At 36.0% G+C, this 249,125-nt stretch overlaps 1 protein-coding gene across 15 annotated transcripts; it reads right to left on the bottom strand.

Annotated features, from left to right (window-relative positions):
- Positions 1-25,508: 25,508 nt before the first annotated feature.
- On the bottom strand, positions 25,509-189,434 carry IKZF2 (IKAROS family zinc finger 2). Of its 15 annotated transcripts, none has more exons than XM_058706059.1 (10): positions 189,295-189,434; positions 187,235-187,338; positions 185,691-185,739; positions 184,789-184,896; positions 84,830-85,096; positions 78,176-78,343; positions 47,999-48,136; positions 39,966-40,109; positions 30,394-34,104; positions 25,509-30,165 (listed from the first exon to the last, which is right to left on the bottom strand). In XM_058706059.1, the coding sequence occupies exons 3-9, from the start codon at positions 185,722-185,724 to the stop codon at positions 33,380-33,382; spliced, it is 1,584 nt and encodes a 527-aa protein (XP_058562042.1). In that variant the 5' UTR covers positions 185,725-185,739; positions 187,235-187,338; positions 189,295-189,434; the 3' UTR covers positions 25,509-30,165; positions 30,394-33,379. The 15 variants fall into 15 exon arrangements, with proteins under 15 accessions (XP_058562042.1, XP_058562038.1, XP_058562037.1 ...); XM_058706055.1 differs by having other exon boundaries at positions 187,272-187,338; XM_058706054.1 differs by lacking the exon at positions 189,295-189,434 and adding an exon at positions 188,563-188,746 and having other exon boundaries at positions 187,272-187,338.
- Between the last annotated feature and the right edge of the window lie 59,691 nt (positions 189,435-249,125).

Raw genomic sequence — 249,125 nt, 5'->3', positions numbered from 1 at the left:
TCTTTTTTATTTTATTTATTTTTGAGACAGAGCATGAGTTGGGGAGGGGCAGAGAGAGAGGGAGACACAGAATCTGAAGCAAGTTCCAGGCTCTGAGCAGTCAGCACGGAGCCCCACGCGGGGCTCGAACTCACGGACTGTGAGATCATGACCTGAGCTGAAGTCGGACGCCCAAATGACTGAGCCACCCAGGCGCCCCCCGCCCCCTGCCAAAAAAAATATTTTGCCTTGATAAACAGAGAATACGTACAGTCCACAAATTCTAGATATTTTACATTGCCAGACAGAGAATGCCTGAAATACAGTACAAGTTGTTCTAAAAAGACACAGTTTAATTCTATCAAAAAGCCATATTCAGCAGTGAGACTGACCCTGTAATTAGAATAGACTCAAGATACTATGTGTTACTCATTTAAAGAATTAATTTGCGGGGCGCCTGGGTGGCGCAGTCGGTTAAGTGTCCGACTTCAGCCAGGTCACGATCTCGCGGTCCGTGAGTTCGAGCCCCGCGTCAGGCTCTGGGCTGATGGCTCGGAGCCTGGAGCCTGTTTCCGATTCTGTGTCTCCCTCTCTCTCTGCCCCTGCCCCGTTCATGCTTTGTCTCTCTCTGTCCCAAAAATAAATAAAAAACGTTGAAAAAAAAAAAAAAAAGAATTAATTTGCTTTAAAGAGATGTTCCTTTCATCGCAGTGAAAAGTTACTTTGCTTCACTTCTGGATAAGGATCTATACTCAGAAATTCAACAGTTTGAGCATCTGCTGAAACATGGGCCATATTTCATGGACTCACAAAATATCAAGATCTTCAGGGATTCTCTCCTCCATGGGGATTAATTTTCTAGGGTCTCATGAGACCTCTCAAAGTTACTATCTCCTCATTGCAGGCCTTCACTTGTGGTAAGAGGGAGAGAATGGTCGCATTAAGTCCCAGTATGTACCAAGAGAAGCAACATGGTAGATGTGGAGAAAGACCAGTTGTTTGCATTTTGACTTCATCCTTGCATGCTGTTGTGTTATTTGACCTTTAGACAGTCTGCCTGCTGTACAGTGAAGACTGCTAAATTAATCACTTAAATGCCAACAGGCATTAACTGACCATGGTAAACAAATGATGCAAATAAGACAGCTAAGGGTATTTTTTATGAGTTGAGAACACTTACTATATAATAATGTAGGGAACATAGCTGCCCTATATTGTTTGCCTATTTTCTACTATATGTTTAAATCCATCAGGTTATTATTTGAACAAGCATGTGAACTAAACCATATACCCACTATATACATGAAGTAACAGACACTAAATGGAAGCAGAAACATTTATCCCACGTATCGTTGCATATATAGGAGGAAGAGCCTGGGATTGAGACCAAGTCTGTCTAGTTCTAAACCTCATATCCTTTCTACTTTTCTGTAAACCTTGGCAATGCGTTCCAGCATTCCAGTTACAGTTGGGTTTTTTTCTCCATGGAGATTTCCCCATTATCTTGTACACACAAACCCACAGCTTACTCCTGACTCTTCTTCTGACCTTTGTTCCTTCTTAAACATCTGACTCAGAGTAATCTTTCTGAAGCAAGACACTGAGATGAATGAAGCAGAAGTACTATTATGTCATTTGGGACAACGACCTATGGGCTGTGGTCAGCAGATTACAGCCTGGAAAGGTCACAATTTGGGGGTCAGAGGTGATGATTAATATGATGTCTTCTTTTATCAAGAGTTTTAGGAAATGTCAGAATGTCTAGTCATCCAGGTTTTCTAAGAAATCTGACAAAATAATTCTTTTTCTCAGAGTTTGAAATAATCCACTTAGGTGCTCTGTAGCCCATGCTTTGGGGAGACTGTCAGGAATGAACAATTACAGATGTCTCCTTTTCCAAGGCTCATTCTGGCACCTGGGCCTTAGATCCCATCACTTCCAAATTCCTCAAGAAACTTGTTTCTACATGTTTTACCTTCATCTCTAGAGTCTTCAGTTTCTTCTTCATTTCTTTCTTTCTTTTTTTTTTTTTTTGCCTTCAAACTTCACTAGAAAAACTTTTAGTTTGTTCTGCTGTCCCCTCTAGCTACCATCTTATTTTTCTCATTCTCATTGCCAAGCTTTTGAAACAAGTGGATTCTATGTGCTGCCTCACCTTTGTTTCACACAGTCTCCCTGTGGCTTCTGACATTCTGGCTGCCCCACTACCCTTTCACAGAGGCTCAGTGGTTTTCTGTTTGCCAGACACATTGGACAGGCTTCCTTCTGGCTATCTCAGTGCCATATTAACTGCTCCCTCCTTGAAACACTGGCTTCATGCTTAGTCTCTCCCTACAACTTTCAGGAGCTTCCTTTTCTTTTTTTTCTTTTGTATTTTTATTTTTTTTCCTTCTGTTTTAAGGCTTCTATGTAATGATGACTTAATGAGCTTATTCATCTTCCTTAGCTTTATTGAGAGGTAATTGACATACAATAAACAGAACATATTTAAAGTGTACAGCTTGATGTTTTGATATTCTTATACACCCATGAAACAATCACTACAATCAAGATAGGAAACCATCAGCCCAACCACTTCTTCATGACCCTTTGGAATCACTCTCTCCTCCCTCTCTAACCGCCCCCATGCCCTGCCCAACTTCATCCCCAAGCAACCACTAATCTGGTTTCTGCCACAATAGATTAGTTTTCATTTTCTAGAATTTTTATAAAGAGAATGATACACCATTCTTTTTTGGGCTGGCTTTTTTCAGTCTTCATAATGACTTTGAATTGCTGTTGCGTGTATCAGTAGTTCATTCCTTATTGTCAAGTTTAAATTTGTTGTATAAATACACTAGAATTTATCTACTCATTTCAATTCTATCTAGTCTTTGGTAGACATTTGAATTATTTCTGATTTTTGGTTATTACACATAAAGCTTCTATGAACATTTATGTACAGCTTTTCTTCTCAATATATGCTTTCATTTCTATGGGATAAATCTCTTAGAGTGGGATGCAAAAATCACATGATAGTATATTTAGCTTTTTAAAAAACTGGTAAACTGATCTCCAGAGACCTGTACACCTTACATTCCCACCTGTAGTATATGAGAGTGTTAGCTCTTCCAAATCCTCCCTAACACTTGGTATGCTCTATATTTTAATTTTAGTTATTCTAATACATGTGTAATAGTATCTCATTGTGGCTTTAATTTGTATTTATCAAATACCTAATGATAGTAAACATTTTTTGTCATGTGTTTGCAATCGGTATGTTTTCTTTGGCGAAGTGTCTTTTCCATCCTTCTGCCATTTTTTTTTTAATTTTGATTTTTTTATGTTGCGTTTGAGATTCTTTACATATTCTGGATACAGATTCTTTAGTAGATATTTTCAGGTTTTCAAATATGTTTCACCCAGCCTGTGGCTTTCTTTTTAATAGTTTAAAATAGTTTTAAATTTTGACAAAATCCAATTGATCAATTTTTTTTAATATTTTTGTTGTCATATCTAAGAAATCTGCCTTGCCTAAGGTCACAAAAATTTTACATTTTATTTTAAAAGTTTTAGTTTTAAGTCTTACATTAAGGCTTGTGATCCATTTTTAAGTAATTATTATATATAATATGAAATATTAATCAATTTTCATTTTATGGCATTTGGGGGTCCAGTAGTTCTAGCACCGTTTGTCAAAAAGACTATCCTTCCACCACTGAATTGCCCTCGAAGCTGTGTCAAAAGTCATTTGTCTGTATGTGTTTGGGTTTCTTTAATTCATTCCACTGGGTTATTTGTCTATTATTATACCAACATCTTTATGTCTTCATTACTGTAGCTTTCTAATAAGTCTTGAAATCAGGAAGTGTTAGCCCTCCAACTTTGTTGTTCTTCCCCTTCCTTTTTTTTTTTTTTTAACATTTATTTATTTTTGAGACAGAGAGAGACAGAGCATGAATGGGGGAGGGTCAGAGAGAGGGAGACACAGAATCCGAAACAGGCTCCAGGCTCTGAGCTTTCAGCACAGAGCCTGATGCGGGGCTCGAACCCACGGACCGTGAGACCATGACCTGAGCCGAAGTCGGCCGCTTAACCAACTGAGCCACCCAGGTGCCCCTTCCCCTTCCTTTTTAAATTCCCTACTGTGCCTATTCCTGTAGGTAATGCTATTGACATGAGCTTTTCTCTCCAAGCATGACTGGACTTAGTGAATTCTGGAAACATTCTCATGATTTTCATAGACCCTTTTTTGCTAAACCTCTTCATAAAAAAGAAGAACCACTAGCCCCAGCTTCTCCTTTGAGTTCCAGGCCTGCAGTTCTGCCAATAAATAGACAAGTATATTTGGAAATCCCATTTCTTCAAGCTCTGAACTTTCTGCACTTCTCTGACATTCCCTACTTCCCTTCCCTTCCCTTCCCAGCTTCAATATGTCCCTCCCACCATTCTTCTCTCTGTTGCTCAGATCTTCATCTTTGACTTAGCTCTGTCTTACTTTCCCTTCTCCAATGAATCACTATACCCTAGCCATTTTTTTTTTCATTCAAAATGCCTCTTATGTATGTTTTCTCTTCTCTATTCTCATTGTTAGTTCATATGCTCATTTTCTCACGCCCACACTTGGCTGACTGAAAGCCCAACTGACTATCCCATTTCCAGACTCTTGCTGCCCAAACTATTTTCTCATATTTATGTTTCTCTTTCTTTTATATGTTTATTTATTTTGAGAGAGAGAGCAGGGGAGGACAGAGAAAGAGGGAGATAGAGGATCTGAAGTAGGCTCTGTGCTGACAGCACAGAGCCAGACGCAGGGCTTGAACTCATGAAGTGAACCACAAGATCATGACCTGAGCTGAAGTCAGATGCTTAACTGATTGAGCTATCCAGGTGCCCCATTGGATTTATATTTCTAAAGCAAATTTACTCCCAATCACACCCCATCCAGAAGTTTTCCTTTCTAGCTTTGTTTCCCTCTAACTCTCTTCTAACTTGCTCCAGATAGCTACTTTTTGAACTCTTATTATACTCACGAAACTGATTGGTTTTCTCAGAAAGTATTTTCTCAGTAGTAGGGGATTTTAAGTAACATTTATTTAAAGACTTTGTAGAAAGGCTGTGATATCCAGGACTATCACAGGCTTTGTTTCCCAGCCCTACTACTCTATTTAAGCTGTACTTTTAGAGTTCTCAGTGAACTCAAAGACACCCAGTCATCTGACATGAATAATTTTATTTTATTTAAACTTGTCCCTTGTTAGAGCACCTGGGTGGCTCAGCTGGTTAAGTGTCTGACTCTTGATTTCAGCTCAGGTCATGATCTCACGGGTTCGTGGGTTTGAGCCCTGTGTCAAGATCTGTGCTGACAATGCAGAGCCTGCTTGGGATTCTGTCTCTCTCCATCTCTCTCTGCTCCTCCCCTTTCTGCTCGTTCTCTCTCTTTCTCTGAAACAAACAAACAAACTTCAAATAAATAAACTTGAAACAAACAAACTTGTCCTTTGTCCTATAGCCATACAAGAATATACATACTATAATAAAAAACACAATAAAAAATAAGATCTAATGAAAATTCTCTGAAGTCTCTAAGACAAGTAGACCAGTTGGACTAGTGTTCTGTAGTGAAGAGGACAAATTCCTGTGACTATAGGTAACTAAAGGAGAATTTGCAGAAATGACAGGTTAATAAAGTTCCCCTTTCTTCAATGAAGAGTTCAATAAATGTAGTTAAGTTCAACTTCATTAAATGCCCAATTACTCTTTATATTTCCCAGCCCTAATTGAAAGTCATGGGAAAGTAACATTTATCATAACCAAAACAAACTTTAGAAGTTTCCTTCCTTATGATATTTTGTAGAAGAGATAACACATAGAACATTTTCTAATAAGTTTGATTCTCCTGTAAAGGAAAATAATATTTGAAGATCAATTATTTTGAAAATAAAAGAAATCTTAGAGCCTTGTTTGTGGATACAGAGAGACATGAACTAGGAAATGTATCTTCTGCTGGTTTTCAAGACTGTGGTATCTTGAATAGAATTATTAATATTATGAAAGTACCATAGTTCGGGAAAATATCAATGTTGATTATTCTGGCATAAAATTCTCTAGAGGCAGGTATTTATCTGTTTCCAATTAGCACCTAACAAAACACCTTATACATAGTAATAAGCATTACAATATGTATTTAAAAATTGAGTTCAGTGATACAATTTCCCCAATAGTAATAATACCAACATAGTTAAACAACCCACTTCAAAGGATAAAATAGATTCCTAATTGGCAGGAATAAAATGAAAAATGAAAAGACACAGTATAATTCAGATTTAATCTTATAAAAGCTAAGAAAATAAAATGGACAACCTGAATCAGAGCAGGGCACCTAATGATACAATTTTCTGATGGATTATGTAGGTTTATTTTTAAAGGCTAAAAAGTAAAACTTAGGGGAGCCTGGGTTGCTCAGTTGGTAGAGCATCCGACTTCAGCTCAGGTCATGATCTCACAGCTCATGAGTTCAAGCCCCTCATTGGGCTCTGTGCTGACAGCTCAGATCTGGCCTGGATCCTGCTTCAGATTCTGTGTCTCCTTGTCTCTCTGCCCCTCCCCTGCTCACACTCTTCCTCTCTCTGTCTCTCAAAAATAAATAAACATTAAAAAAAAAATTTAAAGCCTAAAAAGTAAAAATTAAAAAAAAAACAACAAAAAACAGCACACTGTGTTTGTAGAATGATTTTCTTCCAAAGAGTGCAAGTTCTTTTTGGAAAGCCTCCATATTTTCAAGGACGTGCAGGTTCAGGTACGTGACTGTGTGTGGGGTAAAGGTGTCATAACCAGAACATGGTGTTTACAACACTAGGGCCTGTAGAATCTCCTGCAGTGCAACTTCATAGTTGCTTCAGAGTATGAGAGAATATTAAGTTTCCTAGAACTCTCATGAACAGAAGGTGTCTAGCTTATGTTTCATCTTCTTCATGTATGAGGAATAAGGGTTCAAGAAGGGGTAGTGCCACAGTTAACATCACATACCGAGCTTGCTCAAACATTGGCTGACTACTCGAGGTCTATATTGCATTAACTTTTTACCTGTTGAGGAAAGAGCAGGAAAGTGCAATGCTTTGTTTGGATGAAAACTCAAGAATTCAGGTAAGCCAAATCAAACAGCTTAGCCAAGAAGATGATTCAGCTTATTAGGACTTGGGCAGGTAAATGTGGGAAAAAAGGAGAGGAAGGCAGGGAGGGAACTCTATTCTTCCTCAGAAAACCAAAACTCCTTCCCCCTAGAAATCAGCAGGAAAGTTTACTTTTGTAAAAAATACATACATATATATATATATATATATATATATATATATATATATATATATATGTCATTTAATAGAGTCAGCAGAGTAAAAGTTGAAAAAGAGAGACTTAGAAATAAATGTGCATGCAATGTGATTTTTGATGATTTTAAAAGACAATTTGAACATGAAGAGGTTTGAAGAGACTTGAAAAGGAAAAGGGGAGGGATGTAAGAGCGTGAACTTGTCCATTTAAGCATGTTTTTCCCCCCAGTCCTTACTGCTCATCTGAAAACAAGAAGTAGAGCAGGTCAGGAAAGGGGTTATGGTTAACACTGCAAGATGAAAGATAAGCAGCCAGGCAGTTAGAAGCCAAAGCATTTTATCTAGAAGAGCAGGTCTGGCCTTGTTTCCATCTTGATAAGAAGTAGATGGGAGAGCTTGTTTGTCCATAGACTAGGATGGGGCGGCAGGGCTGAAGGAGGGGGATAGGGAAGCCAGGGGCTTAGCTATGGAGTTGTGGCGAACCACTAATGTAGTGATAAGTGCCTCTTTTGTGTTACCCGTCTACCTGAACTTTGAAATTGTTAGACTTGTCTGTTTAGATAGCATGGCTGTGTTTCTTTCCAGTGTGAAGACTTAAAATATACAGAAGTTTAGGTGACCCGAGCAGGTCTGTTATCGAAGTCTAAAATTTTAAGACAATGGCTGACCGGCTAGGCCACTGACTCAAAACTTGAAGAAAATGACATCTGAACTTAATTCCTCTTTAAATGGTATATTTATCTTTATTCTGAAGCATATGCACAGTATACTCTGAATTTCTTTTTAAAACTCTGTTTTCATTTCACTTCAATTCCTTTTTGTAAAACAGATTATAATTATAGGGGCTTCTCTTTTCATACTGTTCTAATCTGATGATCTAACTGGTTCAGAAGTAGTTTTTAAAATTATTAAAACTGACAAAGTTCTAAGATCACTTAGTTTTGTTCTTGGTGTTGTTGGATAAGAGCCAAGTGGTACATTTCCTGGGATTTTATTTGCTATTACTTTTAGTATCTTGGTCCATCATAAAACTAAGAAACTAGAACTTCAAAATGAAATGAGTTGTTTCCATTTTTTTTAAATAGGCCTTTGCAATTATTTTAATGGCTAATTGAAATGATTTTAATTATGCTGGGCTTATGCTGCTCATGCATTAATGCCATTAATTGCTCATGTACAATTTATTGAATAAGATGATTAGCACAGGATAAAGCATTGCAGGATAGAAACAATCTATAAATGTGTTGGAGTTTTTATAATCTATACGACTCAAGAGAGAAAGCAGAACATCTGTAGTCCAAATGGTTAGATACTAAAACAAGTCTGTATAGATGACAGGTCAGAGGGAAGATCTTAAAACAATGTATTCTTAGTTATCTTGGCTACTTTACAGATTGTCTAGCACCTTGAGTCTTATCTTCTCTCATCCTAAGGCAATCCCTATAGATAATTAGCTGTGGACACTCCCTTCACCACTGGGAACAATGTCCAGAAGGCTCCACCAAGAGAGTTCTCTTTCTAAAATGCTCCCTACTTAAAATTTTTCTGCTATTATCTTTTGCCCTTGGCTACTCAGAGTTGTACTGGTACTGAAAGCTTGAGACCTGAAGAAATTTTAATGATGATGATGATAACAGCCTTTATTTATAGGAAACCTCCCAGGTGGCAGGACTCTATAAAGCAATTTACACATGCTGATTCTCCATTGGTTATAAATACGCTCTAGCTACTTGGCCCTAACTCAACTTCCTTTCACAGACAAGTTTTGCCAAAGAATAATTACTACTTGCTATTCTATCTCCTGACCTCCAGGATGCTTTTTTTTTTTTTTTTTTAATTTTATTTATTTAGTTTGAGGGGGACAGTCCAGGATGCTTTTGTTTTTTTCTTATTAAAATAATGTTTATATACACAAATTTATAAGTGTGTAAAAATTAAAAAGTAAAATGTATTAATAATCTAACCACCCCACATAAACATTTTGATACATAATTTTCTAAAAATTGTCATTCATATCAATACATATGTACACATTATTTATAAATGAAATCATTTTAGTCATTTGGTTAGTAATTTTTTTCTAATAATCCATTGATATATTTCCATAATGTTAAATAGTTAACTTGTAACCATGAAAAATTATGTAGTTATCAGAAGGCATGGATATATAACTTTTTAAATACATCTTATTACCATTGAATATTTTGGTTACTTTTGTCTGTATTGATTTAGCAAACAATATAAATACTTTATAGCACTTACTTAATTCTTGTAAAATCCAATTCGGCTGCAAAAACCTTACTGATAATGGTAATAATCCTTTTACTATTTTATGGATAAAGAAACTGAGGCACAGAATGTTTAAGAAGCTTCCCCAGATCACAGAGCTAGTAAACAACTGTGATATGGCTGCTCTCATACACAATGCTGCATTGAATGTCCTCATTTCTTATTTTTCCATAGAAAAATCTCTAAAATGAGAATGCTGGTTTTTCAAATGCATTGGCAGCTGACCTTCATAAGATTGACACTTTTCTTTACCACAGCTGTATATTTGCAGAATATAGACCATACTGGGTGTTATAATTTAAAGTTAAATCTCATGCTGTTTTAACTTGTATTTCTCATTCACAATCCTCTCAATCTAGTGGACTTTTTTCAGTCCTGTTCCTTGAGCATTCCATAGCATTTGATAATATTTGATCACTCCCTTCTCATGCAACTCTCTCCTGCTTCTGTGTGATATCACCTCTACTACTCCCTTCTAAGTTGTATTAACATTCCTTCTCTGTCCCTTCACTGATACTTCTCTCTGACCTCCTTTTTAATTTTAGTGTTTCTTAGCTCTCCACTTGATTCTCTTCTCATGTTGCAGTCTCCCTGGGAAATCTCATCCATTCCCATGACTTTAACAATTTAAATGCTAATGCCTCACAAATCTTTATCTCTTCTCAGACATCTCCCGTAAATTCTAGACTTATATAATGTAACTATCCATTAGACATCTTCACCAGGGATATTCTCCAGGCTTTTTAAAGCAGAGTATGCTTAAAATTAAACTTACCTTTTTGCCTCTAAACCTGCTTCTTATCTCATATTTACCACCATACAACCAAATACCTAATGTGAGACTCATTCTAGATTTTAGATGCTGTATTTACAGTAATGACAAATAGCAACAACTGTGAATTAGGTAAAGCTGGGTTTGAACCTCACCCATGCGACTTAAGATCCTGATGACCTTGGAAAAGTTGCCTAAACTCTCTAAACTTCAGTTTTATTATCTATAAAACAAGGATAAAAATACATACTTTACAAGGCTGTTGAGAAGACAAAATGGGATGATGTATGTTACATGTGTTCTTTTCAGAGTTGCTCCTATACTAAAAGCACTCACTAAAGAGTATTGCTTCTTTGGGGATAATGTCTCACTTCTCACATCCAATCAGTTTCTAAAGCATGTTGTTTCCAATTCTGTAACTTCACTCCAACAATCCTTTCTCTCTTTACCATCCCTGCTAATAATGTCTAATTAGGATCTAGTCATCTCTGCTCCCTGTTGAAATTTTCTCTAACTTGGGGGTCCTCAACCTTTTTTCCTGTCATCAAAAAGCAGGATGGGTGATGTTCACATGTGGGATTCATTCCCTCAGGCAGTCAATGTTAAGTACAATTCTAGAAGTTGAGGCTGTAACTCCACCCTTTTCTTTCCCTCGCCAAGAGCGAGCACATTAAACTGAAAGAAAGAGTAACATCATTAAAGGGGTTTTTACTTGGATCAGTTCCAATTTATTTTTTAAGTCTGGTGCAAATCTGAGTACTAGATTTTTAGTAGCAAACTGCTCGTGGCACTTCTGTATACTGCTACTTCATGGTCTAAAGCTTTGTGTTAACCAGCTGCCTTTACCAATTCTCTTGCACCACACTAATCCCATCCTCCACACTATTGCCAAAGTGTGCTAGTTTCTATTATGTAGACTTTACTATGCGCCCTGCATTTTCTATGGGATGAAATTCAACTCCCTTTAGTTCGGCATACAGAGGACTCCAAATGTGGCCCTTTTTAGCTTCTTCAGGCTTTTTAAATTTCTGTACTTCACCTTGCATGTGGACTCTTAAAACAACAAAATAATTGTCATCTCTTTCTTCACTCTATGCCCCCCACCCCCCCCCCCCGCCCCCTGCCTTACTCCTCATCCCACTGTAGTCTGCTTTAGGCTCCAGATGCTCCCTCAAATGTGCCTTTCATCCTGGCCACCCACAAACTATACTGCTAAATGTACTGGGTATTTTTCCATTCCGCAACAATGGGCACTTTGAACACTCCCCCTCCTCCTAATTCTTGGGCTATTCCCTTATTAAATCACATTTTTGACTTTTTAAAAATTTTCCTGCCCATACTTTAATATTCTGCCTCCAGGACTCTTCCCTATGCAGTTTTCTCTTTGTCCTTCTGTTCTTTATATTCTATTAACCATCTTTGGGAGATTATCTCTGCTCTGGTTCCAAATACTATTTGTATACAGATGTATACAGATGTATATAAGACCACCTGGTGGTCTTATAAGTGACATAATAAGCACAGTGTTTCCAGAAGGCTCTTCATCATCCCCCCACCTCCCTCAACAAAACTTTTCTCATTAAAGCTGCATACTTCTGTAAATGGCACCACCCATTTACCCAATCTCTTAAGCCAGAAATCTATGATAATATATATTTAACATCTCCCATTCTTTTTTGACCCCTCTATTTCAACCAGTTACATTTTTTATTGCTTATGCCTCATAAATGTCTCTAAAATCTGCCACATATCTCCAGATTCATAGCTACTACCTTAATGCAGGCTGCCATTGTCTCTTACTTAGATTAACTTATCTCCTTCCTCCAACTTAGTTCCTCACCAACCCGTTCTCCACACTCAACTGGTTCTTTTACCTCAATGCAAATCTGATAATATATCCCCCTATTTAATTCTAGATACAAAGATTTAATAAGACTGATAAGGCTTTCCAAGACCTGGATCTGGTCCTGCCTACCAGCCCAGACTACTTTCCAACTCCACTCTCATGCTTATGGGGTCCATAAGCTACACTGCACTTTTTTTAGGTCCTCCTATTTGTTTTTGTCTCTGTTTTGCCTGCATGAGATGCTCTCCTCTCCCTACTCCCTTCCTTTGCCTGGTTTATTCCTACTTTAGAGTTCCTATCCTCTAGGATTGATAATGTCTGTCTCCCCACTGTAGATTTCTAAGTTCCCAGTACCTTCCATATCATGCATCACATTTCTTTACTAGAAGCTCTCATCCTGTATGACTGTCAATAATTAGATTCTAATTGGAGAGCTATAAAAATGTTATCTACATATATTAAACATTTATTTTAGCCTAATACATTTAAATGCACCATTACTCACCAGTTTTGGGTTTTGTTTGTTTGTTTTTGGATTTTTTTTTTGATGTAGGGCTATGGCTTTTAATTTGGAGATGGGTCCATTGACTGGAAGTTCTTTGTCTTTCTTTACCATGTGTAAGTTCTAGTTTTATTTTATTAATTCTTTTTTACATTTATTTATTTTTGATAGAGAGCACAAGTGGGGAAGGGGCAGAGAGAGAAGGAGACACAGAATCCGAAGCAGGCTCCAGTCTCCGAGCTGTCAGCACAGAGCCTGACACAGAGCTCGAACTCACAAACCGCAAGATCATGACCTGAGCCGAAGTCGGATGCTTAACCGACTGAGCCACCCAGGAGCCCCAAGTTTTATTGTATTTAAAGTGGAGTTATAACTTCAGGTGAAATGAAAACTTAGATGTTTGCCAGCCAACCTGAATGTAGAATTCTCTGGATTATTAAGACTTTCTTCTGAGATTTTCGTGGTAGTCTATCCTATACCTAGTTGTGTTTGTTTGTTTGTTTTAAATGTTTATTTTTGAGAGAGAGAGAGAGTGTGTGAGTGGGGGAGGGACAGACAGAGAGGGAGACACAGATTTGAAACAGGTTCTAGGCTCTGAGCTGTCAGCACAGCGGAGCTCGAACTTGGGAATGGTGAGATCATGACGTAAGCCAAAGTTGGATGCTAAACTGACTTGAGCTACTAAGGTGCCCCAATCCTATATCTAGTTTTGATAGAAAAGTTTTTACTGATTCTTCTTTACTGAGTCTTTCTAAAATATTCAACTTAATTTTGAAAGGAACAACTCTTTCATTTTACACTCTATCTCACTGAATTATGTAAGCAGTGTTTAATTATATTATGTGGTTACAATAATAAGTTAACTGTCATAAATAGTTTGGGCACAAACACAACTAATTCTTGGCAAGGATGCAACTCAACCAATGAGAGAAGTGTGTAGGCTTACTGGAGCATAGCCAACTGCCTGTGAGCTTTCACTGAGTCCTGAATATTAATCGGTTTGCTTAGCAAAGGCGATTGAAAATATTAGTTAATTTGCCAAATCAGTTAAGTGAGGGTCTGTTAAGAGTGCTTTGTTATCATAGTTGTCTCTTTTCCACATTGACTTAGGCACTGTGAGGTCAGGAGAAGCATGCATGTCTTAGAAAGGGACCATCTCTCTTTTTATCTACCACTACACCTACCACCATGTGCTAGACACAAATATTTGCTGAAGAAATGAAGATATTAACAAACACGTGGAATACATACCTCTTCTAGCCTGTCCTTTCTCCACTATAGCTCAAGTGCCAATTTCTTAATTTATGCTGACTTTCCTGACCTTTCCATCCTCCAAAGTACAATGTGTAACTTTTTTTTCTGCCCCACTGTACTCTACACTTACTCCCAATATACCACTTAAATATACTCTTACTAACATTTGATTTTGTTTCTGTTTCTCTTTAATCTGTGACATATCTCCTGACAGCAGAAAAATGTTATTTTTACAACTTGTGTTTAATATATGAATGGTACATGCTATTTATTCAAGAGCATTAATTAAAAGAATAAATAGTTCTGCCATGTAGGTATTCTTGTCATCACTTTAGGTGAAGAAACTGAGGCCATAAAAATTGAACATTTTAAGTCATAATACAAAACAAATGAATCTTGAGGTCTCCTTTACCTGTGGATCCCAAAGCTCATGTTCTTTTAACACTATTATATCTCCTTCAATCACTTAGTACAATAAAACCTCTTCTAGGAATGGAAGTAAAGCGTTTCCTGGCCCAAATCAATCCTTCTCACCTGCCAACTATTTGTGAATATTAATATTCTCTCTGTTTTTTTTTTTATTAGACTCATAGGTAAACGTCAAAGAGGAAGGGCAGATGAAGAATGCTTAGGAAAAAGGGTACAAACCTGAGCAATAAGGAAAAGTATGTGGTTTGAATTAGAGGAATGTGGAGGTTGAGGTGGGAAAGAGGTTGCATAAAGCAAGTCAGACTCAAGGATATATATTTACCGTATGGCATTACTTAACCCATGGAATGAGACATTTGTATAAATTATCCATGCCGTTGTTTCCCTCCATGGAGGATGCTGTATTTCCCATGTGTGGTTTGGGAAGGCTTCCTGGAATAGATTGATTTGAAGTAGTATCTTGAATGGTAGAGAAAAATAGAGCTTAGTGTTTGGAAAAAGGTATTTAATCTGCAGACTGCAAGGCCAGTGATATTGAAGGAATTGACAAAAACAAAAAACAGACAAATCCCGATGGTGGGTAGTGTGAGAAGCTATTGCAATAGTGAGTGGTAGAGAATCTGTAGAATCTTTTTATTAATGATTTCTCCAGGACCTCCAACTCTGTAGCACTGACCTTTGAGTTCATCTTTGATTTTATCCAGATCAGACTTGCCTAGTACTCCTCTTAGTTCTTAAGACAACATACCTTGTGCCAAATCTCTTTGTTCTCAAACTAGTAACTTCATGTTTTAGAAAGTTCCTATCTAAAATCAATTCTCCAGTTTTTTTTTTAACATTTCTGTAACTTATTTTCTTTCAGCATACTTAATAAAGTAGAAGTTCAACTTTTTGTGTGTTATACCACAGATGAACTATCTTCCATATCATCTGTTTAAAACATGTCTAGGATATACTACTATCTTTCCTACCTCTCCTCATTTTTAGCTTTTTTGGCAAAGATGTACCTCCTTGTGGTCAACTTCTTCAATATCATTCTCTCTATATAATCATCTCTTATTTTTCTTGGCTACTTATAAATTCTCTTCACCTACAGCAAGATGGGTCAGTGGTCTCTTACTTTTCCAACTACCAATTTACTTCAATCACTTTACCATGAATTTTCTTCCCCTAAAATTAAACTGGCTATCTTCACTAAAAATTAAAAATACAGAATGATCCAAAAACATAAAATATAAATATCATTTTGGTATACTTTGTTTATCTTCATGTTTAAGTCCCTGGCCCATCATTTGTTGACTACACAGATTTAGGTAAGCCATTAAGTCCTTTTAAGTCTGATGTTACTCTAACTACAAAGTAGGGTTGACAATGGCATCTACATCATATGATTGTTCTGAAAATGAAATAAAAGCACCAAGATCAGCACAGCAACTGCTACATAAGAACTTACTAAAAGGTAGCTGTGGACATTATTATAACACAGGAATATGTATAGAGTTTAATTGTTAGGATAGATCATAGATTTGCTATTGAGACCTTGGATATGTGGCTAGTCCAAACTGAGATGCACTGTAAATGTAAAGTACAAACTGGATCTCTAAGACTTTATGAAAAACAAAGAAGGTAAGACATGTCATTAAGTTTTCATATGTTTACATGTTCAGATGATAATATTTTAAATGTACTAGATTAAATAAAATCTATTAAAATTCATTTCACTTTAATTTTTTAAACGTGGCTAAGAGAAAAACTTTAAATTACATACATAGCTTATATTTGTAGCACATATTACATATCTATTGCATAGCACTACTACAGATAATGATAATCACACTCAGGAGTGGGTTTAATTTTACTTAGAAGTCCTTTCATAATCTTTGTATCTCAGGTAAAATTGTTGTCATTTATAATAAATGTTTACTAATTCTTACAATATATACATATTTAAAATATTTTGACACCTTTTATTATAAGATATATAGAAGATGCTCTCTCTTAGGATTACAGATTTTAAATGATCAACTTATAATTTGAAATTCTTTCTGTGTCCTATATTTGTCAAATATTCTTATGTAGCCTGTGAAAATAATAAAGATTTACATGGGCATCATATATTTATGTACCCAGTTAATTTTTATCTGTGTGGGCAACTGAAGATCCATGTGATAATAAATGGGAAAACTTAGTTAATTTTACTATAAACTATGCAGGTTACCTGATCTATGGTTAAAAAGTGGTCCTAGAGAAGCCTGTGTAAGGAAAAGAAATTGTCTAAAAGCTTTGTCTGGATATAGGGCTGCTCTACAACTGTATACCCTGCCTCTTAATTACGACCTTGAACATCATTTGACTGTGATGAAACCCTAGTCCCCAGTATGTGATTAAATAGTTGTCAAGAAAAGAGGCTTCTGTAAGTATAGTCACCAAAGGCCTCAGGATGAGGGCCTCAGTTTCTGTCTCTCCAAACTGGGATGAGCTCCAATAACCTCTATGTCAAAATAAGATAATAATACATAGCACATTGAAATAAGTATAAACATATACCTACTTTTTAAAATATTTATATATGCCACAGATCTTAAAATAATAATCTTAGATATTAGTCCACCACATAGATAACAAAGAAAAACAAACTACTCAAATGTTCATGAGGGAAGACACATGACCAGACTTCCCCCATCTCCCTGTCCCGTTCCAGCCTCCACAGCTGAGGTGTATGGGGACTCCCACTCGGGCCAAGCAGTGCCCTACATTTGTGCAGGTTTAGGATCTCTGGTTCTGCTCTTTGTTTCTCTTTCTTAGACATGTTCAAATTCAGAGGAAGTGAAAATTGAGATATATTTCCCTTAAAAGTCCTCTGTAACGTAATTTCAACCTAACATTTTATCTTCCTGAAAACTTTTCAACAAAATTTTCCAAATATTTCTTAAATACCACTTTTTCTAGGAGTCTCTTCTTGGCTTCTAAACCTTACACTATGAGTCCCAGGCCATTTGTACCTCTGTCTTAACCCCTGGTGACATCTTTGCTTTATAGTCCTTTTTATATAAGTTTCATTCCTTCTACTGTTGTACACATTTATTGATAGAACTCTTTTATACTTTACATTTTAACCCCTTGAGTTTGACTTTAATGTTTGCTTTCTTACTGTTCTCTGTCCCTAGATGATCTCATCTACTCTGTGGCTTCAGTGACCATATGGTGTATAAATACACACTATATGAAATTCAAGTGGAGTTTATAAAACTTAGGCTCAGATCTCTTTCCTGGTATTAACCCAGTATCTTTAATTTCCTATCAGACTTCTCCATTCGGGTATCATACTAGCATTTCACACTTAACCTGTTTGATGTGTTTCTCCTCTTTCTACCCCTCAAATCTGTTTCTCCCTCCATGATTTTGATGTCAGTAAATGGCACCACCAAGCACCTGCTTTGCCAACTCAGAAACTAGAGTATTAGCCTTAATTTGTCCCTCTTCCTCACTATGTGCATACAATCAATGACCAGTCTAACATATTCTACCTCTTATATATCTTTGGAATCTGACCACATCTCTTCATTTCCAGACCATTCCCATAGCATAAGCCACCATTATCTGTTTCCAGAATTTACTGCAGCAGCTTCTATTTCCAGTCTGGCATCCATCCAATCTAATCTCCTATTGAAACCCAAGCAATTTTGTAGATCTAATTATGTCACACCCCAATAGAGTCTTTATTGGTTCTTATTTCCCTTGGTATAAAAATAAAATTCCTTGAGTTAGAAAAACAAAGCCCTAATACCTGACTTTACTTATCTCCAGTTTTATCTCTTGCTGTATTCCTCTTCTTATCCTATGCTCTAGCCATATCAAATATGCAATCCCCTAAAGGTAACCAGTCATATTTATTTTCTTTCTTTCATTGTCTCTGACTCTCTTTTCACTTTTCCCTCGTGTCTGTCTGCCTCTCTCTCTACTTTCCCTTCTAGGACTTGGTAGATGTCTCCCTTCTGCTTAGAACACATGTTCCATTTTCCCTTCTCACACTTCTGTCATCTTCAATTTTACTTCCATTTATCCTTTTGGACTCGGCTTAGATGTCACTTCTATCAGGATGCATTTTCTCACTCCAGGGATAAATTAGGTTCTTCTTCCATTTGTCTCCATAGAATTTTACTTTTAGATTTTTATTAATAACTATCATGTTTTACTCCTAATGTTTTCTTTCTCACTGTAATTTACTTGAATATAGGGATTGTGTTTTATTTAATAGTATGTCCTAAACACCCAGTCTGGCACATTAGAAATACTGAATAAATGAACTCCCTATAGCAACATGGCAGCATGCAGTAGGCATTCTAATCCCTTATCGATGATTTTACCAGTGAATACTGTAACAGGAAGCAATCACACAGAAAGAAAGTGATAGCACAGAAAGGAAAGGGAGAGAGCTTATGGTCTCAAACTTTCCATAAAACTAAATCATCTGCATATTCTATCCTCTTAAAGTCTCATCCTATAGGCTAATTCTGTAGACATTTCCCTAAACTCTAAGGACACAAAATGATGTTGCCAAGAATCCCAGAATAAATAATGTTCACTGGGCCAGAATCCTAGAATAAAAATGTGACCATGTTGCTCCAAGCTTGTTCTTTTAGTACCAATTACTAAAATTAGTAATTTAGGAATTTCTTCAGGGTCCTCAAAAACAACTAAAAACCTTCCATCTTTAAATGATAACAATTTGTTTCTTTCACCTTGACAGAATCAGGTTTAAATATAAGTTTAAAAGTGTGTACATTCTTTGTTTTCTAAATGCTCTTAATATTACTCAATAAAATAATCCAGAATATTTTTCACACTTAAATAAAAACATAAGCTTCCTTTACTTACAGTAAAATATCAAAAGGCCTTGTTGTATCATGAATTAAGTGTTACTCCATATAAGTCAGGCTTGCTTTTGTACATAGTGATAAATGGGGTGGGATAAGCCATTCACTCTTACTGTCATTCAGATGGTCAACACTGTAGCTGTCCTTGTTTCTCCAAATTGGTTTTATTATGGAGTTATGCCATAATAGCTGGACAAATGGGATAAATTCAGATCTCATAGACCAAAACAAATTAAGAAGCTAAAGCTCTTTTCTTTTCCTAGACGACTGCATTTGTAATTTACGCAGTCTCAAAAGAGTGAAAATAAGTCTTACTTAAAAATAAGAAAAGTGGGAAACAGTCTTTGCTTCTGAGAAATACAAGGATTATTTATAATTCAGCCTCCAGAGAACTAAAGAACAAATAGCAGAGAAACAGAAACCAGAGTATCTACACATTTGAAATGTAACAAGCGAATAAATTATACTGGTTGTATGTTCACACTGTCCTGGTATATTATTAAAGGTGACAATTGTCCAATAGCAGGCTGATAGATTGCCATTACTGATACATGATGCTTGGATGGGCTGGGTTACCATGGGACACCAGCAATTGCCCAAAGCTACTTATAAACTTCTATGTGGTGACTAATAATTGTAGATGAGTTATACACACATTAGAAATGTAGTTGGCAGGGCCTACTGATATTAATATGAGCCACATGATCATAACAGAAAACACATATTCTTCATTATCTTGGTCATTTCTGGAGGCTTGTTTCTCTTTTCTTTTCTTTTCTTTTCTTTTCTTTCTATTGACGATAATTTTGCCATGTTTTCTGAGTCAGATACAGGAGTATAACATAACTAGTAACTGTAGTAACTAACTGTACTAGCTAACCAACTGTAGTAACTAACCCAAACTCTTCACTGTTAAATTTTCTATAGGTTAGAAACTATGAACCAAGATAAATTAAGAATTCAAAATACAATAGCACAAATGAACATTTTATTAAAGCTTAGAGATACCATATTGAAAATGGTCTCTGAAGATAATTTTTTTAAAGGCCACTTTTTTATAATTAAGGCAGAGAATGTTTTTCAGCATATTATAAAGAGAGATGTGTCCACTTTAAAAGATTCTATTAAAAACAAAGGAGATATAACACCATAGCGCTCGCTCACCTTTATTTCATAAGAATTAGGCAACAACTCACGTCATATCTCAAAGACCCAACAAAGGTACTTGAGATCTTGCAAAAAAAGTGCTATTCTCCCTTTACCCATGCTTGAGGCAGTTTTTCTCATGCTCATTATGTGATCAAGCGATCACATTCTTAGCTATAATCAGATTTGTCAAAACATTAAATAAGAAAGCAGAAGACTCTGGGCTTATACTTTTAGGTTTGACAATATATTAGTGTTATGGTTTAGCCGAAGTACCATTTGTTAGAATGACTACAAAGTAGTTTGGCTAAGAGTTTGGAAAATCATGAGTCATTTGCTGTCCCAGTTTTTATTTTTCCCTTGAGTGTTATCAAATGATACTAGTATATATTCATGTTACAATCTGATGGAAATAAATAAATAAAACAGTGAAGGGAGGTGGGATGGGCTGGGGGGACAAGGGATAGACTGTTGGAAGGCCAAAATATCAGGTTACTTACTTACATTGTAGAAGTAAGAGAAGGAGAACATGATGGTACAGCAACCATTGCTGAAGACTGGAGAAACTTGTCAGGTCAAAGCCAAGAAATTCCAAATGGCTGTACATGTCTCATTCCTGAGGGCAGACAACATGAGGTAGGATTTTATTATAAATATATCACTCACTTTACAATAGATAGAGTTGAGACTGGGAGGGAATCTTGGAAATGCCCATATGCTATAGAATTAACAGTAAAAAAGTAAGTTAGTGGATAGGTTTTAGCACTACACAGAATAAGCGTAATATCTAGGCAGCTCACTGACTTTGGAGGATATAATAGAGTGATAGCATTGCAAACCCTTGGTATATCATGGCCAGAGCTTCTAGTATTGATAACTTCAAATTACTCTTGATGAATTATTCAAGGTTTTTACATAGGAAGACATTAGAAAACAAAGTGTAAATATAGGAAATTACATTCTGCAATAAGGAAAGAAAATGAATATTTTGTATGAGGGTACAGATAGTTTTAGAAATGGGTAAAGAATTCCATCAGTTATGAAGGATACTTGGTAAATAACTAAAAGCCCACACTTAAGTAAAAGAGTCTTTAGGAAACCAATTTAGGATAATTTATCCATTAAAAAAATTTTTTTTTAACATTTATTTTTTGAGAGACAGAAACAAAGCATGAGCGGGGGAGGGTCAGAGAGAGAGAAGGAGTCAAAGATTCCGGAGCAGGCTCTAGGCTCTGAGCTGTCAGCACAGAGCCCGATGTGGGGTTCAAACACATGAACTGTGAGATCATGACCTGAGCCGAAGTTGGATACTCAACCCACTGAGCCACCCAGGTACTCCTAATTTATCCACTTTTAAACTTCCTGCAGAAAAATTTTTTTTAATTACTGCCACTATTTTTTAAAAATGTTTATTTATTTTTGAGACAGAGAAAGAGCATGAGGAGGGGAGGGGCAGAGAGAGAGGTAGACATAGAATCTGAAGCAGGCTCCAGGCTCTGAGCTGTTAGCACAGAGCCCGATGCGGGGCTCGAACTCATCAACTGATGAGATCACGACCTGAGCTGAAGTCAGGTGCTCAACCGACTGAGCCATCCAGGCACCCCTGCAGAAAAATTTTAATTCCAGGTAATTGGTGCCCTTCTACTTAATGCTGTATTTCTCAGCCTTACTGATTCTTTGAATTCATTTGGGATCATTCTGTTTAAAAATTAGAATGAACAAAACGTTACTTATAAGGTATGTCTGCTAAAAGAATATTTTTGTTGTTCCCTACTTGGTAATATTTGCTGTCTTAGTCCCTTCAGGCTGCTGTAACAAAATGCCACAGACGTGGTAGCTTAAAGATAAGAGATTTATTTCTCACAGGTCTGGAGGCTGGAAGTCCAAGATCAAGGTGCCAGCAAGGACATATTCTGGTGAAGGCCCTCTTCCCAGGTCATAGCTGGTGGCTTCTTTCTGTGTCCCCACATGGTGGAAGGAACTAGGGAGCTCTGTGGGTCTCATTTAAAAGAACATTCATCTCATTAATGAGCGCTCCACCCTTATAACCTAGTCACCAGCTAAAGGCCTGACCTCCTAATATCAAATTGGCATTAAGATTTCAACATATAAATTTTGAGGGGGCACAAACATTCCTACTATAGACTTGCTATTCTCCTTTGTTAATGGGGCTTACCAAATGCTGAATAAACTTCTTTAGAAAATAAAATGCTAGGCTAGTTATATCTGGAATTAAAGTCTAGTTTTAGTTTTTTCACTTACTTGGGGTGTTTATGAACAAAATCACAACTGATCTGAACTTGTTTCCTATCAGTAACACAAAGTATCAAATACTCTACACTGCCATGAGAATATTGAGAGTGAATTAGATAAAGCCCGTAACAATTGTGCTAATTTGCAAAGTACTTGTGGAAAAGGTCATAATTTAAACTCATATATATTCTGTTTGCATTAAATTACTTGTATTGAAAGAGACTATATTTCAGATTAATCAGAATTGTGACAGGATGAAGAACACATAGCAAATGGTGCAGCAGGTCATGCAGAGAACAGGGGAATGACAAAAAAGTTGATATAGACACAGATGAGGACAAGTGTGGGAAAGGAGCTAGAAAGAAATGTAGATGAATTACAAGACATGGCGGGGGGTGTGTGTGGAAACACCAGGAAATTAAGGTAAAACAAATAGGGAAAAAAAAGGACACTCGGGGCGCCTGGGTGGCGCAGTCGGTTAAGCGTCCGACTTCAGCCAGGTCACGATCTCGCGGTCCGTGAGTTCGAGCCCCGCGTCAGGCTCTGGGCTGATGGCTCGGAGCCTGGAGCCTGTTTCCGATTCTGTGTCTCCCTCTCTCTCTGCCCCTCCCCCATTCATGCTGTCTCTCTCTGTCCCAAAAATAAATAAAAAACGTTAAAAAAAAATTAAAAAAAAAAAAAAAAAAAGGACACTCACTGCCTGGCCTGGGAGAATCCATTTCCGAGATGTACATCCATGTTTACTGCTCTAAAAGCCAAATGCCCTAGGTTCCCCATCTGTAATTTTGAATGGGAGATTTTAAGAGTTGGAAGCTCCATCATTTATAAAAGCTGTGTTGGCCAGTCTTTTAAGCTTTTATATCCACCAAACCTGAAGTAGTACGTGGTGGGCCCAGGGCATGGATATAACAGGGACTGTATTCCCATGTCTTCTTAGTTATATTCTCCTTCCTCATCAAGGGATTTCATGAAGCACTCCCAATGGAGACAGGGACTCTGAGTCCACTCTTCATCAATTGAGATAAAATGACAAGTGATTCCTGCCTTTTCAGTTAATAGGCTTACCTAAGGTCCAGTAGAGTCCAATCAACACCCTTACTGTACTTCCTTTACACCTTTGGTTCTTCCTGAAGCACTCAAAAATCTTGTTTCTTTGCATATGTTCCAATCAGTCAGATGATCAGGTTCATACAGCTCTTTTAAGGGTTTCTAGAACAAACAACTCAACAGCAATATGGGCAGTATCTGCTTTTACTATTTTGAGGGACTTTGCCTGTGCTTGACAAAATTTCAGGTTAGAAGCAGTTGGTCTGATCTAAGACATTCTAGGATTATAGAACATCAGTAGGGGAAGAAAAAAGGTTAATCTTTCTTTTTCTCAGACTATTTTTATTTTCCAGGATCTCTCCCCACCCTGACATTTACCCATTTTTCTATGGGATTATATATACTTTATCTCCTTTGTCAATTTATCCCATCTGCCTGTTGGGCTACTTTAAGGAAGCAAGTTTTGTGCCAAATGGAAGAAAAGCAGCACAATTAAATTTCACCCAATATTATCCTCATTGGTACTTCTAGTGAAAAGTTAAAATCATAATGGGAACTTTTAGTGGGGCTATTAATAAAACATGTTACTGGAAGTTTAATGGGTGCATCTTAGACCTCCTAAAAGCAAAAGGTATAGTTGCTCACATCCTAAAGATGGTCCTTTGTCTTGAGCATATTGGTATATCTAAAAGTCATATCAAGATTTCAATTATTTATCATTTCTCAGACCCTACTGCAATAGAAAAATCAAAAACAAATGGCATCTTTTTAAAGTCTTTTTCATTTTGCTGTTGTCAGTATTATAAGCCAGGTGAATCTGATAAATATTTCTTGTTGATTTTCAAGGAATTCTTCATAAATGTAATAATAGTAATTATTTGTTAGGTGCATCTTTTTTTTTTTTTTTTTTTGCCTTGCTATTTTGTTACCCTTTTCCCTATAAATTAGGTATTTTGAATGAAAAGACCATCAAGGAAGGAAAATTTCATTTGTACTTTTCATTCTATGTGAAATTATTGGGAAATGTGATCAATAGCCATGAAGATCTATAAAGAGTTATTGGTGAAGAAAAGTTCTAACAACTATCTTACATGTTACAGTAGGCTTGAAATTGTCATAAGCATACAGTAGGCTTGAAATTGGGGGATAAGCAAACAGCTAAATGTAAATAAAATGAGTTTGCAGTCATATGTGCTCTTTTACATTTCTGGTCACTAAGACATCGGTAACAGAACAAACTTCTCATGGTAAAACATAAGCTGCGTTTGTAAAATCCGAGAAGTTTATGATTCATATAGTGATAGTGTAACATAAAGCAGAACAGACAACTAGCTACATTTTTGCCAATGTGATTGAACAATGTCTATGACCTAATTCTTATTTAATCTTGGTCTGACTCCTATGGAATGCTAGATTCCAATATGGTTGACCATTTGTTGGATCACTAACTGTGTACCTTAGAGCAAGTCACAACTTTCTGCCCTCAGGGTTCTTCTATAGAGGACAGGCTCTGACATACCAATCTCTTAGATTAAGGGTAAAATGAGATCTATATGAAAACTGTGGAGTAAAGAGATGCCATCATTAACAAGTCATGGAATACTTTGTTCCCTGCTCTGGTGGACAACGTAGTAAAGATGGAAATTTCTGATCTCAAATGTATCCCTCTCTGGGTCAGGAAGTGTGACACATAGACCCAACAGCAATAACTTAAATAAGCCTGATAGTATTCAACAGTTTAATCTTCTGTATTTGGAAGATATGTTTGTGTACAGAGTTTTCACCAGAAAGTTTTTATAGCAAACACTTTATGTCAGAAGTTTATTTTATTGGTAAAATATTAAATAATATACAGAATTAAAAACTGCACTTACACTTCTGAGAAGAAATAAATCTTGGACAAATTATATGCTTGTTCCTGAGATTCCCTAAATTTATTCCAGTAGCTGTGCACTCAGACAGTACAAACCTTTATAATATAATCCTTTTCACAAAGTATTACAAAGTTTCTGCAGCTTTAGTTGTACACACATACAGACACACACTCACACATGCATATACAACACTCATACACGTATACACAGTACCCACATACATGCACAGAACATGTATGTGTGTGCATTAAAAACAAAATACAAGTCCCACATTTTAGTCTGCAGTGATAAAACTGTTTAGCAGAGGTCTCCAAATTGGTATATAGCAGAGCTGACTTGTCACACAGCTGCAAAGACTGTTTCAGTATTTCCATAGTAAACCTCATTTTCTGAGGTATTGTATTTGAACTTTAAAAAAACTACATTACACTGAGCAAACCTGACATACAAGTCTGGAATTTTAATTTTACATATATATTTTTATATATTTCTTTTCAAAACAGTTTTTATTTTCCCAAATTATTAGTTTGAAAAAAAATGAGGTTTACTGGTTTGACCTATTTTTTTTTCTTTTGCTTCTAAAACTCAAAATATCCTAGAAACTGTCAAGCAATTAGTTTTTAAAGTAGTCTAATTACCTTTGGTATTGTTAAAGAAAAAAAAATCTAAAATGGCCAAGACACATACTGTACAAATGCAGTAACTGCCTTTAAAAGAAATGCCAAAGAAATGTTATCTTTTAACAAAACATGTATTTACATTACAGCAGTTTTACTACAGGGACACAGGTATAAAAAAAGAAAACCAGTATTCTACATATAAATATGTATGATACGAAAAATACTTCTTACTTAAATTTGTATGAAAACAGTGCTCCAAATATTTCTTAAAAATTGTCTTCAATAGGTGATAGGTGTTTAAAATTGAGCTAAGTGCTTTGCTTTTATTTTAAAGTTCATTTCCAAAAGAAGGAAAATGAAATAAAAAATATTAGGTTCTTAATTTAAAACATTGGACAAGGGCCTAAGAAGAAAATTCAGTCTTTAAGAATTGCAACTTTTTCAACTTGAGGACACATTTCTCAGGCAAAAGATTACTAATTTTAATGGAAATTTAGCCTAAATAAAGATACATGAGAATAAACCAGTGGCTTCCACATCCTCTAATCTTTTTATTATATGGTGTTTTTTTCTTTGCTTGTTGTGTCCTTTAAACTAACATGCCATGATCTTCAAGGATTTCTTTTTTGCCATTAACTAAAGAAAGAATAGATCAGTTAAAAAAAATAACCATAGTTTTTAAGACTTCAAGGAAAGTATTGCACTTGTACAGAAAGAAAAGAAAAAATATCTTTTAAACTAAATAGCAGAAGCAATCATTCGGAGATTGCAATTGTAACACATGGTCTAAAAGGTCCAAGTATTAAGAGCAAATATGAAGCCTGGAGAGCCCCCTCCAAACCTGGAATATTATTATAGTAATGTTAAAGCATCTTCTCCCGACTGGGAGATTTTTAAGACTTTTTGCTTTAGACTTTTAACATCTTTCTAAACTCTTGCAAAAAAAATTATTTAATCTCTCATACATTTTAGGAGGAAAACCAAATCAGAACACAAAACCCAACAGAAAAGGAAGGCAAACATACCATATTATGATGACATGATCTCTGGCGTCCTATTTTAGGTACCCAATATTTGAAAGTGAAAGTAGCACAATGGTTATATACCTTACTATTTTTAATCCAACCACTTCTCTTTTTAATATAAAACTACACTTGAGTATAAAAATATGTCAGCAAATTATACAGCCAACAAAAAATCACACACAAAAAGTTAAGACTTAAGAGACCAATGAATCGGAAGTAAGAGTTGACCTAATCTTCAAACTAGTGGGGGAAAGAGAGCCAGAGATGTCCAGAGGCAGTGATGGAAAGGATGTGGACGGGGAGAAAAGGGTGGTTGGGGGAGGAGAACAAAATTGAAGAGGTAACAAAGAACTTAGTTACACAGAAGGGGAAGTGATTTTATGTTCAAAATCTGAGAGTGCCTGACAGTCAAAATGTTTTATCACAGTTTCAGAAATTGAACTACTTAACAAAAAGACACAAAATAATACAACAAAAAACAAAACCCAGAGTCCTTCCCTTGTTACAGTGTATTCATTTTTCAAAAATCCACTTCCAGTAAATTAAGTAGAATCCTGATAAGTGCATAGTAGGGGATTCAGTGACCTCCACCCGTCTGAGAAGCTTTTCTTACTGTGTGTCACTTGAGGTAATTTGAAGGGCCCAATTAACTGCAAACTGGCTTATCTGTACCTTTATGAAGTTATATGTTGTGTTTTATGTGGCTTAGCAGAGGGCCTCTAAATTTTATATCTTATTCACAATAAAAAGGACATCTTAGAAAACTAGTCATTCACGTACCACTCTCTGTATGGGGTAAAGGTTAATTCACAACAAATTTATACAGAAAATATACAAATGCAATGTTATGGGAGAAAAATCCCATAAACAGAATTAGGAACTTATTTCTAAGAGTGCATGTGAAAAATATCCACAAACTTACAGTACAGCAAGAGAAAACTAAAAAGCTAGAAATATAATGTTACATAAAAACCTTATGGAAATCCCAAAACTTTAGGTTACTGCAATAAATGTAATAAAAATATTCAAGGTGTCATTATTTGGCCTAGCAATACACTATGATAAAAAGAAACACTAGCATATCACAGCTTCTTGGTCATATGACATTTGCTTTGTATAACAAGCAGCTCATTTTTATTTATTTATTTTTTAAAAGCTGTCATATCCTAACACATCCATTGCAAGTAATACACAATCATGGCAGGAAACCATTTGAGATTATGCTTTGGAGAATAGCAATGTGATATGACTATTCAGTTTTGTTTTGTTCAAGGAGAATTAATTACCTGCTTCTTTACATTATTCCATAAAACATTAATAGATTAGGAGACCGATTCTCAGACTAGGACAACACTAGTCTATAAATGAAATTTCAAAACAATACTGTATTTTATTGACCAAAATTCCACTAATAAAGCCTGTGTGATACGAGAACGGATTCTTCCTTAAAAACAAAACAAAACCACATACCATAATGCAATTCACAGCTGAAATTTCCCTCTATGCCATATTTTACCTACATGATCTTGTAATGGTATTCAGAAATACTATCAAACTAATAAGATTAAAATCTGGTTGCAAAGTTTCCTTTTACTTTAAACAGATGAGCTGAAATTCTCTGATTGGAACTTCCTCTAACAGTTTTGCCCTAAGAACATGAAGATGTATTATATAGTACTCAAATTTAAGTGGTTTTTAAAAATACATAATAAAAGTGTTTGTAGAGCTACAACAGCTAACCAACACTCTCTCAATGCATTTTAAAAAGGCACCAATACCAAGAAATTTTATAAGTATTTAATACATTAAACTCAGGATCTTAAGATACCAGTTACTGTATATTTTAATTATTTTGCAGAAACTGGAGGTTTAAAAACATTTCTGAGATAACTCTCATATATACAAATTTTAATTTCACCCCTACTCTTTTCTTTTGCATTTGGGGAATTTTTTTGGATAATCTTATACAGATAGTACTTACTAAAAATAATATATAAAATATAACTAAAGAGGACCACAAATGTAATGTATCTCTTCTTGTACAATGAACATTTCAAAGTAAAAAAAAAAAAAAAAAAATGTAGTCAGTACCTCTTATAATCTAAGTTCTCTCTTGAAACTAGGGGCATACAGTTTTTTTTTGTTTGTATTTTTGCAGCTTTTTCTGTTCTTTTTCTACTTTACAGAATCATTTTGGAGATAGGATGACATAACATTTGGAAAATCAGTTAAAACATATTTTCATCTAAATGCCTTCACTGATGTCAACATATCATAAAGACTTCATAGTTTTGTGAGGTGTAGAGTTGAGACATGGTAACTATATACCAAAACATCAAGCTCACTAAAATATTGTCTTTTTCCATTTGCCAACACGTAAAAATTAATCATTTTTTTGTATCTTCCTATTCAAAAGTTATTTTTGTTTCCTTCGTTTTGGAAGTTATACCAAATCAGCTTAAAAATCCTTTTCTTGTTTGTTTAGATTCATTCTGCAAGTAGATTGTAAAGGCCCAAGGTTTTAGTTTAATAGTTGAACTAGTCCTAAAGACATACTAATAACTTCTTTAATATTTCTTAATACAATCTGGTAAAGTAAGTTTACTAAATTTCTCAGGTATGAACTCTAATTTTAACTCTTTAAGTGCTCTTGCAAGACATGTGGTGACTCTAATTGCTTCTTTTCATGACTTTTCGTCAAAGGAGTGTGTATGTCCGTACGCACACATGCACGCACTGACACACACGTACAATTGCTTGTATGCATGGAGGAAAACCATTTTCTACTTTGTATCCAAATCTAAATCCTGGTCTCTCGCGTTCTGTCCCTCCAGGAAATTCTCAACGGAATGTTTTAATGACTCGAAATCTCTTCCAATCTGCTTATTGGTCATCTTCGCCATTCTAAAAAGCCAGGCTAGAATTGCTTTTTAAAAGTGATTGACCTGGGGCGCCTGGGTGGCGCAGTCGGTTGAGCGTCCGACTTCAGCCAGGTCACGATCTCGCGGTCCGTGAGTTCGAGCCCCGCGTCAGGCTCTGGGCTGATGGCTCGGAGCCTGGAGCCTGCTTCCGATTCTGTGTCTCCCTCTCTCTCTGCCCCTCCCCCGTTCATGCTCTGTCTCTCTCTGTCCCAAAAATAAAAAAAAAAAAAAAAAAAAAAAAAAGTGATTGACCACTATTAGAGAGAGGCAGCAAATTTACCTCCAACAGGAGCTGGAGGTAAATTTCTGGGCAAAATCAGGGCGAAGCAATGTGATGAATTTCTGAATTTTTGCCAAACCAGAAGAAAGAGGCTAACCCATTTTTATGCCCCTCCAGTACTCTAATGTGAAATCTCACCTAAATAAACTGGGCATATAACTGTTATGTAAAATTTGATTTATTTGGTGTCTGACCCTCATATTTATTTTTAGGCCCTACCAACTTGCATATTTCCTTTTGTGAAGAAGGAAGCATGCAAATATAGCCATTTAGAGTCTCCCAGAAAGCACCATGCCCACAAAAATTCTAACCTGCACATTTGAATTGACCTCGTCCTCATTTGTCCCTGCCACACCCTGAGCCATCTTTATCTCTTTCTGTTCCTCATATCATGTAGCTAAGAAAATACAAGTATACACTTGTAGCAAATACACTCTTACAAATATTGTCCCTTTGATAAAGTAGATTCTCAAATAGATGAAATCAGAAAAGGAGTACTGTCTTCATGGGGGTACTACACAACTCTTTAGGTCCACCTAAAATTCAGCTTCATCCCAGGGTAGGTAGACACATGATTGTTCATACACTGAAAAAAACAAATAGTGAACAGGAAGAAAATTCATAGATGATGCCAGCAGAAATCCACACACAGCCAAAGTTATGAACACACTGCCATCCACATTTCCTTAAATTGCAGTAAAACACAAAATCAGTAACCTTACATTATTTACCTTCCTCCAAAAGGGGAAAAAAATACGAAATTCCAATTTTTTGAGTGGTTAGTGTAGGGGGAGGTAAGGAAGTCTCAAAAGCATACTTTACCTTTTAATAAACTGTGTGTTCACAATGTATCAAAGCATGCAGGAGGGGAAAAAAAAACAGTATTCTATTTAAAACGTTTCATGTCTCTGTTTTGGTGCATTCTCTTAGATTTAAAGGACTAGTTTGGACATTTCTCCAAAAATAATTATAAGAGGAACGAGTAAAGGAGAGCTGAGTTAAAATCATCTTTGCCGAGCTCTAGCTGTGTTAGTGCTCAGAAGCTGTTTAAATAAGCAGATGATAAATGAGAAGATGAGTCAAGAGCAGTATTGGGGCCGGATGTGCTTCTCTGTCCTTAAGTCTCTAATTTTGCTAGTTCTCACATCATTCTGCATTAAAAACATAGTTTCAGCCTCCTATTTAATGATTTTTTTAAGAGCAGTTATCAGTTACTGCTTAACAGAATCAGTACTCATAAATGGCTATCAGATAATCCAGCCATGGTCAGGCCTGTCCTCCCTCAACACAAGCAGCAATTTCTGTATCCAGGTATGTCCCCCCAAAATGACTTGAATTGATCTCATTTTTCCCTTCCCTCTAATGCTGTTGGACTGCACATAAAAAAACAGAGCACCTTTTTATAAATGAAATAAAAAATTTGCACATGAAAAATAACATATGTATGGATTAAGAGTTTTTTTGTTTTGTTTTGTTTTGTTTTTTACTAAGGTACTGAGATTCATTTCTGACAAGGACTTATAAGTAGTTAAATGTTTTTGAGATGGAAAACTGTGCAGGACATGGTGACTTTTGCTTGGAGGTTAGGTTACATTCTAGACCCCAAAAAGTGTAAAAAATAAGCTGTTTTTTTTATCTGTGGTCTAATGTGCAGGTTACAAAGAAGTTCCCTTTTCCTTGCACCAAAAGTGGTAAATGTTATTATTCAAGAAATACTAGAATAAATAGCCCTAGTTCCATAACCTTATGGGGTTCAAGTTACCATATTCAGGTCGAATTAGTAATTGCTCCGAGATTTTGAGAGCAAAAACCTATAGCAAAGAGTTTCATGATCTTCTACTCAAGTAGTAAAGGATGATGGACTATGGATAGAACACTGGGTGGTCACAGCTTGAAAAAATCAGTGGGAAAAGAGAAATACCAGAAAAGGGATTTCTGAGTAGTTTTTTTACTCCTACGGTTAGCCTAATTATATGTTTCTGCTGGCTGGTTAACACTGATTAAATGCTGATAAAGTGACAATCGTAAGCATACTTTTAGAAACAATTATGTACACTATGCCGCCATCACATTACAACTTTAAAAGAAGACTTCCAAAACAAATTTATGAAAAGCAGAGGTCCTTTCTGGAAACTACTGACTGCCTCTTAGCCACTCTTAGACCATATGTTATTCTTAAAACTAGATAAAAATACTACTCATTAAAGGTGTTAAAAGTAAGGCTGCCAGGGTGTCTATAAAATACCAGTCATCAAAACTATGGAAAACAGTGCTTAAGTTTAGAAAAATAAGATCACAGGACCTCAGATGTATTGTAGGTGTCCTCAACTACCTGTAGTTTACAAGTTTTGCTATATGGTACAGTGTATAACATACCGTATTATAAATTCCATTGGGGAAGTAAACATAGAACCCACAACAACTCATCCAAGGATTATCACTGAAATTAACACATGTGTTTGTGTTCCATGATCTCTAGAGGAAAAAAAAAAAGTTTACATTTTGAAACAGTTTCTTCTTTGAAGAGTAAAATTACTTATACCACTTTAAACTGTGGAAGTTCTACCCAGAAAACTCCAAACTTCCTTGCCTTCAATCATAATCCTGAACATCAGTGGCAAATTAGAATCTCTTAGGTGAACCTATATGAATCAAGTGATTTTTTTTCCAAAGCATGATATACCTTATATTTATGCATGGCAGAAATGAACCGCTCTTAAATTCCCACGTTACCAAGAACAATATCCCCTGTCCCTTCTCTCTTCTGTTTCTTCCTTATTGTAATTAGGCAGAGTAAATGACACTGCATCCACAAAATAAGAATTAATGACAGTAATAATATTAAACAAACAAAAATAAAAGGTATGTCGACATCTGAGGGAAGGTGGGATTGTAAGTGCAGTATTTCTTCATGTGCAGTTTGTTACTTCATAGGGGTCCCCTTTGGAATGAAAAGGCCTAGTGGAATGTGTGCTCCCCTCGAACAATGTGTGATGAAAACTCGTAACGGTCCTGGCTTCTGTAGCCACAGATGTTGCATTCCAGTGGGTCCCGGTAGCCATGGCAACCCATATGAATGGTGTACATGACATGGTCTAGGAAAAGGACTCGGCAGTGCTCACACTTGAAGGCCCTAATCTGTTCTCCTTCTCCATTGAAGACCTTGTAGATGTCCTTCAGAGAGCCCTTAGGAGCCTTGGTGGTATCCAAAGCCTTGACATCCTCCTTCATGTAAGCTGGGCTTTGTTTCCTCTTGGGATTTAAGGCAGGGTTTCCTTGGTAGGACTGGTGGTCATCATGGCTGCTTTCTGAGTCTGTAGAATCCAGGCAGCTATTGCTGGGAGAGGCCTCTCTTTCCTGGGGTCGACTCTTTGGTCTGATGAGAGAGAGAGGACCATCCATGTTGTTTTCATGACTATCGGAGGTTTCCCTGCTAATGGGTCTTTCTATCCTATTTGGATGATAGACCTGAGAATAAGCTGAACTTATAACCGGGGCCACCTCAGCGATTGTGCTTGGCGGGTGCTGCATCAGTGGGTGAAGGGCCTCAGCTCCAAGGTAGGTGATTGCATTGTTGATGGCTTGGTCCATCATATGAGACTGCATTAGCTCAGCCTCTTTCTCATATGTTAAGTTCATATCAAAGTGAATGTCTGGGTAGCTGAATCGCATGAGCTTTTCCCCTGAAAGGGGGAGGGCAAGAAAAGTAAAAAAACAAACAAACAAAATACAACAAAATTAGTGACTGGATTAAAATATAAATGTACAAAGTTAATTGTCTCCATTTTCTATAATATGATATTCTTTAGATCATTTGTGCTCTTTAATTCTGCTAAGACTCAAATACTCTCAGCCTGCAAAAAGGATTAGTAATAAGAATTTCACAAGCCATTTGCACTTGTTTTAATGCCATCATGAAAATGCATCTAGCCAGAAAGGTATGATTGAGTGTGTTATCCTATTTTCATTCTCAATTAGAATTTCCACTTGTCTAGAGCTCAGCAACTGTAGGCAAAAGCAGAAATACCAGGTGAAAATAAGTCAGAGACTATGCTTGTTTTGCATATTTTAGACATCAGTGACCAAGCCACAAAGAGCATAAAAGCGAGAGTGATCTGATTATAACATCTGTCACTTCATTGTTATATACGGTTAATTTGGTTGATTTAACTGCTACATTAGAAAAAAAAAAAATTATAGAGTCGACATTTGTCACCCTAGAGAATTCAAAGATGACACCATTAAAATACTGTTAAAAGTTGTATTGTTTGATAAACTGACTGGAATTTAGGACTATTTAAAAACAGGAGTTATTTCCACAAGTAGTTTATTTACAAACTTGGAAAATAATATATTTGTTGTTTTGTTTCTTGAAATGGGGAATTCATCATTTTTACACCATCCCTTCCTTGTTTAGACATATGGGCAATGGTACTGATATGTACACCCATTGTTAGTTTTCCATGCTTTATCTTGATTGAAGTATTTTTGTAGTTTTCCCTTTAATATCTACTTCAACAAATCAGTATTTTACTTCAATACAGTGTCTAAAGATTAACCGTAAAAGAGCCTTGTGCATAAAGCAGGAGAAGTCATTTTAATTTTTCTCCTTTAAATGTTTCCAGCTTTGGACGGTGTATTTTATCTTTTTAAAATTCTGCCACTAAAACAACGTGGTCTCCTACTAATTGCCTGGTTACTTTCATAGGTAAATCTTACAGATAAAAGCTTCTTAAAAATATATGTGGACTTCTTATAAATGTTTAGTATGTTGTTATAGATGGATGACTAATTTGTAATGTTGATAAAAAAATGTTTATCTACAGAACTGCATTCTGGAAAAGCACTTTTGGATCACTAGTATTATTTCAGGTTTGAAAAGAGGTCCCCAAAGTGAGATTAGGGTTATAATCGGAGTAATGAAAATGGAAGAAAAAAATGATGAGACCTGATCTCATGGCATCCAATTTAAGATACTGCAATGTTAAGACTTAAAAAGTTAAGCTAGACAAACCTAATCTATATTCTCAAAGAGCTTACAGTTTAGAGAGAGTGACAGTGATTTAGGAATCATTTATAATACAGTGTGATATGTGCTATGAGGTCAAATAAAAGGAATATATATTAAGGGAGTAAAAGAAGACTTCTTGAAGAAAGTAGCATCAGAGATAAGAATGTGATGACAAATATTAGCCAAGTAAAGGAACGTGGGGGTGGAGCAGCTGGTAGGAAAGCTCAGAGGCAAGAGGGTATGACTTGTTCAAGGGATTACTTAAATTTCAGTATATAGCTGACAGTGGAAATAGATGAGAAAGAGAAGATAATAACAAGGCTCATTCAACAGCTTAAGGAATTTGAATTTCATGCTGAGAGCAATACAGATTAATAGGGTTAAATGGGAAAGTGACTTGACTAGATATTTATTTATAAAGATGGTTTAGGAGGTTATTGCTATAAAGATCATGGTGGCCTGAATTAGTATAGTGGTAGTGGAAATGGAGAAAACCCGATGAAATGGAGAGAAATTTAGAAAATATAGTTTCTAGGGCTTGGTGATTATCTAGACTTAGAGAATGAAAAAGAGAAAGAAGTTAAGCATGGAGCCCGTTTCTTATCTGGGAAACTTAGTGGATAGAAGATAGAAAAGATGATGAATTCAATTTCGGAAAACTATGAGTAATAGTTGTGGTCCAGTAACTGCTGAGTAGAGTCTCAAATTTAGAAGAGAGATATGGGCTTGAGATGTAGATACATAAGTCATCAGTTGATAGAAAGTAACTTCTGAAGCCAAGAGAATAAAAGGTATAACCCAAGCACTGGTAAAGTGTGAAGATGAGAAAGTCAAAAATAGAAACTGGGAGAACACCAAGATTTTTATGCCTGCCCACAGACCAAGGCAAGTTGGATTCCTGCACTGGGCCCCATGTTTACAGAGTCCCTTGCTCCTCATGGAATGAGGAATGTGTAGAGCCAAAGGAATATGCCTATCTGGAGATTACTCCCTAGACCATACCCTGGATACCCAAGACTGAAGAATTCCTTTCCCAAATGGCACTGAGTTTGCACTAAGGGTTAGCATAGTCCTCTTCATATGGTCTATCTTCCTGGTATGCACACACTTAGGCCTGAGGAGAGGCTAATACACTACTCTTTATGTGCTGTGTGTGGGGTGCAATGTGAAAAGAAACTGAGTGTGCAGGCTGAGGTGTCCACATGCATATGCATGAGGCCCCTTTTGGTACTAGAAAGAAACAGAAGTGGGTCTAAGAGAGAGGGCTGGCTCCAGGTCAGGCAGTAGTTCTGCTCATGCTGTCAAGGTATGGTGTGGAACTCTAAAGGATCAAAGCATTCTATATTTATTTGAACTCAGTCTTCCAAGTTAGGAAGGTAGAACAATAGTTTTTCAGCTTAGGGGCATCTGGGTCTCTCAGGTGGTTAAACATCTGACTCTTGGTTTCAGCTCAGGTCATGATCTTGTGGTTTGTGATTTCAAGCCCTGCATCAGGCTCTGCACTGTCAGCACGGAGCCTGCTTGGGATTCTCTGTCTCTTTCTCTCTGTCCCTTCTCCTCCCTCCCTCAAAATAAATAAACTTAAAAAAAATAATTTTTCAGCTTAATTTAAAATATTAAAACATTTAGGCATATGAATGGAGGCCTTCATTAGTACTTTTGCCCCATCTGCATGGCTGTTAAGGGTAGATTCATAATGAAGACTGAGAAGGAGCAGAGAAGCTAGAAGAAATGCAAGAGATCAATGTCATGGATACCAAGGAAAGAAGTGTTTCAAAAGCAATGAATTATTCAAGAGTGGCAAATGTTCTCTCTGACTGATATAAGATAGTCTAAAAAGGGTCCACTGCACTTGACACTATGGAAGCTGGTGACGTTGATAAGAATCATTTCATGGGGAAGAAAACCAGGTTGCATAGACTAGGGAATGAGTAGAAAGAAATTATGGAAAGCAAGCATAGAGAACTCTTTCAACCACTCCATTTTTTGAAGAGGAGAAAGGTAGTAGCAGGAAGGAGATTTGGTTTTGAGGGAATTTTTTTTTAAATGACGAGAGTTTATCATATTAAATACTAAAAGGAAAATGCCAATAGAGGGGGAAGACTGAAAATACAAGTGAGAAAAAGGAATAATAAAATGTAATGTATCGGGAGGGGCGGAGGGAGGCTGTGACAGAAGAATTCCAGGGCACAAGAAGAGGAATTAACCTTAATTAAAAAGAGGGATACTTCTTGCATTGAAACAAGGAGGAAAAAAAGAAAATATTCCTATAAATGCACTTAATCCTTATAAAATTAGTAATATTATATTGAAATCATTTCAAATGACTTTATTCCCTGTAAATTGAGCTAGAATACCATCAAGAAGTGAGATACCATGTTTGTGGAGAACAAATGTTGAAATGGCTATAGGGTTCAGCAGGAGAGAGGACTATGCAGGGATGGGATCAAAGTAGCACTGCTACAATGTGGATGGAACAACTGATATTTGAGATCACTTATTCACTGATTCATAGTGACCAATTTGTAAGGCTGTGGGATTTTCTCCAAAAGTACTAGAAGCCCTGTAGATATGGGACAGATGTTTCTCTGCTTTCAATAGAGTGGGGTTTCCTAGTGGGGTTTCACTAGGAGAAGGTGATAGAAAGACAACAAAGTAAGAGAGTCAAGAATATTGGCAACAGAGTAGTAAACATGATTAACCATGGAATCTAAGCTGATAATAAAAAGAGAGGAGAACACAAAAAGATAGAAAGTTCAGGGATCATTGGTCTGTAGGGCTTGAAAAGTTCAAAGAATAGTATTTAACTGAGGGGCATGGTAAAAAGGAATTTATAGTGAGTGTGGAGTGATGAAATTTTCATTTCAAAAACCATCACAGAGACAATGTGTGATTGCTTTTTATATACTACTCGAAAGGATAATCCAAATAAAAAAATACCATTAAATTCCTAATAAGAATCTAATGTTATTATTTTAAAATCAATATGTAATTAGGAAAAAATCTGTCCCCCTTTTCTAAGGACATAATCAAATCAAATTGAGAATACCATCTCTAAGTCATAATAAACATTGAAAATGTTACAAAGAACAAAACTAAATAGATTCAGAAGACATAAAAAACCCAAAACATTTATATAAAGGAAGAAAGACTGGAAGAAAAGTTACTTAGGGCCCAAGGCAAGCCTTTGAGTATTCTTGCAGGGGCTTTATCAGTATCAACTGTGATCCCTTAGGGCCGTTCTCTAGTCTTTTTTTCAAAGAGCTCTGTCAATAAATCTCTCCAGCTTGTCTTAAAATGGTATTTTGGTGATTTGTTAGTTCTGCGATTTCAGATTGAAAGGATATCTTCTCTAAGTGATTGATTATTGGAGTAAAAGAATTTTATTAGCCTTCCCTCCCTGAAATAACCAAAGATTTTCTACCAGTCATCACTCAACCCATATCAGGATGTTCCACAATACTCTTTGACAATAGAATATGAGAATCTATTTGAATATTTTTCTCTTCTAATTTTTACCCTTTATAGTAATAAAATCTATAAGAATAGATATATTACATATATAATTAATGGCAATTCTTTATATAGAATCACTATTTTTATATATTCTTTTTAAATTTTATTTATTTTGAGAGAGACAGAGAGAGAGGGAGAGAGAGAATGCGAGCAAGGGAGGGGCAGAAAGAGAGGGAGAGAATTGTAAGCAGGCTCCATACTGTCAGCACAGAGCCCTACACAGGGCTCAATCCCATGAACTCTGAGATCCTGACCTGAGCTGAAAACAAGAGTCAGAGGATTAAAACCAATGGAGCTACCCAGGCACCCCACTATCTTTTATACATTCTTAAAAAACTTAGATGTTTTTTGCATCTAAGGGCTTGGAAATGAAAAAGAAAAGTGTAAATACATTATATTTAATCTTTTTGTTTCAAAACCATAGGCCAGATGAAAACAAAGATCCAAATATGCAAGATCTTGAATGTAGGTCGCTGCATTATTTTTCTAATGCAGCATTTTGGGGGAAAGTATTTCTCCTAATTCTAGATAAAATAGTAAAAGTGTTAATCCCATGTAAAGAAAACAGTTTAAAGACCTAGAACTAGTGCAAATTGGAAAACATCACAAAACTGGCTAACAGATGACACCATTCTCCTTAAGTATCTTTATTTTGTAAATAAATGGACATTTTTACATACTAGTGTACTTTATAATTTAGTTTTGAGGTAGCAACTTCTATCAGTCTTTCTTTAATTTCCTAGGCCCATATATCTAAAGGTGTGTGTGTGTGTGTGTGTGTGTGTGTGTGTGTGTGAGAGAGAGAGAGAGAGAGAGAGAGAGAGAGAAAGGAAAGAAAGAAAGAGACAGAGAGAGGGAGGGAGGTACACATGGAACAGCATAAAGCAGAAATGAATAATGGACAAAAGAGATGGGTATTTATCTCTTGAACTGAAATATACCATCTGTAGTTCTAATACATGGGAACATACTTCTCATTAAAACCACCTTTGAAGTAAAATCATTTGTAATGCTTACCCACAAACTTTTGTGGAGTGGAGCTTTTACGTTTTCCCATATTCCCTGTGAGCTTCTCTATGACAGCAGGTCTCTCAAAAGGCACCAGAGAAATATTGTTGTCCATAATAGGCTCTTGTTCCTTACAATCTTCCATAGGAGGTACTATGTAAAACCATACAAAAAATGCAATCTGATAATTTCTTCAACATTTTAAAAAGACACAAAGCTGGATTTGCCATCTCAATATGTGTTAGATAAACATAAGCTAGTATGCTTGGATAAAAGTAGAAAGAATAACCTTTAGTGTTAAAGTACACTCTTTAATTTTACACACACACATACACACACACACACAGAGGGGATTTGTTTTTATTCGAGTCGTTCTCAAATCAATGACAAACTGTTGGCCACTATTGGTGGCAAACATGTTCATCTTGTTTCTCATCTTACTCCTCTGAAAGTGTTTTTAACATTGATTAAAATCAATACAACTTTAAGACTGCACTATTCTCAAGGCTTTTGGAGTTTATTTTTCTAAAACAAATTAAGTAAGTCAACTTGTTTTGCAGGAAAGCTTAAACAGACACAGAATAACAGCACGATATTTAACCAGGTTTTTTTTTTTTTTTTTTCACCCATGTATTTTCCTGTAGCAGATTTTCTATTGATGAGACAAGTGAGCTATTAGCCCTACTGGTAGTAGATAAATACCTGCACAAAGCAGCCTTCATGAAGGAGTTTCAATTCTGAACATGTCTATACACAGTAAACTGTGGCAGCTTTATGACTCCAATTTATTTTAAAAAGAGCTCTTCAGCAGGATAAAACATTCCATTTCCAAATTGGCATATTTGTTCACTAAACTGCTCTAACTCATTTGACATAAACTCTCCAAAGCTGCTTCCTCTGCATCACATTTGTCTAAGTTGCTAGGGGCTAATGGAGTAGTTCACAGATATTGACATTACATGTTGACATTCATAGTATAGAAAAAGGCTTTCACAAAAGTTTTTGCATAGAAATACTGTCAAAGGATGTTTAAGGATAGAGTAACATCTGAGACAGATGATATCAATGATTTAAGCCAGAGTTCACAGGAAAGACCATAACTTATTCTTGATTATCGTTACTTTCTCTAATTGTACCTGTGCCAGGGCCGTTTGGGAGCCTACAGGATTCCTATTTTAGAATATGTTTACTTGTTCAGCATACACTGTAAAATGATTTATTCTGCTCCTTTCATTTGTAAAGGAGAGTTCCACTGTGTGAAACACAATACATTCTCATTTATAAGACCAGACACTAAAGTAAAATGAGAAAGCAAGAGATGAAAGTTAAGAAAATCTGGTGAACCATTCAGGTGACCTACTTAATAACCAATACAGGTTGCTGATTTTGAAGAAATGAAAAATGGCAACAGAAAAATCTTTTCCTAATTTGGACATGTTTAAAGAAATCTATATCCAATCTAAATTTTGGGTTAACCTAGTATATTCTAGTGGATAGACCAGAAGAATTTAATCTTCAACCTTATAAGATATGGCTACGATTGGCAAGAGATTCTGCAATTACTGGATGTTAATGTAAAAGGAGATTATGAGATTCAGAAAGAAGGAAATACTCAGGTCATTTTCTATACTGATATAATCCATGATGTTACCAAGTGGAAAAAAATTATATCCCAAGATGTTACACGAAACATTATGTTCTCTTTAGCCAATAACTAAAGTAAAAGCAAATACTTAAAAAGGAAAGCAAAGAAAGGCTGACCAAAAAATTCAAACAAGGGTGGACAGGAGGATGGAATGGCAGTAGAGAATGGATGTGGTTGGAACCATTAGTTAGATACAGATTATTGTCAAAGTCTTAATTTTTGTTTTGGGTGGTGGATTCGTAGGCAATTACTACATTATTTAACATAACTGTCAAGCTAAAAAACAGGCTATGTATGGACTGAAGATGAAAATATGTCACAAACTGGGATCCAAAATGAAAGAAGGAAAGAAAAAAAAAGTTTGTTGTTGTAAATTTTGTTAAAAAAACAGCAAAACTGGTTAACAGGGTTTGCCCCCAAATTGAATATAATAATTAGTTTTGAAATGAGTAATCTAAAACTTGGCAGTTTTGCTCTAAGTCTAACCTTGAATTTTCATATTTGCACACATTTAACACTCAAAACGAAACCTGGGTGTGCGAACTGTCCCACACCACATCCACCTCAATTCAGATGATTTGTCCCAAGTTCAATGAAGCTCATGTGAACTGAAAACAATGACTTTGTCAGAGCTCTGGTCTTGCTTCTATTTAACATCAGCCCTCCACATATCAAATATTGAACCTATTTCTACCATATCAGCAATAATAATAGTAACTGATATATACTATGTGCTAAGTACTGTTTTAAGACTGCATTAAATTATTTAATCTTTTCAATAACCCCCTTGAGATCAGTCCCATCTCCATTTTGTAGATGGGGAAACAAAAACCCAGAGACTCCTTGCTGTTTATGTCTAGTTCATACGGAATATGTTGAGTTGAACCTAGGTGGCCCGGCTCTAGAGCCTGGGCCCTTAGCCAGTACACTATACTATTTTTTTTGTTGAGATAATTAGACTGTTGACTTTTGATAAACAAGTTTGACATATTTTTAAGGTCTGCCATTGGGAAAAGATCTGATACATTTTCTCAATTACATAACTAATCTGAATGTTTTTTTTTTTTTTTTTTCTTTCATGGGTCTGGGTGCAATGTTTGGGCTTGAAACAGAAAACAAGTTCTTAAGTTAACTCAATAATGCATCAATCACATAGTGAGAGATTTATCTAGGCTAAGAAAATACCAATAAGCTAATCTTACTTGTTAAAGCAAACTTCATAACCAGATATTTCCTTGACCTTATTTTTGAAGTTATAGCCAAGAGGAAAATATGTTTGTAATTGCATTATTTCATTATCTCATCACATTTATAAATCTTAAAGACAGAAGCATCTAAGAGTGTTCCCAACATAGCCATGTTTACCAAACAATCCACTCAAATTCAAAATCCAAAAAGACAGTCTAGATTAGATCACATGTCCACCCCCTGGCCAGGAAAGGGCAGGGAAGCTACGCTTATAGTCTTTTCATATAATAGGAGGACAGTTCTCTAAAGGAAAATAGAAGTTTGGTTATCAAAAGAAGAAGGAAGTTTTGTAGGGCAGGGAAAAATAATGGATGTCATCTATATTGTCACAGACTTTCTCCATGTTGCCAAATAAAAAAAAATCAGTTTATCTTATTTTCTTGATAACATCTGACAGTACTGGCTTGCTTTGAAATCACTCTTTCCATTTTCCATTCTCTGCTCCTACTTATCTTCATGGCTCTTCTTTTTTTTCTTTTTTTCTTTTTTTTCCTTCTGGTGTTTTCTTGGCTTTCTAGATGTCTCACTCTATAGTTACCCATATAACTTTAGAAAACATTACTTCAGGTTACAACCTATATAATGATGACTCCCAAATCTTTATTTCCTACCCAGACTTCTCTTGAGAATTTGAGATCTATATATTCAACTTCCTCCTAGACAGTTTCACTTGGCAGTCTCTCACAAGTGCCTAAAAGGTAATGTGTTCAAAAGCCGAAATCTCCATTTCTCACCCCTTACTTTCTCCTATTTTTCCAATTTCCATCTACTTAGATGGCACCATTATCTACCTGATCATCCATGCTAAATATCTATGACAAATACTAGATTTCTTCCTTTCACTCAGTCTCCTTTCCCTTCTCTCACCTCCTCCTAATACACATACATGGGTGTACTGTGTATTTTAGATTTTACATGTATAGTTGCTCTCAATTTCTAATTGTTTATGCCAGGCTACTAAGCCCTACTTGACCAATCAGGAGATTGTTGCAATGGTCTAGTTGCTTCTCTCTTGATTCTTTTATCTCCTATATCTCTAGAAATAAAATGTGAATACAATAATATTTTTTAGGATAAAATACAAAATTCTTTGCTTAGCACAATAAGTCTTTGATATTCTGTTCACAGACTATTTCTCTGGCCTATCATCTTCCAATTTCTTTTGCCCGTACAAACTGGGCTCTAATTATACAGTTACTTGTTGGTCCTTAACTCTCCATAATCTTTTAGGCTTCTATATCTTCACACATGTTGTTCTCTCTGCACAAAAGACTCCTTTCATGGATGGCTGTATTGTCTTTCAAATCTTCACTCAAACAAAACTTGCCCCAGAAATTTCTCTTGGACACCTCGTCTGGTTTAGACATCTATCCTACATGCCCCTGTAAAGCTTATCAGACTATTGTGTTGGTTTACTGGTCTATTTCTAACAGTAGTTGGTAAGTAACCATAGGGTACAGATTGCATTTTATTTGTGTCTCTAGTACCTTTTATGATATAAGACAAATACAATATTCAAGGTTTTTTTTACTGAATGACTTTATGGAGGAAATAATGTTACCGGATGGAAACAAGTTGAAGGAACTTACTAGAGTTTACAGATTCTCAATTATGTTCCCAGACTTGTAATAAAGAACTTCCCTTTCTCAAATAATTCAAAGCATAAACTTAATAATATATGTCCTTGCTTTAAAGCTAGCTATCTTTTGGTTCATGCTTTCATTTTTGTCTCCTGGCAAGGGGGAAAAAGCTAATTACATACTTCACTTTTTAAAGCTTTTTCTTCAAGCTAAAGAGCCTTGAGAAATGAGCATAAAGATAATTTTCAAATAAGATAATCTGCCATAAAATTATTATCTTTATTTCCAAAACTACAAGTAATGAATTTTCTCCTTTTCCCTCAAAGTCAAAAACTTCTTATTCTATCTCCAAAACATGTCTCTTGTGTTTCATCCAGTTCTCTTCTCCTGCTCCTGTTTTCTCATCTTTTCCTTGGCATTCTTAATTCTAGTCTCTCCTTGTCCCTCAGTCAGTCATCTCTCCTATATTCTACACTGGTGACATTTTTCTTTACAAGAGAAAAATCAGATTACTCCAGTGGAATTCAAACATTGTATTAGCATAAAAGGCTCCATTTTTGCATTGCAACCAATTATGTTAGACTTATTTCCTATCGCTTCTTTAAATGCAACTATGTTCAATGTCCGGGAACCTGCGAATGTTCTTTTATACTTCCAAGTGTTAGCCTATGGCAAGTGCTCTGCCTGGAACGTACATTCTCTGTGAATCTAATTTGTGTGATTTTTCTCAACCTGATGTACAAATCAAACACTGCACATAAGATTTCTTTGTTTTCTCTAGACAGAGTTAGGTCAGCTCTGCATTTGTGCTCCTACAGAAGTATGTATATGTCTTTATTACAGCATTTATTTCATTTTATTTATCTTTTTTTAAAAGTACATATTTCCTATCAGACTATAAATGTAAGAAAGAAATTGCATCCAGGTATCTTTATATTCCCAGAATGTTTCATAAAAATAGGCACATAGCAAGCCTTCAATAAATGTTTCCTGAATGAAGTGAAAGAGTGCCTCTTTGACTTCAGACATGTCCCTCCCTGGAAGAGCCAACATGGGGAAGAACATGTTTTAGGAATGAGTGGCTAGGAGACATAACTATGTCAGATATGAACCAAAAAAAAGAATAATAATGAATTTCAAAGAGTTAATGGCAGCCACAATGATGGTAATGGCCACCCCTACCACTGAAGATAAGATAAAAAAAATAGACAAGATAAGCAGGATAGTAGGAGAGGGATGGGGATAAATACGAATTTCACCGTGGCCATCTTTCAAAGGAGACACATGCCAAGCTATGTATATGAGACAAGGTTAATGATGAACTCTGAGAATATTCTGTCCATGTTTTTTTTTTTCTCTTTTGGTCAGTTCCTACCCCATACACTCAATTCTGTATTAAGAATATTAACAAAAGGAAAAGGAGATTAAGGATAATCTCAAATTATTACTACAACATACCTAGAAGTACAGTATGAAATGGTATTAATATAACCTTAAATGTTTAAAACTATATCCAACATGGTGGAAAAACGAGTATTTGGGCCTATAAATGGGCCTAAACCTATGTCGTTCTCCCACCCTCACCATACACTTTGCCCCCTGCTCTACCCAGTACCTGACTGTCTTTCCCACTTTCCCCATTCAGTTCCAGTTTTACAGCAACCTATAGAAGGCTTTTCACCGTCGAGGGCTAAGCAATCTGAGAAATGGAGGTTGAAGCTATAGCTGTTTAAATGTCTCCTCCCCTCCTCAAATACACCTGCTTAAATTTTTTTGTCAGCGCTTATTCTATAACTGGTTAATTTGCCAACGCATAGTTAAATGTTGACTATTTATGTACACTTTACCTTCCCATAACAACATAATGTGTTTTAGAAGAGACTCTGTTTCTAATTCAGATGTGTGTGCAACAGAGTTTCATAAATAACTCAATGAAAAATAAATTAATATAATTAACCCAATCCAATGTCAAAATTGCAATGAGAGAACATTATATGGAAAAATTAGTACCACAAGGTATCTTAAGTTTCGGCATGCCCTCAAGCCTCCATCAGTTACCTTGCCTCAAACCACCTCTAAAAACAATTTAAACAGAAACAGTGTGCTCAAGTAGGCAAACGAAACTTCAAATGCCTGTTAATGCTGATAAGTAACATAACTTTATAGGGTATGGAACATTTAATATTTCTTAATATTTAATGCCCTGAAATCTAATAGTGAAAAGAATGGTTTATTTCACATCCAGTCCCACTTAATTCTCATACCAAGCATGTGACGCACACAGATGCCACACAGCCAGGCCAGGCTTACTGGACTCTGAGATTTAGCATTTTAAGTTCCATGCTCTGGACCCCATGCTGCCCTCATAAGCCCAGGTGATGCAAGCTTGCACTATCAAATTTACTAAGACATAAAGCACAAACAGGTTTTTAAAACTGTTAATAATGATAATATAAAAATAAATGTACTCATTCTCAACAAATAGAATTATATAATTCTTTAGATTATATAAACTACCCTCAAGAAGAAATGCTTCAATTATTCAGGGTAGCAAAGTAAATATTTTAAATTTCCAATTTGACAACAAATAATCACTTGCTGTCCAATCAACACAGTTCCACAGTATGTACTACGTAAAATAACACAAAAAAACCCCACAAATAATCCTTGAGCTGTATATAAGTTGCTAAATAGATATTTACATTTTAAAAATGACTATGGCATTCCCCAATTATACTATTTGATATTGACTAAATCTTTTAAAATAAAAGATAGAAGTGCAACAATAAGACTTTCGTATGTACTTATATGAAGGATAAAATTAATCAGCATAAAAATATAATTAGGACAAAACAGATGCCCCAAATCTAAAGAATTGAAATTCATAACTTTCCTTTGCAAGGCTGATATACAAACATTAATTTTTCAGTAACATAGAGTTATTAATTGATAAACCTTAGAAACTACCTTCCTACCTGCTATTGTATATTATGGACATGAGGATGTTTTGCTTGGGTTCTGATTTTTGTGGAGGGAAGTGGGTGCCTAATTTTAATCTAGATCGCTCCCTATACTAGTAGGAAGCAAAATGAGTAATTCCCAAGATAAATCACAAAGCTGATTAGAGAAAGATCAATTATATCACTGATCAGTTACCAAGAGAAATGAAAATACACAACCAACCAACTCTTTTAGGAACCCTACAGACTTACATAGAACCATTTCTAACTACTTGGCACAGCCAATGAAAGAGAAAGAGTAAATGCTCTCTTCCTTTGGTGTACTCAAGGTCAGCTGCCATTATTATGTTAATTCAAACACATGTTATCAGAAATACTTTGGGAGTATCCTAAAAACTCACTATAGGTTGTTTGTCAAGGGTCCCAAAGCTCAACTCATTTCAAGTGCTTAAGAAGATAATCCCATGCAAAGTTAACGCCATCTAAAATTGTTTGAAAAAAAGAGTAAGATTTCATCTTCATGCTCAAGGGTAGAGGAACTGTTTAACCCATAAAGAACTACAGAAGTAGTGAGGGGGAATGAAAATGGTGAATGCCATTTCTACCCACCATGATGACTCATGACCTGCCCAGCAGCCTCCATGCTGACATTCTGGAGATAGTTGTGGCAGCGTTCCTTGTGCTCCTCCAGTGAACTGCGCTGCTTGTAGCTTCGTCCACAGTAGTTGCACTTGTGAGGTTTACCCACTGCAAAGAGAACGCGAGGTTAGCGTGCCAGCAGTCTCATCCAAAGCAAAATTAATATCTGACTTTTGATAGTGTGGAGGAAGCATTTATATGCCTTTCAGACTCAAATCTCTTCCTCCTCCACACTCTGATTTAGGCGAGAAAAGCTAATAAATTTCTAACAAGACTAAAAGCGAGCAAGAAGATAAGGTAGATCGTACCTTTGGAGATAGGGGAAATACTGAATCAAATTCATGCTCTGACTGTATCCTAGATCATGAGGGGCTGATGATCAGTCTTCAAATTATCTGACTTGTAACACTAACATTTGCCCTTACACAATTCTCTCAGCTTTGACTCATTCAAAAGACAAATCACGAGTGTCCTAGATACATGGTAAGAATTTTTTTAAAATTTTTTTTGCAGGGGGAGGATAAAGACAGAAAATTTTTACTGAAGAAAATAAAATGCAATAACTTGAATGTCATCGTTTAATGAAAAGATTATTCATGGGCACCAAGGAGACTAAAAAGAATTCAAGTGATGAGAAAAAGTAAAGATAAAAGCAGAGAGTTTCTCTTTTCTTTCCACCTTGGTAATAACTATTCATACATGCAAAACTTTGCAGAAGAGAAGTGTATTCTCCCACATCAGCCTGTTCTTAGGTTACCAAGAACTAACCTACTAGGTGCTTTGAGTCAGAATTATTAACAGTAACCACTGAAGCCCCAACATATTTAGTTATACAATGATAGCAGCATTTTCTAATGCATTTCACATTCAGGAAATGAATTTTCTTAGTAACCAGAGAGCCGTATGTCAATATACCTGGTAAAATACTTCAATGCTCACATTAAAAAAAAAAAAAAAAAAAAAAAAAAAAAAAAACTTTGATGAAGGAAAACACATTTATGGAAAGAGATATGTTTAATGTAAAGTCACAAGGATATCAGAGAGCACATTAATTCTTGGTTTTGAACGAATACAGGAAAAAACATAAAACACCAGCTGGTCTGTGCCAAAGCCCTCATCAGTAAAGCACAGTGTGAATCAGGTCAGTGGCCCTCATCTGACATAGGAATCACTTTGTTTTGCCCAAAGGACAAACAGACCACTCTTTTTCATAGTCAAAGATAGTATCTCTAACTCCAGTCACCTTACAAACCCATGCTATGACGCTGGTCACAAGAGGAACTGAAATACTGTAACAAGGCAAGGTGTTCATAGCTGCATAGAAATTTCACTATACTGCTAAAAAAAACACACACACAATTTTTTAAATTGTATTTGAGGTACACATAAAGTCACTTATTTCATGGTCATAATTTTTCAAAATGGTGTTAAATAAAAGCTATCCAAGGCAGGATTAGTCATTTCTAAAAATATGAGGCAAACTAACTTCTATTTTTCAGAACCAAGAATTTCTATACATTGAACCAAGGTATCTCTATATTGTGAAAAATCTTTATCACTGTGTGACAGCATTAAAAATTATAAGAAAATACTTTTAGTCAAAAACATTCATGTAAATAATATATTTATACATAATTGCATTTTAAGATACAGGACTACATACTACAAAAAGCTTTTGTTTGCTATTACGGTTACTTAATTTGGCGGTTTCTTATTGCTGTTTCTCTAGAAACAGGTGAATTTGCACTGAACAAGTCTACCTGTAGCTCACTGTAAACTAGTTTCCTCATCTCTGTCTTACCCTTTGTCACTCCTATTGCATTGTGTCCTAGGATACTATGTTTTACTATGAACATGTCAACCTACTATGCTTTCTTCCCCTTATTTATATAAGCAAACCTGAGACCTCTCAACTTAATTTAACCATAATTCCCTTACACTCCCCTTGGCTCACAATCCTTTAGGAACTTTTAACTCACTGGACAAGGAAGAAAATACTGTATACTTTTTACTGTTTTTGAAACTCATTTTTTTTTACTAGCCTCATTTTTGAAGTCTATCTTATATTCTCCTTTACGTAAGCTTCTCCCATTTTGACATCTACTTTAAAACATCACTCTTGGGGCACCTGGGTGGCACAGTTGGCTAAGCATCCGACTTCAGCTCAAGTCATGATCTCATTGTTTGTGAGTTCAAGCCCCACGTCGGGCTCTGTGCTGACAGCTCAGAGCCTGGAGCCTGCTTCAGCTTCTGTCTCCCTCTCTCTCTGCCCCTCCCCTGCTCATGCTCTGTCTCTCTCTCTCAAAAATAAATAAACATTAAAAAATTTAAAAAAAATTGCTCTTTCCTCTTCATCCCAAGTTGAGCAAACTCTTCTAGAAGTATAACCTCAATTTCCCCAAATCTTGATCCATGCTCTACTATAGCAATCCACATACTGGGCAACATATGTTGGACTTTGATATCCTCTGTTTTGTCTCTAAGACATGTACTCTGGGAATGCTCCACCTTATCCCTCTGTCTCTCATCTAATACGTATTGGAAAAAAGCCTATCATGTACAAACACTGTGATGAGGCTGGAATGTAAAGTGGAGAACACTCTCTTGGTGCCTATCATCCTCATGCAACTGGTAGTCTGGTGAGGAAGACAGACATTTAACAAATATATAAGCAATATCTTACAAATTGTGGTAGATTCTACGGAGCAGAATGGTGTGCTAGCATAATGTGGGGAGCCAAATTTAGTTGGATGAAGTTGGATAGGAAGGTCTGCCTGAGGTAGGAACACTTTGGCTGATAACTGAAGGAAAAGTAAAAGTGAATCAGATAATGGGGGTGGTGGAGCAGGGTTGAGGAGAGGCAGTGTTTGAGAATTTCCAGGAACTGCTGTCGTCCTCGTGTTTATTCTCATGTACTCAGCCCCTTCAAAGTCTAGATCATGTCCTTACTACTTTTTTGAAAATTATTTTCAAACATCATCAACAATCCTTGCCAGACCTAATGGCTCTACTAGCCCCTGAAGACCACTTCCCTCCTGTCACTCCTTTGGTATTTCTTAAAAATCAAGTTCACAGAAATACTGTTTACATTTACTGCCTCTATGATGAGTTAGTTATCTGTATGCTTATAAACCATGAGTTAGTATGTAAAACATATACATTCATAGAAGAAGACCAGTATTTTGCATTTATTTTGATAAATATTAATACATTCTCACCATCTCAAACACTTCCATTCTGATATTACTAAAACATTTTTATAAAGTCATCAGTAGCCTCTGAATCACTAAAGCCAATGGACTTTGATTCTAAATCTTCCTAATTTCTTGGCCACTATTAAACTTTCATGTGTCTTGAATCTCCTATTTGAGCTTCTGGGATTATATTTTGTGTTTCCCTCACTGGCTTCTCAATGACTCTTCCTACCTGGCAAATAGATATGTAACTTCAGATTTTATTCTCACTATAATTAACAGTCTCCCTCTGTTCCCTCTAGGTGAAGCCCGCATTTCAATGAAATGTCCAAACTGTGCTTGGAATAATTTCCCATGTTTGTAAGTAGCTACTGGTCATTTAAACCATTTTAGAATGATGTTGGTGAACCAAAAGATGGAGTTTTCTTTTCTGTGCAATCACAGCACTCTGTCCATACTCTGTTGATGCATTACTTATGATAATTGCATTCTAATTATCCATACGGTATCTATTCATCTCCCTAGTCCAAAAAATGAGCTTTGTCCTAAAGGCAGATATGGTGTTTTACTCAGTGTTTGAATTGATAGTGCTTGTGGTGGTTATTAAACATAGAAGACACTCAATATGTATTTGCTGAGTAACTGCCCTTCAACCTCATACTATCAAATGCCTTTTGAGTATTGCCTCATGTATATTCCTCTGAAATCTAAAATTCAGCAAATCCAAAATTATCTTCCTCCACAAAATTGCTTTTTTTTTAATGTTTATTTATTTTTAAGAGAGAGAGACAGAGTGTGATCGGGGGGAGTGGCAGAGAGAGGGGGCGACACAGAATCCAAAGCAGGCTCCTAGATGTCAGCACACAGCCTGATGCCGGGCTCGAACTCGTGAACCGGGAGATCATGACCTCAGCTGAAGTCAGATGCTTAAAAGACTGAGCCACCCAGGTGCCCCTCCACAAAATTACTTCTTTATTCTGACTGTTCTTTTGTGCCGCTGTTACCAATGTTTTAATAATCCAGACTCACAAGACAGCCCCTTTTGTTGCCTCCTACCTCTTTTCCCACATCCCAGTAATTGCTAAGTTCTATATACTCAACTCCTTTGATGTTTCTCAAGTTTATCCTTCTTTCTCATTCCCACAACCAATATGCAAGTTCCGTTCTTCATTATCACTAGCCTGGGCTGGCACAATAGACTTCAAACCAGCTGTTTTCTTGCATGATTATTTTAGTCCTCTCCTTAACAACATTTACTGACTCTTAACTTCTATTGAATAATTCCAAATATTCCAAATCCCTTTACCTGGCATTCAGTACCCTATACTAATTGGCCCTAAGTCATACATCCCATCTTCTACCCCAGGATCCAGCCAAAATCACCTGGAGCTTTTACACTTGAGTCTTAGTTCTTTCTGGAATGGCTTCATACAATTTGGCCCTCTTGAAATCCTATTCATCCTTCTATTCCCAACCTCCTTAAACCATATTCCATCTAAAAGTGATCTTTCCCACTAAAGGATCATAACTGTATTGGCCCTCATACCTAGGAAACATTTTATCATGTATTTGCGGTTATTTATATATACATTCATTTTGATCCCTCCCATGTTAGACTGTGACCTTCTTGAGAAACTGGAGCAGTGTCTTATATGTTTTTGTAACCTGCAACAAGTTTAGTATGGTGATTTGTTCACAGCAAGAATACATGGGGTTTTCATTAGTAACATCATTTCTTAACACTTTAAATATTTTTTTCTCACCGGCTTTCCTTAAATCCCTAAATTTCCAACTTTCAAAGCAGCGCATCTGTATAGAAAATATGAAAATTCACCAAAAATATTTGTAATTATACAATTTGGAGATAGCTATCTTTAACATTTTTATCATTTTCTTGCATTTTTTCTTGTACATGCAAAGACACATTTTGTTAGGAAATCATGTCACTATACATTATATTTATACTCTGCTTATTTTAATGAATATGTCTTAAACATTTCTCTATGTTATGAAATAACAGTTGCTGAAGTGAGGTAACAGATTTTTCTTAGAGTATATAGAATTATGATAATGTTGCATTAGTTTGCTTAGCATTCTTAGTCCTTTTCTTATTTAATATTTCTCACTTTACTATCATTGTATATGCTCATACTTGAAGAAATCAAATAGTACTAAAGGGCATTTACTGAGATACACAGACTCCCCTACCCCTCATCTAATAAAAATCTACTTTATTGTGCTCTTTTTTGGAGTTTATTAGTTTGATGTTAGAACTTCTGGACTGATTCTTTAAATTTGTTCCCCTTTCCCCCCATGTCAAATATTTTGACTTTACCCTTTTGACAAAAAATAAAAAAATTCTCATCTTTTTCTTTGATTCTTTCTGCTAAATGTTTTCTAGCTATCATGCATTTTAATTTCTAAGAGCTCTTTCCTGTTTTCTTACTCTTTTTTTTAAAAACAATAGAATTCTTCTGTTTTTTTCTTGGGCACAATAACTTCTCTCTCTGAGCATTTTCTCTCTTTAAATTTTCTTCCCTCTTTATATTGTCTGTTTTCTCTGAGCTTTGTTCTTTTTATGTTGATCTCTGTATTGGAGGACTTTCTTACATTAGTGGTGCCTGAATATATATTGTTCTTTCATATTAAATAGGGAGGCACTAAAAAGCTAACTGGAAGTTCAGGAACCGTAGGTGAGGTTTATGAATTATTACAGTGTAACCTCTTTATTGTTAGACTCCCATGTCTTCTCTTTCAATTTCCTTAGAGAAGATGCCTCCAATTTCTAATCCTAAGGGTGATAGAAGCTGGCTGTCCGCATTTGGAAAGGCAAGAAATGGGGCCACAAATCTAAATGTTCAACTGTGGTCTTTTGCATTAATCCTTTGTTTTTTCCCTTACCCTTTCCTTGTTCAGGAGCCCCTAAGCCTAAACATTTCCAATTCAACTTCTCCAAGAAATAAACATTTATTTTTCTGTAAGGGGGAGGAAGAGGATTAGCTGGCTGGCTGTACTGGATGAGAGTAACTCTGTGGTCTAACAATTTTGTACACAGATTTTTAAATTCCTTTCTATTTACTCCACAGCTCCATCCCTGACTTCAGTAGTCCTGTTTTCTTCCACTTTTCAGGATTCTATGGTTCCAGTTAGCTTGCTACTCATCCCTTGATCCCCTCTATAATCACTAAAGGTTTTAGTCTGGCCTTCCTCTTACCACCTCTTCCTCTATCTGCTTTCCATCTTCCTCTTGGCTGCTATTCTGTCCTTTCTCATTGTCTTTGATCTTATGAGTTTAAATTTCTATAAATGTCTACTGTGATTTTTGTGGAGTTTTAAGGAGTGAGACATGTTGCTTTTCATTTCATCATGTTTAAACAGCAATATACAATATCACTTTTATTGTTGGTATAGTATGGCTCCGTAAAGATGTATTGTAATTCTCTAACAACGACAACAAAAAAGGCATGATATATATTAGGAAAGCTTAGCCATCAAAAAAGTAATCACACATTAGTAAAACAGGGAATTTGTGGAAACGTAAAATTGCATATCTCCTCTTTTCTACTGTTACTTATTTAAGTATTCTAACACAAAATCCCCTATTTTCTTTAAAAAAAATTTTTTTAATGTTTATTTTTGAGAGAGAGACAGAGACAGAGACACAGCATGAGTGGGGGAGGGGCAGAAAGTGAGAATACAAAGCAGACTCCAGGCTCCCAGCTGTCAGCACAGAGCCCGATCTGGGGCTCGAACCCGTGAACTGTGAGATCATGACCCGAGCCGAAGTCAGATGCCCAACCAACTGAGCCACCCAGGCGGCCCCTCCCCTACCTATTTTCAAAGATATTTTAGCTTAGCCATCTGCAATGGATCTCAAAATGAACCACAGGCTACCCATGTTAGAATTCCCTGGTGTGTTTGTTAAAATGCAGATTCTTGGGCACCATGCTGGGTCTAGTATTTCTGGGGGTGCCACCTGAAGGTCTGCATGTTTAACAAACTTCCTAAGTAACTGCTTTCATACTGTAGTTGGAAAACAGTGGTTTTATAGAAAATCATAAATCATCATGTTCTTTAAGTTTGGAGTTGAGTTAAAATTTCCTTTTAAGGTGAAGAATTTTTTTTTTTTAACATTACTATAACGATCTTAACTGTATTATCAAATTTCTAAGAAATTTTGGCATTAAAATCTGAAAACCCTTGGATGAGGCATCATTTTGTTACTGGTATTAATACCAAAAAAGAAGTATTTTGGTATCAAAATTTACTCCTGTATGTTGATTCCATATTTTGAGGACAATGATACAGTTTAAAGTAAATTTTACATCAATTCTCCTTCAAATAAACCTGTGTGTCTGAATTCTAAAATTCAAGAGGAAAAAGTTCCATTGATCCATTTCTCCTAAATTGCAAATTGTGCTGCTGTCATTTAAGAGGACTACATGATGTTATTTCACATTAGAAAAAGCAACATAGAAATTGATCATCTCCACTAATAAAAGACAAATGGTTTGACAGGGTGTTGACTGTGGGAGTCTATCTTTCCCAATTTCCACAGCATGACATTAAGTGACAAAAGGAATATGTTGTCAGGACACAGCTAAAGCCATTAAGTCATCTTCTTTTTCCCCCAGCTATAACTTTGAAACAACTAGAGAAAAGACAAAGAGGCAGGTGGACAGAAAGCAGTTGTTTTAGAGTTCTCACTTTCCTGACTTGATGAAGCAGGGCTCAATCTCATGGTAACAGTTTTTCACTGGCTCTTCTAAGCAACCATCTTCCTCACAAATAAAGACATGTTACTCCTGAATTCTGAGTTATAATACATGTAGATTTTTATTCTTAAAAATCAGCTTTACTGAGGTATAATTTACACAAAATAAAATCCACTCACTTTAAGTATACAATTCAAGGAGTTTGGAAGTATATACAGTTGTGTAACCAGCACAATTAAACTATAAAACATGTCTGTCACTCCAAAAATTTCATTTTCCTCCTTAGCACCAAATCCCTTGGCAACCATTGATCTGCTTCTGTCACTACAGTTTTGCCTTTTTTCAGACTTCATATAAAACTGATTCATGCTGTATGTAGTCTTTTGTGTATGGTTTCTTCCATTCAGCATAATGATTCTGAGATTCACCCATGCTACTGCATGTATCGGTAGTTTATTTCCTTGTGTGAATGTACCACAGTTTGTTTACCCATTCACTAGTTTGGGCTGTGTCTAGTTTATGGCTATTAGGAATAAAGCTTCTACAAACATTTGCAAGCAAGTCTTTGCGCAGATTAATGTTTTCATTTCTCCTGGTTAAATACCTACAAGAGGGATTGCTGGGTCATATGGTAGGTATCTGATTGGCTTTATAAGAAACCATTCATATGTTTTCCCAAAATGGCTGTATCACTGCATTTTCCACTACAAACATATTAGTTAATAACTGCTCTAACATCCATGCCTACACAGTATTGTTAGTTTTTCATTGTACCCATTCTAATAGGTAAGTAGTGATATTTTATGGTGCCTTTAATTTGTGTTGTTCTGTTGTCTCACAAGACTGATCTTTTCATGTGCCTATCTGACACTCATATATTTCCTTTGGTTTGCCACTGACACATTTTCTTTAAAGTATCTGTTCAAATCTTCTGCCACTTTTTTTTTATTGTGTTTTTATTATCAAATGGTAAGAGTTGTTGACATATTCAGGGTACAAGTCTTTTATTAGATATTGTATATGCTTTGCAGATATTTTCTCTGAATATGTGGCTTGCCTTTTATTGGAGTTTCTTATGAAAAGTTTTTTTGATTTTGATGAGTATAATTTATCAATATTTTATGCTTTATTTTTTAAATATTCTGAGAGAGAGAGAGAGAGAGAGAGAGAGAGAGAGAGAGAGAGAGAGAACGAACAAGCAGGGGAGGGGCAGAGTGAGAGGGAGAGAGAGAATCCTAGGTGGGCTCCATGCTCATCCAGAGCTCAATGCTGAGCTTGATCTAAGACCATGAGATCATAACCTGAGCCGAAATTAAAATTCAGATGCTCAACTGACTGAACTACTCAGGAGCCCCTATTTTTTTTTTTTTTATCCAAAAGATCTTACACTAACCAAATATCACAATAATTTGCTCTTCTGTTTTCTTCTAGAAGTTGCATTTTAACTCTTACATTTAGGTCTGTGACTCATTTCAACTTAATTTGTGTATATATGCAAGGTAAAGCCTATGCCATTCTTTTTTTTCTTTCTTAGTATTTATTTATTTTGAGATAGACAAAGTACAGAGGAGGAGCAGAAAGAGAGGTGGGGAGAGAGAATCCCAAGCAGGCTCCATGCTGTCAGTCCTTAACCAACTGAGCCACCCAGGTGCCCCGCTATTCTTTTTAAAATACGGATATCCAAATGTTCTACCTCCATTTATAGAAAATATTATCTTTTCCTCCTTAAATTATCTTAATATCTTTGTTAAAAATCAATTGATCATATATTGGGAGTATATTTTTTGATTCTCTGTTCTATTTCATTCATCCCTATGTCTATCCATAAACCAAAAGAACAGATACTTCTAATATAGTATTCAAATCAGGTAGTGTAAGTCACACACCTTTGCTTTTTCAAAATTATTTTGGCTGTTTTAGATCTTCTGCATTTCCAAACAAATTTTGGAATCAGTTTGTCAAATTCTACAAAAAAGCCTGCTGGGATATTGATTGGGATTGTATTAAACTGTTAGTCTTAATTTCAGGAGAATTAATATTTTAACAGTATTGAATCATTTAAACCATGATCATACTACATCTTTCCATTTCTTTAGATCTTTTGTTTCCCTCAGCAATTTTTTTCTTTTTCTTGCATAAAATTACATAAATTTATCTCTAAATATTTCATAATTTATGAATTTTATTTATTTTGGCTGCTATAGTAAATAACATGGCTTTCTAAATTTCAGTTTCCAATTTTCCATTGCTAGCATATAGAAATAAATTTGATTACCTTATATTTATGTTGCTTCTTGCAATCTTAATGAAATCCCTCATTAGTTTTAATTTTGGGGGGGGGAATGAGTTCCTTGTTTTTCTTCTGTATAGGTGATTATATCATCTAAAACTAAACACAGGTTTACTTATTCCCATGCAATTTGTGTATCTTTACTTCTTTCTGTTGCCATACTACATTAACAAGATTCCCAGCACAACGCTGAATAGAAGTAGAGAGAACAGACATTCTTGCCTTGTTCCTAAAAGGTAAACTTTCATTCATTAGTAGTATGATGTTAGCTCAAAGTTTTTCAAAAGTAGCTTTTTACCATGTTGAGGAATTTCTTTGTGTTCTCTTGCTGAGAATTTTTTCTCATGAATAAATACTGAGTTATGTCAAATGCTTTTTCTGCATCTGTGAAGATGATTATATGTTTTCTTGTCTTTTTTTGTTGTTGTTGTTAATATGGGGAATTACACTGATATTTTTCCACTGCTAAATCAACTTTGAATTCCTGGCATACACTCCAGTTGGTGGTGATAGGTTATCTTTTGTTCATGAGAGATATGACTATATAGTTTTCTTCTATTGCACTGTCTTTGGTTTTGGTGTCAGGGCAACGCTGAATTAATAATTTGTTTGGAAGCACTTTTCCCCCTTCTATTTTCTGGAAGAATTTGTTCCCTAATGTTTCCTTAAATTACTTCTTCCTTGAATGTTTGACAGAATTTCCACGTGAAGTAATCTGGAGTTTTCTTTGTGGGAAGGTTTTTACCCATAGTTTCAATTCCTGGAATAAATATAAGGCTATTCATAAGTATTTCTTTTTGAGTGAGCATAGATAAATTTTATATTTCAAGGAATTTATTTCATCCACTTAAATTTACTGACATAACGTTTGCTCATAATATCCCTGTATTATACTTCCAATGGCTATAGGAGGTTTAGGGACATCCCAATTTCATATCTGATGCTGGTAAATTGAGTGTTGTGTTTTTGTACTGATTGATCTTGGCTACAGGTTTATATATTTTATTGATCTTTTCACAGAATCAGACTTTGATTTCAATGATTTTTCTTTATCATTTCCTGTTTTTTTCTTTCATTGATCTCTCCCTTTATTACTATTATTTCCTTCTTTTACACTCTCTAGATTTAATTTGCTTGTCTTTTGTAATTTCTTAAGGAAGCTTAATTAATTGATTTGAGACCTTTTTTTCTTTTCTAATATAAACACATTTACCTTTAGTACCACTTCTATTCTCATCACATTCACATTTTCCTTTATATTCTGAACATATATTTATAATAGCTGTTTTATCAACCTTGTCTGCTAATTTCTCCATCTGGCATTTCTGGGTCTGTTTCTATTAACTGATTTTTCTACTGATTATTGGTAATATTTTCTGCCTTCAAAGCATATCTGTTAATTTTTTAATGGCATTCTAGATGTTGTGAATTTTACCTTAATAGATTCTAGATTTTGTTGCATTTCTTTAAGCTGTGGTTCACGTGTACCAGTCTGCCGTTACATTACTTGGAATTGGTTCAGTCTTTTTGATGTTTGCTTTTATGCTTCAAGGCAGTTCTAGAGCATGGTGAGTTACAAAGGTGATAAGCTTTTTGAGGATTTTACTCAGTGACCTATTACAGTCCTTCCACATTGGCCGGACAGCAGGGACTATTCCTATTGCTGCATGAGCTCCAGGAATTGTTTGGCTTTCTGCTTTCTTCCATTCCTTTTCCCAGATGCAAGTAGTTTTTTCATACACATAGGTAGATCACTATTAAGCCAAAGAGTCAAGGAGGACTCTGCAAAACTCCAGAGTTTTTTTTTCTGTGCAGTTTCCTCCTGATACACTGCCTGCTACTCCTGTATACTCTTAGACCATTGATCTTACTGGATTCTAATGTGTCTCCTCAATTCAGCAAGACTGGCTCTGTTTGGGTTTCCTGTTCCTAAGCATGGCCTGGAAACTGCTTCAAGGAAGGAAGCTCAGATAATTAGAGGACTCTCTACCTTTGTTTCTCTACTCTCTGGAATCCTAGTTCTGCAGTGCCCATTGTTCAATGTCTCAAAGTCATTTAATATATTTTTGCCTGGTATTCTAATTGTTCAGAGCAGGGGATAAATCTGGTTCCTAATATTTCATCATGTTTGAAACCAAAAGCTATATATGTAATTGTATTAAATACCAAGAAAGTCACACTAACCTTGTAAGTTTTGTTACCAATACAATTCAAGTAAGTGAAATGAAGTTTCTTATGTCTAAAATTCTATAATATGTGTTATAATAAATAATAGTATACAGTATAATAAAGATTCTAAGACAAAAGAGAGCAGGGTTACTGTTCCCAACTATCTCAAAAGTTAATATGTAGTCTTTGACATACTGTCCCTCAAAAAAATCCTACACTAACAAAAAGAGAACTATCAGTATAATTTGTCAGAGCTATAGATACAGATTACTGAACTAACCTGAGCAATAAATTATAAATTGAAGATGCAATAAAGAAAATTTGATAATCCTGACAACTTTTCAATTAGAAAAAATTTGCTAGTATTTTCTCCATCTGTCATTATAAGGAATTAGAACTAAATACCTGCCCCTGTACTAAAAACCCCATATACCTACCCAAAAGGAAGACCAAAGCAAACAGCCATAAATAATTTTGAAATAGGAATGTTTACCATAAATTCATAGGGTGTTATGAAGGTATATAGCACAATCAAGTCTTGTTCACTTATGTTTTCTTGAAATATGTCACTTCAAGAGTTATCCTAGTGAAACCTATAAAACAAATTACAATAGCACTAATACATGTGGTAAATGTTTTATTCTTTATATAGATGTATGTATGTTTACACATACAGAAACATGCAAAAAACCACATCTATATACAGAAAATATATTTACCATTTGTCATGATACATATAAAATCAGCAACAGCATTATGCATATATCACATTCATTTTCCTTCAATAAAATTAAAAGCACCCACTGTCCTATGAATATTTATAATGCAAAAAATGGGAACTTTTTAATGTGATTTTACCTGGAAATTGCTTACAGAATTATAAATTAATCTGAAGAAAGATGGGCACTGAAATATAATGCAACTGATCATTTTTTTGAGTATCCATAAGTTATACTTTGTCTGAAATTAGTTGTCTATTTTTATTGTATGAACCCTCTATATAAACAATTCTAATGTTCTTGATCCCTACTGCTCTATTGCTGCCTCAAAAAAGATTTTGCCAATTCATATTCATGCTACTAGTGTACGAGAGAGCCATTTCACCATACTCTCAACCGGTACTCAGGTTAAAACAGTAATTCTCTAATGTGCTAAGCCTGTGATCCTTAAATTATAATGGGACACTGAAGCAAACTCTTGGGAAGGATATTTTAAAGTAAGATAAACACAGGATATTTAAAATTTTTGAGGGACATAATAATATTCAAAATTCCTCAGACATGCAAACTACTTGCTCAGTTTCAACATATCACATTACATTCTTTTCAATGACGTCATATCTTTGTGAAGCTAGGTTTCAGGAGCTGCGGCAACACAAAGCAAGTACTGTGTGAAAATAAATGTGGAACAGCAAATGAGAGTGGAGGTATCCAATCTGATTCTAAGATGTGGGAAGTTGTTCAGTATCCAACAAGGAGCACAATCCCATCAGTAAAAAATTGTGACTGTTCAAGAATGAAATAAAAATATTATCTTGTCTTTCAACTTATGTATATTATTTTTTCAATTAATTGACAAAACCTTTTTGTTATCTGTTATGTGCCAACCGCCATTCAAAGAGCTGGGGATACATTAATAAATAAGACACAGAAGGTCCACGATCTCACAGACCTTACCTTCAGATGACAGTGGGGAGAGACGGGCAACATGTACTTGAACCAAAAAACCAAGATAAGTACAGAATCTGATTCAAGCTCTATAAGACTTTAAGATAGAGACAGCAAGATCAAGAGTAACTAGGGGGATGCTCTAGGTAGGGTGCTTATGGAAGGTCACTTCAAGGAGATGCCATTTAAGCAAGTATCTCAAGGATAATGAGGCATCCATACCAAGAACAGGGGAAAGAACCGAAGGGAGAGACTTCTAGGATCATCACTGCAAAATCCCAAGAGTATAAAGGAATAAAGGAACCTAGGGTGGTAAAAAAACATAGAGTGAGGGATAGAGTGGTATACAACTAGACAGAAAAGGTGAGAAGAACTTCCACTGGCCATGATAAGCAGTTTGATTTTATGAGAATGGAAACCCATTAAAAGATTTTAAACAGAGAAATTACATGATTTAAACTGAGTTACTAAAGAGAATTCTGGCTGCTATATAGAGAACAGATTGGAAAGCAGGAGTATGTATGGTAGCTGAGATCATAGGCTTTGGGGTCAAGTAAAACACAGCTTATATCCCAGCTCTTCCTGAGTAAAAGTTGCAAAAAATATGCGTATGTGGTTTTAATGGCAGGATTTTTACTATATCAGAGCCCAAGTTTTTAAAAAGTACTCTCACAAATCTTTGAGATTTATAATTTATAATGCTATTAGATTTATTTTATTCTAAATTTCTGTATGTCCTCAAACATTATGGAAATATTTATTTCAGTATGATATCCTTTAGTTTTGTTATATTGAGCACTTTGGTGTGTGGATGTGTGTATATGTGTTGTATGGTTAAAACCTAATCCAAGGTATACACTGTTGGTAAAATATGAATAAAAAATTAGGTAAAAGTATAATAATAAACTTTACATAAAGAACCATACATATAATACTTAAAACTACAAATTGTGGGGATGTTAGGTAGCATCTCTCCTATTTATTTATTTATTTACTCAATTATAAAAAATCTTGAGTATAGCTAACACCCAATGTTATATTAGTTTTAGATGTACAACATACTGATTCAGTTTCTTTATACATTATGCTATGCTCACCCTCTGTAGATTTAATTTTCCTTATCTGTAAAATAAGGCCCTTAAAATAGTGCTTTTTACAAGATAACAGCCCATTAAATATTAGCCATTAACTTTTTATTTTTGTAATGGACTGACATTTATCATTTACTAGGAAATACATATAATCACCACTGACCTCTACAAATCTTTAACTTTGTAGTTAACGCAAAAAGGTTCTACTGAAAGCACCCACAGATTCATTCATTCATCTGATACAGTATAAGGGAGGCACAGGCAAAACAGAGTAAGATCTCTTCTTGGAGATGCTGAATTTAGGATCTTTCATTTTTTAAATTTTATTTTAAGAGAGAGAGAGAGAGAGAGCAAGCAGGGGAGGGGTAGAGAGTGAGACAGAGAGGGAGATAGAAAACCAAGCTGACAAATCAGAGCCCGATGCAGGGCTCAAACTCATGAACTGTGAGATCATGACCTGAGTGGAAATCAAGAGTCAGATGCTTAACTGACTGAGCCACACAGGGGGCCCCTAGTATTCTTATCTATATACTTATTATCATAACATTTCTGTACAAATTAAAGGGATTACTACTGTGATAGGTTGATTTCTGATACTTTAAATAAAAATTTGGGGCACCTGGGTGGCTCAATCGGTTGAGCGTCTGACTTCAGCTCAGCTCATGATCACACAGTTTGTGAGTTCGAGTCCTGTGTTGGGCTCTGTGCTGACAACTCAGATCCTGGAGCCTGCTTCGGATTTTGTGTGTTTCTCTCTCTCTGCCCCTCTCCTGCTCGCACTCTATCTCTCTCAAAAATAAACATTAAAACAAATAAATAAAAATTTAATTATGTTCTAAATATATATGATTATAATGAATGATATTGGTTTTTATATGCCTCATTTGTAAGATTTTTTTTTTAACCATTTGGGAGTTTTCTTACAAGATTTGGCAAGACAGTACAGGCTGTGGATGAACAGGTTTCTTTGACTCACATACACGGATCAAGTAGGAAAATAAGAGAGGGTGGAGGTTAGCTTACCAAAAAACAAAAAAAAAATCCTTAAAAAAAACAAAAAAAACAGTGTGATGTGCCCTTTTGGACACTGAGTAATAAAGTTGGCATGCTGCCCTTCCACTTCTGCCATGAGTTCCAAGAGTACTAGGCCCACAGACTCAGGCATGTGGAAGAGAAAGTGTGAAATGGCCACAAATTCAGACTGTCCACACCAACATCCATGCAGGGTACAAAACTGTGCTAGTCAACTTGGTAATGAGACCAATGTCTATAGAAGACTTAGAAGAATGAGAAATGCCTCCATGATTCTTGCCTATTTCTTTACAATTCCTGACAAGAGAAAAAGATAAGGAGGAAAGGTTCCAGCAGTAAACTGATCTAAAAACTCCCTCACCCAAGTTAAGTGCTATATCACATGAGTATGTGTTATAGATTTCTCTTTAATAATTCCTTCTAGAAATAAGTGTTTGAAATTTAAAGAAGCATGACAACTGCTATTTGAAAAAAGATGAGATCATATATGCTATTAAAAAATTTAATCTCACATACACAAAAAATTTAATTTCTGGGGCACCTGGGTGGCTCAGTTGGTTAAGCATCTGACTTCAGCTCAGGTCATGCATGATCTCACAGTTTGTGGGTTCGAGCCCTGCGGTGGGCTCTGTGCTGACAGCTCAGAGCCTGGAGCCTGCTTCGGATTCTGTGTTTCCCTTGCTCTCTGCCCCTTCCCAGCTTGTGCTCTCTCTCTCAAAAATAAACATTTAAAAATATTTCAAGAAGTTTAATTTCTGAGGGATGTATAAGGTAGAGTATATAATGATTATTGGTCTGGAAAAGAAAAGTGTTCTACTTACTGGATAGAAATCACATGGATTGTCTTACCAGCTAGCTTGACTGAAAGTGGCTTTTCTCTCCTGATCATATTTCAATGGGCAGTGCCTTAAGGGTGTGTTTCAGAGTCCAGAATGAAAATACTAATCCCATTCCCTCTCTCCCGTGTTTATTGCAAAGCATACAGAGAGGTACCATGGGCATCATTATCAGGACTTGGGTGAAATCAGCACAGCACAGTTATGCAAATCATGTGTGCAACTGACACTGCTTGTGTACTATCAGTGTAATCCACCTCTATCAAGCACCTCCAGGAAGGAAAAGGGGGTGGAGGGTGGGGAAAGTTCACACTTGGGAGATCACCCAGAAAGTGGGCCAGGTGCCAAGTTTACAATCAGGTGAAAACAGTTCCTTCTCACGGGAAGTCTGCAGGACAAATTATACTACGCTTAATGCACCATCACTATTATGAATGAGCCACACTGGATTCAATTTCTGAATAATTTAATCCAATAGGTCTATCATTATACTAGGCCATGGATTAGTAATTTTTAAATGTGTCTCTTTGGCATATCTGGTAGAAAAGTCATGATAATCTAGTTTCAAAATAACGTCAATATGAAAATAACTGATAATGATACTCTTTTAGCCAAGTACCTAATTTTCAGACATTTTTTACTCTTCACTCATTTCACAAATAATCAAACTGTTAATATTCAAAGGTCTATACTTCAAAAGCTGAAGTAATACTGAAGCAAACATTGAAGGAATGGGGGAAAAAGGTAGAAAACAAAAGGAGACACAAGAGGGAAAGATAATTTAATACAAGATGGATCGTGATTACAAAAAGCAATATGCACTTTAGAATCCCTTCTAGTTTATGGAGTTCCTGATCAGTCAGTAATTAAAGGAGATGATGTGCCTGTGATAGTGAATCCTGTGGCAAGGAATGACAATATATTTGAAGGCATTTCATTCTTAGGATGGTTTAATAGACTGTCCCATGTGAAAAGACTTAAAACTAGAGTATTTGACCTTAAGTTGTTTCTTTAATAATATGGACAAAAGTTAGTTCTATCTCTCCAAGTCAGATACTGCTTTTGAGCTTTACTTTAAACAAATTTGAAGATGAAGAGCTATCTCTTCTTATCAGTTTCTCTGAGAGCATGTCGTTTATACCTTAAAAATACCACTTGGTTGGTTGAACATTCTCCTAAAGGTAAATGTTCAAATATATTCAAAAGCAGGCTGAGTCATAATATTTTATAGGTATTTTCTCATAATAGTTAAAAGCACAGCTGAACAAAACATAAATTAGAGTTAAAAATAATGGAAAACATGTAAATGAGTTTATAACAGTACAGTATATAACTGATAATGTTTAAAAAAATCAGTATTGGGAACTAATTACAACTATTCAATACTTATGAGCTGTTTTTATGGATAGAATATAGACCTTGAGATTCCAGGGTCTAAAAAAAATAAAAAGGCAGTCCTTATATAACAGAATTAGAAAAAAAATGTACAGTGAGGGGAAGTTATTGTTTTAACAGATGGATATTTATATGGTACATCTGGTCCAGCTGCTTTTTATAGGACAAAATAGTTTTAAACTGACAATTCGACATAAAGCACAAAGTTCTTAGGTTAAAACTGTCAAACACTGAATAAGAGGCTACAAAGTAATATTGTAAAAATCAGCCTTCCTAAGGTGTTTGGAAATAAACTAGATAACTGTTCAGAATGACCATAAGTAAAAAGATGCAGACTTCAAGGCTCTGGAGGTCTCTTCAAACAGTTAGAACTCCAGGGTTATGTTATATCACATAACCTAATTTTACAAAGTATTTATTCTTAGGTGATCTGAATAAAGAATTATACAATAACTATTGGCCTAATTGAAAGCTAAGGTTTTCCTTAAAATACTATAGCAAGTCTTATTGAAAACTCAAAGGACTTATTTTTGAAAAATAAAGTGAACAAAAAAATCAAATAATTCCTACACTGATCTGCTTACTCAATTATATTTTATTAATAAATCTCTGAACAATACTTTAGTGTTATAACAAACAAGCATCTTCAAAATATGAATGGTAAGGAATATTTGCTTGGCTTTTTTAGAGTACAATAGATTTCCTTGGGACACTAGGATTTTTAATTTTCATATGTTTTAAAAGATTTCATTTTTTAAGCAATAAATGATTTTTGTTACGAATCCTTTCCTACTTACTTTTTCCTCCTTACAATTTATAATGCATATATACTATACAAGTTTCCATATATTAAAAATACATAATCTTCTATTCTGTGTTAAATACTTAATTTGGACACAGCATTAGAGTATGGGAGACATGTACCTGAAATGGCAATTAGAAAAAAAAATGCAATTCTAGTTCCTCCTAGAGTTAAAAAAAATAAGTATGCTAAGTATTACTTTGATTAATAGGGGTCCAAGACTTAATTGAAACACTATTTCCCCAGTGTATTGGGTATAATAAAGACAATTAAAAGGAGCAATATATAACGTAAGAAGCACACTAATCAAATTTCTAGGAATGAAAGGACTATAATTACTTGTTAAACTAAAAATTTAAAAGACAAAACTAATAAAAATCATTTTTGTAACAGGAGTACTGACTCACTGATTCCTCATGAAAAACTCCCATAAAAATGTAATAAATTTTTATAAGGCAAATTAGATAATTTGTGTGGTAAATCTTAAGATTAATGGATAGAGTTTTAAATATAAACGAGTATCTTTTATTTTCCTGTACTCTTATATAAAGAAGTGTAGATATTTTATCACTGGGCTAAAAATTTGGCTGTAATCTTCATCTGGTATACTGTTAATGATATATTCCAATTCTTTATTTCTTCTTCTTCCCCTCTCTTCCTACTCCCTCTTAGAATATCATTTAAATTCCACATGTAAAAAGATGTGTTTTTTTTTTTTTCCTTTTTCAGCCAGTCATCTTGTTTTGAGTGTGACAAAAAGCAAAAGTAGAAATAAGGGTGTAATTGCTAGATGTTTGAATTTAGCTAACATATTGCAATAAATAAAGCAATTCTAATAAAATATCCAGCATCAAGACAAGTAGATAAGCTCTAAATAACTCATAAGTGAAGATACTTTTAAAAAAACAAAACCTCAAACACTGATGGTTATTGTACAAGCATTTTTTTCTGAATGGAGAGTATTTCAGAAAAAGGATACAGCATTGTCATAACCAAAGTAAGAAAGTTTTGATTTCTTCTGTTATAATCTTAAGAAGTGGGGAATAAAATACGGGAGTTATTCACAGGAATTATATGCTACTGAAAAAATATCATGTTAATCTGATATATTTCCATAAATAATAAAATTATACCATTCAAAAATTATTGTTAGAAAACAAACTTTTCCATGTCAAACACTAGTAAACACTACCAAAGTATTATTGTTCTTTAGGGGGTTCTGATTTATTAATTATTTATAAAACTTGATATCCTTTCACTTTTAAAAAAATGTTATCAATGACTGTAATCAAAATTTAAGACATACAATCAAATCAAGTAACCAGGGTTTTGTAACCTTAAACCCATTTTCTATTCCAGTGTAAAAAATATCTTTTAGGTACTAATTAGCAAAGGTGAGGGAGGAAAAATTCAATATTGTGTTATAATTTTACCGGTGTTCAGCAATACAGTAGAAAGAGTTTTATAAAAAATACTTTTTTTTTCTAAGTTTATTTACTGTGAGACAGAACAGCGTCCACCAGTATAGGAGGGGCAGAAAAAGAAGGGGAGGGAGGGAGGGAGGGAGGAAGGAAGGAAGGAAGGAAGGAAGGAAGGAAGGAAGGAAGAAAGAAAGAAAGAAAGAAAGAAAGAAAGAAAGAAGGAAAGAAATAAAGAAAGAAAGAAAGAAAATAAGGAAAGAAAATAAGGAAAGAAAGAAAAAGAATGAATCCCAAGCAGGCTCCACACTGTGCACAGCCAGATGCAGGGCTTGAACCTACAAACCATGATATCATGACCTGAGCCAAAATCGAGTTGGACGCTTAACCCACTGAGCCACCCAAGCGTCCCTAAAAAATACTCTTAAGTGGGAATGTGTTTTAAGTAAACTTCTGCATATCTGGACCTAAGAGTACAAAATAAGAAAATGTCTTTATCAAGGCTCTTTTTTTTTTTTTTTTAATATTGTGTTTAAGTTTTTATTTATTTTGAGAGAGAGAGCATGTGTGTGAGCGGGGGAAGAGCAGAGAGTGCGGAGAGAGAGAAAATCCCAAGCAGGCTCCACAATGTCACTGTGGAGCCCGATGTGGGGCTCAGACTCACACGAATGGTGAGATCATGACCTGAGCCAAAACCAAGAGTTGGACACTTAACCAACTAAGCCACCCAAAGCTACCTCTTAAATACAGGTTAGCACGGGGCGCCTGGGTGGCTCAGTTGGTTAAGCGTCCGACTTCGGCTCAGGTCATGATCTCACGGTCCGTGAGTTTGAGCCCTGCGTCGGGCTCTGTGCTGACAGCTCAGAGCCTGGAGCCTGTTTCAGATTCTGTGTCTCCCTCTCTCTGACCCTCCCCCATTCATGCTCTCTCTCTGTCTCAAAAATAAATAAACGTTAAAAAAAAAATAAATAAAAAAAAACATAGGTTAGCAGATAGTTGCAGAGAAGTAATAGTGGTGCTATGAAGGTTTGTGAAAACAAATCCTACTCAATTTTATGCAAATCTATTTTAAAGTTAAACCACAGCAAACTGTAAGAAAAAAACAGTGGGGAGTAGGGACTAGTCTTTTACCCTTTAAGATTTGGCTGTAATGAATGATCAGCAGCCAACTTCTGGGAGAGAAGATAACACACTGTATTTAGTTAGCATCATAATATTGGGAGCACAGGGAGATTTAAAGATCAAATTAAGCGATTTGATGCAGTCATATGACTAATTTGCAATGAGGCATTCTAAACCCATATTTTGACCTCTAGATAGTTAGTATTTTTTTCTTTATCATTTGGAATTAATAAAGTTTTATAGAATAAATATATAGGCCTTATCATTTATCCCAGAACATAAAGTATAGATTTTGGAGTTTGACTACCTTGGTATGAATCTAGGCTCTGTATGACCTCTCTGAGCATCAGTCCCTCCCTCATCTGTAAAATAAGAATAGTAACAGCAAAAAGCTCTCTTGACCAACTGCCTCTCTCTAAAGCCCTGAATTCCTGGAGCTCGTAGGCCCCTCTTTGTATGCCCAAGTAAACACTCCAGTGGTTGAACTAGTCACTGAGTCCTTTGCCAGCTGAACCTGTTATTATGATTACATAAATTATTTAAATTTCCATATTTCAAGAAAATAAATACAAAACTAAAGTTGTTTCTGAAAACTAACTTTGCCACTCCGGAAAGATTCAATAAAGGTGAGTTGACTTAAAAAATACTAAAGAATTGTAGATGGGCAAGGATACTCCTAAAAAATAGTGAGAAATCTTAAAAATTTAGCTGTTGCATAACAAGGGTGTTTAAGTTCTTAAAGACACTGAAAAAAGGGTCGCCTGGGTGGCTCAGTCAGTTAAGCAGCCAACGTTCATGATCTCATGGTTTGTGGGTTCGAGCCTTCCATGAAGCTCTGTGCTGACAGCTCAGAGCCTGGAGCCTGTTTTAGATTCTGTGTGTGTCTCTGACTGCTGCCCCGCCCCCACCCACCCCCCAACTTGTAGTCTGCCCCTCTCTCTCTCTCTATCCCAAAAATAAATAAACATTAAAAGAGTATTATTAAAAACAAAAGACACTGAAAATGGAATTAGAGATGATGCATTATGACTGTGGTTTAGGACAGAAAAATTACATGGAATTCCAAAACCAAATTCCTCACTGAAAGAAAAGGGACAGGCCTTTTCTTTATCAAACAAAACCATTTGAAAACAATCAAAACCAAGATACTACCTGGTGTCCTCTAAAGTATGCCAGTAGAGTTCCAAATAGGAAAGGGACAACAGAGATTGAATGTATACTGTATTCTCTATATATTTTTCCTGAGTGTTTTGGTTTTTTTTTTATTTAACATATAAGTGTACATCAATATCAGGCTCTTTGTTACCAAACTAGTAGATGTGAAAATTTTCAAATCTAAAATACAGGAACCAAAGATGCAATATTAATATTATAGAACACAGTAACTAAAACAATGGACAGTCATTACCCAAAGTGGGGGGGGAGTAGGAGGAACCAAAATACTTTGTACTAATTATATTAATAAAAAACAGAAATTAATATTAAAATCATTATATTATGTTTAATACCCTATACTGATCATTTTAAGCACTGGTTCCTAAATTTTAGTCAATCTCTGGCCTATTCTGTTTCACCTTCATAGCCATTTTCACCCTTCTTTGCTCCTGCAGAAAGCTAATTCCTATTGGCTTCATCAGTAGGCTCCTTTGTTCTCTGGCTTCTGGTTGGGTTCAGTTAATGTAAGGCATCATCAAGAGACTGGAGGGTAGAGAAAGTGAGGTCAAGGTGTTTATTTCTCAGTCACAGGTTAGTAGGGGGTACATTCCTCTACTGAAGGTCAGTGTTCAAGACCCATCTCCTACCTCTCTTAATTCTAGTGATCCCTTGATCCCAATGTCCCTCCAGACATAGGGCTGCTAATGGCTTCTTACTATTGCTAGCCTCAGAGTGCTTCAACAATCTTTTGTTGGTTTCCTTTATGACTCACTATTCTCTTGTTAATGTTATCATGAATGTCTCCAATTTCCCCCCATGTCTCATTGCTCCTGTCATGGCCTTGATGGATCCTTACTAGTAGGAGTGGCCCAAGGCTTCAAAGAGTCAAAATGGCATTTTGGCATTAACTTGCTCATATTTGTTATTTTTTTTCTATATATATATATATATATATTTTTTTTTTTTTTTTAACATTTACTTATTTTTGAGACAGAGAGAGACAGAGCATGAACGGGGGAGGGGCAGAGAGAGAGGGAGACACAGAATCGGAAGCAGGCTCCAGGCTCTGGGCCATCAGCCCAGAGCCCGACGCGGGGCTCGAACTCACGGACCGTGAGATTGTGACCTGAGCTGAAGTCGGACGCTTAACCGACTGAGCCACCCAGGCGCCCCTAACTTGCTCATATTTGAAGAGAACAGAAAGGCCTCCTTAATGGGAAGCTGATGGGATACTACTGTTTCTAGGCATTTGTTGGCAATGTGACTACTTAAATTATCACTGCTGGTAGCATGTAGCCTTTACTTGCTGAAGTGACAATGGTGGTGTTTAGAGTGAAGACTGGTGTGTGATATGGCTATTTCTGATGGCCCTAAGGATTATACAAAGAAGAAAGGACAGTTTGAAGGCCTTGAATGATCACTTCATGTTAGAACACAAGTGGAATATCAAAGTCCTCTGTTGACTTTAAGAGTCCTTATTTACTTAAGCCTCAGGACAAATAAGGCTAAAAACCAACTCCAGAATCTGACTTGAATAGTTATGGAATTGCTGTAGTAAATAAAATGGGCAATACCAATACAACTTGGTCTTGGTAATGGACTAGTGAAACATGGGATGGTACTATCTGATCAAATACTAAGGCTCAGAATGTTGAACCCCCAAACACTCCCAAACCATCCTTGCTGGAAGACACAATCCTCACCTCCCACACTGCCTTCTAAGGAAACCAGTGTTCCTATAAATCAGCTATCCCATAGTAAGGGACTTTCAATTGCTTTAGCAGAGGCAAGAACCCAATCAGAGAATGGCAATTCTTTTAAGGACTCATTCCTATTACCTCTCATTGCCCCTCGTCTCATAGTAAGTTAGATCCTAATATAACCAAAATCAAGGCTTGATCCAGGTGACAGCCTATACACTGAAAGAACTGCAAAACTACCAATTTGTATCAACAGGAGTCCAGTTAGCATGTAAGGGAATGAATTGGTACTAAAGGTTTTATATCAGGAAGATGAACCAAAATGCTAGATTATCTAGGGCCAAATTTATCAAATATATGTATTCACCTGGGATTTGGGACTTAATACATTGCCTTGAGCAAGTAGGAGTGACTAGTTAATTGAATTCTTGATTCAATGATGGTTTGTTTGTAAAAAGTTGAAATGCCACAATTTTCTTGGCATAGCAAAGAGGAAGAAGAACAAAAGCTCAAATAAGTAAGAATAATGGAAAAGATCAATTATGAACCACCCTGTTCAGTGTGCTGCTAACATACTTCTGAAAGCACATGTGGAGCATTCCCTTCACCAAAGAACTACTCTGGTAAGGAAAGAAGCCACATGCTTCAAAAGCTTACGGTAACCGGGGGAGCCTGGGTGGCTCAGTTGGTTGAGCATCCAACTTCAGCTCAGGTCACGATCTCATGGTTCATGAGTTCGAGCCCAGTGTTGGGCTCTGCGCTGACAGCTCAGACCCTAGAGCCTGCTTCGGATTCTGTGTCTCCCTCTCTCTCTGCCCCTTCCCTGCTTGTGCTCTGTCTCTCTCTTTAAAACAAAAAAAGCTTAGGGGCGCCTGGGTGGCGCAGTCGGTTAAGCGGCCGACTTCAGCCAGGTCACGATCTCGCGGTCCGTGAGTTCGAGCCCCGCGTCGGGCTCTGTGCTGACAGCTCGGAGCCTGGAGCCTGTTTCCAATTCTGTGTCTCCCTCTCTCTGCCCCTCCCCCGTTCATGCTCTGTCTCTCTCTGTCCCAAAAATAAATAAAAAAAATTTAAAAAAAAAAAAAAAAAAAAAAAAAAAACAAAAAAAGCTTATGTTAACTGTCTTCCCTTGTCTGGGGAGAACAATGATAGATATTGCAAATAGAACTGAGCTCCCTGATTTAAATGTATGTGTGACCTCAGAGTGGTCGAGGCTCTATGTTAGGAACAAATATCAGGAAGGTGCAATTACCTTAACAAACCATAGGGATGGGGTGATAATCATGATGTTTTGTGCCATAGGGTCCTAGGGCAATGGCTAATCAATTATGGAGTCCCCAAGAATGAAATAAATGGTTAGACTACCAAGCTGCTAACCAACTTATGCAGAAAATGTCTAGGTCTTATGGGCAAAAACTGAACTTGCATAGCCATGGTGGGATTCATGATCTCTTATCCAGTGCCTAGATCTAAGCCTATTGTATTCATAGCCCAAAGTCACATAATTAGATGAAGATAGTCCCTTTTGGAAAAGATCCTGACACCCGGCCATGGATATATGCTATGAATCTTCTTCTAAGTCATTCCAGAATCACCATGGCCATTTATGATGGTGACTATGCACTAGGAAGAGGGAAATAACAAGTCTTACCACATATTATCAGTTAGTGCTATTAGAAATAGCTCTGAGCTGACATTAATCTCTAGAACTCCAAATGCCATTATGGTCCACCAGTTCAAAGCGGGGTGCATATGGAGGTCAAGATAAATATGTAGACTTTACCCAAGTCCATCTTACAGTATTGTGAGAACAAATAAATTAAGCAATAGGAAGAACTGTGTTTTTTTTTTTTAAGTTTATTTATTTATTTTGAGAGAGAAATCAGGGAGGGGGCAGAAAAAGAGGGGGAGAGAATAAGAATTGCAAGCAGGCTCCACACTGCCAGCACAGAGCCCAAGTGTAGGACTCAAATTCACGAACTGTGAGATCATGACCTCAGCCAAAATCCAGAGTCAGACACTTAACCAACTGAGCCACTCAGAAGCCCCATGCAATGGACAGGATTCTTATGTTGGTTCCCTGACCCAGGGCTATTACCAAAAGCTGAGAACAATGCTGTATGGTGCAAATATGAGTCACACGTGTAATTTCAAATTTTCTAGTGGCCACATTTTAAAAAGTTGGTATTAATTTTAAAAGACTTTATTTAATCAAAAAATCATTTCAACATTTCATCATCATTTGCCTGCAAGACCTAGACAACCATATTTAGGTGCTTAACAGCCACAAGTAGCTGGTGGATACCATATTGGAGATCATAGCCTTAGACTTATATCTCTCCCAAGACAGTAAACTAAAACTGAAAGATGTTGGGTAGGGATTCCTACACACACTCATTTATACTGTTTATTGGGCTAATGATGGTTTATACTGTAAGATGGTTCTGTGGATGAATGTAGACTTAATCACATCAAGAGCCAACTACAGATGCAGTTCTAGCTGTAATACCTTTATTGGCGCATATTAACATAGCCCCTGATACTAGGTATGGAGGTAGTGACTTAACAATTTCTTTGAAAAATAATTCTTTATCAACAAAGATAATCTGAAGCAATGTGCCTTCACATTGCAGGGACAGCATACTTTTATTATCTTAGCTTCAGGCTAGGTCAACTCTCCTCTTTGCTATAATACAGTGCAAAGAAATCTTGTTCATCTTGACATCCCACAGAACATCAAGTTGGAACATTACATTCATGGTACTGACTGGACATGGTGAGCAGGAAGTAGTAAATACCTGAGATGCCTCAGTAAGATATATGCTAGAGAATAGGAGATAATTGCCATAGAAAGTTCAGAGACTAGCAGCATTAGTGAAATGTTATGGGGTTTAGTGGTCTACACATATTGAATTTGATCTTCTGTAATAAATGCAAATGGCTGCACTTTGCACCTGTCATCATGAAGAAGGAGGCATGTTTGGGTATATTGTTCTGATGTATGTGCTAGGTACCCAAAGGAAGACTGTTTCCACCATGGATCAGAGCTCTGAGTCGGTCATATTGGACTACTCCCTGGCTATTTGGGGGCATCTCAAGCTGCTAAAGTAACAGGGAGAGAAGTGGACTATTGGTTGGTAACTTTTCCAGATTACCAAGATGATTTGGGGTTGTTGCTATGTTTGGAACTCAGGAGATTCAATGGGGCACCTCTTTTTAAAAAATGTGCCCAATAATCCTGGTTACTGGAAAACTGCAGTAGTCCCAGGAAGACAGGACCATCAAATACTCAGTATTTGTAGAAATTAAGATTTGGGTCATTCATCAGATAAAGAATCCTGTCTAGCCCAGGTGCTACAAAACAGGGTAAGCTTAAGGGGAAGGTGGAATTGGTAGTAGAATAAGAAAGCTATAATGATCAATTTGAACTTTCTGAACAATTAGAGAAGCATGGACTTTAGCAGCTATGTTTTACACTGTATCTATTATAAAAAAACATTGGCAAATATTTTAGGTTACAGTTGGAAGTATAACTGAATTCATGTCACCCATTGATGAGGCAGTAGCTGGATGACACCCCCCTCATTACTCCATTAAGCTCTCCTTAATTAGCCACTTTGAGTCTGTTTATATATCTACAAAATCATGACTTTGTATACCAATTTGTAAAATCAGTATGATTGCCGCTATGGGTCCATGTCTTTATTTTTTTTGAACCTCAAGGAGGCAATATATTTATTTACAGAATATACGATTTCACAGAAACAGCTTCACTTTACACACACACGATTTGTAATTACACAGAACCATGTAAGAAATGTCGTGTCTGGCCTGGTAAAAGCCAATGGGAATGGCCTACTTTTGGAGTGACACCTTTTTCATCCCTCACTTCATTAGGCACCAGTCAGGAACCCCTAGATGAGTCATGACTAATTTGCAAAAAGATGCTGATTGAAACTGCCCAGCTCAATAGAAACAAAAACCAAAGTGTCTTCTTAAACACCACCCACAGGGATGGATGTGTTAAAAGAACAAAAAGGATATCAAGGCAACACAAATTAAGGTGAGTATTGAAATCCTTCTTGAGCGCTGAAGGCATTAAACCTTCTAAGGATAATATAGCAATCCCAGGTAAAGTAACATGTGTACATTAAACCATGATTATTAAAAGCAACACAATTTTGTTAAGAATGAAATAGATGCTTAAAGTTGTATTTTTGCTTCAACTTCATGTAACAGCCAATGTTCATGCAAAGCTATGTTTTATATAATCTGTGGTCAGCTCAGTAATACTTTAATAAGCCAGAGTACATGGCTAGCTAAAGGAAGTTACTGTCACATCTTAACATTCTTTCAATAAAGAATAATTTTTATAATAAAGATGTAATTTTCATAGCATAATTTAAAATATAAAATGTCATGGTTGGAAATAAGGGAATTGCTATGAGTCAGGGAGGCAATTAACTATATATACTTAAAATATTTTGTTTTAATGCTTGAATTAATTTCATTTTTCTACAACTGCTCCACATTGACAAGTTAATATCTAAATTAGTTTTATACATTTCACATTCATGTTAAAAAATAAGGCCTTAAGGATTAATAGGAAAAAATGTAAAAACAGGTAATACAAGTATTACCTCACAATCCACAGCACTCTCTAATACAATTTGTCAATGTAGATGAAAATATCACTTCCATCATATCTTCATATTAAAATTAAATTTTAATATGTCATTATGGACAGAAGGATATAAAACTGGCTGGAGAGTACTCTATATTAATTTTCCGCCTTTAACTTCTTGGTTATGGCAATTCATGCTAAAAGTCAAATGAGATTCATTCAGATTTCTAATCATTCTCTTTTATGTACTATACTCTAGCATTTTAAAAATATCACACTTACTCTAGATTTTCCAATGATGATTTATGAAGCAGAGAAATGTTTCAGAGAAAATCCAATGACTGTATTTTGAGAGTTAAAGAAACAAGGAGCGTTTAAATGAAATATAAAATACTCCACAGCCAATTTGCTAATGAGCATAATATTTTCAAGTTTAAAAATAGTGATGTTTGATTTCCCACTCCCAGACTGGGCACTATATCAGTTGAAAAATATCACAGCTTTCATCTCCTCTATGGTGATATCAGTATGTAACTATGATATTTTACTAGATTTTCTATTATCCTGGATTAACCATAATTACAGAATAAATTATACATTAATTTATGTTATAAATTAAATTATTAATTATACTGACTTAATAATTATAAAATTAAAAATCACAGAAAATCCATAGAACACTTGTTTCCTTACTTCAATGGCTTAAAATAAGAGACTTTTCAGTTGACAGTGCTCCTTTTTGCCAAGTCTACGAGTCTAAAAAAGGAAGGGCCATATGCAACTTGCAAGATTTATCAGTTACTCAGTGTACACAAATAAAAATATTGTCTAGATAATTCCTAGCCATATACCAAAGCTATAAGTTACTCTGCATCATTCTTTAACACTTTGCTGAATTCTAGTATTTTAGCTTTCTTCTCAAAGAGTCAGTGACACTTACCAGAGTGGGTCCTGAGGTGTCCTGTGAGGGCGTCCCTTCTTCTACAGGCATAGCTACAAAAAGGACATTTGAACGGCTTCTCTCCAGAGTGTAACTTTATGTGTCTCAAAAGGTTTCCCTTCTGAGTAAAAGAAGCTCCACACTGGTTACAGTGGAAGGGGCGTTCACCTGCCAAAAGGAAAAGAGGTAGAAAAGATCAAGTAGGTTATACACAAGTGACCAATTTGCTGTAGACTACTAATTGGTGCTAGGTTCTCTGTGCTGAGAATATTCTCCCCTGTAGGTCTTCTAAACCTTTATCTAACTAAAATTTGCTAATACCAAAGCCTTAAACTTCAGGCCAAGCACCGTTCTCTCTCTTTATATAAATTTTACAGGATTCCTGTCACTGACTCAAAAGAATCAGCAATAGCACTGACCACTGATTGAACAACTAAGTGCCATCACTTTACTGACTTTACTAGTTGCTTTACAGAGAATATTTCAATCCTTATATTTCTAATTAGGTATCTATAATTTCAATTTACAAATGAAGAACTTGAAGTTCAAGTATCAAAGCATCTGATTATAGTCACAGAGCTAAAAAGTACTCAAACTGATAACTGAATCTTGCTTAGTTGGACAACAAAATCTTGCTCTGTTGTGCCACACTATCTCTTTTAAAGTTACAGAAATTTTAGTTTGGCCTGGAGGGGATCTTTAGTCTAACTCTTTCATTTAGCTGATGATTTATTACCAGGGGGCCAAAAAAGTTCAATGAATGAACCAGGTTAACAAAGCTCATTATCACAAAATCTCTAAAGCTTCACCCAGGCCCCAGGTCTCTCGATTCTCCTAGTCACTAACAGTGAAATCTTTGGAAAAATTTCTGATATAAACAGTGAAAATCCAAAGAAAATTATTAATCCAGACATTTCCTGTATAATTTTGTTGTGAAAATAATTGTATAGAAATCTTTTCTCTCTTTTCTCCTATTACTGGATACCACTATAAAACTGTTCAAGCCAGAATTATCAGTTTAGTCTATTGGGTCAACTGGCTGTCACAAATGTCACTGAAACATAAAATTGCAGTTGAGGAAGGAGTGAAATTGGCAAGTACGGTCAAACCATGAAGAAAATGTTATTTTAAGTTTGCCAGTCTCTAAAGATATTCATGAAATAAATTATAAATTAGTACCTAAATAGTACAAAGTAGTAAAGCTCACAGTTTAGAACAGAAGGTTAAAAAAAAAAATTCACTTTTGGTTTAACTGTACTATTTCTGTATTTGAGGTTAGATGAAGATTATAATTTTAATACCTAAAAATTTATACTGAATTGTCATGTTTTATATCTTTAACTGAAACATTTGTAAATAGTGAATAAGGAAACCTCAATATTTGGGTGAGGCCTTTAATGCAAATTCAGTGATTCTTTTTATTAAAGAAAGGTAGGAGGCATAAAGAAGATAAACTTTGGCCATTTTCTTGCAGCTGCCACTGCATATTCTATCATATAGATTTGTTATAATACCTAAAGACATTGAGTGATACATCAGGTGTTATCTTAAATTCCTTACTACTTGCTCATCTTGGAACTTTTTATGATATATACCAAGGGAAAAAAATATATATATAATCTGTGTTTGTGTAGCAAGGGTTAAGGTTTTTCTTACAAAATCTGGAGATCTTCTGAGCTAATTTATGAAAAAGTCCTTGTGCTGGTGTGTTAAGTGAAAATAATTTATGTTATGGTTACCTTAAATTTTATCTTATTTCATTTTTTTGGTTCATTTGATAAAACTGACAATTAAATCAATGCTAAATACTGCTTAAAGGAGAAATACTTTACCAAGAAACCTCTTGTATGAAGTCTCACAAATAAAAGTTTTAAAATAAATCTAAAATTGGTACATCTTTACACACACGCACACACACACAATTTAATTCATTGACATTTTTTTCAATGAAATAGCAGTCCATAGCTTTTTAAAATCAGGATTTTCTACTCCCCACCCCTGCCACGGAATTACTAATAAAAAAGAAAAAGGCAATTTCTCTGTAAAAATTTTTATACCATAGGAAAATAGCAAATGGAAATTATACTTTTCACTCCAAATATTTGATTTTACTTTTGAAATCTCTCTATCTAGGGTCTTCCAGGCAAGTAACAAATTAGTATGCCATAACTTTAAAATGAATTAAATTAGTTTGGTAAACAAAAACATTTGAAATCATGTTTGCCTTTAGAATATACTCCTCAAACATGCTAACTTAGATTTTCATTAAGCCTCTTACAAGTGAAATATTTAAAAATTCCTAATTTAGACTACTGAATTTGTCATTCCAAGTAATACTAATCAAAAAAGAAAAAATAAATAAAACAATAACTATCTTTAAAAAGAATTTTAAAATTCATCTAATTGAGTATATGAGACTAATGCATGACAGGATAATTTCATTTTTACATTTACAAAATATTCCAGATATCTTCAAATATTTTTAGTAAGAATTATTTCTGAATTTATATGATCATCCTTAAAGGGGTCAGAGAAATAAAAAGAGGTCTAGGTATATCAGGAAATATTGTCTGTTGCTGAGTATGTAAGTCTTACATGGGAGGCATTTGCTAACTATATTCCATGGCCATGGGAAATAAAGAAAGGCATGATGAAGGTAACAAGTCATGTTCCCATTTGTGATAAGAGGAAAAGGGCAATGATAATAATTCACTTTTATTTCAATTGGATGAAGCTTTTAGAAATAATCCGCTTTACATGAATTAAGTCTTGAATTGGGATTATGAGATATGTGGAAAATGATCTGATATTTAAGTAAAAGGTTCACTTAGCTACCCATATTGCGTATTACTTGAAACAACACATCTCAATTATTTTTTAAATAATTTGCTCTTTCTGTAATAATAGACTGAATCAACTAGTCTTTTTAGAATTAGTTTAGACTTTGAAAATATATTAATCATGTTCTTCAGATATAAATAAACGCAAACTTCAGGAAAACATCACAAATTTACTGAATTCACTATACAGTAATTCAACTGAAAAAATCAAGTAGGCTACTGTATCTGTGATAACTAATTCCCCCATGGGGTGGGCACAAAAGTCTGGATTAACAACTCTGAATCCAGGAGAACAATTAATATGTAGCCATGCTATCATTCATTTCCATTCTCAATCTGCTTCTTGTTTTGTTTTTTTGTTTGTTTTTTAATCTAATCTACTCAAGGACCTTTTTGTGGTTATTCCCAGAATGAAGTTATCTATTATCTATTGAAATTATATTTCAATATTTTATATACTTTCATAAACACATATTTCTAGATCTGTGTTTAAATATCCAATTGAAATACAAATATACATGCATCAATTTGCTTTCGTAAATCAAAGAAAGAGGGTGTTCCGTGTTGGATGGAACAACTACCTACAAATATGAAAAATCCCAAGCACCTGTTGAGAGGGCCTTGGAGCAAGAGAATGGTTCCACAAAGCTACAATGTACAAAATAGTGTGCTTAAAACTTAAAGTTACAAAGTTGGGAATACTCTACCCCAAAGAAGGGCAAAGTTAAGGATAGACTGTATTTATAATGTCCGCATCAATTCATGTTTGTGCATGAATTGATTTACTACCCCTACTTCTTCTGCCTATATCCCAGTGAAGAGTGCCTTGAGTATCCGATGACAATATTACCTGATTACCTACTAAAGTAGCAATACCAATGAAATAACACAAAGCCATTTGTAAGACACTGGAATTGGTACTTTAGTAGAGTATGAAAGAGAAAGAAGAAGAAGTGAATTAGATATGATACTCCATGTCATTTTAGTAAACTGGGTGGTTGTGTAGCTTTTTTCACTATCAATTTTATATTAGATATTCTATGAGCTAAACACACAAACATGTTTCCTAAAGGGTTTCTAAAAATTTAAGACCACGCCTTTTATACTAGCTGTAAATAATTGGTAACGGGGAAGTTCTAGAATGAAGACAGTAGTTCATGGTATTAATGAGAAAACATTTGGTTAATGACTAGATCCTGACCACATTTTTTCAATCTAGTTTAAATTAAAATTCACAAATAGACTTTCTGTTCTTGAATAGTATTAAAATGGAGTTGAAAATGTTATGACCCATTCAGATGTATAAACTGGGTCATCAGAAATACATATAAACATAGTAAATGTAAAGATACATCACAATTTTAAGGTCAACAATGTGTGGCAGGTATCCCAGGCTCCTCTAAGAATGGCTATTAACTTTAACAAAAACTTTCCAGATCTGAGGGAAGTATAATGTTTACAATACTCCAATAAACATTTATTAACAATAAAAGTTCACTGAGTTGCAAGAGGACTTTAAATAGCCATTTTGCCCATTCTCCTTGCCTTTGATAGTTGAGTGAATCCCATATTCATAGACCTTCCAGAAATCTGTATAACTAAAAACATTTTCCATGTCAATTTCAGGATTTTCAGAATCAAAATAATTCAATGCTGCTATAGTAGTAAATATCAAATGAACAGTAGAGTAGGTATGAAACTACTTTTGTGTTTACAAACCAACAATCCTCATGACAATCACTGCAGATACAGTGAAACATTGATTAACCCAAATAATAGAGCATACTCAGGTTCTTCAAATTTCCTTGACTCAGACCATAAAAGGCTTATTAGAAATCTTACAAAAAAGTTGTTGTTAGTGTACTTTTCAGCCTTAAAACGCACACTATATGCAATTCAAATGAAAAGTCATTATACTAATTTTGTTTATATGTTGCTAGAAGGGGAAAGTTACACATTTGAATGGGTGTTATCTTCCTCAATATAATCACTGTGAGATAATGAATACATAATAACTATGTAGAACTCTTCTTTTAGAACTGCAATTAACATTACTTAATGACCATAGAAGAAAAGAAGACTCATTATTTTATAGACTTTTCATATTTTTATTATCAAATATCAAACCTGATCTTTTAACTTTCCTAGGAGAATTTTTTTTTAATTGAATGTTTATTTATTTTTGAGAGAGAGACAGAGTGCAAGCAGGGGAGGGGCAGAGGGAAAGGGAGACACAGAATCTGAAGCAGGCTCCAGGCTCTGAGTCATCAGCACAGAGCCCAATGTGGGGCTTGAACTCATGAACCGCAAGATCATGACCTGAGCCAAAGTTGGATTAACTGACAGGGCCACACAGGCGCCCTGGGAAGAAATTTTCTTCAATTAAGGTAAAAAACATTTGCACTAGTAATATAAATATTTCTAAAATATGCCATTTAAAAAGGAAATTAAAATCAAAACAAAAACTAAACATGTAACTGTATAGTTGGAATAAGGGTACAGGTTCCAAAGCTGATGATTCTGATTAAGATAACACTGATTTTAATGTGTAACTTCTTACTATAAATTTTAAGATATCAGCCTTAGGGTCATATCTCATCAGAAAATGTTGGTGCATTGAAGATACTGAGCTTGGTATATTTGAACAAAACCAGTCTGGGCATCAGGAAACCTTGGTTCTAGCGTCATAACCACATAAGAGATAATGGACAGATCATTTGACTATTTGGGGCTTCACTTTCTTCATGTGTAAATGAGAGATTTGGACTAGAAAGACTTCAGTGTATCTTGTATCTTTCATATTTTAAGCAACTACTAATTAAATTGATTACTTAGAAATAAATCTTTTAAACCAACTTCATTATGATTTATGTCTCTTCCAGAGAGTACCATATTTAAAAATTCTGAGTATTAGTGATTAATATTTTGCTATATAATACTACTTGGCATTATAGCTAAAGGTATCATTATCTTTATAACAATTTTCATATGAACTTAAAACTTTTTTTAAGAGTTAACTGTCTGATTTTCTTAACATAATCTCATTTTTTTTAATTAATTTTTTTTTTCATTTTGCCAAAGAATTTATAGAGAGATTTAAATAAAGCCTTCTCCTCATTTAGGTGTTTTTTACATTACACAAATGTCAAAAGTATATATTAAATTAATCCGAGGTCTCTTTCCTTACCCTATTCCATGATTGCACATTCCTGCCAGCATACTCACCACTCTAGCTATAGTATACTACACCCTACGTATCTCTTCGCAGGAGCTATAATAAAAGAAGTATCACGGGAAGATGGTAACACCTTGAACCAGGGAAAGTATCTCCCTAATACAGGGACCCATGGTAGGCAAAGATTGATTGGAAATTGTATTCCAAGAGGTTAACCAGATAAGGTGAAAATGATCCACCTCTATATAAATGCATGAGTACCATTTTATAGTATAAACTCTTAGCTAGCAAACTATATTACCTGCCCATGGGTATGGTAAAATATGTATAGAAATACAAAAAGATTAAGTTACACAATGAGATTCTCCTATACCTTTTGAACCCTTATCATATTATTGCTATATTAAGAACTGTGGAAACTGAATCCCAAACTTCTTTTCTGATATGCTATTCAGATTTGAAGGCTGGAAGTCAAGACCCAGGCTACTCTCTGCTTTTCAGCAATCCAATACTAGCAGAATTCTGAAAAGGTAGTTTCACCACTGCCACCCCTGAATAAAAAGGAAAGAGAATAGATGTCAGGTAATATCAACATCAGATGTCACAGGCAGTCATCAGGTTATTCTTTCAGCTGCTTACCAGTGTGACTCCTTTTATGTACCATAAGCACATTGGGCCCAATGCAAACCATGCCACAGACGTCACATTTCAGTTTACCATTCGGAAGCCGGATTCCTCCCTCGCCTTGAAGCTCCTGGACTTTCCTGTTGTCAGCCACCTCGCTGCTCTCAATTAGGGGTTCTTCTAGGCCGCTACCTTCATCATGGCCCCTGATCTCATCTTCACGGCTCAGGGGTTTCCTGTCACACTCTTCATCACTCTGCATTTCTAGTTTTACTGAATTTGCTGTAATGAGAGAGAGAGAGAGAAATGAAGACATTTAAAATGCAGGTTATGTGTTGTTATCTACACTGCTTCTCCACCCAGTACCATTATATTAACATGGATGGAGATGTTGCATGTGCCAACACCAATGCAATGTCCATACATACTGTGCTCTAAGATATTTTAGTGACTTTAGCATGAAAGTAAAGATGGTTCATAAAACAGAATGACACTTTATTTCTGCATATATTTCTTTCTTTAACTTATATATTTTTTAAGCAAGTCTTGAATTCTGGTATTGGCTTTTGAGTTTGTTACTTTTTGAGACTCAGGTAGGATTCTGCAAGAAACAAGATGAGATATTGCTTAACCCCCTGAGCCATGCAGTCAGCCTCTTCTTAATTTAACAATCATATGATTGTATGAATATACTTCACATTAGGTTTCACATCAGAGTACTTGTGTAAACCTGCTTCAGAACTGAGTAAGAGAAACTACTTGGGATCTTAAGCAAATGTCTTAGATGTATGAAGGCATACTGTCAAGGCAAGTATCTTAAAATGAGACCGAAAACATATTCAATGAGGAGCTATAGAAATGTAAGGCAGAGTGCACAGACCTCACATGCTTGTAAGCTACTTTTTTTTATGTAAAAAAAAGTTCTCCGTGGAACATATTAGTCTGCAAATCAAAGTATTCCAACTTTAATCTATGCACACTAAAAAGCAGTGAATGACAGGAATGGCATAGCGTGCATGCACACACTTGTGACTGTTAAGAAATTTAATGCCTTCTGTTTGCTGTTTTTGGATCATCCCACAGAAAAGTTGGAATTTTGTTAGCACAGCCCTCATTCTGGATTGCTGACAAAGTCTTTTCACAAAGCAGAAACAGGCTTTAAATGAATACCAGTTTTGTTTTGTTTTGTTTTGTTATCCAGTGATCTTGAAAATTTCTAAAGAAATCATATCAGCGTTCCTGAGCAAAACAAATTATTTGGTACTACTTGAATGGAGGAAATACATTCATAAAAAGGAAGTAAGTTCTTTTTACTGCAGCTTTCTTAGAGAAACCACATATTCTGTGATTTGTTATTAGTACTTTAAACAGGTAGTGCTACCAAAATGGCTCCTCCCCTGCTCCCCTCCTTGGAACTCCCCTAAGAACAGAGGCAGCATGGTGCAAAATGAGATCACTGCGTTGAGTCCAAAGACCATAGCTCTAGGACTGGCTTTGACACTTATTAGCAGTATAATCTTGAACTGAATATTTAACCTCTGAATCCATTGTCTTTTGTTTGCAAACTACAAATGAATTCAAACTTCAAAATGAAATTTAAGTAGAATAGTTTAGCTAGTTAGAGTACGGATCCTATAACCAGGCTGCCTGGATTTGAATACAAGCTCTGGCACTCACTATAAGCAGTGTCGCCTTCTGCATGATACTTGAATTCTCCATGTACTCTACAAAATGAGGATGGTGATGGTAGCCACTTTCTCAGGCTGATGTGAACATTAAGTGAACAAATGCAGAAAATGGGCTTAACTATTACTCTTCTGGTGAAAGATAATGCTCTGTTTATTCCATAAAGTTTGTGAAGATCAATTATAGTATGTAATCTACTCTGAGATCTACAAAAGATTTTATAGACTTCTTGGCCCCATCTCTAACAGAAAATCTACTACATTGAGTTTTACCCTATTTACAAATCAGTACTACTTTACTGGTTTTTGAGAAGGGTAGAGACATTATTTCATCCATCTTAATATCCCCAACATGCTCAAAAAACGTGTGGCATCTAGGAGGTTTTCAGGCAGTATCCACTGAGATGTTTTAGTAAATTAAGATTTTTTTTAGAATGTTTTATATGTTTAAAAAATACATGAATAAAGAAAAATTAAAGGATAAAAAATGAAAATTATATCCTTTTCTCTCCAAAATTCACCATCCCATTACATTCTCAAAAGCAACCATTATCCTTATTTTCTAATTCAGAAGTATAGGGGTGTGTGTGTGTGTGTGTGTGTGTGTGTGTGTGTGTGTGTTTATAGATGATAGTCTTTTTACACAAACTGGAGTGTACAATTTACCTAACCTTAACTGTGCTTTCTTCATTTAATAATATCTGTTTAATTTTTCCATATTAGTACACAGAAATGCACACTGTTCTTTTTAATGCCTGCATAGAATCTATTTTATCAATATAATTTATTCCTAGGCTCTACTGTTACAAGTTTAAGATGGTTTATTGCTAGTATAGACATTATTATATAATATCACATTGAACTGTCAATCTGATAGATAAAAACTGGTATTTTACGATAGATTTTAATCTGTATTTTTTTAAAGGTGGAGTTGAGCATCTATAGACATACATGTTTAAATGTTTGGGGTTTTTTGGGGATTTGTCTATGAAAGTTCTTTGCCCATTTTTCTACTTGGTTGTTGGTCTATGCTCACTGAATTTAAATGCTTTATATATACAAAGGAACTCAGCCCCATGTGTTATATTTTTGCAAAAATACTAGTTAATCTTATTACTCAAGGGTATCTTGGGAGCATATACACTAATTTTACGTTTTGATTTTTTAAAGTTTTCAATTATGATTTCTAGATTCTGTATTTTGCTTCAATAAGTTTTTCCATATTCAAGAAATTTTTCCATGATTTTTCCCCCTGGGAACAAAGGTTATTCTAATCAAAGTAAAACACTAATTTTTGCCCTATGTAGTCCCATATAACTCCCACTTAAAGAAAAAGTTAAGAAAATAAATGAGGAGTATGACTTTATATAGCATGACTTCATATTCCAATCTGTGAGCAAATTGTCCCACATGTTTAAGTGATGTACTAAAAGGTTATAAACTGCACAGCAATGCCATCATTCATATTCCTGAACTGGTCAACATCTGATCAGCTACATTTAATGAGTGTAAAGTCTACCAACATTCCATTTCAAGACTGAAGAAATGTACCTTAAAGTGTAGGTCTGAGGGGCGCCTGGGTGGCTCAGTTGGTTAAGCGGCCGACTTTGGCTCAGGTCATGATCTCACAGTCCGTGAGTTAGAGCCCCACTCAGACCCTGGAGCCTGCTTTGGATGCTCTGTCTCCCTCTCTCTCTCTGCCCCTCCCTGCTTGCACTCTGCCTGCCTCCCTCTCTCTCTCTCTCAAAAATAAATAAAACATTTAAAAAAAAATGAGAGATGGAAAAAATATTTCTATTTCTTTAAAAAAAAAGTGTAGGTCTGAGTCTGAAAATATGGGCCTCTTAAATTTCAAAACAGCACAGAATTATGAAGAATATGACTTGATATTATATTATCTTTTCCCTTAATAATATTATAATACATACATCAAAACATAATACCAAACATGGATAAAATGTCATTAAAAATTATTGTATATTAAAGTTATAGTTAGAACGTTGTCTACAGAGGAATATACTTGAATATTCAAAAAAGCATACATTTGTTAGAACTAAAATACAGAAGAAATGGTAAACCCTAGCAATCTTTTCTCTAGCAGTCTTATACTCTAAGGGATTATATCATGTATGAATATATACACTACTGCTATAGTAAATACAGTAATTTACATTCATTGATATAGTAAGTCAATAAATGCAGCACATTTTAATATATACATATCAGATTAAATTTTATATACCTATGTTGGCCTAAGTACAAACAAAATCCCATCCTAACTAATATTTAGTCTGCCCTACTAAAATTAGGTTGAAATTTAGGATAAAAAGCAATTAAAATAGGCTTTGAATTTTAATTGTTAAATAGAAAATTTCCTTACTCAAAGAATATAAAATAAATTTCCCTACAATTTTTTTTCTATTTAAGATGTTTCCAATTAATGCAAGACACTATATTTTAAGTCATTAATGATTAAATTCATGTGTTCAGTAAACCTATATACACCCTAAATTACAATTTATGTATCAATGAAAGATATATGATTATTTATAGCTATAATATATAAAGCTATTATAACTATTAAACATTGTATAATATTCATAGTACATTTGTTATCAAATCTTTGAAATTAAATTTTTATGCTTCATTATATGGTATTTCTTTTATAATTTGGTAACAGGAAGATATTTCTATGAAGATGAGAATCTGTTACTGTGACCAAAATGATATCTCATTACAAATCTCAACACCAAGAATTATTTTTCAAGCTCATTTCCTTGCTATACCTGAGTTTTACATTCTTAGTATCTATAGGAATTTATACACATTGTTCTATAATGACAAATAGTAACTGCTTAGTAAGAACAATATTTTGTCAGAACAAATTATTAGCAATGAAAGGGATGTGAAATAAGATTTTAATTATTTGATCAATTCATTCATTGTCATTCAATATTGTAGTCACAAATAACTATAATAGATACTTCAAAATATTCAATGAACAAAATAAAGATGCTTAATATATGCATCTTTTTTTCTTAAGTTAAAGGAGATGATTTACAGTTTAAAAAAGGAAATGTCAAATTTTACAGCATTAATGATCATGAAAACGTTAATCATGATTTTTTTTAATAGACTCAGGTTTATGAACACAGGTCAAACAATAGTCAATAAAAATATTTTTATGTTCAATTTTATGTAGAAGAAGCTCTGAATGTATTTCAGGACTAAAAGTACCACATATATCTTTATGCAAAAAGTTGCTTCAAAATGCAAACTCCCTCCTCTTCTTTATGATTTTAAAGTACTACTGAACTTCAGAATGTAGCTTATAGATGCTACAAAAACACACAATTGCCTCTAATTACAGATGATCACAGCAATGCAGAGAAGTAAAGAGACTTACACAGGGGCTTATAAGTGACTCCCAGGCTAAACAATTTTCAATTATAAAAGTTTCTTCAGTAACCATACTAGGCTCTCTACACTCAAAAGCTTCATAATTCTCTTTGTTTCAAGATACATAATAGTGAATGACAAAGTTACACTAAACTTGCCTTTAATTCACTAATATGGTATTAAATAAAGGGATAGAAGAATAAGAGTATTCAGAATAAGAGATAAGAGTAAACTCAGAGTAAGAATAAGAGTAAACAGATACAGATTACTATGGGAAAAAAGGCAGAAAATCAAATGGGGAAAATTATGTTATTTTGTGAAGCTGTTTTAAAAACTATTTTAATTCAGTATGTTTCATAACAAAAATTTCCTTACCACTATTATTTTACTATGAAAATTTAAAAAGAGAGTTCAAAACTTCATATATACCATTTAAAAATGAAATGGAAAATAAAATGTACAACACTGTTACACACACTCATAGATATCACACCTCTAGAACTCACCCACCTCAACCAATATGAAACAAAGACCAAAACTGAATTCTCTTTAAAAATAAATGAACTAGGGGGCCTGGGGGGCTCAGCTGGTTGAGTGTCTGACATCAGGTCAGGTCATGATCTTGTAGTTCACGAGTTCGAGTCCCGCATCAGGCTCTGTGCTGACAGCTCAGAGCTTAGAGCCTGCTTCAGATTCTCTTTCTCTCTATGCCCCTCCCCCACTTGTTCTCTCTCTCTCTCTCTCTCTCTCTCTCTCTCTCAACAAAAATAAATAAAACATTTTAAAAAATTTTAAATAAAATAAATGAACTAGCAAATATTAAGTATAGGCTGCTTGCCTAATAATTTGCTAAAATTATGAAGGTTTAAAATATGAAGAATATTAACTTAAATAAGAAATCCATATTAACAGGATAATACATACTCAGAAACACGTCGCGAAAGAGTTCATGACTAACATATATAATTTGGTTGCATAATAAATTTATTGACCTGAATAGTACATAAATGGAAAGAGTCTCTTCCTTAGAAATTGGACATTTACTATTTTTTACTCCATGCCTTCCTCAAGTCACCCACTTGTGTAAGATAGTATATGATTTCACCATGTCTGGCAACTGATGTCTTCAAATACTAAAGTTCTCAACTTTTACAATTTGGGGGGAAAAGATCATTTTTAATATGAATGGTGAAATATACTCAGTTAATTTTGTATTACCAAATTGAATAAATAAATTCTATCCTGATCTTTATTATGTGGTTGTAACAGATAATCCTATCATTTTAAAATGCCAGGTTTGGGAAATATCATAGTAATCAGAACCTAAAATATCATTATTAAAATATTTTTAATATCTCAAACTTTCTACAACTTAAAATATTATTATTAGTATGACTTGACTTTACTAATCCATGAACAGATTATTAAAATTCCTAGTTTGGAAAATAATGCAAAGGGATTATGATTTATTTGCTGTATTTGAAAGGATATGATATTCATTAATCTAATGGAATGTAAAATAGGCTTTCTAGATTAGTTAACGTCAAATCAGTGATTTATATCTGTTTAGTTTCCAATAATATTTTTTCAATTTTTAATTTTTAAAGGAAGTAAATACTCTAAGAGTTAAAAGAAATATTTGTTTCACAATGATGAACAAAAGGTAACTAAAGCCATTATTTAATTACTAAATTGGAGGGGGGGGGGATATAGGTATGATATGTAAGTGGACTTTTTATATGCTTGGTTTCTGTTGTGTGAGAATTCAAAAGGACACTTAAGGGGTGTTATTACTTACAAGCATCAATTTCTCCCCATCTATGCCAGCTACTTGAAGTGGTGTTATACACACTAATTGAATCAATATGTCTATCTAATAGTCTATGGAAGTTGCTTCTGAGCTAACTCTCTCTCATTTAAACTATTGAAACACAAACACCAAACATGATTAAATCCATGTTAACAGCCCAGCAGCTCTTTAAATAATGTGTTAGAAAAACAAACTGCCTTCAAAACTCTGATGTAAAGCACAGTTATTTACTAAGAATTCACCAACAGTCTAAACAAATAAAGTAAAATCACACAAAAAAAATTATTTTAAGGTAGGTGCAGTCGTTTTGTAAAAATCTCAACAAAATTTCACACAGTATCCACTTCTTGTTTCTTTTAACTGTGAATAAATAAATGTGTAAGCGTCACAAAACAGCCCCCTCACAACATCCTTGAAGTATTTGTTTTATAAATGGTTGGACAAGTGCAGACACTGGTGTTGCTAAACTGCAGCTGAGCCATTTATGGGTAGCATTCTCAATATGTACATCACATCACCACATTTTCTCTTCCTCCCCACCCTCTCTTCTCTTTCTAATAAAGTAAGATTATGGGTTTTTTTTTTTTAAACCTACAAGAACTAAATCAAGACAGTGCTGATTTCTGAAATATTTTTATTCTAAGAACAGTGTCATAGAAAGTTTCCCTGTACCTGAAGTACCTGAAGGCAGGAAACCGGAGTCTTTACGTCCCCTTCTGTCACTTAACTAATTGTGGAACCTTGGGATATTTGTTTACTTTGATTTACCCATCTGCATCATCTGAACTATGGGAAAAATGACATTTGATGTTCGTGAAAACTGCAGACTAATATTACTCTTTACACTAAGGATACAGAATCCTTTTAATAGTAATAGCAACAGAAAAACAGCAACTTATTACAATTCTTTATTATTTACAAAATATATACTCTGTCTCAACTGATACTCAACAAATAATGATAGGTAGGGCAGTTATAGAAAAACAAATGGAGGCATGGCTGTTAAGTGACTTTTCTAAGAACACAAAGTTAGTAAATGTTGCCTAGTATCAACTTCAGATCTTCTGCCTCTTAGCTAAGCCATCTTTCTATGACATGATAATGGCTCTACAATTAAACAAGTAACTAATATTAGTATTATAGTATTAGTATTATATTTAGGACAAATATCATTCATGGACAAATAGATCTTTTAGATGCTATTAAACCTATGTCCACTGGCTGAAAAATACTAGGGATTCAAGTCTACAATGGTCAGATGAAATAAAAATACATTAAGTTTCCATAAAAGAAACTACTGAATTAATATTTTCTATCAAGTTTGGAACGTATTTGTCCACTCAAAACAACTACCTCCTAGTTTTTACGTTTGCTTTGGTCATAAGGCAAGGGTAGATCCATGTTCCTGAAGAATTTGTCAATATGTAATCCTCTATCCACCTGACACCTTTTTTTTCTATATTCCATGACATGCTATGACTTATCAGTGGTAGGTAAAGACAGCCATTTGAGGAATAAGTCAATATTATCAGTTTTAATCTCTAAACCAACAGCTTATGGAGGATGGCATTTTAGGACTTCCTTTGTGGTCAAGTTTTGACAGTTTTGTGTCAATTGTTATAAAGATAAATCATACCTACGAGCAACTCATGTAGTATTTCATTTACATTTAAAGAGGTCTTCACCACAAAATAAGTGCAAAATAAGTGCCCTCTCTATATGAAAAAAAGAAAAAGGAAGGCAAGACATCTGACTCCTTGATGGTCTCCCACAATGCATGAAATCTTATAGAGTATGCCCATCATCAAACCACATACCTTCATAGCCCAGCACAGTGCTACCATTGTAGCCAAGGATGAAGTTTCAATACTTTGGCAGACTACTTGTTCATGAGAAATGTACAATGTGGAGGAAATAAGCCTACTTTAAATAGAAATACCACAGGCAAACAACAGTCTGTCCCTTTATCCATCCTTTAAATGAATGACTTCATTAGCCAAGTTCTAAAGATTCAATATCTGCCACGTCTTGCCTATCCAACTCCTTTTTTGCATTTTCATGTAACCCAGAACAACTTAAGATCACCTATGCCATCTCACCCAGAACAGCTTTCTCACTGGTCTCTCTTCTGTCTCTTGCCACTTTCCATTCCCCCAACTCATCCCCCATTATATTCAGTTGTTCGATTAATCTTCTTAAAGCAGAACTCGTATTACTTTTCTAAATGTCTTCAATGACTGTCCAGTGTCTACAAACTAAATACAAAGGTGTTGGTGTGGAATTTAAGGACACTCTCAAGACAGCTCCACTATAGCTCTCCACCATATGTTCTATTATTAGTCCTTTAGTTGTTCATACTTTTTCCAGTAATTTTCCAGCCATTTTTCCTGGAACTCATCCTATACATCTCTACTTACTCTTTGCTGGCTCCTATTCTTATTTTCTGGTATCCTTTCCCTATTTCTATCAATATTAGCATGCCATTCAAAGCTACTTATCTGCTACCTTTTTTCATGAAGTATTTCCTGAGCATAAAGGCACATTCTAGTGATTTCATTAGTTTATTTGTCTTCACTCCACATTCCCTGTAGAATAGGATCCTTGAAAGGAAGTGCTATCTTTATTCACAGTTGTAAAATCACTGTACCCTTACATACACCAGACACTCAGTAATTGTTGGACTGTTGCTAATTTACATATTGCACCCCTCTTTTGAAGTTACACAGACCATGCATAAATTAACTACAGGGGACAAACAAATATATCAATACAGAGTTGGTTTTAAACATAAAACATTATCAACATAACCTTGATTAAAAGACCACTGTATTACAGGAAAGACTGTAGGTGCATAATATGTCTCCTGATTTCATCATGACAGCCACTCTGTGAAGTACCTAATACTATCCTCATTTTACACATGAGGATGCTCAGAATGGGTGAAGTATGTCCAAGTGACACAACTATTCAGAGCCAAATCTGACTGGAACCCAGAACTCACTGATGAACAAATTTTTGCTGTTTCCCTTGTGTTACCAAAAGCAAAGTGGTTACTAGTGACCAGTAAAGAAAAAAAAGGGTGGGGGATGTTAATGTTAACGAAAAATAACTCTGAATTAGTATGTGCCATCTAACATGTGTGTGTGCCATTTTTTATGCATGTCTAATACAGGTGTAGTAGTGTGCCACCTTTGAGTAAAGAGAAATTTGTCTGAGAGCCTGTGTTGGAAGAAGACCAGCTTATGGTGCCAGATTTTCTGAGCATGGATTTTATTTCATATAAGAGCAATCTACTTTGAACTGGTGTTTGGCAACCATCTGCTTAACATAACTGTGGGAGGTTTGTGAAGCAAATTATACTATGAAGTAATATCTTTAATAAGGGAAGTACAAATTTTCAACCAAACTTCTGTAAGAAGTAAAAGCATTATTGTAAAATCCAGCTGAGTGGGCATATTCCAGAAGGGACCCAACACATTGCATTGCCAGAGGTCACTAAGGACGCTTAAACCAGGTCAGAAGGCAGTGCTGCCGGCATGCTAAAGAGAAACAGATAAGAAATGGAGCAGGGTTTCTATTACAGGGCAACAGCAACAGAGCAAAGAACCAAAGTCATGCGACGTACTTCAGCAGCTTTACTTAGTCTCTGAACTGAAGTGACAGAGGAACTCAACAGCTATTCATGCTCTGGGTTCACATATCCTTGGTTTCTTAAATCTGGAACATACATACTCACATCAAGCTACAGAAACTCTTTCCCTGGTGTTCTTCCATAAATACTTCACAACTTGTGTGAAAGAAGCAGAGTTAACATTTCGCTTGAGATGCAGGACTGGTCAGTTAAAAATGTATACCCAATAAAATATATCAAATAGTAACAAAGAGGAGAAAACTCATAGTGGTGATTAAGGAAACTGAATCTGGACAACCACCCAGCAAATTTTAACAGATCAGTATCAGATACTTATTTTCCACAATGTAGCAGCAGCAATTTTTTTTGTTTTTGTTTTTTAAATACCCCTAACGAGTTGACATTTTAGATAGTCATATAAAGTACGTATGTTAACAGGTAAAAAAAATAATAATAATTGCAACATAGGAGGTACTAAGTGAATAATGGAAATGCTGGATTCAAATACCCATGTTTAAGTTCTATACACATGTGAACCTTAACTCACTTAATGTCTCTCTGTTTCCTACTGTGCAAACTGAGGATAATATCCTCTATGTAAAATTCCTAAGACTGGGAAAGCATGCAATCACTTAGAGTGGGCAGTATGGCCTGTGGACCTCGATTCAGTCCCCTTGGGTGTAAGGCCAGGTTCTTTCATTTACTAGCCACGGGACCTTAAGAAACCTCTCTGTCTCATTTTTCTCTTTTGTAAAATCAAAATAATGATAATACCTGCTTTGTAGGGCTGTATACAATTGTGTATAGATACCTTTAGAGCTATTTTACTTATTAATAGATAAAATATGAAAGTGCATCATAAAATGTAGGACATCAAATAAATATAAACGTACAGGTATGTTTACTATTGGGAAGCACAGGATGATACAGAAGGCTCCATGAGGGAAGAGGCATTTAAGATAGGACTTACAGGCTGGATACACTTTCTTTTTTTTTTTTTTTTTAACGTTTATTTATTTTTGAGACAGAGAGAGACAGAGCATGAACGGGGGAGGGGCAGAGAGAGAGGGAGACACAGAATCGGAAGCAGGCTCCAGGCTCTGAGCCATCAGCCCAGAGCCTGACGCGGGGCTCGAACTCACGGACCGTGAGATCGTGACCTGAGCTGAAGTCGGAGGCTTAACCGACTGAGCCACCCAGGCACCCCTGGATACACTTTCTACAATAAAGAGAAGAGAGATGGCACTCAACATTGGGGGCCATCATAAAGAAAAGAAAAGGCACTGATACATGTTTGAGTGACGCCATTTTTTTTTTTGAAATGCATACATGCAATGAGTAACAAAAATAGTCTAATATCTAAGAGAGTTTAAAAAGGAATAGGATATAAGAGAATTAACGCTTGTAAAGCAGTAATTTCAAAGACAGTTACTGTCAATTTATTAACAGACTGTGTTTCACAATATGAAGGAGGAAACTCCTTAGAATTCACTTATTCAGCTATTCAAAATTACTAGCATCTGCTCACTACCAGGTCCTGCAATGCAGCAGTGAACAAGACAGATACAGTCCCTGCTTCCATGGCACTTGTGACATTTATGCACATATGGATATGTGTCTGTGTGTGTGTGTACCTTTTTTATATATATGAGCAACTACACACAGTAAAATACTGTGGTGAGAATAACTGGTAAGCCCTCTCCCAGAATATAATACTACTACAAAATCTTAGTGCAAAACGTAGAGCATAAATAATCAAACACTCTCATAAGATCACTATTTCAAAAAGAGCTTCTTCTGAATTGGAAGTGGTTACTTTAAGCATGTCCTCAATCTGTGAACCGAAGTTTTGATTATTCAATGAGTTGTCTGCTCCCATTTCCAGATCATCCTTTGGCCAGCTTTTTAAAGCTTGTAACTAAAGTACATGAAACATTCTTAAAGTGATGGCATAGTTCTATGTATCATAGAGACCAAGTGAGATATGCCAAATACAGGGCATACAAATAGCTTTTTTAAAACTTGTAAAGGTAAGTTATTACATGTCTCAAATGTAAAAGAATTCCTAAGTCATTTAAATATACTTATTTAAAAACACTTGATATTTTCTGGTCAGGTCAAAAGTAGACTATACTAACTGGGTTTTATTCCTCCTTCTCTCAGCTTATGATTCAGTGCTGACACCATAACTCTGTCACCTCTAACTGGGCAGGTTACCTTCTAGAGACTTTGTTTCCTTAACTGTGAAATGGAGATAATGTGACTTATTTGTGCAGGTAAAATAATTAAAAGCCTATCTGCCTGAGGCCAAGGCTCTTGAGGTCCCTGGAGTCTGTGGTACCTGTGATTCTAGGATTCAATCAGATTATACTTGAAATTTTATGCAAAAACATAATTTGTGTAATTGGTAATAATTGTTAGCTATTTAGTATTCAATATAAATTTCTTTATACAAAAAAATCATTGCTAAGACTGATGTCAAGGAGCTTACCCCCTAAGTTTTCTTATAGGAGTTTTACAGTTTCAGGCCTTAAATTTAAATCTTTAACCCATTCTGAGTTGACTTTTGTGTATGGTATATGATATGAGTCCAGTTTCATTCTTCTGCATGTTGTTGTCCAATTTTCTCAGTATCATTTACTGAAGAGACTATACTTTCCCTATGTGTATTCTTAGCTCCTTTCATGTAAATTAATAGACCATATACACATGGGGTGATTTCTCTGTTCTCTGTTATATTGATCCATGTGTCTGTTTTTATGCCAACACCATACTGTTTTCATTACTACAGCTTTGTAACATGGTTTGAAATTAGGAAGTGTGATGCCTCTAGCTTTGTTCTTTTTTCCCAAAGACTGTTTTGGCTATTCAGGGTCTTTTGTGGTTCCATACAATTTTTTTTTCCTATTTCTGTGAAAATGTCATTAGAATTTTGACAGAGACTGCATTGCATCTATATGGACTATTTTGGGTAGGATAACATTTTAACAATACTAATCATTCCAACCATCAGCATGGAATATATTTCCATTTATGTATGTCTTCTTCAATTTCTTTTCATCAATCTGTACAGTTTTCAGCTTACAGATCTTTTACCTCCTTGGTTTAGTTTATCTCTAGGTATATTATTCTTTTTGATGCAACTGCAAATGAGACTGTTTTCCCCCCACATGCTTTTTTTTTTTTTTTTTGGTTTTCTTAACATCTCTTCTGATAGTTTGTTGTTTGTATATAGCAACACAACTGATTTTTGTACAATGATTTTGTATCCTGCAACCTGAGTTGGTTAGTTCTACAGTTTTTCTGATGGGTGTCTTTAGGGTTTTCTGTATATAATATGTCATCTACAGGTAAATTCAGTTTTACTTCTTCCTTTATGAATTTGATGCCATTTATTTATTTATTTATGCACAACAGCCAAGATATGGAAACAACCTAAGGTGTCCAGCAATGAATGAATGGATAAAGATGTGTTACACACACACACACACACACACACACACACACACTGGAATATTATTCAGCCATAAGAAAGAAGACAACCCTGCTGTTTATAACTACATGGATAAACACTGAAGGCATTATGCCAAATGACATAAGCTGGCAAGAGAAAGACAATACAACTGTATGTTACCACTTATATGGGAATCTAAAAACAAGTCAACCTCACAGAAACAGAGATCAGAGGAGTACATTGCCAGGGACTAGAAAATGAGGGAAGGACGGAGAGATTAGTAAAAGGGTACAAACTTTCAGCTATGAGATTTTATAAGGTTTGAGGTTCTAATGTATAGCATGGTGACTATTGTTAACTCTGTATTATATAAATTTAATAAGAGTGTAGAACTTAAATGTTCTCGCACACACACAAAAGATAAACACGTGAGGTGATGCATGTGTTAATTAACTAGGTGGGAGGACTCCTTTCACAATGTATACATATATCAAATCATCACAATGTACACTTTAAATATCTTATAATCTCATTTGTCAGTTATACTTCAATGAAGCTGAAAATATTTCAGGAAGCATTTAAAAATGAATACTCTTCTTTATACAAAATCTCTTCCTACTTTGAGGTTCATACAAGATCCATTTTAAATCATATAACTAAAACCTCTAGCTCAAAACAGCATTCCTAAATCTATGTCCTAATGTATTTCTGAAGGTCATAGGTAAGAGCATGTTTAAATGTTAATGTGCACTTACATATGTGTGTGTATCTATATACACACACATATATGTACATACACAACACACACACACATATACGCACACACACGTATACACACACACAGTATATATACTGGAAACCTAGTTGGTATGTGTTGATGTTGGTCTTTATTAAGCAATAAATGTTAGCTATTTAAGCAAAAGCACAGTGTGATTAATGTGCCATCCCATATATTTCCTTCAGTTGAATACTGGCTGGCATCCAGGAGGAAAAAAAAGAGCAAAACAAACACAACATACTCAAAAAAAAAAAAAAAAGAGTCCTACAACCTTCACAAAAAGCATAAAGTCCTTGAATCAAATAATGTTATAAAGACACTTTTGAATTTTCCCTTTTTTCTGCTTTGTGCCTGTAGGATGTAAACCCTGCCATTATGCATGGCTTGTGGCTGTTTGCAAGCTTCCTCCCCATCTGGGACTAAGAGGCAAATTGCAGGTTTCCAGGGAGGTGGAATGCAGTTCCTGCAGGGACTGCCTCAGCACTTCACATGGACTGTGCCAAGCCCAGTGATACCAGCTACCTTGCTCTCTGGGACAAGCAGCCACAAGGTTTTGTAATTTCAGTTACTGAAAACATACCAGTTGCTAGTTTCAGAAGCCTAGAGTCTTTCTCTGCTTGAAGACCGTAAGTACACAAACCATTACAAGTCATTTTACTTCTTTCTACCTTCAAAATGAATGAAATTATTTCAGGGACACAAGAATACCCAAATCTACATTTTTGTCACATCCATCTCAAAGCCCACTATCCTCTTCCACACTCCTAGTACGTTGCCTTTTTTCAAAGCAGCACATGCTTACTAAAAGCACTTCATTCTGTGGGAGCTGTCAGCAATTACTGCCATGAACTTTAAATCTTTTTCCTCTAACTACCATAGTATTCTAGAAATAATGACACAACTTCTCCCTGCTTTAAAATGTCAAGCTGACCACTCAGAAATTTAAACTGGGTTTCTCCAGGAAGGCCCAAATGAGAAGACATTTCACGAGCCTCCCATTTTATCTCCTTTTCCATTACTACAGTGCCTAACACCTTCACAGTGTAACAACACCTTCTGGGACAAGCTGAAACTAAAACAAACCACAAAAGCTGCCACCTTAACAAAGTTAACAATATGTGCCTGGCAAGAGTAAGGTGTATACATATATATATGTATATACTATATATATATATATATATATATATATATATATATACACATATATACATATATATACGTGTATATATATATATATAGTATACATACGTATATATATTTTTACTTTACACTATCATTTGAATTAATTCTAGTTTCTTCCTCATAGTGCTATTTCTAAATAGTTTACAAGTATTGCGTAACTATTTTACCTAATGGCAAGATAGCTTTCCTTTAATTGTGCAATAATATGTTAGAAATATATACCCAGTACAGTGTAGTACTTTCATGCATTTTAGGATTAAATTTATTTTCAAATATCTGGTTCCACTTGTTATACTCAAAGAGAAAAAAAAGTTCTCTCTCCAAATTTTGAACTAACTTCATTAAACTAATGAAGCTTTACACTCCCAGCTGACACCAGAATTACAGATTTACCAGGTTAATGGGAATATAATAAAATCTTGATATAGTTTTTCCAATAATATAGAAAGTATATGACATAGTTTTAACTATGCTCAATTTTGGCAAATAGAGTTACATTATTTAAGAAAGAGCCATGTAGGGGTGCCTTGGTAGATGAGTAGGTTGAGCTTCTGACTTCAGCTCAAGTCATGATACCACGTTTCGTGAGTTGGAGCCATGCACGGGGCTCCCTGCTATCAGTGCAGGGCCCACTTTGGATCCTGCCTCCTACCCCTCTCTGCCCCTCACCTAGTCACACACCCTATTTCAAAATAAATATTAAAAAAAATAAAAGAAGAAAGAGCCATGTGGAGATCAAGTAAGGCTTAAATGGCATATCTTCAACCATACAAAGGAAAACCAAATTAAGGCAAAGGATCCTGATAAATCAGTTTTACCAACAGAAAATTTAGCTTCTCTCTTCAGATATTAATGTCGTGTTACCACTCCATCAAATATTTAGTGTGTGCTTGCAAAGGCACTCGATTGTACCTCAAGATGAGAGAATTCACTGGGTTTCTTGCTGCCATTTTTACATCATCACTTTCCTATTAAATTTGATAAATAAGCAAATACATTAATTGATTCAGTCCGCATTCACAGAGTGCAGTCTATATACTGGGCATGGCTAAGTCCTAGAGGTACAAAGGTGAACAAGACAAACATGGGTTAGAGTCTGGTTTGAGATGAAGATGATCCCAACAATGCAGGTGGTTCTCTGATAGGGACTGCCAGGAGAACACATATCTCAGTGACACAATATATAGAATTTGAGAGGAGGAAGAAGAAAAAGACAGGAAAACCAACTATAGTATCCAAGTCTCTCGAAATAGTACCACTAAGAAAAAAAGAGTCAAGGTTCTTAAAGGCTAAACTCAGTACCAGTGGGTCCACAGGAATATATTCATTACGTGGGCCAGTTTAAAATGGCTAGCAAATGAAAGAGTAGATGAAAAGATAGGGAGAAGTACTGACATTTAGCAAGGTTCCATTTTGTTGGGTGTCCTTCAACATTAGCCATTTGATTCCCCAATTTTTCTGGTAGGTATTAGCTTTCTTTTACAGAAGAGAAAGGTGAGGATCTGGACCACATGATAATGCTAAATAATACCATGACTCTGAACCAGCCATAACGTATTGACTACAAAGGGAACCAAATGGGGAAAAAAATCCAACTTCTACAAATATGCAAATTCAAAGTTCATTTTCAACTGATGGCATTCAATATTTTACTAGGTACTATACAGACGAATCTTATTGGTAACTGACCTCAGAATAGTATAGGATAAAGATTTACCATATAAAGCAAAATACAAACTCATTTAATAAGTAGCATGCAAATGAGTGAAAAGCAATATAATAAATACAAAACTGCAAAGAATTGGCAGAGAAAAGGAACTGAATGCAATGAATGTGTCTAAGCACTAGATTTTTATGCCTGATTTTAAGGTGGCAAAAGTATGAGTGTTCATTCATTCTACAAAAATGTCTGGGCTACAACTTTTATACCAGATACAGTGCTAAGCAATAAAGATATAGTGACAATCAAATCAGAGATAGTCTTTGCTTTCACATTCTGCTCATATCTGGTGGAGACAAAGGGAGATGACAGCCTTGCATGAGTCTTTATGTGAAGGGAGGAGGTAGTTAGTATAAAGGCAAAGAATGTGTAACAAGAAAGGCCCAGAGCAATTCATTAAAATTTCTACAATTAAGGACTTGTAGCCCTACTGTATAACCTTTTATCGGAAATAACTTCATTTCATTAATGTTTTACTTATCTGAATTTTTGTTCTTAGTATGTAAACAACTAACAAAGCAAAATATTTACTGTTGAAAATATATATGTAAGTATCAGCTAGCAATTGTCACTAATAATTCCTAGATTGTCTCCATCACAAATATAAATAAAACTAGCTAATTGCCTGTTTTTACTACCATGAAGGTAGCTGCACAATGTGAATGAACCCTGGGGGAAAAAAACATACACACACACAAAATTTGAATGAAAATTTAAAATGAAACCTCTTCAACCCATTATATTCACCATCATTAGCTACAAGATTGCTCTGACAAGTAATAGAACATTTGGTCAAAAAGTAATAGCTTGGTTAAAGTTTCTATGTGCTGATAATAGTTGCAAGCTTTCACTATGCTGCCATATTATCAGTCTTAATGAAATTCACTTGTCAGTTCCATTTTGCAACAGTGAAGGCTTGTACTGCATGACAAGGGTAAAATTAAAATCTCTTTTCTTTTCCTAATCAAATCAGCTAATGATGAAAAATAAGAAAAAAAGAAGTAACCCAGAAATTTCTGTCACTAATTGGTCAAAAAAGATTAGTTTTCAGATTCCTTTCCTTTCCTTTTTTTTTTTTTTTGTTTGTTTGCACTGGTGAACTCTTTAAATATTACCATTCAGCTGCTTCCTTTAAGTTCATTCTGTCTCCACCCAGTAAATTGAGTAAAACTAGCCAAAAATATGCAGGTAGGGTAAAATACAATGGTAAGGAATAACACAGTAGATAGTCAAGAATTTATTTCTAACCCAGCTGCAGGTTTTATTCACATTACCACTCACTGGGTATTGAACACATACTGTTGTGGAGTATTCCACTGGGCAGTTCATTCTAAAACAGAAGGCAAAGATACCTGTCTACATATCTGACTTTAATTATGAACCCCTGAGGTCTTACTGAATTTCAATACTCTTGAAAGTAAGTCTAATAAGAGAAGGCTTATCCTGGCTGCAAGAAGGCAGAAGTTTTAAAGGAATGGATATAAATACTGTCCTTAAAAACCTTAAAGTGTACTTAAACAATACATCATAAGTGCATACACTTCATGATCTGGGGAGAGGAGGGAAATAAAAATTATTTTTCTATTCTTTGAGAAACATCACAAATAAAGATTAATAAATAAAATTAATGTAATTAATGTGGTAGTAGGAAATGATACATAATAAACCAAGCATCTAACTAGAAGATGCCTACACAATACTGTTGGTTGATAATGAACTTCAGTGAGTAAAAATACGGGTCAACATGGTTCTCAGTTTCCCAATGAATAAATGGAGATAAACTAACTCCATATTTACCACAGAATAACTCTATAAAAGCCAAACAAAACATTTCCAAGGAAGTATTATACAAATATTTTCTCAATCATAAAAAATGTTTACAGTTATGACAGAGAATTATTCAACACTTGATGAGCAACTGATAGACAGCATGTTATACCCTTGAAGGGTGTACCTCTTATATCAAAAGAAAAGTAGCAGAAAATCAATGTACATATAAATATCTTTCCAAAATGCAAACTTCATACTAAATATACAAAGTTCAAATCAGGAAAGTAAAAACCACATTAATTTCTGAGAAACCAAAGGTCCATACAAACTTATAAATAATGTAAATTAAAGAAATTCAAAATGATGTGAAGAACTGTCTCTAAAACAAACATAATCTGGAGGTTGAGGAAAAGTAAAATTCATTTTTTAATCCCTGGGGTTCAAAAACATGTACCTATTTGACCCAATGTCTATAATCTATTTTCCCAGTCCCTTGAATATATGTATTTTTCTATCCTCTCAAATTTAAAAAGGTAACAGCCTTTTTAATTATTTTGTTGCAAATGTCCAGAGCATTGATCTAAATATTAGACCAATTAATAGCATAGCAAAATACCAAAAAGTAAAAAAGACCTCTGATGAGACAGATCCATCTCAAAGTAAAAATATAAACACGATATTAGAATTTTCTTATTCTTTCCCTTCATTAGTAACCCAAAAAAACCTAAATCCAAAGGAATAATATTATTCTTATGTAAATATCATATACAAATATTTGTGTCAAAAATTAAAATCCAGACTTAACATTAGAATTCACAAAAGCAAAACTCTTAAATCCAATAGACCAATTACGTGTTCATGTTTTTTTTGTGTGTGTGCATGTGTGTACTTAAGACTGGCACAACATTAATGAATGCATAGATGTTATGATTTAAGTTTCACTTAGAATTTAGATTCTGTGCTGTACTTTATTATTTACCAAGTTTTGCTACAGTAACAGTATGCTAAATTTTCTGAAGTTGTTACAATTACCGAAAATACCCAAAATCTTCCCTTTATACAGTCTGTAAAAATTTTACCTTTAATATGGTAATGTAAAAAATTATGACAATTATTGATCACTATAAGCATTAAAAATTATTATCACTAAATATAAACCTAATTTACTCAGCCTTTTTTTTAGCTCCAAGTACAAACTTTACTACAAAGATGTAATAAAACAGTTTTTTTCTTAAAATTAACTTTTAGTGATTTGAATTATAAGTGTAGATTTCTAGGTAACAATTAAAAAGTGGCGTACAAATTAATTGTTTCTCAGCCATCTCCCATACTGATACCCTGTTATTAACATGATTTGGACAGTTTCACCTAAAAAGAAACACTTAAGTCTATCCTGCCTTAATTTTGTTCTACTAAAGTCCTATTTTGTCTGTTCGCTTAATATAGCCTTATCAGTATTTTTTTTAATTTTTAATTTTTTTTAACGTTTATTTATTTTTTTGAGAGAGAAAGACAGCATGAGTGGGGGAGGGGCAGAGAGGGAGAGAGAGAATCCGAAGCAGGCTCCAGGCTCTGTGCTGTCAGCACAGAGCCCAATGCAGGGCTCAAACCCATGAAATGCAAGATCATGACCTGAGCCGAAGTCAGAGGCTTAATCAACTGAGCCACCTAGGCGCCCCACCTTATCAGTGTTTTAACATATGTTTCATTCCCATTCATTAACATTAAATATAAAATAGTAAATCCCAGTGGGAAAAGTTTCCTAATAGTTTTTCCATATATTCACTACTGAAGCAACCTATTGGAACATGCTGTGTTTATATTTATTAGCAAAAAGGTCACTTAAACACTTAGACATATCAACAGAAATATTTAAGATTAACCAAGAAATATGTGAAAAGGCGAAGTATGTTTGTGTTGCACTCAGCAGAAAATACATATATCTTATGCCATATGTGAATTCAAATATAGATTTTATTATAGTATCATTAATTTAGTTGATTTTTTAAGTGACAGTTTGTTGTGGATGTTATCTAAATACATATTTATCAACACTCACTTGAGAATTCTAGCACAAATACTGTTTTTGTTAGGTAGTATAAAAATCTTCTTTAAAAATACAGCTAGTTATCCTCAAGGGAAACAGTTCATTAATTTTTCATTAACTGCTATTTTATGTTAACATCATAACCACTCACTAATTTATATTAAGCACAAGAAGTATATATTACTCATCCTCATTTGGGTGAAAAAATGCAGATAAAGTATTTCCATGTGACTTCTATCTTTGTATAATTTAAGTACTGATGATATGCAACCTAAAGTATGTGGAAAGAAGATTTGTGATCTTTCTTCACCTGGCATAAATATTATCAAAAAACTTTGGGCATAAAATAATCACAAGCAAGCACTGAGTGTATGCCACCATCCACACACTGGACTTGATCAAATTTAGGTTAATGGCACACAGCAAAGAGCAAAGTAGAAATGGCATCACAACAATTCATATACAGATATTAAAGCACACAGACACACTAATACCTATGGTTTTTTAAAAAATAACTATTTGTAAAAAAAAAAAAAAAAAAAAAAAGGTCCCCACCCCTCTTTTCCACACATGAAATCACTTAAACTAAAACTTGACTTTTGTGAACAGGCAGGAAAAAATGAATGAGGCTTAATAAAACCCCATTACAAAACTTCAATAGTCTCCAGGATGAAGTTGTCACATGGATTACCACATAGTTTTTCACCTACACAGAAAAACCTACTTCTAGCTATTCCATTTATTCCAAAACACTAGGACAGGAAAGGGTTCCTTATATAAAATGCCATTTCTAAAAAATAAATTAACAACAATAAAATTCCTAAATATAAGATATAAACAAGATATGAATAAGACAGACAAGTATTTGTGTAAGGACTGCACACCACACAACTGTGCTACTGGAGCACAGAGACAGAATTATTTGGAGGTAAATAATGTGTATCAGGCATATAATGCATACATGAAAATTCCATATGACGGCTTGCAATGTAGTTATGTTGACATAGCACTTGTATTTTGCCCTTATTTAAAGTAAACGAGATAATGTATGTGATCTGCTTTTTAACTTTAAAAGCCAAATGCATGTATTAACTATGGCTATTAGGATATATTGAAATTAAATATTTGATATATCAATTGTATACTGACTTCCTTGTATTCAACACTGAGGAACGGTTATTCATTTTCAATTGTTCAGGAACTTGCTATATTTTTAAAAAATTTTTTATAATGTTTATTTATTTTTGATAGAGAGACAGTGCGAGCAGGGGAGGGGCATAGAGAGAGGGAATCCAAATCAGGCTCCAGATTGAGCCGTCAGCACAGAACCGGAGGTGGCTCAAACCCATGACCCGTGAGATCACGAACAGAGCCAAAGTCAGATGCTTAACCAACTGAGCCACCTAGATGCCCCAAGGAACATTTCTGTATGTTGTTTTACATTAGAAGAAGCTTGAGAGATATCCCACTTCTTTTTAACTGAATTCTACAATTCACTATAAAAAAAAAAAAAAAAGGTATATGAACTTAGAACAAAGTATATGGAGGCACATAACTAATGAACAAATCACTTCGAGAAAAAATATGGTCATTATAGAATATAAGATTGTTACACATTAGCACAATTTTACCAAAAGGACTGTAGAAAATCTTTATGCAGACTGCTTAAAAATGATAGAAATAGCCATCTTACATAGGTGAGATTAACCAAATCTGGTTTAAAGAAGGGTTATTTTAATGATTTGCCAGTGACCTAATTCTCCATTTCAAGAATTCTAGTATCAGGGCTGTGTGGGTGGCTCAGTTGGTTAAGCTTCTGACTTGATTTCAGCTCAGGTCATGATCTAATGGTTTGTGAATTCAAGCCCCACATCAGCCTCTGTGCTGACAGTGCAGACCATGCTTGGGATTCTCTCCCTCTCTCTCTGGCCCTTCCCCACTTGCATCATCTTTTTCTCTCTCTCTCAAAATAAATAAATTAAAAAACAGAATTCTAACATCAAAGGAATATCAGAATGGAGGACAAATATGTATACTAATTGTCATCCGTTTATATTGTTGGTTCTTAAAATGTACTCCCCAAAATACAAATGTTCCGTTATATAAAGCTGAAGTATTCCACAGCTAAAAGCAAAATAATGCTGTTTTCTTCTCATCACAGAGAGTCAATTTCTAGAACTTTCCACAGTTAATTTTTTTATAAGAATTTATATTAAACTGCTATTAACTAAGTCTTACCTATAGTGAATGCTGGCAAACAACAAAATGAATGAAAATAACAAATGAACATGAATGACAAAAACGGTTTCTCAGTTTTTAAAATTTCCTTCTATGTATTTATTTTAAAAAATCATGTTCACACCTAATTTGACTGATAGAATTACATCTTTATTTCTGTCTGAAATCTAGTTTTTATTTTTGTTTTTAAACCTATTATATAAGTAAGCTGGATCTCCTTAATAAAGAGATCTTATATTCCTTTCCAGCTTTAAAGCTTTATGATCGAACTAGAAATCCCACTGATGAATCTACAGATTTTTGCATTCTCAAATCTCCAACTGTAAACAGATTAGCCATGTAACCTTTAAAAAAAATCACGAATACATGCATATATGTTCAGCTGTGTGAATTTTAGAAGTTTAGAAACAACTAAAACTTTTAAGGAAATTTGAATATATGGATAGCAATATTTTACCTTCTATTGAAATGTTAAAATAAAAATACACTTTTAAAAAAATGTAGGATTTTCCCTCTTCATGTTACATTAGTTCTTTGGTCCATCGCAACAATTACTACATTCTTTTCAGAAACAAAATCTGTTTTATAGAGATTATGAGACTACTTTGTCTGAGTTTATATTACAGTGTAATTCATACTTATATAGTTCGACATAGTTCACAGAGTACTGTCAAATCTGCCATGTAATTAGATCTTTACAATATAATGTAAATGTATTCCAATACATACAAGGAAACTGAATCCCGGAAAACTCAACTGACTTGAGTAAAATCACATAACTAGTAAATTGAAGAGCCTGGGCTTAGATTATGTTGGCTTTTTGCTTTTGTTTTTGTTTTTATTCCATGTACTGTGTTTCCCTTTAAAAAGTGAGGCCAGAAAGGGAATTTTATGTTTTGATGAAATAAAGTGAATGACCACAGAATTTTGGTCATTAAGTTCTTTATCTGCCCCGTAAGTATGGGCCAGACGGACAACCTACCAAACAGGATGGAACTCTGTTGTCATTTCTTGCCATACCAAGGTCGTTTTTCTCTGTGCCAATCTGACTGCCAAACTCTGTTCTCTAAGAGTTTTCTGTTTCCAAAAATAGCTTACATGGGGAATACCAACTTCTGAAATATCAGTTTGATATAAAAGAACAAGCCCATCATAGTTGAAATTAACTCTATTAAAAAAAACTGCAAATACTGTATTTACTGTTTTTATTGTCTTTACTTTTCTTTTTTATTTTGAGGGGTGAGGTGAAGTAGTATCTATCAGCAACAGGCTCCACACATAAACCACCATCATTGACTCCTTGCATATTACCAAGAAGGGAAGTTCATAATGCCCCACCCACCACAATTGGGCAGACTATGTTTGTCAGTCCACATAAAACTATAAATTTTGAATAAAATAGGCAAATTTGTCACTTTTTTTTACAGCTACTTCTATTTTTTCCAAAGTACTAGCACCTAATTGTTGTCCTTTTAACATCCAATGGTGCTCCATTTTAACATCCAATTTGTTCTTTCCACAACATATCCTAAATGAACAATACCTGTATATGCTTTCCTATCACCTGCCCCAATCAAAATTCACCAATCATTTCACCCATTCACTGGAACTGTGGCAAAAGCTTTTAAGAAACCAATTACCTAATCTGATAAACTGATGAGCCATTTCTAGCAAAAATGTGATTAACATTTAAAAACCCATATGTACCCCAATTAGATTTCCTATAACTTACAACTAGAAAGTTCAAAGGAAAAAAAGGAATAAAAATACTTTTTTTTTTTAATTTTTTAAATTTATTTTTGAGACAGAGAGAGACAGAGCCTGAATGGGGGAGGGTCAGAGAGAGGGAGACACAGAATCTGAAACAGGCTACAGGCTCTGAGCTGTCAGCACAGAGCCCGACGCAGGGCTCGAACTCACGGACCGTGAGATCATGACCTGAGCCGAAGTAGGCCGCTTAACCGACTGAGCCACCCAGTAGCCCCAGGAATAAAAATACTCTTTTTAAAATTTTTTTTTCAACGTTTTTTATTTTTATTTTTGGGACAGAGAGAGACAGAGCATGAACGGGGGAGGGGCAGAGAGAGAGGGAGACACAGAATCGGAAACAGGCTCCAGGCTCTGAGCCATCAGCCCAGAGCCTCACGCGGGGCTCGAACTCACGGACCGGACCGCGAGATCGTGACCTGGCTGAAGCCGGACGCTTAACCGACTGCGCCACCCAGGCGCCCCTAAAAATACTCTTAACAGGAAAAAATGGAGCTCCTGGGTGGCTCAGTCTGTTAAGTGCTCGACTCTTGATCTCAGCTCAGGTCATGATCTCATGGTTCCCATGTTTGAGCTCCGTGCTATCAGCCCAGAGCCTGCTTGGAATTCTCTCTGCCCCTCCCCCGATCACACTCCCCTCAAAATAAATAAATAAACCTTAAAAAAAAAAAAAAAAAAAAAAGAGAGGAAAAGTAAAAAGCACCAAGCTTGAACTACTATATAGCCTGGAAAAAGTATACACATACTGTATGTTCAGTTCTGATATGATAACATGAAAGAGTCTTTCGCTCACCCAGTAATCCATAAACATTAACTTTTAAAGTTGGAGACTTGCTTTAAAATAATCTTTGAGGGGGGCGCCTGGGTGGCTCAGTCAGTTGGGCATCCGACTTCGGCTCAGGTCATGATCTCGCGGTCTGTGAGTTTGAGCCCCACGTCGGGCTCTGTGCTGACAGCTCAGAGCCTGGAGCCTGTTTCAGATTCTGTGTCTCCCTCTCTCTCTGACCTTCCCCCATTCATGCTCTGTCTCTCTGTGTCTCAAAAATGAATAAATGTTAAAAAAATTTTTTTTTTTAAAAAATAAAAAAAATAATCTTTGAGGGACAGTAGCTTTGGTATAGCTGAGGAAAAATACTAACTATGAATTGATAACTAGTGAAGCTGCTTGATGGATACATGAAAGTTCATTAAAAATCTCCTTCTCTAGGGGTGCCTGGATGGCACAGTATGTGAAGGTCTGACTCTTGATTTTGGTTCAGGTGATGATCGCAGAGTCGTGGGATGGAGCTCTGTGTGGGGTTCTGTGTTGGGTGTGGAGCCTGCTTGACATTTTCCTCTCACCTTCTGCCTCTCCACTCCCTCTCCCTCTCAAAAAAAATAATAATAAAAATCTATTTCTCTATTCACATTTTCCATACTAAAAGTAAACACAAAAAAGGGAGAGAAGAATTAGTCAATTAGTCAATTATTCAATCCAGGGGCAACAGTTACGAAAAGGAGCAATGTAATTGAGAACTTTGAAAATGGTTGAAATAGAGGCGCCTTGGGTGGCTCAGTGGGTTGAGCATCTGACTCCTGATTTGGGGCCAGGTCACAATCTCAGGATCAGTTCACATGGGGATCCGTGTTAAGGGTGGAGTCTGCTTAAGATTTAAAACTCTCAAGGGGTGCCTGGGTGGCCCAGTCAGCTAAATGTCTGACTTTGGCTCAGGTCATGAGTTCACAATTCATGAGTTCGAGCCCTGCACTGGGCTCTGTGTTGACAGTTCAGAGCATGGAACCTGCTACGGATTCTGTGTCTCTCTCTGTGCCCCTCCCCTGCTTGCACTCTGTCTCTGTCTCTCAAATAAGTGTTAAAAAACATAATAAGATTTTCTCTCTCTTTCTCTCTCTCTCCCTCTCTCCCTCTGCCCCTCTTCCCATCATGCTCTTTCTCTAAAATATGAACTAAATTAAATTTTTAAAAAATGGTTGGGGCGCCTGGGTGGCTCAGTCAGTCAAGCATCTGACTTTGGCTCAGGTCACAATCTTGTGGTGTGTGAGTTTAAGCCCCACACTGGGCTCTGTGATGAAAGCTCAGAGCCTGGAGCCTGCTTTGGATTCTGTGTCTCCCTCTCTCTCTCCGCCCTTCACCTGCTTGAGCTCTCTCTCTCAAAAATAAATAAACATTAAAAAAATCTTTTAAAGCGATCAAAAAGGAAAAAAAAGTATTTAACAATGTAGGACAATAAGAAATAAGGATAAAATGTAAATGATTAAGACTGTGTAAAATAAATGAGAACTAAATATTGGAAAAACACTTTAAAGAATTTCTTAAATCTAGTAAAATTTCATAGATCTGATTAATGATTTTGAAAGGAAGAGAATTAGTTTTCAAAAACAATGACAAATTTAAGAGGAAGTATGTGAGTTAGGCACGGCAAGAAATGGTTTATAGTAATGAAACAAACTGTATGATACCAAGCACATCACTGACTCAAAATCCTAACTAACTCTAATAGGCTTGATAACTGCAACACACATGGTAGGTATGGGGGGAAGGCCACTTACTAAGTTATTTTTAGAATCCATTTAATAGGAAATGGAATGTTTGGCAAAGTCCTGATCTATTCTTAAATTAGTCCAAATTATTAAGAATTTTTATAAAGAAATTTGTAAGTGTTCGGCTAGGATTTTTTATTATACATCTATTAAAACTGATAAAAAGCAATTCAAGTTTTATTCATTTGCCCAGCATTTATTAAGTTAGATGGAATCATAAACCTAGAGGCTATAAAGATGAATAAGGTAGAACCATTGTCCCTGAAACTCAAGGGGAGACATAACAGGCTGGGGAAGAGCACAAGAGGTGGTTCAGGAAAATTTATAGCCTACAGAGCTGGCCAGTGGTTATCCTAGCAATCAACCAACTGGAGCCTGGCCCAAAGGTACAATGGACTCAAGATATCAGCTGGAATAGAAGGAAAAAATAACAGATATATGAGTACGGCATTATTAGATTCAGTTTAATTCTAATATCCACAATATCCTCAGAGCAGATGAAAGGTGACTGGCAATGATCGTAAAGGAAGCAGCAGAAGCATCCATTCTTTTAAATATTTATTGAACTACAAAGAGCTCAGTCTAGTGGAGACAGAAAATCAACAAATAATGAGAATATGATGTGATAAGTATACTTTTAGATGTGTATACTTAAGATATAGGGGAAGATACCAAGAAGGGGATGACCAAAAGAGTGTGAGTAAGTTAAGGAAGGCTTCTCAAACTCTTGCTGACTAAACTGCATCTTGGAACATGAGAAGGGGTTTGCCGGTCAAACTGGGTGGAAGGACTTCCAGGCAGAGGGAATAACATGTACAAGTGCAGTAGAATATGAAAGAATGGAACGCACACCCTTGGTGGTCAGAAACTAGTCACAGGGAAAGTGGGATTTAAGGGCAAGAAATGCAAAATCCTGGGAGCAAACCACAAACTCAGGCTCTGAGGAACTGAGGTACCAAGGGTAAGCCAGGACTAACATCAAACATAACTGTATTCAACTGGTGAAGCCACCACACAGCTAATTTCCTCCCTCTTTAGGGCCTAGAATCTGAGTCCATTAAAGATATCCAGCTGTTCTGCAAAGTCAGGCAGATCATTAAATATATTTTAATAAGAACTAAACTAGCTCTAAACTATAGACCTAATAAAAGTCTATAAGGAACTAGCGAAACACGTGACCAAGTGAAATGTGAGGCTGATAACAAGTTACCAATAACTGAAGAGAAATTTAAGATTTCTGGTAACATGTCAAGTGGGAATTCATTTTTCTAGTTTTGCTCTACTCAGTAGTGTTGTCTACTATATATTAAAACAATTTACCATGAACTCCAGCAGCAATAAATATATAATGAAGACTTGCTATTTAAAAATTATTGTGCTAACTTTAGGAAATAAAAAATAATAATGATCTTTACACTCAAGAATCTTACAACCAAATTAAGAAAATAAAACAGCTACCCAAATATATGAACAAATGTACAAAGCAGGACAATGTCAGCTAAGTGCTTTCTTTTATTCACCAATGTACTTTTTCACTGGCTTATCCTCTGATGTTATATTCATGCCATAAATGATGAGATTTATAATACAAAATAGTGATAAAAGGAGAAAAAGCCATTATGGTATCAGTGCTAATGGTGGCAGTGAACAAATCTTCTGACCAAATTAATTCTAAAACTCAAAGTTTATAGGGTTTTGAGCTTACATATATAGTCAGTATCCCACATCATGCAAATTACTCAGAGCCCTCAGTATATGAGATGTGAAAGAATATTTGGACCATCTGAATTGAACTATTATGAACTGAGAGTTAAAAGCATCCCCCTTCAAAGTTTGAGGAGTATGTGAATAAGAAACATCTGCTGTCAGGGGCACCTGGGGGGCTCAGTCAGTTAAGTGCACAACTCCTGGTTTCAGCTCAGGTCATGATCTCACGGTTAGTGTGTTCAAGCCCCACATCAGGCTCTGCGATGACATTGTGGAGCCTGCTTGGGATCCTCTCTCCCCATCTCGCTGCCCCTCCCTTACTCACTCACTCTTTCTCAAAATAAAATAAATAAACTTAAAAAATATATATCTGCTGTCAACTCTACACAAATACTAAAAGGTTTGTAAATTTTACTGACAATTGTTTTGGATGGGATTTTCAGAAAATGAAGTTGTTACATCCATAGGGTCATTTTCACTACCTTTGACTGTTCAAGGTTTCCTTCTTCATGCTGAAATATGTTTGAAAAACAATGTCAAAGGAGAGATGTTGCTTTGCTTTACAGGGTTATTAGCAATTCATTTAAGTCCCCAACAAGCATTTTATATTTACTTTCCTTCATGTGTCTGCTTATATGATGGTAATTTTATACCTTTCATACAAAATAATAAATTTTAAACCTTCAGTTCATATATGTCATATAGGTGAAAAACTATTAAAAACTATAGCATAGAAAACATGAAACATCAAAATTAAATAATGACAATACTCTGCCTTTTACAATGTTTGAAGTTTAAGTAACCTACATAAGCTCTCATGGAAAGAACAGATTTTGAAGTAAGTCAGGCCTTGGTTCAAATACCCAAGACAACACTTACCATTTACCAATTATTCAAGTATCCCTGTCTAAACCGTCATAAAGTGAGCACACACTCATCTTAATTTCAAATTCCAAAGCTGTCATTTACCAGTTGTGTATCATAGGGCAAGTTAGTTGGCTTCAGTTTCCCTCTCCTAGAATGTTTCCCTGATTAAAACAAAAATAAGATGACAACAGTTACTTCCCAGAGATACTTTAAATATTAAATGGTATAAAGTACATGAAATCATCTCAAATAAGGCCTAGCACATAGCAGCACTCAATAGTTTGATCCCTTGCTCCTTCTCTAAAGAATTCCCCTAAACTATAGTTTCCTCACACAGTATTAGTTTAGTTCCTACAGTCAGTGTTAGAAAAGTGCTTGGTAATTATTTTTACTATAGCTTGGGACACAGAAATGAATATCTGCAATCTTGTAGAATAACAAAGCATACAGAAAGTTTTGCAAGTCATAAAATGAGAAAACATATGAATAAAAAATCATCTGTGTCACTCTAAAACAGGAATATACTTGAAAAAAATCATGACTTTCCCATAACCTTAATGTTCTGTGATGGCAGGTATCAGTCTATCTTAGTCATCTGATGTCTTCCCAACTACCAAAGACAGTACTAGATACATAGTGGATAGTCCATTGATATTGTCCTACACATCAATGAATGAATGGATATGCAAAGGACATGATTCACTTTACCATCAAATATTAAGAGATTTCAATCGGGGGGGAAATTCTCTTCATCACTCATTTAAAAACCTCTGCAGCCTATATCATTTTTTTTTAAATTTTTAAAATTTATTAATTTGAGTATAGTTGACACATAATGTGACGCTAATTTCAGGTGTTCAACTTAATGATTTGACAAGTTTATACATAATGCTATGTTCACCATTAAGTACAGCTACCATCTGTCCCATTACATCACTATTATAATATCACTGACTGTATTTCCTATGTTCTGCTTCTTATTCCAATGACTTACTCATTCCATGACTGCAGTCTAAAAAAAAAAAAAAACAAAACAAAACAAAAAAACAGCTTCCCTCAACTGTCTCTTCTTTAAGTATTTTCTAAGATGCTACACAGTCCTATGCTTTTGCTGGGATATGTATTATTTGAAAGTCTTTCATACGTGAGGGGCACCTGGTGGCTCAGCGAGTTAAGCATCTGACTTCTGCTCAGTCGTGGTCTTGCAGTTTGTGAGTTTGAGCCCCACATCAGACTTACTGCTGTCATCTTGTCAGCACAAAGCCTGCTTTGGATCCTTTGTCCCCTCTCTCTGCTCCTTCCCTGCTTGCACTCTCCCAAAATTAAATAGGTATTACTTAAAAAGTCTTTCATACATGAAAAATATTAGCATGACTTTCCTCATCTGAAAAACTGCAATAACAATGACCCTTGTTGAAGTCGTATTTTGCAAACTTTGCAGTGCTTTCCTGTTTCCCTAACACACTGACATACTGCTCTTTGCTCATGCAACATTCCTTTTCACTGGATGTCCTTGTTTGTCCTCATTCTCCTGCTTTCATCATTCCAGGTAAAACCCCAATGTTATTGCCTCAAAGCATATCCCTTTCTGACCAATTTTAGCAAAATTAATGTCTTCTATCAGAGCAGTGATCCCTGATTATAAGAGGAGTGATATGATTTAACTGTCTCTTCTATTAAGCTATGCACTGTGACCTGAGAACAATCTTATTCTTCTCTGCATTCCAAGTACTTAACACAGTACACACACATAGTAATATTCAGAAAATCTTTACTGAAACAAATTAAATCCTTTCTCGTTACCTTTCTAATTTGTTATAAAAACACTTAGAAACAGGTGTTATATGCAATTTTTAGTAAACATTTTTTTAAAGAAGAAGATGGGATCTCTCTTTTATCAAAAGGTGCTAAAAGCAACTAAATATTTTCCAGATTATGTATGCTATCAAATAGAAAAGCTTTTGGACATATGCTCATGTTACCAGCCAAATTCGCCAATAAAGTAAGTGATACATCATGGATATCTTACAGATTGAATGGCATGTATAATAACATATTAATATCAAATATTAACATATTTAAATGTGATTTCACTTAAATGAGGTTTTTGTTTGTTTGTTTGTTTGTTTTTAAATCTGGTTTAGGTCTGTCTTTGTTCACTGTATTCTGATTCCAGAAACTATTTTTAAAGCTTACTTACAAAAGCCAGTTTTTTTGTAAACTGGAGTTGACTCGGTTTAGTCAGTGTGCTGGTTTCACTGTGGTGTAATAAAAGAATGAGAGAGTAGCTATCTGTTCAGCAAAGGTGTTGCAGCATTAATGATAGGGAAACTGACCTGAGAAAAACATCTGAAACCCACAACATAATCTGTAGAATGAAGGAGGAGACACTGCCAGTCAATACAATGTACTCCATTTAAGAATTACCTTATCCTGATGTATAACCTCATTATGTTCTGCTATGTGTATGGAAGAGCAGGTCTTTATTCTCCATTATCCTTAAGGAGGTTGCACCCTTGTTAATGATAGGTGTCAAGATCTCCCAAAGAGATGGACTTTACTCACTGGAAAATGTTGAGACTTTCCGGGATCACTCTGGCCAAGTTCTTAAACTTGAGAAGGTGGTGATTAAAAGTTAGCAAGTGTCTCTGTTGTGGTGAGATGTGGGGTAAATAATGATCACTAACCCAAACTGCAGGGAACATCAAATACTAACTTCACCGAATTACAGAACTCAAGACTGCTTAGAATAGGAATCACCACTTCACTTGGACTTAGGAAAACATTTGAATTTTCACCTCAACATTATACTAATGAGCCTTATGTTCTTCACTATTCAGCAATACTTCTTACTATTTAAATATAACTTAGCATGTAGACATGTAGAATCCAGGGAAAGAATCTCTGGAATGTTGTAACTGTTTGAATAGTTCCTATCCTGCAAATACCTGCATCTAAAAAGAAGAAAGAAAAGAAGAGAAAGAAGGAAGGAAGGAAAGAAAGAAAAAAGGAAAGAAAGAAAGAGAGAAAGAAAGAAAGAAAAGAGAGAAAAGGAAAAGGAGAGAGAAGAAAGAAAGAAAGAAAGAAAGAAAGAAAGAAAGAAAGAAAGAAAGAAAGAAAGAAAGAAAGAAAAAGAAAAAAAGAAAGAAAAGAGGGAGAGGGCTAGGGCGGGAGGGAGGGAAGAAGGAAAGAAGGAAGGAAGGAAGGAAGGAAGGAAGGAAGGAAGGAAGGAAGGAAGGAAGGGAGGGAGGGAGGGAGGAAGGAAGGAAGGGGTGGGCAGGCTGGAAGAGAATAAAGTTGCAAATGTTACTAATTTTTTAGTGCTAAACTCCCTGAAAATATAATTTTAACAGTGCAAAATAGTATATGACATAAGGTATGATTCACAAAAATCAGACTAAAATAGCACTAAATTTCCACGGACAAGAATGTCACCTGTGGCTGTGGGGAAGCAGAAGTGATCTTGATGAGGTATGAAGTTAGTATAGGTGATTAACAGGAGGCCACTTATTTTTCACACATAAACACTAGCCAAAGTGGGGACAGCTCACCTTTTTTTTCCATATCCCTACAAGATGTCTGGAGATTTCTAGATTCCCTCAGCAGGAACCACAGGGACTAACAACTCTTTCAAAGAGACACCCCACCCCTTATACAATCAGACACCAGTCCAGCAGCCCCTGGCTATGCTCAAGCAAGGAATTTTAGGAATGGGGAAAGGAATGGCGTATTCCCTAGAGAGGCTAGCCTGGAACAGGGGTAGAAGGGGGAGGGAAAAAGGGCACCCTTCACATCCCTGTCAGTCAACTATTATTAACTATTATGCTGATGGAATGGAATCTAACCTTATACTGGCCATGTCTGGCTTTCCTCCAGGTTCAACACGATTGCCAAGGAAGAGACTGTGGTTTTATTAAGTGATCTACCCTTTGCTCTTTAAAGATCTCCATGTTAATGCAATAGGGAGTGTCTCCACATTATATTCTCTAGTATACATTTACTCTGTTCTAAAAAAAAAAAAAAAAAAAAAAAAAAAACCATGTCTCATAATACCAGGACACTTAAATTAGTAATCTTAGGTTTTAAAGCAAAGAGTAGGGTAAGCCAAATCAACAGAAAACCTGAGCAAATCAAAAGTCTTGACATACAATGTATGGTGAGATTAATCCTGGTAGAGCAGAGAAATAAATGTGTTTTAAACACTGCCTGTTGCTTCATTTTGACTCACTATTTCTGTGGGAATTTTGATTTGCATAAAGGTATTGCAAACCTTAAGAAGCACCATAGATTAACTCTCAGTCACTAATCATACTTACAATTCAAAATAACCCCACATGTTCTTATAAAATTCAAAATACTGATTTTAATATTTTGTAATTCTAAAATGTATAGTAAGCAACCTCATTTAAATAAGAAAAAAATCACTTTATAGATGTATATGGAAAATGACAATCCATTATTATTTGCTCATTTATAGCCTATTTCATTCCAACATATTTAAAATCAGCTTTAAAAATAATATTCCTGGCATGCCTGAGTGGCTCAGTCAGTTAAGTAGCCAACTTCAGCTCAGGTCATGATTCGTGGGTTCAAGCCCCAGTCGGGCTCTGTGCCAACAGCTCAAAGCCTGGAGCCTGCTTCAGATTCTGTGTCTCCCTCTGTCTTTCTTTGCCTCTCCACTCACACTCTGTCTCTCTCTCTCTCTCTCTCTCTCTCTCTCTCTTAAAAACAAACATTAAAAAAATAAAAAATAAAAATAATATTCCTTTTCCAAAAATAATAGTCAAAACTGAAGATATTTAATAGGTACTAACTTTATGGTAGGCACTATACCATGAGTTTCCCAAGTATTATCTAATGTAATCATCAAAACAATAATGAAATAAGTGATATTACTCCCATTTATATTGAGAACACCAATTCTTTTTTTTTTTTTTTTTTCAACGTTTTTTATTTATTTTTGGGACAGAGAGAGACTGAGCATGAACGGGGGAGGGGCAGAGAGAGAGGGAGACACAGAATCGGAAACAGGCTCCAGGCTCCGAGCCATCAGCCCAGAGCCTGACGCGGGGCTCGAACTCACAGACCGCGAGATCGTGACCTGGCTGAAGTCGGACGCTCAACCGACTGCGCCACCCAGGCGCCCCAAGAGAACACCAATTCTTAAAAAATAAGTAGCTTAGCCAAATCTTATAATCAGTAAGCAGCAAAATCTTAGAGAATAAAGATCTGTGAAAAACAAAAAGATATAAAGACAGGAAAAAAAAAAAAGAGTGTATCACACATAAAAGATCTGCTATACATATCAGGAGTAAAGTCATGCATGATATTCACATATCTGGCAGCTTTGAACCTCGATTACACTGTAAAAGTAGTTTCAAAACTGCACTGTGCTGTAAGAGCATTCTGGCTCTCCCATCCTTTGGCTAAGACCTTTTGGTTAAGAGTCAAGATCTCTATCTGCATGTCTTATAGAAATGCATCTCAAATTCACCTGTTCAAAACAGAATTTTTCACTCCAATCGCTAAATTCACTCTTCTTCCCAGACCACTTCCCCCGTATCTGTGAATGACATCACTATTCACAGGGTTGCTTGGGCCCAAAACTAGCAGTCATTCCTAAGATCGCTTTTCCCCCACATGCCATTTCTAACCTACAGGCAAGTCCAATAGGTTCTGCTTACACAATACATCTGACCTTTTCTCATCACCTCATCATTCTCACTCTGGTTCGTGGGAGCTCCGGTTGGTGAGTCCACCATCATCTTTCATGTAGTTCACTTTCACATGGGCCCCCTTAACATCCCCTGGCTTGCACCACTGCTCCCTGTGTCTACATGCCACTGAGTATCCAAAGTGGTGTTACTGTTCTGCTTATTCACACCATTATGACCACGCTGGTCTTTCCGTTCCTCAAATACACCAAATAAGCAATGTTTTACAATTCCCCAGAATGATCCTGATACATCTTCCTTTAGTAAATCTAATGCTTTCATGTAACAAAACATTTTGGCTTTCAGATCTGCCCAAAAAGTAGCCTCTAGTCTCTAGCCCCAATTCTGTTTGTAATCAGTCATGTGCATGACAACCTTCATTCTGCAAAGGGGAGAAAAGGTAAAAGTACAGCCTAGTATCTGTTCCCTGTGGAACTCCTTCCTGAGATTAAATTTTTACAGAGAGAAATGAAGGCCAAAAAAAATGATGGAACTGTTTCATAAGAAATGAAAATCTGGAAAAGTGATTATGGCTAGAGACTGACCAAGAGGCACTTACTGATATTCTGGGCACTTAGAAGAGTTTGCTTAAAGCCGAGATGATACAGTATGGCAGAATTGGGGAAAGGGTTCCCCACACACACAAAAAATCTCAGAAGCCACAGATGGCATCCTTGATATGAGCCCTGGTTTCCTCCTTACAGGTAGTGACAAGAAAGGATCTTTGCCAAGAACTTGTTGAGCTACAGATGTGGACATCTGGAAGCCAGAGGAGGAATGGCAAGGCAGTGTGGTAGTCACAACTAAGTGAATGGTTTTCAGACATCTATGAAGTGACAGTGGGTCCCCAGGTAACTTGGAACACTGTGAAGGGGCTAATTTCCATGAGTCAGGCCAGTGGGGTTGCTACTGCAGAACCTCAACTCCCTTAATCTGTTCACTAAAGTACATGTGTCTTTTTATGAAAGTCACAGGCTGGTGAGGTCTGTAACATCTAGGTTCACCTATATGTGAAGCCCAGTTGTTGTTGTTGTTGTTTTCTTTTACTCTATTTCTTGTATTTTTTTAAAAAATTTCTAATGGAGAGTAAACAAACATCATCTTTTTGTGTCATCAGCTCTAGACTCATATATTTTGACACTTACACTTTTATTTGATGCTCTGGCCATATACAGAGGGAATTATATAGTCAAATGAAATTATTTTATGTCAAACTTTATTTTCACCAAGAAATAAAGCAATTTAAAAATTAAAGCTTTCTAAAAATTGCATATGCAATCAGTTAAGATAAGGTATGACTGGTCACCTTATAAAGGAAGGAAATCTGGGCATAGACATGCATTCAGAAAAAAAGCCATGTGAACATGAAGGTAAAGATCAGGGTGATGCATCAAGAGGTCAAGGAATGCCAAACCACCAACATCTAGGAGGGAGGCCCGGAACAGATTCTCCTTTATATGTCCCAGAAGGAACCAGCACTGATGACACCTGGATCTCAGATAGCTAGCCTCCAGAACTTTGAAACAATAAATCTATATGGTTTAAGCCACCCAGTCTGTGGTACTTTGATATGGCAGTCCCATAAAATTAATACAAGCTCAGATGAGATACATTCCATGGACCTCAAAGGAAATGCACAAGTGATCAAGAAACTACTGTAAGAACCTTTTGAAAGGCAAAGGAGGCGAATTCTGCAAATCTCAGATAAATAAACTTGCAATGAACCCACTAAAATCAGTAGGCAAATGTTTATGTAACCACTTTAAAAAGAGTTCCACTATGGGTTCACTAAAAATAACATTTTTATTATTGATTCAATTTATTATACCGGTAGATAAAGAAAACGTGAACTTTGTCTATTCTGAACTTAACTGCACATCAAAGAAACCTCTCAGGATATTCTTGAGGTCAAAATAGAGAAATATGCAGGAAATAACATGAGTTAGGTACATTCATAACAGGTTGAACAACCACACCCAAAAAGAATTGATTAAGGAAAGATGTTAACTTGATGAGAAGTCTCAAGTCCTATGCCACAGGGCTACTATAACCGGAATGAAAAAAAGCATGCAAGGCATATTTAGCAAACCTGTGGATGACACAAGCTGATAAGGATACCTGATCCCTGAATGGCTATGTCTGGATTCCAGAAATTATCTAACTGAGGAAACATTGAAGGAATTAGAGATGTTTAAGTAGGAGACAAAGAGCAGAAAGGTAGATATGAAAGCTCAAGGCTAGATATATAGAAGACACAGGATCAACAAAGTTCTTGCAGGAAAGGCCTGAGATCTTAATAAAAAAATACTTCACTTCTCTCTGCCACTATCACTCTAGTTCTAATTAATACATTTTACATCACTATTACTGGTTTTCTTATGTTCACTAGTTTCCCCATTTTTCTTTTGCAATTTTCTAATCCATGTTCTAAAACACAATTATAACCCATCTTTTATAACCTGTAACCATAATAGCGTGCTCTATCATCTCAAGGTACAATTATGGTCATATTAAATGTTTACTTTAAATATAACTGATGAGAGCTCTCACTTGCCCTAGAAGTACAGTCTACCTACCATACTTCAAAGAAGAGTAGAAAGTACTGATTACTTTGCTACCTCTGAGGCTACTGGTCTTTTATCACTCATGAACGCTGGTCTAATACTGGCTCCCTATTCAAGCCACAGTGGTTTACACTTACCATTATCAACTGCTCTTCCTCAGTGTACAATTACCCTCAGGACATCTATACTACTTTCCAGCTTTAGCCTCAGAAGCTAAGAAGCTCTTCTGAGTTTGGTCCCCAACCTAGGTTCCCCTTTACTGTCCTCAAATAATGTTTTCCTTAAGGTATTTTTATTTCAGGACTCTTATTGCCCTTTCTTGAGATATTTTTTTTAATTAATTTTTTTAAAATATTCATTTATTTTTAAGAAACAGAGAGGCAGAGCACAAGCAGAGTTGTAGCAGAGAGAGGGGGAGACATAGAATCTGAAGTGGGCTCTAGGTTCTGAGCTGTCAGCACAGAGCCCAACACGGAGCTTGAACTCATGAACTATGAGGCCACCCAGGGGTCCCTGTTTTTTTGTTTTTGTTTGTTTGTTTGTTTTTTTGTGGGGGAGATAGGGCCACATAGCTCCATCCCAACAGAGACCAGGTATTAGTTTTTTCTCTCCCAGAAAACCCTGAGCATCTTATGTAAATTGATCTCCTCCTCCCTAGAAACCAGCTTTACAGAGCAGAACATACCTGCATTCCCTGGAGGCAGAAGTCTTATATTAATGAAATCAGAAAACTTTCTACTCTACAACAATGACTGTGTACTTGCTCTACATTTCCAGAACTAAGGAAGCCATTTAAGTAATACAGAAAATCAGCCTTTCTAAGTTTAAAAATCTGCCCCTCATCCCCAAAAAACATAAATCGAATCCTGTCAAGGCAGTATTCAAAATCTTTCAGTAGCTGCTCATTTGAATTAGGATAAAAATACAACTTCTTCCTATGATCTACAAGGAAGTATAATGTCATAGGGCTCCTTCCCACCTTTCCAGCCACCGGGCCCATCCTTCATCTTGCTCAAAAATACTAGGGCTGCTTGTCTTCTTTCACTTCTTTGATGAACAAAAACATTTGCCTACCTTAGGGTTGTTGCACGCAATGTGTACACTAATCTCTCACACACTACAGCTCTGTGTGTACCCCTTCCTTACCAACTCTTCACCTTAAATTTCACCTGTTCTAAATATTCAATGTAAACTAAGGCCCTAATGCTCTTTTTCATTATCCCCCTGTTCTTTGACTTTGCAGTACCTATCATAAATCAGTATTATACATTTCTGTGTATGCTTAATTTTTAATGTCTTCTCACATATTGGACTGTAAGCTGTATAAGGCCAGAGCCACGTCTGTTTTGTTCATTACTGCAGGGCAAATTCAGTGCTTGGCACATAAAACATCAGGAAATATTTCAAAACTGAATAATAACTAGGAGTGCCCAACAGCACCACCAGCTTTACAGGTTGGAAAAAATCTTCAGTGTACATCAAAGGTTTTGCAGAAAGGACTCCTGAGATAGAAAGCAACATCAACTACACAGACTCTAACTTTCTAGTTCTGAAACTAATACTTTTTAAGATATAGTCTGCTGTATGGATTCTAAGAAGAGGAGGTCATTATAATCTGGGACGTCAGTACAAGTTTCAAGGAAGAATTACCTAAGATAAAACTGAAATAGAACTTAACAGAAATCTTTCACGTGGAATCGCACAAGAGAGAGAATTTCAGAGGTGTGAAAATGAACAAAGGCAAACATAAGAAGGGAAAGGAGAACATCTTATGTTAGAAGATCAGTCTGACTCATTGGGAGAGGTATGGAGCAACAGGTTAGGCAGAAATGGTAAGGTCAGTTGATAAAGAGTCTGAACTGAGTTCCATCTCTTGATCAGAAGAGTAAAGAAATTAGGAAGAGCCACCTGTATATGATGACTCCGTGAGAGGGAAAAGTAGGCAGAGGTCAAGGGCCAGTAAGAAGCTACTAATCTACCATAATAATTATGAAACTCAAAGTAAAGACAGGGGTGATATTTTCCATATCAATTGCATAAACTGGTGCACTAGGAACAGGCAACAGTTCCCATAAAAGATAGCTGCAGGTGCCCGGGGCGGGGGGGGGGGGGGGGTACTCAGCATTTGCAGAGGCCAGGGTAGGGGATGACTCAAGGGAACTGGGGAAAAGGCTATTTCTCAAACCTGTAGAGAAGCATTTTAATATTTTAGCAATCAGTATAACTGTACCTGTGAGTACTGGGTGAATATCATCCCCAAGTAAATAAAGCCTAGATGGGACAAGGGACAGTAGGATAAGAGAGGACAGGATCAAATCAAAAGAAATCTCAAGGGAAACAAAATAAGAAACTAGAAGACTAAGTATGAGAAACAAAAAACATTAAGTAACCAATGAGTTCAAGATTTCAAGCCTGAAGAACCTTATAGAGTACAGGGTTATACTAATGACAGAGATAAGATATTTTAGAAAGAATAAATTTGAATGCAGTGGCATAGAAAAAATCTGAATTTTTAATGTGTTGAACTTGAGATGTTATAGTTACTTGTAAACATCATAAAGGCAGCTAGAAACATAAATCTTAAATTCAGAACTCAAAGTTGAAGACTTTGAGAAAAACTAAGGAAAAAACAGTTTAAATGTGATAACTGTAGATAAGCTCTTTAAAAAAACACTATAATGAATGACTGATAGATTTTAGAATAAAACAAATTAAAATTGACCAAAATATACCATTAAATTAAAAATTAGGATGTTATATAATATTGCAAGCTGAACAAATCATTCAATAAACCCAAAATCCATTTAAAACAGTGATCCTCAATCCAGGATGCATTCTAGAATCATTTGGGTAATTTTTTTAAATCTACTGATTGCTATGGACTGAACTGTGTCTTTCCAAAATTCTTATGTTGAAGATGGGGCTTTTTGGAGAGATCATTAGGTTTAGATGAGGTCGTGAGGATAGGACCCTCATAATGAGGTTAGTCACCTTTTAGGAAGAGATACCAGAGAGCTTCCCTCTCCCTCTCTCTCTCTCACCCATATCCCTACCCTTTCTGTGCCTTGTGAGAAAGCACTGAGAAGGTGTGTATAAGCTGGGAAGAGTCCTCACCAGATCAAACTATGTCAACATACTGACGCTTGAACAATTAAATGAGAATCACTGAATTAAAAAATATTCTAAGACTGGGGGCACCTGGGTGGCTGTCGGTTAAGTGGCCGACTTCCGTTCAGGTCATGATCTTGCGGATGAGTTCGAGCCCCAAGTCGGGCTCTGTGCTGATAGCTCGGAGCCTGGAGCCTGCTTCTGTTTCTGTGTCTCCCTCTCTCTCTCTGCCTTCACACCACCATTCGTGCTCTGTCTCTCTCTGCCTTTCAAAAATGAATAAATGTTAAAAAAATTTTTTTAATAAAAAAAATATTCTAAGACTGCAAAAATAACTAGATCCAAATTAGCCACCCAACTAATTTAATTGAAATATTCTGATAAGAAGATCTATGACCTAGGAAAAAAAGTGTTCCACACATAGTAAGCCCTCTATAAATGGTTGTTACATGAACAAAATGGATAAATGAGAACTGCATGAATGACTAACAATAAAATGATCTTATGAGGGAAAAGTCAAACATCACAAGCTGAGAAAATATAAAAATTTAGTCTTCAATGGAGAGGAACACAACAATAAAGGCTTACCTAGATAATGAAAATAGTTTAAACACTGAAGAGTCAAAAATATAAAACCATGCATGTATTACTTATTTTAATATTACATGCACCTTTAATTGTTGAATGGTACACAATAAACATTTCAACAATCAATTCTAAAACTACTTTTATGAAAACTAATACAACTTTGAGATTGCTTTTTTAAAAATTTTTTTTAATGTTTTTATTTATTTTTGAGACAGAGAGAGACCGAGCATGAGCATGGGAGGGGCAAGAGAGGGGGAGACACAGAATCTGAAGCGGGCTCCAGGCTCTGAGCTGTCAGCACAGAGCCTGACGCGGGGCTCGAACTCACGGAGTGTGAGATCATGACCTGAGCTGAAGTCGGATGCTCAACCGACTGAGCCACCCAGGCGCCCTGAGATTGCTTTTTGAGCTAGTTTTACTTAAGTCCTACTTAAGTTTCTTACCATAGATGTCTATTAATGAAAGGCTGAAGAACAAGTGGACATTTCAATTTATGCTAAGTTGTGTATTTTGCTATTCCACTAAATCTAAAGAAAAATACGTTATCGCATGTATTTCAGCAAAAGCAAACTCAGGAAAAAAAATCGAATCTAGTATTTCTAGCTCATCTAAGGAAATTGTTTCCATTTGCTAAAGAGAGAATTACAGGTACTGAAAATATAAATATTATGACGTGGAGTAAAAGAATACCATTTGCAGTTTCCTTAGTATCAGTTGATACTTGTAAGGAACCTATGTCTGGGTTACAGTGACTACTTAACATCATGCCTTTGGGAAGATAACCTGGAAAACATGCTCAGAAAAGCATAAAAGAGGAACTGGAGAAGAATGGATAGCTGAAATCTCTAAAAACAGCACCCATTCTCTGAGCATAAGTTGTTTGATCAAGAGAACATCATACTCTAAACTTGATACAAATTTAATAAACTTACTGGCTAAAAGACTGACTCTAAAAATGTCTAAGAATATGTAAAAATATCTAAGAACAGCAACTCTAGTGTGGCCCCCAAAATAAAGCTGTGGATAATTATAGGTAAAATTAGTTTGATATTTTTCTTTCTTAATTTTTTTAAATTTTTTAAATGTTTTATTTATTTTTGAGAGAGAGACACAGCATGAGCAGGTGAGGAGCAGAGAGAGAGGGAGACACAGAATCCAAAGCAGGCTCCAAGCTCTGAGCTGTCAGGCTCCAGGCTTGAACTCACAAATCATGAGATCATGACCTGAGCTGAAGTCAGACGCTTAACCGACTGAACCACCCAGGTGCCCCAGATATTTTTCTTTCTAATTATCAAAGCAACAAGCCCTCATTATATAAGATCGGTGAACACAGAGATACAGAAACATCCACGAACCTACCCCTACTTTTAACATTCATTTTAGCACGTCTCTCCATCATATCTTTTCAAGGAGAGTTGAAAATAAATAAATAAATAAATAAATAAATAAATAAATAAATAAATAAATAAATAAATAAAAATAAACAAGTTGTAGACATATATAATATACGCTATATACTGTTTTGCTCCTCTAAATTGGTATAAACCTTTCCCACTGTTACATAATATTTCATAAACAGAATAATGATAACTTAAGCATTATTTCCAAAAATAATTTCCAATTATAATGTTCAGTGACCATAATCTTCTGTCCGTATTTCTGACTAGTTTCTTAAGATCAGCGTGTTTAAAAGAGGCACTAGCATTAGTAGGTTAAAAAACCAGCATGGACATTGGGGGTCCTGTATATATACTATAAAATTTCTTTTGAAGATAGGGCATGAATTTATACTACTATGACTATGAGTAATATTCAAAAACATCAATATTACCAATAATGTTATCAAATCAAACCAGTGCAACATTAGCAATGTAAAATAATCTCACTGGTTTTCATCTTTCTAATATCATGAGTGAAACATGATATTTCTTGTTATAAGGTGTATTTCATGATGCAACATGAACTTGGAGAAGGATGAACGTTTCCTTCTTTTTTTCTTATTTTTAAAACATTTTAAGATGAGTTTCTTGTGCAAGCTATTAACTCATGTGATAAAAAAATGTTGAAATGTGCCAATATCAGTCACTGAAAGACTAAGCTATTGTCCTTATATTTTAAGAGATAATACATTGAACAGGTAGTAAAATCAAGGCTAATGGTATACTTTATGTAATAACATGGCTTACTGTGCTAATTAATACAACTGTGGAATCATTTTAGATATTCAAGTTAACTTTTGTGTTTCTGGCGTGCTTGGGTGGCTCAGTCAGTTAAGCCACCGACTCTTGGTTTCAGCTCAGGTCAGGATCTCACAGTCCTTGAATTTGAACCCCATACCAGGCTTCACACTGGCAGGGTAGAGCCTGCTTGGGATTCTCTGTCTCTGTCTCTCTCTCTCTGCCTCCCCCCAGCTTGTTCTCTTTCTTTCATTCTCTCAAAATAAATAAATTTTTAAAAATTATTTTAAAAACATTATTGTGTTTGTAAAAATATGCAATAATTGGAAATAATCAGACTCATAATGTAAAATGATAAATATTTTAAAACATTTTATTAGTAAAAAATCATATCTAAATAATCAAAATAAAATTTCATCTCTGCTAAATTACCAAATAAAGTAAAAATAAAATTCTGTACAGTGAAGCAAATAGTTATACTATATAATCTGTAAAGTAAAATGTAATACAATTCTATTTCTCTGGGCTTATTTTTTCTACTATATTTACTTTTGCTGATAGTAACTTAAATCCCAAGGTTCATTCCTGATTTAGTATTTTTTAAATATCCAGAAACCTCCACATTTAGCTTTCATGTCCAGTAGACAAGTTAGTTAGATAACTTTTAAGATCAATCATATCCATGAGATTATGTCTTAATAAAATATAATAATTTTAATTAAAAAACTAGTCCCAGTTTCTTCATGTATAGGGGCAATAGTGATTCCTTCATTAGAGGTTGTTGTATTACAGAACCTGGCACATAGCCCACAGAGGTGCTCAATAAATATTATTCCCTTATGTTTCACTCCTCCCTCTCCCACCTTTCTGTCAGTATATACTTGTTGACAAATAAGTTATTTACTTGTAATTAGACATGGGATTAAAATAGGATATAATTACATATTTACAATATCCATCGCCAAACATTTTTATATTCTATTAACAGTTGAATATAATCCACTAAAGTATAGGATCATATGAAAGGATCAAATGAACCCTTTTCCAACTCAATATTAAAAAACAAAAGATACTTTGCAAAAGATTACTTTCTGCAAGAGTGATTAAAATAGTTAATGTGTATTAATTAACTTCAGAAAATCCCACAAGTTAGGTCAGGTACATGAGTCTATACCAATGGTTCTAGACCTTCACTGTGAATCAATTTATTTAGGGAAATTAACAAATCATTATTGACGCCTGAGCCCCACCCCTGAAGATTTTGATTAAATTGGTCTGGAATGGGCCAAAACATTAGGATTTTTTAAACATCCCCAGATGATTCTAATGTGTAGCCAGAGTTAAGAACCACTGAACTATATATTACTTAAGAGGAAATAAGTTATAGAGGAATAAAGTGACTTGCAAAAATGTATAAAGGAAGTCAGTAAAAAATCTGAGACTAAAATCCAAGTCTCCATTTACAGTAATTATAAGGAAATCTCATTCTACAGTCAAAAGAGGTTTGTGCATCTGATACTGCATAACCTGGAAATATTTAAACACTTCATTAAGTACATTTAGTCTACATTTAACTTTATGCAAAATACTTAACAAAAGATCAGCCTTACTATTTCCATGAATTTTTTTCATTATGCTACATTAATTACAGAACTGATATTTCCTCTGCTTTTTACTCTGAAAAATTAAAAAGAAAAACACTCAAAGTCTAACATAAAAATCAGCAATTACTTTTTGCTATATAAAGAGAAGTAAGTCTTCATAACGTATGTATTCTATACAAAAACGAACAGACAGAAGGAAAAGATGTGAACAGAATCACTGCCTTAGGTGATGGGCAAAGAGTCCCCAAAGCAAAGCACTCTCTTACTCTGTCCTGGTTAAAACCTGTTTGTCTAGGGATTGGCTCAGCTGCTCCAGTTCCAGCTTCCCAGCCTTCCAGGTGCTGACGTGACCTCAATCTTCTCTTTGCTGGAGCTGTATCCAACTAACAAAATCCAACACATGCAGGCACTTGTTTCTCCATTATCCAGTGCCTTCAAGGGCAGCAGAGAATCAGGAGTCAGTCACCTCTTCTAGTTCTGCCCTTGATAGTTTTTATCCTCAATCTTTAAGCACTGTCCAAAGGCTATCAGGCAGATGGACACATCAATGATCAGTGGTAGAATTAACCAAATGAAGACAAAATATAAATCCAACTAAGTATTAACTAGTTGAATTATAGATTTTTAGAGAAGTGAAAGCATCTAGTAAACCAACTGACTTTACCCATCTACTGATTAAGATCCAAAGGCTTATTTCACTGAGGACTCTACATGAGGAAAGTTAACTTTCGTCCTTCTCTTCCTGCCTGTCTTCCTTCCTTCCTGTTTTTCATTTGCAAAGATAAAGAGAATATAGGTTATTGAAGAGGCTGAGGAAGGGGAAAAATATCTGAAGCATTACTTTATTACATGCAAATATTATATACATGCTTCTTAAGAGCTGAGTATCTACGTCCACATCAAGAGTAGGGATGTCGGGGCGCCTGGGTGGCTTGGTCGGTTAAGCGTCCGACTTCGGCTCAGGTCATGATCTCACGGTCCGTGAGTTCGAGCCCCGCGTCGGGCTCTGTGCTGACCGCTCAGAGCCTGGAGCCTGCTTCCGATTCTGTGTCTCCCTCTCTCTCTGACCCTCCCCCATTCATGCTCTGTCTCTCTCTGTCTCAAAAATAAATAAACGTTAAAAAAAAAAAATTAAAAAAAAAAAAGAGTAGGGATGTCATTTTGATAAATCACTTCTCATCTCCTTTTTGGGAAGGATTCTACTTGACAAACAGTATCAACTATAACTTGAAAACATTATCCCTAAAATTCTACGTTATTAGTAATTTACACTAATAGACTTTGAGGTCAAAATCGACCTGTGTGGTGAAGCCTCATCTTAATCTCCTCGGCCAATTTACCACTGAAGATCTCCAAATACTTGAGCTTTCTTCTACCTCCAACCAGCTCCTGATTTTAAAGCATGATACAAGTAAAAACATTAAAGTCTACTGAAACATAAAAAACTCTCTTTTTTGCTTCTAGGACTAAAAAAGAAAGTCCTAAAATTCTGGAATATAAATTAGAAAACACCATCTCCTAGCCCAACATACAAAATTTACCATGTTTAACAACCCTCCCCCTCATCCTCATCTTTAGAATGAGGATAATATGGAACCCACTCCAATGTGCTTTTTTCACATTGAGATAAAATAAGCTCATACCTGGAACATTATAAGCACTTAATAAATGATACTTAGGCATAAGAATAAAAGTTCTGCTGGTTTAGATGAAATAAAAAAATTAGCTTTCATTTTTCACTTTAGTTTCCTTTATAAAAATTATATGGTTATTTACACAAGTAGGTTATATAAGTTGGTTTGGGATATGTTTACATTTTAATGTATGGCATTTTTAGGTAATTGACACTGGGTACATAGATGACTCTCCTCATGTCATCTAAAGCAGTGCTTGTCAAACACTCTGTGAAGGACATTTTTGTTTTAACTTCCAATTTGTCTCAAATACCTTCACATAATACAAAGAAGTGAAATTTGAAAAACACAAAATACAATCTCCCAATTTTGTTACTGTGTCAAGTTTTTACAAAAGTTTTAAACAACTTATTTAATTTCTGTATTTATTTCAAGACAGACAGGTAACAAACACTTCCCAGTCCACAAACCACATATCAAGTAGGCCGTATATCTTTGTTACAGAGAATGCATACTTGAATTTAGAAATGATGGCTAGTGACGGTTTTGTAATAAACTAAAATTAGAATTTAAGAATCCTTCTCATGAATGATATTTCACTCACATGGATCTCAATTTAACTCAGGTACCAATTTTTAAAAAGTATAATAGTCAGTATACTATATTCATCCCTTCATAAAAAACACATATTTATGGACGCCTGGGTAGCTCAGTTGGTGAGGCATCCAACTCTTGATTTTGGCTTGGGTCAAGATCGAACAGTTTGTGAGATGGAGCCTCATGTTGGTCTCTGCACTGTCAGCACAGAGCCTGCTTGAGATCCTCTCTCTCCCTCTCTCTCTGCCCCTTTCCCTTCTCAAAATAAGTAAAAATAAACATTAAAAAACTCCACATATTTAATTTTTGATCTTAAAACATCATTGAAGAAACGGCACTTTAACTTAATACTGATTTAGAACAGAGAAGTACACAATAACTTCCATCCCGTAGAACAGTCACTAAATAAACTATGAGAAACAAACAATAAGAGTAACCTCACATGTAAATAATTAAAAGAAGTTCCTCATACTAATCTAATCACAATATGTTTTGGACGTTTGGCAACTTTAACAAAACCTGTTGCTACTTCAAGTAGTATTTTTTTTCAAAAGTGCTATGTACCTGTATAGAGTTAAAGAAAAGTCCCAATAATATAAGGCCAACAAAATCAATAATACATTAAATTGTTTATTTTTCCTAATTGAATATATAATACCTATTTCTCTTCTTTTATGGTTTCAACACAACTTCTTATCAGTTTTGACATTAATGCCAATAACTTAACAATATAGACCCTACCTACACAGAACTTCACTAGGGTTAACCTTTTATATACTTATATCCCTGTATTGATGAAAGAAAATCTCCTATATGCCTAACAAGTTAATAATACATTCAAACCAAAATGAGATGGACAGAAAACATTCTTGTGTCTATAATGACAAAGTTTGGTTTATCAATAAATCACTTCATACCTTTCAAAACTGCCTTTAAAAAAAACTCAGAAACCATGAAATGTTTTCACTAGTTATTTAAAATACTACATAGTATTGAGGATTGGAGATGAAAGTGAGAGGCAGTCTCTAAAGCAACATTCCTTGTTATTTCTCTAATCTGTCGTACGGCAAACTAGAAGTTTCCTTACATAAGGCAGTCCAGGAAAGGTATCAGAGATGGAGTGGGTAGGCACCTTCACTCCAGACGGCTTTAAGAATGCACTAGGAAAAGGACTTGTGATCTACAAGCTTCCTCCACAGTGAGGTTTTTCTAGTGACTGACACAACCTACTATGAAGATGATTCTGAGATTACAAAAGCAAATTAGTTTCAACAAGAGAAAAGCATTTCCCAGGCCCAAATTAAATTCATATTTCATTTCAAAAAGCAATGTTTAAAAACGCTTAACATCCAAAAAATGAAAATAACTTCAGGACTCAAACACATGAGGCCACAAATAGCTATCAGATGAATAATCCAGGACCTTTCAGAGTACTTTTAATCAGTCTCTGTACTCCATCACACATGAAATACAGTACAGCTTGTTCCACATTTGGTCCAAAATGCTAATGATAGTAGCTGTGGCAATCAAATCAGTAGCACAAATGATAGTACATTCACACCTAAAGTGCAAAGGAACATTCTTACCGCTTTATTCTCACCTTAGCTCTGTCTAAAGGACAGAAAATAATGTCATTCCTCCCTTAACAAATAAACCCGCCATTTCAGACAACTGATCCATGACGGGTTACTAGTATTCAAAACGGACAGTTAGAACAGTGTCACCATGCAAGCCAATAGGAAGTGATTTCCAGGCTGAGACTTGAATCTGATACACAGAATTTTCACTCTGTTGGTTAGAACCAGGGAAGAAGCACATATGATACATATTTTTAAAGTTAAGCAATTTTCAGTTTTTCGGTTATAATATATTTTAACTGGAATTTGTGAGTGGCATCTTTCAGGTGGGACACACGTATACTCCCAGAAATAATTGACTGCTTTCTGTACCCAGGAAAGCCAAGGTGTGGTACTGGTAGGAGTTGCCAAGGTATCTGTTTGCCCAACTTTTACCCAGCGGGAACAAAAGTAATGATAAGCTCTTGAAGCATAAAGTGAAAGCGGAAAAAGATAAAATTGCAGATTGGATTTCCAATATTGAATTAAAATGCTCAGTGCTGTATAGTGCTTGACCGTACAAACAAAAATACACCAAAGCAGTCCACAGTTCACCAAGGCAAGTCTGGAGGTTATTTCTGCACCTCTTCTTTGTTTCTGACATAGAAGCAATATGAAATTTTAAGAAGAAATAAGATGTCAATCTCTCAAGTTTTCAATAACTCATTATCAGAAACTAACAAAAAGAATACATAAGAACCAACAGTATACAGTAAAATGAGTCTTAATAAGACTGTACAATATTTAAAAGAAAGGGTCTCAATTATATTGAATCTATAGAAAAATATACTCTTTATTTAACTAATAATGAAATATTTTACCCCTTTTGTCACATTCACACTATACCAGAGGAAGGGGGAGGTGGCACAGAGGAAAGTAGTGCTTCCTCAGTAATACTCTGCTACCGTGCAATAGCATGTGTGAAGGCACCAAGACAGAAGCAAGTATGACAAATGAGGTAGATGAAAAGAGTACCTTTTTACCCTAGAATACTGTGGGATAGGTAGTACTGGAAAAATAAAAGTAGTAACATGGCATGGAGGCAAGGAAATAACCTGAGGCTTAAATCCATAAAGTGATCACAGTAATGGTAATATAAACATAAGAATTAAAAGCTACTGAGAGCCCATCATGTTCCAAATACTATACAGGAGGTTTAAATATACATTTAATCTAATTCTAACAATCTTAACAAATAAGCATAATCCACTTTTCTTTATATAGGTATGTCAAGTGAGGCTCAGAAGTATTAATTTATTCATACAAGGTCACTCAGTAGTTAACTATTTTTTGGGGTAAATAATGATAGATTGTGATAAGTGATGACAGAGAGACAGACAGACATGTATACATGTTTATCACAGCTAATGGAAACCCTGTGACTGTCTCCAAAGCCTGGACTGACAACTTAATAAAAAAATCATAAAAGGCTAATCAAAAAATATTTTATTAATGCTTACAGAAAATAATCCTCTGATTTATCAAATCAGCAACTAAAAATGAAAGGCTTAATATAAGCTCAGTGGGCACTTAATAAAATGTAGACAGAATGAAAAAATGAATGAATGAATATAAAATGCCAAAGGATGAATGGGCTTTTTTTTTTTTTTCCCCAAGGAAAAGAATAGGAAATCTCTAACCTTTCCTATTGCTACTTCCGTTCCCTGAAAGGAAAGGTCTTCTTAAAATAAAACTACATCTCAATCTTTAGTAAGTGTTTGTTTTACAAATTTTGGACAATTAGGGAAAATAAGAGAAATAAGAAAATATAATATTTGAAGGGAGCTTAACAATGAGCTATTTTAAAGGTATATAGATTTGCTAAACATGTTAATTTTTATCACATAGAACTATTACAGAAATACACATTGTAGAATTCTTTATTAATCACAAAGTGATCAGATTTATTAAAAAAAGTTAAAATTACTTTGAATTCTCTAAAAAAAGAATATTATATTTTGAAATGTACTGAATAAAAGGAATGCTAATTATGTCATATAAATGATGTATATAGTTTCTGCATAAAAATTGAGTTGTTCCTTTTATTTTAATGCTCACACACTTCAGATTCTATTTGTAATAGAGATAAAAAGCAAGGAGAAAAAAAGAGTTAACTGTTCCATACCCATAAGTACTGCAACTCTCAGAAAAGCATTACTAGTAACAGTTAAAACAGAACCTGTTAGTCTCTTGAGCTACCACACAAGTGTTTTAAAAGTTTTGCTTTGCTGTGGTTTTAAATCTTAGTGTAATCTCCCTACTACTGCTTCCAACGGGCAAAAAACAGAGTGAAAACTCAAATACGACAGTAAGCCAGAGGACAGAGACAAGGCTCTCTCAGACCATTCCTTAACAAACTTGTTGATGGTCCTGTCTACACCATCCTAACGCCTGTTTCTCTGGCCTTGGGCCAAGTGTATCATTTTACTCTGAGTGAAGAAAAAGAGTTTCATTCTTCTAATCTTGTACTACTTTCACCCTGACCTTGTAATCTTGTTTTTCCACATTTTCTAACTACTCAAACAAAAGCCTTACCCCTAAAATATTCATACAGGATAAAAAAAGAAAAGAATGCAAAGGAGACGTTCTCTTTATAGATAGTACTCATAGTACTGGGCACTATTTTAAATACTGATAAGGGCAAGCATGGAAGCAGGGACTCCGTTTGCACCCAGTGAATTCAGGTAATGTAGCCATTGTTCCACATTGCTATGGTCTGGTGACAGGAACCCCAACTAGAACAAGCTTGCCCTGCATTTTCCTTTGCATTTAGATGCCAACTTTGATAAGGTCACACCTTAAAAGATCCACATAGCATGCAACACACAGATAGCAATAAAGCCTTCAGCCATTCCCATAGTCAGATAGTCAGTAAAAAGAAGAGGAAATCAGAACAACATTCACATGCACAAACAGATTTACACTGCCAACCCATTTGTAACTACAGCTATCTAGATCCCTCCTCACACCAGGGACTAAGTGGGGCCAACAAGAGTAATGGAGAGACTCCACCCCTCCTCCCTACCCTGTTCCTAATCCCAGAACTTTCTCAAAAGAGCTCAATGCTTTCCCTCATTGGTCTCCTTTCATGAGTATCCAAAAAAAAAAAAAAAAAATTCCTTCATTACTCTGTTTCTTTCGATTCTAATGATTTCCTGAAATGTCCAATTCCTGACCCTTTATTCCCCTGAACCTCCTCAAAGATTTGACTCCTCTACTGCAGAGCTCTCTCCCATGAGCTACCCATAGAAACCAATTCCCTTGACTGCCTTCCCTCCCAATCATTCCCCGAAGATCCAATCCACTTCACCCCTACTGTTTTCCTTTCCAACTGCTCCCAAAAGAACCTGACATCACTATTAGTGAAAATACACAAGCGGTTTGGGAAGAAGGGGAGAGCATACCACTGTAGCAAAGAAACCACACACACACACACACACACACACACACACACACACACACACACACACAATGAAGGAATGACATTCTAATTCCTAAACTGGTTTTTCTCTTACCTGAAAGTTTTGCTTATACGTAATACATCATACCATCTCTGATACAGTCATACCTTCCCAAATTGCTTGATGAAATGATTTTATCTAAAACATCTAAAGAAGTGCAATATATGTGTGTGTGTATGTGTGTCTTCTTTTTTTTTTTTTTTTTTTTTTTTATTTATTTTTGGGACAGAGAGAGACAGAGCATGAACGGGGGAGGGGCAGAGAGAGAGGGAGACACAGAATCGGAAACAGGCTCCAGGCTCCGAGCCATCAGCCCAGAGCCTGACGCGGGGCTCGAACTCACGGACCGCGAGATCGTGACCTGGCTGAAGTCGGACGCTTAACCGACTGCGCCACCCAGGCGCCCCTGTATGTGTGTCTTCTAATAAAAACAACACAACTTACAGAAAGCTTACTAACTTACAAAACTGTGACAAAAATCAAAAGACTTAGGTACAAAGGTCCTTTTTTTACCTCCTGTCAAACACTGGAAATCAGAATTCTGAAAAGAAACAAAACTTCTTCACCCAAAACTACTGATAGTTGGCATCATGCTCAAAACTCCTGTTGAGAATGCCATGCTCCAGCTAACAGTTAAACCAAACTATCAGAAACTCTATTTCATTGTAATGTTTGCAATAAGATTTAATGTTTTGAAACAACTGCTTTTACAGTATTTAATTTTTGCCTACTTCAGATAATAAAACATCCCTGGACAAAAGATAAATGCATAATTTGTTTGAGAACTTTTTTCAATCTCTATATATATTGTTATAACCAGAAACAGAGATAAAAATTGAATGATTCCATGATTCCATTTTTTTCCTTTTTTTTTTTTTTTTTTTTTGAGAGAGAGAGAGAGAAAGTGCAATTGGGGGAGGAGGCAGAGGGAGACAGAGATCGAAAGTCTTAAGCAGTCTCCACGCACAGCACAGAGCCTGGCATGGGGCTCAATCCTATGACCGTAGGATCTTGACCTGAACTGGTATCAAGAGTTGGACCCTCAACCGACTGAGTCACCCAGGCACACCAATTTTTTCTTTTAAGATATAAATTTACCTAAACATTCTTTATTTAAATTGTTAAACTTCATAATTGGCTACTTTAAAAATAAAACATAAAAAGCATTACTATAATGACTGAAAATAATGAATCAAATAATAAGTATTCAAATATTTTTAACACAGATCCTATAATTTTTTTTTTCCTGTGGTTTCTAAAACAATGATTTATGGACAGAGGAGAGCAAAAGCTTCCTGATTAATTTAGGACATCTTTGTTTTCTCCAAGTGAAAAGATGGTCTAACTACTTTTAAGAAACAACATTTGTTTTTAGTCAGTTTTCCATTCTGATACCTAATATTGAAAAGCCCTTTGCCACGTGGAAAATATAAAAGTAAAGGGTCCCCAAATCTCACTCTCCTATATCTAGTTCATAGCACTATGATGAACACACTAAATAATGCATGTATTTAAGATACAGTAATATGTAATACTTGGATAAATGTGTTAAAAAGCATCTAATTTTTAGATATTCTAGCCTAAAAGATTTTTAAAAATTTAATGTAATTTTCACTCAAAATTCTCTATCATTTCATCAATCAAGTCATTATATGGTAAAGAGCAGATATATCATGCTATTAATGAAAAAAATCATATATATAGAAATTAATTATGTCACATGGAAGGGGAGCAAATTAGCCTGTCCACATCCAGAAACAACACTTAATGCTCCCTTAGATACATAATAAAAGAGGGCTATCACAAAGGGCTTGGACTGTTCATAAAGGACAATCAAAATAATGGACCTCTGAAGATACTTTGTAATCCCTTGCCCTTGAGAACTTTAAGGCTTAACAGGGCAGAAAAACAAAAAAAAAATATTTTTTATTTGAATGAGATTTATTACATTTATTTCAAGAAAGAGATGATAATTATAAGGTCTCATGGCTTCAAGGTTGTAACTTTTTAGGGAGGGGAATCTTTGAACTCCAAACTGTATACCTCATTTTATTTTCTTTTAATTTTTTTAACATTTATTTATTTTTGAGAGCGAGAGAGAGAGAGAGAGAGAGAGAGAGAGCGCGAGTGGAGGAGGGTCAGAGAGAGAGAGGGAGACACAGAATCTGAAGCAGGCTCCAGTCTCTGAGCTGTCAGCACAGAGCCCAATGCAGGCTCAAACTCATGAACCACGAGATCATGACCTGGGCCAAAGTAGGATGCTTAACCAACTAAGCTGCCCAGGCAACCCCACATACCTCATTTTAAGTATGTGTGCAGACATGCATTTTTCCAGTTTTCATTAAAATTCTAGAACTGTAGAACTGTCTCTAAATGTTTCTCTCCCTAAAGAGAAGATTCGGTCAACTGTAGTGAAAACTTAAACTTAATAGGTAAAGTATGTGAACTGTGGTTCAAGTTCAGTTAATGCCAGAGCTTTCATGTGTCAGAGTTTTCTGTGATAATTTGGATAATTTACCCTGATATAAATACATGTATCTTTCTTATGAATACTCAGCGGAGGAGAAAAGAATTAAACATACATTACACATCTATATTTCTAAATTCCTTGGAGAGATACCACAAAAATCCTAGATCTTGACAATATTTTAGAGAATTTTAAAGAATAACTGGAACATGGAATAATACCTTCTGAATTGGAAGTTAAAAGACTTGACGTTTGTCTATTTACTAACTGTGTAGCCTTGAGCAATTCACTAACTTTTCTGTGTCTCAGTTTTCACATCTCTATGTGAAATGAAGGGTATTGGAATATCTCTGAAAAGCCATGATTGAATGAAATGAAAAGAATCAGGGACATGAGATCCTAAATTAGGCAAAAGGTAACATAAAGACAACAGGGACACCAAATTGAATTGTCAGGAGCATGAAGTGAATATAAATTGAGGAAAAATGATTGAAATGACTCGATGGAAACCCACCAGACATCCTTTTCAGTATTTAGCTCACTAAATATTCTTCACAGTATTCACAATGGGTGTTATATATGATGTCAACTAGATCAACACCAGCTGCTAAGAAATGAAATAACAAAAACTATATAAGACATAAATTATTTCACTGGAAAGTAAGGGATTTTTTTTCAAATTAAGCAGAAGTATGACAGAACTTTATACTTTCTTTTCAATTTCTCCTACATTTACATAGCATAAAATACCCTTGCTTAAATTAGCTTAATATGCTACTTTTACTCTCCCCAATATCCTGTGATCTGTATTTGATCTCAATAAGCAGATTTACTTGAAAGAAAAGGCATAGGGATCATATTTTAAAAAACCCTGAGTTGTGGCCCACAATTTCAGAGAGCTGAGCTACATGCTGAGCTACTGAACTGATGTGACCTGAGATCTGATCCCCCTGGGGTAGCCACCAGGCTACAGTGGTAGTGTTACTTTACCAAAATAAACCCCTCCCCAATACAAAAACGTGCCAACAGTGCTTCCAGGTGCCAACTACCACTCTTCTGGAACAAGATTCTAGTAACAAAGTTAGTACAGTTTGAACTACTTTTTCTTTAGAAGGAGGTACATATATTTAGATTCTACCCATCCTTAATCTATTCTCAAAGTATCTGTAAAAGTACACTGCATGTATATGCAACACCTTCATTGTAGAAAATTTGAAAATCTAGAATGAATAAATATCACAATTCCAACACTCAAAGACCACTACTAACATTTGATATATATTCTTACCACCTTTGCTCTATAAAATAAATATATATATACATGTTTATACATAGTGGGCTTTTGTTTAAAAATTTAAGGTCCTACTATTAAACTTGGGCAGTCTTTTAAATTTCTGTATTTTGCAAAGTTTCTATGCCATAATTATCTTTATAGCACATGATTTTTGATAGTTGAATCTTATTCTATCCAGTGAATATGCCATTTTAAAACAATCTACCATTATTTAAAATATTTCCAAGAATTGAAATCTAATAGTTAATTCTCCATGTTAAATATTCAATTTGAGATTATTTAAAAAAATTTTTTTTTTAATGTTTTTTATTTATTTTTGGGACAGAGAGAGACAGAGCATGAACGGGGGAGGGGCAGAGAGAGAGGGAGACACAGAATCGGAAACAGGCTCCAGGCTCCGAGCCATCAGCCCAGAGCCTGACGCGGGGCTCGAACTCATGGACCGCGAGATCGTGACCTGGCTGAAGTCGGACGCTTAACCGACTGCGCCACCCAGGCGCCCCCAATTTGAGATTATTTTAACAGTTGATCCTCTCAAACTCTGAGTAAAGGAAAAATGCATGTACCCACAAACTTATAGTAGTGAAAATATTGTAATCAATCTCTCCATTTTATTCAAATAAATGAAATATTATAGCGAGTGGCAAACTGGAAATATTGTCTTGTTAACATTCATCTTGGAATTTTAGGGCTGCATATCATAATTAATATAACCACAGGAATAATAAATGCTTGTGTGCAGTATCTTTTATGCTGAGTGTTTCTTAAAGACATTCACTCTAATCCTGACTACAACCTTCTGAGTTAAGTACTGGTATCTTTTCTACAAAGTGAGAAACCAACTTTCTGAAAGGTTAAATCATGCATACAGCTAACAAATGAATTCTACCAAAAAGTAGGATGTAGCTCTTGAATCCCATATTGAACACATGTCCAAAGATCTCATTTATGTTTATGTCCTATATATTTATATTTGTTAACTGTATTTTAATGATAATGAAAATAGGGCCCTAAGACTCCACTCTTACTATGATGTTACAGCATGGCAATTTGACAATGTTATACTTCAGAGAGATAAGTATAAGCAAGGTAAAATATATGCAAGGATTTTTAATGATATTATAACTTTCAGTGTTGCATGTTAAACATAATAACGTCTGGTAACTTTAAGAAATATTCCAGTCCCTGACTTTTGTTCCATATTATTTTTTTTCACTGCCACTTACACACATTTTTGAATAATAATTGTTTGATGGTATTAAAGTATAAGAAACAAGACATAAATGCAATTAAAATTATTAAATAAACATAAAAATACTACCAACAAATGATAAGAGTATGAGGAATCTGTATTTAAATTGTATCTTGGGAAAGCAAATCAAGGGATTATGCTAGTCTTTCACAGTTCCACTTGCAAGGAACTGTGGGGCTGACATTTGGTTCCATTCCACAGAAAAATTATGTTCTCAATGAACTCACATGAGTTTGTTATTTTTTGTGTCTGTCTTTTCTCTTTTTTTTTTCTTTTGGTTGAAGAGATCTATATTTTCATAGCTCAAAATTTAAAACCATATAAATAGAGAAATGTCTTGGTTTAAAAAAAAGGTTATAGTGAAGAATCTCGCTTCCCAGTTCCCTATCTACTGAGCTCCCATCGCTCAACCTACAAACCCCCCCCACCGAAACAATTAACCAACTTACTGTTTTCTTACATTTATTTTCAGTTCTTAGCAATATTATTTTGGAAAGCTTTCAATATTCATAATATTCCTCATTTTCTGTACTCCTGCATGGTATTCCATTATGGATGTACCTAATTTACTTAACTATTCCTCTACTGATCAAGACACTGTCTGCAAAATGATTCCCACCTTTTGCTATTGAAGACAAAGCTTCAATGAATAAGTTTGTACATTTAACATTTTACAAATATATCATAATATAAATTTGTAGAAATAAGAATATTAAATCAAAGCTTATATGCATTTGTTCCATTTACATTTGAAACAACTTACAGTTGCATCAACAGTGGAAAGCCCTCATTTCCTTGGAGCCTTGCCAATAGAGCAGGCTAATATACATTTGGAATTTTGCTAATGTACTAGATTAAAAAGGTTGTCACTGTAGTTTAAGATTTCTCCTATTTTGAATGAAGTTGGAAAAATTCCTTAAAAGTGTAAAAGTCCATGTTTTGTTTTGTTTTTTTCTGTGAACTATGGGTAAGGACACTTTGACCAGATTTCCATTAGGTCTTTGTCAATTATTATGAGATGTTACACATCAGGGAGATTGGATCTTTACTCATGAGTTGAAATTTTTACCTTCAGTTTGTCATTTATCTTTTTGCTTTGTTTATGATATCTTGTTGCTGTAAAGTTTTAAACTTGTAAAATTTTGAATATTTTCATCTTTAACTGACTTTTGAATTTTGAGTTTTATTAAAAAGGCGTTCCTTATACTAAAGCCATAAGAAATCCATATTTTCTTCCACTACTTTTATGTTTTCACCTTTCACATTTAAATATCTGTTCTAATTCAGTGCTTATCCTGATGTTCAGTATAAGACAGGAATAATATTGAGTCTACTTGTCAGAGAAAATCACATTTCTTCCCATTTTAAAATATTCTTTTGTATATTATTTAATATAAATAATATTCAATTCAATGAAAGTTGTATATTAATTTTGAACTTCCCTATTACTCAATTATTTTGTTGTTTGTCATCATTTTTCAACTGATTCTCTGAAACTTGTGGGTATAAAATCTTATCATCTATAAATAGCAATTACTTTGTCTCTTTCTAATTTTTATAACCTATTTTCTTTTATCTAACTACACTGGCAATCTCCTCTAGCATGATATTAAATAATAGTGAAGAAAGTAAACCATATTTTTTCTTGTTTTTCTGATGCTAGTGAATATGCCACATGTGTTTTCTCACCAATCATAATAGCTTTGGTGAGTATATTTTATTACATTGAAGAAGTTTCCTTTTAATCCTATTGTATTGAATTCAGAGAATGGTTTTTAACTTTTTATCATAGGTCTTTTCAGTGTCTATAAAGACAATACGATTTTTCTCCTAATATGATAAATACTAGCAACTGTCCTACTATTAAACCATCAGTATATTGCTGAAATAAACTACACTTGTTGATAATGTGTTTCTACTTTAATGGAATCTAGACTGTTAAATTATTTTTTAGAAATTACCACTTATTTTGGGCTACGATTATTATTTGACCATATTAAACTACTAGAGGCCAAGTCTTAAATAAAAAATAACCAACCAAAAAGATCTGGGAAGGTGAACTTAAGTTTAGGCTGGAGATCAGATACACACTGATTGATTATATTATACTGTTATAGTTCCACTGGTTAGAAACTATGGGGCTAACATATTCAGTCCTACTCCACAGGAAATTTTATGTTCAGCAGAAGGCTTTTATTCCAATGCTGTGTGGGTTTTAATTTAATATAATACATTAATTCAACTAATAAAGAATTACCGAATACCTATTATTTTCAAAGCATTGAGTGGCCCTATAGTATAGTTCAATGGCTTGCAAATGTTTTTTGACCTAGATACACGATAAGAAATACATTTTTATTACAACCCAATATACATGTGTATCTATGTGTGCCTGAATATATATTTGTGTATATGAAAAATGGTTTAATAAAACAATACACTATATATAATATACACTTAACATATAAAATGTTACTTTATATTCTATTTTTTTATTCCTTATCATTTTTATTAAAGGGCTAGTTGCAACACACTATATTGATTTTCTAACCCATAATAAGTTGCAATCTGTAGTTTGGGAAATAGTGTCACACTAGTTACTAGAACTAGCTACTTGGCTACTAGAACAAGGATTCTAGAGCCAGACAACCTAGGCTTGAATCAGTTTTACATCTTAATGGCTTTTAACTAGAATTCTATCTCATCTATAAGACAAAGGCAACTAAGTATAATTCTATGTCTCATGTATAAGACAAGGGCAAAGTATATACCTCATAGAGTTCTATGAAAATTTAATTAGTTAATACTTGTAAATACATATTTCAATAATAAAGTTGACTGGTTCAATAAATTACTTCCTTGAGCTTTCAGCTGCCAAAAGAAAAGCAGCATCTGAGGAAAATAACCTCCTAAAATATAGAAACTGAGGAAAAAAAATCATTAAAAACATAGACTTCCTATCATCTACTAGAAATAATTATGAGCATTCCAGTATGAGCTCAGTGTCTGATCTGGGCCATGTCTTCTTTTCCAAGGCCTTGGAAATAATCAACAAATATTTGCTGAATTAAATAAGCATTATGGTTTCCATTTTATTCTCCCTTTATATACAAATGCACATAAGTCCTTTTAGGGGCTATATGAAACCAATATGCACACTAAAAAATTATATTTTTCCAGTACATTATAAAGAAGTCACCAAGCATTATGAGTCTTAATTATATACATTTTGACTATTCCACAGAAATGTATAACTATCTCTTACAGATATTTATAAGACATAATCTTAGGCTCCAGATTTTCAAATCTGTAAACTAGATAAAGAAATCACTTTTATGCTATGTTTCTTACGATACTTATGAAAACCTTCTGGCTTATTGCCTGTCCCCTATTCCTTACTGCTTCTGATTGAGTAGTGAAAGAGATAATGGTACCTTCAACGTAACTACAAGTAGGTCAAAAGGAATTTAGTGACTAAGTTTCTGGAATACATGGGTTCAGTGTCTCTTACCGATAACTTCTACAGAAGTTGGTGGCTTTAAGAGAGGTGATGTGAATAAATATCCTCCTAGGGAGTAGAGAGAGCTTGCCCTCTCCAGATTTATATGCTAATTCTTAGGGGATTTAAAATGAAATGGAGACAGACACAGGGAAAATTCTATATAAAAGGGTACAGATATCCAGCTATCATTCCTACAATAACAAAATTGAGCCTATTTTATCCACCAAGCCTAATGCATACCCATGCTGGCTCCTTGCACAGCTTTAGCAAGAGACAATCCAGGTGATAGATAAATCATGGTACAATTCTAACACAGTTTGAAATGGTAGGCAGAGTAATCTTCACAATACTTAGGTGTAGAAACATCCTAAATCCAACCTGCAGGAAAGAGTCCCTTTATTCTCTCCTTAATTCAGGGTATTCTAGGCCATCTCCAAAATGAACTTTGGAACCGATGTTGAAGAGGTATTTGTTAGACCTAATTTCACTGTTCTGTCATCTTGCTAGAATCCATCCTCTATACATATCAAATGATACTGATATTTAGGCTACCTCTGGTAAATATGCTACATTAATTTCAAGTATAATCTCAAGAAATCCCCTAATTATGCAAGTGTCTGTTTCTCCAAAAACCAAAGACAGTCATGTTTGAAAGTTAATTTACTTTTTAAGTTAAGAAAATTTTTCTCTATACCCTCCTTCCCTTCTCCTTCCCTCTCCTCTCCCTGTCCCTCTCTTTTTTCAATTGTACACACTGACATTTCACACATTTTTTCCTAATTGTGTTGGAGGGATAGAGAGGTATTTGTTTAGTTTTAACATGTTCCTAAATCTGAGTAGGACTGTATTCTTACATGTGGCACCTATTCATCAAGGAGGGGCAACGTACATGAGTTTGACAGAAATAAAGAAAGGTAAATGGATATTTTTATACTTATCACAGGGATAGCAAGTGCTAGCAGGCTGGCAGGACACCCATCTCCCATTGAAACTGCGACACCACCCTCCTCCTAAGAGACACATAGCAACCAGCCCTACCTAATACACCTGCTTGAGCCTTGATCTTTGCCCTCAGATGGCTTCCTGAATTCCTTCAATAGTGACATCCACTCCAAAGTTTAAGTTCAAATAACAGCTGGCTGAAAATTTTCAGTGTTCATATTTGTGAACCTGTGTGTATTATAAGGACAAAGGTGTTTTTATTTTTTTTTTTTATAAAAAGCTCCAACAGTTTTATTTTGATAGATCCTAAATGTAAATCACTACAGAAAAACCTAAACGAGTACTTTGGTTAAGTAAAATGTTAAGAAAGACTAGCTTTTGTTATTTTTTGTTTGTTATTATTGGGGTTTTTGTTTTTTGTTTTTTGTTTTGTTTTGTTTTTGTTGTTTTTGTTTTTTGCCTTTCATGTTTCACCCACTGATTACTATTGGATTGACTGGAGAAACAGATTAGTGATCTTATTAAGTCAATGTGTGATGTACAACACTGTATGAACTACACACATTCACAAAATAAAGTATATGAATAAGAATGTGAAAATCAGGTAAGAGATTCCTTAAAAAGAGACTCCCTCCAAATGCATGAAGATCTGATTCTCCAGAGCATCGAATTTAATACGACTTTGATTACAGCATAAACTTCTTAAGAAACAAAAATATAAGCCTATGCAGGAAAAGCCTTCTAGAATTAAACCAAATGCACATTAACTCTCTTTTTTAAGTTTATTTATTTATTTTGAAAGACACAGAGAGCGAGGGGCAGAAAAAGAGGGAGACAGAGTGCCAGCCAAGCAGGCCTCACAGAGCCTGAGCAGGGCTTGATCTCAGGAACTGTGAGATCATGACCTGAGCTAAAATCCAGAGTTAGACATTTAATCGAGTGAGCTACCCAGGTGTCCCTACATATTAACTCTTAAAAGCTGCAAAAGAGAAGTTTCAACCACGCTCTAAGAAGACAAAATCACAACTAAATTAGGTAATGCCAGGGCAGGGTAGCTGTGGAAAAGCTGGTAATAAATGTGTATGATCAAATATATCATATTTCATGTTGTTATATAGGTCTTAATCTAATTTCATTCACTCAATATTCAATAAATGTATTGAACTTTTAGTGTATGCAAGGCACAGGCCAACAAAAATAGAATTACACATTTTTATGCCTTAGATATGAACTGGTCCTAATTTGAGGGAGGAGCGAAGGGAATAATAGTGACTAGAAAGAAAATAAGACTTCTAGTCCCCTCCTGAATAAACATGCTATCTTATTAGTTAGATGAAATCCTAGAGGCTTGAAACAATGGAAGAATTCAATCACAGATGGAATATTTCCTTTTATTTCTCTGCCACCCGGGGAAAATGTCTGTTTTCATAGTGAGGTCTCTCAAAATGATAGCAGACTAATCAGTACAGGTTCTTGAGATAATGGAAGCTCTCCTGGCTAAGCAGGCAGCCTGCCCATCAACTTCAGATCCACATATCTCCCGAATTACAATCAGAGACTGGGGTTCACACCCTGAAACCAATCCATCACTCTCATCTCCTGCCTTAAAAATATATTAAAGAGATAGGTGAAGGCACTGCATGACTCAAACCATGTGGGTCTCAACAAACATGTCCCATTTACTCTCATGGAATAGTCATACTTGGCGTTAGACCAAGGTTTTCCCATCAATACCAGAAAATAATAGAAATGCTGTATGCCAAATGTCGGTAAACCAAGAAAGTCTAAATATTTACACAAAATAATTAATACACAGAATTATTAATAATTAATAATTAAAATAATAGATCTTATTTTAAGACATTTTAGAAAAGAAGTAGCTCTCTCAGAATCATCATTTGGGTGTCTGATAGGAAAAAATGGCTGTGTAACATCAACTATTTTGTAGTTCAGGAAACAGATGAACATAAGGGAAGGGAAGCAAAAATAATATAAAAACAGGGAGGGGGACAAAAACATAAGAGATTCTTAAATATGGAGAACAGACAGAGGGTTGGTGGAGGGGTTGTGGAAAGGGGGGTGGACCAAATGGGGAAGGGGCATTAAGGAATCTACTCCTCAAATCATTGTTGCACTACATGCTAACTAACTTGGATGTAAATTAGAAAAATAAATTAAATTACAAAATATATTTTGTAGAGAAGGTACACAAAAACAGGGTAAAATTCTTAGACATACGGAAGCGCTGCTCTTTTCATATGAATGAATGATAAATGATACTTTGTTAACTTTCTGGTTAATAACACTATTTGCAGGAAAAACAAAGTCATGTTATTAACATCTTAAATGGTAAACTCTCCCTTAGTTACAGGAGCACAAAGAGATGAATGAGTAGGTTCATTATCACTGAATGAAATATCCTGTGGGTGTTAAAACTCATCATGAATATATGTGCTCAGTAACATGAGACAGTGTTTAGAATGCATACTGTTGAGGGAAAAATAATCGTATCATAAGTTATTTTTATTATATGATCCCAGCCATTCCTATAGCAAATGACCTGGATAGATATACTATGAGTTGTTAAATAAATAAGATGCAAAGCACCTAGAACAATGCCGGATATACAGTAAATGCTATATAAGTATTTCTACTACTATTGTTTTGCATAGTAATTGGTTCTGATTATGAGATTGAGTGTTTTTCCCTGTTTTCACTTATGCATATTTCTTTTCCCCTTAATTAACCTGCATTCATTCTATTAAAAAAATTTACAGTTAAGTATGTATGTATCATGAAAATATACGTTATTAAACTCATCATTTTCACATCCAATCATCACAATGCAGGAAGATTAACCCATATTATAAATCTGTCACATAACTGCAGTACCCAATAATTTTTATTCAATGGCATTTACAGTAGAATTTGGTAGGAAATAAGCTCAGAACTAAAGGTATATAGAAAGGGAAAGAAACAAACATTAGAAGTTTGGACATCTGAGTGTTCAGTGCTGTACTGGTAAAGAAATTAATTTCACAAAAGCTCCTGACCCCAATAAACAAACCAACATGCAAATGAGCCATCATTACTCAACACTGCCTCCCTAACACAGAAAGTGACAGGAGCTACTACCATTCATCCAACAGTTATTTAATAATAGCATTTCACATTTATGGGATCACTTACTAGATGCCCCCAAACTCTGCTAATAGCTTCATGCTTCATCTCATTTAATCCTTTCAATAGCCCTACAAGAGAGGCGTGCTTCACAATCTTTAGATCAAAGGGAGATGAAGCACAGAGGTTAAGTAACTTATCCAAGGTCATACAGCTGGTAAGTGGAGCCAGGATTGGATGTAGGCATAACCGAGGCCCCAGCTGCTAGTCACAGTTAGTTATTGAGCATCTACTATGTGCAAAATGTTAGGGACATCAAGTAACTGATGAGTGCCCCAGCAACTTGCCAAGTTGCTTGCCCTAATAAGACCAGGGTCTCTAACAACTCTCAATCTGAGCCCCCGCCTTTAGCACCACAGTCACGATAACTGCATTTATCACCACTACCACCAGAACTGCCATAATTCTGTTAGCCATTCCTGACCATATAGGAAAAACGTATTCCTCAAGTTCTGATTTGTGACTTGAAATGTATTTCCTCATAAGTGATTAGTTTGCATAATACTATTAAAACTACTGAGGGGCACCTGGGAGGCTCAGTTGGTTGAACGTCTGACTTCAGCTCAGGTCATGATCTCATGGTTGGTGAGTTGGACTTCTGCATCTGGCTCTCCGTAGTCAGCGTGGAGCCTGCTTTGAATTCTCTGTCCCCCTCTCTTTCTGCCCCCCCCCATGTGCGCTCTCTCTCTCTCTCTCAAAAAAAAAAAAAAAAGAAAGAAAGAAACTATTGCTTAGATAAATGTCACATTAACCAAGCTTTCATGGACTATTCTGGAAATTTAACCATGATTTTACCATGGTTTCATATGAAAAAAATGCATTCTTTTATTCCATGATTTTATTTTTAAAATTATATTTAAAAACAACTGAGTTTTTTTTTCCTTTTAGTATCCAGTTCTACAAAGTGCAGAGATTCACATAACCACCACCATATTCAGGACACAGAACAAAACTACATTCTTAATAAAAAAGAAAAGTGGCTTATAAATGGACTTAAAGGTAATCCCTGTTATATTAAAGATCTCCTGTTTCTTTCCCTCCTGTTCTGTGTCTTCCAGCTGATCAGGTATTCCTTCCTTCCTAGGAAAAATGCCCTGGATACCAAAATAAAAAGGTTTCGTGTATTTTTGCAAAATATATTTTTATACCTTTTGTCTTTACAGATACTTAAAGCTGTGGTTTTATGGGGGCTCTATCAAAATGGCTGCAATGCTTTTCCATTGCGGAGTTTGCACAACTGTGGAAGTATTAAATGAGCACAACTTTTCCACACTACACATGACTGAGCAGTGTTTGTCCAAAGACAAGGGCTGGGTGGAGGTCTCTGGTCTGAGATTATCAAGCGCATATTTATGTAATATTCAAAAACATTTGTAAATGTGTTCTGTATTTATAAAACTATAGCCATAAGTTTCTTATACTGAAACAACAGTAAACAATATCAACTCAACAACCTGAAAAAGGTAGTTTCAAATCTTATTAGCTCAAGCTCTAGTATAGCTTTATAGATACATTCACCTAAGACTCCCCCATACCTCCAAAATTAACATTCTTTGACACAGGGTCAAAGAATGGCCAAGGAGTCATTTCCAGATTCTAATATTGTCTAACACTTTTTAACCACAAATTAATCTTTAGTGCTGATGTTTAGTACTCATGGGGAAAAAAAAGTCTAAATTCAGGTCTGACACTGTCTTCAAGCTGGGAAAACAGTTACATTGATGATATCGATTTGGCAGAAAACAAAATAATTTTCACGGCCCCGAACTTCTCAATACACTCCAGTGTGATCTGGTGCCTGAAATTCCCCTTACTAGAAATTTATCACAACTTGAGACCAAGTTTCTAAAAAAACCTCTATTAAAGAAGCATATGTCCTACAATAAAACAATGATAATCCATTAAACAAAGTCACTTCCTAAAATCTCAGATTGAATGAGTTTACTTGAATTGTTCTAGGACAGGACAGAAAGCTCAGAAAAAGGTTCCCTTTTCCATAGATGAGTTTCCAAAACCATAGACAGGTCTTGATTTGGATGAAAAGGAGTTGTGAAGACACTTATCAGAATCACGCACCCTGAGAGGAAGGCAGGACCCAGTGGGACAGTGAAGCAGCAAGAAAGTACCACAAGGGAAGTGGGTTTTTAAAGAGGAGTGCTAAAGAAGAAGAAAGGAGAGCAAAAGGGGCCCAAAGACAATTCAGGTACTTCACTACAGCTAGCCTTATCTACATAACCTTTGCTGGGGCACCAGTGGCATGCCCCTTCCTGCCTTCTCAGTATTCATCCCACCACAACCTCATTTTTTTTTTTTTTAATGAAATAGGTCAGCTTAACAAAGGGCAAATAAGCGAGCTGAAACAAATTTCCTTAGGTTTAGCCAGGGGAAGTTTCAACAGAAGTCTAAAACCATGAGCCAGCACAAACAGGAGAGATGCAAGTGTGGGAGAGAAGAAATATGAGAAGGACAAAGAAGAAAGGGTGTACATGTTACAGATGACACATACAAGGAAGTCCATTCGAATTTTGCTTATTAATACTGCAGCCTACCATGTAGCCCAGCTACAGATGGACCCATCTCAGCCACCTCCAAATGACAAGAATAAGCATGCAGCAAGACGCAAATAGCCTTGAGTGCTGAGTATAAGACGATCTCTAGAGCTCTGGGTTCAGAGGTGACCATCCCCTATGGATCCTTACTGCATCCTGTTAACTTATGGGCAGGTGAAAATTCGCCCCTACTGTTTGATCTTTCTTCCCTCAGCTAAAGAAACCTTTCCACCTCTTGCCTTTCCTCAAAGGCAGCCCCCACTCCCATCCACTTCATGAAAGCCCATTCAGTCTCCCTTAGTCACTTGTTCACAAAACACTGGGGAGATGTGTACCCATTCTGTACTATGTAGAGTGGCAATATTATAGGTACAAAGATAATAAGACACAGCCTCTGCCCTGCAGGAGCTTAATCTGAAACAGGAGAGATATAAAACAGCAACAATAGAATGTGGTAAACACTATAATGGAGAAATATACACACTCAGTGCTACAGGAATATGGGGAAGTAGCTAAAGTTTTGAAGAAGCAGTAATATTTGCTCTTTAAGGATTGCCTGGTGGAGAAAAAGAGACAAATTCAAGGAAAAGGGAAGGGTTTATGCAAAGAAAAGACAATATGAAAGAACTTGTTATGTTTAAGACATGGAAATGCCTATGCCTGAAGAATGGTGTATGTGCAAGGGAATTTCAGGAGATGAAGATAAAAAGATTGTGTTGTTTAATAAAGGAAGTACTATAAACTACTAAATAGAGCTTATAAGCTCTATTGTAGCTCATAAGGTATGAGGTACAGTCATGGGTATGGACAGCCATGAGGTTTTCAGGAAGAATAATGATAAACAGATTTGCAGTATACAAATCTGTGACAAGATTACAGAAAGGTGATTAATTCTATGAATACAACTAGAAAACAGATGACCTCCATTTTTTTCTGAAAAATCAGTGTATCCTCTGCCTTAATTATATGGATATAGTTGGGAAACTCTGTTATGTTTGCCTGAATATCTCAAACTCATGTCTAAAATATTCAGTTGGTAATTAACTTTTTACTTATTTATGATTTCTCTGTTTCATTCTCCTTAAATCTTTCTTTCTTTTTTTTTTAATGTTTATTTTTGACAGAGAAAGAGACAGAGCATGAGTGGGGGAGGGGGAGGGGCAGAGAGAGAGGGAGACACAGAATCCGAAGCAGGCTCCAGGCTCTGAGCTGTCAGCACAGAGCCTGACGCGGGGCTCGAACTCACAGACCACGAGATCATGGCCTGAGCCAAAGTCGGACACTCAACTGACTGAGCCACCCAGGTGCCCCAAAGTTTCATTCTCCTTAAAGGAAGAATGGGTTTTTCTTCTCTGTCCTACACACAATACACAGTATTTTCATAAATTATTTACTTAATTCAATAAACAATAATTGATTAATATGCATAATAATTACCCTATAGGATCTATTTATAAATCAGTTTTATACTTTCTGATTTTATTTCTACCCATTTTTTTTTTATTTTTATCAATTCTATTTTGTCCTGTGATTGTGTTTCTCATCTATTCCTACAGACTACTGAAGAAATATAAGGTCACCCAGGTAAGTCTTTGCACAAGTGCATTTAAAACATGCATCTCTTCTTTCCTTTTGGCTCTAGCTCATGGGGATATGGCTTGCTATCTTAGGCAAATCAGTACTTGGGTGCCACACTGATACCATTAGCTATATTTCTTACATTCAGTAGTAATTCAATGTGGAAGCTGGAATCCCCGTGAAACTGTTAAGCAGCTCAAATAGGATATTTCTGGTTGTTCACCAGTATTTTTTCTAACAACCAGAGTCGATAAGTAAAAGGATACTCATGAAAATTTTGTTATTACTTTTTTAATAACTGCTCTTGGCAGACTGGTCACTAAATGTTTTGACAGCTTCATCGAGGTGCAATAAAGAAAAACATGACTACAGTACAGGCCTTTTATAAACACAGCATTGCTTTAAAATGATCATTAATGTGCAGACAACTAAGAATAATATTTGTTACCATTCTTAAGAGTTCCTTCTCAGTTTGGTTAGAACTGAGCGCTAATCAGCTGTTGAAATCTAAACTGATTATTTCTGAAGTGTCAACAGATGTACAAGCTCCCTGGCTGAAACAGGAACATGTATCTATTTTTCGTAAACAGGCTGAAGGAATACAACTGAGAAAGAAGTGGAGAGAGAAAATATTCAGTCTCATCAAATGTGGCGTGAAAACGTTGCATATAGTTTTACAAAATGCCCCCAAAACAAAATTCACTGAAAGGCCAAGAAAAAAGAAAATGACCAAAGGCAGGCAGAGAAAAAGAATAAAGACTTTTTGTGCCTATTACAATAAAACGACATTACATATCTTTACATTTTTAGTTTTTTCTTGAAAAGAGCAACCACTATTACCTTTCTCCCACCTCCTGCAAACCCTAAAGATACAGTTCAGTCAAATTCCTGCACCATCATCGAAAAGTAAGAAATATTTTAGTGTCTGATAGTGACAAGCTACAATCCCCTTGCTCCTTGGAGCAACCACTATCTTCTTTCCAAGTACAGTCCTTTCCAATTCCCTGCATGTATACTACTGGGCAGTGTTTCCTAAACTTGCCAGATCAGGGTCACAGGTTCCTTCCTTGAAGATTTTGACTCAGTACACCTGACATGAGGTATGGGACTCTCTATTTTTACCGGCAACCCAGATGACTCTTATGATCAAGCAAGCTTGAGAAACAGGGCTCTATGACAAACTATTTTTAAAATAACTTGGTTATAAGGACTATTCTTTCCCAGAATTTCATAATGTCCCTTGCCATGACAGGAGACCCACTGTAATAGTGAACTTGGGAAGCACCCCTATCAAACCAGCAATGGCAGGATTAAATGGGGCAGCACATTTCCTAAAGGTTTATCCAATCATTTCTCTGCCAGTAAATGCCCTATTTAGGTAATTCTCCAAAATAAAGCAAAGACAGGTCTGACAAAACCTAGCTGTCTAATCAAGAGAAATCCCCACCCTCCACAAGGCTAAGTTTTACCACAAGTGATCTGGAACACTTTACATCTCTGTAGCTAGGGTCAACTCCTCCCCAAATGTTCACACAAAGACAAAGCCATCTAATTTCCCTATTAAATGTGAGTGAGTCACCATCCTAACAATTTAGATTGTTAAGGTGCACATATTGAAATATATGCTTCCCGGCACAATTCCATATCCAATTACAATAGTAAATCCAATAAAGGCACGGTAAAATTGTCACTCAGGCAAGGGAGAAATAGGAAGTCATGAGCCAGTTCAAATATTGCTAATGTTCTTGGAGGAACAAACGTGGATGCCTAAAACTCCTGTCAGGAGACTCCAAATTATCTTTTCACCTAGGAATCTTTCCTAAGAAATTTCAGTTGGAAAATTTTGAGAAGTTTCCACATCCTGAGCTAAATGAATCCCTGAAAGATGATCCTATTTCTTTTATATGATTTTTGCAACATTTCCCTATATGCCTTTTTACTTTTAAGTCCCACTTTTAAATCTCAAAGCATTAAAATTTAGAGTAACATAGTAACTACTAAAACATCTATGCATAAAACTAAAATTTTTCATTCCATTTGAAATGGAAACATAATCAGCGGATTTCTGCCTTGAAAACACATATAGTAGTTTTATGGCAAAATATCATCTTAACTATACTTTAATCTGAACTGTCAAATAAAAGACTTAAAAGTCATTTAAGGATAAAATAACTAAAAGTAGCATTAAGATGTAAGCTACTGAAAATAAATCCAGGGATTTTTGTTTTGTTTGTTTTGTTTTGTTTTGTTTGCTACTTAACCATACTTAGATGGTTTACTTGTAGCTGTTTGGGTGAAGATGGAAAGACAGGGCATATATGTTACCCCTGTGGCATTATCCCTCAGAAGAAATTAAGATGGTCTTTTAAAGACAAGGGTCAGTGCAAAATTCTAAAAACCTACATGAAAACCTAGTCTACAAGCACTAATATAGAACAAAGCATTTAAAATTCCCCTTAGATTTTTAGTTTGTGTCTTAGCAAAAAGCAGTGACATTCTAGAGAGGCAGATGAGAGCTCAATGTAAGGAAGAAGTTTCTGCAAATCAGAGCCGACCAACAATGCAATAGTGAGCTCCCTTCCTCTAGCTCTGGAAGCAAACAAAATCCCAGAGACCACCTGTCGTGCATGCTGTCAAGGATATTCTTACTTTGTTTAGGAAGTTGTTCTAAATGACCTCTAGGGCACTTCCAAGTAAGTGTTTGATTCATCCGGGTTATTTTCAGTGGTCAGATGAATGACATGGGTACACACACACACAGAGCCCCAGAAGAAAACTTGGAAGCCCGCTATTTTTAAATGTGACTTTTGTAGGCAAAAAAGCAGAGGTTGAATCAGCTATATCCTCAAACCACAATTCTAGGGAAGGGATAAGGGGAAAGAAGTCCAAGTTTGTTCTACCTTAATATTCTCTTTGAGTTAAAAGAACAAGCCCAGGTCCAGGTGACTTCTAGCATATTCCTTAGCAGGCCACCACACTTTAGTTCTTACGACAGACTAGGAGCTACAAAACTAGAAAACACAGTTGGATGCTCATGAAAAAACATATTTGCCATACAATAAACTTTCTCTGCTCTCATGTATATTTCAGTTTCCCACGTGAGTAAAACACAGGGCGAGTCTAAACCTAGTAGTTCCCGGAAAAGTGTACAAGAAACAAAAAGAATACTCAACTCAAGATTAGACGTAGCCTGTGAGTTTCCAGGCAACTCAACTTATCTACGGAAGGCTCAGAGATGTCCATCAGTCTTGAAATAGGAAAGAAGGTGAACTTGGGTTCTACACAGGTAGCTCTTTACACCCTTATACCTTACCTAATACCTTAAATTAGTACGAATTAAATTTAATTAATACAACAATTTTTAAGTAAAACTTTAATTCTGTATTCTTTGCTTGCTACTTCTTTTTATTTTTTCCTCCAAGTTTAACATACAGTGCAATATTAGTCTCACATGTACAATTTCGTGATTCATTACTTATATATAACACCCAGTGTTCATCATTACAAGTGCCCTCCTTAATCCCCATCACCTATCTAACCCATGATTTCCAGTAACCATCAGTTTCTTTATATTAAGAATCTGTTTCTTGGTTTGCCTCTCTTTCCACCTCCCTCCATGTTCATTTGTTTTGTTCACATATGAGTGAAATCGTATGGTATTATTTGTCTTTCTCTGACTGGCTTATTTTGCTTAGTGTAATACTCTCTAGCTCCATCCACATTGTTGCAAATGGCAAGACATCATTCTTTTTTTATGGCTGAGTAATATCCCATTGTGTATATATAAAACATCTTCTTTGTCCATTCGTCAGCCGATGGACATGTGAGCTCTTTCCATAATTTGCCTATTGTTGATAATGCCACTATAAATATCGGGGTGCATGTATCCCTATGAATTAGTATTTTTGTATTCTTTGGGTAAATACTGAGTAGTACAATTGCTGGATCACAGGGTAATTCTAACTTTTTTTTTTAAGTTTTTATTTATTTATTTTGAGAGAGAGAGAGGGAGAGAGAGAGAGAGAGAGTGAGTGCGAGCAGGGGAGGAACAAAGAGAGAGAATCCCAAGCAGGCTCCACACTGTCAGCATGGAGCACTATGTGGGGTTTGATCTCATGAACTGTGAGATTATGGCCTGAGCTGAAATCAAGAGTCAGATCCTTAACCAATTAAACCACCCAGATGCCCCTATTTCTAACTTTTTGAGGAACCTCCATACTGTTCCAGAGTGGCTGCATCAGTCTGCATTCCCACCAACAATGTAAGAGGGTTCCCAATTGTCCACATCTTCACCAACACTTGTTATTTCCTGTGTTGTTAATTTTAGCCATTTTGACTGGTGTTAGGTGATATCTCATTGTAGTTTTGATTTGTATTTCCCTGATGATGAGTGATGGTGAGCATCTTTTCATGTGTCTGTTAGCCATCTGTGTGTCTTCTTTGGAAAAATGTCTACTTATGTCTTCTGCCTATTTCTTAACTGGATTATTTATTTCTTGGGTATTGGGTTTTATAAGTTCTTTATATATTTTGGATACTAACCCTTTATCAGATATGTCATTTACTAGTATCTTCTCCCATTCCATAGATTTTTAGTTTTGTTGAATGTTTCCCACTTCTACTTTTTAGATACACACTCTTTCCTCCTAAAGTAATTGCTGCTTCATGGACAGCCAGGTTTCATGATATAACAATATTTCGTTCGCTTCTGAACTTTATCGAAGTACTATGCTAAATACCTTGGATGGACTTCTTATGTGATTTGCCAAGATGAACCGACCAGTAAAACAAAAGCTACTTATGCTATACAATATTTAACATTCTAAAGTTTTTACTTATCATCAAATGATTGGCATCCTTCCATTAAATCTGCCTCAAAACATGGACACCAAATAAAATCTTTTTTCTTCCTTTCTCAAAGCTCTTAATAAAGATTTTAATTATAATTTCTCCTGGAAGCTAAAACAGAATTGAGCCTCAGGGACAGAAATTAAACACAGATATCCCTACCAAAAAACATTTGAAATAATGTTGGAGTAATCACAAATTAAAAATGTCAAATATCCCTACATACTATTTTCTCCCCTTCAAATTAATCAAGATCAAAAAACTTCAATGTTGTCAAAGATAACAAAACAGACTCACAAGCTACTTGTGCTGTGAACTGGTAATTTTTTCAAAAGGCAATCTGACCATACTTTATCCACCAAAATGGTTATTGCAAAGATTTCCTGACACAGCAAATCTACAGCCAAATTATCCTAAGAATGTATGTAAAGGTAAATGGATGGACAATGACATTCGCAGTAACACTATGTATTTAAGAGCAAAAACCTAAAAACAAATAAAATATTCATCAGTGAGGACTAGCTACGTAAATCATAGTGTATCCTCAGTGTAGAACAGAATTACCTGCACCCAAGAACTAAGTGCTGATATGACAAAAGAAGTCTCTAAATGAAAAATCAAGTCATAAGTCAGTAGGCACAGTGTAATCCTACTTGTATTAAAAGAAAAAATATATATAGATGTGGTAATCTGTATTTCAGCTGAACTAGCACTATACTGAACATGCTAGAATATATGATAAAACTATGGAAAGACAATTCGTAAATCGGGAACATGAGAAAGTGAGGTTGGGGATTACATACATAGGCTGTGGGACTTTTACTTTTCATTTTATATCTTTTTCCACTTTTTAAATTTTATACTCCATTCCCATATCACTTTTCTTTAGAATCTTTGTAGGCTACTCTTCAGCCCCAGAGCATGGCAGAATTTTGTAACACTGGCCACATCCCCTGCGGGATGAACCTCACTACCCACACCCTATCATCCCCAGCACTATCATGCCCTAACACCAAAGTTCCAGTTCGGAACTTACGTAATGGATGGTTTCAGAGCTGACATTTCCCCCACCACACTTTTCTTCTTTCTTCACATCCTTATGTTTTTTTGTGCTGATTTGAACCTCTATTTCTCTAAAATATAAGCTCTTTTGAGAACAGGGTCAATGCTGTCCTAATCCTCACTTCCCCCAATAGTATCTAGCACAGTGTTTAGCAGGTGCCAGTAATAAATAAATGTTAAATTTGGTTTTTATGAGAATATTATAGCTCTAAGGTTAAAATGTATTTTAAAATGAAGAACCTGTCACTTCCCTGATCATGTAGATCTGGTAACAAATCACCTTCATATTACAGAAAGAAACACTAAGGTACTTCAAACTTACAAATAATTTGCCATTAAACAACTAAGTAAAAGATGAAGACAGAAACAGTAAATAGGTCTAAATAATTTTTTAAATGTTTAGATAATATATAGCCCTTCATTAGGATGCCGTATGGGGCAAGATAACTCAGGCAAAGAAAAAGAAATCTGGTTGAAGAAAAAAATGTTATAATATCCTCATTTCCAACAGTGTCAACTACAATTTCAAAAAAAAAAAAAAAAGGATTGGTTTCAGCTCTGGGTACACATTTATAACAGTAAGTAGGAACTACACATCAGAATGGAATGATTATTGATTTCTTAATGGATTACGGCTGCACAAATTTACACTCACCAAAAAACCATCAATCTTTGGGTAATAATTATAAACCTATCACAGTACATACAGCATTCTGACTGAACTGAAACTTACTGCTATCTGCCGGGAAATGACCAATTTTCTACTTCTCCAGCTTCAACCACAATACAGAATGGTGAGCAGCTACTTACATCAAATGCTATTATAGGACATGGTTTGTAACAGCCACAGTATGTACCATCTGTGAATTGCTATTAGAGAGGTAAACAATCAGGTCCTAGTGGACTTTTTTCTTATTATTCATTAGCTATGAAAACTGTAAATAAAATGAGCATCGGGCAGCTACACTTGTCAAAGACCTATCATTACCAGTGAGTTGTGGAGAAGGGGTCAAGGGCAAGCACACATTAACTAAAGTCATGCTGTTTTGATTTTATATCCCAATTTTAAACCTCTCCCCAACTCTGCATCAGAAGCACTAAACCACTAAGCTATAGAGGTTAGGTCTCTTTCTAAACTTTAAATGTGTTCTCAGTGAATCACATTTTTACTAAATGCCAAGTGGAACACCATTACAATTAAGATATTATTTTCCTAAAAGAAAACCCCACATGTCTGTTCCACCTAGCAGTCTTTAATCATTGGAGAATGATGTGATCCATTATTAATCAATTAAGTTTCTAATTCTCGTATTTTCCAGCTGTAGGGTTTACATAACACCACTTGCTTCCAGATAGTTAATCCCATTCTGAACACCTTACTGATCTATATTATACATATACAGTCATAGAATGAAGATAATTAATCGAATTCAAATAAAGGTAATTTGGACTCAATAGTACACTTGTTTCCATTTTCTTTTTAAATATTTTTTTTAATGTTTATTTATTTTTGAGAAAGAGATATAGTGTGAGCAGGGGAAGGGCAAAGAGAGAGATAGAGAGAGAGAGAGAGAGAGACAGAGAGAGAGAGAGAGAGAGAGAGAGAGAGAGAGAGAATGAATCTAAAACAGGCTCCAGGCGGGGCGCCTGGGTGGCTCAGTCGGTTAAGTGTCCGACTTCAGCTCAGGTCACGATCTCGCGGTCTGCAAGTTCAGCCCCGCGTCGGGCTCTGGGCTGATGGCTCAGAGTCTGGAGCCTGCTTCCGATTCTGTGCCTCCCTCTCTCTCTGCCCCTCCCCCGTTCATGCTCTGTCTCTCTCTGTCTCAAAAATAAATAAACGTTAAAAAAAAATTAAAAAAAAATAAAAATAAAAATAAAATAAATAAAATAAAACAGGCTCCAGGCTCTCAGCGGTCAGCACAGAGCCCAACACAGGGCTTGAACTCAGGAATGTTGAGATCGTGACCTAGGCTGAAGTCAGACACTTAACTGAATGAGCCACCCAGGCGCCCCATTTCCATTTTCTCTTTAGATTCTAATCTACCATCAGAATTTTTTGGTTAGATATATTAATTTTATTTTCTGAAAAATTATAACATAACTTTTCACTAAATTAACTAACAAAACAATATGTATTTCCAAAGCATCTTAGGAACTAAAGAAATTAGATTTGCTTGTTTTTATAAAGCATTCCCTTTCCTAAGTACTCAGAGACTATTAAATCACCATGATAATCAACCATAATAATTAAAATGCCACTAAGTATAATATAAAATCAAACAGAAAAGCAAATAAAGTTACCATTAAAAATATATTTATGAAACAACAATGGATTTGTGAAACAATGAAATTTACAGATGTCAAACTTTTTATTTAATAGAAAATATTCTAAATGTTGTAACAATAAAGTCAGAAAAATAAATGTATTCTCTAGAAGGCAAGAAATAACTTAAGACTGAGATAACACTACTTGTATCTCAAGTAATATCTTAGGAACCATGTCTAATAATAACCATGTCTAACCACAAACAAATATTTACAATCTACAAACAATAACAGCTAATTGTGCCAGAAAATGAGCTAAATGCTTTATGTAAGTTACTGCATTTATTTCTTAAACCTTATGAAAGGTTTAACCTCTTAAGGTAAAACCTTAGAACCTATTATTTGTAGCTGAGGGAAGTGAAGGTAGAAAATCCAAGGAATATTCCCAAGGTCACATAGTTGAAAAACAATCAAATATCAGTAATTCCTAAGGCTTAACTTTAAAGTAAGGAGCAGAGCTAGGAATCAACTCCATGTCTATGTAACTTGAAGGTCAGTACTCAACCACTTCCACTAGATCTCACCTCAAAATACAAGAACAGCTGCACCCACAGAGACTGCTGTCTTTTAGCGCAGACAGGTACCCAGTATTTGTGCTAAGTGGAGTAAATAAATTAATAAAAAGGAATGAAAATTTTATGTAAGGGCAGTCACACCAAGCCAAAGCCAGAAGACAAGGCTTTAAATCATTGTTCTACTACTCTAACCCCAGGTGACCATGGGCCTAATATATAGATTTCTAAAATGTAGGCTACAGAATGGATATTACAATATAAAATACTGTGTTTATGATAAAGGTGCATGTGTGCACACACACACATACACACACACACACACACACACACACACACACACACACACACAGAAATCTATTTATGGAAGGCAAAGGATAGGAATTCAGTTAGCTGCTGAGCCTACCTCAAATCACCTACTATGTTCCTGGTTCTACTCTGGGCACTAGGGCTATGTGAGTAACCGATACAAATGTTCCTCAAGTTATATGTTGGGAGAAGTGACAAATAAATAAATTAAATAATTTCAGATACTACCAAATATGACCAAGAAAATAGAGTAATGTCATAGAATGCCTGAGGGAGCTTATTTACCCGGGGTGCTCAGGAAGTGCCTTTCCAAGGAGGCAACAATTAAGTTGAGAGAAGACAAGAAGGCGGCTTTCATGCAAAGCTATGAAGCGACAGTGTTCCAAACAGAAGGAAGAGTAAGAAAAAGACCCTCAAGGGAATAAATCTGCCGTGTCCAAGGAGAAAAAAGATAGAAGGTATTTTGAAAGTTTAGAGAACAAGAAGAATGAAGGAAGAGGAGTTCAGAGATGGAGGCAAAGGCCACAACCTTTAGGATCTTGTAGACTTCAGAAAGAAATTTTAATTTTATTCTACTTTCAACGACAACAAAAAAAAATTGTGTTTGAAGCGATGGATTGTTGTGATGTGATTTAGGTTTGAGAAAGTCCACTTCTCGCCTACTGGGTGGATGATGGGGAACAGAGGAGAAGGAATGGTAACAGGAAGACCCGGTATAAGATTCTACAATATTTTAGGCTGAGGGGATTGGGAAATGATGGTAGCTCAGCCCAAAGTTGTCGAAGTGAACATGGTAAGAATCATGCAAATTCAGGATGTATTATTTATTTATTTATCAAGAGAGAGAGACAGACAGACAGACAGACAGACAGATGCCAAGAGCCCACACAGGCGCTGGGAAGGGACAGAGGGAGAGAGAATCTTAAGCAGGCTCCTCGCTGGGTGGGGAGCTTGACGTGGGGCTTGATCTCAAGAAACCATGAGATCATGACAGGAGCTCAAATCAAGAGTCAGACACTTAACCAACTGAGTCCCCCAGGCACCCCAAGATATATTTTAGATGTGAAGCCAAAGTTTCCTGAGGGACTGGACTTGGAGCTTGAGGAAAAGGAACAATACCAAACGTAGATTTGAAAGTCAGAGCACCATCAGTACCTAAAAAATAAATAGAGAAGAGGACCTGCAGATGGAGGCAGAAGTGCTGCTAATGGATGAAGGTGAGCACCAGATGTTTCCTGTTCACTGAGTCACTGGCACCCACTGCTAATGACACTTCTCATGAAGCCAGTCCTTCTCTATATTGTTCTCTTTGAGGCAGTAGACACTTCTCACATTTCTACCAAAAGCTTCTAGCTTTCTGATTTCAACTAACTGGATTATTTCCTTTATCTCAATAGCCACTAACCTAGAAAATCAAAACACATGATAAAAATAGAAACATGGAAATATATAATATATAATTTCCCGGCCTAGGGTCTCATAGGCAGAAAAGTAAAAACTCAAAATTCAAAGTATAAGAGCATTCGAAAGCAACAAAATGCTTTATTATAAAGTGATAAATACAATTAATAGGAATCAATCACCAGCTTTGTGCCCATCTAGATACATGATCCTGAAAAGATATTAATATCCCAAATATCCATGAACTCCACACTTGAAAAGGATGCATCTGGAGGAGTGAAGGTTGTCACTGTCCTGAAGAGCCACCCAAGAAAGTAACAATGCTCATTAACTGATTAAAAACAAACTAGCTAGCAGCTAAAAATGTTTTGCAGCAATTCAAATTCAACCACTCACACAAGAAAAAAAAAACAAATAGAAAAATCACAGATTGATTACCACAAAGGGTTCTTTTTCAGTATAAAAATGCAGATAACCTGTTACCATTAAATTGCTACTAGATGAATACACACACTTTCATTTTAGGTAGGATTAAGTACACTGCTTTCCTATATATGCCAGTTAAGTATAATGGGCTTATTAATTTATAGAAACTTATGTTAAGAGAACTACATTTCATGAGCTTCCAAATGACATACAATTTTGTTGTAATTTTTTTTAAAAGGGAAATCACAAGTAGAGAAGCAATAAAAAGAAGATGATCTTTTACAATTAAAAAATGAGAAGACTTGGTATTCTCCAAGCTATTAGATATTACTGCCTTAATTCTTGTGGCTAGAGGAATAATTACAAACAATGTTTGCAAAACTAGATAACCATTGCTCATCTAAAATTGCTTGGACACATTTAAACAGTATTTCATAAAAGGATTCAGATGAAAACTGCAAAAGAAAAACTTTTATAAGGGTTGTATAACTGATCCTAGGTACTGTTATGATAACTATATCATGGACAAATGTGACAATTAACACAGTTGGTCTAAGAGAATTGAAGTCTGACCTCACAATCTAGCATAAGCAGAACTGTACAGTTTTAAGTAAGAGCCATTTGATTCACAAGTTTTTAAACGATCTTTGGGATTGAGCTACTGGATGAGAGTTCACTGAAACAGCAGCAATATGATATCCCTTTTCATATGTGTCTGGTAAACAGGAAGGTAATGATTTGGGAGAGTTTAGATCATGAAGATTGAAAATCTTGAAAATAATAATAATTATTATCTAAAGTTATTGTTATTATTTAAAGTTATTACAAGTAACTTTAAAAGTATAGACTTTCTAAATAATATCAACAAATAATCAAAATGTCTCCAGGTGAATTTCATTTCTTTTCATATATATATATATACACACACATATACATATGTATGAATATATATATATATAACTACACAGATATACATACACTCATATATACACATATATTTACATATATACACATACACATAAATTAGACATACATATAATGCTTATTTATATGAATATAAATATATGTATATGCAATATATACTTTCACATATATGTAAATAAAGTCAAGATTCTCTACAGGCCTTTTAAAGTCTTTTATAAAACCTATTTCTAGGGACACCTGGATGGTTCAGTCAGGTAAGTGTCTGACTCTTGATTTTGACTCAGGTCATGCTCTTATGGTTCATTAGTTCGAGCCCTGCATCGGGTTCTATGCAAGCAAGCGTGGAGTCATTTGGGATTCTCTCTCCCTCTCTCTCTTGTGTGTGTGCACGCATACACATACACACACACACACACACACACACTCTCTCTCTCTCTCTCTCTCTCAAATTAAATAAATAAACGTCAAAAAAAAAAAAAAAACACCTATCTCTACATTCTAGAGAGTGACACTGGCCTGAAAACATGTAATTTTATGAAGCCATGTGAAACTTTTAAGTAAGTACTTAAAACTTTTACTCCAATGTAGTATTCTGCAGTATTCTGCTTGAATGTGTGTTGAGAAGAGAGTAAGCTAGTGCTAACTTTAGACCATTTATTTTAAAACTGCTCCGTGGGTAAAAAGACTAGCTGGGTGATTTAGTCACTGATATCCTCATCACAGATAGTGCTTAAGTGTCCAAACCTGTGGTGATAACTTACAAGAATAATTGAGATCTGTCTCTAATGTATCCAGTCAGATAAGCAACACATATTAACTCATAATATATTTAAATTAACAGGCAACTTCCTTAATTGACAGACTTCTATGTATAAGGCACTGTGCTAGCTAGCTTCTATAGAAAACAGTAACTAATATTTCTTGAATTATTTCTTGAAATCTGTTAGGCAGTGTGACAGATAGAAGCTTTAACTAAAGTTATTTTATTAATCCTCACAATAACCCCAAGAGACAAGCATTAACTTTCCCTCATTTATAAATGAGGAAGTGAAGACTAACACACAGCACAGCCAATAATATAAATTCAAGCCTGTCCATCTCTGTCTGCTATCCTTTGGCAACAGAGATTACAGTCATTTCCCCTACCCTCAAGGAGATTCCAGTTATACAGGGGAGATAAGATGAACACAAATAAGGGAGTAAAGGTAAAACAAGATAGGAAGTGATAAAGGCTCCCTACTTTTTTTAAAAATTTTTTTTAATGTTTGCTTGAGAGAGACAAGAGAGACAGAGCAGGAGCCAGAAAGGGGCAGAGAGCAGGGGAAACACAGAATGCGAAGCAGGCTCCAGGCTGGCAGCACAGATCCTGCCCCAAGGTTCGAATGCACGAACCTTGAGATCATGACCTGAGCCGAAGCTGGACACTTAACCTACTGAGCCACCAGGATGCCCTGAGGGTTCCTAGTTTTTAAAGAAGAAATTACTCCTGAATAAAAAGGATCATTTAGCTTGAGGGGCACCTGGGTAGCTCAGTTCTTGATTTCGGCTCAGGTCACGATCTCATCATTTGTGAGTTCAAGCCCCACTTCTGGCTCTGCGCTGACAGCATGGACCCTGCTTGGGATTCTCTCTCTTCCTCTCTCTCTGCCCCTCCCACACTTGCACACAGGCTATGCTCACTCTCTTTCTCTCAAAATAAATAAACTTAAAAAAAAAAAAAAGATCATTTGGTTTGAAAGACTGATTACACTGTCACTATGCTAACAGTAACCCTGACCCAAGAAAAGCTAAACTTGGACATGAAAAACAAAATATGTATCTTTAAATGATCTCATGGGGATTTATAAAGATTTCTGCACCTTTTAACCAAATGACCTGTGAGTAGTCTGTTTATATGTACTCTGCTATAAAATCTTTTGTTTTTATTTTTTTTTAAGTTTATTTATTTTTGAGACAGAGAGAGACAAAGCATGAACGGGGGAGGGGCAGAGAGAGAGGGAGACACAGAATCAGAAGCAGGCTCCAGGCTCTGAGCCATCAGCCCAGAGCCCGACGCGGGGCTCGAACTCACAGACCGTGAGATCGTGACCTGAGCTGCAGTCGGACGCTTAACCGACTGAGCCACCCAGGCGCCCTATAAAATCTTTTTAAAAGAATATCCACTTTTCTCCCTGATTGCTCACAAGATAAAAGGGGGAAAATGGCCATTAGAAGGGTCTGATACACAGCTGAGAATCCCAGATACACAACAGGGTGATGTGTTATGATATAGGACACAGAGCACCATGAGTATGGAATTTACGAAATTTCAGAACCATACTGGGAATTCACTCACCAATACATCCAGTAAATAAGTAAACAAGTCCCTGCTAACAGATCACTCTGGGCCAGGTCAAGAGGAGGGCACACCGGACAGTCAAGTCCTGCCTCAAATGCATCTTCTGAACGGCCATCCTCAGATGAAATGCATTATTACCACTACTGCGCAATTACCATTTCAATTATATCCCTCACAAACAGAGCAGGTTTATTTGTGATTCGCTTTAATTAGGTAATTTTAGTTTCATTTCTTTAGTAATTGATTTGAATACAACAGAATTAATAATTGCCTCATATCTGCACAGACGTTTCTTTTCAAACAAGGACTGACTGCACTCAGATGAGGAATGAAAATATCTAGTCATTGATGCAGATATCTTGTGTTTTATTGGCAATGCTTTTCCCTCTTTTTTTTTTTTTTTACTATTATTACAGTTGTTGGTGTAAAAGCATATCCTTCGTAGAAGACTATTTAATATAACATGTTTGTGGAGTCTATTTCTTAGCTATTTGATTCAAGTTTTTTCTTATATTCTTTGTATCTAACAAAATAATACCTACCATTCTGGTTTACTTACCATGTGACAGTCACCATTCTGGAGACTTTATGTATATTATTCCTAATGCTCGCCACTCCTCTGACAAGGCAGATATTAATGTCCCTGTTTTACAAACTGAGATGCCAAGACATGAAATATCTGCCTAGGGGTCACAGATCTGACATACAATACCAGGACTCAGTTTTTTACACTATGGAGGAAGGGGAAGGGAAAATTCATTTAATCCTGTAATTTAAAAAATATATATGCTTATTATTTTCTAGTAATAAAATGCTTAAGTACTGCCAGGAAGAGTAAATTCCTCAGGGACTGCTTAAATAAATATTTAAGTTCAAGTTTTAATGAGCACATTGTACGTTACATGTGAAAGCATTTCAAATAGTGTAAAGTATCTTAAAAATAAAATGTTACTTTTAATAGGCTTAAAAACAGTTTTCTTAAGCAAGTTAAACATATACCCTGATCTTGTTTTTATTATTTATGAGCTTAGCAAACTTTTCATTCAACAATCATACATGTGTAAAGTTCGTCTCATGTCTGATAAATTTTTACTGCAGTATTATCACCAGGTTAATTTTAGAAGAGTATTCCAGTGGGTAAAAGCCAACCTGGGAATTCTAAGTCTCTGACAGAGTATGGTCTCAAGAAAGTCTTTTAAAACACTCAGTGCTTGTGTCTTAGATACTTCAGGAGGAAAATGGAAAAACAACAGATCAGAGAACAAAAACTGGATGCAAAACCCCATCTCATCTGCTCAATATCAAGTTCCTTCCTCATTGCCACCTCCCAAGAGGGAAAAAAAAAAAAAAAAAGCAGAGAAAGTTCTTACTGTTTCTGTCAGGACTAGGGCTTTCTCTAACTCCCTAACCCCTTTCCCACTGAAGTGAAATAAAAAGGCAGCTGAGGGACAAGACCAAAGTTTACTGTATTGGTGATAATTCAGAAATACAACCAATTAGGGTACCTCTCACACACAGTATATTTATTACACAGTCACTTTTGCAAAAGATAAAAGAAACAGACTAGTCCAAAGTGACCATAAGTAATACCACTGTTTATGATAGCAAGCAACCTACTATAGGTGCTAACAACTTCACTGCTTCCATCTACCCATCTTTCTAGAATGATACCCAGAGTACTTCAGTTATTCTAACCACCCCATCTCCTACTGCCTGGCTTTCAGATATCTGAAGAAGTAAACGTCTTTCTATTGAATCTCAATATTTATCATTCATCTTCTACCAGAAACCATTCCAACCTTATTGCCCATTCTTCATCATTCAAACAGGTAATTTCTTTAATTAGTTCATAAATAAATTCTTTATACTTTCTGAAAGAAGAAAAAAAGGAAGGAAAGATACTATTTTTCTTTTGTCCTATTCCTCTCTCTGGTAGATCCAGGAACTCTAGTGGATTCTGTGGCTTACCCCTCACTGCTGCACTCACCACATTTATTCTTTCTTTCTTCTTGAGCTAGCTGGTTTTTTAGTTCCCTTATACTTCACACCTCTGCTCTTCCCGTTCATATAATTGAAGTTATTTTCACAGGTCCTACTCCCATTAGTAACATACCACAGCTGTCTTGCCAAAAACAGTGTATCCTTAAAAGATTTAATATAAAAGTTAGCAATACTCAATGGAGTTTTAAATTGATGAACATGAGGGGCGCCTGGGCGGCTCAGTCTGTTGAACGTCAGACTTCGGCTCAGGTCATGATCTCGTGGTTCATGAGTTCGAGCCCCACATCAGGCTCTCTGCTGTCAGTGCAGAGCCCATTTGGGATCCTCTGACCCCCCTCTCTCTCTCTGCCCCTCCCTCATTCTTTTTTTTCTCTCTGTCTCAAAAATCAATGAACATTTAAAAATATTTTAAAACTTTAAAAAATAAACTGATGAACATGAAAAAGAGACTAAGGCACTTTTTAAAAAGTAAACATGATTGTCATCATATACAGGTTACAGCCTTTTTTTTTTTTTTTTTTTTTTTAGGGGGAAAGAGTGTCAATAGAGGACCAGGGCAGAGAAGAGGGAGAGGGAGGAGAGGGAGAAGGAGAGGGAGAAGGAGAGGGAGAGAGGGAGAGAGGGAGAGAGGGAGAGAGGGAGAGAGAGAGAGAGAGAGAGAGAGAGAGAGAGAGAATCTTAAGCAAGCTCCTCGCTCAGCGCAGCTCCCTACACAGGGTTCGGTCTCATCTCATGACCGTGAGATCATGAATTGAGCTATAAAAGCAAGAGTCTGACACTTAACCCACTGAGCCACCCAGGTGCCCTTACAGGAGGGAGGGGATAACTTACTCCACTCAGATTTATTTTGGTATCATAATGCTATGTCTCCTTACCATTTCTGGAAGTACACTGATATGTATATTACTTCAGTATCTCATGGTATGAATGAATATCACTCATAAAAAAAAATGCAGCATATATTACTTTATTTGGAAATTCCACTGTATTATAGGAATTAAGAAAATACCTTATACTAAGACTAAATCTAAAATGATATTGAAGGAGTCTGAAGACACCATTTGTATATGAGAATACCCCTGACTTCAGTATTTATCATTAATGGCAATAGTCTATTTTCATTACTGTATAACATCATTGAAATTTCAAAGTTAAATCCATGTGATCAGAGCTATCATTGGTTCTTACAGAAAAGTTTCAGACTTTTTGTTTGAGAAGATGTCTGACTGAATTAGGGTGTTTTTTAATTACACAAGTAAAAGATCTTTTGTGAAAAATCCAAACAATGCAGAACTATTTGGAATAAATGATAAAATGCCCCATTTACTCTCCCAGACTCCAAAATGAATTCTATCAATAGTGTGATAGTTCTTTCTTGTCCTTATTCTTTGCATTCACATGTATGCACATATACAAATGCGCACATAAAAGCACATATGCTTTTAAAACATATATGGCACATTCTTGTACATACAGTTGTATGGCAGCAATTGTTTAGTTAATGAAAGCTTCTCTGATTTGCTGAAAAAATATTATCTCTTCAAATTCATTACCAGCTATTGTACTCAAAACTTTGGGGCCAACTAAAACTACTCAAAGTCATAAAAATGTTTTTTTTATGCAAAGAGCCTTACTGTAATAACAATTTATGTAAAAATAATTTATTTTAAATTGTGTTTTTTTTGGGGGGGGGCACAGAAAGAGGTTTCTTTTTTGTCTGTTTTTGTTTCCAAAAAACTGAATCCAAAAACTGTCGTTAGGTCATTAATGTGTCATAGTTCAGACAGATCGTGGTGTGTAATTCATATTTTGAGAGTTTAAAAACAGCAGACTCCCAGAAAATATATTCCATTTTCTAGTTTGCAGTTATGTCCACACAATATCTATTACTGCTTTCAAATATTTTGCAAACATTGAGCATTAGAATAGAATTCATTTCATATTTCAAAATACTATATTAGAATCAGTTTTTAAAGTGTTTGGATTTTAAAGCAATACCTAAAAATGACCAGGTATGATTGGTTATAATGTTTATTTTTTAAACAAGGATCTTTATGAAAATCACCACAAGAAAAAATTCATATTGTTGTAGAAGAAATGAATGGCACCTCTTTAGAACTCAACCAGAAATTCTTAAAGCTAATTCAACAGAAACAGAGCAATGCAGCATCCTAGCACTTCAAAAGATGACCAAGTCCTGCATGCTGTATCTTAGTAAGAAGGTAGGGTTGATACAGTGAGGTGTAATAAGAACTATAACTTCCATGATAATAAGAGAGCAATGACAAAAATGTCAAAGGTGTAGACACCCAGAATGTTAATTTATTAGAACGTGACTTTACACTGATTAATTATATGCTCCACAAAATATCTGGAGTGCATAAGAAAAGTTAATTGAAGCATTTCATTTTGTACATGCCACTAAAATTAGTTTTAAATAAGTGGTAGAGAACTGATTTCAAAATTATAAGTATGTGGAATTCAATCTGTAAACTCTAAATGTGCTATATAAAGATAATAGTAATGAAGATGATTATGGTGACCAGAGAATATTCATGGAAACATTTACATTCACTTGATTCCACTGAACATGATTGTATAGAATTAGAAAACTTAAAAGCTGTTTAGAATCTCAAAAACCATCTTTTAGGGGCTGATCTGAAGATTACAAAATTTTGGGGGTGGGGGGGCCTGGGTGGCTCAGTTGGTTGAGCATCTCAGCTCAGGTCATGATCTCAAGGTTCATGGGTTTGAGCCCCACATAGGGGTTCTCACTGACACAGTGTGGAGCCTGCTTAGGATTTTCTGTCTCCCTCTGTCTCTACCCTTCTCCCGCTTATATGTGTTCTTTCTCTCTCCCTCTCTCTCTCAAAAATGAACATTAAAAACATTAAGATTACAAAATCTTTTTTTAGAGTGAGACACGGTTAAAAACAACACATTCCCAAACAGACAAAATCACAAGTTAGGATTTCAGAATTATTTCAATACCTAAAAATTTAACTTTTCAAACTTCCTCAAATAGGTCAGAAACACATTACTTAAATATATATATTGAATATAATCATAAGTTTTTCCTTAATTCAACAAATAACTACTAGAGAATGAAGAGATAGGGCATGGTCATTTTCCTCGAAGATTCACATCTGGAAAATCTATGAGTAGCATTTCTGTAATCAATGTCTGGCCCCCAAATAAAGCTGTATGCTTTGACAAATATTCTCAAATTCACATCCAGTAATTAAGATAGCCTTCCTTATTAGCTAAACTAAAATACCGTACTTTTGTATAAAATCTCATTTGCTATCATCAGACTACTACAATGATTTCATGAAACTGGTGTAATATTTGTTCCTCTTGACCTATAAACTAAGAGAACTTCTAGATCCCCAACTAACTTAAGGTGTCCTTCTCAGGTGGCAGTGCTATCTCCCATCTTCATTTAAAACTTTAAGGGGCACCTAGGTGGTTCAGTCAGTTAAGGGCCCTCCTTTTGATTTCAGTCATGAGTTGGAGCCATATACAGCCTCATGTTGAGCCCTGTGTTGAGTCCCCTGTTGGGCTCCTCACAAGGCATGGAGCCTGCCTAAGATTCTCTTCTCTTTCCCTCTCCCACTGTCCCTCCCCAGCTCGTGCTCTCTGCTCTCACTCTCTCTCTCAAAAACAAACAAACAAACAAACAAACTGATTTTAAGACATCTTAAATTGCTGACCATATCACCTATCAACGTTTCTGTGAAGAGAAAATAGAAGTTTGAATTTAAGGTAATAGTAGTTGGAGTATCCTTGTATACATTATAAGATTATTTTTAGAGTTAAGCTATGAAATCAACAATCAACAAATCTAAATCAGGAATGTAAAATTACACTGAAGAAAATGAATCCAACCTAGGCTAGCAAAATTGGTTGTAACCTGATTACACGTAATAACATGAGTTAAAGACTGAATCCGGAGGATTTAGCCAAGGAAGCTGAGAAAAAAAATAACTCCTACAAGTATTTTGGCTGAACCTATATCTATGCAATGTAAATCCATGTCCATCCAGAGAAGAAGAAATTAGACAATGGACTTAACCATAATGACCCAAATGGCAATGCTATCTCTATCGTGATGCTGAACATATTAGACTCTCTTAGTCTGAAGCCATTAAACATTTGAATTATATAACTAACTCCTTTTCTTCAGATTCTTTGCTTACCAAGTGACCTTTGCTGATCACCCCTATAGGTCAGTTCACAAGAACAAAATGTTCTGGTCAAGCCAAATGGAGTCATCCAGATCCTCTATTATTTGGTTGGGGTTTGTTGTTTGTTTTATTTTTAATCAATGTACAGACATAAATTGGCCTTCTGATTTTAAATATCAATTTTATAAACTTGTTTATATAAGTCAATCCGGAGATCTGAATCCACTCTAAGTGTGCTGCCAATCAAGTTTCAGAACTTGTAAGGCTTATGGCCAAATCTTGCATCATAAAAAATTTCTTGGGGAAATGTTAACCTTTGGGAACCTACTTGAAAGCTTGTTGCATTTTCATCGCTGTTTCACTGTGCATCTTCAAATTTATATACTTTTGAACAACTCTTGGTGGTAAAAGGTGAGAAGCAATTCATTCATTTATAATGGATATAACTCACAGTAAGTATACCACACTTATTTGCTTCTAAATGCAATAGGATTATTAATGTCTCAAATAAAATATGGATTCATTTGGAACCTGAAAGACAATATCCCTCTCTACAAAACTCTTAACATATTTTTTGTGCCCCAGCATCAGCAGTGCATCACACAAAGTAACTCCTTAATAAATGTTTACTGGATCAATGATTGAACGATGAAAAATATCTCTCTAGAGAGTTCTGAATCTCCATATACAGGAAATCTCAGATGAAGTATTTCCATCATTAACATTCATTTGGAATTCTATGGTGTCTCAGGTAATCAAAGCTTACATTTTTAAGATGGAGTTCTATTATGGATATTTTGAGATAATAAATAAATTAATTAAGATGTTTTCCATATCACATCCTAGGTAATTCTACCCCAACAGGCAGAGTATTATAAACTTAAAAACAAGTTAAATAGGTACTAAACCATTTTCAAATAATATGTATCATGTATGTATATTTATCTTAAAGTTTAAAAAAAAAAAGCCCTGGACAAAAATACTAAATATCCATCTATCAATGTGGCAGAACTGGCCAGGAGCTAACAAATCATTCCTCATCTATTTTAAATTATATATTTATAAAGAAACAGGTTACAGAGTAAAGACAAATCATTACAGTAGAAGCACTGGAGTATATGGTATACATTAAATTTATGATTTTTAAATATAAATAACCCTAATAGATAGGATACTAAATATACCACAAAAACTTAAAGAGAAGGGCCAGCATATTTTGTTTAAAAATCGGTGAGTCAATCGCTTCAACTAATCCAAATTCTGAGACTAGCATAAGAAGACCCCATTAAGCAGAGAGAGTTCATTAAAACCTGTATTCATACATTTCAATATAGAATTTTGACTTAACAGGGCAAGTAGGAAAATAAAATCACTGATCAAACGCTGGGACTGACTCGTGGAATAATTTTTTCAAAATACTAAACTACTGTTCAAGTCATACAGTAGCAAATAACAAAATCACAAGCTACCTATGAGATTTCCAGTATAATCTGTCCATATGCCTGATTGCTATCTTCTTCCAAATCCTACATGTGCTTCAAACTCTCTGGATCCAGAATTAAACTAAACTAAATCTTTTCCTGGAAACCTCTCCAGTATTTCCTATCCTCCCTAATGGAACCTACTACCATTTATCCAATAATCTAGGAGTCACCATCATGAACTTCCTTCTCTCCTTAATCCTACTATCCAAGTCCAATCCACTTTGAGCTATGAAATATTTCCCAAATCCTTTTCTTCCTTTTTGTCCCCACTATCACCAGCTCTCACAACTTCTCACTCAACCATTGCAATAGCTGTTAAAAATACCCCTGCATCTAGACAGGTCCTCATCCACAATCTTTTTTTCCCCACAATACAGCCAGTGTGATCCATGTCAATCAAAAGACAGAAGTCATCTGCTTTGTTAAAAGCCTTGGCTCCCTTGAAAATGAAATCCAAAATTTCTCTTATACAAGATATTCCTTCATCTTGCCTGATTAATTGTGCAGAGTCATCTGTGGCCTCAAATCCTGGGCACCAACCTCACACTCTAGAAATACTAACCTGCTTTTATTTTCCAGAACATGCCATGCTATTTCTCAGCTCTCATGGTGGATACTTCATTTACTGAAAAAGCCTTCCACTTCTCTCCTAAGTCCTCTTCCTTTGATAAGTCTCAGCTCAAGCGGCCTTCTAGGAAGACTTTCTGAACTAGTACCACCTTTCATTCCACATAACAATCAGAACACTGAGCATACCACAGTATAATGCTCTGCTTAAACGTCTTTCAAACTAGAATGTGAGCTCCTGGAGAACAGTGTACTATTCACCTCCGGATTTGCCTTGCAGTGCCTGATGCATAAAAGGTAGCTTATAAACTTGCTGAATTAATCAATTAGAATAATACAGCAACATAGCAAATGCCTAGAACTGATAATCATACGTTTTAAGCTTACTTCAGAAGTGAAACAAGTAACTATTATCCCCAAACGCACAATTAGCAACAATCAGGCCTACAATGTGATTAGGTACCACCAAATAAGAATTTATGGTACCACCAGAAGCATCAAAGGAGGTGAAATTTTAGATGCAGATCTTCTTTTTAATTTTTTTAAATATTTATTTATTTTTTGAGAGAAAGAGAAACAGAGCATGAGCAGGGGAGGGGCAGAGAGAGAGAGAGAGGGAGACACAGAACCCAAAACAGGCTCTAGGCTCTGCAGTCTCAGCACACAGTCCAATGCAGGGCTCGAATTCATGAACTGTGAGATGATGACCCAATCCAAAGTTGCATGTTCAAATGAATGAGCCACCCAGGTACCCCTAGATGCAGACCTTCTAAGAAAGAATTGATTATAGATATAGATAGGTTTCTCTATCAAAGGAACTTTTTCTTTTTCCATTCTTAATGACTGGTATCCTTGAAGCACCAAAGGTAAGCAATGATTTTCGTTACATATAACCAAAAACATAAAGCTGTAGCCAGGAACACTGAAACCCAATAAAAAGAATTTCCAACACACAAATTCTACTTCTTTGTTAACCAAAATCTTCACACATGCTTTAAATAATAGAAATGCTTTTCTTCAATTTTTACCCTGAATTCTTAGAAACCTCTGTCTCTGTTCCATGGATGTACATAATAAAAAGGAAAGAGCAAATGATCTGAATTTCAAACAGAAATGGATTTGAAAACAAACTCTTTTTATTATGAGTCACTGATCGATGATAAAGCAAAGACTCTTCTGAGTGATAACAGCAGTGATTATTTATTGCATCTAAGCATACACCAGCAACTGTGCAAGTATTTTGTACGTATTACTTCATTTAAACCTCACAGCGGTCCACTGAAGTAGGTATGGCTTATCCCTGTTCTACAGATAAGGAAACTGAAGCTCAGAGACATGAAGTAACACATCTAAGGTCACACAGCAAGTGGGAATTCTAACACAGGCATGTATAACTCCAAAGCCTGTATTTTTAAACACTTACAATCTATTGCTTCTGTGTCTCAGTTTTCTGTAATTATAAAGTGGAAGAATTACTTCCCTCACAGAGCTGTTATGGAGACTAAGTGAAATAATATGGACGTATCTAGCATAGTGTTGGGCATCCTATATATATTCAATAAATTATGCTCTCCGTCCTTTCCTCACTCCAGTGTAAACATTTATCATAAGGGATATATAGTTCCCAAATACTTCTTACCTATTTCAAAGCATAGACATTCTGAGTCTTGATTAATTCCAAAAGGAAAATACTACCAGGTCCATAAATATATTTGATCCAAACAGATATAAAGGGGAAAAAAATCAAAGAAAAAACCCAACACATTCCACCTAAGTTGATGACTGTCGCCCTGCTATTGATTGTTCAGAACATCATAAGATCAAAATATATCAATATTTAAAGTTAGGAGAAAAGAGCATGGGACCCAGAAATCTCAATTCATTACAGCTTGAAGGAAGACTCCCAAAAGAACCTAATAAATCATGTTACATTAAAAAAAAACCAAAACGTACTTCCAGTAGGGAAGACAGATTTGGAAAAAGACAGAGGCAATAAGGATAATACTTGTATAATAAGTTGATTTGTTTGTCGAAGACAGACTTTTATGCTTATATTGAAGCAGTCTAAAACTGCCAGGAGGGGGAAATGAGGGGCAAATAAAAATATACAACATTTTTACTGTTAATTCCCTACACATACATACTTCCTATAGTTTCTTTTTTTCCTTTTGGTTTAGTTCATAACCATGATACTTACCTCTGATAGGTGTAAAGAAATAAAATCAAACTTGGGGCGCCTGGGTAGCTCGGTCGGTTAAGAGTCCTACTCTTGATTTCAGTTCAGCTCATGATCTCAGGGTTCATAAGATGCAGCCCCTCACTGGGCTCTGTGCTGACAGTGAGGAGCCTCCTTGAGATTCTTTCCTCTCTTTCTGCCCCTCCCTGCTCTCTCTCTCAAAATAAACTTTTAAAAAAAATTTTTTTAATGTATATATGTTTTTTAATGTTTATTCACTTCTTAAGAGACAGAGACAGAGTGTGAGCAGGACAGGGGCAGAGAGAGAGGGAGACACAGAATCTGAAGCAGGCTCCAGGCTCTGAGCTGTCAGCACAGAGCCTGATGCGGGGCTTGAATTCACGAACCATGAGATCATGACCTGAGCCGAAGTCAGACGCTCAACCGACTGAGCCACCCAGGTGCCCTTAAACTTTTTTTAAAAAAGGAAATAAAATCACACTTTTCTCTTCATTTCCAGACTAGTAAAAAACTAAACGTATGCTGGATGGATATATATATATGTATATACACACATACGCATCTAAGTACAATAATTCAGCACAGAGTGAGTTCTTACATCAAGCCCATCTGGTGTTATATTAGGGTGTAGATCCCATGGAAATCCAACCAAGAGTGACTGCCAAACGAAGCCACAGAAGACAATTCAGAAAGCTGGTCAGTCCCATTAATATAAACAATAGATATATTTTTTTTTTAATGTGGGCTTTGGAGAATGGGGGGAAGGTTTTAAATTTTTTTTTTTTTAACGTTTATTTATTTTTGAGACAGAGAGAGACAGAGCATGAACGGGGGAGGGTCAGAGAGAGGGAGACACAGAATCCGAAACAGGCTCCAGGCTCCAAGCCATCAGCACAGAGCCCGACGCGGGGCTTGAACTCACAGACCATGAGATCATGACCTGAGCCGAAGTCGGCCACTCAACCGACTGAGCCACCCAGGCGCCCCTAAACAATATTTTTAAAAGTGCATGAGAGCATCTGATATCACTCTACCTTCATAATAACCTTCCTCTACTTCTATAATACAGTTTTGTCACCAAAACATGAATCAGTATTGGACATGGCAGGCACCCTGAGATAATAACATTATAAAGAGGTATAAGTTAAGTGATGTAACTAACCCACAAGGTAAAATCACAGTTTTATGTCCCAATCCTGACAACTCCATCCTTCTGTTAAGGGACCTAAAAGGCCAACTGATTTCTTCAGACCTCCATTTCTACATAAGAAAAATGGAAATCATAATACACTTCTGCTTCACTAGGCTCTAAAAATGGAAACTAGCTAAGAAAAAAAAAATGAATGTGAAGCACTCTGAAAAGAATAAACTAGATTCCCTGACCTGATTATTGGTCAGAGTCTTGTAAAACTAGAATTACTACTTCTTCCAATTCCACACATGCCACCTGGCCATCAAACTGACTGGTAAATAGTATTGACGGCAAAGGTGATCCACATAAAAAGTTTTAAAGCAATAGAAACAAAATCTGTGTCACAATGTATTTTCACACCATTAACTACCTCCAAGGGAAATCTACTTATTGGCATTATAAAAGTAGAAGATAAAACGTGTAAGGTTACAAATTTTTGAACCTTAAATTTTGTTTTAAATAGTCGGCAGCACGTATACATAGAGCAGTTTGAAACCGATATGGAAGCAACTATGCAAGAACTGGAGAGGAGCTAACCCAGAAACAGAAGGAATCACAAAGGCCAAAATACAATATGGATTATTTTTATATTGTTCTGTCTGAGTTGTCTGTTGCACATTCTTAACTTTCAGATTCTATTTTTAAAATCACTTAACACTGTGTATTTCCAGTAGCCATCAAGGCATATACTGTCATCCCTGACACTGAAGATTGTCAGCAGACTCAATATGCACACTAATGATCTCAGGCAACAATGCCCATCTTCTTTATCAAAGAGATCTTATTCCAGAAGAAAAAGTCTAAAATTCTCTAAGAAAATTCATTCTAAAACATAGGAAGTAGCTACTGTAAAATGGTAAGATCCATATCGCCCCTCAATTTTTAAGATTATCTTACGTGCTAAATTTTAAAACCCCAAACTGTCAGACATCATAACATTTTTAGTTTTCCCCCAAGTTGCCGATGCTCGTTTCTAGCACTGTCAAATAATGATAGCTGCTGTCATTATTTTTTATACAATAACTGGCAGCAAGTTGTACAGACACCCTTCATCTTAGAACGGTCATCAAATAACGTAAATTAAGGACTAGTACTTTGTGCTAAAACTGATCACTTTCCTAATACCAAAGTAAATGGGCTATCACTGGTTATTGATACTTTATTGCCAGAATGTTATTTTATTTTTTAAAAAAATCAAAGGTATTAATTCTTTTAATTTTTTTTTTCTAAGCTGCTTTAAAATAACTTTCTTCCTCTTACACATATAGTCCTGTCCTCTCCTTGCTGCTACTGAAGGTTATCTTATTCTGTCACAAAGGTAGTCCCATTACTTTGGGCTTGAACACTTTCAATCAAAATCGCAATTGTTTTTGGATGCAACAGCCCTTCAGCAAGTATATTCGAAGACATAAAAAAAAATTACAGAAAATAAATAAGCTATTCTTATTTGAAAAAGTTCAACAATTGCATTTAAAAGGATTCAGGAAAACTGGTCATCTCAGACACAAGTGATCTGACAGGCCCCACACACACAAAAACTATTCCAAATCACAGAAAAACATCTGAGTGACCGATTTTAGGTCTCTTGTTCTAAGTAAGAGACAAGAGTCCCTCTTCACCACTATTTGCCTTGGCAATCTAAAATGCTGATATTCTCCTAGATCTAACAGAAAGGAAAAATGGGTATCTTCTCCATCTAACACCTAAGTGGGTAACCTAGATACTGTAAATAGAGGCTACATAAAGGATGCAACACACAGCTCTGAAGTGAGAGCCAAATATTTAACCTGCAACTCTTTGGAAAACAACACGAAAACATGTGCAGCTTAGCCAAAGATTGTATTAACATGGGATTGCCACGGGCTAGTAAGTTTGGGTGGGTGGGGGGGGAACTCTTTACCACATAATTTTACTGTTGTTGGGTGAGAAAAGCTCAAATGTTAAAAGCATAGTTCTTATTTGTTCAAATTGATCATACCCACACTCTGCGATGTTTACTTAAAATAAACGGATGAACTGCTTTTTTGAAGAGTACTTGTAAAACCAGAATCAAATTCACAAATAAAGGAGCCAATTAACAAGTATTTTCCTGCTGATATCCTAGTGGTGGCCAGGGGATGACAGCTAAGAGTCTATGATTATTCAAAGTTTCTAAAGTTTCTAAAGCTGACAGCTAAATATTAAGCTAACAGAAATTTTCGTATCAATCTATCTTTACTCTTTAGGAAATGAAACAAAAATTATCAGAGAAATAAAAATCTATTCTACCAAGGAACTAATAACATTAAATGTTAAAATATAAAAATTGTATTACCTACACTGTAATAGTAGTACAACTTTTGTTAGATTATAGCCAACTAGCCAAAAAATAAATAAATGCTACAAGATGCATTACAAAAGATTAACACTATAATTTAACATACATTCACTCACTCACTATTAGTTTTTCTTTCTATGTGATAAACGAATTTCAAAGACTGCTTCCAGAATGAAATATTCTGGGAAATGCTTCCCAGTAATAAAAAGATAACTTTTATGTAAGTAAATTCACATAGTTCAATCAAAATTTCAAGCCAATAACTAAGATCACTTCAAGTTAATGAACTGCAAAATGTATTCAACAGTACTCTATATACTTTTGCTTATAATTCAGAAGTCTTTACTATTTACAAAACCAGTAGTTTTATAATAACCTCAAGTTTTGAGAACTATAAGAGGAAACTGGAAAGGAAAATTCGTTCTCTCTGGATAATCAGAATTAACTTGAAAATATATTCATAATTTAGTAGCTGATTCAGTTTCCTTCAGTTATTAAATCTTTGTTTAAAAAAAAAAAAGGGAAAAAATTTCCTTTCCTTCACACATCACCCAAATAGAAAACTTTCAAATTAAGTTATATTTACATATAAGCCAGATGTCCTTTCTACACAAGAATATAACACATACAAAAGTATAAGGGAAACATAAGATGTCAAATTACGTTTAAGGCGTAATAGAGCATTTGCACCTAATAACTAAACTGATAAAACATTATAATTAAGAGAAAACAAGCCATATTCTTAATGAAGTATTTTGTCTTCTGTCACGGACAGCATACAAGTTGCTCTTTTATTACACAAAAACAATGTTTACTACATCAATGAATGACTCTATCAAAAATAGTGGCCCAGACGGTCTATTCCTGCAAGTTCAAAACATCCTTCCTAACGTTCACAGTTCTTCCCTGGATAGTCTAAAACAAAATGCTTTCATTTTGTTGGAGAAATGGATTTAAATCAGATCCATAAATTTTCCATTACACTTCACTTCCAATGCTTTAGAGGAGAAACGTTCACATATTAAAAAAAAAAAAAAAGTAACATTGCGATTCTACCACTGATGGATTAGCTTTACACCAAGGCAATGGTAAAATCATTTCATTTTTTCTACTGTGAAGAGTCCTTTGGAAGTGACTTGTTTCCATATTCTTTTATCCAACAACAACAACAAATCTAGTCACAAACCTGGCAAGTCAAAACAATAACCAGCAAAGTCTAACATTTCTTACCTGATACAGGTAAGCACCAGCTCCCAAATGCCACCTTGGGATAGGTCAGACTAGTAAGCAGGCTCATGTTTTATGATACTAGAATGGACAGGAATAAATCTGTGTTGTTCTTTCTTTAGCAAAATCTATAGCAGCAGCTACACCACAATGTGAGAGGACCCCAAAGACCTAACAAATTCAAGTGTGTCGCTAGAGAAATAGGAAAAAAAAAATCATAAAATGAAGACTTACTGCTTGTCATGTGACTTGGTGAGGCGTGCTGTCCATTGGGTGTGCTTGAGGTGAGGTCAATTGCCATAGTGGAGTGCTCCCTTTCAGGTGAAAGCTCATTGTCACCTGCTTTCACAAAATAAAATCTTTTGGTCTCTGTTCATTGTCACATAAAATCTAATCACCAACTTTGCTTCATACATGCAGAGGCATGCACAGCTTTGAAATTTTAATGTAATCCATTTTTGCCTTAAAAGAAACTATAAGGAAATATAATTTAGAAATATATAGCAAATGAATGAAATGAGGAAAAGCCATGACCAGCCCACAATAAAAACTACAAAATCTGATTATCACAGTATTCTTAACTGTAAAACACGAACAAGTGGAATAGTCAATTTCTAAAGTATTTTTCAGTTGAAAAACTAAATTTTCTTTGAACACCTAATTTAACCATTAAGCATAGAGCATTTATAATGAGCATTTTTCCAAAATGCTATCGGAGAGTTTGATGTTTAAAAGGAAAGTTTCCTAAAAAAAGGTCAACTTAAGGAGCTTTCACATTATGTGTGTGAAAAATTAGGTTACAAAGTAGTAAATATTTAGCACATGCCATATTAGTAGACATATATGTAAGCTGACATTCTAAACTTAAAGTAAATGAAAAACCCTAGTAGAAAAGTGTTGATCTGCTAAGCTACTTACTACTGATTAAAATGTTATCATGAATAAAGTGTATTTCTATATTCCCTTCGTTTTGCTTCTGTGCTGTTATTTTCTCCAACTCATTTAAAGGTGAAATTGTGAACAGATAGAAAATAAGAGTATAGAATTCTTGACAAACAATAGTTCAGAAAATAAAATACTAGAAACACAAATGTAACTTTATTACCAATAACAAATTAATGAAAATGAATACTTACACGTTATATAGCCATCAATAGCCTCTGTTTCCATAGTCAAAGTGCAGTGCTGCAATACAAAAGATTATACCCTTTACACAATGATCCCTTTCAGTATCTGCCATTAAATGCTTAACTTATTTGAAGCTCCAAGCAATTAGCCCATGTTGGTGCTGCTGCAACCTGTGCCCAAGAAACATACTACAGTGTACTGTATGTGCTCATTTGCAAGTCAGTGAACTCTTTCTGCAAATGATCTGATTCCTGCTGGAGATAGGATAGGAAAGATAAGTGTGCTGTGAGATGGGCTGTAGCAAGAAAGGAATGACTCTCTTAATCAGAATTTACTTAAAGAAAGAAAACAAGAGGGTACACCTCAAATGTGCCAGCTTTAACTGGGATAGAAGTATTTTACCAGTCACTACTTCCCATAATCACACTGCAGTTTGAGGACTTCCCTGGTATACAGATAGCTCTATTCACAATTGTTGCAAGTTGGTTCATCATGTTCTAAGAGGGAGGAGGGAGGACAAACAAACATAACAAAACAAAATAAAACAAAAATTTAGTGCCCAAGTGTGTCTGGAAGGTTTCTGCAGCAGTTACCTTACTCCCAGACTTGTATTGACATTTTAGCCTACACTAAGTTCTGTGGAAGCACCTGTTCAATGTAACCTTAATTTCCTGCCAGACCATGGTTGGATACAAATGCCAAGCCAACTTAATAGATTCTGATTTTGAAAATTTCATAAACTTTTTGCTCTCAGGAAGGGAATCACTTTTTTAAAGTTTGGGGAATTATTTCCATGCACCAATGACACAAAACAAGAAGTTAATTCTCAGAAACAAAAGTAAATTGTATGAGATGACACCCCCTAGCTTTGATTTCACATAATGAGAAGATCGATAAGCTAACTGTATTCTTTGAAGGAAAAAGTTTAAAGAATTGACATGTCCTGAGGAGATTTTTACTTATTTTTTTTTCCTTTGGCCCTGGTCCTTTTTGCCTTTAGTTTCAAAACTCTCTCTGCACCAGCAGCTAAATTATTCACAATGAGCCATTTCTGTATTGATCGCCAAGTATATTTAGCCCTGGCTCCTGGAATTTCTCCATTACTTACTGGAAAACAGGCAGCTTCACTTCTTGTCTCCAAAACCACTTCCCTTCTCCCTCCCCTCCCCTTCTTCACCACCACCCTCCCCACTCCCCCCCCCAAAAAAACTTTTCTTTCTTTCTTTATGGAATAGTCAGATCAAATTCCCAACTCAGTCACTACATAGCACTTAAATTTCAACCTGCTGTACTGTTATCAAATTCTTTCAAATTATGATTACATAAGGTTTTCAAGAAAGGCATCCGTAAAGTTTAAAAGGGGAGCAGTTTCTTCGGATATTTTACAAATGAGTTTATCTCTTTAAAAATGTACACATTTAACACACACATATTAAAAAGAAAGAAACGTCAGAGAGAAGCGAAAGAAGTCTGCCCCATCAATGAAATGGTTATTAACCCTCAGAGGAGAGAAAGAAAAAGAAAAGGAGAAAGAGAAACGAAATGTACATACAAAAGAAATTGTCCTTTGATTAAAAAAGATTCATCACCATTTCCAGCTCTGTCGGGAGATCTCAGCTTCTTCTAACCCCTCAAAGAGGAGGTGACAATGTCGGGCTGAAGATAAACGGAGAAAGAAAGAAAGAAGTTTTTGTGTTTCCCCCTCTCTCTTTCCCTCCCTGGCCCCCTCCAAGCCAAGCCCCCTGCAGAGTTCAAGGCGAGGAGGAAGGAAAAGCACTTTACAGGTGGGTCATTCCGAGCCCAAATCCTGCAAACAGATCGGCTGATAAACAAAACCAAGAAATGAGAGAGAAGGAACACCCCCCTCTCCTCCTCCTCCTCCTCGTCCTCCTCCTCCTCCTCCTCCTTCTACCCCTCCCCCTCGTCCCTTTGGGATGGTCTAGTAGGAAAAGTCACTCAGGAATGGCACCACGTACTTTCAGGAAAGAGGAGAAAAAAAAGAGGGAGAGAGAGAGAGAGAAAGAGAGAGAGAGGTCAGTCAGTGCTCCAGCAATGCGATTAACAAGAAGAGAAAAAACTTGATCCACCGGTTCCTTAAGAATCGACCAAAAGCTAAGACAAGAAAACTGAAAGAAAAGGTGGGGGGGGGGGGGGGGGAGTAAGAGGGGAGGGACAGTCAGGCCGAACCCAGCAAGGAACCTAGGCCAACTTCACAGGACTGTTTTTCGCCCTTGGCAAAAAGAAAAAAAAAAAAAAAAAAAGAAAGAAAGAAAAAGAAAAAAAAATTAAATCTTAATTCCATCTCTTTCGCCCATACTAGAACCTGTCAAAGTGATTTAACTGCTGCCTTTTCACATGTGTCATACCAGGTTTTTTGCTTTTTAAAAAATTCCAACAGGATCTGGATATTACCTTCTATCAGGACAGCTGCAATTTATTCCAGGCTACTCAATCTTTCTTGGAATTCAAGTTAAAACAAAGCAAAACAAGTCAAAATCCATGACAGCTACCGAGATGAAAACTGATTAATCAATTAACATCCCCGAAACAAATTACAAGAAGGGGACGATAAATTAAGGCAGAAGACATCATCTTCAACCCGATTCCCTGAGCGTCCTTTTACAGAAATCATTATCCTAATCATAACCACAATCCATCCCGCCCAGAGAAAAATATCTATATTATCATTATTACTGGTTAACAGCAACAAGTCATTTGATCACATCACAGTGCAAAACGAGACGCTATATAATTACACTTAACTTTGAAAACACTCCCCCCCTGCAAATCAGATACACATATTTATATATAATCTATGAATCAGAAGACAAATAAAACAAGAGCTGTTCTTCACCACGCAAAAGCCAAGCGGAGATTTACCTCAGCAGTGCATGCAGTAAAATAATCCCATCACCCTTTTGTTTGTGTTTACTGTTAGTGTATCCTCTCTCTTTCTTTCTTTCCTGTGCCTAACGTGTGTTTGTGCACTGCAGTTGGTGGTGGAAACTAAGGCAGTGGATCTGTAGCTAAGGGTAATCCTGTTTTTACTTCCTCCATCTTCAGCGAGGAGCAGGGTTAGCCCGGGACAGCTGGTCAAACCCCGAGAAACCGATCCGCCGGAGCCCGAGCACATCTCCCCCGCCGGCCGGGCTCGCGCAGACGCCCGCGGGCGGAGGGCGGGCTGGCGGCGGCTGGCGGCGGGGCCCGGGGCGCGGGCAGGCGGACGTGCGTGCGCGCGCGCGCGTGTGTATGCGTGTGTGCGGGGCCTGGGAGCCAGTGCGGGTGCGTCTGTGTGTGTATGTGTGTGTTTGTGTGTATGTATGTGTGTGTGTGTGTGCGTGTGCGCGCGGGCTGGCGAGGGCGCGTGTGCGCGTGTCTGCGCTCTGGGCCGCTCGGCGCGCTCGGCAATCGATTACAGGACAAGTGCTGCCCGGCGGCTCCGCGACGCGCGCACTCCCTGGCGCCCACCCGCGCGCCCGGCCGCGTCGCCCCCGGCCCTGCGGCCCCCAGATGGCGAACCCCGCCCCCAAAGCGGGACCAGGTAACCCGCTTCCGTGAGTGCCACGGCGACCCCAGGTCGCTCCCTCCACCCCAGGCCATAATAAATCTCACGTTTTCAGCCGGCTGGGAAGGAAGAATTGGAGCGGTGAGGGGAGGTTCATTTCGGCCGCTTGAAGTTTTCTTTCAAACTGGGATTTGTGACGAGGCCGGGCCGAGGGAGCGGAACGAAGATCCAGGCGCCCGACGCGGAGCTCAGGCATCGGCGTCCTGGCCGGAGTCGGGTGTGCGCGTGGACCCACCCACTCAGGCTTCGCAATAAACTATGCGGTACAATTTCAGAAAACGGCTCCGGGTAGACCAGGACACGAATCAGGATAGAGGGGTCCTCGAGAACGGATTTGAGAAGTAAATTCAGGTCTGAGATGAAGCTCAACTATTTTGAAAGTGCTTTACAGTGCAATTTTAAAATTAGAGTGTTTACTTGCTTTTTACTGCCCAGGGCTTGCGCCGCATTCACCAAAGTCAAAGGAACGGGTGAGGGTCCAAAAAGTTGGTCCCAGTGACGTGTTGGCCGTCAATATCATCAGGTACAGCACAGCTTTTTTATTTGGGAAGAATGTCTGGACCGTCATGGAAAAAGCAAATGCATATTTCTTCTACAAATAGTAACATTTAGCATCTTACTTGACCACATTTACAAAAAAGAGGGAATAGAGACTTCTATAATTAAAGGGAAAAGGAAAATGAAAGGAGCTGAAAATACTGAACTGTGTAGTCTGGGTGGCTTAAGTTTGAAAACACATGAAATTATCAGGACTGCCAAACAGCATTTCTGAGAAACCGTATCACAGATTGTGAAGAAAATCAATGCTGAAACAGTTAGGAGGAGGCATCATACTCCTACTCCTTTCAAGAATCCCAAAAATAGTTGCTGAGTTGTTGGGTTGTTTTTTTTTTTTCTTCTTCTTCTTCTTTCCTGCTGAGGAAAGCGAAATGCTACATTGAAAATAAAATCATCAACTATATCTTAAGCACTAGTCTGTATGTCTATAAAATTTTGAATCGTGTCTTTTCTTTAGATTTCAAGGAAGGAATTCATTCACATTAATAAACACCAAGTAACAGATACCATAGGACTTGGGTAATAGCTGTATTTAAGTTGCATTGTTAATTAAGAGTTTATGGATTGTATTTTTTAAAAACAATTGTACCAACAGGCTCGTTTTTAATTATGGAAATTGGCAGTTGCTGCCATAGTGCAACAAAGATTAACCGATTTTTCATTGGAGAACAAATTATTTGGGCTCAGGTCAGCAACCACTTGCAGTTCCTGTGATTTCTATATTGGTAAGTCAGGTGTTTTTTGTTTTTTTTAAACCTGTTATCTAAATAAAAGTAATTTTCCTGAAGTCATATTTGGGAAAGCTGTGAACATAGAACCCCACAAATCATTCTAATCATCCCAGTAGAGAGCAAAGATTTTAATCCTAAATTATCTTAGAAAATTGGCATGTTGTTCATAATATATAAATTCCCAATATATAAAGGGTAATATAACTTCCCTGAATTGCCACAAGTCCTTCCTAAAAATTAAGACTGTATTTATCTGCAAAGTTATGGAGGTCCTTGGAAAAGCTGAACCAAAACATATTCAAAATTAAGATGAACTATCTGGATAGCTTAACCAATTTAATTACTAGTAGAAGAGGATCCATTGTGAAGTTTTAAGAAAGTATCCTCAAATTTCCCAAAGCTACCACAGTGGAAATAGTCCTTACCCCTGGCTGATAAGAGCTTAATTTAGCTCCCTTGAAAGCCTATCCTTTTCATGAGTTGCTTTCATTGGCTCCAGAATCACCAGAGGCACACTCTCTCCCTCTAGTGGCTAAGCATTCAGGCTGTTTACATTTGGTGGCCCTGTCTCCCCAAGAATGGGGGATTTGGGCAGGGAGCAATAGCTCCCAAATTTTAGAATGGCAAAGATCTTATAGCCACTTAGACCATTTGGGGGAAATTTTTACCTGTTTTTAACATGTTTCTTTCTTGTTTGCAGATTATGGTATGTCCAACTCACCCCCAAAAAAGTGAGTTATGTTTACATACTAAGACTAAGGGTTCTATTTCACCTTCTGCAGTTGAACAGTCCTGGCTCTGAGACACAAATGTACTTATAGAAAGGAGCCTTTGTAAAAACTGTAGTAATTCACTTTGCTCACTGTTTTTCTCTGCAGTATTTATATGGTGGTTAGAGGATGTATTTATTTCCATCCTTTGCTGTAACTACACTGCACACATTTTTAAAGTACATATAGGGTTATACTATGCATAAAAACATACCACTAGGGAAGTGCAGTACTGTATGTATATAAATTTTCACTTTGGGGAGGTAGTGAGGAGGTGGGGAGAAAACATAACCCACACGCACCATTTTTCAAATAGATGCTTCTTTCTCATCCTTTGTGTCCCATCCTACCAGAAACTGTTCCTTCCCAGCACTAACCCTTATCCTAGCTCCTTGCACATTTCTTTCATTGTACAATCTGTAAATATTTTTAATTTGATGGGTTTAAAAAAAAAAAGTATCCCCCCCCCCACTAGAATGTCTTCTTTTTAAGAGCAGAGATTGTGTCTGTTCTGCTAACAGTTGTTTTCTCAGAAATAGCACAGTGTTTGGCATAGAGTTGGTACTCAATAAACCTTTACTGAATGGATGACTATGGAGCTAATCACATATTCATTTAGCTTCATGTGTTAAACTGTTGTAAGGGCCAAAAAGGGTATGATAACAAAGATACATTCTAATTCCATAAAGATTTTGGTCAAGTCTTGGTTCATAAGTCATGTTACAAATATTAACAAGTCAGCTCTGGGTTCTGTCCACATGAAGAATGTGAACACCTGAGTAGACGATATAACTTTTACAAATATAAATAGGAAGAATGGTTAAAATTGTACATAAATATAATTTAGAGTAAAATACACTTATGTGACCCCTGTTTCAAAAACAAATTATTTCATGTTATTGCCTAATAATTCATGAACCTAGTTGACTATCAAAGAATGCAACATTTAGGGGCGCCTGGGTGGCGCAGTCGGTTAAGCGTCCGACTTCAGCCAGGTCACGATCGCGCGGTCCGTGAGTTCGAGCCCCGCGTCAGGCTCTGGGCTGATGGCTCGGAGCCTGGAGCCTGTTTCCGATTCTGTGTCTCCCTCTCTCTCTGCCCCTCCCCCGTTCATGCTCTGTCTCTCTCTGTCCCAAAAATAAATAAAAAACGTTGAAAAAAAAAATTAAAAAAAAAAAGAATGCAACATTTAATTCTATAATCACTGAATGCAAGTAGCAAAAGAAATTTTTAATTTTTGTTAATGTTTATTCATTTTTGAAAATGAAAAAACACAAGTGGGGGAGGGGCAGAGATAGAGGAAGATGCGAAATTCGAAGCAGGTCCTAGGCTCTGAGCTGTCAGCACAGAGTCTGATGCAGGACTTGAACCCACTAATCCGTGAGATCATGCCCTGAGCTAAAGTTGGATGCTTAACCAACTAAGCCACCTAGGTGCCCCAGCAAGAGAAATTTTTAAAAGGTAGTGTAGCTAAAAGGTGCATTATGAAGTATTTTGTTTTCTTTGGATGGTTTATTTCATCTGTGTTTGATTTAGAAACCCTAGTACCCTTTAAAGGAATTTTAACAAAAATGATTTTTTTCATTTTTCAAGGAATTTACTCCATGTTTTTAAGAGGGTAAGAGGGGACAAGTCTACACATTGCAATACTTTCCTAATAATAAAGGAGAAATTTTTCGAAAATAATTATATATTAATTATTTTTATTTAGATGGCTTCATTGTGCTAGACACAGAACATAATCACCCAAAGTAGGTTCCTTAAAGTAACTTAAATCCCTGAAAAAAGTTAAGATTAAGAAGCACACAGGCAAAATGTTTTAAAACTGATTGCTTGTTTTATTTTTGTCAGTTGTTGTTCTCTTTGAAGTGGTGTTCTGTTTTAAGCGGGATATGGAACAATGGTCTCATATTCTCCTGTCGACCTAGATTGGCACTATGAAGAAGCAAGCAAGCCAGAAATAGAACCATAATTTCAAAGAAAACATTCTAAGATACCAAATCCAGTTCATAAGTAAGACATATTAATACCTCCTGACCACATTGATAATCTGGGGTCTGCTGGGTGGCATGTGAGTCCTATATGGTAAGGGTCTTCTCATTCCATCCGCCTTGAACAATAGTTTCTTTTAACAATTCTTAAGAGTGTCACTTTGCAATTAGAGATAAGGTTCTTGTGCAAATACCCATGTCCCTAGAAAAGGTAACAGGGTGACTTAAATTCACACTTTGATAGAATAATATCAGATTGCTTCTAAAGAACACATTTAGATGTAGAGCAGAAGATAAGCTGTCTCTATCCCAAATGGGAATTATAAATTGTGGGAGTTAAACTTAAGGCCAGGGGGGTGAGGACTGGAGAAGTTTCTGAATAAAAATGAAAGTGTACATTTTTAAAGATGTCATCAGAATATACCATAGTTGCTTTAAAATGCAGATGTGTTCAGTATTTGAGGAAATGAATTCTATTAATGCAAAAATGAAAGAACTTTGAGCTGGGTCAAGTGTAGATAGTTGATGCTTAAAAAAAAACTGTAAAAGGCATGGAGGAAAAAAATTCTTCTAAAACAACCTTAAAATTTATGAACATAAAAAGTATAATGAGGTTATTGAACTCTCCAAAAAAGTGTTAGCACAAGAGAAGAAAGAAATGATTCAACTTTCCGAAGACACAACTCACATATAGAAAGGATAACAATAAGGAGAATGCATTGTCTAGTGAGTATTAATTATTTATTTTTAAAGTGTATTCATTTATTTTGAGAGACGGAGAGAGAGCACCTGAGTGAGGGAAGAACAGAGAGAGAGAATCCCAAGCAGGCTCCACACTCCCTGCACAGTGCACAGAGCCAGACACAGGGCTTGAACCGATTAATTGAACCAGGAGATAATGACCTGAGCCAAAACCAAGAGTCAGATGCTTAGCCAACTGAGCCACCCAGATGCCCCTAATTTAAATATAATATAATAAACACTCTCTGGGGATAAGAAGGAAAACCAAAAATGATCATCTGACTTTGGAATTGGGAAGTGAAAATAGGGCAGATTAGCCTAGAGACCTTTCATACCAAGAGTTGGATTCTGCTAGAGATACCCATAGTCATAGAAAGCAGAGTGATGACAGGTTACATCTCAAGGAAATACTTCATAGTTAAACCAGTGCCAATAGGAATATGATCCAGTTTTGTTTGGTTTCATTTTGTTTTGTTTTGTTTTAATCCTGTGAAAAGCTTTGGAATTACATGTCCAGTTTTTGTGAGAAGCCTCAGCTCCTTGTGAACCAAAATTCTTTCACAGTACAGCCGAGTCTAATCATATGTTTAAACAACCCCATATAGACTGAAGAAAATAGAAGACCACATTACCAACAAATAGTGAAGAAAAGAATCCAGGGATTCAACCTTCCCCCTCTTTTATAGCCAGATGGTGACAACTTAGGGAATTAAAAGCCACACAGGGATAGAAATGGGGAGCTGTTTCCTGCTTGATAACTCTGAAAGACAGTGTGTGGTTTCGAAGAGGGAAATTAATCAAAGAAAGGTCATTTACAGGTAGTAAAGTCAAATGTCACCTCCCCCAATTCTCATGACTTGTGGTTTAGAGAAAGGTTAGCTTAATATAGAGGTTAGTGTGGCATTCTGAACTGTCTCAAGACATGATATATGCAGATGAGAATAACACCATCAGTATCCCTCCCCTTAACAGCTATGTTTAGGCTTCAAAAAGGTATTTAAAACTTGACGTCATGGTGAGGTACTAGGCACCTGGGAAAGTCCCACTTAGTAGACTATATCATCAAAAGTCCTATAAACTATATTGCAGATATAGTTTTTAGCAGAGAGTAAGAACATTGCAATACTTCATTGGGAGATTATGTTTTCGAAATATATCATTTTTGAGAAATAAATCTTTATGCAGAATTTACAACACTTTAGATTGATGATATAACTGATCTCAAAGTTGGAGTATCAGGGCACCTGGGTGGCTCAGTCGGTTGAGCATCCAACTTCAGCTCAGGTCATGGTCTCATGGTTTGTGAGTTCAAGCCCCATGTCAGGCTCTATTCTAACAGCTTGGAGCCTGGAGCCCTCTTTGGATTCTGTGTCTCCCTTTCTCTCTGCTCCTCCTCTGCTCACGCTCTGTCTCTCTCTCTCTGTCTCCTTCAAAAATAAACATTAACAAAATATTTTGGAGTATCAGTGGAACTAGCTATATACCATCGTTACCATTATTATAGGCATTTACTTTATGCCAAACATCATGATAAGCATGTTACGTGCATTATCTCATTTAACCCCATAGCCATTTTTAACAGAGATAATGTTAGCCCCATTCTTCACATGCAGAAATTGAAGCATGAATACATTACTATCTTTTTCAGGATACCACAATGTCAGAGCTGGACTCAAAGACATGTTTTAAGTTTTAAAAAGCCAATAGTAATAACCACCATGATATACTGTCACCTAAATAGCCAAATATACTTATCAATCATACAGAACTGTTGATCCAGTTAACCCCAGCCCTTTAGGTAACTACTATCTAATATTGAACCACTTGGAAGAAAACCTAAATGTCTACGATATATTCTTAGAAGTTTATTCGAATGTTTTATCAATATAGAACTCTACCAAATCCAGTGCCTATCTATGTGAAACATAACCTATTTGACATCTAATACTTTAACATCAGGTATTCATCTGTACCTTCCTTGAGTTCTTCTGAACCAGTGAATGACATGAGAGAACGACTGAGAGTGAATTAAAAGATAATCACCCCATAAAGAACTGAGTATCAATTAATGGCGACAAAGAGATAGAGACAAGATCTTAACTTTAGATTCTGGATCACCAAGCACATTTGCACTTTTGTTTCAAAAGTGATCACTTCTGATTCATTGCTTCCCCAAACATAAGCATCAAACTCCTTCCTTTTGTAGACTTAACTCACCTATGTGTGCAAAGAATGAGTGACTGACTTTGTGTAGTGAATATTGTGATTTAAAATAGTTTTGGTATTCTTAAATGACACTTTTTTTTTTTTTTTTTTTGGGGGGACAGAGAGAGACAGAGCATGAACGGGGGAGGGGCAGAGAGAGAGAGGGAGACACAGAATCGGAAACAGGCTCCAGGCTCCGAGCCATCAGCCCAGAGCCTGACGCGGGGCTCGAACTCACGGACCGTGAGATCGTGACCTGGCTGAAGTCGGACGCTTAACCGACTGCGCCACCCAGGCGCCCCTTAAATGACACTTTGAATTCAAGAAACAGATTTTTTTTTTCTAGTGGAGAGAAGCTCTCAGTTTATAGTAAAGGTCAATTTGAGCATTTTGCTAGGATCCATTAAATGAAGCCTGTGAGATTAGGATTTTTTTTCTGTTTTAATTTACAAATTGAATACTGGAGTAGAGACATGAAACTATGCTATTTTAATTAGGGGCTTCTGTCCCCCTTTGCATAGGTATAGAAGTTATGTATTTGTTCTCTCACAGCAGGGTTTTTTACTAAAAACAAAAAGAATACTTTGATAGCAGAGATTCTATTTATGAAGGAAGCTGATTGATGGCTTTGGGGGAAGTTTGTTTTAGCACATTTTGAATAACCTGTCTTAAGGCAGAAGAGCTTCCCAAAACATCTTGAAATAGCCCCAAAATAAAATGAATGAGGGGTCTGGTATGTTCATAATATGTTCTTAAAAATAACATCTCCTGATACTTATGTTCAAGAATAAATGCTTAACAGAAGACTAGTTAAATACTCAGATAGGAATCCTCTTTCTTCAAAGCTTAATATATCTGAGAGAGGGGTACCCTTCTCCCAAGTCTTTGAGAATATTCTTGATGTGAAGATGGACACTGTAGGCTACAGACCTGGTACCATTAGACTGTCTTTCATACACAGAACCCTTTGATCAATTCCAAACCCAACATTGTCAACTTAGTGATGTTTGCACTTTCCTTGTGATTTTCCTATGTGGAGATAGTATGCTTGAAAATTATTTTCCTTTATGTATAAATGTTTCTGGGTTTATATAGTCATGTCTTAGGAGTTTAAATGTTTTTAGTTGTCCTAAGTGCATCTATAAACTTGTGTTTCTATAACCGCACAAGGCTAAAGGCAAGACCCTAGATAGTAAAGCTCAGTAAGCTACTCCATTCCTCACATGCACATGACCATCGTCCTCTGCCCAGACCTCTCTCCTGACTCTCAAGAATATCATGGTCTCATCCTTTTTCCTGTTTTAGAACTTCTGTGAATTATTCAGCCTCAATCAAGCCAGGCTACTTAAGGAGATTCATGAGGGATAAACAGCATTTTTGAGATAAGCTGTCTAAATGGGATCATTCAGAGATCTGACAGGAAAACCAGGAGATCTAAGAAGATGGAAGGAAGAGAAAAACAGCAACAAATTCTGCCTGTAGTGATGACAGCAGAAAACAGATCAGAGTCATTGGGAAGACCATAAAGTGAGGAAATACAGGCTGTGAGTATAGAGCAATAATTTCAATGAGTTTGGCTTTAAAAAGAAAGAGGCTAGTAGCTGGAGGAGGATATGGGGTTCAGGGAAGTTTTTTGTTTTTTGTTTGTTTGTTTTAAGACTTCAGCGTGCTGATCAGAAGATGCCAATAGCAATTTAGGGATTGGAGATAGAAAAAAAAATTGGTAAAGTGAGGTCCCTTCAGGGACAGGAAAAAAAAAATATCTAGAGCACAAGTGAAATAATTAGCTTCAGATAGGGGAAGAGATACCCCTTATACTTAAGAGAAGTAAGAAAAGATGAATATTTGCAAATAAGTCTGTTAGTTGATGATAGGAAGTTGGGGAGGGTTGGAAGAAGGTGTTATTAACTGAGAAGGAAGGGAATAGTGGCTGGATTGAAAGTTTAACAAAAGTGAATAAGCTTGAGATGGTTGCTATGAAGAATGTGAGAGATGGTAACTAAAAAGTATGTGGAAAATAGATGGGCAGAATAGAGGAAACAGTTGAGTCTGGTGACCACAAATAAACCATCCGTATACTTGATGCTATAACTTATAGGTGAGCTCATAGACCAGGTATAATGATTTTGACAATATGAACCACAGGATTGACCCAGTAGAGAAATTTAGACAAGTAGGGAGCTGTAAGACCCTGAACTAAAGTTGACTTTAATTAAAAGAAAGAAAATAATGGACTGTTGAGTCAGCCACATAGAGAAGGATGCCAACAGAAAGGGTGCCAACCAATACAAAAGGTAGAGGGATATAGAGACCTTGAGTCCCATTGGGGTTGAAGAGCTTGTCTAAAAGGGAATACTGAGTGAGAGATATAAAAGTATACAGGACTGTGAACGGAAGTTTGATATTTCTGTTGAATGACAAGATACTAGGATCCAGAATGGAGGTTGAGAAGTCACGACTTCTGGGGGCTGGATTATTAGAAAAAGGATAGGATAATCAGGAAGTTATCTTGGGTCTTGGAAGCAGAGGAAGATATTGAACTAGGTGCTTAAGTCTTTGGAGAGCTAGTCCCTGTAAGGCTAATAAATAAGAACAAGGAGGAAGAATAGTGAGGAGGTAGCAGTGAAGAAGGACATCAGAGGAACTAGAGTTTTGCACAAAAGTATAAATATTCTAATATATATACGTATGTATATATACACATGTATATATATATATATATACATACATACGTGTATATATATATTCTGAAAAAATATATATATTTCAGAATACATATATTCTGAAAAAAAATGGTTCAGGTTGTATAGGAGATGCTGATCCTATTTTCTAACCTGAAGCTAAGTGAATTATAGGAAAATCAGTGGCCTTGACTTGAGAGGACTATAGGTGGAGTGACCTTGGCATCTGCTTTGTCAATAATAGTCCCAATTTGCACCTGTGGTAATGACATAACTATTAATAGTGCTTTCTTTTAGTTCTGATTTCTATGTTAAACTACATGTTCACCCCAGCTTAAAAGGGAGTAGTGGCCTCAATGGAGAGTTCTTTCATTTAGGAAACAAATATTTTTTAAATTAGTGAGAGGATGTAGTATGGAATTTCTTGCTTGTTTTGCTTAAGAGAGGAGTTTCAGAGACCATGGTAAGAAAGGTTTGGGAGAGGAAGGAGCAGAGTTATATTGAATCAGAGGAGACAGCAAATAGTGTGGTTGAACTGAGAGTGTGGCATGATGAGTTGGCCTACTTGGAGCTCCCATATTCCATTTCAATTGCCTTATCAACTTTTTGACTCCTGTGATCTCGAATCAGATTGACAGCCATGCCTCCAGAAGTTAAATATGCCTATTATTATTTATATCTTTACTTTGTGGCCAGAAATTGTAGCACTGTAACACAAGGTGAAAGATTCAAGAGGCCTAAATTGCTGCAGATCATGGCTATACAATGGCTCCTAATTGGAATGATAGCCTCCTAACACTTGCTTCCCCTGCACTTACATTTTGAGTTTTCTTTCTTCAAGGTTTTGGCATATTTGGTTTTCTCTGCCAACTCAACACCATTACTTCCTTAAAAATCAGGGTAAAGAAACAAGGCAACTTCTGACCTCTGGATCTTCTGAAGACTGGTTTATTCATCAAAGTCATTAGATCTTATCAAACATTGTATACTGAGAACTGATGACAAAAGGAATAGAGTACTTAAGTCAGATGATAATGCCAAAAACCAAACAGTAATGGCCAATCTTGCTGAAACCAAAATATTCTTATGTCTCTAGTTACAGCCATAGGCTAAAATGCACCTTCAAAGACCAATATAACAAGTAACCATATTAGAATTAAATATTTTTCTTTTGTAAAAGAAATGGTCCCACTTTGGTTCAACATAGAAATCCCTATTACAACATCTTCAGGGGAGATCTTTAAGTCAATGAAGTCATTTGTATTTAAGTCTGCAAATAATACACTGTAATGCAACTGAGGCATAAAGCTTATTGATGTAGCTTATGGAAACATAAATAAAGCCATTTCCCTGAGTTATGGACATTCTTCATTCACCATGACAAATAAATATATAAGTTAAAAGGAGTGGCTTTTATTCACTTTCTAAAAATATTCATTCCAATTTACAAATAGACTGTTCTTAGGAATCCTTAAAGCAGTAAGCTTGCAACATCAATTTAAAATATGAGTCATTTATTTAAAAATCTATACAGTTTTTCAGAATTACCTCATGATAAGAAATCAGCTTCACTGCCTAAAACCATGGTTCACAAACTTGTTTTCTGTACCTAAACCATCCAAAGGTTTAACATATTTCTATTTAGTCACATCCTTCCTTGCTTGAAAAAATTCTAATCAGCGCTTACTCTCCTACCCGTAGCTTCCCACCTCATCCTAGAGGAGTATCAGAGTATTGGAAGTATTGTAGCAGTTTGAAAATAATTCTCCTAGAACAGTGTTTTTCAAATGTCAGGTTGAAACCCAATAGAGGGCTATATATTTAGTGTGTCATAACCAGCATTAAAAAAAAAAATGAAATAGAATGGAATAGAGTACATCACATACAACAGGGATAAATAAAAAGGTAAAGTTTGATTTCACAGATACACATATCTATCTACTGGGTCACCACATAAAATGTATTTTTACCCTCTATGGATTTCATGACCAAAAAAAGGTTGAAAGCCACTGTTCAAGAAAATAGATGAACAAGTTGAGGTCTATCACTTGACTGAAATACTATATAGCAGTTATATACTACCACATATGTCAACATGGATAAAATAACATTATGTTGGGTGAAATAAGCCAATAGTAAGAGAATTCTTACATTCAACACTTAAAACAGTATTATGTATTATTTATTTACATATATATGTAGCAAAAGTACAATAAAATGGAAAAGAAAGATACCACTCCCAGAATAGCAGTAACCTCTGGGTTGAGATGGGATGTACCTACAATGTTTGATTTCTTAATAAAATTCCAGAAGTCAGGAGACCTTTGTACTGTTTTCCTCTGATTGGTTCACTTCATTTCCCTGATAATTATTTCTTTGTATGTGAAATGAAAGAATAGTACAAAAGAGGGGCGCCTGGGTGGCTCGGTCGGTTAAGCGTCTGACTTTGTCTCAGGTCATGATCTCACAGTTCGGCAGTTCTAGCCCCATGTCAGCCTCTGTGCTGACAGCTCAGAGCCTGAAGCCTGCTTCGGATTCTGTGTCTCCCTCTCTCTGCCCCTCCCCCGCTCATACTCTGTCTCTGTCTCAAAAATAAACACTAAAAAATTTTTAAAAAAGAAGAATACAAAAGAGTGATCAAAATGTCCAGCTGGAAAGAGAGGTGGATTGAGTTATGAAGATTTGTTTTAATCATATAATATTTAACCCATAGAATTTAAATGATTTCTCAATGTTACCAGCTAGTTAGTGGCAGAACTCAAGCTAAATAGAAACAAGTCGTCTAAAATCATACTCTTTCATTTTCTACCATTTAACTGCCTTTGATGAAAGGCAAAAGGACATGGCATCATTTTATCCAGGATGATAAAGTCAAAAGATCACCATCATCCTCACCTTCACCACATAAAATGGGCTTGCTGACCCAAAGGTTCTTCTGGTGCTACTAAAGGAAAGATTGAATTCTTTGAAAAGGTCAAATTTAATTTGTGTGTATTTATTGTTACATATTGAAAGAAGTTATGATCACTGGTTTCAGGTGATCATTCAGTTTAGTTTAGCTACACCTTATCTTAAATAACTGATGGTGGCCAATGACTGGTCCCCTGTAGTTCTTTGATTTATAAATTAGATAATATGAAGGAGTTCTGTTCAAGACTGATTTGTAGTTATTGTTAGAAGTTGATTAGTGATTGATGCCCCAATACTTCCAAAAAGAATTTGAACTCATTGTAAATTCGGAGAACAGTAGCATAAAAAAACTACGTTTAACATGAAAGAAACTAAGAAGCAGAGGGGAAACAAAAATAATCAAGAAATTCTGTTTATAAAAAAACCACAATTGAATACAAAGCTTGCTTCTGAACTCATAGCAACCAAGCAAAAGAGGAAATACACTAATTGCTCTAATTACCTAGGAAGCCTGTGAAGTCATTAGCCCAAACACACACACAAAATTTCCCAGCTCAGTGCTCCAAGAGAAATTGATCCAGCTGATAATGACAAAAGTGTCATTGATGGCATGGTAATCAAAAATCTTGAATCAGAAAGCCTAGGGTCAAACCTCAGCTCTACCATTTACTGTGTTACTTAATTAGACAAATGTCTTAATCTCTGTCTCCTCATCTATTGAAACTGGATGGTAATAATAGAATTTACCTCATAAGGTTTTTTGTTTTTAAATAGGATTAAGTGAGTTGATGTTTGTAACTGATCAAATCAAGGCGGAGAACAGCCCTACACCCTGGTAAGAGTTATATTGTGTTTCTTCAATAAATTAAGCAAGCAAATCATCTGAATAGAAGTTTTTAAAGGACATTCTTAAATTACTGTGATTGCAGTTAGAAGTTGATTATAGTGACATACAAGCTGACCGTTGTTCTGTCCCATATGTTTCTATTTATTTCCTTCCCAATTTTTAAAAATCTTGTTTCCATTTTTAAAAGAAAAATTAGAAAAATAAACATAGTCTCTGCTACATGGATCAGAATACATATTTCTCATGCTTGCTCTTCAGAATGTAATTCTGATAAAATATGTCAGATTCAGGTTTTTTTTTTTAATACAGATTTCAGCCAACTATAAATTAGAGCATATGTGTCATTGCCTAGAAAAACCTCACATAGCAACAAACAGCTAAATTAACCCACGCTCATGTAGGGGGTGCAAGGTTTTTGACAATTTGCAAACTAAGATATCTCCCCCAGAGTGCAGACACTATCCAGTTTTTGTTTGTTCACCCTCATTGGAAGTCTTTAAAATGGAAAATTTGACATAAGCATTGTTTAATGAAATCAAAGATAAAAAAAACACTAATTATAGACAAAAACTTTTGTATATGAAAAGACAGCATATTCTAACATATCATATTTATAAGCATCTTTAGTTCTGTTTAATTATTAAACCACATTTTGTATTGTACCCCTGAACTATTTTGCTACTATATGTTATAAATACATGTTTTATAAGTCCATTTAGGCTAACTTAACATCTACTATCTACATTAATAATGTTTGTATTTAGCTCACAATAAAATATATGTTTTTCAGGTATGTGTATCTTATCTCCCTTACTATAGTGGAGCAATGGTAGTGAAAGACTGGGTCAACATTTTTTATAATGGTCTTATGTCTTAATACAATGATCTACACAGATTTGGTACAATCTTTGTTAAAATTATCATTGAGATTGAATCCTTCATCAGTAAAGTAGTATAAAATATTCCAAAGCTGTCTAGTCATTCATTCATTAAAAAGCACCTTTAATGCAATTTCCTTTCTCTTTTGCTATTTTCAAGTATCTATGCTATTTTATTTTTGATTTAGGTCTTTGCACATTGGCTAAATCAAACCAAACTATTATTGCCTTTTGCAGTTATTAAAAGTCACTTTGTTTTCTTCTCTTTGCAGTGTTTATAAAAAGCCTGTCTCTGGAGTGTTTTTACTCCTCTTCTTTAGAAGTTATATTATCATAATATTTCAGTTCTCACTATATACCTCAAACATTGGTGTCCATTTAGAGTACTGTATTCATATTATGTACTTTAAAAAAGTGAGCTTATGTCTTAAAATAGTATATGACTTTGGTATGATCACAGAACTAAAACTAGGATTAAACACCTGTTACTTATTCTCAATTTTTTTTAACCCAGGCTAGAGAACATAGTGAACTTTTAATTTTTACTCTTTTATTTGTATGTTTTCTTTTATGTAATTCTGGTATTTTTGCATTTCACGATTAAGTTAACAAATTCAGTTTTCATTTGAATGAAATGAAAAATTAATGTGGGCATTAAATTGAAAGTAAAGCAAATAGTATATGCTATTACTTAATAGTAATGCAGAATTCTGGACTAACGTATCTCATTCTTATCTTTTATGTTTTTATTTGAAAGACTGTTCTATAGTAGATTTCTTTAGGAGCAATATATTTTAGGAATGGTCAGAATTGTTAGCTTATCTCCTTTCCACTCAATTCTTATTTCTCATTTAGCTATAGAAGAATTTAAACTTTGGGCAAGGGGCACCTGGGTGGCCCAGTTGGTTAAGCATCTAACTTCGGCTCAGGTCATGATCTCATGGTTCATGGGTTCAAGCCCCATGTCTGGCTGTGACCGCTCAGAACCTGGAGCCTGCTTCAGATTCTCTGTCTTCCTCTTTCTCTCCCTCCTCGACTCATTCCCTATCTCTCTCTCAAAATAATAAACGTCAAAAAAATTTTTATTAAAAAAATCAACTTTTTGGCAAATTCATATTGTAAATTGGGTAGAGAGATTTTTTTTTAATTGCAGGGACTGATACCTTTATCATAATTAATTCATTTTATTATTTAAATTTTGATTAATTCCAAGAAATATTTGAAGTTACTGTGGGAGATATTTGAGAATCTGAAGAATTAATTTAGGATGTTATCAATGACCATCAAGGAAGAGAATTAAATTCAAAGTGACATAGTGAAAGCATTGTAATATATTTTGACACAACCCATTCATTTGATATATTGTTTATCCTATCTATATATTTCAGGGGGTCATAATCATAAACTTTGAATATCCTTTTTTAAAATCTCTAATTATTGAAGTGAAATTAATTGTGATATGAAATAATAAAATTGTAAAGAATTACTGTAGCTTGCAGATTATTAATTGTTACTGAGCTCTGATTTTTTAGTAAAAGTTGATTATGTTGCTACCTATCTCCATGGACAGAATAATGTGTGTTTTAGAAAAATTATCCAATGTACCTTATAATAAAAGGCGAAAACTCTTTTCAATAGAATTAATAAATTATTGCTTAGATTTATTCTTAACAAAGCAATTTTTATCAAGCCTTATCTAGCTAAGTACAATAGCAACAATAGGGGGAAAGTCAGAATCTCTCTCATTACCTGCTTCCATAATTGTGCATGCATAAAGTATGCTTGAAGCCTTTGTAAGGAGAGATCATACAACCTGAATACTAATTTTGTGAGTACTGTAATTTCACGTCTGTTATCCATGTTCAAGCTGGTTGTGCTTTGAGGAGCAGCTGAGGCTTTATGGAAAACTTTGTAAAACATTCTATTTAGAACCAATGCTTTTTCTTTGCATTATGTGCTCTGCGTATTTTTCTTCCTTTGTGTTTTATTTTGAGAACATTTGTATGAAAACAAGATCTTTGTTTCTTACAAGCACATCTGCTCTTGCTGCTTCTAGATTACAAGAAGTCATCATCCTCTGTGACATCATAATCATTTCCAAGGCAACCAGTTTGGCTCACTTTAAAAAAAAAATATGATGAAAAGTTAACAAAATGTCAGCAGCAGCGAAGTGTTTATCTCAAAACATATACATAATAACTTCCCAGTTTTCTGCACCTACTGCATGTGGCCTGTTTATTTCAAAACCCAGAAGCTGTAGCCTATTGAATTTAATTACCTCGGAGTCCAGGAGACTGTCAATTCCATTACTCACAATTTAGAGGAAAAACAGAATGCTCAAGAAAACAAATTCTGAGGTGACCAACTTTATTGTACCTCAATGACCTGTCACATGGCGTGGCTGGTGCTAGTTCAATGAGGGAGGAAATATATGAGACCTTGGTGTTTTATGTTCTACAGTAAATAATGATATAGATTTGAATAACAGCTGGAAGGATCTTGAAGCCTTTTACTTGGAATGATTTTATGAACAGGCACTACATTCACTCAGCCACTTCAATGCTGTCACGACTGTGATGAAATGTGGCTTTGAGAGGCCTCAGAACATAATCATTTGGATAGCAAGCCAAGGCTGCTAAAGAGGACTGGAACCAGGATCAGATTTTGTGGCATGTTCTACTACATCAATATTTTTCAAAACTATGAAGTTTTAGTTCACAATAACCAAGCAATCCATAAAGAAATATTTATTGAATATTTGCTGTGTGCATAGCACTGTATGGGTGATTGTGTGTGATATAAGGCAGTACACATGCAATCCCTGACTCTTCTTTGAGATGGATATCTCCCAAGCCCTTCTTTGAGATGAATATCTACTTATTAGTATCATCTTATTTTTTTTTTGGCACTACTAAAATACTTTTAAATTAAATCCTTTCCCCTTCTATTTAAACCGTCCCATTTTATGTTTAAAGGTATCTATGTCATATGGACCACATTAGCTGAGGATACCCAGAGGTCTGTGCCCAAATCAGCTGTTCTATGTTGAATGCTAAGGAAATCTGGAGAGAGAGGGCTCAGAGGCAGTTGTGGTCTGAGTGCACTTGGACTCAAAATGGCAGGAATAGGATTCATGATCCTAGACCTTAGTATGAAGCAAGTGTCAGCTAAACTGGTAGCAAATACACAAAATTGTAAATCTGAAGATAGATCAGAAATGGGAAAATGGGCCAAAGTCATAAGGGCAAAGCATCCAAATCAAGGGAAGAAAGGCTAGGGGATGTATCTAAACAGAAGCCGGGCAGGTGTTGTGCAAAAGTCAAAATGGCAGACAAATGCAATAGGTCTGGGCAGAAGGGTAGTCAATATTGTAGAGGTCCAACTGCATGAATCAGGGACTCAGTCAAGCAAGACTGAGCTCAAAACTGGCATAGCCACTCATGTAGGACCAGCGACCAAGGCAGGAACCAATTAAAGATGGTCTAAAGTATTAAATGCCCCATGATTGGGCATAATTTATGTATATATTTATATATGTATTTGTGTATTCTCTTGTTCAGTGCTAGGACTGAGCTATTAGACACAAGGGTTAATAAAACTGATAAAGTTGATCTTATGAAACATTATACTGGGTAAAACAATAAATAATTAATTTAGCAAATAAATATATTACTTAAATGTGTATTATATATCAAAGTGTTGCAATAAGGAATAAAGGAGTCAGGCTAGAGGGTTGTTACTTAGATATCACCAAATATAACATTGAGTTTTAGAACAGTTTCTTGACCCCAGTTCTTACCCCCAGCCTTTATGGCCTACCAACTTTACAACTATTTAATATACACCCTTATTCACAGCTTTCTTTTTACCAATCACTGGCCTCCCCACACCCAATGATTTCCACCACCAATACCTCCTTTGCATCCTTGATTTATCCCATATGTCTGTCCAGTCTCCAAGATCAATTGACTTGGATTTGTCTTGTTGCCACTTAAGCCCTCATGATGATATGTCCTTAAGTTAAAACTAGCTTATTGTGAGGGTGGAAGCTGGTTCTATTCAGAAGAACCTAACACTTGTAATAAATAAGCCCAAATAGCGCCTGGGTGGCTCAGTTGATTGAGCGTCCGACTTCAGCTCAGGTCATGATCTCACAGTCCGTGAGTTGGAGCCCCGCGTCCAGCTCTGTGCTGACAGCTCAGAGCCTGGAGCCTGCTTCCAATTCTGTGTCTCCCTCTCTCTCTGCCCCTCCCCTGCTCATGCTCTGTTTCTCTCTGTCTCAAAAATAAATAAAAACATTAAAAAAAATCCCAAATATCTCTGTGACTTAACACATTAGAAGTTTATCTGTTGTTCAAATGTTTGATGAGATTCAGTACCTTTCCAACCTTGCTCAATCATCCCTTCAGGGGATCAGAGTCCTCTTCTGACTCTTCTGTGTCTGCCTGGCAGACAAGGAAAGGGAAAGGACAGAAGATCATGAGGGAAATTTCTGTCAGTCAGTCACAGAACATTGTGCATCCTTTCTGACACATTTCATTGGACAGAACTCAGTCATATGGTATACCTAACAACAAAGGAGGCTAGGAAATATAGCCTAACTGTGTTCCCTGAAGGAAAAAGGAAGTACATTTGATGAGTCAATAGTGTATCTTTTTATTCACCAAATAAAGAGAGGAAGGAAGGAAGGAAGGAAGGAAGGAAGGAAGGAAGGAAGGAAGGAAGGAAGGAAGGAAGGAAGGAGAAGGAAGGAAGGAAAAGAAAGAGAACCATTCTACTCTTTATCCCACACAAAGAATTTATTCCCCATCTCCCCAGGTGAGATCATTCAAAGTGCCATCCAGTCACTGAATCTGCTTAAAGTCCAGAATTTTCAGGCCCATGTCTCTCTGTCAAGTTGTGGCTCTGTCAAGTCCACTAAGGACTTGGTCTCATGAGTATGTGACCTGTGCAGTCATGTAGGTCCCCACCCTCAACTGGGCCCCTGCAATTGGTTTAATGCTCTGCTCTCACCTCATGAAATTACTAATATTTTTACCATTTAACTTGTGTTTTGTAAGTGAAGTCCAATGGGCTAATGGAGCACGCAGAGCTCCATTAGCTCTGCTAATGAACAGAGCAGGTGTGTGCAATATGTACGTCCTTTGTCCCTTGCTACCCCATTCATGCGCAGTTTGTGTTGCTCATGAGTGCAGAATTCTGGTGGACCTATGATGCTTGGGAATTTAGCAAGACTCAATGTGAGTACAAGTTAAGCATGCTGTTTCTGTGGTTGAGTAAGCAGGGGATTGACCATGCTTCCCATTTGAACTGGAAACTTGCTTTGAACACAGAAAGAAGGCAACGGCATTCTAAGAAACCCAGAAGATCCAAAAACTCTATCATATCCTTTTTTCCTTATGCTATCTTTCCCTGTATTAGCTAACCACCTACACTAACATCATGTTGTAGAAGGAGAGGGGAAGATTGGGAAACCATAGCTTCCTCTTGCATTCTTTTCTTACCCATCAGTAAGCCAAAGGCACATAGTACTGAAAGAATGAGCACACAAGGAAAAGCAAAATAAAAATAGTTGCGTTATTGTGTGCTACATTTCCACTGTTCTGGTAAGAACAAAATGGATATGTGTGTTTGAGCCACAAAGTAAGAATTGTATAATTTCATTAATTCCACACTTGAGTTAAATGCTCTTGTATTTGCATTTAAAACTGGTATTGCACAATAAAAACATGAATAGTAAAATTAAACATTTTTTTATTTAGAATGACATTAAGTAGCAAATATAAAATACTATGATAAGTCAAAACATAGTGTAAAAGAAAGGATAAGGCTTTATATTTTAGTACTTTCAATAGCAATATTTCCCTGCTTATTGAATAAGGAGTTCAAATTTTCACTTTGCACTAAAACATGCAAATCATGTAGCCTTCCCTGGGCCTGGTGCTTTATGTCCTCTCTCCAGTACAACTGCAATAAAAGCTTTCAGACAAAAAAAAAAGTGGGGGGGGGGGGAGAATAGGATAAACGTAGCAGTCAATGACCCACAAAAATTATTAAATCCTTCTGGAAAGGCCCCGTGAAGGGTGACTAACCAAGACAGGAATAGTTTCTTGTTCTGTCCCTGATTCTTCTTTCTCCAGCCCTTTTCTCCTCTCTCTGAGAGTTTCTTCCTTAACCATTATCTTCCACAGAAATATCTGAAATGGTTGTTGAAGAATTCCTCTCCTGTGGACTGTGCAGCTTTCATATCTCTCTTCCTCTCTAAGGGTGGTTTTGAGGCCTTTTTTTAGCCCTGGCTCATGGTTTCATTGCCACTACAATTTCTTCAAAAATTTTTTTGGTAAGTTTCTGATCTATTTGCTTTCAATTAAGTCCATGTGCCAAGGTTTTTTAACAGTTATTAAATTTGGTTTATTCCTTGTTTCCTGGTCCCCATGTTTTTTTTCTTTAACTTAATGACAGGTACCTTAAGGCAATCCAAAACAATATGCTATGAAACAATATGCTAACTTTTCTTTCTTTCTTTTTTTTTTTTAACTTTATTTATTTATTTTGAGAGAGACAGAGAGAGTGTGAGCAGGGGAAGGGCAGAGAGAGAGGGAGACAGAGAATCCTAAGCAGGCTCCATACTGTCAGCACAGAGCTTGACCTGGGGCTCAAACTCATGAAACTGTGAGATCATGACCTGAGCCAAAATCAAGAGTCAGACACTTAACTGACTGAGCCATCCAGGCACCCCTATGCTAACTTTTCTGATGGTTACTGAAGGGCTGAGTTGTTTCAGAAATCTCACTGGCCCTTTGTCATTTGGGGCCACTTGTATTCCAGGTCCCAAAGGTATCAATTTTTCAACCAAAGAAGGCTCTAGATCCCTGAACTCTCTACTCCTGCCATTTTCGGCTTGAAAACTGGCCCAAACTCACCTGAGTACATGCCTTTCTTGCTTAAGCGGTGGCCAACACACCATCATGCTGACAGTTCTAACTACTTCCTTTGAACTATAGGCTCAGGAAGCTTGTGACCTGTCTTCCATGTTGTCCCATGACAGCTTAACTGAAAATCTTTTGAAGCATAGCAGAACTCTCCAGATATCTAACCTACTGTATTGTATCCTTACTAATGTGGCAAACAAAAGCAGAAGTGAATGGCAGATAGAATTAAATTTCCTTATAACCTGCAACCCATTGACAACTACTTAAGGCAGGGAAAGTAAAACTTTCTCCAGGAACTCCCTAGGGTTTTAATGTTAATGATTTGCTAGAGAAAGAAACAACCTTAGCTTGAGGATAGCTAGGCCTCCAGTAATCTGTGTGTCTTTAGCATATGAAAATCTCTTTGGAAACTTCCCCTTGACTTTACCTCCCCCAATTCCCAAGTATGTAACCAGTCTCTCCACTGGGTCTGGGGAAGCTCTTCCTGCCCACTGGTCCTGTCCCCATGCTTTAATAAAATCACCTTTCCACCAAAGATATCTTCAAGAAATCTTCCAGGCCTTCAGTTCTGAACCACCGCCACTCCAAAAAACCTGATCACTCACCTTCTGCTGGTTGGTCTCTAAACCAATAGCACTTATCTTGGGGTTTTGTTAGAACAGCAACACGTGTCAAAGTATTAATTTCTGTACTTACCAAGGGAAGATAGCTGCTGTAACTAGACACTAAAATTTCAGTGCCTTAACATATTAAAGCTTATTTTTGTCACACTACACATTACTGTGGGTTCAGGATCAGTGACATGCCACTAAGTGATTAAAAGAACTAGGCTCTTGGGGCGCCTGGGTGGCTCAGTCGGTTGAGCGTCTGATTTCCACTCAGGTCATAATCTCATGGTTTGTCAGTTCGAGCCCTGCATCAGGCTCTGTGCTGACAACCCAGAGCCTGGAGTCTGCTTCGGATACTGTGTTTCCCTCTCTCTCTGCCCATCCCCCACTCATGCTCTGTCTCTCTCTTCTCAAAAATAAATATAAACATTTAAAAAAATTTAAAAGAGAACTAGGCTCCTTCCATCTTAACTTATTTTATTTTGTATGATCAAAACTTATATTTATTGAAGTCTTGGTTTAAAACTCTTTGCTTGAAACAATCAAAAGATCTGTTTAGAAGTTCAATTTATTTTAATGCTTTCATTTAACAACTGAAAAAGACCACTCACAATTAGAGGTAGAACCAAAGGAAAGAAATATTTGTCTACACTAAAATATATACATATACATATATAGTTTTCATTCACATTCAAAAGTTTACACAAAGATTTTGTTGAAATTTAAGTTTCCACCTTCTCTGATGTCAATTAGTAATTCTTACAAAGCAATCAAAAGATTGACTATTTTGCTTTTTTTAAATTATTTTTAGTGTTTATTTATTTTTGAGAGAGAGAGAGAGAGAATGAGCAGGGAAAGAGGGAGACACAGAATGTGAAGCAGGCTCCAGGTTCTGAGGTGTCAGTACAGGGCTCCAACCATGAGATCATGACCTGAGCCGAAGTTGGACACTTAACCGACTGAGCCACCCAGGTGCCCTGACTGTTTGCTTTTGACAAATGGACTTCACAGTCACTGAAATATTTTTAAGCAAGTCAGAAAATTGTGTTTTTTAAATTTTCTAGGTATCAGGACATGGGAGAGATTTTTAAACATGGCAGATTTACTTATACTGTTTCAGCTACAGAAAGAAAGAAAGAAAGAAAGAAAGAAAGAAAGAAAGAAAGAAAGAAAGAAAGAAAGAAAGAAAGAAAGAAAGAAGAAAGAAAGAAAGAAGAAAGAAAAAGAAACTGTAGTAGAAATCATTTCAAAGTTCCTTTTCAAAATATGCCCTCCACAGCATGAGATTTTTTTAAAGTAATTACTATTTCAGTCTTTGTTAAAACATTACCTCTACCATGAAAAGACTGATTATTTACATTTTTGCAAGTGTCTGTTAGGCAGTATCCCCACTGGTTATCACGGAAAATGTCACCAACCAGAAGCTGACAGTGTAGCCCACTGAGGTCAGTCTTTCAGGGCACAGAAGAGAGTGAAAGAGGGTGAAGAGTAGAGCAGGAGGAGCCAATGAAAGACATCTAGCATACCCGTAAAATCATACTCATACACATATGAACTGCAAGATACTGAAAGTGAATGAATGAAAAAGAGTACCATGATCAAGAACTCTAGTCGTGGAACCCCTACACCTCACTCAGAAAAACTTGATATTATCGTGTGATAAGAGACTGATCGGAGCCTCTAATAGGGCCTCTTCTTTAAACAAATTGAGAAATAAAATGGCATGGGCATATGAAGACAAATTATCATTTTATTATTAAAAGTCTAGATTAGAGGGGGCTCCCAAGTGGCTCAGTCAGTTAAGTGTCAGACTTCCTCAGGTCGTGATCTCATGGTTCAGGAGTTTGAGGCCCACATCGGGCTCCGTGCTGACAGCTCAGAGCCTGGAGCCTGCTTCAGATTCTGTGTCTCCCTCTCTCTCTGCCCCTTCCTTGCTCATACTCTGTCTCTCTCTCTCTCTCAAAAGTAAATAAAACATTAAAAAAATTTTTTTAAACCTAGATTAGAGAAGGTAGCTTAATGTGAGAGCCTAGTGGGCCTGCCAACAGGGCCCCAGAATGCAGAAGCATACCCATTCAGTCTAGGCATTGCTAGACCAGGGCAGGCCTCCCTAAGAAAGAAGACTGCTCAGGTAAGACTGACAGCATTAAGTCAGAGGAGTGAAGAGACTAAAGTTTGCCTAGGAAATTCCCTTCTAATAGAAGCAAGGTGTGAGAAAACAATGTTCTCCTCTACCAAATTTCACTTGAACAGATCTAGTGAAGGTGTCAGGGTAACCCATATATTCAATATCAGTACCATTCAGTGTACTTCTTTTTATTTTATTTTTTATTTTTTTTTTAACGTTTATTTATGTTTGAGACAGAGAGAGACAGAGCATGAACGGGGGAGGAGCAGAGAGAGAGGGAGACACAGAATCGGAAGCAGGCTCCAGGCTCTGGGCCATCAGCCCAGAGCCCGACGCGGGGCTCGAACTCACGGACCGTGAGATCGTGACCTGCGCTGAAGTCAGACGCTTAACCGACTTAGCCACCCAGGCGCCCCAGTGCACTTCTTTTTAGATAAAAATATATATAACTACAAGTTCTAATGTTTTCTTCCTCTAATCCCTAGAGACTTTTCTGCAGACCCCTTAGGGTTCACGTGAACCACTTCGAAACCATTTGGCCAAAGAATATGCTAGTAGACGAGTGTTGGCAACCACGGTCCTAGCTCAGTTTCTGTTAAGCATCCTGGCCAAAAGCAGGAAGAATTTCGTATCTTGTGCTTCGTTTGCCTTTCACACTATGTTGACTGTCATCCAGGTGTGCCAGAATCAGGTTTAGCCCCAGTCCCATTCCCAACCACGTGTCATGCCCATCTTCCAGGGAGTGTGTTCTCTGGTCCTTTGCGGATAGCCCAGAATCCACCTGTCACTACTGCTCAGTTCTAAGCTGAGTGCTATTGACAGCATGTCAGCCTTATGATTATATATGAGGGACAACACACTATGTCAATGCACTTAAGTATTTTCTTTATCGGGTATGAAGGTTAGAATGACTTATTTTTTATCTGCTTGACTCAAAGCAAATCAATTAAGAAGTTCTGAAAAGAAAAAGAAAAAGAAAAAACATCTTATAAGGCAGTTTACACAGTGAATAGGATTTTAGGTTCCTAACCAATGGCTTCACAGTAAGAAGGGGGTCTGAAATGACAGAAAGACTAAAATGAGAGATAAATGACACTTACACTCTCTTTTATAATTTTGGGCCACAAACCTATTTTTTTTTAAATGGTTTCTTTTAGAATATATTTAAATTTACGGAAAAATAGTTGCAAAGACAGTATAAAAAGTGGGCTGTTTAATTCTCAATAGTTCTCAAATCCGTTTAAAATTTGTTTACTTGTTTGGATTTGGTTTGCTTTTTATTTTTTGAAGTCATGTGCATTTAATGTCACTTCAACATTTCAGGACAATAATTCCAAGAACTGTGTAAGAAGACACCACTGCCATTTTCCAAGGATTTAATTAGAATGAGAATTCAGAGCTATGACCTCTGGCCTCCTTAAGTAGATTTAGGAGAGTTGAAATTTGCTCCTCTGGGCAAATATTTTAGGAGGCGATGAGCATTCAGCTTTGTTTAAAATACCACTTGTCATCAATATACCCAAGAGACTGACATTTTTAAATTTTTTTAATGTTTATTTATTTTTGAGAGAGAGAAAGACACAGCGTGAGTGGGAGAGGGGCAGAGAGAGAGGGAGACACAGAATCTAAGTAGTCTCCAGCCTCTAAGCTGTCAGCACAGAGCCCAGCATGGAGCTTGAACCCACGAACTGTGAGATCATGATCTGAGCCAAAGTTGGATGCTTAACCGACTGAGCCACTCAGGCACCCCTTTTTAATTTTTATTAACATTTATTCATTTTTGAGAGACAGAACATGAGTGGGGGAGGGGCAGACACACACACACACACACACACACACACAGAATCCAAAGCAGGCTCCAGGCTCTTAGCTGTCAGCACAGAGCCCAATGTGGGACTCAAACCCACAAACCTTGAGATCATGACCTGAGCCAAAGTTGGAAGTTTAACCAACTGAGCTACTCAGGTGTGCCTGAGACAATTTCTATTTATTGCTTAATGAGAGAGAAGGTCGAGTCTACTGGAGTGTCTTTCAGCACCAGGAAAAGAAAGAAAACATACTGTGAGGAGTAGACCACTCTTTGAAAGGCTAGAAAGGTCACCAGTCTTTGGATTAATTTGTAGTATTTTAGAAGCTCTCTGTCCAATCATCCAAAGAGAAGTATGAACTCAAAATAAGGGAGTGTGGTTGCCCCTTTGCCACTCAAACCTCATGCCTTTAGAAAATATGCTCTTTGGGGGCAGAGGTCCTAATTCTCCAAGTAGAAATTGTACCTGCCACATAGTGGGCACTCAGAAAAATTTGGCAATTCCTACTCTGTGTAAAAGAGTAAGAAGAGACCACTGAATTCTCAGCAGAAGAGAGAAGCTTTAGGAAGAGGAAATTCATGATTTAGCTTCCTATTTTTAAACCTGTGGACTCTGTAGGGAAAATACACACATGGTCCAAAAACTGAACAGAAGTCATTAGCTCCTGCATAGATCATGGAAAACTGTTTCTTACTGAAATCTAGAGCATCCAAATGATGGGGTTTACTGTGTAGCTGAGAATGGCCACTGGCTAAGGAAGATGCAACATAGAAAGTCTTGTCAATAGAGACCAGTGGTTCTCACCACACGTGGGGGAAAACAGTGAGCAGTCACCTCCACAGAAGTTTCTCCTTACCTAAGATGGCAAGTTCCGCTTAATGTGGTGGCGGAATTTGATGTAAAAAAATGCTTCTCAAAAAATGCTGGACAATTCTCACTGCTTTACATCATGAGACTTCAGGTCTTTGCAAACTAACTGTTGGAAAATATACATGTTAATATTTCATGTAATAATAATTGGCAAGCTTCAGGGTCAGTGTGTACCTCTAGAGAGTATTTTTCAGCTTTTAAGCAGCCAAATAATCATATAGTAATCCCTTAGAGTAATAGGTCCTCTTTATATTATGGATATCTGATAATGAGAATATTTAATATTTCTTGAGCACTTACTAAGTGCTCAGCAGAGTACTTAATACTTTGCTCTAATCTTTAAAACAACCACCTATGGTTGTATTACAATCCCCATTTTAAAGATGAGGAACTGAGTCCTAGAGAAATGTTAAGAAATTTGCCCATCCTCACACATTTAAAAAAAATTTTTTTTAAGCGTATTCATTTTTTAGAGAGAGAGACAGAGCACGAGCAGGGGAAGGACAGAGAGAGAGAGAGGGAGACACAGGCTCCAAAGCAGGCTCCAGTCTCTGAGCTGTCAGCACAGAGCCTGATGGAGGGCTCAAACCCACAAACCGTGAGATCATGGCATGAGCCAAAGTTGGACGCTTAACTGACTGAGCCCCCCAGGTGCCCCTGCCCACCCTCACACATTTAATAGGCTTGGATTCAAACCCAGATTTTGTAAGTTCTAGAGCCTGTAAGCTTGATTACTACATCACATTCATAGAAAGCCTAATATAATAATTTGTGTGCTTTCTTCTTACATTGTTCTATTATTTGTTTACTAACCCATATAGTTTAAACAAATGTAGCATAGTCAGATGATAGGAAACTTGAATTAGGGTTTGTTGGCTTAGAACCACGGTTTTCTTCATTTACTTCATTCAATGGAACTGTAGTATGCCCTTCTTTTGCACTTAGCACTCGGTAGAGGATACAAACATAAGACATAAACCCTACCCTCAGGGATCTTATATTGTTGAGAATAAGAGCCCATATATACATACAACAAATTGAATAATCATAAAATCTGTATGATAAAGTTCTAAGTGAGTTGTACAGACAAGTGCCATAGGAGTTCAGAAGACAGAGCGCTAGGAAGTCTTGTGGAAGGGGAAGCTGAATGATTCCTTAGAGTGAGTAAATTTGCATAAGTAAAGAAGTGACAATAACCTACTTCTATACCTACTTCTTCCTACAGGACAGAGGGTGCACAAAGATTGCAAGGTATAAATAATCATTGATATGTCTGTGGGGTAGTAATTAACCAGTTTAGATAGAATGTATAATTTGTGCTGGGGAAAAGGGAGAAAGTAAGTGAAAATTAGAAACATGTAAAGAAAGCCTTGAAGGGCCATCCAAAGCTTCACCCTTGTGGGGCAGACGGAGGGAACTGGCACTAAGAAGGTTGTAGCAAGAAGGGTAACTGGACCCAGAGAAGTGGAAGGGATCAAATGACGAAGCTCTGGATGGAGGGGAAGAGTAGGTATTTGGGAGAAGGACAGATGGCAGGTAAATTTATGGGTCAATGAGGGAAAGGATCTAGACTGAAATCCTGATGAGTCTGAACCTTTGAGAATGCCACCTATAGAAAGCTGGTCATGGTGGAGAGCCATTATGGAGAAGACACATAGCTTAGTAGATTTGAAGAAAGCAAAGAATTTGAAATTAATTATATAAAATGAGCTTTCAAGAAAGTGTTGGAATTGTTGAGGATGGCACCCAGTTTTAAATACCAGAAGGAAAATATGAGCCCAATTCTATAATTCTGAAAATAACGAGGAAGGGTCAGGGTCTTTTGAGAGTGTGGAGGCAGAGAAAGAAAAAAGAAATGCAAAAAAGTTAAAAAGTGGTTTACTTGGATATTTTAAACCTCAAAGGAAGGAAAATGGAATAATAATGGTGTGTTAAGTATCTGGAGGCTCAAAAATCAATCAATTTCTCTTTTCCCCATTGAGTGATATGAGAAGGGAAAACAAAGGTGTAGTCACTAGAGGTTAAAAGTTGTGGTATTTTCTGAAGAAATTCTGTCTTGCTTAAGGAGAGTGGGAAATGAAGTAAGATAGGAAAATGATGACTCCACTTTTAAGATGCTTTGGTGACAACTGTAAATAAGGAACTGCAAAGAAGATTTTAAATAAGTGAAATAGAAATTGATAAGACATAATAGAAAGAATGGACTCTGTGGGAAATGGAGACTTAATCAAATTTGAAAGTTGGGAAGTTGTGGCGGGGTGGGGGGTTTGGACCTCAGGCAGCTCATGTAAAGGATAGGAATTATGGGGAAGAAGTTGGTTAAGAGCAACAGAGACATTGCAGTCACATGTCAGACGAGGCAAGCATGTCCATGAACACAGTCACACAAGGGCCAGTTTTAATATCTTGAATAGAATGTTTCATAGTTCATTAAGCACCCACCCTCACCCACTGATCAGGTTTCAGGTTTGGAAACCTTGACTTTGAGTGGTTACTTGGAGAAGTGGAGAGAGGAAAGGGAAATTTTTGGTAAGATAGAAGCCAAAACAAATCTACCTTTCTCTCTCTGAAATGGAATGATTGCTTGGGAGACTGGAATAGCTGGCATTTCATCATTTCTTCAGTCCAGCAAATTGAATATAATGATGTCCTTAACTTATAAAGGATTTTGAAGTGCCTCCTGAAATCATCAAGAAAAGAATGCTGTGTATTTATGTTTCTGTTCTTCAATGGTTCACCTCAAATGCCACCACTTCTAAGAAGGCTTTTGTATGGGAAGGAGGGTGTGTATGGATGCATGGAACAGACTGTGGTGAAAATAGTTGCTTGCCCCCTAGTATTCTACCCTCATTGTCTAGAAGCCACATGTTCTGAGTGAAATTAAGCCAGTTCAGCTTCTCTAAGATTGGACCCTGGTTAGCTGATGCCAATTTGAGTGATACAGCCATGGGACCCCACATCGTAGAGATTGGCTCATGGATGATGGGTCATGTCAATCAAGGCTTTAGGCTGCTTCATATATGGGATTCCCCTGTCAGAAAGATTGGCCGAGTGTGGTTGGCCGAGGACTTCAGTGGTTCAGTTAGAAGGAAGTCCAAGACTTTAGTTGGTATTTGAGGTAAGAATATTAGTCAATAATTTTCTCACTTTATTTTTTGCTTACTCCCACCCACTTATTGTCATTGTTGGTAACCATTTTGTAACAAGGTTAACTAGACTTGGAATAAATTTGCTGCACTAGAAAAAAAACTGGAGAAATAAAATAGCTCCTTGGTGAATACCATAGAGCTGCTGGATCAAACCTTACCTGCAACTTTCACTACTAGTGATATTTTGAGTTTGTAAGTCAATAAATTACCTTTATTGTCAAGACTAGTTAAGTATCATAACTGAGACACCTTTTTGAATTACATTTATACTCATCTACTAAAATATTTTATTGTCCCCATTTATTTGAATCTTAGCACATACAGACTTGCCCTGAATTTATTTGCCTAAGTTTCTTATCTTTTCACACAGATTTTTAGCACTTTGAGGGCAAGGACTGAAAATTACATATTTCCATGTTTTCCCTAGCTTTCAGAATACTACTTTGCATATCAGAATTCTTAATAATTACTTGTAAAATGAATAAGTCAAATTTATGAACTTGTGCATTTAATTTCATTATCACCAAGCTGTAATAAACACATATTAATAATTCTAAAACTGTTGACTAAACCAAGTATGAAACCATCATTGTTTCATTTGATTTTTTTGTTTGTTTGTTTGCATGTTTCTCTTCCTTGCTATTGGAAATGCTGTAACGGTAATTTCTGTTTTTCATTTTCTTTCCCATAGACCACAAAATTTTTTTAAATGTCAGGATAGTTCATATAAAGTTCTAAAGATTAGCAAAAAATAATCAGTGTTATCAGTTCTGTTGATGTAATTCTACCCAAAAGCTGAGTATCTTGAAATTTTAGTTAGCTAATGCAGCCTTATCTTGGGTAAAGAAGAGATTTCCATGAGGATTTGGATATATTGAGGATAGCTAAAGCCCAAAGAATTCTACCTTGCTTTTAATTTAAACCTTGACTCTTACCAGATATTTTGCCTTGGCAGACTTAATTTCTATTGGTCACTTTTCTCATCTATATAAAATGGAGATAATTATATTATCAATCTTACGAGATTGTTATAAGAATCAAATAAATTAGTAAAGCAAAGCACTTAGATTAATGTCAGATGTAATAAGTACTTTATAGGTGATAACTGTTTTTCATCTTCTTCTTCTTTGGCTCCTCCTCCTCCTTCTTATTTTTCTGCAATATTGTTCTAAAATTATGGTTACTACCATCCATGTTGGGAAGCAGTTGCAGGATTTTTCCATGTAAAAACAATTTATTCTACTTTCAGGTGTAAGAAAACATTTTATTTGCTGTTTCATGATAAAAAATAATTTTCCCATGTACCCAGCTATAGATAAAACCTGGTTGGACTCTTTTTCAGTCATGTGTCCATGCAACAAATAAGTCTACCTATGAGAATATTAACAAATAGATGTACCCTGGAAGAGAGTAACAAACTTATAAAAAATATGATAATCATATAAATAGAAGTTACTTTTTCCATAAAGTAAACACAGTGATCTTACAAAGGAATTTAACATATGAAAATTTTTTTTAATTCATAAAAAGTAGGTTGTAAAAGTTCATCAGATTTTTATTTTACTTTATTGCTTAATGAAGCTAATTTAAAATTACTTACCTTTTATTTAAATGTTCATTGAGATAATTATATACCAATGTGCATTTGTATGATACAACACAGAGAGATCCCTATACATTTTGTTCATTTTCTCCCTATGGTAACATTTTGCAAAACTGTAATCTGATATCACAAGCAGAATATTGACAATTATACAATCCAGAAATCTCATTCAGATTCCCAGTTATTTGTACTCATGTGTGAGTTTGTGGACGTGCAGATGCACATGTAAATTTTCTCACCTCTCTTCGTTCCTGTATCCACCACGGTCAAGACACTGAACAGTTGCAACACCACACCCATCTTTCTCCATTCCTTTCTGTACTTATTTTTGGAACTAAGAATGAGTTAATAGGGAGAAAAAGAACAAAGCAATCCTATGAATCAAACACCCAACACATGATAATTAAACTACTATATTATAAATTCATTCACAGATAGTCATGCATTTCTGATGTAAATTTCCCTGAGAAACATTCATTAACAGGCATCTCTGACTATGTATTTCTGTGAATACACATGCATTTCTCTAACATCTCTACACATCTTTATTTCTCTCTCTACAATAGAATTGAGAATATAAGGACTCATTCATTTATTTACTCCATACTCAGTTGTCATTATTTGACTTGTAGGGATCTATTCAATATTATTAAAATCAAACAAGTGACTTTGCTATCTGATTTAAATGCCCCAAGCTCTTATTTCACCTTTTATATACAGGGTTTTACCCATCTTTATTAGATGTACATGACATCAAGACCCATTTATGGAAAATATTAAAATGTAAATGCATACTGTATTTTATTTTATTTTGAATAGATAAGATATTACATGTGTTTTAAATACAAAATGTCAAAATATAAATTATACCTAGATTATCAATATCCTCTAAAAGTAAAATCGTAGTCCAAAAACTGATTAGTTAGTAAATGAATTTATCAAGGTGTGAGAAATTATAGAAAACTTGAGATTTATGGCAGCAAAATGGAAATACAAGAAGATGAAACCAAAAGGTGTGCTGTGTACCCTTTAAATAATTTCATTGCAAAGAAACCAGTCATTCAGGAACTACTTTGGAGAGTTTGCCTAGCTGTGTTCCTTTCCCAGGCATGAGTTCTGTCAGCTGAGATCTCTGGAGGTTTTCTCACCAGGAAATGGAAATAAGCCCATTTGGAAGGAGATAGAATTCCATTTACAAATGGAAATATTTGTAAGAGATTAAATATTGATCAAATTTTGCTATATTTATTTCATATTAAAATCTATATGTATAAGTGCTTCATCATTGAGTTCAGTTTCTGTAGGATTGTTCAGTTCAAAAAGCAACACAGTAGAATTTGTTTCTACTGCTATACAAAATTAATGCTTCTCATATAAAATGATGGAGATAATGTGTTTTTGTCATTTTGTGGTGTGGCCAACGTGATGAAATATGGTAGGCAAAATAACTGAAAAGAACAAGCAAAACTTTTACTCCAACCCTCAAACACCCTGTGTCTCAGCTTCTTCTTTTGTAAAATGGCAACATAAAAAAATCTACTCTACAGAGTTGTGCGAGCTAAATTAGTTGACATGTGTATATACTCAGGAACATAATAATCATGCAATGAATGTGAGCTGTTGCTAAAATGTCATATTTAAAAAATGTGATCTCATCTTGCATTCTGATATCTTCATTATGTGCAGTTATACTGAAAAAAAATTGTATTAATAATTGTTAAAAAAGTAACATCAGAGATATTGCAATAATACTCTGAAACAATCATTGAAAATTAGCTGAGAGGCACCTGGATGGCTCAGTGGGTTAAGCATCCGACTTTAGCTCAGGCCATGCATGAGTTTGAACCCTGCATCAGGCTCTGTGCTGACAGCTCAGAGCCTGGAGTCTGCTTCAGATTCTGTGTCTCCCTCTCTCTCTGCTCCTCCCCCATTCATGCTCTGTCTCTTTGTCTTTCAAAAGTAGATAAACATTAGAAAATTAAAAAGAAAAAGAAAATTAGCTGATTTTGCTATTAGAATTATTATTTCTTCATCATAAGATTTAACAATAAATGACAAAATTAACTATATAGAATAGAATTACAGTGAGACACATATATAAGTTTGCTAAACAGCCCTCCCCCCCTCCCCCATATGTGCTGATAAGGAGCAATTATCAGATATTTCAAAGTGTTGCAAAATCTTACAAATAAATGGTGAGTGCAGTGGGAAGATTGAGGTAGAATGGTTATACGGGCTGTTAGCCTTGGTATGATATTTCATTTCCCTTTCTTTTATTTCCTCTGTCATCATTTCTCTACTCGACATTTCCCAGCACCTTGCTATCCGTTATTGTTTATTTATCATATACCATATTTAATACCAAGCATGACATTGTATTGATCAACCCATTATGTCTTTCCAGCTTGTCCATCTACTCTGTTCTGATGGTTTTACACATTAGCTTTTTTGAATGATGGTGTAATTTGATTCACAGTCTCTGGTACATACGGCTTCTTGAGAATATATTAGGCACCTCTGTCAACTGCTGTAGTTCTTTCTGGGCAAACAACAGGAGGTTTCGCTTTTACCTGCTGACCACTTCTTATTCTCCTTTGCAGGCTTTTCTTCCTCTGTCTGTTTCGTACGTGTTTTTCCTCGTGTTTTTATCCTAGATTCTCTTTAACTCTTAATCTTCATGATTTGCTTAGATGATCTCTTTTTCAATAGCTCCAATTACAATCTGCATAGTAAATGGCTTCAAAATCTAAACCCCTAGGCTAGACCTCTGTATTACTGCCTTATGAAAACTCCTTGTGATGTCCTACAGACATACACTCAGCAGGACCGCACTGAACTAATTATCTCCCAAGCCAATCTATTACAGAGAATGACACCCATAACCACATATGTTAACTCCTCACTCTGCTTACCTCCCACAGCCAATTGGTGATCAATCCCTGAAGAATCCACCTCAAAACAACTTTTTCATTTGTTGTTTCACCGTTTCACTCCCTTTATATTGCCACAACTCTATTCCAGGCCACTGGCCTCTCTTGCTTAGATTATTGCAAATCTTTCTAATCAGTTTCCCTCCAACTGAAATATTCTCAAGGATGCTGTCAAAGTAATCTTTCTTCTTTTTGTTTTCAAAGTAATCTTTCTTCAGTGTGAATCTAATCGTGTCACTCTTCCATTTAAAAACCTTCAATAGGGGCGCCTGGGTGGCTCAGTCGGCTAAGCGGCCAACTTCGGCTCAGGTCATGATCTCGTGGTCTGTGAGTTGGAGCCCCGCGTCGGGCTCTGTGCTGACAGCTCAGAGCCTGGAGCCTGTTTCAGATTCTGTGTCTCCCTCTCTCTGACCCTCCCCTGTTCATGCTCTGTCTCTCTCTGTCTCAAAAATAAATAAACGTTAAAAAAAATTAAAAATAAAAATAAAAACCTTCAATAACTTCTTGCTCTCAGAATAGAATTGAAGTTCTTTGTTTTAACTCCTAAGGCCATTCACAACCTGACACTCTCTATGAGTGAGGATGTTTAATGGCAAAAGCATAAACTTTGAGATTAGATGCCTGGATTTAGATTTTAACTGTTCATTCATCCTTCCTTCCTTGCATCTGGCCATTGATTCATCAATCAATGGATTGATCCATCCATCCATTCACCCATTATTGAGCAATCACTGTGTGCCTGGCACAGTTCTTGCCTCTTTGAAGAACACCGACAAAGCCTACCCTCCTGGAGCTTTTATGCTAAAAGTACAAGATGAACAATTAACAAGAGAGCAAATGTAACATATCAGATCATGATAGACTGCTCCAGAGTGGTGGCTGTGATGAGACTGATGTGCATATTTAGTGGCATTGAGAGAGATGGAAAAAAAAAGGGCAAAACTCTCAGGTAGAAGAGTACTGAATAGCTCTTTTTTCCCCAGCTAAGATCATCCTGAGGTTAGGTGTCTGGGGGCACTTTACATTTTATTTATTCTAGTGCCTAGAAGAATTTCTAGTTGCTGTGTAGAGAAGAGAGAAGAAACAAGAATGGAAGCAGGGAGAGACTTAAGAGGTTGTTTGTAATTGTTCAGAATACAGATAAACTAGTAATGATAGAGTAATGATAGAGTAATGATAAAGTAGTTAATGATAGAGTACAGATAGAATAGTAATGATGGATGTAGGGAGAAGTGGTTTGACTCCAAGCATATTTCAAAAGTTAAACCCACAGGACTTGCTCATGGATTAGATTTAAGGATAGGAAATAAGAGAACTCTCAAAGATGGCTTGAAGGTTTTGACTTGACAAACTATGCATGCTGGAGCCATTCACTGAGATGGAAAAGAATGAGGGGAGATCATATTTGGATTTCAGAAGGGAGAATCAAAGATCAGCAATTAGCTATGTTGAGATGCCTTGTGCACGCCCAAGTGCAGATGTCAAATAGGCAGCTGGATAGGACACTATGGAGTTCAGATGAGTAGTTTGGATTGGGATGTAACATTGGCTGTTGTTTGAGATAATGGTTCTAAAGCCACAGGACTGAATGAGGATATTGGGCAATGAGTGTTGATCAGAAGGAATGTGCTAATAAAAGTTTAATGAATGGCTCTGCATCAAAAATGTGTGTGTGTGTGTGTGTGTGTGTGCACCAGAACATTAGTCTACTCCTTTAGACAGAGCTTGTTCCATTTAATTTGCCATAGTCCCCACTATGCACTTGACTATGCATATATTATTACACAGGCCTTCTTCATTCATCTGTATTATCTGTCTGGCTATTTAGACATTGGAGTTTGTTAAACAGCAGTAGTCCTTCTTTCTGGGTCCTTTTCATTTTTTTTGTTTTATTTTGTTTTTAAATATACTCTATCCAGACCAGTGTCAGCTATAAAAAGACAAGCTAGAAATATTCCACTTTCTAAATATGTTTTCCAATACGTGTAAAGATTATTTTTATTACCTTGAAATTCTTTAATTTCTTCTTGTTGAACTGAGAAGATGGCACGCTGTATATAGCTGCTGGGGTGTGGGTGGCTCAGGAGTTGTGTTTCCAAGAGAAATTACCAGGTTGCATTGAATAATTATATATAAGCTTTGGGTACCTTCTTGGGGAAGACAATATTGGTATATAGGAAATATCAATAGGTTAGTTTTGATCAGTCCTTAAAGTTGAGACTGACAGGTTAAAGGAGATTTTTAAAAGGCCTTTTCAAAATATGGTAAGGAAGACCCATTTTACCTTAATTTTTTAAACTAAAGCAATAATTTTAGATGTAATAAAAGAACCACAAAAGTAATTTATTATGGAAATGATTCAGTGTGGAGAAATTATATTCTGAATAGTTATGAACTGGATTTGTCAGCAGGTGGATGTAAGGACCACAGGGTTACAAGTAGATGCTAAACACTGTCTGAATTAATTACCCTTTCACTGAGGGCATAAGGTTATCTTACAATCATATGCCATAATTTTTAAGGGATTCCCCCCCCCCCACCCGGAAGATGTATGAGGTAAAACTAAATAGCAGTGAAAAATATTTCACATTAAAACCAGAACCATTAATTTATAGTGAAATAGAAGTCATGATTTTCTCTCTTTTTAAATTTTTATTCCTCTTTCTGTTCTTTTTGTTCTCTCTTTCTGCTTCACCTGTGTTTCCTTTCATGGATCTACTTGTGATATTTTTCTTTGCCCTGCAGAGCTTAGATATAATTTCCTGTGTGGTACTCAATACCTCCAAGACCTAGGACGCACCTGGAGAGCTATGGTACTATTTTGAGGTAAGTTATAGCATAAAACTGCATTAGCTACCTCATTTGTGAAAATTATACCAAATTCCCAGATATGTGGTAAGCAGTTGCTGGTAAAAACACAATCCTAATGGTTTTCGTAATTGATGTTTTCAAAACCAGAAATAATTCTGACCATGTTGCATCCTCCTTTTAGGACTTTAGTGGTGAGAAAGGATTCTGTGTTTTTGAGGTTTAGTAGTATTATATTTAGACTTTTTTTGCTGCTTTATTTCTGTAGCAAAAAGACTTAAGTTTTTTCTTATACTAGTTTGTGAAATACTAATGGAATATAGATGCATATATAGGTATAATATATGTATATACACGTTAGTGGTAGTAGAACTCCAAGAATGAAATTTTGTAGCGGTCAATTCCACATGCTCTGGAGGATGAGCATTTTTCAGCTAGTATGATACTTTTAAGAGAGGAGGGGCCTAGGTGGCTCGGTTGGTTGGGCATCTGGTTTCGGCTGAGGTCATGATCTCACAGTGAGTGAGTTCAAGTCTCGCATCGGGCTCTGTGCTTACATCTCAGAGTCTAGAGCCTGCTTTGGATTCTGTGTCTCCCTCTCTCTCTGCCCCTCCCCCGCTCATGCTCTGTCTCTCTGTCTCTCAAAAATAAATAGATACTAGAAAAAATTTAAAAAAAAGAAGACATCATTACATTATGCTGTTTGCCTTTTTTCAATAAAATGCACAATTCAATGAAGGCTCTTCCAGTTAACTTTTAAATTATTTTGTCCTACTTTAGAATAGGTTTTGGAATTCAACTTTCTGCAGTGCTTATTGGTCTACACATTAATTATAAACTGCTTGACCTTAATCAATTTGTCTTCTATCTATTAGTCCAAATTCATACTTAGTGTTTAAATAACTTAAGGGACATGATATGACTCATGCAAAACTTCCATTGACTTTTACTGGAGTCGGTGAAATTTTGTCAGACATCCAGAGTCTAAGTCGTTACTACATCCCAGAATACAAACTGCAAACGAGAAACTGGTGAACTTTGTGCCATATAGCAGGTTAATGCTCTTTTAATGTTTTTCCTGGTCTCAAAGGGATTTTTTGATAAATATGTAGCATTTATAATGACATTTAGATTCCTGGTAGATAAGTATTAATTTATAATATATACATATACTTAATGGTTTTATTATATAAAATATTAACATTACCATTTATTATTATCATTATTGTTATTTTTCTTTAACATTAGTTTCTAGGCACTGAGATGGAGTCTGTGTACAGAAACAATAAATTTTTGCTGATGGTTCATTTCTAAAATATTTAGGCATATTTTAATGGTATTATGCAGCTGAAAAATGCTCCTCATATAGTTATCACTGAATAAAGATTACCTAGAATAGGATGAAACAAAAGGAAACTAACAATTCCAGAATGATGGTGGCATAAGGGCACGGATTCTATCCCCAACCAAAAAAAGTAACTTTTGTACAAAATAAAGGAAATATAGGGGTAAGGTGGAGTGGAATGAGCGGGAGGACACTTGCTCTGGAAATAATATCAAACACAGACCGCCAATGTCAAAGATTTTCTCCCAAATAGTGTAGAATGTAGAAGTAAGTTAAAAGAAGATGCCCGGGCACCTGGGTGGCACAGTCAGTTAAGCATTGACTTTAGCTCAGGTCATGACCTCGAGGTTCACGAGTTGGAGCCCCACATCAGGCCTGCTGCTATCAGCGCAGAGCCAGCTTTGGATCCTCTGTCCCCCTCTCTCTAACTCCTCCCCCACTTGTGCGTTCTCTCTCTCTCAAAAATAGACATTTAAAAAACAAAAGTCAAGGGTGCCTGGGTGGCTCAGTTGGTTGGGCATCTGACTTTGGTTCAGGTTCATGCGTTTGAGCCCCGCGTCGGGCTTTGTGCTGACAGCTCAGAGCCTGGTGCCTGCTTCAGATTCTGTGTCTCCCTCTCTCTCTCCCCCTCCCCTGCTCATGCTCTGTCTCTCTTTCTCTCAAAAAGGAAATAAACAATAAAAAAAATTAAGAAAAAAAAGATGCCATTTCTTCCCAACCTTATGGGAAGTAGAGGAAATTCTGGCAAAGCCTTGCTAATATCAAAGATCCCTCTGGCTGCAGGCCAACTCTGAGGATGAGGCCTTGGAGCTGCTTTCCTACCATAGTTCAACAACATTCCAAGGCCCTGCTGGCATCCCTGGAATGTAAAGTGAGCACCCAGGCCCTCCTCACTGCTTCTCTGATCTGGCCTTTTGAGAATTGCCTGAGTTCCTTCCGTGGAAGGAGGGCATTCCTCTCATATAAAAGGATAAGTTTGAAATAGTGACAGGAGGTGGACAAGAAAATAAAGCAAAACATTAAAAATAAAGGAAACAGACAAAGTATGGAAAACAAACTAAGGTGACAGAAGAAGTTCGCTTTGCATCAGTTACTGTGGGTTGCAATCCTAGTTCACTGACTACTAGATGTGTCCTATTAGGTTTCTTAACCTGTTTGTGCTGCAGTGTTCCTGTCTATGATGAACACCAACATGTGAGGAATGAATGGTAATATATCACTTATATAAAAGGAGATTGTGATAGCACCTACCACATACTAAGTATCCCATAAATGCCAAATGCTTTTATTAAATTAAATAATTTATTGCATTTTGTTTAAATTATTAAATTAAGTATTACTATTATTAAATTTTATTTATTAAATATTATTAAGTCTAAATGAAAATGGGGTTAAACAACTCATTTAGTGAAAAGATGCACCCTCAAATTAGGTTGAAAACTGTCTCTATGGTGTATAAAAGAGAGGAAACTGAAACAAAGAAAACAACAGAAAAGTTAACTGCTATTACCCAGTCACATTCACTCTGTGCAGGGCTATCCCAAACATGGGATAAAGGCCATACTCTTCATCCTTTGGCTTGTCCCTAGCTACAGCAGGTTGGATCAGAGGTGGACACCTAAGCAAGGACAACCAGGCCACGGTCTGGCTGGTGGCTAATGGCCTGCACTGTGTCTTGACTGAAAAAGGTTTGGGAGAGGAGTAGATTCATTTCTTAAATTGGGGGGATTTCACGAGCTGAGTCGAAGAGTGTTGGAGTGACTGGTAGCTCCTTATAGCCTTAAATGAAGTACAGCAAAAGAAGAGGTACATAGAAAGAAGCTTGCCCTGGGTTTGGGTTTCTCTGTGGCTAACAGACAGGAAAATGTCTGGATATGGTACATCTCTGTTGCAGGAAGTGGTTGCCACCCTTGCTTCCTGCTCTGAGACCACTATGTGACAACATCAGAGTCCTCTGTTAAGCTGTTTTGTTTTGTTTTGTTTTGTTTTGTTTTGTTTTGTTGTGTTTTGTTGTTAAAATTGGGATCCTGACAGGGAATAATGTTATCCTGGATAGAGAATGAGGAGAGCTGGGAATTCTTGGCACCCTAGCCTCTATGAGCTACTTTCCAGTGCAGATCCTCTCCCACTTGTGATGAGACTTCCCTTTATAAATCCATCCTGTGACCAAAGCTTGGAATGCAGCAAGGGCTTTTGGAAGTAAGCAAAGGCAGATTAAGGAAGAAAGGCCCTTTACTACTGATGTTTCCCTTCAGGGCCCTGAGGCTTAAGCCTTTATTTCTAGAAGAATGGGGAAAGGAGGAGCTAGTCCCATTTGTTGCTAAGCAACCAAAGCTTTGCAGGCCTGTTCTCAGGTCACGTTTGCAGCTACTGAGAATCAGTGACAAGGTGGCTGTAGCAATGCAGGGAGAAGTCGCTCATTTCAAAATTTCTGGTTCTGTATTTTAAACAATGGAGCTTTCAAGAACAAAATTGACCAGAAGCCTACCAAAGTTCTTCAAGAATGATGTTTTTTAGAAATAAGCTAGACTTAAGAAGGAAGGGTAAATTTCAGACTCACACCAACCGAGCAGGGCATCTCATCTCCCCATGCAAAGTCCAGGTCTAGTACCCAAAGGATGTCAAGAAATATATACAACCTGTAAGAAAGAAAAACAGAAACTGACCAACTAAATAAAGGACTTCAAAGGGTATTAGAATGAATGGAAAGACATTGCATATCATTTTTGGGAGGATAGGTATTGTAAAGGTATGAATTTTCTGTGAATTTATTTGTAAATAGGGACCTTCTCTGTTTTGTTTGTTTGTTTTTGCTTTCCTTACATGAGAATATAATCCTAATTTGTTTGGAAAACTAAATATGTAGGATTATGCAGAAGCATTCTGAGAAGGAAGAGTGATGATTAGGAATTTACCAGACATATTAAACCCTATTGCTAAGATGTGACAATTGAAACAGTGTGATAACAGGATGATAATTGATACTGTGTGATAATAGCATAAGAAACAGGCATATCAATGGAAGAGATTAAAGAGTCCAGAAGCAGACACAAGTAGGAATTTAGCAAGTACTATAGGTGACATTTCAAATCAGTGCATTGAATGACATCTCCAAAAAAATATTTTGGAACAAATGGCTTACATTTGTAAAAGTATAAAGTTGAAGCCCTACTCCCATTTACACCAAAATGTATCCTAATCTTATTTCACATTTAAAATCAGATTTTAATTGAAAAAATGAGATCATAAAGCATGAGAAGAAAATTTAGGTCAATAATGTTATAATCTTGAGGTGGGGAGATATGTTAGTCAGCTCAGACGGCTCAGACTGCCGTAACAAAATACCACAAACTGGCTTAAGTCACAGAAATTTGTTCCTCCCAGTTCTGGAGGGGAAATACAAGATCCAGGTGCAGGAAGCTTTGGTTTCTATTGAGGCTTCTCTCCTTGGCTTGCAGATGGCTGCCTTTTCACTGTGTCCTCAAAATTCATGTGTTGAAGCCTAACCCCCAATGTGGCTATATTTGGAAACAGTGCTTTTAAAGATGTAGTTAAGATAATAAAGTCATAATGGTGGGGCTCTGATCCAATATGATTAGTGTCCTTATGAGAAGAATAAGAGACACCAGGGATGCATGTGCACAGAGAAAATGCTTTGTGAGAAAATAACAGGAAGTATTTTCTAAGTACTATCTGAAAGGCAGAAAACAGTCATGGATTTCACAAGAAATAAAAGGAATTCAAAGAAAATAATAAAAGTCTAATTTTTCATTAATTTGATTAAAAATAATTGCTAAGACCGGGCATTGGCAAGACCAAGGAGATACAAATATATAACAGTATGTCACAGTGTTGGTGGGAAAGTAGGCTGATATAAATCCTGTGTAGGGTACTTTGGCAATTTGCAACATATTAAAAGAATGTGTATGCCTTCTCCCTTCTTAGACTTCATCCTGAAGAAATAGTTTTATTGGTGGGGGGCGGGGCATAAATGAATTTACAAGAAGGTAAGTTGTTACAGGGAATGAAAATAGAAAACAAATTTGATGTTAAGAAATAGGGGACTGGATGGACCAATTAAGACACCAGTTACACAATGGAATACTGTTCACTCATTAAGAAATAATCAATTCCCTGGATTATGGACAAGAATCTCTAAGACATAATGTTAAGTGAAAAAAAAAGCAGGTTAGACTATGTTCCCATTTTTGTAAAACATATAAATAGAAGTATGTATGTTGAAAATTATTATATGTAGCTTGAACTGTTTACATTGAACATATAATATTTTGCTAATCAGAAAAGAAAGCTCTTTTTATTTTTAATCGACTATTGTAGAAATTAAAAGTATATTGAAATATATTTTTTAAAGTATCTAGAAAACATATTTTTTAACTGACAAAAAATAAAAGTAGATAAAAGACTCTTGCTTAAGGAGGCATAGACAATAGGAAAAAGGCCTTTTAAAGACTGTATAGGTTTAAACATTTGGGGAAAACAGACTCAAAGCTTTCCTGTGAAACCTTTCTCTGTCTGTAGATGAAATGTGATAACAGAAAAGGGCCCCTTGACACTGATGAGAAAGATTTTGAGAAATACAGTTGGATGGTGGAGGTGAAGAGTTTGCCCCACAATGTTTCTCTTTACGTTGATGTCTATCCCTAATGTGCAGAAATGTGCATCAGATTTTTAAAAGTGATAACACCAGCTATTAAGATTAAGGGAAGTTTTGAGTGATTTCTCTCTTTCCTAATACATGAAGTATTGCCTACTCAACAAGCTTTTGAGTTCCTTTTTTTAAGGGGAATATTTCATTTTAAAAGATCAAACATGTCCATATTATATATATTAGAAATTCTTTGTTGGAAATCTTTATTATACTCTGTATTATGTGACTTTGTCAAAATTTTTTAAATCGTTTTTTTTTGCTTCCTAACAAGTATATTTAAAAATATGCAAAGTTCACTTTTTACGGACTTAATACTCAGTCTGTTGTGTTGATCCCACACATACCCATGATGCTAAAAATTCCATGCTGGCATTTCAAATGGGAGTGAAACAGCATACTGAACTACTTTCAGCAAGCCTTGTGCCAAATAATGAAAAAAAAAAATTTTTTTATTTATCATGAGTCCATTTAAGTACCAATGTGTATGACTTTTGTATTTAGTAGTGAAGAAGAAATCGACAAGAATAAGATGGTTATTAGGTTTTGATTACACATCATACTCCCAACTATAACACTTTTTTGTTTTCCTGCAAAAGCGATATGTGCAGATGTGCAGCCCCATCGTCACGTTTTGCTTTCATACCTATTGGATGAAGTTTTTTGGCGGTAAGGATTCAGCAGGAAAGGACAGGGAAATTTACAAGATAGGGAATGAAGTGTATAAGGGCTAGAGACCCTGTGGAAGGTGAAATACACATCCTGGAAGTGAGAAAGAAAAATAAAAACAAGCAAAAAGGGTGGGCATGAGAATTGATAAGAGCAAGGGAAGTTTAATATTTGAAAGCTTCCTGACTACAACTACTGCGTATTCTTTCCCCTAACACATATTCAACAGAAGTGCTTTGCTTTTTCCTGAGGAACATATCATTTTAATTCATGACATTTTGAGTCAAGTAGTGTACTGAAAAGTTCCATTATATATGTCTTACTTTTTAGAAAGACAAAAATTGTTCCTTCAAATATATGATACATAGCTCTAACATTAGCAAAGAGAGTCAAAAGAGAGATCAAAGAAATGTCAGTTGCTTAAGATATTAAGACATTTAAAAAGAAGCAAAACTATAAGAGTAATTTAAGCAATCCAAAAGTTAAGACTCACTATGGGAATAAGTATACATTTTTGGAAGATCATAATAGAAGGAAATCAGAAGCAAAGTCTCATGAAAATTTTCTGAATATTTTAGGTAGATACTTATTCAATAAATATGCATTAAGTGGTCACAGGATTCATATCACTGTCTTGTTTCTTAAATTATATATTAGTTCTTAAACAAATCTTGCCCCCAATAAACTTATCATAACCATGTTGCATTAAATAACTGTTAAGGAATTACAAAATAAAATTTATATTAAGGCAAGAATGTGTACATGTATTACCAGAGAAAAATATTTGAAACCTTCAGTAAAATGGAATAGCTTCTATAAATCAGCTTGGTACATTTGCTACTGTAAAAACTTATCTCTAATTTTTAAAAGGTTTAAGGAGATCACAGTTTCTCAATCCATGTATATACTTCTTTTTAACAGGTAGCTTAAAAACTTTCCACACCATACTCCTTTTTTCATGTGTTAAGAATGTCAGCAGTATAGACATTTATGATCAGGAGTTCCAACTTTTGCTATACTCATTTACTATGTAACTTGTTATTCAGAATGTGTACTTGCCCTTTGAAAGCATTCCCAAACGAATATAAATATCTGCAGTTTCCAGATTGTAAAATATATATATATTTATATGATTTATTCTTTTGAAGTAATTGATAAAAATGATTTGTAAAAAAAAAAAAAAGGCAAAATATAACCTTTTAACAAAGGAAAGTTTCTAAACTTCAGAATGTCAGAAAATATAACGGTTGGGTGGAAATAATGATGATTTTGTATCTTAAGCACATTTTTAAGTAGTAATGGAAAAAATCCAAAATGAAATATTTATAAACTCAAAATTATTCCTGTGAATCAATGGATTTTAATTTTTTTAAACATTCATTTATTTTTGAAAGACAGAGAGAGACAGAGCACAAGTGTGTCGGGGGGGGGGGGGGAGGGGGCAGAGAGAGAGAGACAAAGAATTGGAAGCAGGCTCCAGGCTCTGAGCTGTCAGCACAGGGCCCAATGTGGGGCTTGAACCCACAAACCCTGAGATCATGACCTGAGCTGAAGTCTGACACTCAACTGACTCAGCTATCCAGGCACCCTGAGTATCAATGGATTTTAAACAAAATATGTAAATGATTACATTCTTTTTTTTTTTAATTTTTTTTTAACGTTTATTTATTTTTGAGACAGAGAGAGACAAAGCATGAACGGGGGAGGGTCAGGGAGAGGGAGACACAGAATCTGAAACAGGCTCCAGGCTCTGAGCTGTCAGCACAGAGCCCGACGCGGGGCTCGAACTCACGGACTGTGAGATCGTGACCTGAGCCAAAATCGGCCGCTTAGCCGACTGAGCCACCCAGGCGCCCCTACGTTATCTTTTTTATCCTAGGAAGTAACAACTCTCTCACACTGATCATTTAGGTGTATAACTTTATGTCTTTGATTCTCATCTTGTGTTTCTATACCAATTAACAGTGTTCAAACTCCTCTCATATGTTTATTTAATTTTACTATTGTATCATATTGTTGGTTGAAATAGCATTCTCATCTTTAAGATATGAAAACTGAGAGTTATTCATTCTATCAACCATCATATGTTAACTGAGTTTTATTTGTCAGATGCTGTGCTGGACTCTGAGCATCATCCTTGACTCCGAGCATCATCCTTGACTCCAAAGATTTGACAACAATGACTATGCAATATAAACATTGTAAAGCTAAAAACATTGTAAAGCTAGCAGTATCTGGGGTGCTTGGGTGGCTCAGTCAGTTAAGTCTCTGACTTTGGCTCAGGTCATGATCTCACAGCTCATGAGTTTGAGCCCCACATCAGGCTCTGTGCTGACAGCTCAGATCCTGGAGCCTGCTTTAGATTCTGTGTCTCCCTCTCTCTCTGCCCTTCCCCTGCTCATGCTCTAACTCTTTCTCTCAAAAATAAATAAACATTAGAAAAAAAAAAACAGCTAGCAGCATGTATGACATGTGGTGGAAATACATAGGAAAGAAAACAAATTCAAAATTGGATCAGGAAAGGCATCTTAGAGAGGATGAAAGCTGAGCCAAGTATCATGAATAGACATTAGATAGGCAGGTAACCAGTAGAAGGATGAGATACTTTTGTGGACTGCAACCTGGGCAGCGGCACCAAGGGCAGAGTGTATTGGCCATTCTGGGAACAACTAAAGAACTATAGAGGCCCACTTTAGGTTGGGATGGGAGAAGGGAAAGAAAATGGTGAGGGATGGGGTAGGAGACAAATCCAAAGTCTAGCTTATGAAGAGTCTTATACATTACGTCTAATGGGGTTCATACTGAAGGGTGTGGAGAACCAAGAAACTCATCAGATTTGATCCTTTGAAGAAAACCCTATGGCTTTGGAGAGGAGACAAGATTGTAAGGTATTGAGTCTTTTGGGGAGGCCATTGTAATAAAAGAGATACAAAAATGATAAGGGTCCAAACTAATGTAGCAGTAGTGGGAATAGAAAGAAACCATATAGGGGTGCCTGGGTGGCTCAGTTGGTTAAGCATCTGACTCTTGATTTTGGCTCAGGTAATGATCCCAGGATCATGGGATTGAGCCCTGAATCAAACCCCATGTTGAGCTCTGTGCTGAGTGTGGAGCCTGCTGAAGATTCTCTGTCTCTCTCTGCCCCCTTCCCCCGCTCATACTCTCTTTCTGTCAAGTAAAAGAAAAAAAAGAAAAGAAAAAGACCATGTAGAGTTTATTCAAGACATTAAATGCTTTTTCAATTTGTAAATATAATTCACAGTGGAAATAAGGCAAAATGAAAGTTATGTGAAAACCTAATTCAGATATCCGGAATCGTTTGCTCAATTTAACATTATAAGTGGGATTTTAGAAAGAATTACTGTATAAGAATAGCCAAGAAAGTCTTTAAAAATGAATAAAGAAAATAGGAAGTTAACATTATAAGATATTAAAACACTAAAAACTATCATAACAAAACAAAATAATTTTGGTACAATAGGAACCAGAGCAATGGAACCGACCTCCAAACCAACAACAATAAGTGTTTGTGGATCCAAAAGCATCATAAGGAAAACCAAAGACAAACAATAAACTGGAAAAAACACATCCACCAAATAAGAAAGATAACGGATTTATTCATAACTTTAGTGAATAAAGATCTCTTGAAATTGCATTAAAAAATGATAAAACACTCTCAAAGCATATAAACTTTTCTAAATATACACAAGTGGACAATAATCATATGCTTATTGAATAAAGTAGAAATTTATTCTTATATAGAAAAATAAAAATTAAAACAAATATATATCATTTTTACATACTGAATTACAGAATAATAAAAAACAATGCCAATTATTAATGAGTACATGGGGAAATGGCCACTTTCGTATATACCTCATGGCAATAAGAATGCATGAGAGTGAATTGTAAAATCTTTCTGAAGAGCAATTTTGGCAATATGCATTTAAGTCTTAAAAATGTGCTTTGACTCAGCAATTCCAGATATAGGAATTTATCTTAAGGAAACATAAATATATGAAGAAATTTAGTGTCTTTGCCTGTGTCCTCCAAACACAGACCCTGAAACAAAGTTGTAAGGATGAGTCCTTTATTTCAGTGTTATCCCAAGGAGCAGGAATGAAGGCAGGGGAGCAAGAGAAGGAAGGAAGGAAAGCGGGCTTAAGGATGCAATACTGATTCTCACCATTATGGGCAAGAGGTTGCTTGATATTGCAAGGGTATCTGGGAAGCCATATAAAATGTATCTCAGGCTTTCTATCTGAGGGGAAAAGGGGCAGCATTTATATACTTGCTCCTGTCTCTCACTGGGTTAAAGTTCACCCCACAGGGAGTTAGTGCTACCACATTTCCAGGTTGTACACAAACAGCTAATGTTTATCCATCCCCATCCTAGTGTCTCAAGTCCAGCTTGAGGATCACTCCCCCTGTGCCTGAGGTGAGGTGCTGTCAGGTTGCACTTAGCTGAAGCTTATCAATGCCCTTGAATTGCCTGGAGAATGAGGGTGAGAGGATCTGTTGTGGTGCATAGGATATATTCAACAAAATCCATTCCTTGCAACATAGATCTGTTCGTGTCCTCCATTACTATGTCCTTCATCTCCCCTACTATGACATTGGTCTCCTTTTTTTGTGAGAATAAGTTGTCTTCACTTCTTCTCTGAAAGACAAAATGTACAAGTCAAATTTGCCACAACCTTTTTCAAGGCGATGACAGTCACAGTTTGTAGACAGACTTAATATGAGTGAAGAACAAGCAAGCAAAGTAAATAAAACCAAAACAAAACACTTCACAACTTCCACTAACACTGCTAGTCCACAGATGTAATTGCTATGTATCACTTCCATTCTTCATCACCAGTTCAAGATTTCCCTCTCCCACAGCCAGCTCTTGGCCCTCAGAGTGGAAATGGATCCAATGTAATCAACCCGCCATAAGCTGGCTGGCTTATCTCCTCAAGGAATGATGCTAGATCATGTGTTGATCTCTTCTGCCCACAGGTTAGTTATTCAGCAGCACAGTATTGACAGAGAGGCCTAGTCTCTAATCCTGCCATGATAGCCACTGCTCTCCTAGAGCTAGTACAGTGAAGGAGAGAAGGAAGTTGACATCCACAGAGTATTCTTTGTGGTGGATGTGCTCTAGCGGGCACTGATGTTGAATACAAATCTTCATTCTTTGTGTCCAGTGCATATACCTTTTTAACAGATTTACTTCTTATTAACTTTCTTTTTTTTAATGTTTATTTATTTTTGAAAGTGAGAGAGAAAGAGAGAGCACAGGCAGGGGAAGGGCAGAGAAAGAGGGAGACCCAGAATCTGAAGCAGGTTCCAGGCTCTGAGCTGTCAGCACAGAGTCCAACGTGGGACCCAAACTCATGAACTGTGAGATCATGACTGAAGCCAAAGTTGGAAGCTTAACCAACTGAGTCACCCAGCTGCCCCACTTCTCATTAATTTTCTGAACTTGTTTTTAGATCACTAAAAAACCAACCTAGCCATTGCCACTGCCTAAGGCTTTCTATATATCTTTTTTTTTTTTTTCTATTTGAATTGAAGTAAATGCACTGCTCACCACCTTCCCTTTGGGAGAATTTCCCTTCACTAGTGTCACTTAAGTCATCCTGAGTGATGGTACAATGCAGTGTCAGCGCATTTTAAAAAATTATTTTAGAGACAGAGAGAATGAGAATGTGTGCCAGGGAAGAGAGAGTCCCAAGCAAGATGTGGGGCTTGACCCTGTGACCCTGGGATCATGACCTGAGCCAAAATGAAGAGTCAACGCTTAACTGGCTGAGCCACCCAGGTACCCACAGTGTCAGTCCATCACAATACTGTGCTGACCCATCTGTGAAGCAGTCCAATTACTTTCATTTTTGCAACTGTTTGTGTTTAGAGAAGACCCTCTACCCCCTTGAAGTCACAGGTTTGAAATGATATAGAGGTATTGGTGAAACAGAGTGGTTCACATAGGGTGTCTGGTTCACATGCTTATGTCTTTACTTAAAGAGGATACTGTAACATGCTCTCAAATCAGTGGGCCCCTACAAACTTTATAGATGTGACAGACTCCTGAAGTTTTGTGGATTGTATTGTTCAACCTTTGACAACCATGGGTCTTTCTGGGGAACCAGCTCCTCACCAGATCCAATTAGTGATGTTATTTATAGTATAACAACTAGGAACATAATCTCAGAAATCTTGTAATGTCATTTTACTGCATTCTATTCACTGAAATGGTCACAAAGCTGCCTAGATTCAAACTACCACCTCTTGATGGAAGAGTGGCAGGTTCCTAGAATAATATGTGGGGTGGGACATAATGATGTGGCCATTTGGGGGAAATGTAATCTACCACATGCGTTCTCTGGATTCACATAATAAATCCATTTTCCTTGCCATCTCCATGAAATTTTTAGCCACTTTCTTAATAGCCTTGCAAGCAAGTTCTCACATCTACCATCATCTTGTTTGCTTTAGTGCAAGTTGCAAGAAACCATCCCATGAGAGTATTAGCACCAGTTCCAGACATTCCTGACAAGACATTGAATCCTGAATTATGGATATGAATTATGGTTATGGATACTACTCCTATGTCAAAAAATGTTCTGCAATCTATATTCTAAAACCTTCATAATTCATGCTGAAGAGCCATTCCTACATGTTCTCCTGAATCCTGCTAATACATATTATCCAGGTCCTACGATTTCTCCTAAGAGCAGGAAGTATACATGGTAGTCACTCCGTGATTTGACCCTGGTTACTGACTTGGAGACAGTAAAGCATTTCAGTGGCAGGTCTTGCATCATCTTGCAAGGCACGAGACTCAGATGAGGTCATTGCAGGTTCTCCACACAATGGAAGAATCCTCTCTTCTGACAAAGGTGCTGCCTCTGCAGAATATCAGGTTGAGAATGTGAGACCATCCAAATGTTCTCATTTCAGTTCTCAACTCCAACACTTTCCCTATCAGGGCCCCAATTCTGATATAGAAGTTCTGTCCAGATGCTGCCTCAAAATTTCATTTAAACTTTGCCACTCTTAAACTTGTATCCTAAGCCTGATTTTCAGCTAAGTGGGCACAGTAGCTGGAGGAGATGAGATTCTCCTTCAGAGCTTCCGTAGTGAATCTCTGACTTTCAGTTTGTTAGAGTTGACAACTGGCTATTATGAGACTTCATTTTCTTTTATTTTTTAAGATTTCTAATACATTGAACAAAAGATGACTTATACCACAATCCTTATAACTGTAGCTATAATTGCCTCCATACCATTGAGATGTCTCACCTTCTACCTACACCTCATCTCAATCTACAAAAGGAGAAAGCCTTAGTAATTGTGATGTCATCTGTGACTGTGTGTGGCGGGGAAGAGGGGAGTCCTCATTAGTATCTGACTATTGAAGAATCCAGCTCCAAAATCTTACTGTGATGATATGATTCTAAGTTCATTTCTAATATCATCTTTCTTGATTTGTTTTCCCCAGAGAGCATAACCTAAAACAAACGCTTAGTATACATGCTTTATTTGGCAAAGTTTGCACAAGGGAAGCAAAGAAGATAAAGAGGAAAATCGCTATGGACAGTTGGTAGCTAACTCCTGTAGGACTGAGAAACCTTATAAAATTCTTATCAGGTCTTCCTATCCTGGGATAGAAAGGCGATAAGCATACATCCACCAGGTTCACTCCTATTGATCAGAATTTCATCCCATGAGGTATGGGCACCAGGAGGTTTCTTGGAATCCCATGCCTTGGACTCAATGGAAAATTGAGAGATGAAAGGCTGATCACAGGTACCTGAGAAATGATGTTCTCTGTTTGCATCCATGTGAAACGGGTCAGATATTTTACTGTATAGTTGTCACCTGATAAAACCAGGTAAGAATTAAAGAATCTGAAGAAGTGCTTAAGAGGTGTCCAATACTAGAGTCATAAGAATGTTTATCATATCATTAAACAAAGGAAAGCAATTGATAAATTCCTATCTATTCAGGATTTATTCAATAAACTGTGTTCAGTGAAACACTATGGATCCCTAACAAAAAACACAATAATAGAAAGATATATGGAGATATAAAAATATTCACAATAAATATGAAGTTGAAAAATCTGGTTATATCAGCAATGTATGACCTGGTTTTATAAAATCAATTCTGTTTTGTCTAAATCAATAATTTTCTCATTCTTGGGAATGACTAATGTACTTCTTTATCATTTATTCTTCCTATTTATATTGCTATATCCTTTTGGCCTTCTACACAGGCTACAGGAGACCTCACTTTCTCTCCAGAAATTATTTCCAACTTCCTACTAATAGAGAATTCCCACAACAACAATAATTCTCCTCCTTCTCTATCGTCTGCTCCTTTTCATTCTTGTTCTTATTCTCCTTCATAGCATCTTCTTCTGCATCAGCAAGATAAAGAATGATGAATTAATGTTTCTTCTGGACAAAAGCCTCCTTTTCTGAAATTTCTTACCAGTTACCTTATCAGTTGTATCAGTCTCCTTAAACAGTAGGAATTTATTTCTCACAGAAGTCCAAGACCAAGGTGCCATTCAATTAGTCCCTTAGCAAGGACTCTCTTCCTGGCTTGCAGGTGGCTTCCTTCTCATTGTGTCCTCAAATGGTGAAGAGACAGAGAAAGCAAGCTCTCTGGTGTCTTCTATAACAGCACTAATTTCCTTATGAGGGCCCCATCCTCATGACCTCATCTAAACCTAATTGCCTCTCAAAGGCCTCATCTCCAAATACTATCACACTGGGGGTTATAGCTTCAATATACATTCCGGTGGGGCACAGTTCAGTCCATAGCACTTGTTGTAATTGGTATTACAGAATCATAGATTTTTAGGCCAGGATGAAATTGAGAAAATCTAGTTCAACCTTTTACTCAAAAGCAGGGATCCTGGCTATCAGATTCCTGAGAAGTGATGGTGCTACTTTATGTTTAACTTATAACTTTTTACACATGGGAAGTTTACTAGCTAGAAGAATCTTTCAAATGGTGTATTTGTGTCTTAGGATGAGAACAATCCTGAGGACAAAGTAATTTTAAAATCTTAATAATAACAATAACAGCAAGCACTTATGTTGCTCTTACAACACAACAGGAATAATTCCAAGCACGTTTCAAACATTATTACATTTCGTCCTTACTCTAACCCTATAATGTAAGTGTTATTTACTATCCTCATTTTACAGACTAATAACCTGAGGCACAAAAGAGTTCAAATACCTTGCCCAAGGTCACATGCTTAGTAGTAAGTGGTGGGACTGGAGTTTGAAATCTAGCCATCTGGCTCCAGAGTCTGTACTTTTAAACATGACATAAAGAAAATAATTTCCAGAGTTTCCACTTTTATTTCCTTCATTCTCGTTTGCCATTGCTCCCTTATTTTTCATAAGGTTTCTATGATCTCTAGGCCAAATGAGATTCTAAAAATAACAATTTTAATCTTCAAATCGAGGGCATGATTTCTAAATGGACCAAGTTATTTTTGTGAACCCTACATAAAATTCAGGAACAGAACTTTGGAAGGAACTTCCAGATGGCAGTAAATCTTCACAGTTCAGTAATTAAGCCTTTTGAGAATGTTACTCTGTTATGGAGCCACTGCCTGATTAACTGTACAATATCAATTATATCAAACGGCACTACTTTAATTCTGTCAAAATTTAGAGAAATCTGACATGCTGACACGAGACTCTGTGAAGTGTGATAATGAGCTGCCAAGTGTCATAAAGTGCCACGGGGGGGAAAACACCCTTGCTTTCAGAATAGAAGTTTTCTTTTTCTTTATTCATATTAGGGTATGCTTTATTAAACCCCATGAACATCCAGATTCACACATCTCTCCTGTTTCAAACGAACAGTCTAATTGTTTAGTTTTTGTGAATGAAGCTCAAGTGATAATAGACAAATTTATAGAAAAAATAAATAAAGCATATATTTTTGGTTGAGAAAGATTATATATCTAGGAAATTAGGCCCTGATCCTTTTGCTCCCTCATTCCTGTGAAGAATGGTTCTCAGAAAGTTAACTGTAACTTTGCAAAAGTTAAAAGTTTGACTTGCCTCATTTTACAGTGACAGACACTTGTCTGGTCATTAAGGACAAATCCAGGCTGTTTAAATAGCAAAGCTGGAGTTATTAAGTGACAGGATCTTTCAACAAAGTTTGGCTTTCTTGAAAAAAAATGTCCTTTTCATAAAAAAAATAGAAGGGATTTTATTATAAATATAACAGCTATCATCAAATATGAGAGCTTAGGGTTTCATCAATGAAGTAATAAGAATAGTTAAAAGGTGCAGTCCACTCTGTGTTTTGATTTTTCCATCATTACATTATGCAATATTTAAATATTTAAATTTTCTGTTTGTGACCTGTAGTAGACAAAAGGAACCCTGCATTATGATTTAGAGAGATGTATGTATGCCATTAATAAACACCTACTATGGAAAATGTATTCCTTTTCATATATTTGGTGATCATCCCTTTCCGAATCACTGCCATGTCTGTACTCCTTGACCTCCTTTTTACCTTCCTTCATGCACTTCCAGTTACCTCCTGGATATTTCCATTTGGAATTCCCAGCACTCTGTGGAACTCAAATGTCCAACCCATAAGTTATTCCAGCATCCTCCAACTTATCCTCTTTTTCCCTTTCCTTGCTCAGGAAAATCATCATTTTCCAAGTCACCCAAAGTTGAAACCTCGGACTCTTTGTTATTTCTTCTTTGGATCATCTTTTTTCAGGCTCATCCTTTTCCTTTATAAATCTATGGATCTGTAAACTATTTGTTGAATCTTTTGAACTCCATAGCACCCAAACACAAAAAAAGGTTTTATTGTATATTTTTAAATTACTGCTTTCTATGAGTAGTCAAAACTTTGCTATTCTTAATGACATTTGGAGAAGATTCCATTTCCTGGAGCTTCCTGTACCAATATTGGTCAGATTTTCCTTTTCCAGAACCTTTAAGCCCCTGTGATTATTCTCCATGGCTACTCTATGCTGATCTTCCCCTTTCTCAGTAAGCTTTCTCATCTTACGTATTAGCAAGATGGAGCAAACCTTACATCTGTGTTTCTTGGACCCTAGGAAATTTAGGCAGCCCTGCAATGATAAATGGTAGAATTGCTGGCTGCCACATTACCTTCCTGTCTTTGTCTGGTGGTCATTTTCCAATTATATTTTTCTTGGCTCTGATAGTTTCAACAAAACAACAAATGCATCAGCTGAACTGGATGGGATACCACTCTCCAAATCTGGCAGGTACTTTCAATTGTTTATGAGTGATTTTCTTGGAGTTCTTCTCTTATTGGTCTTTGGGAAGGGAAGCACCCCTCCCTCCCATCACATTGTCTTCTTCTGCCTATGGGGTGGAGGTGGGGGTGGGAAGGTAAATAAAAGCCACAGCACTCTCTCTTCCTGTATTTTCTCTTTATATGGACAATAGGACAGATTGCAGCTGAGATTATAGTAGGAGAGGGGTGAAGTTACTTGAGGCTTCTTTTTCTGAACTGTGGGTCTTAGTAACCAGTTCTGGGGCAACATAAAGGGATTCTACTTAAGATCCTATTACAAGTCACTAAATTGTCCTGATATTTCACTCAAAGTGTTTTTCACATTCATAATAGTGGCAAGAATGTCATCTTAAGAACTAGAGTCAGATTTTTTTGTGCACATCTATGTGTGTGTATGAATGTGTATGGGGGGGGGTCATGGAGAACACTGTCTTCTTTAAGAAAACTCTCCGAATAGAATACATATTGCAAATAAGAGATATAGCTAATCTGTATCTCTGCTGTCTACCAGGTAATCTTACCTACTTAGCTTTGGCACTTCAAGATCCCATCATACCCTTTGAAATCAGAAAGTGCGTTTCTCACTATCTTCCCTGGCCTACATAGGCCAGATTTTACAGTTCATGAGAGTGCTGCTATTCAAAGATGTTAGTGGCCTCTTCTCATGCATTGCTCAATGTCTTAAAGAAGAAAGTGCACTCTGGGTCCTTCTGATGGACCTGATAGCAAGGTGGATGTGCCAGATACATAAGATGTATACATGCTGACATTCCCATGTTTCTGGATTGTTTTCCCTACATTATGCAAGGGAAATTTTGGCATCTTACCCTCTGCCATAATCCATCACTGAGTCCAGGTTTCATTTAAGCAAACAAGCTAACTTTTAGATTCAGCTATCAGAGCTTATACATCACTCGGAATTTCTGACAAGTACATCATGTTGATAACTTTGGTCTGAGCCAATGTTAATCCATCCCACTTGACTAAACATTGTTAGAATTCATATTCCTCAGAAATTCGTCAACACAAATTAGCAAGATCTCACAGTTCACTAGGTGTGGTCAGATTTTGTACTTTTTCCCAAGGCATGCTTGGATTTGACTGTGGTTATAGGTCTGGAGGCAATGAAGACTATTGGAGGTGTTGAGAATAGACTGCTAATGAGGTTATGACAGGATCCTCAAGCAAAGAAATGGTTGTCTTCACAGACAATAGAGACTGCTTCTGCTGCCGAGGGAGGTTCAGGGAGATTTGACAGCTCTAAGTCCTCTTATTTGCCTAAGCACACCTAGATGTGCTCATTCCATGTTTTAAGGTCCTTTCATTTCCAATCACATTTTAAGTTTCATACAAAATATTTGGCATGGCTGTTGAATCCAAGTTATATTTTAATGCTGTAAAATACTCAATACTTAATTGTTGAACCCAAGTTCCAGGAATTCTGCTCTACAGTTAGCTAAATTATCATTCAAAACACATCTCTAAACAAAGACAATGAAAGTTTACTACTCAAGAACATTTGCTGAAAGAACTATGGAATAAGAGAGAAGTTGAACTGAGTAAAAAGGAAAAAAAATTCAAGTAGTCATTTGGAGCCAAGAAATAGGGGAAGATATAGGCAAATCAAATTATACTAAATGTTATGAAAAGACTGATTTGGGAGACATCTCAATGCAAAGAAGAACTAAAATAATTTGATGTGTTAGATTGGATTGTTGTTCAGCAAATACTCCCTCGCTCTATATTTCACCTGCCTGGGAGGAATATATTTCTGCACCTCATTGATGTTGGGCTTCAACCTGTAACTTGCCTTGGTCAATGGAATGCTAACATATGTAATACAAGAAAAGTCTTGAAATGTGCATCTTTGTTGTTCTTACTCTTGCTTTCCTGCTTTTTGCAACGTGAAGAGTGTGCTACAGAGCATACCTCCATGTTTGAGGAAGATGAGAGACATCTGAGGAAGATCTGGCTAATGCATAGCTTGGACCCAAAGTTTAGTCTAGCCAAGCCCAGCCCAGCTCAGTCATACCCACCTGATCCAGACATTTGAGTGAAAATGATTTTTTACTGTTGAAAACAATAAATAATTGTGGTTATTGGTTAAGTAGCCAATACGTACCTAACTGATACATAAGCTACTAATAAGGATGTAAAAGCAAGGAAGATTGGATTTAAAATGTTCCATGTTTTGGGGCACCTGGGTGGCTCAGTCGGTTGATTATCCAACTTCAGCTCAGGTCATATCTCAAGGCTTGTGAGTTCGAGCCCCGCATCAGACTCTGTGCTGACAGCTCAGAGCCTGGACACTGCTTCAGATTCTGTGTCTCCCTCTCTCTCTGCCCCTCCTGTACTCACACACACTCTCTCTCTTTCTCAAAAATAAATAAACCTTATTTTTTTTTAATATATGAAATATATTGTCAAATTGGTTTCCATACAACACCCAGTGCTCATCCCAAAAGATGCCTTCTTCAATGCCCATCACCTACCCTTGCCTCCCTCCCCCCCCATCAACCCTCAGTTTGTGCTCAGTTTTTAAGAGTCTTTTATGCTTTGGCTCTCTTCCACTCTAACCTCTTTTTTTTTCCCTTCCCCTCCCGCATGGGTTTCTGTTAAGTTTCTCAGGATCCACATAAGAGTGAAACCATATGGTATCTGTCTTTCTCTGTATGGCTTATTTCACTTAGCATCACACTCTCCAGTTCCATCCACATTCCTACAAAGGGCCATATTTCATTCTTTCTCATTGCCACATAGTACTCCATTGTGTATATAAACCACAATTTCTTTATCCATTCATCAGTTGATGGACATTTAGGCTTTTTCCACAATTTGGCTATTATTGAGAGTGCTGCTATAAACATTGGGGTACAAGTGCCCCTATGCATCAGTACTCCTGTATCCCTTGGGTAAATTCCTAGCAGTGCTACTGCTGGGTCATAGGGTAGGTCTATTTTTAATTTTTTGAGGAACCTCCACACTGTTTTCCAAAGTGGCTGCACCAGTTTGCATTCTCACCAACAGTGCAAGAGGGTTCCTGTTTCTCCACATCCTCACCAGCATCTATAGTCTCCTGATTTGTTCATTTTAGCCACTCTGACTGGCATGCGGTGATATCTGAGTGTGGTTTTGATTTGTATTTCCCTGATGAGGAGCGACGTTGAGCATCTTTTCATGCGCCTGTTGGCCATCTGGATGCCTTCTTTAGAGAAGTGTCTATTCATGTTTTCTGCCCATTTCTTTACTGGATTATTTGGTTTTTGGATGTGGAGTTTGGTGAGCTCTTTATAGATTGTGGATATTAGCCCTTTGTCTGATACGTCATTTGCAAATATCTTTTCCCATTCCGTTGGTTGCCTTTTAGTTTTGTTGATTGTTTCCTTTGCTGTGCAGAAGCTTTTTATCTTCATGAGGTCCCAATAGTTCATTTTTGCTTTTAATTCCCTTGCCTTTGGGAATGTGTCAAGTAAGAAATGGCTATGGCTGAGGTCAGAGAGGTCTTTTCCTGCTTTCTCCTCTAGGGTTTTGATGGTTTCCTGTCTCACATTCAGGTCCTTTATCCATTTTGAGTTTATTTTTGTGAATGGTGTAAGAAAGTAGTCTAGTTTCATTCTTCTGCATGTTGCTGTCCAGTTCTCCCAGCACCATTTGTTAAAGACTGTCTTTTTTCCATTGGATACTCTTTCCTGCTTTGTCAAAGATGAGTTGGCCATACTTTTGTGGGTCTAGTTCTGGGGTTTCTATTCTGTTCCATTGGTCTATGTGTCTGTTTTTGTGCCAATACCATGCTCTCTTGATGATTACAGCTTTGTAGTAGAGGCTAAAGTCTGGGATTGTGATTCTTCAAAATTACTTTTGCTATTTGGGGCCTTTTGTGGTTCCATATGAATTTTAGGATTGCTTGTTCTAGCTTCGAGAAGAATGCTGGTGCAATTTTGATTGGGATTGCATTGAATGTGCAGATAGCTTTGGGTAGTATTGATGTTTTGACAATATTTACTCTTCCAACACATGAGCACGGAATGTTTTTCCATTTCTTTATATCTTCTTCAATTTCCTTCATAAGCTTTCTATAGTTTTCAGCATACAGATCTTGTACATCTTTGGTTAGATTTATTCCTAGGTATTTTATGCTTCTTTGTGCAATTGTGAATGGGATCAGTTTCTTTATTTGTCTTTCTGTTGCTTCATTATTAGTGTATAAGAATGCAACTGATTTCTGTACATTGATTTTGTATCCTGTGACTTTGCTGAATTCATGTATCAGTTCTAGCAGACTTTTGGTGGAGTCTATTGGGTTCTCCATGTATAATATCATGTCATCTGCAAAAAGTGAAAGCTTAACTTCATCTTTGCCAATTTTGATGCCTTTGATTTCCTTTTGTTGTCTGATTGCTGATGCTAGAACTTCCAACACTATGTTAAACAACAGCAGTGAGAGTGGACATCCCTGTTGTGTTCCTGATCTCAGGGAAAAAGCTCTCAGTTTTTCCCCGTTGAGGATGATGTTAGCTGTGGGCTTTTCATAAATGGCTTTTATGATCTTTAAGTATGTTCCTTCTATCCCGACTTTCTCGAGGTTTTTTATTAAGAAAGGGTGCTGGATTTTGTCAAAGGCCTTTTCTGCATCGATTGACAGGATCATATGGTTCTTCTCTTTTTTTTTTATTAATGTGATGTATCACATTGATTGGTTTGCGAATGTTGAACCAGCCCTGCATCCCAGGAATGAAT

Source organism: Neofelis nebulosa, chromosome 2, assembly GCF_028018385.1.
Source record: "Neofelis nebulosa isolate mNeoNeb1 chromosome 2, mNeoNeb1.pri, whole genome shotgun sequence".
In the NCBI taxonomy this organism is placed as follows: Eukaryota; Metazoa; Chordata; class Mammalia; order Carnivora; family Felidae; genus Neofelis; species Neofelis nebulosa.
Note: the sequence above shows the minus strand (reverse complement) of the source record. Positions and strands in the feature narration are given on the sequence as shown.

Bases quoted from the DNA above. Each gene is read 5' to 3' on its own strand.
- IKZF2 (XM_058706055.1), bottom strand. The intron at 78,344-84,829 runs GTAAGCAGCTGA...TCCTTTTGGCAG, and splicing joins ACATAAAAGGAGTCACACTG to GTGAACGCCCCTTCCACTGT. The intron at 34,105-39,965 runs GTAAGCATTACA...TCCCCCTTTCAG, and splicing joins CACTCCACAAAAGTTTGTGG to GGGAAAAGCTCATGCGATTC.